At 37.9% G+C, this 288,358-nt stretch overlaps 2 protein-coding genes across 3 annotated transcripts; both read left to right on the forward strand.

Annotated features, from left to right (window-relative positions):
* Positions 1 to 5,986: 5,986 nt before the first annotated feature.
* Positions 5,987 to 11,104, forward strand: CALCB (calcitonin related polypeptide beta). 2 transcript variants are annotated; one of them, XM_049781102.1, is made up of 5 exons: positions 5,987 to 6,062; positions 7,062 to 7,156; positions 7,427 to 7,564; positions 9,770 to 9,954; positions 10,502 to 11,104. In XM_049781102.1, the coding sequence occupies exons 2-4, from the start codon at positions 7,071 to 7,073 to the stop codon at positions 9,936 to 9,938; spliced, it is 393 nt and encodes a 130-aa protein (XP_049637059.1). In that variant the 5' UTR covers positions 5,987 to 6,062; positions 7,062 to 7,070; the 3' UTR covers positions 9,939 to 9,954; positions 10,502 to 11,104. The 2 variants fall into 2 exon arrangements, with proteins under 2 accessions (XP_049637059.1, XP_049637058.1); XM_049781101.1 differs by lacking the exons at positions 9,770 to 9,954; positions 10,502 to 11,104 and adding an exon at positions 8,641 to 8,839.
* Positions 11,105 to 40,214: 29,110 nt separating this feature from the next.
* On the forward strand, positions 40,215 to 167,719 carry INSC (INSC spindle orientation adaptor protein). Its single transcript, XM_049781019.1, has 13 exons — positions 40,215 to 40,757; positions 91,764 to 91,864; positions 113,220 to 113,565; positions 114,604 to 114,656; positions 116,204 to 116,327; positions 126,563 to 126,676; positions 130,257 to 130,382; positions 145,569 to 145,740; positions 150,998 to 151,176; positions 159,803 to 159,869; positions 162,130 to 162,285; positions 164,290 to 164,366; positions 167,536 to 167,719. The coding sequence occupies exons 1-13, from the start codon at positions 40,662 to 40,664 to the stop codon at positions 167,662 to 167,664; spliced, it is 1,740 nt and encodes a 579-aa protein (XP_049636976.1). The 5' UTR covers positions 40,215 to 40,661; the 3' UTR covers positions 167,665 to 167,719.
* The last annotated feature ends 120,639 nt before the right edge of the window (positions 167,720 to 288,358 follow it).

Consider the following 288,358-nt stretch of genomic DNA (forward strand, 5'->3'; position numbering starts at 1 on the left):
ATCAAAAGCTCAGAATTACAGCAACTAGGGTCAGTATATGTGGAGCTGAATAGCCCAGCTCACTTAGAACCTAACTCAGGACACAGCACTATCCCTGGCAACTATGATAATGACTGTGAGTCATCCAAAGGTTAAGAGGAGAATATATATGTATATATATATATATATATATATATATATACACACACACACACATATATAATGCACTTTAAAAGGTTTCCATCCAAAATGCGTATTTTCTTTTTAAAGGGTGTTCCAGTTACCTGGGGATTTATCCTGTAATTTTTTCATTTGTATGAGAACATTGAATACAGACAATTTAGCTCTAATTAGCTTCACAAGAAAGTTTTAAAGACCTATATCCATACTATATTTCAGTATGGAACAATGCTCTCAGACAGAGAAGAGAGAGTCAATTTGGGTCCTGTGAATCTGAGCCAAGAGAGAATTTTAATTATTTCAGAGGAACCCAACCTGAGTAATTCCTTGACGTCATTCACTAAGTCTATCCACCTCTCAGAGTGACCAGCTTGGGTCTAGGCCATCAGGGTTTGCTCATTTGCTGGCAGGCACAGACAACTCTAAAAATATTCTCTAGAAGGGACTTCTGCAGATTATGTTGGCATCTTTATTACTCTGGGGTTTGAAGAGAATATCCTCCAAGGCAGGTGACCTTTGATGGGGAGTAGGAATGGGTTTAGGTCAGGTACCCAGTGGATTGAATGTAATTTAAGAGTTCTGCCAAATCATTATATATCTCCTATTCTTATGCCAACTCCTTAACTAGTTAAGTAGAAAGAAAAGTAGTACAAAGACAGATATAGAGACAGTGGAGGAGGGTTGTAACCACTTGATGGTGGTGAGCCACAAAAATTTGTATACCAGTCACATAACATTTTACTTAAACTATAATAAAATTATATATATATGTTTCTGGGCCACATCTGGTGCTTAGAAGTTATTCCTGGCTCTACTTAGGAATTACTCCTGGTGGGCTCAGGGGACCAAATGGGATGCTGGGGATTGAACCCAGGTTGGCCACATGCAAAGCAAATGCCCTACCTGCTGTACTATTCAGTAAAAATATTAAAAAATACCCAGACAATTTTAGTATTAGCTGTAAGTAGGACAAGCAAAATCAGTAAGAATCTAGGACCCTAGACAAGCTTTGAATAATTAGCTGTTCTTTTGATGAAATTATAGGATGAACTGGAAACTGATTGCAAGGCATTAAAAGAATAGTTCAAGCCAACATTTTCTTAAAAATCCTCTTAAAACTTCTTAAAAATTTCTTAAAAATCCAATTGCAAGGGTACTCGCAATTGGAAAAGTACTCTTCTGAGTCCCTAGAGAATTAGAAGATTACCATGATGAATGGTTAAGCTCTCAACCTCCTTCCTTATTCATCAGCATATACTCTAGCACAGATCCTAGAAGGATTTACTTAAGGCAAGTGAAACATTAGAAGAAAACACATGCACATTGACTAGAGCACCTGCCATAAAATTTTGAACTTGCTTCCCTGCAAATTCTATATTCAGTCTCATCAATAAATAATACAACAACCCCATTTTTTATTAGGACTCTTTTCACCCCTCATAAACCAGTAGTCATGGAGAACTAGACACCTAAGGATAGCCTCAAGTATGAGGAGAAAATAAAATTTATGTTTAATAGCTCAAATAGGCAAGAAGATGTTGCAATAAATAAAAAATGAAAAGATGCTATAAAGAATAATAGACTTTTAAAAGATCTGTATAAAAATTAAATATATTATAAATAGAATTAAAAATTATAAAGTTATATTTAAAAATTATCAAGAAATAAAGTAAAGAAGTTTCCTTGAAGTGAAAGACTGTTCAGATTGTTATTCTTCTCACAGTTCTCATAAATAAATAAAAATACTCTATAGCAAGGTACAAAAAATATCTTCTTTCAACTTTATTTTATTTATTTACTCTCATAAAACAAGATAGATTTTTACTGAAGAAAATTTATAAAAATGGGAGGAGGAAAAGAATAGGTGTTTGAAAGGAATAGATGTTTAAAAGGTAATAATGAGTTAAAGAGCAAGCAAGCAAAGAGACATAGAGACAAGTTCAATGCTAGAAGAGTAAGCAAAACATAAAATAATTGTGAGAAGGGGTAAAGAGAGAACAGGAAAAAGCATGGAGAGAGGGAAGGGCTTAGAAAGAGATATAATAGGAATACTACTTTGAAAATTCTTAGTGAAGATGAATTTTACTTAGTGTTTTATTTTCAGAAAATCTAGCAGGTAGTAAAAACTAAGGAAAAAGTAAATTAAAAAGTTTTAAGCTTTTGTGTACATGAAATCTGTTTTTCTAAGTATAATTTAAAATATTAAAGTAATTACATAAAATAGTTAATTGAGCATTTGAGCCAATTTAAAATGGAAGCTATTCCTGGGAAACTATCCACTGTAAATTTTCTTGCTACTCAGTTTGATTGAGGATGCTTTGAAGCTCAGAACAGTTCCAGAGAAATCAAAATGTAATTTTCTCAGTTTAAAAAACAGATGATTTTATTGACATTTTCTTCTATTCATTCACTTATATAAGGATGGGATGAGAATTACTTTGGTTTATTTTTTTCAAACTGATGAACTTCTGGAGAAATGTTTCTTAGTACTTCTTCTCATACAGATTTCAGAAAATTATCACCAGAAATCTGGATCTTTTTATTAAATAAAAAGACTTGTATTTTTGGATCAAAGATCTGCTTTCACATTTAATAGTTCTAAATTGTGTCTACAGCTAAATTCAACTTGGCGTGAATTTATTGCTGACTCTTACTGAAGCCTTGCAATTGCCCATTCATCTGTTCCGTGGAACATTTGCCCCGCACCTACTAAGCCCCAGACCTTACAGGCAGACTTGTAGAAAGCAATTTCCTTAAATAATTTCTGTCTGATCAGAGCTAATTAGCTGGCCTACAGGAGCACTCCAGGAGATAATCCTCATAGAATTCAGTATAACTTACTGTTAAATACGGTTTCTTGGTGGTGTGATATTTCTTCTGAAAGTTTAAATTTCAAATCTTCGAAAGGGACTCTTTCATCCACCTTGACAACACCTGCCCTCCGCTTCTCCCACCTAAACCCCAGACTGGCACAAGAAGATTGGATTGTTGGCCACCCAAGCACTCACCTAGAGCATTCCCCACTGGACAGGGGTCTGGAGGTGGAGGTGGACGCAGGAGCGAGATTATTTCTTCACTATCAGTCCCAGCATATAAAAATTCTAGGGGCCCAGACTGGTTCTCTGCACCAGCGCCAGTTTTCCAGCCTTCAATCCAAAGAACTTAACCCCCCTCCCAAGCTCTCACCTCACATATAAACACTCACAGTCGGAGGGTTCCCTTAGAAAAGCAGACTCAAATCCATTCCCCTTGCAGAGAGGTTCACTGAAACAAATAAACTATGCTCCAAACGAAGGAGTCCAGGATCTAGGGTTTGTGACTCTGGGAAGTTCTCTCCTCTCAATGTAGTCCTGCTTTGCACCAAACACACAAGTTGGACAGTTCCGCCCCCCCTCTAGTCCCCAGATCTCAGAGGAAAGAGTGGGGCTTGCAGCTGCTGGGCTGACTTCAAATTTTGTCAGCACTCAGCTACAGGCAGTGGTCAGGAGAGAAGCTGTGCAGAAGGCAGAGGCATTGGGTACCAAACCAAACCTGCCTGTGCACCTTTCCACTGGTGCAGCCCCTTGACCTGTCCAGAATCTCTCTTGTCCTTGCAAGGTTTCCTGAAGAAAAACCCTTTGGTAAAGGATGTTTAAGTTTCACCCAGAGGGCAGCACAAAGTTTTGGATATAGAAATATCTACCCTTTAGGGAGTAGAGCTTTCTGGTGTAAGCTTACAACGATTAGAGTCAGAGTCCTAGCACTACCCTTCCAGTCTGTAAACAGGCTGAAACATTTTTAGGTGTTTTACGGATTTTCTGAGGTCATGGGGTCTTATTCTGGGATTTGCAGTCTTATCTGATCAGAGCTACCTGCCAGAATAGCAGCCCTCAAAGGTTGCTCAAGTTCTTATCAGGGTTTTTGGGAGGGTGTTACTTGGAGTTCCATCACATAAGTGTTAGGCTGCCCATTCTCCCCATCAAGTGAGGTCCTGCCACTGAATCTAGACTCAACAACACTGAAAACATGAGATCTAAATTTCAACAATGAAACTTTGACATGTGCCTGATAAGGTGGTAGGTAAGTGGAATAGAAGGTGGGAATGATGGAGTATGGGAACTCTGGTGATGGGACATGACACTGGTGTTAGGATTGGTGTTGAAATATAATATGCCTAAAACTCAACTATCAGTAGTTTTGTAAATCATGATTCTCTAACTAAAATTAATTCTTAATTTGTAAACTAAATCCAGACCCAAAGAGCTTAAAACCACTTCCAGAGGACCTGTCTAACCCTTAGAAACAATAAGCACCAGGCAGTAAGATTTCTGGAGTTTCTGGGCTTTGTTTACTCTTTGTCTTGTACCCCCAGGGAGTGCCTAATTGAGCTCAGGAATAGTGGGGTGGGGTATGGGGAGGAGAGGAATGGGAAGGGAGGCAATGACTGAGTCAGTAGACTCCAGAGAGTTTATCCGGAACCTCTGGGGCAAATGACTTCCCTCTTATCTGCTCTAATATTCCTAATCCCAACCCTGCCCACTGTGTTGAGTCTGGGGAATTGGATTCTAGCAGTGCAAATACCCCAAACTTGCTTTCTTAAGGGGTGAAAGGAGAAAGCAGGCAGGAGCTTTTGAGTAGTAGTCTCTGTTTGGGCTTGAGGCAAAGTGTGCACCCCTGTGCCTGCTACCAAACATGGCAGGAGGTGCATTCACATCTGGGCAAGGCAAGTTTATGTGGGTGCTCAGCAGACAGGCTTTCAAGAACAGGCTAGGGGTGTGTCTGGTTCAGGGAGCCTTGTTTGCGGGAGCTTCGGGTAAGTGGAGGCGAAAGCAAAGCATATGGCACTTATCCAGTTCGGTGGGTGATGGATGAGCGCCCAGAGGAAAGCTTGCAAGGGGCTCCTGTGAAAGTTCCAGAGCTGTCATTTGGAATTGCAGAGCCTTTCTGTAAATCTGTGCAGAACCCCCTACCCTCACTGAAGTGTTAGCAATCAAGTGCTTCAGCAAGTAAAGTGGGGTCTGGGGGTGTGTGCCAGATGGGTAGAGCCCTGGGCACTTGAGAGCCTCTTCTGGTTTGGCAAATAGAAAGCAGGCAGCTGTGTCAATTAAGCCCAGCAAGTTTGCATTTGGATTTCTGGAGGGTCCTGCAAAGGGAGGCAAAGGGTGGACAGGAGGGGGACAGAAGAGGTGCAGGCAGGACCACTTTAGCTCCTCTCTTTCCCGAATGGCATTTTTATTCCTGTGGGGCAGAAGAGACTTGTCTGCCATACTCAGCAAAACAACTTTTCAGGCTCAGGAAGCTGGGTGCGGGGTGAAAGAAAATTGAGGGGAGCTGAGATGAGTCCAGTGTGTGTAAGGGGGAATCAACCTTTCCAGACCCTTTTCCCCCATCTACACCCCTGCCTTGTGTTATTAGGACTTCTGGAGCCCATTAGGAACCAGGATTACAACTCAGCCATCCTGGGGGTACAGGTGGCACAGTCCTGGGGTAGGGGTGCGGTCCAGACGCGCCAGGAAAGAGGTTCAAGGCGGAGTTCAGTGCCAAGAAAGTAAGAGAAGCTCTAGTCCCTCGACTTGGCTGGAGCCCAACTCTCCCGGCATTGCCCCCACTTTCCGGAGGAGTTGGAGTCCAAGGCTCTCCACCCTCCCCAGCCCTCTCCCTCCCCAAGCAATGACCTCATTGCCAATGACAGGCTGAGAGGGTGGTTCCGCTCCCTGGAAGCGGTGTGGGGAGCAAGAACAATGACGCAGTGGGAGGTGGGTCGGACCTGGCCACTTAGGATTGGCTGTGCAACCTCGCAGCGACCCCCCTCTTGATCTCCCAAGAATAAGAGGCGAGAGACAGGCGGGGAAGATGCCCACAGCACGCGTTGTGTCCACTCGGTGACTGCTCCTTGTACTCTCCTGGAACTCCGAATCACGCAGGTGAGGAACTTTTCACTGCTTTGCATTAGTTTGGTCTGTTTGCTTCATCTTCCTTCTTAACTTTAGCCTATCTAGGTCCTTCTCTGCCCATGCAGGACAGGAGATCCCAGCTGTAGGCGGCTGGCACCCCTCAGTGCTATTCTGTTGAGTGCCTTGAAGACTAATCACAAGGGGACTTCTCCTGAGCACAGGAAACTCTGTGAGCACACAATCTATGGTGCTGTGACCTGCCCAAGTTAGAGCCCTGTGGGTGTGCCTTAGATCCAGATGCTGTGTGGTCTTTGGTGTCTGGGGGGGGGGCTCTGCACTTTTAGTATCCATAGGGATCACTTTTGTTAACTTGAACTTTCCTCCTAGCTGCTTCCAGCCCACCAGGGGACTGTCACTGGGACTTTGGTGTGAACCTGGTTGGTGCAGACAGCCAATCAGAAAAGTGGGCACACCTAGAGCACCAGAGCCCAGTATATGCTGCTGAACCTTGTTGCAGTCCAGGTGGTCTGGTTTCACGAGTTACAAATAACTGGCATATTAATACTTACCCTAACTCCATCCCTATGGGTTGAACATGGGCCTTCCTTTCCAGTTTTCCCTTCCTACCTTCCTGACTTGCATGTTGATGAGAGGTAGTGTACAAGTGGGGGTGGTCTTAGGTGGTCCTAGAAAACTAGTGTAATGGGGAGCAAGTTTATCATGGGATGGGTTTCCACATAGGTCCCTTAGCATTTGCACCCATGCATATGTGTTTCCTGATTCCCGCTGGATTTTCCAACCACTCCCCCATGACACCTGATTCTGTCCTATCAAGCTATAACTGCAATGGTTCTTTAAATATCTGTAACAGCCTGCTTACAAGTGGACAGAAACAAGTATTGGAGAGTTGGGATCACCTGCCTGAGGTTCTCATGTTCCAACTATGGCTAAGGCTGGTCTGGGACCTAGGTCTGTGGCTCCAGGTCCTGCTTGGCCTGAGTGAAGCAGCAACATCATTTTCATTTACAGTGAGAAATCATGGGCTTCGGGAAGTCCTTGTCACTCCTGGCTTTCAGCATCTTGGTCCTGTGCCAGGCAAGCAGCCTCCAGGCCGCACCATTCAGGTAAGATAGCATAAGCCAGTCCCCTTCCCTTCCACTACTTTGGGGGCAGGAAACTCTATGCTTTCGAAGTAACAGCAATAGGAAACTCTTGGTGAACCAATAATTCCAAGAGGATCTTAGCCTATAAGGTATCCTTTTAGGATGGGACTGGGAGTTATGAATGGAACATCCTGAGGGGAGGTGATAGGGACCATGATGCCTAGTTCCTTATCCCAGGTCAAAGGCTGCCAAGGTCTCAGGACCTATGTTGGGTTTGCTTTCCTTCCCCAGGTCCACACTGGAGAACCTTCCAGAACCTGTTGCCCTTAGTGAGAAAGAAGGGCGCCTCCTGCTGGCTGCACTGCTGGAGGCATATATGCAAGGGAAAACCAGCGATCTGGAAGAAGAGCAGGAGACAGAAGGCTCCAGGTAAAGCTCCCCTCCTTGCCTTAGCACATTCAGGACAAGTCCCAGAAAGGTAGGAAAAACAGCATCTGGCCAGGAGTCTAGTAGGTTCTTTTTGTTTATTTAGTTGATTTGGTTTTAGGGCCACACCCATTAGTGCTCAGGGATTACTCCTACTCAGTAACTAATCCTGGCAGTACTTGGGGGACTATATGGATGTCAGGGATAAAATACGGGTGAGTCACATTCAAGGCAAATGCCCTACCTACTGTGCCATCATTTCCGATCCCCCTTCCAGCAGGCTTTTAATCCAGGTATTGGTACTGTGGCCATTGTCAGAGTCAATGGAAGTCCAAGAGCTGCTAGAGGGGCTGTAGTTAGACAGACACATTGCAAAAGATCTATTTTTTAGATATATCAGAAAATAAAATATGGTGGTATAAACTATCTTACCTTGAGAAATGGTCTTATCCTTCCAGCACTGGATAAGTTAGGAATGGAAATTGTGAACCCAGGGAAAGGACCTGGTTGGTATATCTCAGAATGTTCTAGAAATTTAACCTGTGCATGCATTGTTCATTCATGTATGCAAGGAACTTTCATTGCATGCTTGAAAGCCAAAGGGTTTACAGAGGATGAGATCAATCAATATCTGAGTGTGTGGTGTGTCTGGGATGTTTAGATGTGAAATCTGTGAACATGCATGTGGTCATGCAGTCAAGGAGAACACCTCCTAATTCCACATCACTGCATTTTGAGCTTGGAACTCACATTAATCCCTGGGCTTACCCCAGCACTGCACAGGCAGAGGTTCTTGAGAAACAGACATTGTCTCTGAGAAACTCTGCAATTAGGACTGACTGAGCAGCATGAGAAATGACAGTGGGGTCCCCCAACACTGCTGAAGCCTTTCCTTGTGGCTGTCTCAGCTCAGTCCGTCTTTCACTTTCCTAATGAAGGATGTGAAAGTGGTACACCTGCCTGCCTGATCCTGCTGTCCTCTTGCATCATATGACTCCTCCCCTGTCTAACCATTTGCATGATATTCCATAGTTACAGACCTGTTGCATGGTATTGTCTGGCATGTTTTTTCCCTGCAGTCTTGACGTCTCCAGAACTAAGCGGTGCGGTAATCTGAGTACCTGTGTCCTGGGCACGTACTCGAAGGACCTGAACAACTTTCATACCTTCTCTGGCATTGGCTTCGGGCCTGAAACACCTGGCAAGAAAAGGAATCTAGCCAGCAACTTGGAGAGGGTTTATGAACCTCCTTTGGGAGCACCCCAAGATGCCAACTGAACTCTTTCTACTCCTTCCTGAGTTCTTTTCTTGCTCCCATTGATGAATATAATACACTAAGCTTATACTACAACTTCTCTTTAAGTTGGGATTTTTAGCTTTCTTTATGAAAGAAAATGTTGGGAATCTCAGGATGGAAGAAAGAGAGCAGAATTAAGAGAACAGGTTAGAGATGAGAGTGAAGGAAACTTCTTGAGACCACTGAGGATTTCTTGATAGAGTTCTCCAATTCCTGTTTTATCCCTCATGTCTCACCATTGGTGAATAAATCTATTTTCTAAAAGAATCTGTACATAGTAGTCATTATTCTGGTCTGTCTCTGATGAGAGAGCATAGGAAAAAGTAGTTTTAATCTTAAAATGGATGAAACTTTAATCTTAAAGTAGATTAAAAGTAGTTTTAAATTTAAAATAGCTGGATACAGGGCTTGGTGTGTGGTACCTTGAATCAGCTTCAGCATCAAAAACAGAAGTGCCAAGAGGAACAGGTAAGTCTTTGGGATGGAGGAAGAGGGATGGGGGTGGCAGGATGCTGCAAATACTGTTATCTGAGTCCCTTCCAGGTAAGACTTCAGAAAATTTTCTTCACTTAGGGAAAGTGATCTTGTCAGTGTCTAGAGTTGGAGTTTGATGCCAGTAAGATCCTTGTATATTCAGGGTTGTGCTGAGCTTTGTTGGCCACTTCTTTCTGATCCCATAGAATATAAAAGATAATAGCAGGTTTCAGCCATAAGATATTTGGGCAAAAATCCTAGTAAATGCTGTCAGGCCATTTCCCCTAACAGCCTTGATAATTGCATTTAGGAGAAACACTTATTCTTAAGTGGTGTGTGGAAGGATTACTATTCTTTTCATGATGGTCTCTTGGGGAAAGACTCTTCCCTCAGTCTCTCTCTGACAGATCTTCTCTTTCTCTCCATTCTGCAATCAGTGTTACTGCCCAGAAGAGATCCTGCAATACTGCCACATGTGTGACCCATCGGCTGGCAGGCTTGCTGAGCAGATCTGGGGGTGTGGTGAAAAGCGACTTTGTGCCCACTGATGTTGGCTCTGAAGCCTTTGGCCGTCGCAGAAGGGATATTCAAGCCCGAGCAGCTTAATGGCTCCAGAAGGAAGGTGACTGACTGACAGGTTGAGGGGATGTGTTATCATAATATTTAGAAAAGAAAAAGAAAAACAAAACAAGACAAAAACAAAATAACTGGCCAATATTCATAAAAGGAATGGAGAATTACAAACTTCCACTAAGGTCATTGATCTTATGGTTCAGAAAGCATTCTGTCCAGGATCAATTTTATAGGTTTAGATTGCAATGCTATAATCATAGTATTATAATAAATACTAATATTGGTAGTAACATTTGTATATCTTTTTTTTTGCTTTGAAAGTCTTACTACATCTCATATCCATAGGCTCCTGGGTATAGTGTTACTTGGGTACTGGGGATCAAACTAGAGTCAATCACATGCAAAGCATTCACTTTTATTGCAGTCCTTTCTCTGGTATACTAAATTCATAATTTAAAATACAGTTTAGTTAAAGAAGCACCAATTATTTTCTTCAGTAATAATTGTGATTATTCCATTATTAGCCTTATTTTACTGTTTCTTTTTCTTTTTTTCCCCCCTCTTGGTTCTTTAGTAATTTTTTTTTTTTTTTGTAGGTTACCATGAAGCTGAAATCACCACTTCTTTTCATTTCTGTTGGCAATGACTTGGTGAGAAGGCCCCATGGAAGACGTACATGTTTGCATCCTAATAATATTGAACCAAATACCTTTGTCACTTGAATGAAATGAAATTGAATGCAAAATAAGCTAATTCCATATTTGTGTGCATCCTTTTTAATATTTGTTTATTTGTGCAATAAAGGTGATGGCATCTCTCATTAGCTTTTCTGGTAGTAAATTTGTTTTTTTGAGAGTCTACTTTTGATCGTGAGTGCTCTGACATACCTTGAAGGTACATGAAGTCACTGCCTCGTATGGATCTGAAAATATGTGTTATTGATGATGCTATGTCTTGTTAACTAAAAAAAATATTTGATTATTTGTTTAAGGCAATGTCAAAAGATTGTGCATTTGTGAACTTCATCAAGATTAAAAAACATATTTTGGATATACTTGTTTCAAGATCCTGCTTGTTCATTTTAACTTTCTTTTCTATATAACAATGATAATGTTATTATTACATATGTGTTATATAATTATAATATACAACTTAATCATTATATTATAAAATAATAAAATGTTATGAAAAATTACTCACATTATAATTTATATTATCTATTATTTGTGTAATAATTTTTATTTATGAATGATCTTTACATAATAATGATAATCATTATTACTGTTGATTCTTTTTGAGTAATCACAATGGGTCAAATAGGATTAGGTACCAATAACTTCTTTGCGGACTAGCAGGACATTTCTACAGACTGGTACTGGTCCACAGACCAATAGTTAAAAACCACTATATCTAAGACATTACATTTAAAATTTTTTTATTGAGACCATTATAAGTTACAAATCTTTCACAGTTGTATTTTAGACATATATGAATATATGAAAATATTTTGAAAATACATATTTCAATATATTTTCATATATTCACATATGTCTAAAATATGTATTTTCAATATATTTCAAATAGTGAAATAGGGCCATACCCACCACCAGTGGTGCCTTCTCTCCACCGTAGTTCCCAGCATGCATCCCAAAACTCTACCCTTAGCCCCCTGGACTACAGTGTAACAGGTCCATTTTTTTTTTTAGCTTGTTATAGTTTGGGTCTCTTAATTCTATTGTCATTGACTTTGACTTGGGTATTTAGATCTGACCTTTTTGTTTCCACTCAACTCTCCTGAGACCACTTGGTCCCTTGGCCCCATCCACTATTTTTTCTTTTCTCAAGTTGTAGGAAGACATAGAAATATGAGGCAGATCAAAATTATTCAAGTTCTAAGATTCTATAAAAAAAGCCCCTATTTAGAATATATCAATAAAATTAAAAGAAAAGTGGAGGAATCAGATGTACCAGGGTGTTTTTGTTTTTGTTTTTGCATAGGTGCAATAAACATTGGGGAAATTAGAAAATAATTCATTGGCCTAAGATATATAGAGTGTCTCCACCCATGAAGCATACTGTCAAAGGACCAACTACAGGCTCCAGGCATATTGGTTATCCAACCCTAGGTCTTTCTGTACGGTCCCAGAGAAAGTTCTGCTCAGTTGTGGTTGTCAAAGTCAGTCTTCTGTAATTAGAGATCTTGGTTTTTGCACATATCCTAGGACAAAGCCTAGGATAAAGTCTTTATGGTCTCAGGAAAAGTTCTGCTCAGTGGCTGTTGTTATAGTCTTCTGTAATTAGGGATTTTGGGTTTTGCACAAATCCTAGGATGAAGTGTTCTAAGAAAGTACTTTATACTAATTATTTCATTTAATCTTCATGGAAATGTCATGGGAAGCAGATATACTTTGTCTTTATATCTGAGGTACTAGAGGTATAGAGACAAATTTAGATAAATAGACAAATTTGTCAAATTTAGACAAATAGTGATCACTCTGATTTTGATTTTCAGAGTTTATAGTTATAACCATATTGATAAAAAAACTTTTTAACAATAGCTTTTGATATTTTCTAGAGACCTGAGAGCCATTTTTTGACTTTGTTTCTTCATAGGGCAGGCCTTCAAAATTTGAAAGCAAATGAAAAGTCTTAAACACACAAACTACTTAGATTTATATGAATATCTTCCATAAATTACTTGGTCCCATAGGCTAAATGTTTGAGTCCCACTAAATTATATATGTATATATTAAAACCTAATTTCTAAAGCAATGCCATTAAGATATGGGACTTTGAGAAGTGTTTAGGTCAGGAAGGAGGGTCCCATCATGAACATGATTAAAGTCCTTATAAATGAAGTCTGAGGAAACTCAGTGCTGCATTTACTTGTAGGGATATAAGGAAAAGACTGCTGTCAGTGAGGCAATAGACACCAAAACTGCTGGTGCCAGGATTTTGGACTTTCCAATCTCCAAAACCAAAAGAAGTTTTTGTGGTTTAAAGTCTCTCAATTTTTGGTATTTTATTATACTAGCCTGAATAGACTAAGACATTTGCTTCAACAGTGATAAATTTGGTGGTAAGTTTTGTTAAATTTTTGTCGTCTATTCCCCCCTCCATCTTTTATATACCACCAATATTTCTCCATGTGTCTTTAAATGAGAAAAACTCTTTAAATATAATTAAAATTTCATGTAACTAAAATCAGTTACAGTTCCTTGATATTTTAACATATTTTAACCATGGATTAATCAGTTTTACACACATGGACACATATACATAAGATATATACAAATGAATATATACAATATAGTTATATATATAAATGTTATGTGTATTTATGGTACATGTAAACATGAAATATAATAATTATATAATACTTAATGAAAGAAATTTTTCTTTGGATAGACCATATTATAAATTCTTTTTAACATATATTCTTTGTATATATATTCTTTGTAACATCTCATAAATAATCTTTATATAAAGATAGTGGTAATTATTATTATTGACTTTTTGAGGGTCATAGTGCTTATTATAAGTCAGATGATATTAAGTGGCAATAACTTTTCTTGTGGAGTAGCAGAATCCAGGGCGTTGGGGATCAAAAAGAGTCAACCATGTGCAAGGCAAGCACATGTGCTATCTTTCCTGCATAATGAAAGAAGGCATAAAAACAAATTATAATGGTTGAATTAGACTTTAAAATATATTTTCAGAGATTGTGGTTTTAAAGTTTCTGTAAATAGTTTTACATATTGATGAACTCTATTATGTTATATTATATATATATCAAGCAGATACATGACATTAGTGTATAATTTTGATAATTATTAGGAATCTAATAACATATGGGAAAGCTTTGAAAGTAATGATAAAATTAAAAGACTACTTTAAGAACAAAATATATACATAAACTACTAAAATAACAGCAAGCTAATTCCAAAATATTTTTACCCCAAAGAGATGATAATTTATTGTTATTTGTTTCTTAAGGATGCCATGGTAAATGAACACAGACAGCATCTTAAAACAACAGAATATCTTTCTCAAGCCCAGATGTCCAAAATGTAAGGGTCATGAGGCCATCTTCCCTCCAGTAACCTAAGGGAAAAAAACGACTTATGCCTCTTCTAGTTTCTGATATTTACTAGCTGACTTGGCTTCTCTGGTTGTGACCTTAAGTTTCTCCCTTCATGTCACTGTCTCCCATATTTTGTCCTTTCTCCTATGTGTATCTTATTGGAACACATCTTTGAATTTAAGACCCACTTATGAAGTCTTTAACTGAATTACATTGGTAAAGAACTTCTTTTTAAATAAAAAAGACTTTAAAAGTTTTTAGGGATTTTTTGAATGTGGACATATCTTTTGAAGAGACCCATTCATCCTAGTACACTTATCTTCCCACATAAATCCATACACTGAAGTTTATATGGGTTCTATTCATAAATATCCAAAGCTGGAAAAAGCCCAAGAGCCCTTCAATGGATAAATGGATTTGTAACTGTAATATTTCTTTACAATGTAATACAGCCCAGCAATAAAAAGGAAACTATTCATACAAGTACCACAATGTATAAATCTCAACTGCTTTGTGTTAAAAGAACTCAGACTTACAGCTACATACTGATTCCATTTCGATGACATTCTAGAGATAACTATAGTAATGAAACGTAACAGTTAGCAGGGGTTGAAGAGCCATGGAGAAATTTCAGAAAACGATGAACTGTTTCATACCTTTGTTGTGCTAGTAATTACTTTGCTCAATATATTTGTTAAAGTACAGGGGTTGGGTTTCTGCAAGCCCCATTTTCCTTTGTCAGATTGGCCCTCACTAGACTCCAACATTTAAGAGCCTTAAAGGAGACAAGGTGCCATAAAGAAAAAACTTGCAGGGCCAGGAAAGAAACCCGAATGCCTAAGGTGCATGATTTGCAAGCAAGAGGCCCTGATTTTGATATTCCACACTGGCAACTTGTGGGACTAGAGGAGTAGCTCTCTAGACTTTTGAGCAATATTTGAAATACCTCACATGTTCCCCAAAATAAAATAAAGCTTGTTCCTTCCCGTTTTAATTTGTGTCTCAGTCAGCATTATCCACAGAGATTTTAATTTTTGGCAGGGAAGTTTGTGGCAGTTTCCAATCTTGTTTTTTTTATTTTTCATGTTACTAGAACCTCCTCAAAGACACAAGTATCCACTGGCCACTCTTCTCGAGGGCCTTCTTCTTCAAGTGTCTAGGACTAATATCTCACCTTTTCTCTTTACCTGAATTTTACCTATATAACAATTCTACCCAGTAGATAGTAACTCCTCTCCTTTAGGTTCTGTTTCTTTTTTTCTTTTTTCTTTCTTTTTTTTTTGGGGGGGGGGCACACCCGGCGTTGCTCAGGGGTTACTCCTGGCTGTCTGCTCAGAAATAGCTCCTGGCAGGCACAGGGGACCATATGGGACACCGGGATTCGAACCAACCACCTTTGGTCCTGGATCGGCTGCTTGCAAGGCAAACGCCGCTGTGCTATCTCTCCGGGCCCATCGTTTCTGTTTCTTAACCATCACTGTATCCTTGGTCCAGTCCCTGGTATCACATATAGTCAGTCAGTCATCCAAGCACTGCCAGGCGTCATCTCTAAGCACAGAACTTAGACTACACTCTATTGATACCTACCCCAATAAATCAGAAGTGTTACAATGAATAGATATATAGTAATATTTCATGGTTGTTTTATTTTTTTATTTTCCTGATGGTTTGTGATTGGCGTATTTTTCATAACTTTAAAATATCTATATATCATTTTTGTCTGCTAAGGTCTTTGACCCATTTAAAATTTTTTAGAGTTCATTGCATATTTTAGAGAAAAAATTTTCATAGAGGTATTTTGCATAGTATTTATCCTCATTTATATCTTGATCTTGTCTTTAATTCTCACAATATAGCTTTTTGCAAAAATGATTAAATTTTAATCAATTTATATTAGGGATTATTTATTTTATGGATCATATCTTTGGTGTTATACCTAAGAGCTATCACCATGCCATATCATCTAATCTGCTTAGTTCCCCAACACCTCATATGGTGGCCTCTAGCACTGCCAGAGAGCCATTCAAACCTTGAGCATTGCTGGTTGTGTCTCCAATGACAAACCCAGAAGATACCAAAGATTGTATAGGTTTTTTTCTTATATTATCTTATATAAATTTAATAATTTAGAATTATGCATTTTGATCTCGGATCATTTTGAGTTTTTATAAAATATAAATACCCATTTTTCTTGTGTATTGAAGTTTAAATTTTCAGCTATAGTTACTTAAGACTTTCTTTGCTCTATTTTATGATTTTGTTTTGGGGCTTGTTTGTTTTGCTAGTTTGTTTTAGGGCTACACTGATGATACTCCATGGTTATTTTAAGTTCAGCACTCAGAAATTGCTTCTGATGATGCTCAGGAGCCATATTGGTTGCTGGAAATTGAACATGGGTTGGCTACATGCAGTGCCTACTGCTATACTATCGCTTTGGCCCTAAAGATTGCTTCTTCTTTTATTTATTTATTATTTATCTATTTATTTATTTATTTGGGTTTTGGGCCACACCCAGTGATGCTCAGTGGTTACTCCTGGCTATGCGCTCAGAAACTGCTCCTGGCTTGGGGACTATATGGGACACTGGGGATCAAATCGCAGTTTGTCCTAGGTTAGCACCACTATACCACTGCTCTGGACCCTAAAGACTGATTCTTTAACAAAGATCTGTTGACAATATTTTTAAGGGTATATATATTTTTTATTTTTACTGATATCTCAGTCTTGACTTCTATAGTTCTATGTACATAGGAAGTACTGTCAGTCCTATAACTGTTGATTTCTTTTAAGATAGTTTTGACTGCTCTGGTTATTTAGACTTTATAAAAGCTTCAGAATAATTTTGTAAATATCCATTAAAAAAACTTACTAAGGTTTTCACTGGGCTAGCACTGAATGTATAAAGTTCATAAAGTATTAACATTAACTCTTCTTATCTATGAATGTGAAAATATTTCCATTTATTTATTCCTTTGATTTCATTCATCAGAATAATATTTTCCTTATATAACTCTTGTACATATTCTGTTAGAGACGTAAGTATTTTATTTGGGGGGATGTTAGTCTAAACAATATTTTGTGCTTTTAATTTCAATTTCACTTGCTTAGTGTTTGTATATAGGAAAACAGTGAACTTTTGTATACTAATCTATATCCTACAACTAATATATAATCAGTTACTAATTTAAGTAGTTTTTACATAGACAGTAATATCTATATGTTTGTAAAGTTAATTTATTATGTTAATTTCAATATGCACACTTTTTCCTTATTTTAACTTATTCCAATAATAAGGACTTCAGCAAGATGTTGAAAACGGATGGTAAGGGGGAAGGGGGTCTTTATTGTCTTATACTTGGTCTTAGTGAGAATAGGTCAAGTTTTTTGTGAGAAAATGCAAAGATGTTAGCTATAGGGTTTGTGCAGTTATTTTTGGTCAAATTCATAAAGTTACTCTATTTATAATGCAAGAGATTTTTTAAATTATTATTATAAGGATGGATGTTGACTTTGACAAATGAGTTCTCTGCATCTACTAAAATTATTTGTTTTTTAAAATTTTTTTAATTTGTCTTTTAAGTTACTGATGGATTTTACTAATTGATTTTTAAATATTGAACAAATGTTACATATCAGAAATAAATTCTACTAGGTCAAAATATATGAACATTTTCAAAAATAATTTTTTTTTCTAATATTTAATTGAGGATTTTTTGTTTCTACTTTTTATACATTAAGACTATATGTTCTGATCAATGAAAGCAGAAGTTGGTTCTTTGAAAAAATAAACAAGATTGATAGACCATTGGCAAAATTCACAAAGAAAGAGAGAGAGAAACCTGATAACCCATATTAGAAATGAAAAGGGGGAGATCACAACAAATATTTCAGAGATCCAAGGGGTAATCAGAGACTACTTTGAGAAACTTTATGCTACTAAACATGAGAACCTAGAAGAAATGAATAAATTCCTGGACACTTATAACCTTCCAAGGTTAAGTAAGGAGGATGTAGCATATCTAAACACCCCCATCACTATGAAGAAAATTGAAACTGTAATCAAACATCTGCCTAAAAAGAAAAGCCCAGGCCCAGATGGATTCACTAATGAATTCTTTCAAACCTTTCAAGAGGAGCTACTACCAATCCAAGCCAGGCTCTTCCATGAAATTGAAAAAACGGGAACACCCCCAAACAGCTTTTATGAAGCAAACATTACCTTGATACCAAAATCAGACAGAGATGCTGCCAAAAAAGAAAATTACATGCCAATATCCCTGATGAATGCAAATGCAAAGATCTTCAACAAAATTCTGGCAAATAGGATCCAATGCGTCATCAAGAAGATCATACACTGTGACCAAGTAGGTTTCATCCCAGGAATGCAAGGATGGTTTAACATCTGCAAATCTATCAACATAATACAAAACATCAACAACAAGAAAAATAAAAATCACATGATCATATCAATAGATGCAGAGAAAGCATTTGATAAGGTCCAACACCTATTCTTGATCAAAACTCTCAGCAAGATGGGAATGAAAGGAACCTTTCTCAATCTAGTTGAAGCCATCTACCACAAGCCAATGGCAAATATTATCCTCAGTGGAGAAAAACTAAAAGCCTTTCCTCTAAATTCTGGTACAAGACAAGGCTTCCGCTCGCATCATTCTTCTTCAACGTAGTACTGGAAGTACTTGCGATAGTGATCAGGCAAGAAAAAGATATCAAGGGAATCCAGATAGAAAAGGAAGAAGTCAAGCTCTCACTGTTTGCAGATGACATGATACTTTACTTAGAAAACCCCAAAGACTCTACCAAAAAGCTTCTAGACACAATAGATGCATATAGCAGGGTGGCAGGCTACAAAATTAACGCACAGAAATCAATGGCCTTTTTGTACACCAATAGTGATAGGGAAGAGATGGACGTTAAGAAGGCAATCCCATTCACATTAGTGCCACACAAACTCAAATATCTTGGAGTCAACTTGACCAAAGACGTGAAGGACCTATACAAAGAAAACTATAAAGCCCTGCTCCAAGGAATAAGAGAGGACACACGGAAATGGAAACACATACCCTGCTCATGGATTGGCAGGATTAACATCATTCAAATGGCAATACTCCCCAAAACATTATACAGATTTAATGCGATCCCTCTAAAGACACCCATGACATTCTTCAAAGAAGTGGATCAAACACTTATGAAGTTTATCTGGAACAATAAACACCCTCGAATAGCTAAAGAACTCCTAGGAAAAAGGAGTATGGGAGGCATTACTTTCCCCAACTTTAAACTGTACTACAAAGCAATAGTTATCAAAACAGCATGGCATTGGAATAAAGACAGGCCCTCAGATCAGTGGAATAGGCATGAGTTCTCAGAGAACATTCCCCAGACATACAAGCACCTAATTTTTGACAAAGGAGCAAGAAATCCTAAGTGGAGCAGGGAAAACCTCTTTAACAAGTGGTGCTGGCAGAACTGGTTAGCCACTTGCAAAAAACGCGAACATACAACTCCCCCCCCCCCAGTTAACACCATGTATGAAGGTAAAATCCAAATAGATTAAAGACCTTGATATCAGATCTGATACCATAAGGTATATAGAATAACACGTAGGTAAAACACTCCTTGACATTGAGAGTTAAGGCATCTTCAAGGAGGAAACTGCACTTTCCAAACAAGTGGAAGCAGAGATAAACAGATGGGAATACATTAGGCTGAGAAGCTTCTGCACCTCAAAAGAAATAGTGCCCAGGATACAAGAGCCACCCACTGAGTGGGAGAAACTATTCACCCAATACCCATCAGATAAGAGGCTAATCTCCAAAATATAGAGGGCACCAACAAAACTTTACTAGAAAAAATCATCTAATCCCATCAAAAAATGGGGAGAAGAAATGAACAGACACTTTGACAAAGAAGAAATACAAATGGCCAAAAGGCACATGTAAAAATGCTCTTCATCACTAATCATCAGGGAGATGCAAATCAAAACAACGATGAGATACCATCTCACACCACAGAGATTGGCACACATCACAAAGAATGAGAACAATCAGTGCTGGCCGGGATGTGGAGAGAAAGGAACTCTGATCCACTGCTGGTGGGAATGCTGTCTAGTCCAACTCTATGGAAAGCGATATGGAGATTCCTCCAAAAACTGGAAATTGAGCTCCCATTCGACCCAGCTATTCCACTCCAAGGGATATACCCTAAGAACACAAGAATACAATACAAAAACCCCTTCCTCACACATATATTTATTGCAGCACAATTCACAATAGCCAGGCTCTGAAAACAACCAAGATGCCCTTCAACAGATGAATGGCTAAAGAAACTATGGTACATATACACAATGGAATATTATGCAGCCATCAGGAGAGATGAAGTCATGAAATTTTCCTATACATGGATATACATGGAATCTATCATGTTGAGTGAAATAAGTCAGAGGGAGAGAGATAGACACAGAATAGTCTCACTTATCTATGAGTTTTAAGAAAAATAAAAGTCATTTTTGCAACAATCCTGAGACAATGAGAGGAGCTCACTTCATGAAGCTCACTGCAAAGAGTGGTGAGTGCAGTTATAGAAATAACTACACTGAGAACTACCATAACCATATGAATGAATGAGGGAACTGGAAAACCTGTCTAGAGTACAGGTGGGGGTGGGGTGAGATAGAGGAAGATTTGAGACATTGGTGGTGGGAATGTTGCACTGGTGAAGGGGGGTGTTCTTTACATGACTGAAACCCAATCACAATCATATTTGTAATCAAGATGTTTAAATAAAGATATTATTGAAAAAAAGACTATATGTTCTTTTTTTTTTCTCTTTTTTTTGGTTTTGAGGTCACACCCGGCAACACTTAGGGGTTACTCCTGGTATTATGCTCAGAAATCGCCCCTGGCAGGCACGGGGGACCATATGGGATGCTGAGATTTGAACCACCGTCCTTCTGCATGAAAGGCAAACACCTTACCTCCATGCTATCTCTCCGGCCCCAGTGTATATGTTCTTGGGGAATAATTTCCTGCTTCTTCAAATTTTATTACCACACCACATCAACCAATATTTCCACCTTAATGTATTAAAGCATCTGCTCATTTCAATCACCATTTTTTGAGCTAACTTTGTTTATTTTATTTTGCCTTTATTTGGTCCTTGATTTGATTTTTAAAATTGTCTCATATATGTATCATATAACATTGTATAAATTATTTTCCTTAGCATGATTCTTCTAGTTTAATTCATGTTTTAGTAAAAGGCAAACAGTTTTGTATCTGTGTGGTATTGTTGTATATACATTTGTCACATTTTCCTTATTTACATTGAATATTTGATACGTGGGCTGTTTTTATGCCCTGGGTATTATTTATAAACAGCACTGAACTAAACAAAAGTGTGCACATAGCTTTTCATGTTAGTATTTTGTTTTTTTTGGAAAGATACTTATAAGTGAATCGCTTATGATATATCTATTTAAATTATTTTAGTGTGTGTTTTTGAGATATATTGCCAGGTAGTTTTCTTGTCTTTGTCTTTGTTATTAGGGTAATGCTGCTGCCATAGAAGGAGTTCAAAATATTCTCTCTTATGTTCTCTGAGAATATAGGGAATTGGTATAATTCCTTGCTTCAGTGATTGGCAGAATTAGCAACTCATATTGATCTAAAAATATTTGTTCTGGAAGTTATTATTCATTTTATTTCTTTAAGAATTAAATCTATTAAAATTTTCTATTTCTTTTTGTATTGGTTTTTGGCAGATTGCTTTTTTTTTTACCCCCACAAAATGGACTTATTTCTTTGAGAATTCAAATTTTGGGTCTATAGTTACTCTTATTATTCCTTTATTATCCTTCTTTTATTTATGGATTCTTTAATTTCTGAAAAACTTGCTCAGTTTTTAAATGCTATTGACTATTTAAAAAGAACTATTTTTTTGTATATTAATTTTATGTTTTAATTTTATCGATTTATAATTTACTTTGTATTATTTCTTTTCTTATACTTTGGATTTATTTTTCTAGCCTCTGAAAGTAAAAATTTAGATACTTAGTTTACATCCTCTTTTTTATATTTGTATACAATATGATATTCCCTCCAAATACTCTTTCTCTACATTTCACAAAGTTGCATGAGTATGTTTTAAATTTTCATTAATTTAAAAATATTAACTTTTTCTTGCAATTTCCTTTTGGGGTCCTCTTGTACTGTGCTGCTTAATTTCAATGTGGCTTGAAATGTTTTAATTACCTTTCTGTCATTGATTCCATTGTGGTCCGAGAATAAGCATATTATGTTTTTCTTTTAAAATTTATTAAAGTCCATTGTATGACCCACATCTGAAACAGAGAAGAAAGGACATTCTTCTGTTTTTAAGGGGGAATTTGTAGATGTTCATTATATCCAATTGATCCATGGTGTTGAATTTAACTCTCTTTAATGATTTTTCTCCTTGCTGATTCTTCTCAATTTTAATAAAGGGTTATTGAAGTCTCCAATTATTATAATGATTTCTCCTTGTATGGTTGTTTTTGTCTCATGTAATATGTTTCTCTATTGTCTGAACAAAAGGACAAAGTGATATTATGTCTTCTTGGAAAATTTATGCCATTATTATGTAAGATTCTTCATTGTCCTTGTTTTGAAGTATGTTTTGTCTAAAGTTAATATAGTTACAGTTGCTTTATTTGGATTAATATTTACTTGATCTGAGGAAGCTGAGGAAGGGACTTCATCAAATAATGGTAGAGGGATCTTGATTCTGATACAGTTACACTACAGATATAAAATTAAAATAATGATATTATTGTAAAAATTAATTGACATAATTTTACAGTGCTCCTTTGACTCTAAACCTTTAAGAAACCACTAGTAAAAATATCTGGAACTGCATATATGCTTTTAGTTACACTAGCATTCTGGGAAATAAAGAAGGGAGATAAGAGATATATGCATGGGAACAGGGATGAAGGGAGGACAACACTGGTGGTGGAAAGGCCCTCATTTATTGTCACTGTGTACCTTAAATATCACTGTGTAAGATTTGTGAAAAAAAGTACCTCTAATAATGTAAGCCATTAAGATAAAAAATTGTGTTTTAATCAGAAATTTTCTTTGACTTACATGTATTATTATATTAATTATATTATATGTTGTTATGTTACTATATTATGTTATGTTAGTTCAGCTCAATATGTTGATCAATTTTGTCTCTTAAATAAATTCTTCCAATAAAAATTAATTGTAATAAGATAAATGGGAAATCATTTATTTAATTAAAGGCCATTAATAAGATCAATCAAATAATAAAATTCTTCCCATTTTCTAAAATTATTTATTCATTTATTTTCTTTTAATCCATATGTGCCTTTAGTTTCTAAATGGGTTTCTTATAGAGAGCATCTAGTGAGGTCTTGTTTTTTGATTCTCTATCAGTAATTGCCTTTTACCATTATATTTAAATTATTGATATTCAAAGTAATTATTAATATATTTGGATTAATATTTACTATATTAATTGGTCCATTATCTTTTTTAACTTTATAAGAAATTTTAAACTATTATCTGAAGCTACTGTATCAACTTGCAATCTCAAGACACATATGAGAATTCTAGGAATCTCTGTAACTTCTATGTCCTTGTATATCATATGACTTTAATTTGTACTTCTTGATGACTAATATTCTTACTGTGCTTTCCTCTTTATAACCTTCCATTTAAGTATGTGTTCAAAGTTTTCGTCCATTTTTCAGTGTACTATTATCATACTTGAGTTCAGAGTTCTTTACAGATTATTATCAAGCATGCACTAATCATTTTTTCTAAAATAAGGATGCCTTTTTACTTTCTTAGCAGTATTTGTTCAAAGAGCAAGAATTTCAAATTTTGCTTATGTCTAATTTATCACTGTATTTGGTGTCATATCTAAGAAATCTATAACATAAGATCTCAGAGTCATAGAAACTTTATTCTGTTAATGCTTTTTCAAAACTATTTTGGTTTTTTCAGATCCTTCTCTTTCATATACATTAAAAATGAACTATTTTATTATTTTTTGGAGAAGTTGGATAGGGCAGTATAATCACTTATTTTTGCCTACAGTTTTATTGAAACATTTTAGAATAGTTTTGTGACAGCTATACAACTTCTGAATTTGTTGACTACATAGATCAATTTAGGGAGAATTAGAAACCTAACAACATTATATAATCCACTAATGCAGTGTACACTTCCACATACTTAGGTTTTATTTTCTATTATTTATTACTTTTATTTTTTTGGCATGATTCGGTACTTATTTCTTTGTACTTGCTACATGTGATGGTGCTCATATTAACTCCTGTGTCTGTGCTCAGGGATCACTCCTGGCAGTGATCAGGGAACCATAAATGGGGCCTGTTGCAAGACCTCTATACTCTCCTTGCAAGACCTCTATACTCTCCTTTCAGCCTCAATTTTGAAAATTTCTTATTGGATTTATAAGTGAATTTTATGTAAGTGGCACTGAAGTTTATTTTTATTTTAAATTGTTCATAATTATAGAAATACAGCTAAAATAATATAAACATAAACATATTATAAATAATATAAACATATAAAATATAAACATATAAAATAATATAAAATATATAATATAAAAATAATATAAAATAATTAAACATTGATCAGAAAGTAGGTTTAAATGATAGAACATAAGATGTATTTCACATGATAGAATTTCCAGTATATTGCTGAATTGAAGTGAGGGGGGCATGTCTATCTTATTTAATCTTTAATGTAGATTTAAAAAAAATCCCATAAATAATTTATTATTCTTTTTAAATAATGGAGTTAAAATCTCCTTCCCTTATATATGAATTCTACTTACTTTCTAACTAATAGAATATAATAGAGAAGATGGTCTGAAACGGAACATAAAAAGCATGATAGTGGCTTTCTCACTATTAAAGAAAGTAAAAGCTAACCCACCTGTCAAACCACTCAGTAATCTTACAAGAGCTTTCTGGACTGACAATAGCCTTATGTGTAAGTAAGCTTGTAATCAGATTCCCTGTACTTAGTTAAGTCTTCAAATGACTGAAGCCTGCTTAGACTCTGAGTAAGAGCTATATAATTAATAAATTTTTCAAATCCAGGCCCAGCAAAACCGTGAGATAAAAAGTTAATGATTCAAAACCACAAATTTTAGGGTGATTTATTAGGTAGCAATAAATAACATTACTTTTCAACATTAAATAAATTAGCTATGAGTCTTTTTTGTAGATGCCTTTTGTTAGATGAAGAAATTTGCCTTCTGTTTCTAATTTACAAATTAAAAAAAATAATGAAAGGTGATCAAATTTTATTATGTGCATTTTCTGTATTGAGTCATGTGTTTTCTCCTTAATTTGTAAATAGAATACATTATCTTTTTTTGTTTTGTTTTGTTTTATTTTTTTGTATGGTCATGCCTGCTTATGATTAAGGCTTACTCCTGGCTCTGTGCTCACTCCTGCTGTTTAGAGGACCTTCATATAGTGCCATGATTCAAACTGGGGTCAACTACATGCAAAACACCTTACTTTTTATTCTCTCTTTGAATCTTATAATAAATTATTTTGATGAACTTTCAAATGTTGAAGTAACTTTGCATTTTTAGTTTAAATTCCAGCTTGTTGTGTTGTTATTCTTTTTAGGTCTCACAGAATCTTTATCTGGCACCATACGTTTTACTGACCACAACCTGAGCACTGCTGATTGTCTCACCCAAACTAAAGCAAATCAAACCAAACAAGTTATAATGTCTTTCCACTTACATATAATCAGAGATTGCTTAGAATTGGTATAATTTATTTCTTAAATATTTGGAATAATTTGACAGTGAAACTACCTGCAACTACACTTCTTTGTTAGAAAATTTTAAAATAGTGGGGCCGACTAGATAGCATGAAGGTAAGGCATTTGCCTTTCATGCAGAAGGTCATTGGTTCGAATCCCGGCATCCCATATGGTCCCCCGAGCCTGCCAGGAGCGATTTCTGAGCGTAGAGCCAGGAGTAACCCCTTAGCATTGCTGGGTGTGACCCAAAAACAAAAACAAAAAAAAATTTTTTTAAATAGAATTTAATTTAAAAATTTACATATTTGTAACACTATTTAGGTTATATTTAACAAATTTTGTTATTTTTCTCATTGCAATGAATAAATTAATTTCTATATGTGAATTATTAAATTTATAAATATAGTATTTCCATATGCTTTTATTGTCTATAGGGTCTGTAGTGATGTTTTCTTTACCATTTCTTATATTAGTAACTTGTCTTCTCTCATTGTTGTTTGGTTGCTCCAACTAGAATGTATTAATTATGATGATCTTTAAAAAGATCTAGCTTTAGGTATCACTGCCAGGTCTTTTTTTTTGGGGGGGGGGGAGGAAATTCTTGATAGTATATTTAGGAATTACTCCTGGTTTTGTCTTCAAAAGTCATTCTTGGTAGTGATCAGAGAATTATCTCCTGTATTGGGGTTTAACCAGTGTTGACTAAATGCAAGACAAGTCTTAACTCCTATATATTTCTCCAGCCCATCAGTGCTTTCTGTTTGTTTGTCTGCTTTTAATTTTATTTAACTTCTGCTCTCATCACTTACTTTTTCCCTTATTTTTTGTTATTATATATTATCTATTATCTAGTTCCTTAGCAAGTAAACATAGGTTATTGATTTTAAATGCTTTGCAATTAAGACATTTAATATGAATTTCCCTCTAAATATTGTAATACTTGTAGCTCACAAACTTTGCTAAAATTTTTTTTAATTTTTATACTTAAATTTTACATATAAAATATATATAATAAATTTTACTTGAGATCAATTTTCTGGACACAATAATTCCTTAAAATATATATATTATATATATATTTTTCCAAATGTTGGAAAATTATTGACATCTAGTTTTATTTCATATATGATTTCAATTTTAAATAAAAAATCTTAAAGCTTTATGACCTGTATTTTTCTAAGTTTTTGTTAATAATTCATGTGCACTAGAAAAATTGAATTCTGATAACATTTAATTATTATCAACTAATTACTTGAAATTATTTTCTCCAATTACTGGCTTGTTTTTTACTTTTGTAATAAAGCCATTGAAATACACACAAAATTTGAATTTTGGTGAATTATATTGAATCTATTTTTGTTTTTCTACTACTTGTATTTATTGGAAATAATTGCTTAATTAAAAGTCACAAAAGTTAATATCTGTATTTTCTAAAAATGCAAGAAGAAATCTTACAAAGTTCTGAAAACTAAAAACAGGGATAATTGGACACTTTCTACCTCAATGAAAAAGTTGGAAAATGAAAAGAAGCTAGGATTGTTTCTGAGTTATCCAGCTCAGCTAAAGAAAATATCACTAAGAAGAGGATGAATACTTTACATCATTGCCACTGTGATGAATATGATCGCCAGTCATATTACTTACTTAGTTGGATAATTTACTTACTATCTAGAATCAAGATTTAAAATCTTGAGCTCACTTTTATTCTTACTGTGCAGAGTAGGGAGAGAGATTCAGTTTGTTAAGAAAATCAAGCACTATCTTTCATAAGGGCAATATATAGGAAGTAACTCAAATGAAAAATTAATAATAATAATAATAATAATGGGAAAGAAGCCTGGGTATATTGTAATCATGTTCCCTCAATAACAATAAAATACTTAAAAAATCTACATTCTCATTGGTTTACTCCAACTCAACTCTTCTGGAGTTGAACAAAAATATTTAAAATGAGATTCAGGTGTATTTCATTGTAGTGTGGTTGAGGATACAAAAGTCAAAAATTAGGGAAGCTAGTCGCATCTTAATATCCCCCCATACAAAAAAGACAATATTGGGGGGGAGTCAATATTCACTAAATTTATAGAAATAAAGATTTCCAGCTGGCTAATACAGTTTGCAGCAGAATAGAAATCTATACTGATAATTAAGTATAGCATCGATTGAGATGTGAATATACAGTAAAGCAAACCTAAATAATATACTGAATTTTTGGTTATGCTTCTTGCAAATATTAATGCTGTCTAAAATAACACAACAATTTGGTATTTCTTAACTAGTTCTCAGATCAAAAACCCTAGAAAGTTTGTAGCAGTCAGTTACTTTGATCTGCAGACACATATAAACTTTCCAATGTTTAGTTTGTCCCACTTTTGATATTGACATATTGCTCTAATTCTCATTAAATAAAGTGAGAGTTGTTAGGATAACTGTGAGGAAATTCTTTGATAAAGACTATTCATATGACAATGGCTATAGGGCACTGGGAATGCAGAAACCCAGGGAAAGGAAAAATTGACAGTGATCTCTACAGGATGGACATAAAATGTTATTCTCACTTGAGTCCTGAAAATGAGCAACATGGACTAATATCAGTCTTTGAAAGAAAATCAGAAGTTTTTTTTTTATAATTTTTTATTTTTCATTATGAGAACAAAGATGCAAAGAAAGAGGACAAGGTAAAGTTACAGTGGAAGGACAATCACCCATAACATAATTCTCAGAAGTCCCCTTGCTGATATCTTAACTTTAAATTTCAGCCAAAGAACATTAAGATAAATAAGACAGAATCCATGTACAATTACTTTGTCTCTCAAGTCCCCAGATTGTAACACATTATAATATTTCTTAACAGCACACAAGGCAATCTAAAGCCATAAAACTTACGTAACTTCTTAAACATTACAGGCATAGTATTTTTCTATATTTCCATGTACATGCTTATTAACTTAAATTAACCTCAAATTTTAAGTGGGTTCTTTTTAAGGATTAGAGTCATAGGAGCACAGTAAAAATGGTGTTAGAGTGGCAATTGTTGTTTGCATAGGCCCACCAAAATATGAGGGACATGGAAAGAAATAACCTTGACCTAAATACAAAGAGACCCTACCCCTGAAGTTTCCTGGCACAAGACCAACTCTAGGCTCCAGGCAAGCTAGATTGTTCAATCCAGTTTTAATATACCTAGGGGCCAGAGTGGTGGCACAAGCGGTAGCCTAGGACTGACCACAGTTTGATCCCCCGGCGTTCCTTACGTTTCCCCAAGCCAGGAACAATTTCTGAACGTATAGCCAGGAGTAACCCCTGAGCATTGCAGGGTGTGTCCCAAAAACCAAAAACCAAAAAAAGAAAAAAAAATTTAATATATCTATTGTCCTTCATGTGTGTAAATCTTTGAATTTTGGGGGGCCAGGGAGATAGCACAGCGGTAAGGCACTTGCTTTGAACGTAGCTGATCCAGGACAGATGGTGGTTTGAATCCCGGCATCCCATATGGTCCCCCATGCCTGCCAGGAGTGATTTCTGAGTGTAGAGCTAGGAGGAACCCCTGAGCGCCACCAGGTGAGACCCAAAAACAACAACAAAAATCTCAAAGTTTTAGCCATTATCATTTGTTTCAGTATGTGCTTGGGTCCAGGTTTTGCCTAAATTGCATAAAAGAGAAGCCATATCTGCTTGTTCTTGGACACAAATAAAATATAACAAAATACAACAAAACAAAAATAAAATAAAACTAGCATTGAGCTTAGAAAATTAAGAGATAAATGTTAAAGGGAAGCATGATTATGCACTACATAAATTCTCATGTGCCCCTCGACTTTTTCTGGCATGTTTTCTCATCTGTGTGGATCTTCCCCAATACAGGGTGTGGTGACATGCTGATTGTTGTTTCAGTTGCTCTTTGGGTCCCCAACCTTGAGCAGCATTAGTACCGTTATCATTGGATAAGTATTTGAAGTTTCTATCTCATTCTCCAGGATGATGAACTAAGGGCCTTAAAGGGTTTGAATTTTCAAAGCATGCTATTAGATATAACATTTCAATGATAAAATTACTATTTAAAATATATACATGTTTGGAAAGTGTCAGACTAAGTACCACTCACTGGAATCATAGTAGGTATTGAGGTTTAATAACTGTTTACACCATAAGAATAAACTCTGATACCATTATAACCATATTCCCTTAATAGAAATTATATATATTTGCCACAAGGTGTATTTTATTCTCATGAACCATAAAATAATTGTCTAGATCATCCCAGAGCAAACCAGAAAATTTGGGAGGGGGTCCCAGAGACCCTTAAGCCTGGGAGCATTCTCATGAAGTTCTTGAATTTGCAGTGCAGTTCTGTCATTCATGTCTATCTTACAGGTGGCTCTTCCTCCACATAACAATTGGGGTCTCAGGAATGGCATGGGTGGGGTACCATCCAGGTTCTTAGGAAATTTCATTCCACTTCTCCTGTTCAATAGTCTCTTTGGTAAGAAGGGTGTTATTATTCTACAATATCTTGGCTTCTATAAGCTGATGATTTCCTCCATGTTGGCGTGCCTACAATTTTCTTGAAAGAGCCTGGAAGTTCTACATGAGGATGTGGTTCCAGTGCTTTCACTTGTGTTGCAGCATCAAGATATAATACAGTAAAATATTTTAAGTATCTACATATTCATTGATCTACTCCAATTCAATAATTATGAATTTGTGCAAAAATATATTTAATGTAATATAGTGGTGTATTTCAATGTGGTGTGGAGTGAAAATACAAAACATAAAAGCATATTGGAAGCATTTAAAATATTCTGTATGGAAAACACTTTATATGTTTTCTCCCCAAATTAAAAAAAAGCTCCTAAATGATCCAACATTCTGTTTTTTGGCATCTAACTTCCAAACACAAAAACATTAATTTGAAAAGATTTGGCATACTTACGATCATTTCAGGACTTAGTACAATATCCAGGATAATAAAAAAAAACCTCAAATGTTCAATGACAGATCAAATGGATAAAAAAGTTGTGGTATGTGTATGTACGCAATGGAATACCATGCAGCTATATGAAAAAAAATAATGAAATCTTGTAACTCACTATATGTAATGTGGAAGAAATTGGAAGAAAAATAAGTCAGAGGGAGAGGAACTGGTAAAAGATGATCTCGCTCATCTATGATATGCAGTTGATAGTTAAAGGGACTAGATAATAATGAATTTTGACAAACCTTTGGTGCTGGACCAAAGTTGTGATTACCAATAGGGAAGGAAGTGAGGGGAAGGAAAAGGCGAATAGAAGTAACATAAAGATATTTGAGAAGGGAATTTTGGTGGTGCTGATATATAGGATCGATACAAGACTATAACCATTAACACTATTACAAATCTGTTACTTTATTTACATACAATTAAAAATAGAACAACAGAAACCAGCCTCTCCCCCCATTCCAATTAGTGCAAAGAAGTGTCTCCTCCACCAGAGGGCGCACCAAGTAGGCACTTAAACTTCCTTGACAGAATCCCTACCTCCCAGTAGGGTCCCAAGCAGGTCTCCCAGATTCACCTCTCATCCTTCCTTCTCTCTGAGTTTTGGTTTTCTGGTCTTTAAATTTGGGATAATGACTTCACTCCAACAGGGGTGAGGAGGCATCGATCTACTGAAGACACTCGGGATTCTAGGGGCAAGTGGTAGTCCTTAGGAAGGCCAGAAGATTCCTTTTCTCTGGGGGACCTTGACAGATGCAGAGACTGAGAAAAGGGCAGCCACGGTGAGACCCATTTTATTGACTTTTCATTTCCATTAAATGGGAAAAGTTGGGGTTGAGATAGAGGAATAGAATGGGGGGGGAATTATTAAGAACAAGGATGATCCCTCATTGCTCTTCTTCCTGAGCCTATCTTCCTTACTAATCTTTTTTACATCAAAATACTGGCTGAAATCCCTGGAGGCTCAGAGTTGGGGGGGTGATTGGAATTGAGGGGTGGGTGAAGCTAAATTGGGGAGCTTTTATGCAAGTATTAGTCTTTAGTTTAATATTAAAGAAAGGACAGGTAGAATTTTTATATAAAATAGTTGATTTTTCTAATTATGAAATAAAAATGCTCAACATAGAAAATTTAAAAAATGCAGAAAAGCCCCCAAATTAAGATAAAGATGGGGGGAGTATTTTTTGTCATTTCATAATAAAAAATCTATCATGAATAATTTTATGTATGGTTCATCTTTTATATCATATATATTTGTATAGATAATATCACATAAAATTTACTTTAAAATCTATTCCTTTCATTGTACATATTTTTATACCACTTCATGTTCTACTACCTTTGTTCATATTTATTTCACAATTCATTTAATAAATGTATTTATTAATATTTAATATTAATATTTAATCAATTTATTATATAGAAATTGATTACAAAATTTTATTATTGTAAGAGCATAATAATAATAACCTTTGGGTTTAAGATCTGAAACATATTAGTATTTGTTTTCTTGGGGGGATGTAAATGAGATTAATCAGGAATTTTTCTAATATAATTTTAATTAATTAAATAATTGTCCTTTGGGAGCCAAACCAGGTAACACTAAAGCCTGAGGTTGAACCTGGGGGTGTTGGGAGAGGGACATCAGTGTCAAAGATTGACATATGTAACATATGACATAATGAAATATTGACATATTGCCATATGTCTGACATATGTAAGGTATGTGCTTTGTTACTTGAAATACACACCCATAACTTAATATAATTTAAGTGTAGTGTGATGTTATATTTTACTATTTCTAAAAGTGGGACTATCCAGTCAAAGAGTAAATGTATTTTCAACTTGGCTGATTATAGACAATATACTTTTTTGTATCTAAACCAGCCATGTTCTAGTCCCCATGTTCCTATTTCTCACTAACTGGATATGCTGTCAAATGTCTGAATTCCTGACAGAGGAAATAAAGTAATGTAAACAACAGACACCAGAAACAGACCCAGAGACTCAAATGTAGGATGAAACAAATAGGAAGGAATTGCCAGCTCATTAGGAGGAAGTGCTGACAGTCAAAAGTGCTGTCTAATGACAACATGGCTTCTTAGAAAGTGATAGACTCTCTTTTACCAGAGGTGCTTAGGGAGAGGTCAGTTATATAAGGTGTTATAGAAGCTATTATAGAAGATATTAGCAATTCAGTATCTGAGCTAGGATAGTTCTTCATTATTCAAAGCAATCATTTGCCTTCATTTGGTTATTCGTGTGGGGGGGCACACCTGGCTGTGCTCAGGGCAAAATCCTTGCTCAGTGTTTAGGGTTCTCTCCTGGAAGGCTCAGGAGACCCTATGGAGTTATAGGATCAAGCCCAAATCAGCTGTGTGCAAGGGCTTTCCCATTATGCAATCTCTTTGGCCTTTAGTGCATTCACTGTACCATATACTTCTAGATCATATGTTCTTAAGATACAAATCCTCTTACCATTCTTATTTAGAGCTACTGACCTTGCTTTCTATTTCACCCACAGAAGACAATGTTCAGAGAAAAGAGAATAAAAATTCCACTAAAATACATAACCAGTCTACCTTCTACTCCCAGGAACTTTGCCCTACATGCTCTTTCTATGCTCCTAGCTAGAGCCATTTCTTCCATTTGTGCATTGTAATCCATGAATTAAAATTGTCATCCTTTCTACTACTCTACTATAATTTTCTCCACCCCTTGTCTTTCTTATTTACTCTGTTATATCTCACTAATTTGCTTGTTATTGCTCTGAACACCAAGAACATTTAGTCTTTCATTTTCCTTTTTCATGGACTTCTCTCTGATCACTATTCACATAGATCAACTCTTTTTACCTCTAGTTACATTGACTAGATAAAAAAAATTGCCTAACTATAGACATTTTTCAAAAAAGTATCAGAAGGTTTTAAAAAAGAGCATAGAAAGGGGGCCGGTGAGGTGGCGACAGAGGTAAGGTGTCTGCCTTGCAAGCGCTAGCCAAGGAAGGACTGCGGTTCGATCCCCCGGCGTCCCATATGATTCCCCCAAGCCAGGGGCAATTTCTGAGCACTTAGCCAGGAGTAACCCTGGAGCATCAAAAGGGTGTGGTCCAAAAAAAGCAAAAAAAAAAAAAAGAGCATAGAAAGAACAAAGTATAAGAATGAACAACCTACCATGTGATAATTTTGGTGACAATAATAAAAATAATGACTATGTGGCTATATTGATTTTGAATAAAACTGACTTGAAGGCAAATAAAATAATAAAAACTACTATTTATTAATAAATATTTTATTTGCTAATTGCTAATACTATGTTATAAATGTTGAACCAGAGAGAACAGTGGTTAAAACATTTGTCTTGTATGTAGGCAACCTAGCTTTGATCTGGTATACTACATAAGACCCCTCAAATACCACTAGAATGATCTCTAACCATAGAAGCAGGTGTAAACATTGTGCACTTCTGATGTATCCCTAAATTTCTTTCTCCCACCCTTAAGATTTATAAATAATGTGTACTCAATAACAAAATCTCAGAATACAGAAAACAGAAATCTGTATAAACCTGGCACATTTTAACACACTTCATTTATTAAATATATCCCAGCATGAAAATGACCTCTTACCTTTCTCACTAGGATCATCCTAAAGTCAGAGAATACTTAGATCATAGATATATCTCAAGTTTTGTGAATTGTGCCAGGAACTGGTCAGAGTTTCATTTATTATTTAATGTATGGAATTGCCTCTAGAAATAGTGACTTCACAATGTCCTAAAGTCACATATATTTTTCTTTGAAAATGTTCTTACTCCTAGAAGGCTTTCAGGTTGTGTTCTGGATTGTGGACTGAAACTTGTTTTTCTCTTCCTTTGAGTTTTGTTAGTACATCTTGGACAATTTGTGTCCAGAAAAATATGGGTATATTTGAGACCACATCTTTAAAATCGAAGGATGATATTACTTGCAGAAATTTAAAACAAATTCTCCTATAAAACTTGAGGCTGGCCACAGTTTATATTAGAAGTGTCTTTTTTTCTGGGCAATTTTCCATCTATCCTCAATAATGTATCTGGGGGTTGGCATTAAGACTTTTCAATTATTCAAATTGTCAGAGTTTTCATCTTCTTTTAAAACTTTTCTGGAAGCTCCTGTGGCAGCTGTTGTGTTTGCTTGATAGCATAGCTAAGGCTCTCGTGCCTTTGGCAGGCACTTAAACAGTGCTATAAATCTGTTCCTATCAAAATCATTATGACAATTTAAAGGCCTTCTTGAGAGTTCAGGGCTTCTCTAGAGAGATTTAAGGGGGGGGGGCTAGGCTATAAAAATTTAAAGGGGGAGGGGCAATGAGAGATTGTAGATCTTGGTTTTCCCTAGATCTGTTTATTATCCTTTTTCTCATCTGCCCTTCCCCATAGCTCCTCCATCCATTTATGTTAGAGGTCCTGAGGATCTGATCCAGTTCATAGCAACTGAGTTTCTTGGTTGGGCTTTGCCAATAGATCAGCTGGCTGGAGTGCCCAGAAAGAGCTGAAGGCTTTGTGGTGCCATCCATGGCTTCGACATTGCAACATCTACCAGGCAACCTATTCTATGACTCTACCAGAACACTACCAAAGTAATTTTTTTCTCATTCCTGTAGGCTTAGAAGTGGTATCAGCTTCCCTCAGTTGGCAGACCAAGGGAACTTTAAACTAGTTGCTATCCTCTTAACCCCAATCCTGATTAGTTCTTTGTTAAACTGTCTTCCAAATTCCACCTAAGTGGATTTCTTTTCTTGCTAAGATTCACTTGAAAAGAAAAGTATTTAGAAAATTCATTCTGCCTGAAAAGAGTCTTTGCTTACTTTTTGGGCTCAGAATTCTAGACAAATACCCTGAGGAGGACTCTTAGATCAGACTTCAAATTCTACAAATGCTTCGAGGAAAGACATTCACTTTGGGTTAGTGAGGTTGGAAAGTAGTCTCAAATTCTCATATGCTGTGGGCTCTCTTCCACAAAGAAGGGAATAATCTAATAATCTCTTCCACAGAGATTAGATAATTATTATCAAATCACATTATTATTTATAATTTATAATACTATAATAATTATTAATTATTTTATTATTACCATCAGTATTATTATTACTATTAGATTATTAGCTTCCTAATAATCTCTTAATTACATTTTGCATCCTAACCAGGGAAGCTGGAATGTTCTTTCTGGACTCCCTAAGTCCTTCACTTATTACTCTGTACTCACAATAAGTCACCATAAACCACTTGACCTCCCTCCTCTCCTACCTCTACCCCTCTATTTCAAGCCTTTTTCAGGTCTTCCCTTTCAGCAGCAACTATACTTCTTCCTAGCTTTTGTTCAAGTCTGCATCTGTTCTTGTTCTGTACCTTGTGAAAAGGCCATGGTGGTGTCTAGAGTCAGACAGACCAACTCTGACTCATCTTCCCTTCATGGATCAACTTTTTAATGTCTCTCAGCCTCTGCTCCCTTGCCTCTGAAGAGGGATAGTAGTGACTATATCATTAGCTTGAGGTGAGACATAAACCTGGTGAACCATAGGTTGGGACACAGGAAGATTATCATTAGTGAAACAGTAGTTATTATTATTATGATTATACAACCTTATTTCTAAAATGACTCCTTCAATTACCTTCAAAGTTCGTATTTCTCCCTACATTCAATTGCAGAAGAAATTAGGGAAAAAAGTTCATGTTAGAAAGTCAAAGACATTTCTAGAGTCAGATCCCTGAGCTCATTTTAGAAGACTTCTTATGCTGTTCTCAAGTCAGCCCGAGCAAGTACCTAAAGTTCCAAAGGACACAGCCAGTGAGTTACTAACTCAGTAACCCATTACAGTACCCTACTGTCTCACAATCCCCTTCTGTATCCCTCATATGAGCACCTTGAGGTTTCCTTGCCTCTACAAGTGATGGTAGGACAGAGAATTCAAGAAGGATACAAAGCAAGACAGATTTAGAGGTAATATTTCCCTTCCTTGTGTCTACTGTTATTATTATCCTATGTTTGCAAAAGTGTTACCTCTCCCTTTGGCTTTAGAAAGAGACTCTCTGTATCTCAGGAGATACACTGTTTGGCTCTCTGAGATTCCAAGAAAGTGGAAGTAAGGAAACAGACTAGACTGGCCAAACAGCTGGCTGGTGCTTACCTGGCTATTCAGTGATCAGGTTCATCCCTGAGCTGAACATTTTTTAAATCATTGTCAAAAAAGCAAAGGTATTGGCCTTTTTTACTAAGGACTTTTTTTTTTTTTTAAGTTAAGTGGATCCTAGAATTTCCTGGAAATCTTGTTAAAGCATCTTAGTAGATCTAAACTCTAGAATTTATTAATCAGTAGTTCTGGAGAAAGCCAAAGAATTTGCATTTTATTTTACAACTGCAAGAATGTGAGAATGCTGAAGATCTTGGGTTTCTCACAGAAAACCATTGTCATAGGGTCTTTCAGGTGAGTACTCTCACAGTCTTTCTCATCTTTTCTGAGAGCTGGACATTGGAGCAAAATAAGCGTGTCTTGAGTTTTATTTTATTTTGCAAGGGCTATACTTGGAGGTGCTCAGGGCTTACTTTTATCACTTCTGGTGGTGTTTGGGGACCATTTATGGTGCTGGGGATTGAACTTGCAGAGCATGTTCACTTTTGCTGTAATATTTCTTTTACTAACTTGCTCTTTGTTTTTGAATATGGTTTTATTGTAATGGGGAAAATCTGTTATTTTAAGTAAGTCAGGGAGTTTATTGGGAGGATGGTTAGGGGCTCTCTTTAAGTAAAGAAATAGTTAATCAGTGAAGACTTGAAAATGGCAGGGTGACACTAAGGGATGCAACAGCTAAAATTTATATGCTGGGATTTCCAGGCACCCTGATCAGTCAATTTAGCTACAGATAATATAGTCTTTGTAATTTCTAAATGCTGGTGAGAGGTGATTTGATTGGCCTATAGGTTACTCAACTTTCCTCACTTGCTTTAATAATTATATGATGGAGTAGGTCAAAGCAGAAATCAGGATCTGGTTTCCCCAACTTCTACTCTTCTGAACTGAGCAGAGTGGTCCTACAAAGGGTCTGTTTCTATGATCTGGCCAAATTGAGATTTTGAATCTCAGTTGTTTTTTTTTTATTATAGAAAGCTTCTTATGTTATATGAAGGCTTTGAGATGCAACCTCATTCACTAGATCAGTGTTTCTCAAGCATGTCTGCATCATAATGGCATGAAATGTTTGCAAGTAGAGATCCTCAGAGCCCCAGAGCTAGCAAATGGTCCACAACAGGCTCTCCAAGCAAAGTAGAATAAAATAAAACAAAATGTTCTGATTTGTAGTTTTATCCTAGTTTTAGTGATGTCCAAAAATAGTCTCATCATGAACAAGTACCAAGCTACAATTGAAGTCACTCAACATGAAATTGGAAAGAGAATCACCCAGAATACAGCTCCTGCTTCCCCCAACAAATACTGAGTTGGAATCTCTGAGGAAGACCTGAGAAACTGCATTTTATCCCTAGGCAATTCTCATGATGAATGGCATTTCAGAACCTGACATCAGGTGTCTGCTTTTATATTGTTTATATTCTTCCATCCTATTAGAGATTCTCACACTAACTCTGGGTGTCAGGGACCATTTTTCCTTTTGACAACACTGGAGAGTAGCACCTGGAGAGATGGATGTTCTATTGTTCACATGAGTCAATGGTGAGTCCACTTCAGCTAGCTGGAGACTATCTGGCTTGATTCACTACTCTGGATCATTCTTGAGTTCTCACTCCTACCAAATGAGGCAAAGCAGCCTCAATGTGCCCATCTGAGGGATACAGAAGGAGATTGTGCAATAGGAGGACATAGCCATGGGCTTTGGAGTCCACATTTATCTCTCATCTCTCTGGGCACCTGGCAATTCAAACCATTCTCCTCATTATCTTAAGCTCTTATTTCTCTATCCTCAGAGCAGAATCTTGTCACTAGGTATTTTAGTGTGGGTCTCGATTTTGATAACCTCTCCGAGCAGAGTGAAGTACAGTGTCTCTGCCTACAGATGTGCTTGGGCAGAAAGAACCATCATGGAGTCATGCAAGGTCCACTGGTAGGCAGTAGAGCTGGCAAAAATGAAAGCTGGAAAGCTAGAGGATGGATAAAGAAAGTTTAAACTACTAACTAACAGGCATCTCATTTTTTTTCTTTCAGAAGAAACCAGGTGTTCTTGGAATTTAGATTTTATGCTTAGTTGGTTAGTTTTTAGTTAGTTAGTTAGTTAGTTAGTTAGTTAGTTAGTTTGTGTATCACATTCAGCAGTTCTTAGGGCTTATTTCTGGCTCTATAATCAGAGATCACACCTGGAGGAACACAGAGTAGCATGTGTGGTTTCTGAGATTGCACATGGTTTCTGCCATGTGTAACCCACTGTACCAATATCCCACCTTATGCTTAATTTTGAACTGCAATGGTATCTGCCTTGTTTATTCTACAAAGCAGTGGTTCTACAGTTGCATTCCAATACCTTAGAATGTTTTAGAATGACAAGTTATAGGCACTCGACTCAGAATGTCTCCTCCTATTCAAGTCATTTTCTAATCCAATATCTCTCAACAGATGTTGAGAGATGTCCAGGATATTCCCAAGAGACCACAAGTGAAAAAATAATTATGTAAATTGTGGGGAGGGCTACAGAAGGGGACCAAAAAAAGCCACAGAAAGAAGGTAACCATGGTCTGGAAAAAATTGAGAAAAACTGATCTAAACTACAAGATTCTAGATTCAGGTTTCTTTCATTGGAGTCAAGCACATTTCTCTTTCAAAACCCATTTCCATTGCAGATGGCTCAAGAAGGGGTCAGGCTGACTTATCTTTAGATCACCAAGTTGAGGCATTTCTACCCTTGTTTAGATATATTTAGCCTAGTATGGAATCTTCAAGCAGCATGCAAGTTCCTGGACTGAATTGTTAAACTCACCTGGTCTATTCTACAGGTCTTTTTTCACATCTCACAGGGCTGAACTTTTCTCCTTGTCCCACATTATGACTCATGTTTTTTATTCTATCTTCCTTTTTCACCACAGACTCACCATCTCTCTTCTGGGAACTTCTTGGATAAGCTATAGGCTGTCTCCCTGAGAGTTGGATTCTCATGCAATGAACTTTTCTGTGTGCTTCATTCAGCCTTCTCGACCTGAGAATTGAGAGGACATATGGACTAGTGCTGAGAGTCTTGGAATAGTCCCTGCATGATACTTGTTCCTGTGTCTCCTTCCAGTGACCATATAGGATATGCAGAGCAATCTGACTTTGGAGATGAGACTGGGGTCAACTAGTTACTGGCTGGCCAAATTATAAACCAAACTATAAGTCTTCCTTCCACTTAAGTCAGAGTGTGTCCTTTCTGACATAACTTGAAATGCTGAATCAGATGGCCTATACTGTTTAAGAAGGGAGAACATGGAGACAGGTTTGAGGATCCTTCACTGGATGTGGCTTTGGATAATTTCTCCATTATAGCTGTTTTTTATGATCAGAAAGCCTCCTGTCTTTGGGTGGAGCCTGCTGTTGGCCCAAGTCTGGTCTTCCTGAGCCAGCGAGGGCCTGTATTAGGGATGGAATTTCCATTAAGAATTAAGCAGGACAGCCCTGGGAAGCCAGACAGGGGGCGGGAGATGACGCTCCCACTCTGAGCTTTCTATGCTTCAGATCTGAACTGCTCGGGAGAGGCCTCTGACACCTCTGCCATTCTGGCACCTTGAGTCACATAGGCCTTGCTGATACTATGGCACAGAAGGATGGACAAGGAGAAAAGAGTTCCCTTCAGGGCTCCCTTTAAGGAAACTTGGAGTTGCTGTGACCAAGAGTGGAGTCATGAGGAGGCCCCCAGGAAAAGAAGCAGCAGCCTGTGAGGATACAGACAACTGGGACCAATGGGGACGACAGGATCCCAAGAAGTTGGGCTGTGCTGTATGTATCTGAGAAAGTGTGTTTATATGTTGTTGTTGGAAAGGGTGGTACCATGTATCTCAAGTGTGCATCTAGAAAACAAAATAGTTTGTCTTAAATTAGCCCTGAAACACAGACTTGGAGTTTGAGCATGGAAATAAAAGAAGCCTGAAATCTTTTGTTAACACTTACCCTGTTTATAATCTGTCTCATCCCATTTCTAGCATACTAAAATGCATCTCAGCAACCCAGGTACTTTTACTGGTCTCATCTTTCAATTTAACAAACAACTCATAAACTAATGGAGATGATTATGATCTCCATAATAAAGGTGGAAAAGCCAAGACTGGGAGATTTTAAGTGACATGTTAAACGTGTTAAACTCAAGGGCAGCACACAGCTAGAAAGTATTAAGTAGTGAAGGTGGTATACAAAATAAGATCTCTAAAGAAAAAGTCTGAGATACTTTTTTAAACTTTATTTTTATAATCAGTGATACTGGGAAGAGGCATTGTTTTGGGCTCCAACAGTGCTCAGAGCTTACACCTAGCTCTGTATTCAGGGATTACTCCTGGAGACGCTTAGGTGACCATACAGGGTGCCAGGGATTGAACTTGGATCCATGGTAGTCAAGGCAAGTACCCTACCTACTGTGCAATCTCTCAGGGTCTGGCTGTTCTTATTGTACTAGATGATCTACTTGAAACACAGAAAAAAATGCTCATAAACATTTCTTAGAAAATATTCTATATACCATTTAGAAATACTATGCTTCAAGTGAGTGACTGGGGTGCAAGCCCCCAATTTCTGAAGTTTCCCTTCTTGAAATAGAAATTGAAGTGGTTATAGCAATAGTACAATGGATAGAAAGCTTGCCTTGAATGTGCCAATCAGGAGTGATCCCTGAGCACAGAGTCAAGAATTTGCCCTGAGCACCACTAGGTTTGGCCCAAAACTGAACTAGAAAAAAAAAAAATAGAAGAAGAAAAGGCACTGAAGCTCTACTCAAGGAACTGCGTCTGGGTGGGTTAAGATCAGGTGCTGAAATTGGACTTATACTGAAGTCAAATTTACTTATCTGTGCCTCCCAGAGAGTTAAGGCGATTGAGTTACAACTAGAAGCTTCAAAGGGCCCAGGACTAGGGAGTAGCTATTTTAGCTAGGGTCTGAAGTGAGAGGGTCACAGGACTCAGCTGAGAGTACCTTGGAGTGGTCATCACAGCAAGAAGGTGAAGCCAATTTCTCTCTCCCGGAATACACAGTATGAGCATATTGACCCACTTTGTATATGAAGGACTTAGAAAAACTGTGAAGAAGAGGGTTAAAACTGGGGGAAAATGGCAAAGGGGAGGGTAAGGGTTCTTTTTGCCTTCTTTAAGGCCATGTGTAAACACCCATTCCTAGATAGCACAACTTTTACTTCCCATCCTCCTCACCTCCCATTTGTGGAAGGGTAGAAATAATCAAATGGAATGACCTCACACACAGACACACACAGACAAACACACACAGACACAGACACACAGACACAGACACACAGACACACAGACACACAGACACAGACACAGACACACACACACACACACACACACACACACACCACATTCCTGAGATTTTGGGTAGGCACCAAACTTCTGAACTTTTGGGTAGGAATCACATTCTTGAGCTTTTGGGTAGGAATCAGACTTCTTTGGATTTAGATCCTGGACTAAATAAGTTCAGAGTCTATAGTGCATCCCCCCCCCCCAACAGTTATTATTTTTTTTTTTTTTGGCTGGTCGCTGATTTGGAGTGTGACTTAATGTGTCTGATTTCCATTCCAAGGGGAAACACCGGCGGTGAAGAAATCAAATATCTTTCTAGACCTTCAGGGGCTGTTCAAAGTTCAGCGGGAGCTTGTGAACTGCACCCAAACTCCTCCTTTCAGCTCCAAGGGAAAGGATCCTTTGTGCATTCCCTGCCCCTCTCCAGATGTTGGCATGTGGGCACATGTGGTCACCCCCCTCCTGGACCGAGACTCTGGGGATTTAGCCATGGCTCTGGGATGAGGCTGGTCTCTAATCATGCCTGACCGCGGCCCCATTCCTGCGTTCCCACAGAGGAGAACTCGCTCTTTCCACTGACCCGGTACCAGGCACCAAAATAGCCTCGCGGCCGGCTGAGCCCGGCCAGCAGCGGTGGCTGACGCGGGACTTTGGTCTGGCAGGGAACTCGCTGTTGTAGAAGGTCCCGCGGCCGCTTAGAGCGGGTGGGCGGGGGCAGAGCCGGGCGGGCGGGTCCAGCCCAGCGGGGGTCACTTTCTCCGGCCTCTGGAGCCCCAGAGGTGCCCCTGCCACTGTCAGCTGCACGCACCAGGCTTTTTTAAGGGGTAAGTGGACAGGCTTTACACAAGTGATCCGAAAGAATCAGGGCTTCTTGGAGTCTCTGGATTCCCAACAGGTCCGGAATCTGCCAGCAAGTTTGTGATTGTTTGCCTAGAAAGTCTCCCAGAGTTCCTGTGCTGGTGAGTAGGAGGCAATGCCAAGGGAAAGAATGTTTCTGAGCTTATTTGGCCACTTGTAAGCCTTTCAAGCAGGTGTCCCAGGGTATAAGCATGTTTGGGAGAGGGTGTGTGTTGTGGGGAGGCAAAGCTCTGTACCCCTGTGTAGAGTGTATCTCTGAATGTGTTGAACTGAAATGGGCCAGTCTGGGCTGAGTGCTTGTATAGATGGATGAATAGATCTGGGCCTTGATAGAGGCACAAACTGGGGGATGAAAAGTGTCACCTGAATTTAGCCTTTCTAGGGTGACCAGACAGCTGGGTGTCCTCTCTGTGGGTCAAGCAGCTTTGGTTTCTCCAAACTGGGAGGAGGGCAGGAGCTCAGAGCCTGGTCAAACATTCAAGAGCCTTTGAGTAAACCCCAACTGGCTGGCCAGGGTGAGGAGAGGGTTTGAGAACGGCCTTATCACTTTATGAGAGAAGTTGGGAAAACAGGAGGATAAGCAGTCCTTACCGCATACTCAGTTATAAACACTTACAAGTCACCCACACTCATTAAACTGCTTTATGGGTCTCTCCTGTCCCCACATCCATTTCAAATATGCTACCCCTCACTGCATTCATGCCAACATCATGCTTTCTACATGCACACTCATAAGCAGAGACATGCATGTCATAGGCACCAACTATAAAATCTATATGTATGCACCAGCATGCAATTCCTAACTTGCCCATTCTCTCTGCCCCTTCCAGCTCCCCTTTAGCTGGCATTTGTTATCCTGAGCAATGAGTCCAAGAAACTGGCATTAGCAGGGAATATCTCAAGAGAGGAAAAGGGCAGCTGGTAATACAATACCACTACCTTTGTTGGGAGTGGGGAATCCATTTGGTCTGAAAATTACAGCCTTTGGCCTCAGAGTCAGTCCTAGAAGCATCTTTCCCCCTTATATATGTGAAAGGATCCATGTTGTATGGCAATCCATAGCAGTTTGGAGCCTAAGGTCTAGCTCAGCTCTAAGCTCTACTTTTTACTTTGGGTTCTCCATGCAGTAAACACACAGTCAGCCCCAATGGCTTGGCAGTGAGGAGCAGTGAGTTGAGCTAAGCTGATATTTCTTTGCTTTGGCTTAAATTGCTCCTATTGTAAGTCCACTATGGGCAGACTGTTTTTACAATGGGTTGGAAGGGTTCACTTAGATTGGCTGTGCTTCTTTCTTTCATTGTATCTCTTGCTTCCTCTAATATGCTTCTTCTGGGGACTGCTGTGAACACACTAAACTGTGACTGGTAGGTGTTACAAAACACCAGGTGTTTGTTGTTTTTGTTGTAATAATTATTCATCCTATACTTTTTATTTGCCCGATATTATCTATATAGTCCTATACCTATATTGGTCCTCTCATACTAGCCATTATTCCTTGGAATAGATTCATAAGTAGCTAGAATCAGTGTGCAACAAAAATAAATAAAGAAGTTGTAAAGATAAAATTCTTATTTTTTCTATTGGTGTTGAAAGTTTCATTCAAGGAGTGCCTGAGCCATTCATTACTCCACCAACTTTTATAATAGCAAGAGATGAGTTTTTGCATCTCCTTAGTAGGAAAAATGGTATTGGCATCTCCCTTCCACAATAACTGATCTTTTATCTAGCCCTTGGGTATAGTTAAAAAAAAGGTTAATAAGTGTAGCATCTTTCATGCCCAGCAAAATTATTGAAGGTTAGATATCTGCATTCTTTTCGGCTTTGTAGGACCTTCATCACTTTAGTATTCATGAAAAGATGGAAACTAAAATAGAGAATCATATGTTGCCTCAATTTTAAGTTCTTCATTCATTTCTAAGTGAATAAAATGCAAATTACTGTCATTCCAAATATCAGAGCAGCAACAAAAAACTTATAGAGCATCAGGGCAGCACCACTAAGTTAACATAGTTCCAAAAAAGAAATGTGACAACAGAATAATTGTGTTAACAAGTACCACTTATGAAATCTTTAATAGTTACTGTCTTTCATTCACTTTTTACAAGAAATGTATTAGATGAATTGTCCCCCTTTTTCTCTGTTAATAAAAGTAAGATTTAGCACATTAAAAAGACTTTCTACTGGTCATGTGATGTGAGACCATCACCTGTGTGCTTCCCTTATTAGTCTGTCTACTAGGAAGCTGTTAGTCTATCACACTGTTTCATTCTAGCAACTACAGTAGTTGGAAACTTGACTTTCTCTCTTATAGTTTTATAGTGTACATATATTTACTTTAAGGCTTACTGAAAGACATAGAAATACATTCATGAACAGCGAAAAATTGAGTATTCTATTGGTTTCTGTCAATGAGAAATATGTAGATATTTTGGGGGATGTCTTCGACTTTAAATATGTTATCCGGTTTTCAAACCATAGGTCTCAAGTTTGGTACCTCTGTATTTGCATTCTGATTCATATCTTGGAGCTTTTTTTCCTTGGGGCTCTGGGAGAGAATGCCCATCTCTGTACTGGCTCAGACAATGGAGATTGTTGCAAATGAATAAGGTCATTGATATTAGTCGCCTGCTCTCAGTGTTTCAGCTGCCAGCTCTTTTCTATCTCAAAAGCACAAGTGTCTGGGTACCCTAAAGATATTGACCCCTTGCCCTAAGCCCGACTCTAGCTTCATGGCTACCCCTTCCTCATGTGGCCCTTTACTAGGCTTATTCTGTGTCTCTTGGACCTGACCTTTGTTTCATCAGGCACAAACCACATGGTATCTGATCAGAGAAACCCTTCTGTACTTGGAACTAAGATAAGGAACATGGGGGCTTTGGAATGGAGAAATACAAACAAGGGAGCTTTTCTGTCCCCTACCCTGGTTTTGTGAGGCCATGATCTACTTGTTTTTCCTCTCCATGAGGGAGGGATGTCATATGTTACATTTAAGCAGTAAGAGACATATGTCTTCAGGTCACTCAAATACAGGGCAAAGCTCTAGCTATATTGTCAGAAGGACTTAAGTTCTAATCTTATTCCAAGATTGATGCTTTTACCCCGACTAAGATTTCTAATGCCTAAAAAGGGGACCAGCATGTGCATGCAAACAATATTTATCACTGAAGAATGAGTAGAGGTACTTTCAGGTTAGACTTTCTGGCACTGTGTTGAGATCCTGCTTCCTAGGATGCAACATTATAACTCTTGAGGGTGGGGCTATTGCCCAAGATCAAGAATAATTCTGCTCTCTAGAGCATTTGGTGACAAGGCAGGAAGGAGTAGGAAGGAGAAATCATTAACCTGGGGTTCTGGATTAACTCTTGGTACTAAAGAATATGCTGGGAAGTCAGTATAAATGAGAATCTTCTTAGAGAAATGTCACCTCAAAAAAAGTAAAAACTCAGACTTTATTTCTTCCCTGATGAGGATTTAAATATTTGCCTGGACTTTAAACTCAACTAAGTGAAAACAGGTTTATAATCCAGCAAGAGAGCATCAGGTAAGTGGTCAAACCTGTGTGTGTATGATAGTGTGTGAGGGAAGCTTATTCACAAAGATTCTCATTTACTTGGTGTCTGCTTGTTAGGTTCTTCACAACTTTTATTTCAGGAAACTTTGGAAAAGCATTGGGAGATAGCTTCTAGTTTAAGGACCAGGACACAGAAGCACAGTGAGGTCAAATGACGGCCCTAAGTTAGAGACAATCAAATGAAAAATCTCATCTAGGTTTTTCTGCTCTGCAATCATAAATGGTCACTGACTTCTCATGCTTCCAACGCCTTGAAAGCTGGAGAAACCACTGTCACCAGGGAAGGGTTATGGGCTTGACTTCTCAGCATCATTGCTCACTTTTACCTTCCATTAAGATTGCTGCCCTATAGGAAGCAGTTGTAAGGTTGGGAGGCCTTCCAGATTGGGCAGGATTCTCCCACCCAAGATCCTATATACCACAAGGTGGATAGCACTGGGTGTTTATGGCTTCATGTTTTTACTAGAGCATCTGTGTCCTGGGAAACAGATGCTACAACTAGACTCTGTAATCATCCTAGCCTGGACTTCCCTCTCTGGACAGACCAAGCCCCATTAGGCCTGATGCAATGTCTGCTGGCGTCAGCAATTTGGCTGCATAATTGTGCATGGTGTTCACTTTTTTGCTAGAGAAGTGGAGGTTTTGTTTTACAAACCAAATATCTGGGTTTGGAAACCATGGGAGAGGCAGTCTGTGGTCTGGGGGTAGGGACTGCATTGTGGGTTTGTGTGTGATACTGGTTTCAAAGTTGTATTTGCAGGAAAGAATGAGTGATTTCATAGAGGAGCAGAGGAAGGCTACAGAAATCAGCATTGTGATGAGTAAAATCAAGAGTCAGAGATGACTTAAAGCCTGTTTCTTTGTCCCAAAATGGGGTTTCTCATAATGCAGTCATGATGCTAGTGTCTCCTGTAGAATATATGACCACTGCTTCTGAGAAAGAATGCTATGAGAGAAAGAATTGAATGAGAGACCTGGGTGAGAGATCTGATGACAGTTTGGGCTCAGTCTCGGCACACTATGCTTTTTTTTTTTTTACCTTTTCTATGCGTAAAATAAGGAAAGAACACATTTTTCTCAATCTTTTATATATATATATATTTGAGGAAAATGAAAGAGACTCAAGTCAGGGGCTTTCTTAGGAGATTCAGAAAGTAGGAAGAGCCATGACAATGGAAGATGAGAAGGGACTGTCTTAGTCTCAGGTAGAAAGATAGAAAATAAATGGTGCAGCGTTGTTCATTGAACACGATCAAGGCATATACTGAAGATTTTGGTATAATAGTAAAAGAAGTATTAGGTACACTGAGATGGCCAGAGATGCCTTTCAGAGGCTAAAATCCTTGATCATTTTCTTCAAAGATAAGGGGAAATAGTCTGGAAGAAAAAAGGTCATTTTTAAATTTTAAAAACTTAAGTTCAGCCAGAGAGACAAGTACATGCTAATACAAAATTATCTAGCAAGTTAAACTGGTGGGCTTTTATAGGCAGTCACTAAGTAGCTCTAAGTAAGGAAAGTTCTGATTGGCTATGTATCAACACTGTCATTCAGTAACATAGAAGCAATCTTCATGTTGTTTTTCATTTTTATTTATCAGATTAATGAAAATTATGACTTTGCTTGCAAAGTGCTAATAGTAAATAATTATACTAAATACTAAATAATAATGCAATGTCTTGCATTGTTATACATATCCTGTAGTTACTTATAGGAAACCCCACTTATTTAGTATTATCCTCCTTTCAAAGAATATAAATGTACATTATTTTAATTACTCATAAAATTATTAATATTTTATAATTTATATATGTATACATTAATATATCTAAAATAGGGGCCGGGCGGTGGCGCTCGAGGTAAGGTGCCTGCCTTACCTGCGCTAGCCTAGGAGACGGACCGCGGTTCGATCCCCCGGCGTCCCATATGGTCCCCCAAGCCAGGAGCGACTTCTGAGCGCATAGCCAGGAGTAACCCCTGAGCGTCACCGGGTGTGGCCCAAAAACCAAAAAAAATATATATATATCTATCTAAAATATTCATAGTTCTGAATTAAGACTAAACTAAAATCATCATGACTCTTTAACCCCCAAAACTTTAAAAGGATATTCTCTTGCAATTGTACAATTCTGCCCCAATAATTTCCCAATGACTCTCTTATTTTCCTTCTCATTTAAAATATTCTGCATGTTACATTTAATTATCTTACTCCTTTAGTCTCCTTTCATTCACAACAAAATAATTTTTTTCCTATTTGAATTTTAAGTTTTCAAATATTATAGTAAGTTATGCCAAATATTCCTAACTTTGGGTCATCTGAAGGTTTTTCAAGATTTGATTCAAGTTATTTATGTGGGGCATGAATAACACTGAAGTGATTTTACCCTATCTACAAAGCAGGATGCAGGGATGGTCCTAGTGTTAGTGGTGGAAACATCTTGAGTGCTTGTTAATAGACACTTCTGTGTCTTTTATGAAATAACTCTTTACAATTCATAGTACTTTATAGAGACAATTTTCTTTTTTTTTTTTTTTTTTTTTTGGGCCATACCCGGCATTGCTCAGGGGTTACTCCTGGCTGTCTGCTCAGAAACAGCTCCTGGCAGGCACGGGGGACCATATGGGACACCGGGATTCGAATCAACCACCTTTGGTCCTGGATCGGCTGCTTGCAAGGCAAACGCCACTGTGCTATCTCTCCGGGCCCTATAGAGACAATTTTCAAAATTATGAGAATATCTTGTTTGTCACCAAGATTTTACTTGTGAATTATTTTTTTTGTTTATGCTTTATTTTGGGCCACACCTGGTGACACTCAGCTAGCCTAGGACGGACCTTGGTTCGATCCCCAGGCATCCCATATGATCCCCCAAGGTCTGTCCTAGGCTAATGCCAGCAAGGCAGACATCTTATTGCTCCATGCCACCACTCTGGCTTCTCACTTGTGAATTATTATTTATGTTACTGAATCTATTTCTCTTATATTCAATGGTTGTCATTCTACTGTAAAGAGAATTTTTTTCTTTTCTTCATCTTCCTCATTTTCTTTATTTCTTCATGATGGACTCAGATTCTTAATTTCTTCAGTAGATTATAGTCAATACACGTGTTTTATTTTGATGTTCAAATTGTCCTAGATTCAGTGAGTTGGCTTCTGTTTATTTTGACTTTTTTTTGAGCACTTTGTTTACTATCTCGTATGGCAAGATCTTATAAGCTTCTTTTACTCTTTTCTTGTCTCATAATAAGACATTTATCCTTAGATACTTTATTCTTTAAAAGTAGAATTATATTTAAAATACAACATCTGAGGCTATATGTATTCTTTATTATTGGTGTATCAAGATATCTTTATACTCTTAGCACACAGAACTGAGATTTACATGTATAAGATGATCAATAATATAATATATTATTATGTTATTATAGAAAGTAAACATCCAAGTGATTGATAGAGTGAGTAATAAAGAATCAGACATAAGGTGGGTCTTTTTGAGGTAGTAATATTTACAATTAACTTACTATGTGGAATGGAGGGGTCAGAAAGAGAAAGATCCTGGAAAGTATTTTAATTTTATAAGAACTAATTTAAAAGATATGAATTCAGATAATTGTAGTCCACAGCCTTAGTGAGGAGACCTTATGGACAGGGAGATGTCACTGTGCTGGTTAGAAGTTGAATTATTTGCAGCTGCAGGATGAGGAGAAGACTAGAAGGTGAAATACTGATTGCACCTTTATCTCAACTTCACTATTACCATCTCCCCTTCTGTGGTGCTGATTAGGCTTAAGATTTGGAATTTTTGAGAGAAGATAGAGAGTAATAACTCATTTCTGTAGCATTGCAGATTTTAGTACTGAAGGGGGGGGAGGAAATAAAGCAATCTATGGAAAGAGGGGATGCTTTTATTTTTCTTTCCATTTTCTACTAAGATTCTGCTTTAACCCTGTGCAATTTGGACAGTCTAGAGGAGACGTTATGTGTATATAGAGGGTAGGATAGCATTTTAAAATGCAGCATTAAGAAACCAGATGGTAGGTTTATCCTGTGTCTCTACCTCAGTTATCTGAGGATTGTCATTTATAAGGAGCCCCCCCCCCAGAATGTACACTGTCCATCTGTTGTGACATTGACCTGGAATAGGACAGTGGCAACCATATCAGATAAGCTCATCTTGGAAAATTGCCAGAAGGTGCCAAGGATTCAAGATACAGAATCATTTACTGCATTCTTTTTCTCATTCATTCAGCACCCATTGCGCATCATGCATTGTTTTAGGAATTGAGACATGGTGGAAAGTATAAAATGCCCCTGTTGAGTATGTTTTCTGGTGTGAGAAAATGAATTATAAAAAAAAATGGTGATGAAATAGAAAGGTAAGTTATTTCCAAGGTAGGGGAGAATATTTGTAGAGAGTCAATACATTCTCTCTAGTAGAAGGATATTTAACAGAAGCTAGAGGAAATGAAAGGGCACACTGTGTGACTGCTTTGAGGAAGGGCAATGTAACAGAAGAGACCAGGCAAAGCCCTGAAGTCTGTCTAAAGAAGACCATGTAGATTTAGACGTCCAGAGTTAAATAAGAGGTGAAGGAGTTAGGTTAGTGTAATAATGGGAGTTTTCAATGAAACTCCTTGTATGGGTGGTCCTTGGAGCGTTTTGAACAGAGAAATGATATATGCTGACTGTAATGAGAAAATAAATAATTGAGGGTAAGGAGAAAGATAGATCAGAAGACTGAAATAGTAATTTTCACTATTCCTCTATTCTCCCTGATCCTAATTGTTATATACAGCTATATTTATTAATATTTAAAAAACAATTCCATATAGAGAAATATGTCAAGTGCTTGTTGATATGGATTATTCCTTTGGGACATTAGCTCAAGCAGGGCAGGAGTAATGCACCCATAGACGATCACTAGTTGGTTATAAAACTAAGCAGGCTCAACCAAATACAAGATGAAGTGGTATGAGCTCTTCAGTATTCTTGTTTTCATGTGATTTGACAGATTTGGGGGGATGGAGAAAAAGAGGAAGAATGAGACAAAAGTTCCAGGAGAGGGGCTGGAGCAATACTGGATAGAGTGTTTGCCTTTTCTATCACCCTGCGATGGACCCATGAACCAGCCAGAAGTAAGTCCTGAGTGTAGATTCAGGAATATTACCTGAGAATTTCTAGGTGTGGCACTCAAACCAACAACTAACCAACTACCAAAAATGCAAACTTATATGAGAAGGTCAAATAAACATGAATATTGATAACTGGGACAGCAAATTGGTTCTGAGGAATAGAGGAAACTTGCTTTGAAGCTTGAAATAGAGATATGTGGACAAGTCAAAATGGTAGTGCAAAAACAGGGACAAAGTTTTGCAGCCTGAAGAGAGGGTAAATAGCACCAGAGTAAGAAATTTAGAGATGGGTTGAGTTGTCTGAGATCTAACAAGATTTTATTTTATTTTTACTCTTAATTAACTTATTTATTTAAGCACCACAATTACAAATATGTTTGAAGTTGGGTTTCAGTTATAAAAAAAGAACAACCCCTTCACCAGTGCAACCTTCCCACCACTAATGCCCTTACCTTCCTCCTCCCCCATGCCCTGACTGTCTTTGAGAAAGACATTTTATTACTATCATTCACTACCATTATCATGATAGTTGGTGCAGTGACTTCTCTAACTTGTCTCATCAATATTTGTGGTAAATTTCATATCATGGGATGGTCCTTTCAAACCTCATATCTATTATTGCTGGGTATTATTACCATACTATCTTTTATTTTTCTTAAATACCACAGATGATTGAGATTATTCTGTCTACCTTTCTCCCTCTGATTCATTTTACTCAGCATAATAGTTTCCATATTCATCCATATATAGGAAAATGTCATGACTTCATTTTACCCATCAGCTGCATAGTATTCCATTGTGTATCTGTACCACACTTCTTTTAGCTACTCATCTGTTGTTGAGCATCTGAGTTGTTTTTAGACTCTCACTATTGTAAATAGAACTACAATGAACATAGTCATGCAGAGGGCACTTTGTATTGTATCTTTGTGTTCCTAGGGTATATTCCTAGTAGTGATAGCTGGTTCAAATGAGAACTCAATTTCCAGTTTTTTGAGGAATCTCTATATTGTTTATCATAAAGGCTGGACTAGATAGTATTCCAACCAGCAGTGAATGAGAGTTTCTTTCTCCCCACATCCACTCCAGCACTAATTGTTCTTGTTCTTTGTGATCTGTGACTTGAGATGGTACCTCATTGTTGTTTTTATTTGCATCTCCCTGATGATTAGTGATGTGGAGCATTTTTTTCATGTGCCTTTTGGCCATTTGTATCTTTGCTTTGAGAAATTGTTTATTCATTTTGTTTCCCCATTTGTTGATGGGGTTAGATTTTTTGTTAAGTTCTGTGAAATGAATGTTTCACCTAGAATAATGCACCTAGCCAGGTTTGAAGGAAGTATACATAACTTCATGGACAAACAACAACTCAGAAACTTTACATACCCAAAACCAGCCTTAAAAGGAAAACTGAAAGGTTTACTTTGAAACAAGACAGACCAAGAGACACACCAAAGTCCTAGATAAACATGACATTAAATCCCATGATAATGATCTCTCAATATCAATAGACAATAAGAGACACAGAGTAGCAAAATAGATAAAAAAAAAAAGAAGCTGAATCCAACATTCTACTGCCTAAAAGAAACACATCTAAATAGTAAGAACAAACATAGACCCAAAATTAAAGTTTGGAGGACAATCATCCAAGCAAACAATTCCCTTAAAAAAGCTAGAGTGGCCTTATTAATATCAGATGACACAAACTTTAGAAGTATAAAGGTCATAAGTGACAAAGTGGGATATTTTATAATAATCAAGAACATGTACAAGAGGAAGAAGTCACACTCCTAAACATATACATACCCAATGAGGGACCAGCAAAATATTTAATACAATTGTTGATGAATCTTAAAGACATAATAACAACACAATAATAGTGGGAGACCTCAACTCCACCCTGTCAACCCTTGATAGGTCAACCAGGCTGAAACCCAACAATAATATACTAGCCCTGAAAGAAGAAATGAAAGTGGGCCGGAGAGATAGCATGGAGGTAAAGCAGTTGCCTTGCATGCAGAAAAACAGTGGTTTGAATCCAGGCATCCCATATGGTCCCCCGAGCCTGCCTGGGGCAATTTCTGAGCATAGAGCCAGGAGTAGCCCCTGAGTGCTGCTGGGTGTGACCCCCCCCAAAAAAAAAAAAACAGAAATGAAAGAAAGTGAACTAGTAAATATATATAGGGCTCTCCACCTCCAGAAAACTGGATGCATATTTTTCTCCAATGCATATAGGTTATTCTCCAGGGTAGAGCACATGCTGGCTTATAAAACATATTACCATAAAATCAAGAGGCTAGAATTGTATAGACTACCTTCTCAGATCACAACTAAAATTAAATAACTACAAAGGGACACAGAAAAAAAAAACTTTAACACCTGGAAATTAAAAAGCACAATACTTAACAACCAGTGGGTCAGAGATGAAATCAAAGAGGAAACCAAAAGATTCTTGTAATAAATGTGAGTGAAGGCACAAATTATCAGAAATTGTGGGATACAGCAAAAGCGGTACTAAGAGGAAAATTTATAGCTTTGCAAACAAACATCAGGAAGGAAGAAGGGGCCTACATAAATAATACATAATACATAATAACAGCTTATGAAATTCAAAAGTGATAAACAATGAACCAAAAATAGGTAGTCAGAAGAAAATAAAGCTTAGAGCAGAAATTAATAAACTGGAAATCCAAAGAACAATCCAAAAGATCGATGAAAGTAAAAGTTGGTTCCTAACAGGATTTTTTTTTGGGGGGGAGGGTCACACCTGGCAGCGCTCAAGGGTTACTCCTGGCTCTATGCTCAGAAATTGCCCCTAGCAGGCTCGGGAGACCATATGGGATGCCGGAATTCGAACCACTGTCCTTCTGCATGCAAGGCAAATGCCCTACCTCCATGCTATCTCTCCGCCTCACTAACAGGATTTTAAAGGGCTGTTACAATGAGAATTATATTTTAAGAAGATGAGAGACAAAGAAGATGATAACTAGCTTGAAGCATTTTTAATGTATTAACAGAAAGGCCACTGAGTTTGAGGTGGTCTTCAGATGCATAGTGGCACAATGATGTGGAATGGGTAAGCTCCAATGCTGCTTCTGAGGTGATGATGTGAGTGGCTGTCATTAGCACGCACCTCATGTATTTTCTTTAATTCATAGCTACTTTTGAGTTAGAAACACAGAGCAACAGGGAGTCTGGATTTAAAAATCCAGAAAAGAACTGAGTCTGGTGTCTGACTCTGAAGGACTCTTCCTGAACTTTTTGAGGAAAGAGTTATTACATTATTGGAATATTGTATTTGCTTAGTTTTGTTTTGGGGCCATACCTGGCAGTGCTCTGGGGTCATTCTTGACTCTGCACTCAGAAATTTCTCCTTGTGGTGCTCAGAGAACAATATGAAATACCAGGGATTAAACACAGGTTGGTTATGTGCAAGGAAATCACCCTACTAGTTGTACTATCTCTCTGGCCCCTGGAACATTGGATTTAAATAGGAAGCTCATCCAATACAAAACACACCACTGCCAATTTCTTTTTTTTATAGGCCACATCCTCTTATGATTAGGGCTAACTCTGGGCTTTATGCTTTGGGATCATTCCTGGCAAGCTTGAGGGACCATATGGAGGTCAAGGATCTGACCTAGGTCAACTGCAAGCAAAACAATTGACCTGGTTGCTTAAACCAGGGGTACTTAAAGTCCAGAGAAGTGGAATAAATAGTCCAAGGCCATAGAGAGTATGTCTGGCAGAGAAAGGTCAAGAATTCTATTTAAACTCATGGAGGAATTCTTGTGTTTTATTTAATTAAGAATTTGCATGTCTCTTTCAGTGGAAAATAAAATTCTAAGAAGAAAATTGTTTTATTCATTTATTTCTCTATCCAGCTGGTGTCTGATGCAGAACAGATGCCCAGTTGACCCAGATCAAGGATGGCATGAGACTGGTTTTAAAGAGGAGTGTATTCAGATGTGACATCTGAAAGAGCTGTCTGTAGATGTGTGTGTGTGTGTGTGTGTGTGTGTGTGTGTGTTGCATGTATATATATGTTCTGGAGCTGGCCCAGGACCACTTCATCTCAAAAACTCACAAGGTCTTGGAAAAGGCTCACTAAGTGCCATGAATGTGAGTTAGTAAAAGTGGTTTTCACTAAGGGGCCTGCTTAGAGGGAAGGAGACAGATGTAGGGAGAGATTGGAGGGGCACCATCCCTGTGACTGAGGCTACTACCAGACTCTCTTTTCCCTGAAAACAGCCCACAGAAGTTTTGCTGGCTCTAGGATGGTACCCCAAATACTCACTTCAGGCTTCAGTCCAGTGTGTGTGTGTGTGTGGGGGGTCTCACCTAAGATGGGATTTACCAAATCTACATATTTACTCACCTGCTATCCTGAGTGGCTCAAGGCCTCTTCTGGAATATTCCTTTCTCATACATTCATCTTTGCTATGCAAAGCTTTCTAGTGGGATAGACTGAACAAGAGACAAGTTTCTGAAAAGTTAGAGGGAATTGGGTCACAGTTCCTGCCACACTGGCCCCAGGATCTCTGCCAGTACCAGATGGTTAGTAGGCTCTTAAGCACTTCTTAGTCAATACATTCTATTTGTTTTGCGCTGTGGAGTTGGGGTGATTTGCAGATGGAGGAGGGTGAATTATAGTCTTAAACAAACTAAACTTGTAGAAAAACAAGAAAATAAGTACCCTTAAAAGTCAGCAGCACTCAAGTGAGTTTTCTGGAGAAGGCAACATATAGGACAGGCACCTTCTGGAGAGATAGCACAGCAGTAAAGTGTTTGCCTTGCACATGGCCAACACAGGACAGATCCACAGACCCAGGTTTGAATCCTGGCATCCCAGGTTCCCCAAGCCTGCCAGGAGCGACTGAACACAGAGCCAGAAGTAAACTCTGAGCAATGCCAGGTGTGCCCCTTCCTCAAAAAGAGAAAGAAAGAAAGAAAGAAAGAAAGAAAGAAAGAAAGAAAGAAAGAAAGAAAGAAAGAGAGAAAGAAAGAAAGAAAGAAAGAAAGAAAGAAAGAAAGAAAGAAAGAAAGAAAGAAAGAAAGAAGAAAGAGAGAGAGAAAGAAAGAAAGAAGGAAGGAAGGAAGGAAGGAAAAAGAAAGAAAGAAAGAAAGAAAAGAAAGAAAGAAAGAAAGGAAAGAAAGAAAGGAAGGAAGAAAGAAAAGAAAGAAAGGAAGGAAGAAAGAAGAAAGAAAGAAAGAGAAATAAATCAGGCCCTGGTCTAGATTTAGCATGAAATTTGTGCTGGGCAAGTCTTCAACTCATTAAGGCCCTCTTTTCCTTAAATTATAGAATTAGAAAAGATAACTATTGAGGATCTGTCCTCAAAATAATTGCTGATTTCTTGCTTATTTCCTATTTTTTTGGAAGTGGGGGTGAGTTGGGTCACACCTAGAACACCTATCAGTGCTGGAGCTACATGCAAAAAACCCAACTTAACCCCTATGCTATCTTTTCAGCCTCTTGCCTATCTGAGGCCAAAAAGAATTTTGGTTAGGGCCCAAATTTCCATATCTCTTTCTGACCCAGGGCTAGATTTCACTGTTTGAAACTTATTGTTATTAATTAATTGCTTTGGCTATTTTAAGAGATTCTTATTTTTATAAACAATATTGCTAAAAATTTTCCTTACTCTTTTAAGAATTTTAATATGGGCCCGGAGAGATAGCACAGCGGTGCTTGCCTTGCAAGCAGCCGATCCAGAACCTAAGGTGGTTGGTTCGAATCCCAGTGTCCCATATGGTCCCCCGTGCCTGCCAGGAGCTATTTCTGAGCAGACAGCCAGGAGTAACCCCTGAGCACCGCCGGGTATGGCCCAAAAACCAAAAAAAAAAAAAAAAAAAAGAATTTTTTTTAATTATGTTAGATTTTATTGAATTTTTTTTATTTGGAAAAAAAAGAATTTTAATATAAGAGTTAAAAGTCATATTGTCTCTATATTTAATTCTGTACAACAATTAAAATAATTTTCACAACAATGTCTGTGCCAGACAATCAATGATAAATTTTTATCTCCAATTTGCATTTGAGAAAAGAGACCGAGTGATGTTAAAACTTCAGCGGTAATCATTAACTATAAATAAATAAATAAAACTTCACAGTTAATACTGACAGAGCTGAGATGTTGCTGCGGGTATTTTGACTTAAATTCTTTTCTTAGTTTACATTCTTTTGTATCAACCTTTCAATTTGGAAAAGGAGTATTGAGTACTGCCTGGAATGAAAATTGTATACTTAGCAGGTAAGAGAATAGCAGGCTATGAACATCTGCCCCCCTATATCTGTGCTACATAAAGTTAAAGGGTTGTTATTTTTTTAAAGATAAATCCTTTCACTGACTCACCATGAGAAACACAGTTACAAAGTTGTTCATAATTGAGCTTCAGTCATTAAATGTACAATACCAGTGCACATTTCCCACCACCTATTTATTTTTCTTGTTTCTTTCTTCCTTCACCCCTACCTTCTCCCTTGTATGCCTCTATTGTAGACATTTTATAAATCTCTTTCCCCCATTTTTTTTTTTACTTTTAGACACTGAAGTTGCAGTATAGTTACAGAGGGCTATCGTGCATATCACTGTATTTCCTTTCAGCACCCAGTTCTTGTCAAAAGTGAATATTTCCAACTATCATTGTCATACTAGTCTCTTATTTGCTATAATTGCATTCACCCACTATTTGTGGAAAGTTTCCTATTATAGAATGGTCCTTCTGGCCTTCCTCCTTCAGCTGGACTGAGTGTGCAGTGCCCTTCATGGGAACATTGGTGCACATAGCCCCTGTTCTGAAGAAGTGAGACCCTCTCAGGCGGGACAGAAGCAGGCAGTGAAGGGGAGAGAGCTGAAGACTCTGAGCAGTATCCCAGAGGCAGAGGTCCATTGCTTTTATTCTACCAAAGGTTACTTTGTGCGAGAATTTCGGCCTCCCAACCTGCAGCCAGTTTATCAAGGCCACTGATGGGATAGAAGCCAAAGATTTCTCTGAGCAGGAAACATGGCTACAAGAGGTGCGTTCTGCCTTCAGGCCACCTACAGCAGAACAGTGGAGCTGCAGGCCACTGCCCCCAACCTCTTGGTTCTATTGGGGGTCTTCTGAAATGGTTTGTCCATGGTGTGCGACTCTGGGGCACCAGCAGCGCCTTCTGAAGCAGCCATTTAACCTGCAATCTCCTGTTTGCTCTTATCTGAGCCCTGAGTGGAATTACCCCATGCCTGGCCAAGGGGTACCTTGAAGCTGGGGGAAAACATTCTCACCTTCTTGCTTTCTCTGCAATGTATGTGGTAGCCCCAAGAACTAGCAGGGCCAAAGTGAAGGTTTTCCAGCCTCAACTTCCTGACCTTGCTGCTGCCACCACATCACTGCTTCCCACGCATCTTGGTCAGAGATCCCCACTGAATCTCAATCATGTGGGGTTTCTTGTGAGGGCTGTGAGTTCACAAAAGATCCTCAAATCCAGTCCTTGGTCCTTGGGAAGTGTGGGTCACCTGCACTGAAATTGAGGTAATTTGACACAAATCACACAATAAAGTAAGTATTCTTGAAAAACAAACAAACAAACAAACAAACAAACAAACAAACAAAAAACCCACCCAAAAAGCAGCATGGAAATGAGTAGGTCTCCCCACCCAGATTCCAGCCCAGGAACCAGACCTTTCCATCCCAGACAACCTCAGCAACCTACTATAGGAGAAGAGGGAGTAGAAGAATTTTTTTTAAATAATGCAATGTATTGTATATAATAATATATTGTATATACATTGTACTCCATTATTGAATAACAATATTTTTTTTCTTAACACCACCCATCACCAGTGCAACATTCCCATCACCAATGTCCCAAGTCTCCCTCCTCCCCACCCGACCCCCGCCTGTACTCTAAACAGGTTCTCAATTTCCCTCATACATTCTCATTATTAGGACAGTTCAAAATGTAGTTATTTATCCAACTAAACTCATCACTCTTTGTGATGAGCTTCCTGAGGTGAGCTGGAACTTCCAGCTCTTTTCTCTTTTGTGTCTGAAAGTTATTATTACAAGAATGTCTTTCATTTTTCTTAAAACCCATAAATGTGTGAGACCATTCTGCGTTTTTCTCTCTCTCTCTGACTTATTTCACTCAGCATAATAGATTCCGTGTACATCCATGTATAGGAAAATTTCATGACTTCATCTCTCCTGACAGCTGCATAATATTCCATTGTGTATATGTACCACAGTTTCTTTAGCCATTCGTCTGTTGAAGGGCATCTTGGTTGTTTCCAGAGTCTTGCTATGGTAAATAGTGCTGCAATGAATATAGGTGTAAGGAAGGAGTAGAAGAATTTAAGTCCAACCAAAGAAGCCCAACTGAGGAGAAGATGCTTTCAGAACCTGCTGCAACTTTCTTCTAGGTTACTCTCTAGATCCTATTTGCCTCAGTCATTATATTGCTGATTAAATTGAATTTTATCTGTATGGATCTTAATAGCTACTGTTTTGTTCTATGCTTCACAGCAAACAGAAAAATTTGTAACCAACTTTAGTGGTTTAATATTATTTTGTACAGTTCCAGGGAAATGAATAATGTTGTTATATTTTTAATAGTTCTCAGCTATCCTAGTGAATGTTTCTCAATTGCTCTGATGTTTGATTGTGTATATTATTTAACAATTTATTTTTAAAATTATGTCTGCTAAAATGTTCTAATGTTTTTGTCCACAGAAGGCAATGAAAAAACTGTGGATACTACAGACTCATTACATAGCTCATTATCAGAATGTTCTAGCAAACTTATTTTCAAATTGTATATATCTATTTTTATATCTATATCTATATATATCTGCAGAAATGTTTTTGTGGTTTTGTTTAGAGAAGTTTTTTAAAAAAGGTACTTAGATATTCTAGACTCACACTACAGTGCTCAGGTAAGAATGTTTAAGAATTTTCAAATTAAGTGTTTCTGCAGAAAGGTTCTAATGTTTATGTTCAGAGAAGTATGAGAAAACATTTGATATGTATAAGAAAAAATATGGAAAAAACTGATTGTTTTGAGAATAATATATACAAGCTTAGATGCTTTTACAGCTAACTTTTACCCTGCCTATGCAAAATAACAAAACTTTTATAAATTCTGATCTGGGTTCAATAGAACAAAATTTCTTTAGCTTTTCTCATTTTTTTTGTTTTGTTTTAAACAGAAAGGGTAGAATAATAAGATGACACCCAGGTCGTAACCCAAAACAAAGGCATTTCCACTTCTTCCTTTTCTAAAATCTCTTTTTTGATATGTAAAAATCCACCTGGATTACTCTACCTCCTGGTGAATGGGTATTGGTTTAATGAAGAAAAGTCAGTTCTGGCTGGGGTCATGCAAAGACAAGATGAGGCACAGAGTCCATGACTCTCTTTTGACTGACTGGTTTATTAATCTTTCACTGCTAGCAGACTTTTCAGCTCTGTCCACCTCGGGGTAGAGGTATGTTATCTGGGGTGGTCCACAATGTGTGGGATTTACATCTGTAGTTGTATTAGCCACTGGTCTAGCTCTGTTCTTAGTCATAAGCTATTTTAACAGGGTGATTTATATCTTATTTGTATCTGTATCTATATATGTGTCAATATCTATAATCAATAAACCCAGGTTTTCTTACCCCTTTCCAACTTTATTGGGATATAATTGTCATATATGTAAGTGTAAGGTGAACCAGGATTTTATATGTGTATTTATAACAAACTTATTATCATGATAAGAATAGTTAATACATATATCACCTCAGGGTGATCTTATGCGTGTGGTGAGAAATATTTACGATGTATTTTGTTAGTAACCTTTAAATACAGTATTACTATTTTCATCATGATTATATATATGTTCCCCAAAACTACCCCTAGACCAGCATCTTCCTGCTTATCCCCTATCTTTTTTGTTTGTTTTGGGGCCACACCCGGTGATGCTAAGGAGTTACTCCTGGCTATGCGCTCAGAAATCACTCCTGGCTTGGGGGACCATATGGATCGCTGGCCATCAAACTGCAGGCAAAACAGATGTCTTACTTATGCCTTATGGCCTGTGCCATCGCTCCTGCCCCTTATCCCCTATTTTATTCATGCAGTCCCTGACAATTGTCAGTCTACTCTACCTGTTTTTATGAGTTTGAGTACTTTAGTTTTCACAAAGAAGTGAAATATGACTTATTTAATTTAGCATAATGTCCTCAAAATGTATTCATATCATTGTAAATGGCAGTTTTCTCCTTTTGCTAAAAATATTGTACATATACATATATACAAAGATAGATGAGTGTATATTACATATCTGTCTATTCATCTATAAATGCACTTAGGTGGTTTCCATATATTAGCTACTGCAAAGCATTTCACAATAAATTTGACAGTGTACATATCTTTGAAGCTAGTAATTTCATATCCTGTAGTTCCCAGAAGTGGAATGGATTGTATACAAATTATTTTTAATTTTTTGAGGGACCTCTATATAATTTTTTATAGTAACTCTACCAATTTATCTTTTAATTTATGATGATGGTGATGATGATGATAATGATGGTTTGGGACCACATCTGGCATTGCTCAGGGATAGTAACTCTTGACTCTGATCTCAAGAATTACTGGCGGGGCACGGAGAGATAGCACAGCGGTGTTTGCCTTGCAAGCAACCGATCCAGGACCAAAGGTGGTTGGTTCAAATCCCGGTGTCCCATATGGTCCTCGGTGCCTGCCAGGAGCTATTTCTGAGCAGAAGATAGCCAGGAGTAACCCCTGAGCAACGCTGGGTGTGGCCCAAAAATAAAAAAAAAATAAAAAAAAAAAAGAATTACTGGCAAGTTCTGGCCCATATGGAATTCTAGGGATCAAACCCTGCGTGCAAGGCAAACACTTTACCACTTTATTGTTGCTCTGTCCTATACCTGCTATCCTATTGTTCCAGCCTATCTTTTAGCTTTTTTCCTCCCCTCACTATCTTTTATATTTTTGATAATAATCATTTAACAGGTAATTGCTCGTTGTGGCTTTGACTTCCATTTTCCTGATGATTAGTGATGTTGAGGACTCATTGATCATTCATATGTCTTAAAATTTTGGACAGAATGGCTGTGCTACCTTGAGGGATTGATCTTTGCAGGCTCTGGGTACTGGGTATAGATCCTGGCCAGCAGCATGTTCAAAGAGAGCACCTTACTCACTGCACTATATCTGTAGTGCCCCATTTACTGTATTTTTTCTTATTTTAGTGTACAAAAGCATTTTAGTTTGATGAATTGCCAATTACTTATTTTTGCTGTTTTATGTTTTTGATATTGTACCCAGAAGTTATTGCCAAGAAAATGTCAAGGAACTTTACCCCCTATTTTTCTTCTAGAAACCTCACAGTTTCAGTACTAAGCCTTTAGTCCATTTTTTTTTTTACAAACACATGCATATTTATAATTTATGTACATTTTCTGTTGTGCTAAAATAGTCACATCATAAAATAAATATATTTGACATGAGAGAAGAATAAACTTAAGCCAATTTTGTCTCACTCTTCTCATCAGCTTCTGGCATGTGCTCATTTCCCTTTAGTCTATTTTTGAATATGTTTTGTAAGTGGTGTACCAAAACTGTCTGATCATTCTTTATGAATATTCAATTTCCTAATACTGTTCATTCTCATTGAATATTCCTGGTACCATTATCAACAATTAGCTCACTGATTATACATGAACTTCATTCTGAATTTTTGTATATGCTTCATTGATTTATTTATATAACAGTACACACGATTTTTAGTAGCATAGCTTCATAATATAGTTTTAAATTAGAAAGTATGGTTCCACTGAATGACTTTGAAGGGGTTGGAATTTCAGTGGATGATGAACATGTGGAAATGAGAACTAGAATAAGAAATGGAGTTTGAAAATATCACTAAAGTGCCACAATATCATAATTAAATTTGAAGAGATTAACAAAGAAATGATTAAAATAATTTTGTAAGATGAAATTAATCTAGAAGTGAAATTGTTTGATTATATGGAAACTCTATTCTTACTTTCTGATAAGTCTCCATATTATTTTTCATCGAGGCCGACTGAGACTTATGTAGGTTTCATTTTCATCGTACTTTTAACATTGGTTGTTTCCAGTTTTATGGGTTTTTTTGTTTGTTTGTTTGTTTTGTTTCTTTTCTTTTCTCTCTTTTTTTTCTTTTTTGCTACACTAGGCTTTGCTCAGGTCTTACCCCTGGCTCGCACTCAGGAATCCCAGCGGTACTCTAGGAACCATATACACAGTGTCAGGGATTGAAACCAGCTTGACTGCATGCAAGGCAAGCATTGTACTATCTATAGCTGTGTGTGTGTGTGTGTGTGTGTGTGTGTGTGTGTGTGTGTGTGTGTGTGTGTGTGTGTGTGTGTGTTTAAATAGGTCATACTCGCTGGTGAGAGATTATATCTCTTTATTACTTTGACTTTAATTTTTCTGAAAATAGATGACAAACACTTTTTCATATGCCTCTGGCCATCTGTATGTCTTCTTTAGGGAAGTGTCAGTTCACCTCCTCATTTTTTGATGAGATTGACTGTTTCATTTATTAAGTTTAGTGAATGCTTTATGTATCTTGAATATTTAACCTTTACATGATGTATAGTATGCAAATATCTTCACTCATGCAGTTGTGTATCTTTTAATTTTAGGCTTAGTTTCTTTTGACTTGCAAACCTTTTTTAGTTTAATGCTGTTTCACTGATTATTATTTAATATTTTCTTTGCCAATGAAGTTCAAATTATTGAAGATATCTATGAGGCCTATATTTTGAAGAGTTGTGCCTATTTTTGTCATTGCATTTTATAAATTCTTGTCTAAATTGAAGTTTTAAAATTCATTTACATCTGTGTGGGTAAAGCAATAGTTCAGTAAGTAAGGGCTTTCCTTCCTTCCTTCCTTCCTTCCTTCCTTCCTTCCTTCCTTCCTTCCTTCCTTCCTTCCTTCCTTCCTTCCTTCCTTCCTTCCTTCCTTCCTTCCTTCCTCCTTCCCTCCTCTCTGCCTCCCTCCCTTCCTTCCTTCCATCCTTCCTTCTTCCCTTCCTTCCTTCTTTCCTCTGTCTTTTTCCCTCCCTCCCTCCCTCCCTCCCTTTTTCCTTCCTTCCCTCTCTTCCTCCCTTCATCCTCCCTCCTCCCTTCCTTCCTTCTTTTTTCCTCCTCTCCCTCCCTTCTTCCTTCATTCTTTCCTTCCTCCTTCCCTCCCTCCTTCTATCCCTCCCTCCTTTCTTCCTTCCTTCTTCCTTCCTTCCCTCCCCTCTCCCTTCCTCCCTCCCTCTCTTCCTTCCATCCTCCCTTCTTCCTTTCCATCTTCCCTTCCTTCTTTCTTCCCTTTCTTCTTTTATACCTCCCTCCTTCCTTTCCTCCCTTTCTCCCTCCTTCCTTCCCTCTCTTCCTCCCTCCATCCTCCCTCCCTTCCTTTCTTTTTTTTCTTTCTTTCCTCGTTCCCTTCCTCCCTTCCTTCTTCCTCTTTCCTTCCTCCTTAACTCCCTCCTTCTATCCCTCCCTCCCTTCTCTCTTCCTTCTTTCCTTCCTCCCTTCTTCCCTTCCTCATCTCTCCTTCCTTCCTTCTCTCCCCCCTGCTTCCTTCCCTCCCTTCCTCCCTCCCTCCTTCCTCCCTCCTTTCCTTCCTTCTTTCCTCCTTTTCTCTCTCCCTTCGTTCTTCCTTCCTTCTTCCTTCATCCTTCCCTCCTTCTATCCTTCCTTTCTTCCTTCCTTTCTCCTTCCCCTTTTCCTTCCTTCCTTCCTTTTATCCTTCCTTCCATCCTCCTTTCCTTTCTTTCTCTTTTCCTCTCTTCTTCTTTCACTCCCTTCTTCCTCCCTTCCTTCCTGCTTTCCTTCCTCCCTCCCTCCCTCCCTTCTTCCTTCCTTCCTTTCCCTCCTTCCTTCTCTTTTTTTCCTCCCTCCTTTCTTTCCTCTTTCCTCCCTCCCTCCTTCCTTCCTTACCTCTTTCCTCCCTCCCATCCTTCTCCCTTCCTCCTTCCCTCCCTTCACCCCTCCTTTTCTTTCCTCCTTTTCTTCTTTTCTCCCTCTTTTCTTCCCCCCTCCTTCCCTCCCTCACTTTCTATCCTCTCTCCTTCCTTCCCTCCCTCCTTCATTCCCTCTCTCCTTCCCTGCTTCCTTCTTTCCCTCCTTTCCTCCCTCCTTCCCTTTCTTTCTTTCTTTCTTTCTTTCTTTCTTTCTTTCTTTCTTTCTTTCTTTCTTTCTTTCTTTCTTTCTTTCTTTCTTTCTTTCCTTCTTTCTTTCTTTCCTTCCTTCTTTCTTTCTTCTTTCCTTCCTTCTTTCTTTCCCTGTCTCCTTTCTTTCTTTCTTTCTTTCTTTCTTTCTTTCTTTCTTTCTTTCTTTCTTTCTTTCTTTCTTTCTTTCTTTCTTTCTGTCTGTCTGTCTGTCTGTCTTTCTTTCTTTCTTTCTTTCTTTCTTTCTTTCTTTCTTTCTTTCTTTCTTTCTTTCTTTCTTTCTTTCTTTCTCTCCTTCCTTCCTTCCTTCCTTCCTTCCTTCCTTCCTTCCTTCCTTCCTTCCTTCCTTCCTTCCTTCCTTCCTTCCTTCCTTCCTTCCTTCCTTCCTTCCTTCCTTCCTTCCTTCCTTCCTTCCTTCCTTCCTTCCTTCCTTTCTTTCTTTCTTTTCTTTCACTATCCAGTTTTTCCACTTGTTAAGAGGTTTGCCTAATTCCACATTACGTAGTCTGCATCTTTTTCATAGAGATATAAACACATCTATGTTTATTGTTGTACTAAACACAATATTAAGGCTGTGGCAACGACTCACATAACTAACAATAGGTGAATGTATAAAGCAATTATGGTGCATACACACAATAGAACATTGCACAGTTTCAAGAAAGGTTAAACTCTTGCAGTCTGCTGCAATTTTGAATGGTACTGGAAAGCAATATGTTAGGTGAGGTAAATTGGAAGAAGAAGAAGAAGAAGAAGAAGAAGAAGAAGAAGAAGAAGAAGAAGAAGAAGAAGAAGAAGAAGAAGAAGAAGAAGAAGAAGAAGAAGAAGAAGAAGAAGAAGAAGAAATATTGAATAATCTCACTCATCTGTGCTATTTACAGAAACAAAACAAGGGATTAGACATATCAAATAATACAAAACTTTACTTTTTGGGGGTCCACACCCGGTGATGATCAGGGGTTTCTCCTGGATATGCCCTCAGAAATTGCTCCAGGCTTGGGGGACTATATGGGATGCTGGGGGATTGAATCACTGTCCGTCCTAGGTTAACACGTGCAAGGCAAATGCCCTACTGTTTGCACTACCGCTCCAGCCCCTAAACCTTTTACTTTTGACTGCAAAACTGAGATTACCAAGTAGTAAGGGAGAGGCAGAGGAAGAGGTGGATTAAAAGTGACATATCTCTGGACAAGAACTCGGTGCTGAAAGGAGGTAAAATATGTGTGATATCCTTTCTGTAATTGTGCAAACCAAAGTGCCTAAAAGAAAAAAATAAATTGTTACAGAGGCAGGCTGTGAAGTGGGAGGGAAACTGGAAACTTTGGTGGAGGGAAGTGGACTCTAGTGAAGGGATTGGTCTTATAACATTGTACATCTGTAATTCAATCATGAACAGCTTTGTCACTTTGTGTTTCCTGGTAATTCAATCAGTAAAGAATATTCAAAAAGAAAAAAAAGAAAACGTGACACTGGTTGTGATGAATATTCTTGGGCCCATTGGTATAATGAGGTAAAATAAATTTGCACATAAAAACCATGAAAGCTAATACTAATATAACCATGTTACCCAACATACAATTAAAAAAATAAATGCTTTGTTGGATTATCATGAGATATACAGTTACAAAATAGTTCATGATTGAGTTTTAGTCATATATGTGCAGCACCCTTCACCAGGGCATATTTCTAACCATCAATGTGCCTTTTCCCTTCTTCCCTCTCCCTTTTCCTCTCCCCTGACTGCCTCTTCTTTCTTGCTTTTCCCCAATTTTTTTTTTTTTTTTACTTTTAGGCACTGTGGTTTTCAATATGGTTACTAAAAAAAGTATCATGCATATGACTTTATCTCATTTTTAGCAACAAGTTCTTGTCCAGCATGATAATTTACAATGATCATTTTCATAGTGGTCCCTTCTCTGTCTTAATTTTACTCCTTAGATATTTGTGGCAAGTTTTATCTCATGACTTATCCTCCTGGCCCTTGTCTCTATTATCTCTGAATATTCGTACAATACTATCTTTTTAAAAAAATATTTTCGTGGGGCCAGAGAGATAGCACAGCAGTAGAGTGTTTGCCTTGCAAGCAGCCAACCCAGGACCAAAGGTGGTTTGAATCCCGGCGTTCCATATGGTACCTTGTGCCTACCAGGAGCGATTTCTGAGCAGATAGCCAGGAGTAACCCCTCAGCCCAAAACCAATTTCGTGGGGTTTTTTTTTTTGGGGGGGTGGGGGCACACCCAGTAGCACTAAGGGCATACTCCAGGCTCTGTGCTCATACATTTCTTTTGGCATGCCTTTTAAAAAATTATTTATTTATTTATTTATAATATCTGTATTTAAGCACCATGATTACAAACATGTTTGCAGTTGGGTTTCAGTTATAAAAAAGAACACTCCCCCTTCACCAGTGCAACCTTCCCACCATTTCCTTCCTCTCCCACCCTCTGCCTGTATTCAAGAAAGGCATTCTATTTCTGTCACTAACTACCATTGTCATGATAGTTGTTAAGTGTACTTATTTCTCTAAGTGCACTCACCACTCTTTGGGGATAAGCTTCATATCATGGGCTGGCCTTTCTAGCCCTCATCTCTGTTGCCTCTGAATATTATTACCATAATGTCTTTTATTTTTCTTAAATCCCACAGATAAGTGAGACTATTCTGTGTCTACTTCCTCTTCCTCTGACTTATTTTGCTCAGCATAATATTTTCCATGTTCACCTATGTATAGGAAAATCTCATGACTTCATTTTTTCTGATGGCTGCATAGTATTACATTGTGTAGATGTACCACAGTTTCTTTAGCCATTCATCTGTTGAAAGGCATCTTGCTTGTTTCCAGAGTCTGGCTATTCTAAATAGCATTGCAATTATTATAGGTGTGCAGAAGGCATTTTTGTGTTGTGTTTTTGTGTTCCTAGGGTATATCCCCAGGAGTGGTATAGCTGAATCATATGGGAACCCAATTTCTTTATTATTTTCTTCAGGAATCTCCATATTGTTTGCCATAGAGCCTGGACTAGACAGCATTCCCAACAGCACTGAATATTTAGAAATATTTTCTTTAGGGCCCGGAGAGATAGCACAGCGGTGCTTGCCTTGCAAACAGCCGATCCAGGACCAAAGGTGGTTGGTTCGAATCCCGGTGTCCCATATGGTCCCCCGTGCCTGCCAGGAGCTATTTCTGAGCAGACAGCCAGGAGTAACCCCTGAGCACTGCCGGGTGTGGCCCAAAAACCAAATATATATATATATATATATATATATATATATATATATATATATATATATTTTCTTTATCCAATCATCTTCTTGGGTACTTGGGTTGTTTCCAATTTCTGGCTCTAATGAAAAAAGGAGTGCAAAAGATTTCTGTATTGTATTCTTGGTCTCCTAGATAGAACTAACATAACATTTTAAAAATAGATGAAAACTATTTCTTGTGAAAATGTTTTTTTTTTTTTTTTTTTTTTTTTTTTTTTTTTTTTTTTTTTTTTTTGGTTTTTGGGCCACACCCGGTGACGCTCAGGGGTTACTCCTGGCTATGCGCTCAGAAGTCGCTCCTGGCTTGGGGGACCATATGGGACGCCGGGGGATCGAACCGCGGTCCGTCTCCTAGGCTAGCGCAGGTAAGGCAGGCACCTTACCTCCAGCGCCACCGCCCGGCCCCGTGAAAATGTTTTTAACATTGGTGAAATGACAACAGGATTTTTAGAATATTGTATAAATTAAATTTCTAAAATTTCGAAAGAATAGACTCAAATTTTGAAAGAAGTTGTATTGAGCATGCTACAGAGAAATCATTAGAGAAGAGTCAATAAATGCAGAAAAATTATCTTATTTTTAAAAATTGCCATGGCAACCCTATTCTTTAGTAACTACCCCTCTGATCAGTCAGCAGTCATCAACAATGGGGCAAGAAAACCACAATGCCTATAAAGAAAAATGAGGAAAAGAAAGAGAGGGAGAAAGAAAGGAAGAGAGAAAGAAAGAGAGAGATACAGAAAGGGAGGAGAAAATTATTTGCTATAGAGGTAGGCTTGAAAAGGGGGAAAGGGGCCGGAGAGATAGCATGGAAGTAAGGGGTTTGCCTTTTATGCAGAAAGTCATTGGTTCTTATCCTGGCATCCCATATGGTCCCCTGAGCCTGCCAGGTGCAATTTCTGAGTGTGGAGCCTGGAGTAACCCCTGAGTGCTGCCAGGTGTGACCCAAAAACCAAAAAAAAAAAAAAAAAAAAAAAGGGGGGGGGATGGAGAAGGAAGGTGACTAGGAAAATTGATTCCAGAAATAAACAGTGGTGTAGAGATGGGCATTGGAAAATTGTATGACTGAAACTCAACTATTAGCAACTTTTTAATATCACCTTATTTAATTTAAAAAAATTAAAAAATAAAACAAAAAAACAACGAGGCAAAATTCTACACTAGCATGGAGATTATAACTTGCTGCAGGCTCAGATGATTATTATCATTTGTAAAAAACCAATAAAGTGTTTTAAAATTAAAGTTGGTGCATTATTTTTAGGCACAATTCTATTGTACGTTTAATAGAGCACACTAAGTTATGTAAACATAACTTTTTATAATCAATGGGAAACCAAAAAAATTGTGACTCACTTTATTGCAAGTGGTCTGGAACTAAACCCACTTTTTCTTTGAAACATTCTTATATTACTTGCTAACCAATTTCCTAAGCCCTTTTATGTAATAAAATGTTTTTTTTTTTATGGCACTGCAATTTACAAAGTTATTCATAGTTGAATTTTAGGCATACAATGTTCCAACCCCAATCCCACCAACAATATCAACTACCAGTGTCCCTAGTTTCCCTCCACTTTAGTAGCATCCCTGTTAGGCCTATTTTTAAATTTGGGTGGGTGTTGTAGTTTGAATTTTGTGCTTTCAGTGTTGTTGGCACTGTGGTTTAGATATATACATATACTGCAGCTTTACTGCATCCATGTGCTTGAGGACCTTGTTACATACTGTTTGCTCTTCTTATCTGCTCCCTTGATTTCTTCCCTTCCTTGTATTAAAAACATGTATTTGTTGAAAACTGTGTTTTCAACTTTGAAAATGAGGGAGACTTACTAGTTCATGCTAGATTTAAAAAAAAAGAATTAGGGTGAGTGGGGCCTGGGTTTAACTCAGACAAAGTCTGCCTATCTGGCGGGGAAGGAAATGTAAGCTTGATAACTAGTACTGCCCTGCATATAGGGAGCATACTGATGAATTAGTATTTGTGATTCTAGGACCACAATTGAAGTGTTAGACTCCTACTGAGCACCACAGTCTAGTGTGTGTGACTCCCAGACATTGCAACAACAATAATAAAAGGAGGTGGAGGGGACATAAGCAAGGAGTAGTAGAACTTTGGAAGACCCACTGAGATAATCCGTGCTAAGTGGTCTACAGGCTTGTTCAGTTGGAAACAAGGGGCATGTATGTAGCTGAGTGAGGTTCAGCAGAGGCAAATTTCTACTTCCACTCACATCTAGTTTGTGCTGTCTAAGCACAGAGAGAAGCACAGGTAGATGTAGCCTTCTATGGAAGATATTTAGTGCAAATAACAGATATTTTTCTTTGCATTCTTGTAAATTTTTTTTCTGCCTACACTTAAGATCTACTTAAGATCTTTAATAATGCATAGACGTTGGTAGGACCTGATCTCATAATTTTGTAACTGATCTCATAGGAAATGTTCTAAAAATGTCATCATTAAAAAAGTTGTTCCTGGTATAGTTTTTGCCTGGTAGGCTGCCCTTTAATCAGTTTCAGAAAGTTCCCTTGTAATCTTAATTTGCTAAAAGGGTTTATTATAAATGGCTGTCAAATTTTATAAAACAACCTTTTTTCAACTATTAAAAGAAAAATAAAATTTTAGTATAGAAAACGTCATTAATCTGTTTTGCCAAGTCAGACAACCATTTATTATTTTATGCTGAACTCAATACTTCCATAATATATTATAATTTTCAGATACATCTGGTTGTTTGTGAATATCTTATATTTTTATATATGAGATTAGAAAATATTTTTCTTGTGTTCTTATTTAACTTGGGTTCAAAATTATGTCAGCCTCATAAAATGAATTGCAGCATAGTATATTTCTTCTTTTTATCTTCAAGTGATCAGATAATCTTATCTTTAGAAAATTATCTGTGAGCTTGGTGATTCTTATTTTTTATAGGGGAATATTTTAAACTATAAATTGATTTATTCTGTGGCGCTAGTGCTATTTCTTCTTGACCAAACTTTGGTAAATCCTATTAGTCTTGTAGCTGGATTATACCAATTTCATACTATTCTTGTCCATACAACATTAACCATGATATTCTTTTATTTTTGGGATGGGAGTGGTGGTGCAAGCACTAGGGTGTTTGCCTTGCATGCACTAACCTAGGACAAACCGTGGTTCGATCCCCCAGAGTCCCATATGGTCCCCATCCCAGGAGCAATTTCTGAGCGCATAGCCAGGAGTAAGTAAGCCTTGAGAGTCACCTGGTGTGGCCCATAAACAAAACAAAAAAAAAAGTTTTTTTTATTTCTGTTGTGTCTGGTAATAAACTTTTTACTAATAATTTTATTTGTATTTCCTTTGTTTTCTTTTCTTTCTTTTTATCTTTTGTTTGTTTGTTTTTTTTTTTTTTGGTTTTTGGTCCACACCTGGTGACACTGACACTCAGGGGTTACTCCTGGCTATGCACTCAGAAATTGCTCCTGGCTTGGGGGACCATCTGGGACCCTGGAGGATTGAACCACGGTCCTTCTTAGGTTAGAGTGTGCAAGGCAAATGCCCTATGACTGGCACCACTGCTCTGGCCCTCCTTTCATATTTTTCTGATATTTTGTTTTCTGATTTTACAAATGTTTTGCTTGTATTTTTGAAAGTGCATGAAAACCTATCATTAACATCATTGTAAATCTTAGTGCCTAAAAACATTTAAAACAATTTAAAAAATCAAATGATTGGCTAAATTATTTTAAAAACAACAGAAATGAAGTTATCTCTAATTTAATCAAACATTTTATTTATATTAACACTATTTTTGTTGTGCTTAGCTTAGTGTTTTTTTTTTTCTCTTAGTTTTTTCTTGTTATTTATTTGGGATTATTTCCCCTTTTAAAATGTCATGTTTTTAAAAGTTGAAATTTTCAGATTTTTCTAATTTAAGGCTATAATTTTTGCTAACACTACTTATCTACCCATATGTGTTTATTGCATAATTTTACGTGTGTAGTTTCATAGTCACTTATGTTTGTTTAATTTTTGTTATAATTTCTTCTTTGCCTTGTTATTTGTATGTATAAAATATCCAACTATATGGGGAATTTATATTGTAATAGATATAGCATTTTGTAGGATACCAATGTTTTGCTTGGTCTATCAGTTAATGAAAGAATTATATTGGAATATTATTCTGTGGTTCTGGACTTGTACATCTCTCCCTGGAGTTTTACCAGTTTTCACTGTGCCTATCTTAGCAGTATTGGTTATTAGACACATCCTCCAGTAGTCTATCTTCTTGAGTAACTGGACATTTTATTTTAATGTAGCAAATTTCTTTATAGTGCTTAACACTTAAGAGTTTGTGTTGTATTTTATGAGTGCATTAGCTCAAGAATTCATTAGATAAATAGTTATATGTCCTATTTCCATAACCCTTATGTTTTGGAATTAATTTTTAATTTTAAAATTTTATAGGTAAAATATAATGCTCTATCATATGTAAATATTATAATATTTTCTTACAATTAGCTCTCAATTGTAATTAAACTTACAGTTAGTTTAATTTACCTTGCAGCTTTACTTTGTCTACTATTATATATTGATTCACCTCATTCCATACTTCTTTCCATTCAGCTCTTTCTTAAATGTGCTTTATTTCTCTCCTATGTACAGTTGAAGGCCAGATTTTTTGTGGGGGGTGGGCCACATCCAGTGATGCTCAGGGGATACTCCTGGCTATATGTGCTCAGTAATCTCTCCTGGCTTGGGGGACCATATGGGACGCCGGGGATTGAACCCAGGTTAGTCCTGGGTCAGCCCTATTACTGTGCTATCACTCCAGCCCCGTAGGCCATATTTTTTTCTAGTATAAGCCATTATAATATGAACCACATATATCATTAGTTGGTTATCCTAGCTTTTTTAGCACTAATAATAAACTAATTAGGTTAAAGTTATTTAAACCTCCATTTTCTTCCTTTTTTAAATAAATGGCAGTTTAGAACTTTTAAACCTGATTCAGTTGTCACTCTCAATCAACCTTCAATAATTTTGATGTAGTCTTTTCCTATCCCCAAAATAAAGTATTAGCCTGAAATAAATCCTTTTGAATTTCTTTTAGTGCAGGACTATTACTTGCTTGAAAATATCTTTACTTAATCCTTATTCTTGACAGAATTTCCCTGGATAGAGAATTTAAGGATAATTGTCTTCTAAAATCACATATTTCCCCATTGGCTGTAACTTTCATTGTTACTATTAAGTAATACTATGCCAATGTAATTTCTCTTTTTTTCTTTTTTTGGATATTTTTGAAACCATTTCTATCTTTTTATTCTTTAATCTTATAGGTTGCATTTTCTCTGCTTTTGGATCTCATTGGAATTCCTGGATTTAGAAGTTGTTTTTTCCAAAATTCTGGATTTTTTCCCCAGTCAGTATTTCTTTGAAAATCATTCAGTTTCCACCCCTCATTCCTTATTTCTTTTGGGAAATTTGATTAAATACTTGTTAGACTATGTGTTTCTTAGCTTTTATTTTATTATTTTATCTTCTTTTTCTACTTGAGCTGAATTTTGTATACTTTGCTTTGTACTGATTTTAGTATAGCATCCCATTCTTTAGCTGTGATCAACCCAATCAATGAATTTATAATTTTTGTAACTTTATAAAATTTTTTCTATGGATTTGACTCTTTCTCACATATTTTAATAATATTTTATAGCCTTTGTTCATTAAAAATATTTTAAGACTCCTTTTTGATACATTTTTATACATTCTCTAATTAATTGTCATTTTTGTCACCTAAACCTAAATTAGGAAGATCATATAGTAAATTTCTCAAGAGTTTTTTTGCTTCTATTTATCAAGTACTGAAGTTGGAAAAGACAATTTTTCTTGTAAACATCTTATATACAGAATATTTTATTTCTTATTGACTTTTCTACTCAGTTTCAGGCTTTTTTGATCCTCATTGATTCTTTCCCTTTGGTAGTTCGTAAACTTTGACCCTTGTCTGCCCTACCCCATATACACACAGAGAGAACAGAAGTGTACATGGTGAACAAAAATAATGATATTTTGATGCATTTCTATTGCAAAGACTCTGTTTAAATTTTTATTTTTTATTTTGGCCTCACCAAGTTTTTTTTTAAAGTTTTGACAACTCAATGATGCATTTAAAATATTAATAATGCCTTAATTCTTTAAAATTGTTTTTATGGAGAATTTTTCAAGAATTTCCTATTTACAGTATGGCTGAATGATTATGTTCTGAGAACTTCATAAGAAAAAGGTCCATAACTTGGCAATTGTACTAGTGCTAAAATGTGCATAAATGTGCACATAACTTTTAGAATAAATTTTTTGTTTGTTTGTTTTTTGGGGCCACACCCGGTGATGCTCTGGGGTTACTCCTGGCTATGCACTCAGAAATTGCTCCTAGCTTGGGGAACCATATGGGACGCTGGGGATTGAACCAAGGTCCATCCTAGATTGGCCACGTGCAAGGCAAATACCCTATTGCTATGCTATCGCTCCAGTCCCTGGAATAAATATTTTTATGTTTTGTATGTAGATATCAAACAATAGGATTACTGGATCATATGGTGTTGAATCAAATAATTAACGATGGCTTTGGATGGTGAAGGATGGAGGCCTTTGTCCTTAGGCCCCGGCCACGTGGCTTCATCCCCCATGAACCTCGGGTCTGGGGTCCAGGAAAGCGACGGGTATTGAACTCACTCACAGGCAGGCATCAGGAAGCATCAACTTTATTCATGCCCTATCCACCACATGTGTGTGGCCTATCTCATAACCTTTCAAGCATTCAGCCATTCTTAGCTACCCTGCATCTTAATTCCTTTCAGCCATCTTCCCTTTGGGCTCCATGCTGGTCAAAGACCAGAAGCGGGAGAGCCAGCCAAAAGCCAGAGAGCTCAGCAGGGCAGACCCCTAATCCCCTGGGTCAAAGGCTTATCTACCTTTTCCAAGACCCCTCCCAGGAATGGGCAGGGTCTTGCAGGTAAGGTCAAGTTACCTAGGGAGAAAAAGTGGGGGATGAGGCTTCAATATGGTAGTTCTATTCGTAGCTTTTTTGAGAAATCTCCATGTTTTTCACAAGAACTGAACTAGACATTTACACCAGCCATGCATTTCACCAAATCTCTGCTAGCACAAGTTTCTCCTATTCTTTCTGATCTGTGCCTTTCTCATTGGTGTGAGGTGATATCTTATTATCATCTTAATTTGGATTTCCCTGATAATAAATGATTGATTATAAACACCTTTTTTTTTCATGTTCACTGGTTTGTCTTATTGAGAAGTATCCATTTCTTTTCTCTTCCCATTTAAAAATGTGGTTGTTGGATTTGTTAATGTTGATCTTTTTAAGTATTCTGTGTAGCTTTGATATTCAACCTTTATCTGGAGTATTGTGTGTAAATATCTTCTCCCAATTTTAATGTTAGCCCATACTTAATTTTTGCCACGAGGAAACTTCTGCTGTCTTTTCCAGTAAAAGCATATGGTTTAAAACATCCAGGTCCAAATCTTTTAAGTTTTTGCTTATATTTTGCTCAATATATTTTATGAATTCTGGTGTAATCTCAAGGTCTTTGCTACCCCATTGAATAGGTTTTGTGTTAGATGCACATTATGAACCTAGTTTCATATTTTAGCATTTCCAGCTTTCCTAACACCATTTATTGAACAGGCTATCTTTATTCTATTTACCTGTATTTTTTTGTCATAAGGTAGCTTCACATATATCTAAGGTTTATCATTGGGCAGCACTTAATATGATAGCCAAGTTATGGCAAAAAAAAGCAGTGTCCAAAAAGAGAAAAGTGAATAATGAATTGTAGTAGAATATATAAATATTGTAGAAAATATACATATATGTTGTAAATATATGTGTATATGTGTATACACACAATGAAATAGTATACAACATGGAGGGAACTGGAAAATCTATGTTAAGTTACACAAGTTAGAATGGCAATGACAAATATAAGATGGTTTCACTAATCTTTGGTACATTGAATAACAAGTCTAGTAAATGGTTATTAGCAAAAGTAGAAAAATTGCTAACTATCCAAGAAAGGATAGAAGTAGTGGTGGAAGCAAGAAGAAGAGATCTAGAAGTAATTCAGGGGCAAGGATCAGAGACCTTGGGCTCTCTTTAGTAAAAAGGCAAAGTTCTTGTATATATGTATATATTGTATATATATTGTATATATAGTATATATGTATATATTGTATATATATTGTATATATAGTATATATGTATATATTGTATATATATTGTATATATAGTATATATGTATATATTGTATATATATTGTATATATGTGTATATATATATATATATATATATATATATATACCACTAGAGCCAACATTATTGTAAGCATGGAACTCAAACTACAATTGAATTTAAAATGTATCTATCAAGGAGTCAGGATATTGGGTATGAGGAATCTTGTGTCAGTGGTGGAGAGAAGGAAACATGAGGATTGAAGGTCAGAACATTGTGAACCTGAAAACCTATTGTAAGAAACTATGAAAATCGTGATACTTAAATAAATAAATAAATAAATAAACACACAGCATATAACTGTTAACTGAAAACCAAGTGCTAAAGAATAGTAGCGTGGACAAAAACTGAGAGGGTTCAATGCCTGCCCCAAAGGTAGTCAAATGGGGAAAGGGAGGGAAACTGGGGACATTAGTAATGGGAAAAGTTCACAGGTGAGGGTGGTGTACTTTGTAAGACTGAAACTCAATCATAAACAACCTTGTAATCATGGTTTTTAAATAAAAGGAAATAAGATTAGTGGCATGGTATGAAGTACCTTGCAGAGAGGATATTTTTATCCCCATTCATCTTACTAGCAGTGTACTTTAGCAAGTTATGAATTTCTCTGGGTCTTCAATATTTATATTTAAAATGGGGATAAAGTGGTACTGAGTATTTTGTATTTTTAGAAATGTGAATCTTTATATATGAAGCAATTAGAAAAGTGCTCGGCACATAGCTAAACACAAAGTACCATATTTTATAGAATTTTATATGCTGTAAATTGTATTATGTTGCTTTGTGAAAAGAAAAATATTCTTGGGGGCCAGAGAGACAGTACAGCGGTAAGGCATTTACTTTGCACGTAGCCAACACAGGATAGACCACTGTTTGAATCCTAGCATCCCATATGGTCCCCTGAGCCTGCCTGGAGTGACTTCTGAACACAAAAGCCAGGAGTAACTTCTGAGCATCACCAGGCATGACCCAAAAACCAAAAAGAAAAAGAAAAAGAAAAAAGAAAAATATTCTTGCAATTAAACTGCAGTGTGCCAAGATGTCATTGAATGAAACCTATATATATTCAATTTTTTGATGTTAAATATGAAAATAATAATTCTATAATTTATATTTCATAAACTTTAGCTATTATTATGAATGTATGCACATGAGAGATAAGACAGTCATTGAACAAGGGTCCTATTTTCAAAATTGGTAGGAAATTAAATGTTTTCAGCATTTATTCTATCTCTATCCCATATTAACATATCTGTTTCTGGTCTTTGTGTTATACATGAATTATTCAGTGTTCAGAGCATTGTGAATAAACAAAAAAAATTCTACATTATCCTCCAATACTGAGGCTAGGAAAGGAACATAATTTAGTCAAAGATTCCTATGATCATGGGACCAGAGTGGTGGAGCAGCGGTAGGGCATTTGCCTTGCACGCAGCCTAAACGAACCACGGTTTGATCCCCGGCATCCCATATGGTCCCCCAAAGCCAGGAGCAATTTCTGAGTGCAAAGTCAGGAATAACCACTGAGCGTCACCAAGTGTAGTCCAAAAACCATAAGAAAAAAAAAAAAAAGATTCCTGTGATAAATAAGTTTACCAAAATAGTTGCCTTATACACCTTAAATAACTTCAACCAGCAATCTCTCCATCAATCATATGGGAAAATAGTCACGTGTTAGTGACTTAATACGTGCTAATTATGTTTAATTTTTGTTTACCCATAGGCTGGTATAATTTGGGTGACTCTACTACAAATTATGATCTAGGATTGATCTTCTGTCTTTCACCTTGTCATGTGTAACTTCCCAGTTGCTCTGTACAAACTCAATAGACACAAAGAAGAGAATTAAAACATTTAAAAGTATACTTTAAAAATTATAACATACATGTTAAAATACTTTTTACAGGACCAGAGAGAATATACTGAGTAGGGTACTTGATGATGATGGACACAGGCTTGATCCCTGGTCCCTCATATAAACTCTGAATACCACTAGCCATGATTCCTGACTGCAGATCCAGGAGTAATCCCTGAGCATTACTAGACTCCAAATTGAAAAATACCTTTTACTTTTTATTGAAATATGATATAAAACTTGTTCATCTCTATTCCTAGTTAACTTTTAGATAGATAAATTATATATTATCATAGTTAAAGACGCTTTTCCAGATGAGATTGGATTAGAGTTGAGTCCTGAAATATTGTCATTACTGGGGCTAGAAGAAGAGAACTGGAGGGATTTCATGGTGGTGTTATTATGATACCAATGTGTCCAATGCATAGAATTATGGAAGATCAAGATGTTTGGGAAGAAACCGAGAGGAAAGACTAAAATTAGGTGTATTAATTAACTCCTACTCTGTTAGTCATGATGCAACACACCATTTGGATGCTTTTCGCGACATGTGGCGTATTAGACATAAATGTGCTTTGATAACACAGCATCCTTTGACTGTGATCTTTTTCTTGTTTGAGATCTTCTGTGCCCCTATTAATTAATTCATTGGTCATATGTAGACCATCTGGTTCCTGCACTTGATATCAGACCTCAATATAGAAGATTCGTGATCTAAAGATATTATGGCAACAGTAGGATTTTTGAGAAAAAATATGCTCTCACTCTGCGTTATTCTGTTTGCATAAAATGACCAAAGGGTGGCTTCTGGTTCTCTGTCTTAGGTTTCTTTTCTATTAAAGAACTTATAGGCTCTATTCATGGTGTCTGAGGCAAGGTTCTGGTTAAGTCTGTAGGCTCTTTGGAAAGTTCTATAATAATTTGATTATACAATATATAATCTGGGATGTTATTTCTTTAAAGCCAATGCTATTAATCACAGAAAATGTCTTAATTTTGTTGTTTGTGGTTATATAATGATTTTATTTTTGTTTTTTTGGGCCACACCCAGTGACACTCAGGGCTTACTCCTGGCTATGCGCTCAGAAATTACTCCTGGCTTGGGGGACCATCGGGGACACCAGGGATCAAACCCAGGTCTGTCCTGGGTTAGCTGCATGCAAGGCAAACACCCTTCTGCTGTGCTATTGCTCCAGCCCCTATATAATAATCTTTTGTCCTAAAATACCTAATACAGGTATTTTTGGGGAATATTTTTACTAACTTTATTTAATCTATTCCACTTTTTAGTACACTTTAGTTGGAAGGCAGTTCTTATTCTTATTCTTTCAGTGGGCAAAATGTGGCTATCATTAATAACTATTAAATAAGCCTCGGGGCATATGATATTATTTCACCCACTCATTAGGATATTGCAGGCTACATGATCTTAGGTGTTTCATACAAGAACCCTGGAACTTTGATTTCTATTTTACTTATGAAGAGTTTGGAAATCAGAGACACCAATTGATAGAAATAGAATTGAACTCTCAATACTTTTGAATTTCTATCAACTTCATGATTTTATTTCCTAGATATTATCTAGTAAAATAGAGGATTTTTTGAAGAGTTTGGAGATTCGGGTAAGAAATAGATTTATAGAAGATTAAGTTATCATGGTTGTTGATATTTAACTATCATCTGTTCATGATTTTAGAAATAAGAACAAATCAGAGATGTGAAACTTCAAAGACTGTAGAAGTTACTGCTGTATGTCCTCTTTTCCAGGGGTGTATAACCCTTTCAACCAGGGATCTCATTATGACTCAGAGAGGAAAAATAGCTTGGCCATTATTACTTCTGAGCATGATTAATGAAACAAGGCATATCCAAATTTTCACCACATTGGAGCTATTCAATTTCCTCTAATGGCCTTTATCTGAGAGTTATGTCTACTCAAGGCAGCCATGGCCAGTAAGTCATTAGCCTAAAGTATCCTGATTGTTAATTTTAGCATCCTGGGACCTGAGCCCAATAAGAAATTTCTCTCACTTTTGCAAATCAAAGCTAAGGAACCTCCCACAGTTGGCTAACATTCACATCAGGAAAAGTTAGACAGTAAAAAGGATGATTAAAAGTTAGAATAAAAACTAGTTGACTAGTTGGGGAATTAGTTCAAGAGGCAACAAAATGACTAACTCTGTCTGGTTACCTCCCTACTGCTAGTCATTGTCCTACACAGAACCAATCTTTCTCTCACTCATTTCTGTGTGACTTTTCATATATGATCTCACATTGATCCTTACATGACATCCTTATTTAAATAAAATGGTGCATAATATCCAAGCTCATGAAGCTATGGAACTTGCAGTTGAACCTGAACAGTCTGAATTTGCACTTTTAGCTAAAAAAGCTCTGAAATGTGGGTGGGGAATAGGGTGTTTCGCCCAATCCAAACTGTAAGCTCCCTTTTGGGCAGCTTTTATCTAAAGTCTTAGAGGTTTGAGCAAGTTTTTTTCCTTTTTGGTGGGGGGGGGGGGCTGCTGTCTTAGAGGACCACACCCAGTGGTGCTCAGGGGCTATTCCTGACTATGTCAGAATAACTCCTGATGATGTTGTAGAACCATATGTGGTGTCTGAGATTTGAATAGAGTGTGTGGGATGTAAAACAAGAGTCATAACCACTGTTCTTTACCTGTTTCTTTTTATTTTTGAGTAGATGTCAACCAGACATTTCACTTTTATATTAATAAAAGTTTCATATTAATATTTTCAAATGTTCATGAATATTACTTTGAATCATAAACATTTTTGTATTTTTAAATTTAAACACCACGGTTACAAAGTTTTTCATGATTGAATTTGTCTTACAATGTACCATCCTTCACCCATGAATATTTCCCACCACCAATGCTCCTGGTTTCCCTCCAACCCTCAGGCTTGTCTGTCTCTGGGGCAGGTATTTTGCTCTCTCTCTCTCTCTCTCTCTCTCTCTCTCTCTCTCTCTCTCTCTCTCTCTCTCTCTCCCCCCCCTTTTCCTTTTAGACATTGTGGATTGAAGGAATACTGTCCATATCAATTTATCAATTTAGCTTCTCCAATACCCAGTCATTTTTGCTGCAGACGTCTTGCGTCCCTAAGCAAAACCTTGGTGGGGTTAGAAAACCTTCACAGAAGAAAGCGGGTACACGAGGCGGACAAATATAAAAATATGAAGAGAAACCCATAACTCTTAGGCCAAGTGAATTCCTTTTCGAATGACCCCAACATTTACTGTGCCAGGGCAGGAGGAAAAAAAAAAGCACAAAGCATTGTTTACTTATTATATATTATTTTGTACCTTCATTTATTATTATTATTATTATTTTTACTTACATAACTATTTTTTGGTTGATTTCTCTGTGTAGGTGTGGTTATTGAAGCTGTTGTCCCCAGATATTCCTAGTTTTTTCTCCTCTTTTCTTTTCTTTCTTTATGGGCTAAATCATGTTTCTTATATCAAGACCATGGCGGTTTTTGCTTTTTTTCTTTCTTCTTTGTTTTGTTTTGTTTTGTTTGTTTGTTTTTTGTTTTTGTTTTTGTTTTTGTTTTGTGCATGTGTGGTGCTTACCATTATTGTTGGAGTCCTCACTGGATAATGGACACTTTTTTTTTTTGTACTGATGGAATGTTTCATTTTCTTTTTTTTTTACTCCATCACCCCCCAAATCGATGATGAGAGCCTCTAGAAGGACTCTGCCCACTTTTGGAGTATTAGACTTTTACCCCAGTTTACTACTTTTCTCTTCTTCAGACCAAACCACGCAAACTTAACTAGCTAGGCCTACCTCCCAGTTAGAGGGGGAAATTAGGGAGACTCCTAGACCAATCAGATGCAAGACTACTATGTGGTAGGATAAGTACATAGGGGACCACATATTCTAGCAGCCCTGGGGGTGAGGGAAGTGGATATGGGAGATAAGACAAAAACAGAGGTGAAGGGAAGACAATTTGGTGATGGGAATCCCCCCTGATGTTATGTAAATATTTAACTAAAATATTATTGTCAACATGTAAACCACTATGATCAAAATAAAAATTATATTATAAAAATATGAAATAATTGAGAGCACACAAAATGCATTGTATGGGACCCACGTCTATGAGATGAGAGACAAATTTTACTTTTCATCTGATGACATTTTAAGCACAACTCTGGTATGCAAGGTAATTTCAGGGAAACAAAGGGCAGAGGATCCTTAGGAGGGACAACACAATGGTACTGGACCCTAGAATCTACATATCAAATAACTATCTGATGTAGGTGAGAAAGAGCCCTGCTAGAGGTAAGGTGAAACATGAGCTGGACGTTTTTGGGTTAGCAAAAAAACAGGTTTTTCAAGAAACAGGTTCTGGAAGAAATGTTTTTTCAGTGGCTAGAAAATGGATTTTGGGGGGATGGAAATTATTGTTTACCATCATGGAGCTAGACCCAGAAAAACAAGTTCTTGGCGCCAGGCTATACTCGATCTAAGAGTTACAAATAAACTAGCCAGCGGGGAGTTTTTGGCGGGCTTTCTTTGGAACTGAAATTTCTTTAGACGGCAAGATAACTAAGCCCGAATTTCTGTAGTTAGCAAAGGAGACAAAAATCAAATAAAAGGAAAAGAGAAATATAATGTCACAGCCATGTTAGTAATCCACGCAGGGGTTAAGAAATTAACCTCTCCAACGGGCCTTCTGGCTGAGATATTTCTTGGGAGGAAAAATTAGGCACTGCGCCAGAAAAGCCAAAAAACACATCTGGAGCGTGCCTTCCTTGATAATGGAGACATGCATGCTGCATGCCTCTACACATTTTCCCATGTGATCAGTTCTAAATATCATTGTCATAGAGGTCCCTTCTCTACCTTAACTACACTACTCCACTATTTATGGCAAGCTTATGGCCTCCAAAAAATGCCCCCAACACCACCCAGAGTGTACTTCCATTACTGCATTTCATTTGTACTCAAGTGGAAGTGAATTCAAGAATGAGTGGTTGCCTTCCTTAGGATCCCTGCCCTTGGACCTTAGCATAGGGATGTTCATCCACTTTTCTCTTTGACCTAGGAGAATTTACAGGCATCTCAGTGGCAATGTGGCTTATCTGACCCACTGTAATACTGAGTTAGATGACACCAGGAATCCCTGAAATTTTCTCTAACACTATTCCTCTGTGGTTGATCACCACAGTGAGACAGAGAAAGAGTGTCTGTCTGAAACTATTCTGTCTTACAGATGGAACTGTATTAATGTTCATGAGACAAGAGGAATAAGGAGACCTGGTATAGATCCTACTTATAATTTACATTGCAAGAGAATTATTGCCAAGATCCACTACTAATTCTAATACTGTACAATTAAGATTCAGTTTTTTCTCATAAGGAGCCTGGATTTGGTAGTCTTTTATAGTCTTATCACTCTCAAGGTCACAGAATTATATATTATAGTTTATATATTGATGTTTCCTTTTAGACCTAGAAAATATATGCACCCAGTGAATTAGTAGCTTAAAATCTGCTTCTGTACTTTGCTGAAAAGATATTGGTTGCAGAATTGAGGGGCAGAGATAAGGTGTTGTTAGGGCTCTCCTGAGACATTAGCCTACCACTGAGGTTTTTTTCTGGTTATGAGGGGACAAGGCCCTATGAGCCCTAGCTGTTTTGCCTTATGTAGGCTCTGTTTTTGCCTAATAGTTTGCTCTAGGGAGACAGAGTGCTCTATATTTCATGAGTCTTGGTCTGTTCACCAAGGCTGGGTTGCTGCTTGCTCCATTTCTTATGCCTCCCTTGGGAGTGAGGCTTTGAAAAGTATCTGATTGCTACAGGATGATGCTGGCCACTCCCAGTAAAAAAACTGCAACCCAACTACAATCATTTTTGTAATCAAGGTGTTTAAATAAATTAAATTATTAATTTGTGGATTTAGCTTAGTCTTGAAATATTAAAAAAAAAAAAAAGAAAACTTCAGTATTTCTGATGATTGTTACTCCCTTCCCACAAGTTAAAAACCCTAGGATGGAGGAGTGACTCAGAACTCTAGAACTCATTACAATCTTTCATGCAATACCACAGCCCTGTTATTTACCTAGGAAAACTTGAATCCCCTGGGGGAATTTTGTTTGCCTCTAAAATAGACCTCTGTCACTTGTCTCATTTTCTGGAGTCTACCCACTCCGCTGTGTTCTCACTCTATAACCACCACAGAAGTTGAAATTCTACTCCATTCACCTCTGTCCTCTTTTGAAATGGTCTATAAGAACAAGCACCTTCAAATCCAGGACTTTTGAGGCACCTTCTAATTCCTGGGGAGAAAAACATCTTAGTTCCTGAGAAGTTACTACATTTTTTGTAGCAAGGACTTATGCTGCTTTTTCAAAGTGCTTTCTTTACCTGCTCCATTGTACATGGAAGGTCAATGTAGAATGTCCAGAGTCTAAGAAAAGAAACCTGTACTGTTTCCCCACTGCTACTTTTCTCTCAGCTTTGTTTTTTAGAAAGGAGTCACACCAGATATGCTCAGAGTCAACTTCCAACTTAGTGCTCAGAGGTGGTGTTCTGGACACCATGTGGTGCTGAGAATAAACCTGGGCTTGCATGTAATGCAAGAAGTCAGCCCATTGAACCATCTCTCTTCTCTCTGTTTTTGTTTTCTCATGCCACTGGGATCATTAACTCTAAACTACAGAACTAACTAAAGTAGCTGAAGCCTTTTATAAACAACTGTATCCCTCTGATTTTATGTGTGATCATATTCTGTGTCTGCCACAAGCTCTTCCCTCTGGCTGCACAGTTCCTACAAGCCCCACTACCTTCTCTGCTATTTCTACATCTTTCCAGGAGCACCTTTGGGTTCCTACTCTGGAAAACTTCCCACGATTGCTTCTCCTTTTTGCCCATCCAGCATTCTGTGTTCGGTGTTCTCTGGACCTTCCTGCACATCAACTGGTGTCCACTGACCTCTAACTATTGGACAATGTGGTATGCAGGGAGCATAGATGGACATAGCAGGAAAGAGGAGAGACCTTTAATTCCTACCCATGGGATTCTCAGAGGAGAAAGGCATTAAACTGATAATTTCACAGTTAATAATTTAATTACCATGGAGCTCATTTCTACAGAGAAGAAATAATATGGTAGGTAGGGGATCATATAATGAGGTACTTGATGGAGTCCAACTCAGTCATCCCCCCACCAACTCTCTCCCTGTACTTGGTGCTGCTGTGTTTGGAACTAACTGCTTTTCATAATATTTACTATCCGGCCCCTATTGACAGCCCTAATGGATTCTGCAGATTAAACAATCGCAGTTCTGCCGTGAGCTGTACTTGGATGGTCCCATTAGACAAGGCATAAGCCTCCCTTCTCCTGGTGCTAATGGAATAATTTACTGTAAATAGTTTCCATTTCCTCCGGAGCGCGAGCTGGCTTGTTAGTCAAATAGAGGTGAGAGCAAGGGCTGCTTTAATGGGAGGTAGGAGTCCAAATGGGCAGTAGTCACAGCGGGTATTGAATTAAATTGGAGACATTTAAGGTTTCAAATCTTTCTTGTAAACTAGCCACACTGGGTGGAGAGATACCAGACATGAGCACTGCAGAAAATAGGCAACAGCAATTGGGTGGGATTTCCAGTAAATTAGGAGGTTTGAAGGTACAAGGGGTGGATAAAGTTTAACTTTCTTGCTTGTTTCTTTTTTAAATTTTAACTTTTTTAGGCACAATACTGCTAATGGTAGGGTTTCATACTTAACACAATCCAACATCACTCCCTCCCCCAAGAATAACCACTATTAAATATATATATAGCTCTCAAGGGCAAAACAGTACCTCTGACCTAAAGTTCATTTCCCAACTCCTCTTTCGTTAAGGAAGGAGAGTTTTGCTCTGAGGGTGCTAGGTGCTCAGAACTTAGTCTTATTCTGTGCTCTGTGTACTCAGGAGCTTTGATGAGTGATCTTTTCACCTGTCTTCAAGCAGTTTTTGGAAGGCAAGTCATCAAAAAAAAACCACATTCCCTTGGGTGTGGGCATTCCTCACAGTCAAGGGGCACACATTCAAGACTTGAATTCAGACTACAACATTTGAGCCATTCCATTGAAGACACAGGATGTGGAGGAGAGAGAGTGATGGGGGGATAGTGGTGGGCTTTGAATTCATCTTTGACCAGTAGTGTCGTTTTGGAGGTGTTCTTCTATTCTGTGTCTCTGCTTCATGGGAGAAGTTAGGTTTAGGGCAGTGGACAGTGTGAAGAAGCATGCTTAGGATAATTCATTATGTACAGCTCTTGATATTATAAGGCTTTGTTTGGCTAGGACTGTGGTGTCTCATCATCCTTTTCTGTGCTCAGTTCATTCAATTCTCCCCAAAAGGAAGTGCACCCAAGCAGCAGAAAGCTCTACCATCTGGGCCCTCTTTCTCTTAATGTTATACTGTCCTAGATTTATTGAGGGCCAGACTAGATGGATCTAGAAGACTCCCAGTTTAGGAGATGGGAGCAGTGATGGGACTGTGGAAAGAGACATATTGGTGTCCTGCAATAGAGTTGGGCTTCCAGTTAGCCATGGCTGGACATTTATTGCTTGTTTGTTGCTCCTTATGATTTTTACTTGCTCCAGCACCCCACTTGTGTCATTAAACCTGGCTATATAAATCGATGTGTGGCCTCAGGCAATGGATGTACTTCCTCTGAATTTTCAAGGTCTAGGTTCAGCAACGAGGGGCTGGTGATGTCATTAAATGAGTTAATGCTAAAAGGATCATTTAGAACTGTGCCTGCAGGACTCACAGTGAACACTCAATAAATGTGAGCTGCTATCATCATGAGCAGCAGAATCATTGCTGCTGTTGTTGTTAGAGGTTTTCTTCAAACATCCTCAGGGTTAAACACTTGATATGACCTGTCTCACTTTCCACATAGCCTCGGACCCAGTGCTAGCCTCAATGAATAAGAGCTGTGGCTCCTCCGAGATCTAATCTGATTCTCAATCCCAGCTCTCAACCAGGCAGGTCACTGTGAGGTCGGGTACCAGGCAAGATACAGTTTCAAATGTCAAGAAGTCTCTTATCTTCTTTTAGAGAAAGAGGCAGTCATTAAATAATAAAGTCTGTGAAAGGGACAGTGACACATATGTAGCCCAGGAGTCCCCAAGAAGCCTCCCACCTTTTGGAGCACCGGGAACAAAATTTTGTTAGTTGGTAGACTCTCTGGACTATCTTTTAGGAAACTCTGGGTGAAAGGGCTGTGCAGGACATCTCACCAGGGTGTTTTCACCAACTTTAGATATATCCAGCTTACTGCATTCCCTTTATCTCAGAACCCAATGATTCTGGAAAAGATTGTTGTAGTTCTTTTGCACATGACTAGCTTCTGCTGTGTGCCAGTGGCTTCTTGTATTCATTGCTCCTGTCTCAAGGGCTCACAGGTCAGTAATTAGATATTTGCTCTACATTTTTATGAACCCCCAAGCTGTGACTATTATAGTCTACTTTTGTTGGCCCATACCCAGTGATGTTCAGGGTTTATTCCAGGATTTGTGCTCAGGCATCGCTTCCAATGTGCTCAAGAGACCAATTGTTGCTGGGACTTGAACCCAGATTGGCTGCACACAAAGCAAATGTTTTACCCATTCTACTAGCTCTCTATCCTTCTCTCTATCTACTTCTTTTTCAATTATTAATTTTAAATTAATTAGATCACCGTGAAATAAAAAGTTGTTCACGATGGAGTTGTAGCTGTACCATGTTCGAGTACCTGTTCCTTTACCAGTGTCCCCAGTATAGTCCTACTTTTTTAAAAAAATGAGAACATCTTTTATCCACCTTTTTCACTCATGATAGTCTTTTCCAGCAATTACCTGGTCAGTTTTAAAGGGTGCCCCTGAGTTCTAGGGTATGGATCATCAGCACCCTATACAACTCTGAATCCCGTCTCTGCCTCCTTACCTGTCTAAAGTTTTATTCCCTCTTGAAGAGTATCATTAAGCTCATTTTACTTTCTTTGTATGATAGAAGGAAAATCACTGTTCCTGATCACATAAAAGCGTTAACCTTTGAGCAGTTGTTATTTTCTTTTGGGGCTTTTTACTCAAGCATAAACAAAAGGAGCAGATCTTTCTTTTTTGTTGTTTCTAGCTTTTTCTTTTTGGCCATCCTTTTTCAGTGACTGATGCACTAAGTTCCCAAAATACACTCCTTAATGATGATAATAAAGATGGACAAAACAGTGACGATGCTACTGGTGATAATGAGCATTCATTGTGTGTGATCATTGTGCCAAGCCTTTTATTTGCTTATTCTCAATTTTGCATCTCCCTTAACATAACTGATTCAGAGCTGAGCACACAATAGACTTTCAGGTCATAATAATAAAAAATAATAGTAATAATCAAAGTTACTATTTACTTAGCTCACATCCTGGCCTGCTAATGTCTAGATTCGTTGTCTTGTGTTATTATCATAATAATCTCACAAAGTAGAAACTATTTTCAGTTTCAAATAAAGAAATAGGACTTAATATAAATGTATTTAAAAAATTATTTTACTGATTCTTTAAACAGGCACACAAATGACTTGCTAACTGCCTCGCCTTCGGCTCTGTGCCAGGAACACTGGAGGTGAGGGTCCTTGCATTTAAAGGACTATTAGTTTAACAAGTCCCTCAGACCAGGAAACAGTGTCTGTTGGTTAATGTCCTAGTTTATTCTGGCTCCCTAAACTTTTTAGCAAATGTCATCCTTACTTTTCAGAATGGCTCTTTCATTTTTTTAATCCAAGCATCAGAAGGGTCTTTTGTGTTCAGCTACATGTCTATTAATAATGGAAGTCCTCCTCTGCTCTTTGAAGAGTCACTTGTAATCATGAAGTAGAGCTTTATTTTCCTGGGCTTTGATGATATCTTTCCACAGCTGTATTTTTAACAATCTCATATTTGTGTTTTCTCTGAGTGTCTTGAAAGCTGCTTTCCTCATGTTGATGGTCAGAGTGCTTCCTCAGAGATATGGAAAGAAGTTATCTGAGAGGGAGGAATGAGGAAGAGATATAGGGAGGTAGGAGAAAAAAACAGTATTTTTTTTAGGAAAAAGTAGGAGGCCATTGTCTTGCTCCAATTTATAAAAACTAGGTGAGTCAAATGGGACTTAGTGTAGACTGGAGGACCTCACCTGGTTCACTTTTACCAACTGGGCTACTTTTTGTCAGATGAACATAACTCCTCTCTTAAACTGCGTGAAAAAAATAAGAACCCTAATGTCTTACATAACAAGAAGCCTACAAGTGTGTCAGAGTCTAGGGTAGGTTGATACGATGTCTCTCTGTCAGGTTCCTATGATCTTTGATTTTAGTGGTCCTATGATCTATGATCAGAGTCCTAGATATTAGTGGTATTATATGCCTACTTTTTCCTCCAGGTAGTTTCTTTATCATGAATTGGTTTCTTGCATTCTTTTTTTTTTTTTTTTTTTTTTTTTTTGGTTTTTGGGTTACACCCAGCAATGCTCAGGGGTTATTCCTGGCTCTACGCTCAGAAATCACCCCCGGCAGGCTCGGGGGACCATATGGGATGCCGGGATTTGAACCAGCGACCTTCCGCATGTAAGGCAACCGCCTTACCGCTGTGCTATCTCTCCGGCCCCGGTTTCTTGCATTCTTAAAGTGATGTGCTTCCTGGTTCAGATCCAGAGGAAGAGATATTCTCAACCTTATAACTCACAGTTAGGGGAAAAAAACTTTTCTTCCAAACAGTTAGGTCATGAAACATTGACCTACATTGAATTTCATGCCTTTTTCCTAAACCAATCACCAGCAGTTTGAGTAAAAATATATGTGCTCGAGTTAAATGGATTTGGGAAAGCAAATAGCATGCTTGTTACAGAGTTTTGTTTTCCAGCATAATTAAAGTCAAGACACCTATGTAATGAGAGTTCATAGCCAATAAGTTTGTATACCAACTCAGCAATTTTAGCAAATAATGTAAGATAGCCAGTTAAATGTGAATTTCAGATTAACAACATTTTTTTAAATGATATGTTTGTCCTAGGCATTATATGCTGGTTTGTTTTCCATTATTTGGTACAAAATAAAATGGGCCAAGTGAATGTTTGTCAGTGGGATAGGAAGATTGTTGGTGTTTCTATATGAACTTGGACCAAAATAAAGTTGGATTCTGTAGAAAAATAGCAGGTATAAAAATGGCTCAACAAGTCAGGAGAAGTAGGGAGATTTTACCTTCACACCTGCTCTTGCTCCTTGTAAACAGGATCTTGGAGAGAAAGAAATTGCATCTTTTCTTTTCAGTGACCCCATCATGCCCTCTCTTTCCAGACCCCAGACCACTGTGGGCAGGCTTTGCTGCAGATTGGGATCAACATGATGGCGCTACCTGGGGGCCGCCATCTGGACTCCATTCCCTTGCGGGGTCAGCGGTAAGTCCCATACTGAATCTCTCAGTACCATATCTGGCCCATTTGGACTCTGGTTCAGGCCTAGACCCAGGTTCTTGAGCTGCAAATGACTCTGTTTTTCTACTCATCATCTGAAGAGGAAGCTTAGGAAAAGATAATGGGGATACCAGATTCACAGTAAAGGTGAACGGAACTGGGCTATGTTGCACAGAGAACCTGAGTAAGGAGGGCTTTTCTTAACTTCTTATTAATTTTTCTTTGGAGAAAAATTTGAGTTTCAGGTGTACATCTTTAGACTTTGACATTTGCAGACATTTCATTGTGGTGTCCATCAAAAGACTAGTTTTCCACACCAGAGCAGTAGTACAGATATACAGAAGATAGTGTTCACCTCAAATGAAGTCAACCTGAGTTTGGTCCTGAACACCTCTGTATGGTCTCCCAAGACTGCGAGGAATGATCCCTGAGTGCAGAACCAGGAGTAAGCCCTGACCTCTATGGGGTAGCCCTAAAACCAAAACCAACGAACAAAATAGTTCTGGCTTTTATCTTCCATCTTATCTTTTCCTCCTTGATCCATTTACACACCTCCATCCAACCCCATTCCGTTAAACAGTGGTGGTGGGAGTGGCCCTGATTTATTGTCACTAAGTACCTTAAATATTACTGTGAAAGATTCGTAATTCACTTTGGTCACAAAAATTATTTAAAAAAAAGCTAAAAAAATAAACACTTTCTGTTCTATGATAAAAAGTTTTTATTTTGTTTGACTAGGCTGTTTGCTTTGTTTACATTCTGTACAAAAGTGAAATCTTTCTGAGACATTTTTATGGGAATTTACTGAGGGAGCAGAATACAAGTAGCCCTTACAAGGATCTTCCATAATTATTGGTCTATTATTTTGCACACTGTACCTTTAAATGGCATCTTATGTGAAACATTATCAGTAATCCCCTATTATATGCTTGCACACACACAAAGGACTCAGCTTCCCATATACATTTCTATATATTTTTGTTCATAAAAGTTATTATTAGGCATATAGTATTTCTGTATGACCAACAAATACATTATTCTTTTTATTCTTTTTAAGTTTTATAGGTTTCTTTTTTGAGTATGTGCTGTTTTTAAAATTAGAAAAAATATAATATTTTCTAAGAAACTGTTAGGACCAGGTTGAACTTCATGAAGATATCATTATAAACTTCTCACAAATCATCATTATAAACAAAACTTCTCATGCCTATTACTGAGGCATAAGAATACTGTTGAAAAGTCAATTAAAAATTTTGTCCAGTTCAAGGCTGTAGATAAGTATCACCTGGGTCTTAATTACCTGTCCACACAGATTCTCCCCAGCATAGGTCAGAGATGGTGAAATGAAAACATTTTAAGAGACATTCTCAGGGATGGAAACTGGGACTGGAATGATTGATTATTTCTCATGAGGTGAATAACAGGTCATCTTTGAGCACTGGACTGCTGGGATTCAATACTAGGATCTACCTTTCATGAGTTGTGTGTTCCTTATGCAAGTTCCTGAATCTAATTAACTGGTTGGTTTCTCCAGGTATAATAACTTACAGAGTTGACGTGTACATCAAATGATTTAACATAAGCAATATATTGGCCATGCAGTGAGAGATATAGAAGACAAGTGTGCATTTATCAAGTGTGGATTGTTGACTCTGTATAGGTGATCTTAGGGAATTTGTCCCTAAATCTCTCCCCTGGTCCCATTTTCTCAGCAAGTTACCTCACTAAGTAAATAAACACAGGAACCAGTAGCCCAATATTTTATTTTTTGATTTCTTTCTACATTTTAAATGATCTCTTTTTATTGAAGCACTCTGATCTACAAAAGATATCCTTAATAGAGTAATATTTTATACAAGGAAAATGAGGGATTTTTGTAATCTTGATAAAGTGGGCTTTCAGTCTTCATTTCTTCTACCCCATTCAAGGCTATGGCCCAGAACTGTGGCGGCAAAAAGACAACTGCAGCTCTGCAATATAGGCCAGGGAATAGTCAAACCAAAACCTGTGTTGTGGAGGAAAAGTTATCCTCACAGGGTCATTTAGGAAAGTAGTGAGAAGTTCTGACTGAATCTTAATCCTGCAGTTTATTAGTTGTATCCTTTGGTTATTATAATATATAGAAGGATACCATTTATCTTACATTATTCTGTTGTCTTGAGGTTTTAAAGTAATATTATTAAACACCCTCCTGTACATAGGAACTGCTCAATCTACATCAATATCTTCTCCAAGATACGAAAAAGGTCCATGGAATATATGAGACCAAATTAGACACAATCTTAACATCTGAGAATCACTGAGTTTTTTTTTTCTTCCACTATAGTCTCCATAGAGTTTTAAGAATAGTAATTAAAATTTTTCATGGCAATTATTTATGAAACAAATTCTTATTATTTTAGGCAGGATCTAGTTTTTTTTCAGGCCACACCCATTTGATGCTCAGGGGTTACTCCTGGCTACACGCTCAGAAATTGCCCCTGGCTTGGGGGGACCATATGGGACGCCGGGGGATCGAACCGCGGTCCTTCCTTGGCTAGGGCTTGCAAGGCAGACACCTTACCTCTAGCGCCACCTCGCCTGCCCCAGGCAGGATATAGTTTTAAATGATTATTGTGGAGCAAATTTCTTTGGAAGAAATCTCTAAACTAAACATGACTCTAGAAGTGCTGGCTTGCCATCAATATAGAAACCTGAGAAAATGTTTATTTAAAATGTTCTCTGTATTACATTCTGTTATAGGCATGGTGGCTCCAGAGAAAAAGTGATGTTACTTTTAATAAAATAAATTATGTACTTCTTTTAACATATTCACGATTTGTGTTGCCAAACCTTCCCAGAATATTGAGGGCACATGATACATGGGCCTCACAACCCACTAAATAGATGTGTTTTGGGGGGCATGTCAGGTCTTACTCATAGAAAAGGATCATGTGTATTTACAGAATGTCAGAGGGGTTAATTCGTCCAATCTGATGCTGCATTATGAACAGACAATAGCAACCACCTCTTCTTTCCTCTTGTTCTAAGCTGCAGAACCTTCTTGTGTAGATCACACCATGGTTATTGTCCGCAGATAAATAATTAATGCTGTATAATTAACTTCTTTATGTTGTATTCCACTAAAATGAAATTTTGTTCTATAGTGCCATTGTTCCTTTAACTGTACACAATACTGTCCAGTTGTGTGGACATCTCATCCGTCAGCCTGGGTGAATATGGGGTAGACCTTTGGTATTTGAAACCCTTATGAATAAACAACACATCAAAAAGCCCTTTTCTAGGTATAAACTCCTGGAAGAAAATACAGGGCAACGATCACAATAGAAATAGGGAAGAGAGGGTCCTCAACTTTAATTAAATCTGAATCTCCTAGGACACATATTTTCATACTTGAAAATAATGAGTCATTCAACAAAGCCATACTCTTATCAACATTTTTGTGACCTAAATAGTTGAATGCATAGGGGATTTAGAATCAGAGATGGGTTTGAATCTCTACTTTTTACTAGGTGGTAGGCTTTGATTAATATGTAAGACAACTAGTTTTCTTTTTTGTTTCTGGATAGTAGTGATGCTTACTTTAAGATTAGGTAAATTCTGCAGATCAGGAAGAAAATTCTTTCTAGAGCTCAGAGTGCACAGTGCAAAACTATATCATTCAGGGTTATATATCATAAGGAATCAAATTCTTTCTTCCTTACTAAAGTTGTGAAAATATTTCTGATCTTGAAAACACACTTCTTGGAATTTAAAGATTTGACTGTGGGATGGATTGGGACAAGCTCTTTGGATAGCAGGAGAGCTTCTTTTTCTTCTTCAGTCTTTGGGATTCCATGTTTTTGCCTCTAGAACACTGGTAATATATTTAGCTATACAATAGTTGGTATCTTGGTTGGAACCTAGCTGTATTGATCTACACCTTGGACCCTCGTTTCACACACTCAGGATTTTGTCCTCTACAATAAAAAAAGCCTTCATTTTTACAAGGAGTATGATGGATCAATTATTTGAATAATAGTATCTATAGTAGGTTCCTATGCAATAAATTAGAAGCTAATATAAGAGGTACACTCAGAGCTATGTTCAGATCAACTTTCTTCATTCTACCACATCTACTGCAAATCAATCTAAAATACTTGACTTTTAATCTTAGAGATACTTTCAATGAGGGGAGATGCTGATTAATAGACTGGCTATTTCTAGTTCCATTAAATAAAACCAAAAAATTTTATACACAAAATACCTGCATACTTTTTTGTAAAGTACTTTGTATACATAGGTGCTTGTGTATCCCTCATATAGCATTTTTTGTAAACTTGGTACTTTTACATATAACAACTCATTTGATCTTGATGACCTATTTATCTTCTTATTTCTACCTTGAAAATGAGAAATTATAAATTGGGTCCACTGGGAAATAATATTTGAGATGGAGGCTAAAGTTGGGATGGTTGTCTGAAGATGCCTTGGGATTCATACTTTTGGAAGAGAGAGGAAAACATCAGACTTGCTGTTCATTGGCCAAAATGACATGGCCAGTGCTTATATATAGCACCTTCATTTGTCTCTGGAGCAGGCAGATCTAGGCCCCCAAATTACCTTAGCTGTAGTGGCACTTGAACAGCCTCTAAAGGACTGATAGCTGGAGACAACAAGCTATTATTTTAAGGGAAAAAGTGGCTAAACCAATGTCCATACTATGAAGAAAAGTCATATCAGTGATAATGAAGTTATTTGTCCCAGGACAGAGTCCATAGGAATGGAGCACAGACTGGTTTTTGAGAAGTTGGAATATTAGTGCTGGTCATTTCATTTTTATGTCTATTTTCCCTACAATGTACTTGAGGACATTACACAAACTAGTCATTTACTCATTTATTAATTAGCCTTCCACAAAAAGTTTTACAAGTATATAAATGTGCATATCATGTGCCCTATAAGGTGCTGTGTTGAGAAGTGTTAGTGATAGAATCAGACATAATATTTTCTTCACAAACTTTCTCATTTATATTTTAATTAAGTTAGATTTATAACGATATAACTTAGGTATTTCATGCACGATCTCTCACTGTGAGTGAATCATTCTTTTCACTTGGTATCTGTTCAGCCTCACATGAGCCCGAGATGGGCTAGTTCTACACGACAAATGTCAGGCAGCCTCTTGGGTATCCCATGCCTGCTGTTGAGGAGGCGTCTAGCTTCTCTGAGTCTGCGTGGGTATCACAGACCAGCCTGATTCCCAGTAGATAATGGCTTGTGTATATGCACCTATGGTCTCTCTCTGTGTCTTTCCTGCTGCTACTGGTCTATTTTCTGTGCCCGTGGTGAAATGAACAGGCTGTAATTGTCAGTGGGATAATTACACATTTTTCTGCTACCTAAACCCAAAGGAAGACCTTCAAAGCCTTCCCAAGAGAAATCCACAGAAACACAGGGTGTAATGGTGTTAAAACAGTGGGACAGCTATTTTTAAGAAGAAAGAATGGATTTAAATACCGAACTACTGAGAACTGGAATCATAAAGGCACCAAATGTTGGAAGTTTTTCTCAGAGCTCATCTATACCATCCCTTAATGATAAGATGAGTGAAAAATAAAGCACCCAGTGGATTATGAACTTGTTTCAGTAGCCTACAGCATTCGTCCAGTGTGGAATTCTGTCTTATATGGAATATTTTTCTCCCACGCAACTTCTAATAAATATTACATGTTTTGTGTCCTAATCTCAATAAAAATTATTATGTAGTTTTATTTATAGTAGGCATCAGTTTAATTTGAGTGAAATTAATTTTTTTAGACTATAAATTTACTTTGGGTCAGGCCCTGGGTAGAATGTTGATTTATATAACTGTTTTGTTTTTCCAGTGATCACGTCTATCAGTGATAAACAATAATCAATATCTCAGGAATTGAATTGTATAGGTTCTATAGACATCTGTGTTCCTGATTATGATTAAAACATGCCAGTAGGAGTTCAGTAATAAGTTGTTGTTAAGTAAATGTTTTATAGATGCTGTATAATTGAATAGCAAATGTCTAAGGTATTTTAGGAGATTTAGAAATTAAATGATATGTGTGGATTATGATCCTTTCTCCAGAAACTACTCTGTCTCCATAAAGCTATTCTCATTTTTTAAAATAAAATATTTTTGCCTGGAGGGAAAATAATCTTGAGCGTTATCTTGATTAATTTCAATATACTTACAGAGTTGAAGCTACGGATGTAATTGGTTGATGGAGTAAGAGAATTGGAGAAACATTTTTCCTTCTAAGGAACAATAATTCAAAAATAGTTTTAGCTTTTGTTTTAAAGTTCACTGGTAAAATATAAATCTTTGCCATTTTATCATCAAATCCCTTGCAGAGGAGTACAGTGCAGTGAGAAATATAGTCTGAATGTCAGAGGCTATTGCTTTCCTCTTTTCTTCCTTTTTGCCATCCCCTCTTTCTCTTTCTGTCCCTTTGCCTCTCCAGCTCGAGATCTGTGTTACTCTGCTGTGCATCCCTAAAAATTTCTTTTTTTTTTCTCTTCTGAACTTTAATTTCTTCACCCAATGATATGGAGGTAAGCAAGAGATTCTCAGGGACCATTTCATATTTGATCTTTAAGAAGTCTATGTGAGAATTTGAGATAGTCCAAATTCTTTTCTGGACAAAAACATTTTATTTTAGTACCTCAGGGCTGAGAAGGCAATGACATTTACTGAAGTAAAGTTTTCTGATTCCTTCCTAGGAAATGTCTAAAGAGAACTCGTGTTTTGCCTATAGCTAGAATGCAACCAAACAAGATTTATATGGGTGAGGATATATTTTTTTTCAGTCAGACCTTGAGAAAATTTTGTCACACTCTGTTTAGCTTCCATAGCTTCCCTGTTCTTGAAGTAGTACTAGTACAATTTTGTCTACAATTATGCTGATGGGGCCAGTTGACCTGCAGAGTTACACTGTGTTCAACCAACACAGAGTAAAAAATAGTAAAAATTAGTAAAAAATAGTTTAAAAAATGATTAGACCACTTCATTAAGTGAGCACGAGGTAAATTAAATTGGAGGGTTATCATGCTGAGTGAAATCATATAGGAAAGGAACAAATACAGAATGACCCCTCTTTCTATTTATCTCTCTTTCTATCTCATATATGGTATATAAAGAAACATAATATGGGAATAATAAAGCTCAGAGACTACATAGCCAGAGAACTGGTTTACAGAACTGAGTTTACCAAGAAGAGGCAGGAGTGGGAGAGTGGTGTGGTTGTGAGGGGACCCTGAAACCATGGTGGAGGTAAGTGAAAAACTTAGTGAAGGATGTGGTGTTGGGCCATTGTATGCATGAAACTTTAGCATAAACTGTGTTGTAAATCATGACGCTTCAAATAAACAAAATTAAAGGAAGGCACCTATCAAATAAAAGAACTGAATGGCATTGTAGAGGTACAGCTGTGGAACTGAGAGTTGAATCCTTAGCCAAGTTACTGTCAATTCTTAGCAAAGTTACTATTTTATTACAGCTATATAAACCTCAAGAGAATTTTTTTCTGAGGGGTAAGTTATCAGTTCAGATAAATTAAATTCATATTTCTGTGCTTTGAATTAGTAGTAGTGAGGTGTTAAACATGTGAGGTAATGCCTTAGTTTCTTCTTTTAACCTAGAGATGCTAGTCTCTAGCCATTATTACTACAGGGTTGGAACATAGAAGGAGATCTATCATTTGATATTTTTCTTGTTTGCTCTGAAGATAGTTCATTCCCTCTGACATTAGAAATATTTGGATTTCTTCTTGTTTCATACTCCAATTTTTTGTACGAAACTATGCTCTTCCTTTCTCCTATCCCAGTTTCTCCCTGAATAATACTGGATGGAAACACCCCACAAAATCCTCCCCACTCCCTACTATATGCCACTCCCTAACAAAACCAGACCAGAAGCCTGGTACGTGGAGATGATTGTGGTTACATCTGGTTTTGTGTTTGGAAGCTGCAAGACTCCAGAAAGCTCAAATTTGGGACTTGATCACCTCTTTCCAGATGTCCAGGAGAGGTGCTATCCAAAAGGAAGGGGTCTGAGTATTGGAGATTTCAGATCTACTTCTCTCAGGGACTTAGCTGAGAGCTGCCAAGTTATTCAAGCTCCATTCACTGTTTAGCAATTTCCTAGCACATAGATGAACTTTATAGAATCAGGTGCTCAGAATGCATATTGCAGTGGAGACAAAAAAATCCAACTCTGATCCCCTAGACCCTCTGGCTCTTTGGTGGGTGATTTTACAGGCTCCTGACTTTGGTGGTTTTCCACCATAAATTGACTGTGACTCATCGTCAGTCCATTTGCTTTGACCTAAATGTTCAATTCCCCATTCTCTGTGTGAGTAATCAAATCAGTGCTAGGATTTGAAAAAGAAAGTTTTCATGAGCCGGCAGCTCTAAGTCTGTGTCTAAAACTGGTTAACTGAGAGTGAGGATTGTGAAGTAGGAGACAGAAAGCAACTCTTCTGCACAACTAAAGCTTCCTTTTTGTTTCACTGGACTGTATATGTTGGGGTCAGTCTGAGAGTGCAAGAGGAAAGGTGGAGCCCAGAAAAGCAGAGTTAATGACAGAGTTGGACAAGCTATACAATTATGGGATACTCAGAGCTAACATGGTCCAAACCTTAATGAGTTGCATTCCCTAGACTCCAAAATTGAGAAGAGCACCTCATTATGTGGCGGCACAGAGACCACAGCTGGGAGTGGATCAGCCTGTGGCAGGGCCACATCAAGTTCAAAAATCCTGGTCTTTTTTGAGGAGAAAGCTAGGTGCCCTTGGATGGACATTGCTGAAGAAACTGTCCTTCACTTTGGGGACCAATTCTGTAGATTTATATATATACTACATGCCATAATGTTTTACTCTGAAACCAAAGTTCTCCCTCGATGAGTGAGTTTTCCTTGTCAACCAGGGCCTACTGGTCACCCAGGGCAGAAGGAGTCAGATAGATTTTGATAACTTTGCCTTGAAACTCTGTCACCCATCTCAAATCAGTTTTTGCAGTCCAATGTCACTACCTTTTCCAGACTTCTGTTCTCTGTCCTATAACTATCAGTTCCCAACAAGTTAGCCTCTGAACTCCCTATTGTGTTTTTAATTGCCTACTAGTTCATTTTCTACTCACTCTGCTGAGTATATTACTGTTCTACTCTAAAATGCTTTCACTGTCTCCCAGAATGCCTTGAAAACTAAGTCAAAATTCCCAGTTATAACAGTCAAGTGTTTTGATCAGCTGACCTCTTTCTTTCTAGAAATCCCTTTCTAGCCACCACTTCTAATGCCACTATAGACTTTTGATATCTTGAGCCAAAGAAAACTTTGAAAATTAATATTTTTACAACATTAGACCTTTTTACATTTATGTAGATGTCCTTTTGCTCTTAGCATCCTGTTTAAATCTTCTCTAAGAACCAGGGTCAATGTCACTTCCTTATGTACATTTTCCCAGGAAAAGTCAGGCATCTACCCTCTGTGAGTTCAGCGTACACTGCCCAAAACTCCTAATGGTATTGAAGTGCTTATGTGATGGACACAGAGATTATGGTCTCTAGAAACTGGGCTTGAATAATGGTTGTGTTTTTTGGCCCCTCTTGACAGGGTATCCTCATCTATATAGAGACAGGCATAATCTTTCCTCAATGTGGATGGGTGATGGAGGATACAAAGAATGGATTTAGATAAAGTGATCATTGCTATAGTTACTGGTATACTTTTGACCAGGTTGGGCTAATGACACCTTCTTTCTTACTGTTGAGTCTTGACTGATCTTTGTGAACATCTAGGCTTTTCTCTTGATCAGCTTTTGTAGACTAAATTCCAAGGGCCCACCTTCTGTGAGCAGGCACCCAAAAATGACTGAGGATACTGGGACTTCAAACTTATTCCGAAAGAGTATAGATACAGGAGAGACCTTTCTAAATCTTTGCATCTTGAGCACTTTTGGTAGGCCAACCTGACCATGCATCCAAACGTGAAGGCTCTTTTGTCCTTGAAATCTGCCTCCAAGTGTTTTTGGTTGGAGCCTGAGGTTTCAAGTGACATGAAGATACATGGTAGATAAAAGCTGTCCAAGTTAGGGGCATTGGTGAAGGCCAGTAAGGCCCTGCAGAGTGTGTGGATGGGCTCCTGAAACCCCTCTACTGGTGAATTCAATTCTCACTTGCAAGGAAACACACAGAATGACCATAGGGTGTTGACAAAAAAGATCTGTGGTTCAAAATGAAAAAATGAAAAAAGATCAAAATGGTTCAAAAGTTCTTCAGAAAGGAGTTAAAATGGGAAGGACAAAACTAAACCTATATTTTATGTCTACATGTCAGATCATTTTTCAGAGTCGTGAAATTTGAGACCAACTGTAGTTGAGTTTAGGCATGGGAGAATGTCAGTCCTCATTCTTACCTGACTGAAGGTACTGTTTGAATAGCCTACAAACTTTTCATAAATCAGTGCATTTCCTATCTGGGCTCTGGAACCTGATGGGCTGGTTGCTAAGGAAAACATTACCTCTTAAAAGTAGAATGAACTCCAATAGTCACTGACTATCTTCAAGCTTCAGTTTCTTCCCCTGTAACACTCAGCTAGATAAAATATCTTTGATGTTTTCATCTCCCTTCATTCTCGATGTATCTAACTGAGAGTATCACAGTATAAGTAGTTTTATTTCTATTTGCTCAAAATTATTTTGATAGAGTAGATATTTATGTTGTTGTGTACCCAGTGGTGTTTAGGGACCACCTGAGCCATACCTGGTGGGGGACCATTCAGCACTGAAACAGAAACAGGGTCTTGGTCATGCAAGTCAGGAATGTGCTTTATATTTGAACCACATCTCTAGCTTCTCCTCTTTTAGTTAAGACATTCAAATTAACTCAATCACATACATTCATAGGTGGTGGGATTCTTCATTGTATCCTCTTAATGGGAGAGGGGGCACATTGTGAGGACAGACCAAGCAAGTAAATAATTGAGACCTGTATTATGGGTGGGGCTCAAAAGGAAATTGCAGCACAGGGGAGCTAGGTACCTCAGCTCATTTAGGGGTCCCTGAAAATTCTTTTAGGAAATAGATTGAGATTTTAAGGATGAAGAGATACATGTAAATAAAGAGGGGATGAGAGGGTGATGTATTTGAACAATGGAAATAAGTAGGTGTGGGTGGAACAAGGGTGGGACATGGGGAGAACAGGTCAGGAAAGAGCTTCTCAGAGAGAGTAGAAAGATGTCACGCACCAGGAACACAACTATTGGCAAGTGGGGACACAGGATGGCTCCTCATTAAGTGTTCTTGCTCTTAGGTCCTTATACCAGCTCTCATGTACATGACAATGTGAATACACACACGCATCCTCTTCAGAGGTAAATAGAAATGAGTCCTTCGTGCGTTAATGAAAGGCTATGGAATATTAATAGTGTTTTTCTCTCTGCATGAGGGCTTCTAAAATGTCAGAGTGAATAAGATGGGCTCTGAGTCATCAGTGAGGAGGCAGCTGTCAAATATACATATTGGCTCATTGTTACTTTGAGCCAAACTAATATTCCTTGGCTTCCGGTAACAGAAACAGTAATGAGTTACATTAGGGCACTGCTTGGTCAAGCCACAGAATTTAAATTGGTGGCACTAATTGGAGATCTTAGTTGACTTAGAGAAACTTATTGAATATGAGTTTTTCTTCCTCTATAAAACAGGAATAATAAAAAGTTGTTTTTTATCTTTATAAAAGCAAGGCATATATTGTATTATAAGCATTTAATATGGGCATTGCACATAGACATAGTTTATAAACTATGCCCATAACAGGTGCTAGAGTAAAAAAAATGACATGTCAGAGTAGTCAGAACACTTTCTTCCCTTCAAATCCATTTGTAGATGATGAAAGCCACTGCCTGAAGTGGTTGAAACAAAGTGGCTGCCATGCCATTAGCTATGCCCACTTCACAGATTACTTTCAGTTATTAGCCTCAAGGGGGATTAGTGGGCTAACACTCTTGAGGCTATCTAGAGTGTAGAATCAATCTTACCTTGTTACACTGGAGAATTTAATTAACAGAAAACGTTAAGGAGATCACATGTCAATGTGGGTAGCATCAAAAATGAGCATTTGGAGTAGCTGGGTAACAAGCTAAAAAGTTTCTAGTGGTATAGTTTTCAAACTAAAATGTTGTCAGTGCTACCACTTGGAACAGAGGTTCAGAACAAGAGAAAGGCTTCTTTCTGGAATGATATTGATAAATAGGTCAATTGTAAGGTAGAGACAGTACTGTTGTGAGCTGTTCAACACCATCTACCATCCAGAGAAGCTTCTTCACAAAAATGTGAATAAGGATTGAGCACAGGGACTGTTCTGCCCTTGAGCCCAAAGTCAGCCCTGGCATATAGAAAGACTTGTGCTAGTGTAGCTCAAGGAGGGATTCAGAAACAGATCAAAAGATGGGTGATAGAAAAATAAAAGATTTGAACAAGATTAGAGAAGTAACATTCTTGGTGGTCTTAATGGTTTGTAGCTTCACCATACTAGAAACAATTTATAGCTTTTGAATTAACAAGTATGCTTCCATGAACAGTTTGGTAAACAGTTTATAATTTACTATGCAGCAAAGATCAATATATTTGCTATTAAACTTTGTGTTGGTTTTATGAAGTCCTTTGTGAGAGAGACTTCTAGGTTGGGTTGTCACCAGGCATAGGGGTTAGGTTGAACACACCAACATCTGGATACAGACTCCTCAAAGCACTACTAAGCACTGCATAGAAATGACTGTTTGTTTACTCAGAGTGAGATCCAATGTTTCCAATGACTTCCAAGGTCACACATGACCATGTGCATATTTCTTCTCTAGTTTGTCTCCTACTCATCTCTTCCTTGCTCTCTCTATACTAGTTCATGTCCAGACTGTGGTGAGCCCCGCAGGTGCTCTTCTACAGAAATCTTTGGCATTCTTTTTTTCTTCTGCCTCTTCCTAGTATATGTAGCATCTCTTTCAGCAATATTGCTTTGTCATTCCCCTTAGAATGTTGGTTCAATTTTTAGCTTGTCAATGATAACTGCATACACATGCACATAGACTTTCATACACACACTTGCTTAATATGGCAATTACCTTCCTTTATCCTATATGAATGATCCCATCTTATTCTAACTACTTCTATAAAAAAATTGGCTGTTTTGAACATGCTCTCCACTGTTTTGACTAGATACTGCCTGGAAACTACTGTTTAGCATTTTAAACATTACTGAATAAGTTACAAGATGTAATGTTTGTTATTGGAATCTTATGAAAATTGGTACTTCCTCTGGGAACTCAGATCTCCCTGTAGTTACTTTCCCAAAGTCTGAGTGAACATAGATATCCACACTTCTTTAGAAAGTCTTTAAATGATAAGTTCATGCCAGACTCTTTTAATGGGGACAGTGCTTGATAAAAGTGCATGCTCAATTGCTCCATGGAGTCTAGGAGTGTTTGTATATACAATTTTCCTGGTTCTACTGACATGTACTTTAAATCTGGAGGGTCTATAAAAGCATTCATTTTAATTATTGGTGCCTTTTATCTATATTCCCTGTAACTTTAGCACTTTTTTTTTTTGTCCATTTATGTTCAAACTTTTCGGGGGGAGGTGGTCACAAATAGCAATGTTCGGGGATTACTCCTGTCTCTGTGCTCAGGAATAATTCCTAGTTGTGTTCAGGAAACATATGGAATTCTAGAAAATGAACTTGGATCAGTAAAACCCAAGGTAGCTGCCCTACACATTGTACAATCTTCCTGATCCTGTGCAAACTGTTAAGCTAAACATAGTTATATTATTTCTCCAGCAGTTTAACTGTAACCTAGGCATCATGGATGTGAAGCATGGAGAATTAGAAGAATAAGATATCTTGAGCAAATCAACTGTTTTACTCTATCTGTGGGTGAACCAGACTTCTGGCATACCTTACCTTCCCCCCACAATTTGGAATATTGATCCTAACCAGGGTTCTCTCCTTGTAATTTTTTCAAATTTTACATATTTTTACAATGAGATTATGTGGTACAATGTTTTTAATGATGATTTAGACTTCTGGCATACCTTACCTTCCCCCCACAATTTGGAATATTGATCCTAACCAGGGTTCTCTCCTTGTAATTTTTTCAAATTTTACATATTTTTACAATGAGATTATGTGGTACAATGTTTTTAATGATGATTTAGACTTCTGGCATACCTTACCTTCCCCCCACAATTTGGAATATTGATCCTAACCAGGGTTCTCTCCTTGTAATTTTTTCAAATTTTACATATATTTTTACAATGAGATTATGTGGTACAATGTTTTTAATGATGATTTTTCATATACATCACCCCAATAATATACCCATTACCTCTGTCTTCATGTTAATGTGCCTCAGGAACTAGCCCTTGGCTGGAATTAAGAGGAAGCAGATCTCTTTGCTCAATTTATTTTTCTCAGTGTGTTTGGTTTTGCTGCTTGGGGGAAAAGCAAGAAATAACAAGAAAAATGTTATTCTAAGCCTTTTCTTAAAATTAGATTGTGATTTCAGGTACCCCCTGCCTATTCTCATTTCAGATACTGTCACCCGTGGTAGGCAGCTCAACTGGGAATGGCAGCATCCTGCCTTTGGCAGGCAGGCAGGCAGCAATCATATCTTCAGAGCCCCAGAGAACCTCATCTTTCTCTACCTCTGAGCTAGGTCAGCTTTCCTCCATCTCCCATTGTCCTATTGCTCATAAGCTGCCTCACTGCCTGGGATAATAGTCCTGCCGGTCTCTCACAGGAAGCCTGCCACCTTTTGCTCTCTGCTTTTCTACTATTTAGGAGTAGGCAGAGTGAGAAACAGAACAACAGCAGTTCAGAAAACACACTGGTATCAGCCAGATCAGGGTTGTTATCTCTGGGTGACTATTTTTCTGCATCTCAATGTTCTCTCTAAAATGGGGATAATAATAAGACTCAGCTCCACAGATGCTGCAACATTAATTGTGCTTATTAGAGGTATGACGTGCTGCTTGAGGTGGTGGTGGGGAGGGCAATTCAGGGAACTTTGGGAACTAGCACAGCTCTGAGCCTTTCATTTGTGGATGTCCTTGGCTTTTCACTGCCTCCATTGCTTTCATTCATCCACTAGGTGAGGCATCTAGGAGTCTCTCTGTTTTATTATAAACATGGAAGTTCAAAGAAATCAAGACATTCGTTTCAAGGATCAATTGGTATCTAGGATCAGACTGGTTATACTGGCTGGAGCCAGGCACCCTAGATGCTGAGGATATTGCTTCTTTATCTAGTTCCTTTATACTGAGGTGTAATTGACATGGAAATTCATTGAACTGCAGGTTGATGTTATAATTCGTTCACTTTTATGTACAGACATTATTTCAATTAGCATTTCAGGAAAGGAAAAACAAGCAAATAAAACGCAATCACCTGTTGTAAATCAACAGATGGTTAGTGGCAGAGCCAGTCCCCACCATCACCTCCACTGATATGCAAACCTTCATGGCCTGAAATTCTGCTAGTGGGAATACTGAGAAGAGAACCTTTGGCCTGTCACCTGGATTTTATTTCCTTTTCCAAATCTAGTTATTTTATGAGCCTAAAAAAGAAAAGTACAATTTACATAAAGTTTTATGGATAGTACTGAGTCCCCTTTCTCTCAACCTCGTTTCTTTGGTGACTCATATTTCCGGTGAGTGTGGTATGTTTGTCATAACAAAGGAGCTAGCATTAATTCAATCATCAACCAAACTCCCCACTTTATTTGGATTTTATAATTATGGGCAGTAGGGGCTCCCAAAACATGTTCAGAACACCTGGAAGATACTTTTGGTGGTACTTGGGCAACCAGATTCAGTGGTTCAATATTTAGACCCAGGTTTGTGATATTGCTGTCTAGAAGTGCTGAGGGCTACTTGGGCCACCCCCAGGATGCATGGGCTGAGAGAGAATGAGGAATGGCAGTGCTAGGAATGAAACATGGAACATGGTCCTGTGCATGATTCAGTCCTTTGCACTATCCCCTTTATTTCCTGTTACTCTTGTTCTCTTTTAGGTTTTTGATTCATACTTAGCAGGGTTAAGGGCTAACTCCTGGCTCTGTGCTCAGGATCACTCCTAAGGACAGTATGGGGTGCTGGGGATCAAGCCTGAGTCAGTTGTGTAAAAAGAAAATTGCTATCTTGCTGCTTTGGGTCCCCCTCCTGTTACTTTTTTGGTTTGATTTTGTTTTTGTTTGGGGGGGACCACACCAGTGCCCGTAAGGCTCTGCACCCAGTAATTATTCCTGTCAGGCTCAGAAGACGATAAGGCAGGCCAGGGATTGAACCCTGGTCAATCATGTGCAAGGCTAATGCCCTGCCCTACCTGCTGTGCTCTCTAATACTATCTAGCCCTCCCTCTATTACTTTTAACCATCGCTTTTTCTCTGTGTTCTCTGATCCGTGATAATTTTGTCTTCCTATATTTCTGGTGACCTGTGGATACTGGTCAGGTGCTTTGTAGAATGTTCCTCATTTCTGGCTATTTTCCTCAGAATGAAAATGAGGTTCTACACCGGAAGAAGAGAATAAAAGGATGTTAAAGAGAAGCTCTGCTTGTCGCATAAGATCAGGAGTGCCTGCTATCAATCAGGCTTGTCAGTGGACCGCTTACAACAAAGCCTTTGCTTAAAGTGTTGCTTTTCAAGTTTCCCCAGTGTAAAGTTAACTTTCTCACTCCTTTCTATATTATTTACTTTGAAATTGAATCGTGACTAGCGCCCACACTTACATTCCACCCTGTCGTTTTTAATCATCCAGTTTATCTGACTCAAGACCTGCAAACGCACACATTGATCTCAGCATTTACGTAGGTGGAGATGCGTAAACTCTCAGCCAGACACCCAAACAGGAGCGTGCTGCTAATACAGACACGCTTAGATGAGTTCATAATCACAGGCAGAGATGCTTGGTGACACTAATACGCAGAGCCAAGAGAAAATCAATAGTTTTTGTCATTGCATTTCCTTTACCAGCAAAGTGATAAATCAACTAGGATTTAATTAACATGGCTTTGAAAAAAAATTCACTTTCCTTTAATTCTGAGGATCTCAAGAGCAAGAACTGATGTTTTTTCTATATATAAGTTGGGAGCAAAGAGTGGGTGATAAATATATGAGCCTGGAATTTCAAGAGATATTTGGTGAGACTCACTCCATTTCTTTCTTTTTCTGACCTTTTCGTGGTTCTTTCCCATTTGGAGTTGTCAGGGGTGTAAAAAGCAACATTTTGAGACTCTCTGAGGTTCTCAGATAAGGAGACACTCTGAGTCACCCTAGCTTCAGGACTTCCCTTTGTGCAGGGTGATGTAAGTTAGCAACTTTGCAATCCTTCAGTCTCCACTCTCAATAGTTGCTGTGCCTATCCTATCACCTTCCACAAGTTATTCAGGGATCCCAACACAAATGCCTTCATCCATGATTTATTCAGAGCTTATAAAATCAGGGTCCTTGTCCACTTTTTGGCTTTCCCTCTCACAGTCCACAATTCTCCAGAATGCATAACTATAATTCAGTTGACTGACACATCATCTCACCCCCATTCTGGAATATATCACCATTGTCTTCACATACCTACACCTGCCCGGAATTAAACCCACTTTCTCCAAACACTTTCCCCTCTTTTACCAGTGCAAAAGACAGCTACCTCTTTTGAATTCCCCAAAATTACTTTCTTTTAAGGCTCACATTCATGTATGTCTATATAGATATGTATTTGTATTTTTCAAGTGATTTTTTTTTGCTTATAAGATATGGAAATTTACTGTTTTATTTCTAATTTTCCCAATAATTTTTGAGTTCCTCATGGATCATCTGAAATCATTAGCATGAATGTGACCCAAGTAATACAACTTTAGTTCCAAACACTTAGTTCTGTGGATAAAGAATTGGATGAGTTCCTTGATTCTTGAGTTTGCTCTACTGGATCAAAATAATCTATAATCATGGGAATATTCAAATGTCATAGACACGGCCTCTGGGATTATAACCTCTATGTTTGGAGTGTTTTTAATTAAATGATTTTTACTTTGACCAAAGTGGATTACAAATCTTTCACAGCAATATTTTAGGTACATTGAATCAGGGGCATTCCCAACATCAGTGTTGTCCTCCCTCCACCCCTGTTCCCAGCATGTATCCCATATCCCCCTCCTTTGACCCCTGGGCTGCTAGTATACGTGATCCCCTCTGTGTCTAGCTTGTTGTAGATTGGGTTTCTATTCTGTTTTCATTGGCTTTAGATTTGATGTTTAAGTATGATCATTTTTTTATTTCTACTCAATGTTCATACACCTGTTTGGTCTTGGTAGCCTCCATTATTTCCCCCTCAATTTGTGAGGCAGAACAAGATGGTTCAAGTTATGTGGTTCTGTTTGGAGGGAAGAATAAAAGAAAGAGATAAAAAAGGAGAGGTAAAAATCAAACAAGAAAGAAATGGGAGGAGTCGTTCTAGAGGATATAAATATCAATTTAAGAGAAGAAAGGGAAAAAGGAAGAAAAACATAAAAACCATACAAAAATAAATCAAACATAAGAACCTGAAAAGCACCACAGCAATAAAAACAACAACCAAACAATAACCACAGTCCTAAAATAAAAACAAAACAAAACACACACAAAAGAAAAAACAACAATAACAATAACAAAAAATTAATTTGTGCTTTTTTTGCATAGGTACAGTAAATATTGGGGGAGATTAGAATTGAAGTTTTTATGGATGAGGGGGAAAGTAAAAGCCTAGGTTGACACTAATGTGAGGCATTTTTGCTATTGGCAGGACAAAGACAAAAACAACTCATTGCAAAGTATCAACGGAGTGAATGAGTCAGTACATGAGCAACTAGTTTACTTGTCATTTGTTTAGTCCCCCAAAGTTAGTTCAGTATGTCCCAAACATACCTATTATGCTTGTCCATTCTTCACATCCCCTTTCCAACTGTGTTAATTTTGTCATATTCTCTGATAGTTTGTGTAGGCACATAAAATCTTGTGCAGAGTTATTTCAATAAATGCCTGTCACTCAGACACTTTTTCACTGACATACATTTATGGAATAACTGATAGGTGTCAAATACTAGTAATAAAACAAGATATGAAAAACAGTCTGTCCTAGTTCTTGGCGTATTCAGATGAACACACTCATCTAAGAAAATGCTATGAGAGTTCCAATAGAGATGCACAGAGTGTGTGAGGCCTGTGGGGAGAACTGAGGGCTCTGAAGTTGTTTTTTTTTTTTTTCCCAAAGAAAGTTACATCATGGCTAAGAGGAACTTACCCTAGAAAAGAAGAAAAAGGGCAACTCCCAAATGATAGACAACTGCCTGTGCAAAACTACAAGAGGTTATCAAAGAGAGCAATATGTTATAGTGAGTATTCCTGGGATGCTTTTGCAGCTAGGATGCTAAGCATTGAGTTAGGGGAAAGGAATAGAAAAGGAAGGTGAGTGGGAAAGAAGGCCAGGGTCAGATCATGGAAACTTCCCTCTCCAGGCCTCTGGAATTTTGATTTATGCAGAGCCCAATGCTCTAGAAATCCCTGAGAATTCATGCAGAGGAATGACAATATCTTTGTAGAAATTTATGCTACATTGCAGAGATAGAAAACAGGAAATGGAAAGCATTGTCTTTTATGGGAACCTATATGACAACATCTATTGAATTGCAATTCTACTCCTGGGGATCTATATCACAGAACAGAGTTAAGCTGCTCTGTCAGAGTATAATATTGTTCAGAATGGCTAAGAACTGAAAACAAAGTGAGTTTCTCACAACAGGGAAATGAATGAATAAATTGTGTTATATCTACAGTATGAGATAATTCCTAGGCATTGGAAAGAATGTTTTAGGACTCCACTGGATAGCTGGATGACTTTATCTGTTAATAAATAAAATAAAAATGCAACAATATATATACACTATAATCACCTTAAAAATGAACCAAAATAAAAACCCAACAGATGTAATATGTATTTTGTTGTAAGCCTGTACAGGAATTTAGGCCTATGAAAGAAAATATGGAATGATGCTAAATTTTTATGAGTTGACTAGGATAGGAGGAGATATAATATAGTACAAGTGACATATATATATATCCCATATTTGTAAGTAAAGATAAGTAGTAGGAGAGTGAGATTTGAGGTGGCATACACAATTTCTGTGTACACTAATTTAAATTCTTTACAAAATATAATAGGAAGGAAGAGGGAAGAAGAAAGATTGCTGTCAAAGTTTATTTACTTTTCAGTTTTTAAAAATTTAAAGACAATTCTTTAAAAGAAACCACATGTAAATTCCCACAGTTAATATTTTAAGTCTTGTGGGCCAAGACCTAAAATTACATTGAATGAATGATTTGTAGCAGGCAGATGGTTGATGGCTTGATTCAGGTTAAAACTTAGTTTCAATGTTTCATTATTTATTTACTATTATTGAATTGTATTTGGCGAGGTGAATTTTAGAGTGTATTTTAGTTTATTAAAATCTTAGGATCAGCCTATGTTCCTATATGTTGTGCGAAATAGTCTAATTTTGCTTTACTACAAAAGTTATACTTTTACTCTGAGAGAAAGTTTGAAAATTAGAAAAAAATTAAAAAGACTTTAATTTCTACTCATAATGTACCATTAACATTTTAATGCTATTCCTTCAGAGATTTTTTCTAGTCATTTTAACATAATTACAATAATAGTATATTTGTATTTTTGCATACTAATTTCCCTATTCTGTCTTCCCACACATATTTCTTTACAGTAAATCTTTGAAAAGTACAATTTAAAATAAATGTGCACTAAATAACCATATGGCAGTATCATGATTCACTCAAATTAACTCTAATTGGAAAGTTTGTTTGCTTTTTTTGATCATCTTCCTTGCCTGTTGTTTGTTTGGCCACTTGTCCTCAATACTTCTATGCCTCAGTCTTTTTATCTATAAAATAGACATGGTAATAAATATGAGGAGTGAACTTAGTGATAAGTAGAATAGAGATGTTTAGTGCATCTTCCATGATCTGAAAGAAAAGCTCACGCAAACAAAGTAGATTTATTACTGTTTGGATTTATTACACTCCTGGCTGTGCTCAGGGCTTACTCCTGGTCCTGTGGTTCGGATCACTTTTGCTGTGCTCAGGTGAGCACATGTAGTATGCTCAGGGGAGCATATATTGGATTGAAGATCGAATCAGGGTCAGGCACACGAAAAGCAAGTACATTACCCACTGGGCTGTCTTTCTGACCCCGCTCTGGGATTTTGATATCTTCCTGCTTATTCTCCCTGACTATAGGCTGCACCTCATGCAAGTGGACTCTGTCCAGCGTTGGATGGAGGACCTGAAGCTTATGACTGAGTCCGAATGCATGTGTGTCCTGCAAGCAAAGCCTATCAGCCTGGAGGAAGATGCACAGGGCGACCTCATCTTGGCAGGTGGCCCTGGTCCAGGGGACCCTCTGCAACTGTTGCTCAAGCGGGGCTGGGTCATCAGCACTGAGCTGCGCAGGATTGGGCAGAAGCTGGCACAGGAGCGCTGGGCGCGTGTGCATAGCATGAGTGTGCGACTCACCTGCCATGCCCGCTCCATGGTCAGTGAGTACAGTTCAGCCAGCAGGAGCACCTCGCAAGAGATGAGCCAGGTATGCACCAGGAGAAAGGATGGATGTCTTTTAGAAAAGGGGTAGGAACTGGTGTGGCATTTGAACCTTGCCTGTCTCTGGGGTGTGCTTTTCCCAAAGAAACAGGGAAGATAATAAGGAACTTTATTAAATACCTCCTATAGATTAGTAGGCACGGGACTAATTGTACACACACCCCATTAAACCTGAAGTATACAGAGCCACTGTGAGAAGCTGTGCAGTGGCTCAGCATAACCATTTTAATACCAGACTGAGTTCACATGTCAGCTCTGCTTATTTACCTTCTCTCCCCTCATTCCTCCATCCTAATGAAAAAGGATTATTTTCTTAGATGTTATGTGAAGAATAAGGAACTTACTGTCACACATTGAAAACAGTTCATTTGAGATATGAGCTAGTATTATTGCTCTTTTTATTTTATTACTTTATTTTCTTTTACATTGATAGAATTTAAACCTTATTTTTTCTGTAATTGATCACTGTATTTTTATTTACTTATTCAGTTATTTATTCTAGTTAAAGTAATATAGTTTCCAGTGTGAAACAGCCTATGCAACTTGCCCAAAGTTATATAGTGAATGAATGCAACTAAAGCCTCACTTATAAAACCCCATGACTTTGCACTTTCTCCTTTAAACCATAAAGAAACTAGTGTTAATAACATCCCATTAATTTTTCTTTTCCTGGCATTCATTTGTTTACCTTAGTCCTTTACCCTTTTCTTTTTCTCTGCGTCATAGACGGTAAATTCATTTATGCTTTACAGCCCTGCTCAAATTTTACCTCTTTTGCTTCAAAATTTTCCAGATAACCTTGTTTTACTAATTGCTCAGTTTGTTTGTTTGCTGGCTGTGTTCCGGGAACAGCTGGTGACGATTCTTTCTTTTTTTGCCAGGCACAAACCTTATTATACTTTATTGCCTGACTTCCACATCAAATTACTTGATTCTTCATTGTTAAGCCCAGAGGCTGGGGGCAGCAATGGGTCTTCAATCAATGTTTAACTAAATTCAGTGAGATTATTATTTCCCCTCACAGATTGAAAAGCTGTTAATGGAGAAATGTTCAGAACTCTCAGCGGTCACTGAAAGGTAAATATGGATGGACAGGATCTGTCCGTCTGATCTTGCAGGGATGAGGAGAGGGGCTGCGAGAAGTCTTCTGGTGATTGGGAACTAACTTCTATGGGATTTCTCCCCAAAATCTTAACAGATATCCTGGTCTATTTTCAGGTCTCAGGAAGATTTTAAAAGGCAGAGGAGAGGACTAAACATAAAACGAGGGAGATCTTCTTGTGATCTCCCAAAATAAATGAATGCACAACTATCATGATACAGAACACCTAACTAGGGGGCCAGAAAGATAGCACAGCAGTAGCACGATTGCCTTAGATACAGAAGGTCTGTGGTTCAAATCCCGGCATCCCATATGGTCCCTTGAGCCTGCCAGGAGCAATTTCTGAGTGTAGAGCCAGAAGTAACCACTGAGCACTACCGGGTGTGACCCAAAAAACAAACAAACAAACAAACAAACAAACAAAAAGAACACCTAATTAGGGTTTACAAACCCTCTCTGACACATACTTATAAGCACAGACTCACAGTGGAGAAATACTTTTCATTTTTTCTCTGTGTCCCACATACATTAGTACATCCATGTTTGCACTCAGATATACTCACACACACACACATACACTCATGAGTGCTTAATGACACCCTCCCAACCTTTAGCAGCTGCCAGGCTCTAGAAGGAGACTCTTGAACTTAGTATTCCCCTGGGCTCCTCTTTGGTTTTTGCCATTTGTTCTTGGACACTTCTCAGACCAATACATCCAAATGTTTTCAATCTTATCTTTTCCTCTCATCCTATTTCTCAAGAAAATCTTCAAAACTTCTTTCTGCACAACAGTGACAGCCTTCTCTTGGGTTCTCACCCTTTCTTGGTTTTTTTTTTTTTTTTTTGTAGGATCACCTTCTGGGAATGAACTGAAGTCTGGAGGGAGTACTCCTCATGATACTTGGCCCAGGGCACAAATCTGATCATATAAAATTTTGGGCTGATAATGTGGTGCTATCTGGGCCTGCCACTGGGGGCCACCAAGGCTACACCCGGAAGTACTAGTGCTGGGCATGTTGTACTGAGGAGCCTCACTCAAGGGAGAAATATGATCCAGCTCTTTGCACTCTATCCCTAATCTCTTCCTTATCCATTTAGAGTGAACATGTCATGCATCAACCCAGCTTTCTGTTCCTCCCATCCCCATCCCAAAACTGTGCATCCAAGGTGCCACAGTTCTCTCAGAGAGACGCCCCTGGACATGACTTTTACCACTGTCCAGTTCACTTTCTTCCTAGAAACAGATGGTAACTAGCTTTCATCTCAAGCTAGAAAGGTACAGAAAGTGTGAAAGCCATAGGAGATGCTGACCATGGATTAGTTCATCTCTTATTCCCTGGAGTTTTCTTGCCCATAGGCCCCTTTCACCTCTCAAATCCATTAGGGTTTGTAAACCCTAATTAGGTGTTCTTTTTGTTTGTTTGTTTTTGGGTCACACCCGGTAGTACTCAGTGGTTACTTCTGGCTCTGATCTGACCTCCTACCTCTTCCAATGTGCTGCCCTTTGCCTTCTCTTCTTTAGGTGCCTTCAGGTAGAGAATGAGCATGTGTTGAAGTCAATGAAGGCCTGTGTGAGTGAGACCCTGAGCACCCTGGGACAGCACTTTGGCCAGTTGCTGGAGCTGGCACTGACTCGAGAGGTGCAGGTCAGTATGTTTTAGACTGCTGAGAGAGGTTCTATGAACAGAGTTGGGAAGGTACGTGCCTTCATGGGAAAGTGTATTTTTCTGGAGAGAGAGAGAGAGAGAGAGAGAGAGAGAGAGAGAGAGAGAGAGAAAGAGGAGAGAGAGAGAAAGGGAGAGGTAGAGAAAGGAAGAAGTAAAGAAATAGAGAAAAGGAGAGGGAGATAGAGAAAGGGAGAAAGGGAGCAAGAGGGGGAGATAGAGAAAGGAAGAGAGGAATAGAGGTTGGGGAAAAAGAGGGATAAAGAAAAGGAGAGAGAAAAAAGGAATAGAGAGAGAAAGAGAGGGAGAGAGGGAGAAGAAAAAAGAGAGGGAGAGAGGGAGAAGAAAAAAGTTGGTCAGAACTGAGTGGAATTTTCCCACCTATTTAACCCAACTCTTGATTTTCCAGTGATAAAATCTGAAGCCCAGAGAGGAAAGAAAATATGGCAGGGGGAAAGCCAGTCATCATCTAGATGCCCTCCCAATTGTTTCCCCTACCCTAAACCATCTTGGTTGAGTTATTTAGCTCAAAGTGGATGGTAGGTAGTGTTCTGTGAGATTTAAGGGGGAAAGACTTCACTGGAAATTTCAACCATAGAGAAGATTCTAACAAGGATGTGGAGTCCTATCTCTGGTGCTAGACAGGTTCCTACTTGTTTCTTATTCCAGAAACAGTAAGAGTTTTGGACACACAGAGATCTTTCAAAGCATGGTCCCTACTGGTCTCTCAGTCACCATCCTCAACCGTTTCACCACACTTTCATTAGTGTCTCTGAAGTGAAAATTATTCTAGAAGAGCAGGAAGAGGACTGAACAAACAACATGTGGAGGGGTTTAACACATAGTGTGGGTTAAATGCAAGTCATTCCCCTCTCTTGCCTTTTCCTATTTTAAAAGTTTCCCAGAAAAGCAGATGCCATGAGGTTTTCATTATGAAAGGTATTTGCATGTTATTTATAGTTACAGAAATATTGAGTTGCATATTTGCCATTCTTTCCCCATCATCAAATCAAAGCCTTCCACAAACAGTAAATCTCCTCCCAGAGTAGATCATCTTTTAGAAGGAGGCTGAGTTTCTAAACTCACCCATCTTCTCCAAAGGCCAGAGTCTTCTCTCTTTACTGCATGCTAGATTTTCTCACCAGCCTTACCTCTAAGTTATCTGTGTACTAAGCCTCCAAATGTGTTTCCTGTTCTAGTTTGCTCCTAGATTTTTTTCTGCTGTGTTAAGTCAACAGAAACTACAAAAAGATTCAAGATTATCATGAAAATAATATTAACAAATTTTCAGATGAGCAATTAAAATATGCTCTTTTGGAGCCGGAGAGATAGCATGGAGGTAAGGCGTTTGCCTTTCGTGCAGAAGGATGGTGGTTCGAATCCCAGCATCCCATATGGTCCCCTGTGCTTGCTAGGAGCGATTTCTGAGCATAGAGCCAGGAGTAACCCCTGAGCGCTGCCAGGTGTGACCCAAAAAACAAAAATAAAATAAAATAAAATAAAATAAAGTAAAATAAAATAAATAAAATAAAATAAAATAAAAATAAAATATGCTCTTTTGGTTTGCTAAAGTCAAGGTTGTCTCCAGACAGTGAGAGGTTTCTTTAGGACTTTTCATCTTAGACTGGTCTTTTCTAAACACTTTTTTTCCTTTTTGGGCCACTCCCGGTGACTCCAGGGGTTACTTCTGGTTATGCACTCAGAAATTGCTCCTGGGGTACCATATGGAACACTGGGGGATCAAACCACAGTCCATCCTAGGTTAGCACATGCAAAGTAAATGCCCTATGTCTTGCGCCACCACTCCGCCCCTCTTTCCTGAGCATCTTTAAGAGGGTTTAAGGAGTAAGTTATTGGATATGCAATGTTAAGATCCAATTATTTAATTACCCTTACAGTCAATTTTGAAAGTTAAAATGGCTCAAATCTTCATTCCTAAGGCAGGATCTTCAGGCACCATTTTATTACAGGATTCTTATCTTTATCACACTCTTATCTTCACCACAGGATTTTAACAAATATTCATCTGGGCCCGACAGAAAGACTGTGAGAGTATGTCAACTTATTTTCACTGTCCTTAGTCTAAAAGAATTTGTGGCATGAATTATGGGAGAAAGCATCTACCATAGGTTAATTGTGTAACTATGTTTACCATATATGGGAGAAAAATACTTCACTTTTGCAGAGAAGAGCAACTGGTACAATTTCATCTTCCCATAGAGTCAGGCACTTACAATTCCTTCACAGGAACTCTATTTGTCTTCATTCCTATACAGCATTTTCAACATTTTAAAGTTTCTGACTTCTCTTAAAATGTGTTTCTGCCACCCCAGATTGCACAGTTCAGGTTCTTTCTTTGAAAAGACTGTCTTCAAACCACTTCACATGCTTTATATACCACAGGTTTCCAAAGACTTCCCAGGAGAAATGCAAGCATGTCTAATTTTTTTTTAATTACTTGCCAGATCTTCAATGCCCATTTGTTTTCTTTCCTAAAAATGACCCTCTGATAATATACAGTTTCTAATAGGAATTCTGTCACTTTCCAGAAGAAAAACATACTCCTCACTCATCTCAAGTCTTAGAATACATTGCTCTGCTGTGTAAAATCTGTGATGTGGGAACGGAATGATGAAATCAAGGAGCCTTCACTTATACAGAATAAACTATATATATATATAATATAAATTATTTCTGTGTTACATACAGATATGCTTACATATGTTGAGCAAGACATTAGAAATTTTCTATTTTGATCAGTGTGGCGACTATGGGATGTTTATTCACGTGTGTGTTCATATGTGCACGCTCATGGAACAGAAAGCTCCAATTTAGCTTATCTCTTGCAATTTATCTTGTCCTTTACATCTCCATTTATTCTGAAATTGTCCTTGCTCTTGAGATGTATTTTCATTACAGTAAAGCAAAGAAGAGAACTGGTAGGAGGTACCCAAGAGTAAAAGTGTTTTTTGAAGGGGACATATATTTAAATGTAAGCAATTACTTTTAGCTCTATTTTGTATTCATCCCCAGGATATGTCATTAGTTGAAAAGAAAAGTATCCTGGTAGACCAAAACTATAAAGGTTAATGATATTGATTCTTTGAATGTAACTGGAACATTTTTAGAATGACCAAAATTTTCAAGATATATTAGAGAAAATCCACAGCACAACTTTTTATGTAGTTTCTTTTTCATTTTTGGTACATATTATTTAAGAAATTGGCTAAAGCCAACTCTGTTGTAACATTTTTATGAATTATTTATACCAGTGGTATTCAACTACTGATCTGTGGATGGTGGCAGTCCACAGGTGTACAAATGATAGAGAACACTAATTTATACTAATTTTTTCTCTCTAATTAAAAAAAAGAAAAAAGCTAAAGCAGGACTAATTAGATTTAAAGTGTAAATACCTTGCTACTGATCTGATCATGAGAACAAGTAAATACAACCAAACAAATTCTAATTTTTAAATTATCTACTTTATTTTTTCCAAAATGAATATCCAAGTTCAATATTCATATACATCTGTCTTTTATGTATCACATGTTTTTTATCATAGTTTTAGATTTATATTAATAATTTACATTTTTCTATTTAAATTTGTATCGTAACATTTAGAAAATTGCTTTAAGTTGGCTTTCTAGAAATACAAATAAATAAAATTTTATTTTAGGACTAATTATTTTAATATAGACAATTTCCATCATTATTTTCTTAGAGATGATTTCTATAATTATTTGTCAGTGCATTTTTAGTATTTTTGAAATGTATCAAAATATCTTTAATTAAAAGTGAAGTTGGGTCTTTGTTTAGAGACAGTTGGCTTGGCTGATTGACTTGACTAAAAGAAGTATCTTTGCCAGTTAGGTTACAGAGTGTGTGTTAATATTAAATTAAATAAACAAAAACCATAACTTCAGATTTTTAATAAAACATTAGAAACATGAGATATTTGATTAATAAATTGTATTGGTAATGATATTATCAAAATTTTCATGTTCTTAATTCTTTCTGAATAACTTGAATAACTCAAGAGTAGGGGGTAGAACTAGTAGTTACTTGATAAATCCTTGTAGGGTTACTCTGGAATTTTTCCCAGAAATTGAGAGTAAACAAATGATTCTAATGAGCTGATAACAAATGCTTTAGTAATTCAAGTATTTTTTAGTTTGCTTAATAAAGGCAATTTAGACTTATTAACTGAAAATATAAAAATAGTGTTTGATGTAATAATGATCTATACTAGTTTCACACAATTACATAATTCAAAGAGTTGAAGCTATCTAGATTGGTTCTACAATTTCTATTCTCTTTTATAGCTACAAGAATTTTAAAGACTTACATCTAAAACTCCTGCATGAAATATTTATAATATTTAGTCACAGATATATGAATGAATTATAAAGCCCTAAGATGGTAAAGAGACTAATTCATTTCACTAAAATATATTTAAAATTATTTTAATTTTTCATAAGTTATGATTATTTATTAAGACAATAATTTAGGTTATTTTTACCATTATGCTATTAATAATCATAACATTAGCTTCATCAGGAGGAAGTATCTTTTAATTTCATAGATTCTTAAATTACAGGAAGATAAAATAAAATTTCAAGTAATAATGATAAATATAAAAATAATAAATAAAATGATTATATTACATTAAATAAAATTTCTGAGACTTAGAATAAGAATATAAGTTTGAAGACAATGATTAAAAATATAAAATATTAAAGAAACATTAATCATGCATTTATTATATGAGTGCCTTATTTTTATAGTGTAGATAGTATGAAGTTGTTTGGTATTTAATTTCTATTTAATAACTGAAAGGATGATGTAATGTCAACATTTGAAAAATTTACATCCTTTCCAATTTTGCTTTTAAAATTTATTAAAAATTTAACCTGTCTAGTTTAAAAGATGTAAGATAAGAGGTCCTATATTTTTCAAAAGTAGTGAGAAAAAAAAGTTTGACCTAGGAGACATGGTCATAACTTGTTGAATATGGTAGCTATTTCCTTGTGTCTGGCAAGAAAATCATATGGGTTTGAAGAGTGCTGGCTTGCAGGGAGGTCTCTTTGAGATGCTGCTGAAGTCTGAGTCTTGATGGTCCTCATAGGACCATATCTTCTCCATGCATTTCTTTCTATAACTTTGTCAGATTTCTTCCTTGAGTAGCATTTATTTCTGCTAAATATATTTTTTGGAGTAAAGAACTATCTCTCTTGTCTGCTTTAATCTCCTGTTCCTTTCAAGGTGATCTGCCTTTCTGTAATAACTGGCCTCACTTTTCATGTGGTTTTTTCCTTCTCTGAGTCATAGACTCACTGTTTCCTGTCTGTCATTTTCTTTCTTTTACTTTTATTTAAAAAGAAAAAAGTAAAATCTCTTCTAGATTTTCGGATTTTCTTCACAGAGATAAATGAAATAAATTGAGTTCTGAGTCAGCCTGAAGTTTTGTGTCCTCAGATGGCTTATCACATTTTCCTCCCTACAATGGATATTCTCACCCAAAAGATGTGTTTCCACTAGACCAATAAAGAGTTCATGCCTAGATTCAATTATTATTTCATCTTTTTTTTATATTCATCTAGTCTAAGCTTTTGTGACTTTCCTCAGAGACATATTTCATGTATTTTCTTAAGAAATTCTCTTAGAACACAGGCAATGTACAATTCTATCCTATGTCAAAAGCTTTCACCAAAAATTTATATAATAATTTATTAAAAGCTTCATACTGATTTTTGGAGTTTTTTTCTATGTTAATATCTCTCTGTATTTATGCATAAGAAGCAGACCTATATAAAAACAATTACATATCATTAATTTAAAAGCCAAGAACTTGGATGAAACTTGATTGCTGATTCTTCCATTCTGCAGTGTGTCACAGAGGTCACTTGGTGGTTTTCAGTTGGTAACTGGTTTGGAGATTTCTGAAACTTCATCCCATGCATGATGCCTAGGAAGACCTGGATAGAAAGCTGGTCTTAGCTGAGAGCACTGATTACATATGACTTTTCTAGAATGGAGCTTTGGAATCATTACACTTCTTAGATCGTAGCTAAGTTATGTGTAAAGAATGTTCCGATAAGTCTGCCTGGCAGCTTCAAGTTCCCTTAGGGTATAACCAGGAAAGTTATAGAACATTCCTTCAATCACGTGCTATATGCTATTGGTCAGGCTAATCACCAAGGTTCTGACTCAAAAGAGGAGTTAATAGAACCCATCTTTGTCTGGAGCAAAGATATTTGTAGCCATCTTTAACCAGTCAGTTCTTGGCCTAGTAGAACTACTCTAAGTCTTACTATGAGCTCTCAAAGCAGCTACACTTTATTTTCATGGTTCCTTGTTCATTTGAATCTTATCCAGGGTGCTGTTTAAAAGTTTCATAGAAATAATTAAAAATCATATACTACTTTTCTCATTTCTTATGTAGAGCTCTTTAATTTCACTCATCGGCTTAAACGCCCCCCTCCCTTTCTTTTCTACTGGCCTTCAACATCTCATTGTTTTGTTTCCTATCTCTGTGATTTTTCTGTTTAGAAAATATATCTTCGTCATTTGGCCTTATCAGCTCATCTTATTTGTTTCTATCCTTGCTCCATGCTATTCAGGATATAAGGTGATGCATTGCTTTGAAACTTTTTTGAATTCCTCTTTAATTTCCTGCAGGGGAAAAAAACAAACTTGACTTTTAGAGATGGTGTTTATTTTGAAGCTGAGTGCAAGACAGGATTCAGTAATAAATGCCTATGAAAGATAAGGGAGAGGAAGCAGGAGCTGGTGTGGAAAGCCAAAGAGCAATTCTGACAACTGAGAAATAAAAGGAGGATGAAAGAGAATTGGGTGGGAAAGTGATTGGGCCAAAGTTGCCTGTTAAATGAATGCTCTACCTTGGGGTTTGAGGCTTGCACTGATTCATATTCTTGATATGTTTAATCACTGTTTGGATAGCCCAGGGCAAGTATGGTCTTGACCAAAACACAGAAATGCACCCTAATCCTTTGGACCTTTGTCCACTCTTATCTTTTTTTTTTTTAATATCTTTACTTAAACACCTTGATTACAAATCTGATGGTAGTTGGGTTTCAGTCATGTAAAGAACACCCCCCCCCTTTCACCAGTGCAACATTCCCACCTAGGGCAGAGCCCTGTAGAGGCTGATGAAAGTCTGGAGGGAGAACTGTTCTTTGTTTGCTAAGAGTACTTTGGAAGTCTGACTAGCTTCCTGGCCTTGAGACTTGCCTCTATTGGCCAAGGCAAGACCTTGCTGACATTGATGGATTGAGATTCAGTCCAGCTTCAACTCATACTACATGTGTTATTTTTTTGTGTCTTGGTAAGCTTTGGAATGAATGTAGTATATAAAACACTAGGTGCCCTTTAAGCTTTGATGCATTGTGATACTTAGTGGCTTGAAGAAAGTGGAGTTTATAAGCTTATCCCTTCCCAAATTTATCTTTGGGGAAAAGGATGCATACCAATTTTTATTGTCAAACTGCTAACTGAAGGAGAAATAAAAGATTTATGGAATGGGAGTATGTGAACATTAACAAGAAATTATTCTCTGATGTAAGTAGTCTAATATTAGCAGATGATTGAAAAAAAGAATTGTGTTCGAATGGTTTTGTGTGGTTCTAATTTAATTCAAGTGAAAATACTAATCAGGAACGTTAATAATTATCATTTAGGTGCAGGACCCCAATATATGAAATCTTCATGTCTCATTTGTATAATAATGGATTATAGTAATGATGGGGAAAGATTCTAAGAAATAAGCTTATTACAGAGATTTGAAATGACAACTTTTGTTAATTAATTTTACCTTTGGCTAAATCGCTTACAAGAGGTATCTATCAAGAAAAACTTCATATTAACTATATATAGTTTGATTAAATACACTTTAGTCTTCTATGTGTAGAGGATTATCATATTGTGTATGTGAAAATTTTTTATGAATAAAGAAGCAAAAGGAAGATCCTTTTACATTGAGCCTCAAATACCTTTGATTTTACTCATTTCATAAATGTAAAAACTGAATTTACCTCAATTGCTCAAAGTCACAGGACTTTGGCTTAAATGTCACTTATTTTATTTTTCTGTCAAGTGACAAGTATCTTCAGAAAACTTTTATAGCTATATTAGTAACCTTCTATAATGGGTCCAATCATCATGAGAGACAGTGTAATTTCCACTGTCTTAAAGATGATACGATAAAAGGGATAAGTAACTTCCTGTGGGACCCATAGACAGATGTAGGCAGTCAGGCTTAGAACCTAAGCAGTTTAACTCCAAAGTTCATGATTTTAACCATTTTCACAACTTCTCATCAAAATGGTGTGCTTAATGAGTCAGGCTAGGACCAGTGGAGATAGTGCAAAAGGTAAGAGTGAATGCTTGGAAAGACTTAGGTTCCCAGCACTGCTGGTCAAATAGCTCTGCATGGCTGGGGGCTAGAGTCTGGAACCATCTGGTTGCACAGCCAAATGCAGAGCTTTGTTAGTAGTGAGCCCCATGTTCATTAAGACAGTAGAGTTAAAAAATGCAATGTCACAATGCCACAGGAACTTTGATTTCATCCAAGTGTCTTTTCCATCGCATTAGAGTTCTTTAAAAACAAATTTATCTTAATACTTTAAAATGCACATGACGAATAAAGCTTTATGAGAGATTACACTCAGAACACCCCTCTGGAGGCCTTACTTTCTTGCATTATGCCCCCAGATGCAAATCTCCCTGCTCTGTATCTCCACATCTCTCACAAGAAACTAAAGTTAACCAGCGCTAATTAATAGGTTTGGAATCATCTATAATCAAGGAATAACATGCTTCAAAGCAAATGGCTGATTATGAAGTGATTTCAAGTTAGGTGAAAAGCTTTTTCCGAGAAATAGGCTTAACTCTAATAGGAATAATCTTCTTGTCAGTCTTTTAAATAAATTTTCCATTTGCTTTTTTTGTGGGTTTTCCTGGGCCTAATGCTCAGTAATTTCCAGTCCTCCCACCACTAACCTTAGATTTCTCAGCTTAATAAATGTGCTTTCTCAGGGCATGCAATTTGGCCTAACATTATATTTAAAATTTTTTATTTTTATATTATTATAGGTTAGATAAATAAGGTGTCAATATTGCTTAAGCTTCTGGTATTGATGTTTAGTTATTGTATATCTCCACTTCCAAATGCCCAGGATCCCTTTATTCATTCCTATATCTTCTCCAGTTGAAATTCACTTCCCTCACCATTATCAGTTTGGGTTTTAATGCATACTGTTACCTCATATAGCACCACCCTTGTGCTTGAGACCTAAAACTTGATTTTCTGGGTTACTTCATGGAAATTTAATCCACTCACCTCCTTCCCAAAAACTTGGTACATTATAGTACCAAGGACTGTATTCTAGTACCAACGTTCATTTTCAATACATTATCTATCTCTGTTTTATATTTGATCTGTATATCTGTCCATATTTGATCTATACACCATCAGTGAGTAAGATCATCCTTCCGTTCCTGACTTATTTTGCAATCAGATACCTCTGTTACTCAATCCCAGAACTTGTACCTAGCTGGTGTTCAAATCTACTAAGAGTCATTCTCCAATAAGCAAATTCTCCGATCAATTTCAATTTTCAAGTTTGAAAACCGGTGAGTTGACCCAGTCATGATTGGAGAATTTCAAGAATTTTAAGTTTCAACTTGAAAACCAGTGAGTTATAAGTCAACTTATCTAAGGTTTCTGCTTTCAAGTGGAGTTAGTGACCAATGAAGAATGTGTGTTGAACCCATTCATGTTGAACTGATATCTTTAGAGATTGGTGCAGAGCACATTTGGGATTTATACTTCAGGGTTCTGAAATGATTCCGTACTGATTCATGTTTTTCTCCAGACTAGGACATCACTACCTCCTAGAGAGGCAGTGGATAGGGCTGGATTATAAAGTTTAGAAGTCTGGGGCTGGAGAGATATCATGGAGGTAGGGCATTTGTCTTGCATGCAGAAGGACAGTGGTTCAAATCCTGGCTTCCAATTTGGTCCCCCAAGGTTGCCAGGTGTGTAGATCCTGGAATAACTCCTGAGTGCTGCCAGGTGTGACCCAAAAACCAAAAAAAAAAAAAAGTTTGTAAGAGCATGGACCCACTAGGAATCTGTTATGGAAGAGGAGGCTAGAAGGGACTGATTACCAGCAGACTTTGTTCTCTTTTCTTAGGCACTGGTGAGGAAGATCGATGCTTCTGACAACATCTATACCACGGAATCCACCACAGGAAATCTGTTCAGCCTGACTCAGGAAGGGGCCCCTTTATGCCGCATCATTGCCAAGGTGAGCTGCTAATTTAGAAACTGAGATGACAAGACCTGACAAGAGTGGAGGAAGTTTTTCTAGTGGAAAGAACTGGCTCAAGAGATTCATCTTAGTTCTGGCATATGTTGTGATATGTGAACTTAAAAGAGTAACTGCCCCTCTTTAGGCCTTCAAGTCTCTTTTTTTGGGGGGGGGAGGGGTTATGGATTGCTACACATGGCAGTTCTTAGGGCTTACTCCTGGCTTTGTGCTAGTAAGATGCAGAGAACCATATGTAGTGCCAAAGAACAAACCCCAGTCAGTCACATGCAAATCAAGCACCCTTCCTGTTTTACTATCTTGTGACTCCTCTCCAGCTTTCATAGTGACAGACCCTCTCTGATTTAATCCCCCACTGGAATAAAAAGTAAGTTCTCCTCTGCTCCCACCCTGAGTGTCTATCATCCTTCATAAGATGGTGTCTGTTTTAAATGCTAACCCTACTTTTCATCTCCATGTATCTCACCAAACACAAACTAGACATATCCTCATATTCATTCAGGTTGTTGGCTGGATCCCCCAAGTGCCTACAGCTCTCACCAGTACAGGAAGGCAGGACATAATGGAAAAGAGCATAGATTCCATCCATGACAGTGGGAATTTCAATCCATTAGCTTCTTACCAATTTACCCTGAACTTGAGGTCCAAATGCTTAAGAGAAATAGAGTGTTAGGATGTCAAAAGGGTCTGTTTCATTTGGTATTTTTCACTTGAAAAATGAGGACCAGTGATGAAACTGGGGCCAAAGTTCTGCTCTTATTTAGACTGAATTTGCTAACTATGAGGTAACCCTCTAGCATGGTGACCCCCACCAATATTTCAGCATAGTCAGAACAGGGATTGCACCAGATCTGGAATCTTAATCTTGTTCTTAACTCCCTGGTCCTGGGAAGAAAGCAAAAAGATGGTTCAATAGTGCTGGAGCTATAGCACAGCATTAGGGCATTCGCCTTGCATAAGGCCAACTGGGACAGGCCTGGGTTCGATTTCTGGCATCCCATATAATACCCCGAGCCTGCCAGGAGCAATTTTGAAGCACAAAGCCAGGAGTAACCCCTGAGTGCTGCCAGGTGTGTCCAAATAAACCAAAAATAAAAAGTGGTTCAATAATAAAAACACTTTCTCCAGTCTACAAAATGGCAAGATGCATCTGTCCAGCTGAATATGGGTTTGGATTTCTTCTTCTGAGCAAGAGGCAGCTGGGGTCTCTAGTGTGATATGCATGGTTTCTCAACCCAAGTACCCAAGACATGTTTACAATAGAATTGGGGGGGCATCTTTCTTAAACTTTTCTTCCCTTTCTTATGTCCATCTTTTGATTGGCTCTTTCATCTACCCAAGCCTTCTCCAGGAGTCAGTCTATAAGGTGCCTGCTGTCTGTCCTCTCATTCTCCTGGAATCCTCTAAAAACTGAAGAGAAACCCAGAGCTCCCCAGACAGTGGCCTGTCCTCAATGCTGAGCACATACACCCCACTGTGCTCAGTCCAAGTTGTCCCCCACCTCCTCTATTCTTTTCTCCATCACTAGCTTACGTACTCTGCCATGGTTGCCTCTGGCTTTCTGACAAATTTTCTGGAGTTGATCTAAATAATTCATACTATTATACAGCTGGGCTGTGAGCCCAGAGCTTTCTATAAAATTAAACAAGCTCCTGCCAACAGTGTAATTCTGCTAGCTCAGGCAATTCCCATCTTTACTCAAAGATGAGCTAGGCTTTTAGGTTCTCCATGGAGGCTTAGGGTGGTACAGAGAGCAAACACCCCTTCCCTTCCTCTAAGGCCTCCTCCTTTCCATCAGGGCAGAAGACGGAAGCCTGTTGTAGACTGACACATACTCACTGTCCATAAATGGATGCTCCAACCTTCTATTTCCCTACCCTCTATGGCTCTCAGGTGGCTGTCCATACTCCCTGGCCAAAGAGCCAGAAATGAAACCAGAATTCCTTCAATGTTGGCTTGAGATTTCCCCCTTTTCTTTCAGTAGCCAAAATGGGAGAATGGCTAACAAGGCCACCTTTCTCATGCTGCAGTGTGGGTATAATGAAAATCCATGAGAATGTGAGTAGAGGCTTAAATATAGTTGCCTCAGTGTCTCCTAAGTTAAGGGAGATCTGCTGCATTCTTCCTGGTCCCATCTTGTCTTCTCTGGCACCATTTCTTAATTCTCTGCTCTAGATACAACTATCTGTGTCATGAAGAAAAACAATATTTACACAGTAAATACAATGAAATATAAACACACCATGTCAATGTCCATATGCATATAAACATATGTTTACATCTGGAGAGCTGTCACTAGGAACCACAGGCCAGCTGGGAAGAACTTCAAGTGCCAGTTTCCTGTTTTCTACTTTCAGGGTTAACCTGGTTTTACTACTTGCCTCTTGGGAGTGAGGTCTCTGTATGGAACCCAAACCAACTGTCCCAGGAACTGCGGAAAAGTAGAAAGGGAGATCCATAGAAGGGTGACACAAGGAATCAGAGGGGATAAACCAATTTTTTCTGCATTCCCTGTTTATGATTATGTTTTAATTTACTCAACCATAACCCAAGCAAACATGCCTTCCTTGGACAAGGCCCTTGATCCCCAGAAATTTGGTGAATCCCACCATTAGTCTGATCACTTGGTAGTTTGGACTCTGGGAAGTTACTATTTCTAGAGTTAGCTTTTATTGTTATTTGCTTGTTTGTATTTTTGGGGGGGAGTTGTTTCCTTTAGGGGCCACACCCAGCAATCCTGTGCCCTACCCACTGTACTATCACTTTGGTCCCTGGAGTTAGCTTTAGGCTGTATGCATGTGATGTGAGTGTGTATGAGCATGGTAGGGAACTTTGACATGTGTGCTCATGACAGTGTGTGTGCCTCTGTGAATGTGTGTGCTTATGCTTGTAGGTATGTGTATGAATATGCATGTACACGGTAGGATAGGGAAAAATAACTTCCTATTACTATCTTAAGTACCTTATTAATCAAATTAACAAAGACTAGAACAACAAGAGAAAAGCAGAGGAGTTTGTTTACATATGCCTCAGGCTTTGTATGCACAATCTTTAACAAATGAGTAACTTACAGGACTGGTTGGAACTGAAGCTTCTTTAGCTTCTTAGTAAAAGTGCAATTAGAGAAGTTTAGAAAACTAAAAAGATAAAGGAAAAGATCGTGGGCTTCTAAGTGCTGTGAATCATAAGAAAGAAAACATGCAGAAAACCTATTGTGGATAAAGTCATGCATGGCAGTTTTGTTAGGGAGATTTCTTTTGAGCCTGAGAAAAATCAACTTCTGTTTTTTTTTTGTTTTTTTTTTAGTAGAGAACATCATTGTAAATTTAGGTGCTATGTTCAGTAAATAGGGGGAGAACTACGTGAGGGGAAGAAGAGAGAGAACAAGAGACTCCTCTTACTTTTATATCTGCTTTGTCTCAATTGCCTTCATCTTTAAATATTTTTTATACCAAAGTGGCCTATTTTGGGTGACAGAACATAACTTCAGTCCCCAACACATATATCTCTGCTGGTTAGCATACTTTGAGCCTACCTGACACTTTCTTTTCCTTGGCAGGAAGGTGGGGTCGTAGCCCTCTTCAAGGTTTGCCGGCAGGACAGTTTCCGGTGCGTGTATCCCCAGGCCCTCCGCACACTGGCTTCCATCTGCTGCGTGGAAGAGGGGGTTCACCAGCTGGAGAAGGTAGGACTATGGGGTCCCGGGGGTGAAAATCTCCTCAGGACCGTCAGGCCCCTTCCAGGACATATGCTTAAACACACCCTACCTTTCCCCAGACTGGCAGCCTTCAGGGGATATTGTGGAGGTCCTGACCATGGAAGTTGATGGGGACTGAGAGGCTCTGCAGAAAATGGGGGCTCTAATACGCACTTTTTGGGTGGTGTGGCCAACAAAGTACAGTGGGTGGAAATCAGTGGGGGCCAGGGGAACTGGGGGTGGGCACTTGTATCTGGACAAGATGATGGCCTCCACAGTACTAGAGGACTTGAGTGAGGCTGCTGAGGTCTCCATACGTGTGTGTGTGTGTGTGTGTGTGTGTGTGTGTGTGTGTGTAGGGGGGCTCTTGAGGTAAGAGAAGGAATGTGACATAGCTGATGGGCTGGGGTAGGGGCTCTTCTTCCTACACAAAAAAGGACCCATGAGGGGTCCGATTCTGTCCACCACCACAGAGTCACCCCAAGTTGAATAACAGAGACCACACCCTGCCCAGAACCTGAAAGAATCTGAGTGAGATGGATGATTCGAACCAAAAGGGGCAGGAAGTGAGTCTGACATGGTAAGGGGCTAGGAGGGGGGTTGTTCAGGTAGTTTCAAGGAAAGATGTTAAACAGTTATGTGGAAAGGAAATAGGGAAATAGAAAGGCTGTTGTGTTCTGTCTTACAGAGCTGGGGGTAGGTACAACCAAACTGTTTCCCAGTCCTGGTTCTGGCTGCCCAGAACACCTACATCTTACCTTTCCATGCCCGCATCTTAACTCTGGACTCCAAAACAGGAGTCTCCAAACTTTCGCTTCTCTATATCTTTCCACATTGAAAGTCTGTCCCAAGAGCACAGACTCAGAGCTCTACACTGAAAGCAGAGGGCAGAGAAGGTACTGCTCTTTCCATAGAAAAGACTATGGCATAGAATGTTAAAGTCACTGGCCTACAATCACACAGCTAGGCAGTGGCAGTGCTGACACCAGACCACTCAGCAGTGCCTGTGCTTCTTTCTGTGACACTGGACCCTTCTTACGAATGTGCTCGAATGTGCTCACTAAGGGAGTGCAGTGCAGAAGGGCTGGTGAGACAAGCAGAAAAACTCAATGAAATAGATGCACTGAACATCTTTAATTTCAGATACTGAATAATGCTCTCTTCTTTTATAAAATAATGGACTTCGGACAGTGAGAAAATGACTGAATAGGTTTTAGAATGCTATGGTCTTCCTTTTGTTGATGGGCAGGAAGAATGGAAGGGAGGAGGAAAAGAAAGGGGCTTGGTATCATGCATTCACCAAAAATTGTGGGTGTCTGGGATACCTTAAGTCTGTAGCCCAGGGAAGAGCATCAGGAATTTTTGTTAAAGGATGCAGGAAGAAGGCTAAAGACAATTTTACCTTCCACTGTACTAATGTGACACCAAGTATAGAATGTATTGGTGAGTCTTTCTCAGTCCTTACCTGAGATCGAGGCCCTGGCTCACAGAGCTGGCAGCTGGGGGCTCACTTTGTGCTGTGCTTGGTAATGAACTTGAACCATGTGCATACACATATGCACACACATGCATATATTAACGGCCCTAGTCAACTCCACAGACATAACACAGCAGGTAAAAGCACTCCCATAACTGCACCTTAAAGACAGAGTCTCTCTGCTAGTTTAAGTGATGTTCCTAAAATCTCAGTTATGCAGCCAGAATTTTGACTTGAATCGAACAAGATCTTTCAGATCTACCTTTCTGCAACTGGCCTGTGTCCTATATGAGTCCCAAAACCCCCCGCCCCATTCCCATCCACAGTCTCCACAGGCACAGGATATGATATTCCCATCTGGGTATCTTGCTTTGCAGATGCAATTATTTTTTTCAAGTACGCAGTAACTCCTGAAACGTCTTTCAGTGGGAGGGAGGAGTGCTCTCTAGTGGCTAGCAAGGAAACTACCTTGCTTAGCTGTCAGTTTACAGAGCCCCTCCTGGGATTCAAAATTTCATCTGTTTATTATTTTATTTTATTTTATTTTGGTTTTGGGGTCACACCCAGCAGCGCTCAAGGGTTACTCCTAGCTCTGCACTCAGAAATTGCTCCTGGCAGGCTCGGGGGACCATACAGGATGCCGGGATTCTAACCACCGTCCTTCTGCATACAAGGCAAATGCCCTACCTCCATGCTATCTCTCCAGCCCTCATCTGTGTTTATTTCAAGTGTGCATGCAAGTTCCCCCATTGTACAGATGAAGAAATTAAAGTCTTGAGATACGAGGGAACTTCTTGTACAGAATCCCACAGCTTAATAATGCAGTCCTTCAGCAAATATGTATTGAAACTCTGAGACTGCCCTAGGCACTGTGAGGTGCTGGCAGTAGGGTAGTTAACGAAACAGACAAATCTGCTCCTAATGAAATTTATATTCCAGTGCATTAGCAGCAAAAAAGTTTATAACCTCTTGGACACTGCCAATCTGCTGACTTTGGTACATAAAATCCTTAGATCAAGATTGGTTTTAAATCTAAAAAGTATTTAAATGGTTGAAAATGGTAAATTTTAACATTACATATTTAATTTTGATGCATAAAATTTCATTGAACAAAGCCAAGCATCTTTATTTAATTGTGACCTATATCTGCATTTAAGGGGCAACAGCAGATTGAATATTTAACTAAAAGATACCATTCAGCTTGCAAAGTAAAAAGCTGTTTTTTTGTACAGAAAATGCTTATCGATTACTGCTGTACCAGGAAAGCAAAGACGTCACAGCAATAATGAAAAAGACAATAAAACACATATATCCAACCCTTGCTTTGCACAAGCACATTTCTAACTCCCTTCTTCCAGAAAGTCATATCGTAGTTGTCACAGTTATGTGCCACTAATGTTGGTATTATTACTGCTGTTGATGGGAGGAAGGGAAGCTTGGGGGAAGTAAACAACGTTGGTTTCCAGAACATACAGAGAATAAATGGACTGGCCATAATTGAATTTCAATGCGAAGAAGCACCCTCTAGTGGTCAGAAACTATAATTACATCGTATGACTTGCAAGTTTGCTGTGACTCTCCCTAGCAAAGCCTAGCCTCTCTCTCTCATTTGGTGCTTGGTCCCTAACAAGTGGTCATCGTTATGTTGGTGGCCGACACGATACTAATTTCTGGAATTTTGAAAATCCAAAAGATCATTATTTTGTGAAGAAGGGAGAGCAGGCAGCCTTTCAGGAGGAGCTAGTTATATTCGCAGACACTGCCTGCTGCAATGCTACCAGCCCATATCACAACACATAGTTTGTGGCCTGATTATAAAATATCAGGGGACCATAACCCAACTCCCGACGTTCCTGTATGCCTTTCAGCTTCATTCATTACCTGGTAGTGAGAAATACTCTGAATTTGGTGAGATTTATCTGTTATGAGGCCCCCACACTTCCCTACACACTTGGAGGGGCTCATTAAATCAAATCTAGACCCTGACAATGGCAAATAGGCATCTAATCAGGATACCAGACACCCTAATCATCCCCATTCCACAGTGTGCTGTCTGAGATTTGTCCAGTTTTATGGGTGGTGGTGGTGGTAAGGTCATGCTTTATTGATTCAGTTGTATAAATAGCATGTTCCCACTAGTTCAGTCTGTTCTTTGCCCGTAAGTGCCAGGCTGGCTGTACCCCTGCACCCCTCTAGCCCCAGAAACCAGAACAGGTGTCCTTCCTACCCCATCTCTAGATCACCTGGGGGAAGGGCTGCCCCATGGCACCTCAGCTATACCTAGAACACTGGGGACATGCAGGAAGGTGGTGATGGAGTTGGATGCAGAGGCTGAGGGATGCTCCCAGATCTTGGCCTCACAGGGGAATTGTAGCTGCAGCCACCCTTAGAAATCCCCCTAAGCCTTTCAAGAGATCTGTGCTCAGGGAGCTGAGGGGCCTTCAGAAATGGGGATAGGAGGGTGGTGTTCTTTGGATTTTACCTTGGAAAAGAGAAAATGAGAACTAGTGCAAGTAAGGGCCCCAAAGCCACAATGTATGGCTTGCATACATACACCGGACATTCTTCCGGTAGCCCAGCTTCCGGCACCAGTTAGTCATGAGGACTAACTGGCCTGACCTAGAGGAGAACCGCAGGGTCTGGGGCCGGTGAATGGGAAAGGGCTCAGAGAACAAGATGTTTTTCTCAGACTATTTCCTGGCTAAAAAACGAGGATGACGCCCTCTGGTGGGAATATGAAGGAGCTGTAATAATGGACAGAACAGGCAGCTTGACGCAGCAGGTCTGTGAGGGCTTTAGTGTCTCTCCTACCTAATCTTGCCTTCTTCTTTTCAGTTTTGACTGCGAGAAACCCTGCATAACCCTGTAGAACCCCCCCCCCCAGGGGTTTTGGGGATCTTGCAATGACTCTGGCAGAGTTCTGAGTAACTGAAAAGCCCGTCAGGTATTGGACCTGGACAGGATAGAGAAGTGGAGCTAAGGCTCTGACCAGAAACTGGGGTTCATGGTCTAGCTAGAACCTACAGATCTAGTGCCCTAAGGGCTAAGGAGGCTCATAACCCAGTCGGAGACAGTCTCCCAGAGAGTTTAAAATCAGTATCTTCCAGCCTTGAGACCAGAGGCAAACTTATTTTAAAAAGATTTTTTTTTTTTTTTACTTTTAGGTATTGTGATTTAGAAAGGTGTAAATAATAAACTTTCAATTTAGGAATATTGGTAGAGGGATGCAAACTCACTTTTAAAAGTTTTGATATTTTGTTTTCAAATCAGGACACGACCCTGGAGGAGAAGGGAAGGCAGTTTAATGAGAATTGATGGTAAAAATAGAGAAGGAGGAGAAGGACCCAATTTCAAATCCAAAAAGTCAACTCTCAGTGGTGGTGGGGGCTACTCCTGTCTACTTGGACTCTGGCATCCCCTCACCACAAAGCTTCAGAACCCTGAAGGCCTGATCTGGAGATAAGGATTTTTCAATCATTGTAGGGGGTAAACAGAGAGAACAGGGTCAGGAGGCTCTGCAGCTCCAGCTACAGTTTTGTAGGACTTTCCCCCACTGTGTGCACCTTTTAGAGGCCAGAGTTGAATGTTTAAAGTTAATATTTCTTTTCATAAAATTGTTCATTTCATTCAGCTAATTTTGCAGGGAGGCAGGGGAGGTGGTGATGCCCATTTTACAGAAGAGGAAGTTGAGACGGGGAACCTGAGACTGGCTGAAAAAGAAAACCCATTCCTTTTCTCTCAAAAAATCTTACTGCAGTCTTCTGCCTCAGTCTCAGCTCTCATGGGGGGTGCAGCCTCCAGAGCCAGGCAGCTCCTTAAATTTCATGGAAGCAGTTATAAAATATAAGTGAAGGAGAAGTGTTCTGACAGACAGGACTGGGAATGTTCCTGTTATTTTCTCAGTCCAGCAAGGGGACTCTGGAGAAGGGGAGTTGTTGCACTCACTTCCCGTGCCTCATCTACTTGAAGATGGGGGGATTAGAAGAAAAGGGAGTTAAGAGGCAGGAAAATTCAATTAACATGCTCCTCCATCACCCTGGTGATGGTGGGATAGGAGATCTGGCTGAAATTAGGGGCCCATACTGCAGGAGAATCTTGCTGGCTGGGGTTGGGCGGCTGCAGCCCAGACTCGGGTGCAACCTGAGGATGGAGCATTAGCTCATGATTTGTGGCTGCGGGGCTGTCTGGGGCGCCATAGCTGGAGCCAGTTCCGCATTGCCATTGCGTCAGCCGGGTTCAGTGCACTGTGCGGCAGCGCCCCCTCGTGGTTAACAAGCGGCAGCGCCCGCCAGGCATCCTGCCTGGGCCTGCCTGCCTTCTGGCTCTGTCCTCAACTTGCCCCCAATGGCGGTCTGGACCAGAGTGTGCGGTAGAGTGAGTTGACCAGGGCAGACCCAGGATTTGCAAAATCATTTTCAACTTGACCCGGCTTCTTCCTGCTGAACCAGCCTGCTTCAGGATGTGGGTAGATCTGAAATCAAACACTGGTTTTCTACTATTATTTTTTCTTCAACTTTTTGTTTTCTCAGATGGCTTTAGGAGCAGATTCTTCTTCAATTAGGTACAGTGATTCACGATTCCATCAATAACTGTTTGACAGCATCCTGTCAATGTCTCCGGGTCCTTCTCGCTTCCCTTATTCACATGCATCCTCTGTGGCAAACTTTTCTTTTCTTTTTTACATTTAAGCACGATTTTTACATAGCTATGGGGAATAGGGTTTCAGACTCATCGTGTTTTCACCTCCAATCCCACCACCCCATGCCCCCTTCCTTTCATCAAAAACACAGATATGTATTTTTTTTAATTTTTTAATTAAACAGTTAGTAGTAGTAGTAGTAGTAGTAGTAGTAGTTAGAACTGCAAAGTTAGTCATAGTTGAGTTTCAGACATACAAAGTTCCAGTACCAGTATCACCCACTACCAGTATCAAGTGCCCTCAGCCAACGTTCTCAAATTCCATCCCATACTTCTCCTACCCTGTCATTGTGACAGGCATATTTTTAAAGCTTCGTTGTTAAAGTTTGTGTCTTCGGATTTCAGAGTTGTTGAGAGATACGTTTTTAAGTTTCATCATTGTAGCCTGAAACCCATGTTTATAGTAGTGCTCTGCTGGTTTAGATAGATGCAGATCCTGGCCTCTTCACCATGGAGAATAAGGCCCAAGGACCCTGACTCTTGCCCCCTAGGAGCTAGCTTCTTATTTAAATATCTGATCGTGATAGTTTGGATCATCTGCTTCCAATGGTATTGATACTTAACTGTCTTTATTATTTTCATTCTTTGAGTCCTCCCAAACAGCCTCGGGCCCTTGCCTGGACACACTCAACCACCTGGTCTGATGGTGCTTTGCTGGGTTTGGGGATGGGGAAGGGACTGTGAATGGCCTGCTATCAAAGTTGGGGTGTGTGCTTCCTCCAACCATTTGAGCTCTGTCCCTGGTGCTAGATTGTCCCAATTTCATTTAACAGATTATGAGCTCTCAGTGTGGGTCCAGCTCATCAATCAGATTATAATTTGTGAAGAGTACCATCCATGGCACTGCTTAATTCTCTTAGAATTCCTGAGTGAAGCCTGGGTGACCCCTGAGTACCATTGAGATGGGCCTGAAGGTCCCAGCCCAGTCCATTGCTTCATCATAACTGATCAAGTCAACCATCCTATGGCTGAGCATACCTGGGAATGGCCCCAGGTCCTCAACTAACTCAAGGAATCTTTTAAAATAGTGTTGAGGGAACTGGAGTGATAGTACAGTGGGTAGGAAACTTGCCTTTCACACAGCCAACCTTATTTCAATCTCTGGCATCCCATATGGTGCCCTAAGACTATTAGGAGTGATACCTTAGTGAAGTCAGTAGAAACCCCTAAGTACAGCAGGGTGTGGTGTATAAACAAAACATTAACAACAAAATAGTAATGAGGAGTTACCAAAAGATGGTTTAAAAAGTTCGCATGGTTGGGGAGGGAGTCAAAACAAAGAGAAAGACAAAAAAAAAAAAAAAAAGACATTTCTGTAATGATTCTCAGAGACAAAATAGAGGAGGACAGAAAGGTATGGCTCACAATATGAAGCTCACCACAGAGAATGATGGGTGTAGTCACATAAATAATTACACTGAGAACCATCATAATAAAATGTGACTGAATGAGAGAAGTAGAAAGCCTGTCTAGAGTGAAGGCCAGTGTGGGGTGGGGAAAAGGGACACTAGGGACACTGGTGAAGGGTCTTTATATATATTATATAATGCTAAACAATAATAAATAAGGAAAAATAGAACTGAGACCAGAAATTTACCTGGGCAAGGAAAATAACAACAACAACAACAACAACAACAACAAAGGGATATTAAAAGTTTAATATTGATGTTGCAACTTCACTCTGTAGTTTGTAAAATAAGTGTTTCTGTGATGATGTCTGGGCATGAGGGTATTTGAACATAACCTGGTGGGCCTTGTCACTTGAAGTCAAGCTGAGACACCCTGCTCTAGAAAGCACTTTAGTCACAATTCAAGTTCTAGTTTAAATGGAAACTTGGTATTTTCCTCATCTGCTTGAGATCTCTGCAAAACTCACTTCTCCTTGTGCCCTGGTGCTGCTGCCTCAGCCTCACCAGTTTGACTGGACACCTTGAGATAATCTGCCTGACAACCTCCTATAATCTGCTTGATGGGAGAGTTACTTTCTATTATGTCAATAAGTTATTCAAGTCTTGTTTCTCTTTGCTGCAAGAATCTGGTCCTCTGACTTATCTGCTGAATTGGCTATAAAATCCCTATCTTCCATTGCCCATCCCTATGACATGCTGATAGTTCAATGCATTTATTTGGGTTCTGAGCAGTTAACAAAGATGCTTGCTTGGCACAGTAGGGGCAGCTGAGTGGGCTCTGGGTGATGTTTAAGAGGGAGTGAATATTCTCCTCCTGTCTGCCATTTTCTTTGAAGTTGTGAGTTGTGTGCAGCATCACACATTCAAACAAATGCCCCATAATAAATAAAAAGCATGCCTTTAGCTCCTGGTCCTGTTCACAGACTCTCCTGCACCCTGCCTTTATCTGACTCCATCTTGACACTAAAATTCATCTATTGGTCCCTGGGCTTATTCTGTCCTCCCATTTTGTTTCCCTGTCCCGTGTACCGTTTGTGTCTCTGCTTTCCTCTTTGAGATTGCATTCACTTTCCTCTATGTTCCAGACAACACCATTTGTATAATTCTACTTCCTGGCTTAACAACTGTCTGGGATCCACTGCCCAAAGACTTTTTGCTTTCTCCAGCTCCTCCATTTCAGACTCTGGCTGCCTTGAGTTTATTTCCCAGCAAAGTGGTCAAGCCAGATCATTCTCATCCAACTTGGCATGTGAGGAAACTTGGCCTTGGGTTCAGGCCCTCTCCTGCTGCAGACACTAATTATTGATAAGTGCTTCCACAGCAGTTTTTTTTTTTTATAGGGCTGTGAAAGTGCTTTGATTTGATTGTTCTCTTGGCATCATTAAGCTTATGATTGGGGAAGGGAAGGCCGTGCGTGATTGGGGACAGAAATTTTGTTTAATCTGGACAAGGTTTGAAGAAATGGGCCTCATATGGCCTGTTCTGAATCAGTCACCAGTGCTGAGCTGAGTTACCCCATTGCCTGGGTCCCTAATTGCTCCCCTTGTGTTCTTTTTAGTTATCTCATAGGAGGGAATGGGGTTGGGTACAGGGCAAGGAAGAGGAGACCACATCAAAGTCTTTCCCCTGTCACTAACTTGCTATGCAACTGACTCTGGGTCCCATCCTTCAGCCCTCAACAGCGAATTTAACAGCATTGGGCTTCACCTGGGTCCTGGGGACCCAGAGAAGATTCAGTGGAGTTACACCAGTATCTTTGGTGGACCATGGTGATCACATGTGAGCTCAGAACACTTGCCTAGGCTAAAAGTTCTGTGTGGACACAGCACAGTGGAGAGGCAACATGGGCACAAAGCCTCTCTAGATAGGTGGGAGTTCAAGTGAGGCAAGTACGACTTCACCAAGGAAGTGCCATTTCTTCTGAATCTGGCACAGAGCAAGGGAGGAAGATAGGGAAGGTGAACTCTTGCACTGTCTGGGAAAATTGATTAATGGAGCTAAACATAAAGAGAGCTGCTAAAAGGCTGGGAAGGTTGATATAGATCTTGGGAAAGAAATCAGGTGCTGGAAGGCAAATTTGGGGGACCACCCTAGTGAGTCATGAATTGGGGGTTGAATTCTGTTGATAGATAGTACATAGTGGGCAGACAGAAAGTTCTGGACAAGATGCTAGAGATAGATCAGAGGGGAGAGGCTGAGAGAAAAAATGTTGTAAGCTATTAATGGGGTGCCTTGAGGGCCCAGGAGAGAGAGGCCCAGCAGAGAATTCTCTGTAGTGGGAATAACTTGAGAGGGCTCGAGGGGATGGACTCTGTTCCAGACATACTTTTTGGAAGCATTTTAGATTTCATATACTTTCTCTGTCATGTTGCCTGTTTCTCCAACTCTGCCCCTTCTTCCTCTCTCCTGCTCTCACTCTTTATCATCCTCATTTTTGAATTTTTGGATGTGCCTATATGTTGTTCTGTGTTTTCTTTAGCTCAGAATCTTTCCCTCTCTGTCTCAGTACCCAGTTCAGCATGTATCACAATGTAGCTAGCGATTATTGAGTCCTAGAAATGCAAAGACATCTTTGTTTCTCTGATTTCTTCTGAGGGGCTATGATTATTCATTTCATTGATCCTGGCGTCCATTATAACAAGGCTCACTCACTCTCCTTTGAACAAGTTTTTCTTGTTGGCAGCAAAAGCTGAGAGTGTTCAGACAAGTGGATACCTTTGTAGTTGCAACGTAAAGACCTAAGATTTTCAGCGAGATCTGCATCCCTAAGGACCCAGTGGAAAGTAGGCATGGAGCAGGAGGTTCTGCTGGGGCAGGCAGGTGAAGGAAAGCCTAGTCACTTCTCCAGGTATAAGAATGATAGTAATGATGTGGCACCACCATGTGGTAATAACTGTACATTGCAATGTACAAGTTTAAGGATCTCAACATGCTTTGAAAAAAACATTTTTAATAATGTTAAATATACTGTTATATATGTAGGACTACTTTGTGAACATATCCAGGTGTTCTCTGTGCTCACATAGTCAATCTTGGTGTTTCTTGGGGACCATATGCAGTCCTGGGGATCAAACAGGAGGGAACTGCATACACAACCTTTATCCTTGTACTATCTCTCCAGCTCACTATATATTTTTGTAAACCCTATTTATATATAGATATAAAGATTTGAAATGGGTAGAATTTCTTTTAGAAAGTAAGATACCAAGGCATATTCAGAACCTCGTGTGTATGACTCCTGAGCCTGCATGTTCAGTCACTGGAACTGATTCAGATTTTGAGCGAAAGAGAGCCCAATATCATGTGTTCACTACTTATTTCTGTGGTGCATGTGTATTGTGATAAGAGTACTACTGTATGCTGTATGTGCCACTTTCACTTCTATGTTGTGGTATGTGCATGCATCTATGTACTGTATGTTGTGTTAGATGTGTGTATGTTCTGTCTGAGCCCTCCAGCACCTTCTGCTATGATGAATTGGGTTGGTTGGTGCTGCTGAAGACTAGAGTACTCCACCTGAATGGTGGTAGGTAAGTCACAGAAGACTAAGAGGCAGATCAATGATAGCATTAGAGCCAAGAGCTTGGAAACTGGCCTATATGACAATCTGCCATGTAAAAAAATAAAAAAAAAAAAACAACTTATGAACAAACTGCTCCTAGAAAACTAAATCCAAAAATAAAAAATAAAAACCAGACCAAATCAAAACATATAAAAATTACAAGAAGGCTTTTAGTTTACTTTTAAATTGATTTCAGAAACATGCATATTAAAATTAACATTTACATAGACACCAAGTTAGAAAAAATTAAACTTAACAGTTTCAAATTTTGATTAGAATATAATATTAAATGATCCATTACTGGTGAAACTCAAATTATTACATTCAATTTGGGACTAAGCTTGTATATATATATCTTGTTTTTGCAAAATCGCTGTGGTTGTATCATTAAAATTAAAGATGGATGGTTGCATTGGTGAAGAGGGGTGTTCTATATATGACTGAAATGCAACTACAATCATGCTTGTAAAGATGGTGCTTAAATTTGATATAAAAATGTATAGATCTTGTGAGTTAGAAATTACTTCCAGATTGAGAGAGACTCCAAGGGAAACTGGCCTTTGTATACCTGAAGGCATTATGAAAAGTATTTATAGTAGCACTGAATATATCACAGAAAAAATCTGGGAAGTGCCTTATATGTCACTGGCAGCAGAACACATCAATGAGTTGCAAATCTATTTATCCAATGAAATTCCAAGAGTCCATGGACCTTGGCCCCGGTTTGCACCAGGAGGGTGATTCCTGAGTATAGCTAACAGGAGAATAAGGTAAAGGGCCCTGTACAGTATGATACCATTTATAGCAGGTTCACAATATGGCAAGCAAAACAATATGCATGAGCAGTTCATCTCTGAAGAAAACAAAGATGATAAAAAGGCACCAAAGTCAGGACTATGGGCCCCTCTAGAGATAAGTGAAAATGTACCTGAATGTGGAGCCCTCTTTTCATTCATGGTATTAGAATTTCTGGACATTAGATGTAAACATAATGCATATGCTCATTGCTTTATTTTATACTGTAAAAGTATTCTGTATACATTATCTTTTGAAGGGATTATTAATTTTATTATTAATAAGTCACTAAGTGAGAGCAAAGGCCTCATAGTGCAAAGCAAAGCAAAGCAGTGGGCAATTGCAGTAATAGGACAGTGTTGGTCCTTGATCTCTGAAAAAACAAAGGACAAAGAAGAAATCAGAAGGTAATAACAGCTGGAGTCAGGTTGGTCAGGAACCTGGAATCTGTTCTGAGTTGACTTTTCCACAGCACTGCCCACTCCTCTCATGTCTTTGGCCACTGGAGCTGGCCTCCCAAAACCATAATGGTGTTGACCAGTGGAGGTCCCTGCTTTTCCAAGTGGAGTCTATGAACCAAGAGAGAATTTCTTCAAAGTATCCTCCTGGAACACATCTGGACCTGTTCAATTGAATTCTCTTGGGAAGCCAGTTCCTGCTATTGTTGTTATTGTTGCTGCTGGTGGTGGTACTATGAATGTGTGGTGATATTCAGGGTGCAGGAGTACAGGAACACACGACCCAGAAGAGCCCATGAGCTATGTAATGCTAGGAACTGAACTCACAGCCTCACACATGCAAACCATGATCACCGAAATTGGAGCCCAAGCCCTCACAATGGTAGTGAGTGAGAGAAATAAAATGCCTGTCTTGAATACAGGCAAGGGAGAAGGGAGATGGAGATAGTAGTGCTCAGTTTATATATATATATATATATATATATATATATATATATATATACACATACATACATACATACACATACATATACATATATATTATATATATTATATATTATATATAAACATGCTTGTAATCACGATACTTAAATAAAGGTATTTATTTTAAAAAAACACCATGAAGATGGCAGACACTCTTGTGCCTGAACTCAGGGCTATGTCTGTCCCCTAGTCAATAGCAGGGCTTGGCCATACTCTGTACTCGGGAGACTGTACTTAGATCTGCAGAGCAACATCAAGGCTGAAAGGTCAGATTGGTGTTCAGGTTCTAGGGGGCACCAGCTTTTCAGGGTACTGTCACCATCTTGGGCTCTGGAGTCCAGCCCATTTTTCTATCTCCACACATATGTCAGGATGTTTGGTGTTTACAATCTGACTGGTGTATACAGCCAGATTGGGGAAGTAGCTATAACTACTTAGATGGAGTTAGGGAGAGTGGGTGATTGAAATGTCCAGGCAGCAGAGACCCATCCCCACCAAATGGGATAGAAGAAAGGCTTGAAACTTGACTAGGGAAGGGGCTGCTTCCCATTTCTAGGCTGACACAACCCTATTTCCTGACTTGGGCCCAGGCCAGTCCTCTCTCCCCTGGGTTTGTCAAACCAAGGGCTGTCCCAGGGGCTGCTGGCGGCTGTTTGTTCTCTTTTATTAAGTACATCCAGGTGAGTTTTATCACAGACATTTCCCCAGGCTCCAGTTTCCACATTTATCTTTTATTTATTTATTTAATTATTTTGAGTCTGAAGTTGCCAAAGGCTCTTACGCTAATGGGCCTTATGGATCCCAAGGGCTCTTTAACGGAGAACTGGAGCTCTAGGGAGGTAATTACTCAAAAAAAATGCCACCCCTGGGGATTTAAGGGGGTTGAAAGCTTAGAGGTTGTTGGCTTGGAGGTGGAGGTGTCAGCAGAACTTTCTTTGCCTCACTCCCCACCCCCACTTCCCTTGCCATCCATGTCCCCTCCTTCCAAGGGAAGGGTTCCTGGTTTCCTTTAGGTGGAGTCTTCAGGCTGTTGGTTCTGGGGGGCATCTGGCATGGTTGAGAGAACCTGCACAGGTGGATGGCCCCCATTTTTTTTCCCGTAATAAATCTCCTCTATTAGGAGTGGGTAGAGGCTGAAGTCTGGACTTGGGCTGGTCTCTGAAAGGAGACTCGGGTCCTGCTCCAAACTAGAGATTTTTAAGCTAGAATATCTGAAACCAAATACTCATTTGACTTTTTTTAAAACTTGAAAAGGGGTGGTGTGTCACAGGCAGGCAGGGTGTAGCCACAATTGGGGAGGCTTGTAAGAGCAAATGGTGTTATTTCTCCAAGAGCTGCTCAGTTTGGAGTGAACCAGGCAGTACCAGTCTCTGGCATTTATGTCTCTCTGCTCTGCACCCAGAGGGATCTTTCTTCTACTGGGAGACAGAGTGCAAGACCTCTGAGATGCTGCCCTCTTCTGTAGGAGGGATAGCAAAGGGAGAGCACAGATATTGAGTTCTGTTGGCTCCTAAGACAAGGTGGGGGATGGGGTACTACAAGTGGGTCTTCACCTTCTGGATTCCTCCAGCATCTTTCTCATATCTTCTGCCCCACAACACCTATTGTTGAGTGAGAAATTGAGTCTTAGAGAGAGAGATTTTATACTGCTTATACCAAATAGCATAAAGCAAGAGGTAGTCAGGATTGGAACTTGTGGGGAGGAAGGTGGGCTTGGGGCATACATGAGAGTGATCAGGGTCTAATCTAGGTTCTGTTCTTGGAGTTCCTTCTTGACAGTGTTTAAGGCATCATAAAGTTGTATGCATTGAACCAGAGTTGGCCTATTGCTAGGAAGCAAGTGCTTTGATTCCTATACAAACACATTCTCTCTCTGTCTCTCTCTTTCTCTCCCCCCCTCCCCGGTCCTCAAAGAGTTTGCATTTTTAGTGAAAGTTTACTGTGGGGGCTAACCAGGGACCAACCCAGGACACTTAATGAAACCTGTTTCTAGGAAATGGAAAGGTCACTGATCTCTGTTGGGAGGTTACAAAAGGTTTCACAACTGGGGACCATATGGTGCCCCAGATATTCCAAGGAGCCACTGAAGAAAATGGTGTTAATGGGGGTTCCCAGCACAAGGTTAGGAACAATTGCTAAGATGGGCAGGTGACAGGAAACAAACAAGGTCAAAAGGCAGCTGTGGTCAGAAAAAGGTTGAAAAGTGCTGAATTATAGAATAGTCATCTAGGTTACAGTTGCTGGACCTTCTGGGAGTCTCTGCCCCTCATCACTTCTGCTCTCTGTTTGCAGGTGGATGGAGTTCTGTGCCTGGCTGACATCTTGACTGACAACAGCCACTCAGAGGCCACACGAGCTGAGGCTGCTGCTGTGGTAGCTCAGGTCACATCCCCACATCTGTCTTTCACCCAACACCTCAGCAGCTTCCTGGAGAGCATGGAGGAGATCGTGACAGCTCTAATCAGTGAGTAAATCCTGGGATAGAGGGGCTAGCCACAGTCCTCAGGAGAGAACAGAAAGGTCTTTCTGTACCCCACTCACTGCACCCCACTCCACTTGTCTTCTGCATAGATCATCACATTGGCTTATGTGCCACTTGAGATCAAGTTAAGCTTTGAAAAACTTTATTGTCTAGTCTATTAAAATGCATTTAGGTCTTGGAGGAGCTCCTGGGACTAGGTCAGATGGGATGAAATGGCCTTTTGGAATGGACACGCCTCTTGGGACAGTAGGGTATTAATATTTGGAACTTCAGATTCTTGGCCAGAGAGTCCAATGGATTTGGTTTCAGATGTCTCATTCATTGAAACTGAATTCAACAGCAAAGAGGGAGCAATGGTTCCTGCAAGAGTTCCATGTACCCACTTGTTGCCTGCAGTTTCACTATGGCACCCACACCTCAGTGCCTGTGACTCTTTGAAGTCCTTCTAGTGAAGCACATGCAGTTGCTCCTGGCTGGAGAATTGTCCTTCATCCAGAAAGACCATACTCTGATGATCATATGTGCTTCTATTTCTCTTCCCAGTCAAGTCTATATTTTTCTTTCTCTGTCTCTATCTCTCTCTTTCTCTCAATAAAACTGAGAGAAAAAAAATTTAGCAAGAAAATTTTAGGTTTAATCTTAAGAGTTGCTAAAAGAACTAGGGATATCTGGAATAGCAGAAACTATAACAGAACACTGGGCTGGAAGTCAGACACTGGGATTGGGAGGTAGGAGGCTTATATTTTCATTTATTCAACAAATAACTTCTTACATTCTATATAAACCCTCTGTGAGATGTTCCCATCACTGGTGACCCCTTGGGAAGCCCTATTTGTAGATTTTCTCAGTATAAAACAAGTACTTGGGGGTCATTACTCAAGAGTAATTTCTCAAGAGTCCTTATAACTATGGATTTTTAAGATGTTCCACTACAATACATGTAGGAAACATCAGATAAGTTAACTTTCTGGCTGACTCCTAAACATGAATTACTTTCACCCACATTCCAGCATGGGAGAAATCTCTTTTCAACATGTACATTTATTAAAAAACAGAAAACATGGAAATCGTGTATTGAAAATCTTGGCTGAAGGAAATTAAAGGAACTACAAAGCTCAAATAGAGAAGTGGAAGAACTATCTTGAAACCACATGTCTGTATAGGGTTTAATCTCTCAGGGGCTCTTACATTACATTATCTACAAGAGAGATAGGAAACATAGAGAATGGAAGGAAAAAGGACAAACGGAAGCAGAAAAGGAAGAAGTGATATAGTCTTGTATCGAATTGGGAAGCACCTGCTTTTCAATTTCAAGAAGGAAAGTCACCGGTAATTTACCTATATCCATATCAGAAAGGGGAATTTTAAAAATAAGACAAAATCTTAAATTTGATAGAAACCTAATTTATAAATGATGTTATGAAACAAACAAGCCGAAGTGGAATAGTGTAACCAATCTTTCACAATTGCTGTATGTCCAATCCTACTTCTTTGCCTGGATTTTATTTCTCCCTGGAGAGGAGGAGACTCCCAATTTATTTCACTCTGATGAAGATACATTGCAGAGTCTGCTCTGAGAGTCAGCAGATGGGATATATCTTCTGGGCAGGACGCCAGGGCTCTGTTCTTTGGTGGGAAATAGACCTCCAATTTCTTGCTATTCCCTGGAAACATTTATAAATGAGTCACTGAAATCCTCAATTTAATCTTCCTAACACATTGCAGGTGACCCAGTCGGTAGTTCAAATAAATGTGCACCAAAATTAAAAGGCACTTAGATGACTGTGTTAATACTTGCTGTGTCGGCAGCAACAGCTACTGCATAAGAATGAAGGAAGATATTTAAAGTTAGAAAAACTCTTCTAGCAAGTTTGGCCAATGACTTCTAGGTCTCATCCCAAGCCTGGGATGTAAAGGGTAGTTTTAGAAGAGCCCCAGTACTTCCAAACAAAGGACATGTCAGTTTTGGAAAAAGGGATATCACATTTGGTGGCTAGTCATTGTCTAACCATTGGTAAGGAGGTCAAGATTTTACCTTTTCCAAGATTAAATTTGATCTTAAGGGAGCAATGAGTCCAAAGAAAGGTAGGTATTACTCTCTCTATAGAAATGGATCTTAGCTCTGTAGAAGTCAGTTTCACTGGCAATGAGCTACAGAGGCTTAGAGGAGAGACAAGAGAAAGCCTGCAAGACATACAGAGCAAGAATTTGGAGTCTGGCCAATCTAGATTTGATTTGAAACTCTGGCAATTACCAATCATCATGAGCTTCACAATTTTTGGGAAATTACTTAACATTTGAATCCTTAGAACTGTCCTCTATAACACTGTGAAAGAAAATATAAATGTGCTGTGGTGAGGCGGAATGAAAAGCAGTGCCTTTCTTGGGTAAGCTGGCCATGGACTCTTAATTTATATTTGTAGCTGCGGCTGTGGCCAGCAATTCTGCTTCTCAGCTTTCAGTTCTACCAGTGACAAGTCAATCTTTTTTATACTTTAAGGGCATCCAAAATTTAATGGCATGCTTAAGTTAAATAGATATTATTTTCTGTCCCTTTACAAATGGGGGCCAGCAATTGCATTTGCTAGAAGACTATGCCAGGAAGTGTCAGCTAAAATATCTGAGCCTGGAAGTCTGGACACTTTGGAAGTAAGAACCAAAATCAAGATGGGATGTAATTGATTGATTCTTTTTCCTGAATCTTCCTTCTTTTTTTTTTTTTTAATCCCAGAGCTATTTTCCTAACATGTGATGTTTCCTCCTACATTTCCTTTTTTTTTTTTGTTTTTGGGCCACACCCGGTGATGCTCAGGTTTTACTTCTATATTTCCATAGAGTTATTACTTATTGGAAATGATCTATATTCAAGAAGCGCCCTTAAAATTGGGTTAGAGGTAAGGGTCAAAACCCAGCCCATTAGAAAGAGCTAATTCCATTGTTAATCGTGGGGCAAACCATGATAGAACCCTTTCATTGCTTCTGTTGAAGCAGGAGGCTCTCCAAGTTCAGGAAAAATCCATGGGGAAAGGTGTTAGATTGTGGAAGGATATAGGGATTTATGTTGAGTCTTTCCTTTAAGAATGTTAACACATCATAGATGCTAAATTAAGGAATCTTATTAGCACTAGGTTGAGTCTATTAGGATCAGAGAAAAGGAACCAGACATTCGGGATTTGGTGTATGAGAAAAGGTTTTGGAACCCTTTGAAATCTTCAGGTCCCCTTGCAGAGGGAAAGCACAGTGGTTGTTCCTGCATGGCCCATTTTAGCAGCACAACAGAGATTGTTAGTCCTTGCAGCTCCCTAGTTTATACCAGAGACACCTTGGGAGGCAGATTAAGAACTAGCCCTACTCAGGTATCATTTTTAACTTCCTTTTTTTTTTTTTTTTTTATAAAAAGGACTTTATTTTGTGGTAGTTTTAGGATTACAACAAAATTAGTAAGTGCAGAACACACACACACACACACACAGACACACACACACACACATCCTTCTCACATTAACATCCTTATCAAAATAGAGCATGTGTTACAAAGATTGAAGCTATGCTGGCACATTACTTCACCCCAAACCCATAGGCTATATTTGAAGTCATTCTGATGTTTGTTCTTTAGAATTTGTTAGATGTGCTTCATATATATAGTGTCCATCATTATAATAGTATTCAGAGTTATTTCACTGCCCAAAATGTTCTATCTAGTTATCATTCACTTTTTATTGTCTTCATAGTTTTTCCTTTTCTAGAATGTCTTAAAGTTGAAAACAGAATTTTTAGATTTATAATTAAGAATTTTAGATTTCTCTATGTATTTTTATGCTTTTCTGTTTAATGATTAATAATAATACAGTGTCTGAACCTACTCCAGTTTATTTGCTTATCCACCTAATTGGAGGACATCTTGATTGCTTTATCTTTTGACAGGTATGAATAAATAAACATTTACATGTTAGATTTTCTTTGGAACTACACATTCAACTCCTTTGAGTAAACATTAAGAAGCACAATTGTTAAAAAAAAAAAAGAATTTATTTTTTGTAGCAAGATGAGGTCTATCTTCAGATCCAAAGGAAATACAGAAATTCTGCTGATGATAGTTGGAGAGGTCTTGTCTTTATGTTCTAACTTCATCCTCTTTTATAAGGCAAATATCAAACAGTGTTTATTATTGATGACAGAAATGGATAAAAAGTGTTTTATACCTCATGCCTTTGTACATAGTATTCTCCTGTCCTAAAATATATACTTCCCTCATTATTTTTGGTAATGGACCCCATTTACCTCTTTAATTTTTATTATAATTACTTTATTTAAGTATCGTGGTTATAAATTGTTAATATAAATTTTTCATATAAAATTGAATTTATTACATAGACTATATACCACCCTTCACTTTTTCTGTCACCAGTGCCCCAGTTTCCCCCCCACTGACCCATTCCCACCTGCCTCTGTGGTGGTACTCTCTCTCTCTCTCTCTCTCTCTCTCTCTCTCTCTCTCTCTCTCTCTCTCTGCCCACAATGTCATTTGCACTATTGTTGATGAAAATGTGTCATGCATGTAACTTTATTCCTTTTGAGCACTCACATTTTCCTTTTTAGGATTCAGCATTCAAGTCACATTCCGAGGTAGAGCTTCCTTAAGTACCCCCAAGAAGACCTCTCAGTGTACTTTGTGTTTTTTTATTTTGAGGTTACACACAGTTGTACTTGAGGCTTACTCTAGACTCTGAACTCAGGTATCACTTCTGGTACTGCTCAGAGAACAGTAAGCATATCCAGTGCCAGGGATCAAACATGGATCAGCTGCAAGTAATGCAATTTCCTTACCTACTGTACTATTTGTCCAGTTCCATAGTTATCCTCTTTATTATTGTTTGTTTATTTTCTCACTCCCACTCAACATTTTTATTTATTTGACCTTTCAAAATCTCATTTCTCTATCCCACTGCTTGGCTCAATCTGCTTTGTTCACCATGCATTCCATAGTCACCAGCCCTGTCTGATATAGAGTTTTCTCAGGAAATAATTGTTAAATAAATAAGTCAATAGCAGTTACACTCTAGGTTTCAAAGCCCACAGACATAGATAATTTTCCTCTCTAGTAATTTTTTTCCTCATCAATAAGATGTTTGTTAAAGCATATGCTCAAAATTTTCTCCAGAGTAATTGGATAATCCAATGAGAGAACAGATATGAAAGCATCTGGTGGTGAAACTGTTTTGTTCCTCTTCATTGTCAGAACTGTGCCAAGAGGCCTCCTCTGGAGAAGTCTTCCTGCTGGCCTCGGCGGCCCTTGCCAACATCACCTTCTTTGACACAATGGCCTGTGAAATGCTTCTGCAGTTGAATGCAATTCGTGTCCTCTTGGAAGCCTGCAGCGACAAACAGAGAGTGGACACACCTTACACACGTGACCAGGTGAGATGATTAAGAAGTATTAGGCCCAGAGAAGCTAACTATAAAATTTCCCCTTAGAGAAAATTGTCAAATACATGCCCAGTTGCATAGGAGAGTTCTAATAAAACCTTGAGGGTGGGAATAATGCTTCATTTCATAGATGAGTATTGAGACTTGAGAAGGCTTCCAGATCTTGTGGTTGGCAAATAGTCAGCATTTAAATCCTTCCCTGACTTAGATCAGTCTCTGATGTCTATCTGTAATTTCCCTGAAATGGAGGTTATGTCACTTTGAGGGTCAGAGACTGACTGTGGATATTTCCAAGCCATCCATTAATTAAATGGTTTTAGGCAACATAGCATCTTGGGTGCTGATTTTCTTATTAATGGTAAAAAATATTGACCTTGCACAGTTATTATAAGGGTAAGAGAAGACATATATATATATATATATATATATATATATATATATATATATATATATATATATATATATATATATACAGTGGTTGGTCCAATACTTATCCCTTATTAAAATTTACTAAATTATTAATAGTACTGTTTTTGAAACAGTTTTAAGGAAGAGCACAAAAAGAGAATTGTCCAGAGTTCTCAAAATGACCTTTTACATTAGGCATGCTGTGATTTCACATGTCCATTCCATTCTAATTCCTCATTCATTCAATTTGAACAAGCCCCCTGCACAGATAAGGTAAAATAGCACAAGCAGAAATAGAGAAAAGGTCCTCAAATCTATATTTGAATTGATTGGTGCCAGAGGCCTATCCAATATCTATTGTTGTTACCTTCCATGATGTGGTAAATAGCTCTAGGAACCTACCTAGTAGAGTTTCCTCACTCTCATTCTCCTCTTCTCTTCTTCATGTGAGTAAGTTTGTCTGTTTTCTCACCTATCCAAAATGATTTTGAGATTGTTCATTTTGGAATTGATTTGAGTTGCTGCATATATATATATATATATATATATATATATATATATATGCATATATAATATGCAATAGAGAGGCAATAAGAACCAAAATTTGGGATAAATGATTATGGTTAAAAATGTTCTCTGCTATCAGTAATAATGTAAGTTTGGACAATTTACTCAAAATCTATGTTTCACACCTCTGAATGGGATTGAAAAATATCTCATACAGTTGAAATAAGAATTAAACATCACATATAAACTCTTGGACTTCAAGCTTACAAGCTGTTCCTCAGACACACAAACTGTTAGATGAAAGTCAATGTTGCTGTTGTTGGATGTGAAGGACCCATGTCTCTGGTGGCTCCAATTAGAGTTTTCTAAAATGGTGATGGTCTCTTTTAGTACAGACTTCTCATGGTCCTACAAGTACAGACTCCTGTCATCATGAAGATTAACACCACACTGGAAAGCACTAATTCCTAGGAAGGAGGAAAGAATGTGATTACACTCAATGCAAGTAAAAGAAATTTCTGAATATAGAATGAGGTTTTCTGACATATTGCCCCGATGCTCTTGTTCCCAAGTCTTTTTCCCCTTAACTCCTTTTCCCTGTACTCTTCTCCCTTGCCCCCCAAACTGAGCAGCCATGTTTCTTACTATCAGGATATTTCACTTTCTGCTCTGACTCAGAGAAAGCAACCACTTAGGCAGTGAACATGTGTACCCATTAAAAAAACAAATGGCTCTTTCCTGTGGCAGAGGGAGGATGAAGGTGATCAGAGGGCTTTCAGTAATGAAGACAAAAAAGATGAATTGGTCTCTGAAGTGCACACCCAGCCCCTGGAACACTTAGGAGATTAAGTGCCCATGAGGTTTCCGGTAATGCATCTGCCAATGACGCCAATGCTCTATGGAGTCTCTTGGTCATGGATCTATACTTGGGCCACCTGTGTTTGGACAACTCAGTGAGAAACCTTATGTCACCCCAGTAAGAGTCTCCCACTTAATTTGTCCAACAGACAATGCCTATTTTGTGCCCCTCACTTTTGGAGTGTGGACAGTGGTGAGGTCACTCTTTAAAAGAGGCTCTTAAATTTCCCTTTGCTAATTTAAGGAAGAGGGATGTGACCTGGCATTGAGAAGAGTTCTCTGCCTCCTAAATCTCCACTTTTGTCTGGTGTTTTCTTCACTGGGATGCATTTTCTAGAGGCCATGTTGCTCTGAAAATGTAACTACAAGTGTGACTTGGAGGGTGTAAAAAGGGGCTACCTGGGGCTTGCTCGCCACTACTCTGCATGCAAGACAGTGACAACCTAGGGTGAACGGAACCTGGATCTCTTGTTTTTATGTAAGATGAAATAAATTGCTTACACAAAGGTGGAAGGTGCCGAAACTCAGTTCTAACATAAATAGTGATTGGTATTTTACAATGTTCATATTTCTGTGTCTTCATTGCAAACTATCCTTGGAAGTTCAGTTTATCAGAAATATCAGTTACTAGAGATTACACATTTGAGCCACAATGTTAAATCTCTCTGGTTATATGAGTATAAGTACTATCATACATAGGTGATTGTTGCAAGTCTGCCCTTGAAGGGGCTGGATGATGGTGGGATGGAGGATGAGGTCTTTCTCCTCCAGCTCGGACCACACGTCTGCCACCCTGTTCAGCCAGCAGGTATCTCAGTTCAGGAGAGTGAGGGTAGAAAACTCACAGGCAGTCAGGCTTCAGGAGATATCAGCTTTATTCAGTGGATAAGGCTGAAGAAAAAGCTCCAGAATCAGTCCCAGCCAAAGCCCCAGCCTTCCACAGACCCTTGCTTTTATACACAAGAATCGGGTACCACCCTAGGGTGCGAGCAGAATACCAAGTAAGAAATAATCCAATATACTATTACCAGGTCACACCCTAGGGTACGGCACAATTATTAATAGATCACCCAACAAGTGATCTATGAGATACAGAAAATAGCAAAACTCGACAATTGAGTTCAGATAAACCTGAGTTAAATTCAGCTGTGCAATCCTTAGACAAGTCACTTAACTTCTGAGATACATTTTTTCATTATTATTATTATCATTTAATCCTCATATTATTATTATGATTAAATGGTGCATGTAACAGATAATATCTGGTTATTAGTTATCTACATATTCAAGAAAGGAGTATCTGGGGCCGGAGAGATAACATGGAGGTAAGGCATTTGCCTTGCATGCAGAAGGATGGTGGTTCGAATCCCGGCATCCCATATGGTCCCCCGAGCCTGTCAGGAGTGATTTCTGACCGGAGAGCCGGGAGGAACCCCTGAGAGCTGCTGGGTGTGACCCAAAAGCCACAAAATAATAAAAAGAAAGGAGTATCTGGCAATAGAGATGAGGGCCTTTATATCTCAGACACTCTGTGTGTGTGTGTGTGTGTTTTAATTGAAACTTTTGTGATTTATAAAGTCTTTCATAGTTGGGTTTCAGACATACAAAAATTCAGGGCCAATCTCACCACCAGTATCGGCCTCCCTTCACCAATGTACTCCAAGAGCATCCCATACAACCTCCTATTCCCCAATCTGTCATTATAACAGGCCCATTTTAAGTTTAGATTGTTAAAGTTTGAGTTTCTTGATTCCATTGTTGTTGCCTTTGACTTGGATATTTAGTTCTGTCCTTTTCAAACACCATCAATGCACCTGGACTACTTGGTCCCTGGATCCCATCCATTTATGTTTTTGTTTCTCTTCCTCCACTGAATTTCTTTCCTTCTCCTTGATATACTTTGGGGCCAAGGGTATCTAAGACAACTATCATTTAAACCATTGCATTTCTTCATGCAATGAAGAAATTTATTTATGGCATTTATTCTAAATACCACATATAAGTGATATCAGATAAAAGACCCATGTACTCATAAATTTTTGCGATCTGATTTGCCTCTCTTTATGACCTTTATGGAACTAGCTGATGAGTTGACATGGTAGTGGCTGTGGGTCAGGGATGTGGCTGCCAGGGCTAGCCCCTCTCTTCAAATCTAGGATCTTGTCCTAATTCCTTCTGCTGTTTAATAGAGTAAGTAATTTGGAAGGAAGAAGGCAGGACTGAGAGAAACACTGGGCCACCCAGAGACTGACAGAAATTTGGGGGCTTGTCTCAAGGATGCAATGATAATAGCTTCTAAGTATTCCACAGGCAATTAAGAGTAATACTAATTACCGTCATATGAACTGTTGGCCTTTTTTTCTTAATTACTGCACAACAGAAAGCAATCATGGCTTTGCATTAAATATGTCAGAATTTTAGTATTGTAGGTTAAGTTCAGTACAATAATCTCTGTTCAGATATATCAGGCATTTTTTACTTGTCTTTACTTGAAAAAATCTTACATTATTTTCAGCATTAGTTTTCAATGTGGCACTTGAGCTTGTTGCTGGTCCGGGCTAATTGCTGAGGCATTTCTAGGTATGGAGACAAGCCTGTTTCACAGCTTGGAACTGGCTTATATGCCAGTAAATATTCCCAACAAACACGTGCTTTGAGCAGCAGAGTAGCCCTTTACCCCCTCTTGCATAGTGATAACCAAACAATTTCAAACTTCTATTTCCAACCACACAGGAGAAATATTTTTGTGTTAAACAGTGACATGGGAAGCACCCTATTATTCTGGTTCACTCTGCTTCATTTTTCCTATGGCTATTAGTCTTTGGGAGAATAAAGAAAAAGTGATTTTAAAATGCCACAGAAGCTAATAATGAACAAAATTTGTTGGTTTCTTTGCTGGGAAGAGTGCCTCATGCTTTTGGGATTTTGCCTCCTAAATGAACACAATGTAACCAGGACGGTTCTTCCAAGAAAGGATCCATAGGTTCAAAGGTAAACCATGAAATGCAATTGAAGAACAGAGGTTAGAGCAGTGCTTCTCAATTATTTTCTGTCATGCCCCCCCTAGGAAGAAGAAAACATTTTCGTGCACCCCCACGTGACTGTAAATAGTATTTTTATTTAAAAAAAACTTTAATCTGCAAAACAAAAATATATGAAATAATTTGAGCTGATTTTTTAATCAGAGGTGATGTCTGGATTAATGGCTACAATGAGCGTGTTTTGCAATGCATAGCTTTTCGAAGTGGGGTTTGAAGCAGAACAGAGCAACTCTCAGCTCCAGAGACATACAGAAACATAAACACGGGGCTTAGCTTGTTATGACAGTGTTCGCCGATGTCAAACGCACTCCCCTTTACAGAACCTCGTGCCCCCCACCCTGGGGGGGGCTCGTTCACTATTTGAGAAGCACTGGGTTAGAGAAATGCAGTGCTAAGAGCAGTGGACTGCATTCAACTTCTAGAAACTTGAAAAGGCAAGGGAACGAATTCTTTCTAACAACCACCACAAATAATGTGATTATGACAAATTCTTGATCTGAATACTTAATAGCCTATGATTCAGATATACTGAAATGCAAGAGCTACAATTACGGTACAATAGCTACAATTATAACATTAATAAAAAAACTAATAACCTTTAGAAATCAAGACCTAAGGTTAAGTACAATTGACAAGATCATATGGCAAAAAAAAAAAGCCAAATATTTAGAATTAGTCTGAAAAATGCACTTTTCATTGTGCTCTACTGCTTCATAACTCAGACATCCCTTGAGGGTGATATTAGAGGTAATAGTCCTTTATCATTCTGGAGGATTAGGACATAACTGAAAATTAAAAGACAGAATTAAATTAGTCTGGGCCAGGGGAAAACCTGACTGCTACAGTCTATTCCCTGACAATATCACTACTTGTATCCAAAGAGATAAACCAGTTTTCCCTAAAATCCCAGCATGTGCTTGATTGTAAGAAGAAATATTGACCCCCTTCCCCTCTGCATCATGGTGAATACAAGGATGTTTCCAAGAAGTGGGGGCTCAAAGCAGAGCATAATTGGCATTTATTCAAATTGTGTTTAATTGATACTTCATCTACACCTCAGAAAACCACATGGGGTACAGGCTCTGTAAAGAGGAAGTAATTTTCATTAACAGGATCTAAATTAGTCTGACACAAAGACTTACCTGTGACTGTGACAGTGCTAATATTTGTCATGTAATGAACATATGCTGTAGACAAAGATTCTTCTTTCCTCTCCCCTCCCTCCCTCCCTCCCTCCCTCCCTCCCTCCCTCCCTCCCTCCCTCCCTCCCTCCCTTCCTCCTTCCTTCCTTCCTTCCTTCCTTCCTTCCTTCCTTCCTTCCTTCCTCTTCTCCTTCCTTTCTGCCTTCCTGCCTTCCTCCTTCCTTCCTTCCCTTCCTTCCTTCCTTCCTTCCTTCCCTTCCTTCCTTCCTTCCTTCCTTCCTTCCTTCCTTCCTTCCTTCCTTCCTTCCTTCCTTCCTTCCTTCCTTCCTTCCTTCCTTCCTTCCTTCCTTCCTTCCTTCCTTCCTTCCCTTCCTTCCTTCCTTCCTTCTTTCTTCCTTCCTTCTTTTCTCCTTCCTGCCTTCCTTCGTTCCTCCTTCGTTCCTCCTTTCTTCCTTCCTTCCTCCTTCCTTCCTTCCTCCTTCCTGCCTTCCTTCCTCCTTCTTCCTTCCTTCCTGCCTTCCTCCTTCCTTCCTTCCTTTCTCATTCCTTTCTTCCTTTCTTTCTTCCTCCTTCCTTCCTGCCTTCCTCCTTCCTTCCTGCCTTCCTCCTTCCTTCCTTCCTTCCTCCTTGCTTCCTGCCTTCCTCCTTCCTTCCTTCCTTCCTTCCTTCCTTCCTTCCTTCCTTCCTTCCTTCCTTCCTTCCTTCCTTCCTTCCTTCCTTCCTTCCTTCCTTCCTTCCTTCCTTCCTTCCTTCCTTCCTTCCTTCCTGCCAGTGGTTGCTGAGACTACAGAAAAAGTCCAAACTGGTCATTCTAACACAAGGTCTTGTGTCCTTTTTTATTTTATAAAATCACAAACTTTATGCTTCTTAGAGAATACTGCATTTATTAATGCCACTTTTTTCTTCCACTTAGCTCATAAGTCCTCATTCCTAAAAAGGACGAAAAGAAGAGCTTGCAAGGACTGAACATCTTTTAGTTTTGTTATCTTTATAAAATGCAAATATAAGCTTGTAACTATACTTATGAAACATCTGGTAGGCAAGAGTTACATCCTGGATAAAGCACTGGGGATATTCTCCAGTCACACCCTAGATAGCCCATCATGCTAAATGCCCAGGTCAATGACCATGTTGGAACTGGTTGGTGTTGGCACACATGATGCTGCAACCTCAAACATATATCCCTTTTGATATGTGGTTAGTGGGGGAGATGGGGATAAGTCTCTCAATATGGCAACATTTCCTATTCTGTTTTAAAAAAAGAGGCTTGTTATATGCAACATATTACTCAGAGTAATGTGCTAAAATGGAACCAAACAATCTAGATTATAATCTTACTTAGTAAAAATGTGATGTTCATTTGATTGATGTTCATTGCTTAGTTTCAAAACTTGGGGTGCTTAAACTGATTTCAGAAGACTAGATTCTCCCAGAGATGGGGCAATGATCTCCACCACAGTTTTCTCTTACAAAAACTTTGAAGAAATTTATCAAGAGTGATAGGCCTGCATCATGAAGAGTATTTATTTTAATTTAATCTAACTTTCATTTTAATTATCACTGCCAGTTGAATTTTACTTCTATAGAAGAAAATGGGTTTTCAATTTGCTCATGTTGTCAGGATCAATGTTATAGGTGTCTTCTGAGTATCAGGTACCACACTTCTATGCTATTTCAGTATTGTGAAAATACCCCTTATAGTTTGGGGTATACATGTTCCTTGCTAGTCCATTTCTTAATTCAGTTTTGTTCTATTAATTCTATATTTGTCTTGACTAATCCAGTGTGTGGAGACAGGTGAGCAGAAGGCTACACAGTTCACAAGGAGGTAACCAAGTTTCACCTGGTGTCAGCATCACTTAGCTACAGTCATACTCTTTATTACTGCCTAACAAGTGAGACTTGGAGGTCACAGGCTTGTAAGGTGCAGCTTGCATGCACTTTCTTATCACAGTTCATGCAGTACCTGGTGCTTGAGTTGTAATACTGCTCCTTTTCCCTACTCATGTTCTTTAAGCTGACCTAAGTTAGTTCATTTTAAGTTGAAAGTAGGTGAGTTCAAATTCAGGTCAAGAAACTAGAATAAGGAGAAAGGAACATAATCCAGGGCAGGGGCTAGTCAGGAACCTGCCACCACCAATATGTACTTTAGAGCCTGAACTCCTAAGGAATTTGCAGAAAGATGACTGGGTCCGTTCTTCATCCACATGGCAGTTCTTTTTAGTGGGGTCCTAAGGTCACCCTAGAACCAAATAAGGATAAATAAATACCCAATCATTAGCAAAACTTATCTGGATTGTTGAAATTCATTAAAAATTAAAGGAAATAGGGGCTGGAGTGATAGCACAGCAGTAGGCATTTACCTTGCACGTGGCTGAATCAGGATGGTTCTGGGTTCTATCCCCGGCATCCCATATGATTCCCCATGCCAGGAGCGATTTCTAAGCGCATAGCCAGGAGTAACCCCTGAGCGTCACTAGGTGTGCCCCCCCACAAAAAAAGGAGGAAAGTCAGAGTACCAGAGAAGGATAGACCAAGATGGTGAGGAATTCTGGGGTGAAATAAAACTATCTAGCCTTTTCTGTTTGTTAAGTTGTCTGCAGAGATCACTTTTTGGTAAAGGTATGCCCAGTTATTTATGTCCTTAATTTTCTTTTTTAGATTGTGACCATTTTGGCAAACATGTCTGTTCTGGAGCAGTGTGCCTCTGACATTATTCAGGAGAATGGTATGTCTTTTCAGAAGTATGTGTGTTATGTGGATTATGTAGCTATTTCGACTTTTGGTATGAATGACAATGTATAGACATATGTGTTTATATACATGTTCCCATACCTGCATGAGCATGCCTATGTGGTAATTTGTGCAGCTGCTTCATATGTAAATGTTTGATTACCTTTCTGGACATTAATTTTTATGATATCGATAAGAAATAAGAGTTTACAGATGGCCAGATGATAAGTAAGTGTCCTGTGGAAAATAAAGCATGGAAAAGGGGTAAGGAAGATCCAAAGAGGGATGTGGCAATGTGGCCATTGATATTTTAACTGGGATTGTGTTGAGAAGACAGATTTCTTTATGACACCAAAATAAAAAATCTATTACTTTAAGATTTGAACTTTGAAATTACTCCACCCTACTGGATTTGACCACCACTGAAAGCAAAAGTGCTTCAGAAGGAGTGAAAACAAGGGAGTAGATGAAGGAAATCTGGGTCCCTTGATCTCTCTGCTTATCTGCTCCCTCCCACCCAGTGATGTCAGCCAGGCCCAGTTGAGAAGGGCCAGCTTTGACTGATCTAGAAACTGATCTTAGCTGTCTCCCTAAGAGGACAGATGGGCTGGCATGAAGTGAGAAATTTCTGTTACTGGGAAAATAGGTTAGACCAGAAAGGTTAATGAAGATGAGTGATCTGGAAATCAGGGCCAAGTGCTACTGCTCTTATTAAGCCTATTTTTCCTGGGTTTCCCAACAGTTTTGACAAGCATGCACAATTGCCAGTCCCCGGTACTCTTATTACTAATGGAAAGGCATTGTTTTTTGTGTTAATTTATGAGACTGAGCTAATATTGAAAACTTTTATAAGCCAGCTGAGGCTAGGAGACCTCAGTACCTATAAGACCTTTCCAAAGTTTTAAATTCAGGGGATTAGTGGGACTGAGTCTACAGAGGCTTGTAGAGCTAAAACTCAGAGTATAGTGTGACTCAGGATCTTTTAAAAATGTTTTTGAAGTGCTATTGACAGTTCATCCAGTAAGAAGGTATTGAGATCTACTGTGTGCCTGGCATGGGTCAGAGAGTGAGAACATAGAGATAGAGAAATGCTTGCCTGTGCCACAGAACCTCAGATTTTAGGAGTAGTGTCCAGCTGGACAATGGGATAAAAATTATACATGAGAAAATGTCAATCTCCTATTAAATTGTGAAACAGAGGAAGAATGGTGCAGTCATTGAAACTACAGATATCAGAATCAATCTGCCTAGGCTTGTCTTGGCTTGGATTTTGTTTAGCTGAGTCTTGGTTTAGATTTTGTTTAGTTGCATGATCTCTTTTTTCCATCTGCAAAATGGGAGCACTAGATATACTCATAGCATTGGGGATAATGTAAGACTGATGAAAAGAATCTTAGAAAAATATTTAACCAAGGGTGAGTGATCATTGAGTGTACTTACTCATCAGTCTCAAACAAAGAAATGTTAGATACAGAAATCTTAAAGGAGAAGGATGTTTTGAGAAATCAGCATGAGGAAGAAATAGCCAGACTGGAAGATTATTTGGAGGCCTTGGTCTGCATCAGGCAAACTATGTCATGCACAATGGGCTTTGAGAGGCAGTCTTCATCCCAGCATACATAGAAAGCTCCTGTCTTGGAGCTCTTGGAGGAGAAAGAGTTGCTTGTTAATCATTTAATTTAGTGATTGTTCAGCTTCAGATTGGCTCATTCTCACCTAGGGAACCCATCAGCTCTTAACTTGTTCCAGATGCAATGTCAGGAGAGGTGAAGAGATAACAAAGAATAACTAGATTACCTGATTGATACCAGCTCTTCGAATACTAATGGTGTGCTCTGATCTAGCCCTTCTCTTTGAACCTCAGAGTGAATTATAACAGTACCTAGTTCATAAGACTCTTGGGAGTTCTAGGTGATTATGCATTAAAAATGCATTGTTTTACAGTACCAGTCCTGTGGTAAAAAACTCAGTAAAAGAATTATAAAATAACAAAAAGACATGCCTTTTCTTAAGATGACTCTTCTAAGTATAGTGACTTGGTACCTGGAATGAGAGATTTCTCCTAGAACAGAAGAGATAGAAGAGGAGACTGGTTTATCTTCTTCCTTCCAAGTCAGCTTCCATCTTGATTTTGGGTTGAGACTCTCAGTCATCCTGATAGCCCCTGCTTGAACTCTGAAGCCATCCATCCACTTGACCCCAAGGGAAAGACTCCTTTCTGGGGCAGTACCCACTGTTCATCTCTTCCTACTTAGGGGTGCAGTTTATCATGGGTATGCTGTCTGAGAAGCCAAGGTCTGGAACTCCAGCGGAAGTGGCAGCCTGTGAGCGAGTCCAACAGAAGGCTGCAGTAACTCTGGCACGTCTCAGTCGAGACCCAGAAGTGGCACGTGAAGCTGTGAGGCTGAGCTGTAAGTAGTGCTGGTGGTGGCAGAAAGGGAATGGGGCATTTGGGGCTGGGAGAAGTCCTGATTATTTTTTAGTGGTAACAGATAAGGGTTTTGTGATAGGACTGGCTGCATAAGTCCCACATTATTGGCACTAGGACATACTGGGATGAAGGTCCAGGGTACAGCCTTCCTCTAGCTAGTAACCTGAGTTGAAGAAAGAGCTTGGAGAGGCTTAAGTTGTTACAAACTGATGCATCTGTAGACATTCTGGTCTAGAAAAATCCTAATCTTTTCTTAATTTACCTAGGTCAGCTTTTATTCACCTGTTTTTTTTTTAATAATTTATTTTTTATTTACTCATTCATTTAATTGCTTATTAATTCATCATTCCTTCCCCCCTTTTTTGTTCTTGGGCCATACCTAATGATTCTCGGGTTACTCTTGGCTATGCATTCAGAAATGGCTCCTGGCTCAGGGGATCATATGGGACACTGGGTATGGAAGCTAAGTCCATCCTGGATCGGCTGTGTGCAAGGCAAATGCCCTACAGCTGTACTATTGCTCCAGACCTAAAAATTCCCTTGTTAAGTCACTCAACAATTTTACTGCTTTTGGTCATTTATATACTCATTAATTATTCTCATTATTTACTAATTTATCAATGCACAATTACCCAGCAGCCACTTTTGATTCTGTAATCAATGTCAGGCAGAGAACCTGACTATAACACTGGCCTGAAAACACAAACAGGTTTACATTCTAATGTAAGATCTAAGATGTTAGATATGGAGAGAAATTTTGCATGAATGTATTATAGTGCAATGTTTAAACTATTTGCTATCTGGGGAAAATAGCTCATTTATCAGTGTCGATTAAAGAATATTTGAACGGAAAATTATGGGCCTTCAACTATGATTAGAGGGTTATTCTGATGTCAAGGTTGAGAAAGGAAGTTCTAGTTGAGACATGAGAATAGGGGACTGTAGTGTCTCCAAACCCTTAGGTATTTGGAGATCAGCAAAAGGTGATCCTAAAACAGCAGAGCATCCCATCCCCAACCCCAAGACTTTATGGAGGATAAAACTAGGTCAAGTTTTTCAACTTTCTTCTTTCTTTCTTTCTTTCTTTCTTTCTTTCTTTCTTTCTTTCTTTCTTTCTTTCTTTCTTTCTTTCTTTCTTTCTTTCTTTCTTTCTTTCTTTCTTTCTTTCTTTCTTTCTTTCTTTCTTTCTTTCTTTCTTTCTTTCTTTCTTTCTTTCTTTCTTTCTTTCTTTCTTTCTCTCTCTCTCTCTCTCTCTCTCTCTCTCTCCCTCCCCTCCCTCCCTCCCTCCCTCCCTCCCCTCCTCCCTCCCTCCCTCCCTCCCTCCCTCCCTCCCCTCTCTCTCTCTCTCTCTCTCTCTCTCTCTCTTTCTTTCTTTCTTTCTTTCTTTCTTTCTTTCTTTCTTTCTTTCTTTCTTTCTTAAAAATCCAAGTTTCAATAAAAAGCATATGTATTTAACTTACATTCTTAAAGTCTAAGAAACATAACCTAGTAGTAGAAAACCAATCAGTAGTTTTTATTAATTTCAGTCATTATGTATTTTCTGATCAAAATAGATAGTTGTGAAATTCCATTGTAAAATATAGACATTAAAACTGGTAAAATCCAAAGTGTCTAAAGAGAATGCTCTCTCTCAGAGAGCACTGTATTCCCTCCACTGGCTTTTTTTTTAATTATTATTTAATTTTAGCCCTGAGTGGGTTTCTGGTACTATGGGGTTTTTTGATGCTCAACCTTTTTCTAATCCTGAGCAGGGCCTATTCAAATTTAAAGGAGTGAATATCACCTCCAACTGTCCTTAGAGTGAATCCAACCTCTTCTTGAGGTGACTGGGATACTGTTGAGGGCCCGAGGGCCCTAGATTTCACACATCATTTATGTGGTCTCCAGCAGGCAGCTGTTTGCCAGTGAGGCCAAGTGCCTCTAGGTCAGGTCTGGCTCATCCTATTCAGGGCTTATGTCTGAGATGTTTCTTTGTCTTGTGCAGGTATGTCCCGCCTCATCGAACTCTGCCGCTCACCCACTGAGAGGAACAGCAGTGATGCTGTATTAGTAGCCTGCCTGGTGAGTTCTCAGTTTCCTCCAAATTCTCTCTTTTTTTTTTAATATAATTTTTATTTTTGATCATAGTGGCTTACATATTGTTGACAATAATATTTTAGGTACATATTAACATAAAATCAGGGGGATTCCCATAACCAAATTGTCCTCCCTACACCTCTGTTCCCGTCCTACCTCCATATCCTCCTCCCTCACCCCCAGGGTTGCTAGAATAGGTGGCCCCTTCTGTGCCTAGCTTACTACTTAGTGGTCTTACACCTGTTTGATCTTGTCACCTCCCTTATTTCCCCCTCTAACTGGGAGGTGGGACTAGATAGTTCAAGTTATGTGGTTTTGTTTGAAGAAGAGAAAAGTAATAAACTGGGGTAAAAATAAAATATGCCAAAAATGGATGGAGTCCTTTAGGAGGGTAGACAAAGGAGAGGACAGGAAGTGGATTATGCTCAGGTAAATTATGCTTAAGTAAATCCTTTGATAAATTCAAAAATTTTTATAATGGCTATCATGGGCTAGTGAGGCAACTCAAATGGAATAGAGTTCATGCTTTGTTTGCAGGAAACTTTGGTTCAGTCCCTAAAGTACTGCATAGATCCCCTAGCACTAACTAATATTGCAATAGCTAATATTTGTTTTACTTCATAAAGTTGTGGAGAATAATTAATATAAAAATTAAAGGGGAGAAGAGTCCCCTTGCACCACATTTTCTATCACAATAAATGTTTGAGGTTCTGAGAAACTTAAGGGCAGAACACCAATATTTCAGTGAAATTAGTAAGAAATGAAACTAGGGTTTACATGTCTTCTGACTATTCAAAGTGCATACATATATGGGAAAAGGCTCCTTTCTTAATTGATGAACCCTAATGCCATTCCTCAACTGGTGCCCTTCCTCTATGGAGGGCCCTCATTCTTTGTGAATTAGGACTGGAGGCAACGGGACAGGACAGAGTATCATTCACTCAAGTCCTGAAAATTTTCAATCTAAACCGAACAAATGCATTTTAGTTTTCCTGGAGGTGTCCTTGATAGCAAAACCCATCCTGAAAGAATAGACAGGCCCCAACAAAATAATGTATGTTTATTTCTCACACTAATTATCCTCAGACTTCAAAACTGCCAAAGCAGAGCAGCTTTCAATTGGAAACATAGAACATAACTTTTACTTATTTATATAACAAGTAAGTCATTTCAGTTCCAGAAGGCCATGTCAGAACCCGGATTGGTGCTCGAGCCACTTGAGAAAAACAAGTAATAGCTCTAGAGGTCCTTCAAGCTGCTTCATCATAGTCACCCTCTTCTTACTCTATCATTTAAAATGAACTCCTGCCTTTTTGAGAGCTTCTAATGGACATTGAACAGTAATAGAAATAGCAGAATATCATTGTCAGTTAGACTGGTCTTGGTTTTGTTTTTAATGAGCTGTGTGACATTGGGCAGGTCTTTAAGAGTTATAAATGTCTTCAAAAATATTTACTGAGTGATTGTATGTACCATTAACTCTTCTGGGATATGGAAATCTCTGTGGGAAAAAACTAAAGGACAAACATCACTCTTGTGTGTGGCTTTTGTTTTTATACCTGCAGAACAATTTTTTAGTAATCTGGTGAAGCTTAAGAACATCTCAGAAAATGTTTTAATAAATAAACTAAAATATATTTAGGTAAAAGAAGACAACTTAAATTGAGAGTTATTTAAATAGAATATACAAATATATGTACTTTATGTTTAAAATATTAATAAATGGTGGAAATAGTAATTGTTATGTTGAGCATAAATGAGATTTGAAGGTATCTTCATGTAATGGGACTTGACTATCTGTGTTAAGAGTTTATTAACTAACAGAAATTTCTGAGACTTCATGCTAAGTTGGCACATTCAAAATGGATGAAAATACTATCTCAGTTAGAGCAGAGGTTTCCAAACTTACTTGGATTTTCTCCCCTTTTGAAGGAAAAAAAGAACATTCAGTTTCTTCCTTGGAAGAAGCCCCTAATTGTTCCTTCCCTCCCTTGTTTCAATATCTCCCTGGGATATCACACACTGAGAAACACTGAGTTAGATGTTAGTGAATGAAAGATGTCTTTCTTTTTCTTTTTTTTTATTAACAACTTTATTTAAACACCTTGATTACAAACATAATTGTAGTTGGGTTTCAGTCATGTAATGAACACCCCTCCTTCGCCAGTGCAACATTCCCATCACCAATGTCCCAAATCTCCCTCCTACCCACCCCATCCCAGCCTGTACTCAAGACAGGCTTTCTACTTCCCTCATTCATTCACTTAGTTATGATAATTCTCAATGTAGTTGTTTCTCTAACTATACTCATCACTCTTTGTGGTGAGCTTCATATCGTGAGCTGGACCTTCCAGCCCTCTCCTCTCTTTTGTCTCTCATTTCTGAGATCTTCAGGAGGGGTAACTTATTCGCCATTGTATTTTTTCTCAGTGACAGTTATTGCTCTACCCACTTTAAAGTAATCATAGAGAAAGTGATAGCTGACCAGGATTTTCAGAATGAATACAACAACTTAATAGATGAATGGGGAGTATTTCATGACAGGGTAACATGAACAAGAGTTCATAAAGTAAAACAAGATTACATATTTATAAAAACATGATATGTTCAGTGTGGGAAGGCTGGTTTGGGATTCATTTTAACTTCATCTCTTTCCTGCTAATCCAATATAAGGATCTCTGTCTCATTCAACTCTATAACCTTCCTTTTCTTTTCTTCCCATCTCATAATAATTTGCTCAGAATTTTGCTAACTTGGTGGATAAATTATTAATCCTTGCAATTCTAAAATTATTATAGGGAAATACAAAACTCCATCAATTTTTATAGAGTTATGGTATCTGTGACAAATCTTGAACTTAAACATATAATTGTTAACCAGATACGTAAAAGACAGGTTTTAAAAACTGTCAAGATGATAAGTCATTAATTAATATGACGTCATTGTGATGATGTTGTAACTGACAAGTGGCAAGTTCTATGGTAATTTACTAATCCGAAGAACCAGATCATGAAGGTGTCAGGTAATCAAGGTGATGTTCAGTTCAAACTGACCTTTAAGTAAGTCACCTCCTGAATTACATACCTCAGCAGGGTCCAAGGTAATAGCTACTCTTGAGAAAGGTTCACTTTTTAAATCTTTGTTTTCTCTGCAGGCTGCTCTTCGAAGATTGGCTGGGGTGTGCCCTGAAGGCCTACAAGACTCTGACTTCCAGCAGCTTGTCCAGCCTAGACTTGTGGATTCTTTCTTACTCTGCAGCAACATGGAGGAGAGTTTTGTGTAGCAACTGTGGAAGAGGAAAGGTCTTCAGTTCACGTTTCATGCCCAATCTGAGTACACATCTCTGAACGCACCTGATCATACACTTCCCCTTTCACCTCTTATTTATACTTAATTTATTTTTACATAAGATGGAGAACAGACTAGATATTTTAGCAACATCAATAGGCATTTTGGTTCTTCTGTCTTTTTCCTTTTTTTTTTTTTTGACTTCTGTGGCTTCTCAGTTACAGATGTTGAAATGCTTAATAACTAATATGACAGATCGTCATGGGTGCTTTCCCTTTTTCGTACTTTCTCTAGAAGCCAGAACATTTTAATTGCCCAGCAGGTATTTATTTTTAAGTGTTGGGTTTGCTCTGTCTAAAAACTTTTAAATAAATTTAACAGTTGGAAAGAACATTTTATTCTTTAATAAATGAAATAATGCAAAGCATGCTTTAGATTTTCTGATTGAATTATGTTTTATGTTAACAGTTTTATTTCCAAGATTTTATGCCACAAGTCTTTTCAGCTATAAAAATCACATAGAAAGTATATTATTTTCATAGGTACATAAGTAGGCAAGTTCTGATGAGTAAATAAAAATTCACAATGCATTTCAGAAAAAAATTTAGTTTGGTTTTTGGGTCATGGCAATGCTCAGGGGTTACTTCTGGCTCTATGCTCAGAAATTGCACCTGGCAACCTTGGGGAACCATATGGGATGTCGGGATTCGAACAACCAATTTTCTGCATGCAAGGAAAATACCTTACCGCCATGCTATCTCTCCGGCCCATTTCAGAAATATTTTTAAAGTTTTCAGAAGCAGTTTCTCTTAGACTGTCCTGTTTAACATGGTGAATTAATTCTTCAGATGAGGTAATAGTGAGCAATATATTTGCAACAGTATATTAAAAGTAATTGTTTACAGGAGTTGACTTTTGTTAATTAGCAAGAGACAACTAAGAGGAATTCTTCCCAAATCTACTTTCAATAAGTTCTTTTATTAGATTAAAATTGATAATAGAGCTATAACAGAAGTTATAATCTGCCACAAGTAAAGTTTTTCAGAGACGTTATACAATGTCATTTCCAGAAAATATTATAAAAATATGCTATTCCTTCTATAAGATTTTATTTCATCATATTGTGGCATGATTTTATGCACACAAGAAATATTATTGAGTTCCATTTAGAAGTCGAAGTCTATTCATGTTCTTGGATATACATTTTAAGAATAGTTTCTCATAATAATCAGATGAAATTTTTACCATGTTATTTAATCAGTGCCTTAGTGGTGCTATCAGCTGAAACCAGGGATTAACCAGAACCCATCCTCTAAAGTCTGTGCTGGAGAGAAGGATTGTGCCTGAGACCTTATATCTAACATGGTGGTAAAGGATTTTTTTCAGATTGTACAAATAGTGCATATTTTATCATATAATGCTAGAGATATATTTTGCTAATTATCACATCTGATCCTCTAAAATACATCTTTCTCCATTGGGAAGCTATCACCTTTTAAATTCAATTTTATCATTAGCACCATACACTGTTAGCTCTTTTCCTTTATATGAAAACTCAGTTCAATTTAGAGAAAATGTCTGCTAAATACAGACTTAATTACCAAAGATTTTCTGTCAATTATTTTCTCAAGTAGAAATAACATCTGATGAAAAAAATCAACTAGTTTCTTTTTGGAGCCAAATAATCACACAGTGTTTTTCTTGATCCTAACACCATCCTATTTTGAATACAGGAAAAATGTCTTTAGCATAGTTCTCAAACCTCTTATCATTCAAATATAAAAAATTTGCACTAAAGAGCAAATATATAATAAAGTTATATTTCTCAGTATTTTACCAAGGATATATTCTTGTAAGTAAAATTGGTGTAATTTTACCTGTCCCTAACAATTATACCATCATTGTAAATAAGAGTAAGTCAGATAAGATAATTAACTTATTATTATAAAAGTAGTTTGTCCTCAGAGTCTCAAAGAAGATCTTGGATATTCCGAGAGGTTGTATCCCCCATTACAACTTTGATACCCATTGCTTTAATTCATGGCTTTACTTTATAATTGATAGAAAAAGGTTATGCTGAGGGAAAGCAACAAAATGTGGTTGTGTGCAAAGACACACAAAATGAGGACCAAAACCTAGCCATAAGATAAAAGCTTTTATACCAGGTTAGTCAATAATGCAAAAGAACTGAAAGAGACAAAAGGAAAGGAGTAACATATTTGTAGAAATTTTTCACATTGTAGGGGTTTATCAGTTATGGTACTGGTGAAAAGTAGAATTTAATGCAGATGGCTCAAATAAAGATATTTTAATAAAGAGACTACTTGGAATAGAAGACTTATCAATGGATTTATAGGAGATGTTTACATCTCCAGAGAAGGGGCTAGAGCGATAGCACAGCAGTAGGGTGTTTGCTTTGCACGCAGCTGATCCAGGTCAGACCTCGGTTCGATCCCCAGCATCCCATATGTCCCTCAAGTCAGGAGAGATTTCTGAATGTATAGCCAAGAGTAACCCCTGAGCGTCACTGAGTGTGACCCAAAAACAAAAACAACAACAAAAGAAAAAAATGCATACCCAGAGATGTGCACAATACTTACCAGACTTAAGGAAAACAGTTTGAATTAAAATAATATTACCAAAGTGCACTGAGAACTGAAATTGTGACAGAGAAATGAGACCTCAAAGGACTCATTGTGTGTCAAAGACATAGTTGCATAAAGGAGTGCAATAGGACAGAAATAACTGTACCTACTTTCTCTGCTTAGTCTTTATTTTCTAATAGCATTTCCCATTGACTACTGTAGTCACAGTGACAGAGAAGCAGAATCTTCAGAGACCAGTATCTTGGCAAGAGATCAGGGCAGACAAAAATAAAGTAACTACTGAGTTAGATTGGGATAGGAACATTGAGAATAATAAGCACATGAAGAGAAATTTGCATATTTTTCCTCCTTTAGGGGTGTCACATGGAAAGTATCTTGTATTATTGACTGGAATATGAAAACAGCCCAGTGTTACTTGGAATTATGGTAAAGCCATAATTGATTAAGGGATCTTTGACATTACTTTATAGGAGGGGACGATTGCAAGGTGATGACAATATACTCTTGCTGTGTAACCTGTAGAATAAACAAGAGGAAAATATAATGTGTGTGCCAGATTTGGGGTCATGTGTGAGTCTAGTCTCATTAATTGTAACAATGTGTCATTTCAGAGGGGAATGTGTGTTTATGTTTGGACATGCATGTATGGGTACAGGAGCATATGTAAATCTCTGGAGTTTTCCTTCAGTTTTTCTGTGAACCATAAACTGCACTAAAGAAACAGAGCTCCAATAAAAATTAGTAGTGTATCAATTAAGGCTAATAAGGAGGGAGTTGGCAGCTTAACTTCCTTAAGGTGCCAGTGTAAGCCACATAACCCTATATCTCTTCTTGGCCCAATAACTGAGTGACTTCTGACATGAGACACTGCGGCAGATGAAGGCTAGTTTGCAGGAGTGGAAAAAACAATAGAAAGGTTCTGCCACCTGGTATAAAAAGTGGTTCAATATCACTCTGGAAAACCTCCCTGATTAAGATGCTTGTGCTAAGGTCCCAGTATGTGCCCACAAGTAGGGATAAAGATTTTTTCTTCCTTCTTTTCTCTTCTTCCGTTTTATGCTCTGTCATGTTTTTTTTTTTTTATCTCAAGTCCATGGCAAGTATGTGGTGCCTATCTTTATTGCTGTAGTGCTCACTGGATATTTTATTCGATACTTCTTTTTATACTGTTGTGGTGTTTCACCTTCTTTTTCCCCTTAGTCTCCCAAACCGAGGATGAGAGAGCCTCTAGGACTCGACTCATTTTCGGCATATTTGATTTTTACCTCATTTTATTACTTTTCTCTTCTTCAAACAAAACCACGTAACCTTAACTATCTAGTCCCGCCTCCCAATTAGAGGGGAATCTAATGGAGGTACCATGATCAAACAGTTGAAAGATCATTAAGTAGTAAGCTAGGCACAGAGAGGACCACTCATTCTAGCAGCCCTGGGGGTGAGGGTGGAGGCTATGGGAGACAGGACCAGAGAGGAGGTGGAGGGAGGACAATTCGGTGGTGGGAATTCCCCTGATTCAATGTTAATATGTACCCAAAATATTGCTGTGACTGATATGTAAGCCACTATGACTAAAATAAAAATTATAATAATAAAAAAAAGATGAGGAACCTAATGGAGAGTCAAAGATTTGACTCAGGCCCATAAGAAGAGGAGGGAATGTTGGGACTTTAATTCTGAACAAGGAGAGATGCCATTTTGTAAAGGCCACATGGCAGGCTTCTTCTCAGGTTCTGAGCATGGAGAGACGCCATTTTGTAAGAACCACATGGTGTAAACCACATGCTAGGTCTTACAAGTCAATTTCCATAGAGCCTACTCCAACTACCTGGCCATACCTTGTTGTAGACTATCAAGGAAGGACAAGAGAGCAGTAAGAAAGCACCCCTAGACAAGAGCCAATTATTTTAAGGATGATCAGAAAGCTGGAACCTCCCTAAATAATTTTCCCTCTATAATCATTATGACCGTGTGTGGGGCTCATCTTCTTTGGGGGATGGCCCTGGCTGGCCAGGCTGGGGGATCTTGTTGGCAGACAAATTAAAGTATTAAACTCTTAAAAAAATTAGTAGTGCATGTTCTAAATTGGGGATAATCTAAAACTGAGGAGCCTAATAAAATCTTTCCCATTGTAAAATTCTTTGCAGGAACATTCTGCCCTCAGGGCAATTACAGCTCTTAAATCTTCCTCTACTTATATTAAATCAGAATACTGTCACTTTAACAACATTGTTTTGCAGTACCCACACATTCATATCATGGAGAGAAACTATTACACTGAAAGAAAACTTAATTTATAAGGAAAAAAAAAAGAGGATATGGTTGCATACAGTGTGGAAAACTGAGATCAGTGTCTTGAAACATTTCCACCTCTTTTTTCTTTAAAAGAATCTTATGGAGTGTAGCATGAAATAATTAACGATGGGGCTGGATGGCGATGGATGGAGGCCTTTGTGCTTAGGCCCCAGCCACGTGGCTTCATCCCCATCCAGCTGGCGGATTCCAGGCCCAGGTAATCGGCGTAATCAAGACTTACTCACAGGCAGGCTTTAGGAAGAATCATTTTTATTCAGGCCCTATTCACCACATGTGTGTGGCCTATCTCATAACCTTTTAAGCACTAGTTATTCTTGGCCCTGCATCTAAACTCCTTTCAGCCATCTTTCCTTTGGGCTCCATGCGGCCCCAAGATCCAAAAGCCAGGGAGCGGAGCCGAGCCGGGCAAAGAGAGGAACGGCCAAAAAGCCAAAAAGGCCCGAATTCCCTTGGTTCAAGCCTTATATAACATTTCCCAGACCCCTCCCAGGAATGGGAGGGTCTAGCAGGTAAGGTTACACCTACTATCCGGTTCCCAAGACCCCTCCCAGAAGTGGGTGGGTCTAGGGTCTTAAATAGGTACACCCACAATGGAGAAAGGAAATATTCAAAGGAGAACACTAAAAAGAGGAAAATAAAAGATAGAATAAAGCCATGGATGGAATTTATACTCAGAATCTGTAGAAGGTCAAAGAATACTGTTACCCCTTCTTTGTACAGTGAGAGGCTTGCAACATGACATGGCTTGGCTGTAGCAGATAAAGTGCTCAGATCCCATGCATCCTACACCAGCCTGAAGAGTGTAATGCACACCCTACCACATCTATGAACCCATTATGGGCTTTCAGGGCTGCCCTAGACAAGTTCTCAAAGTGGTGGCTAAAGAATTCTACTTTAGGATTCAGAACAGTAGAAAAGTGAAGAGTTTTCTTAGCTCAGTCACTTCTTTTGATGTGTCCACTCTTCCCCCACAGAGTTAATGCTGATTCTGTTCACTGAGTGTCTTATGCATGCAGTTATTTCACCAAATATCACCTCTCATAATCGTTACTTTTATAAAAAATATTTACATTGTTAATATATTCTCCATGCTAAAGGGAAACACTTGGAGTAAAAAGTAAGGCCAAATTTTATATGAGCGACTGAAGGTATTGTAACTTAGCCAAATAACTAATGTGGATTGAGCACATTAACCACATGTGTCAGGCTTCAGGGTATAATTTGGAATAAGTGGAACTTAATAGTTTTAGACATTTACAAGAATGTAGTCATGGCTCTGTAGAGTATAACAGCAACTGTAGCTTGAGAGCTTACTCAGGTTGAGGAAAGGAAAAGTAGTGATGACTAAGTTCTGGGATTAATGTCATTTTTAGTCTGGAAAGTGGTGGCAGTAGCTATTGCTAAGACAGTTCCTAAAATATATATATAAACATTGTGGTTAAAATAAACAAGAATTTATTGCTTATGTGGATTTGGATCCTGGCTCTGTCACTTACTACATGAGCTTGGGAAAGGTAAATAAGTTTTTCTGTGCCTGTATTCTCATTTGTAAGGTGGGATAATGCTAGCACCTTAGTAATAGTTACTGGAAGAGTTCAATGTGTTGATTCACAATTAATTAGACTATAATATAATGATATATAATATAATGATACAACTTGGTTCTTGGCAGTGTCTCAAATGTGGACCTCTAATATTAGAAACAAAGTAATTTGACCTGTGAGGGAAGTAAAATCCTTACAGTCTCATCTCTACATTCTACACATAGACGTCAAAATCTTGCTTAAAGCCACATAGCAAAGTAATGAAATAAATAGGACTCAAATCCAAGAAATAATTATGACTGTCATTTTATTTTCTGTGTACTCTGTTCACTCTGTGCCATGCACAGTAACTGTCACTATTTCACTAAATTTGTCAAATGACTTCCATAGTATTTTGCATATTTTACAAAAAAAGAAAATGGAGGTTAAGTGATATTCTAGAATTTTTTTTTACCCAGAATCTCCTAACTAGTAATAAATGATGGGATTTGAGATTATCTGAGACAAATGGCTAGCATCATCCACTTTGAAACACACATATTTCTCTCTCTCTCTCTCTCTCTATATATATATATATATATCATTTTATCTTTTAAAATATAAAAATTGCCATTGAGAAAATTCTGAACTTAAATTTTATTTGGAAAATATAGTTTGGATTTTTTTCTTTTGATGGTCAGCATTGAGTTACATCCAGCTTTCCTCAGGGCTTAATCCTGACTCTGTGCTTAGCAGTTACTCTTGGCAGTGTATGCAGAACTAAGGATCAATCTGGGGTTATGGTATTCAAGACAAATGCCTTACAGCCTGTATTATTTCTTTGGTTCTGACATGAATTTTTCAGTAAATATTTCACACTAGTTCACAATTTAGTTCTATTCATTTGTTGACATAACCCCTGAACACAAACAGGTGTGGCCCCCCCAAAAAACAAAAATTGTTAAAATTTAATGATGGACATATTTATTCTTCTAAAATGAATATTAAGTTAAATGATCACCTGAGGTTTTCTATTAAGATGGTTCGTCCTAAGAAGTGCATCACATGACCAACTTAACAGGTAATTCACTGACTGTTCATATTAGGCTGACACTTTTCTTACAGAGTTTTGGGTAGAATTTCCAAAGTTTGAACAAGTTATTTTAATAGTCATGGAAGAGGAATAGCACCTTTAGAAGGAAACTTTTATCTGATCTTGCAACATTTTCCTCAAAGACCCAATATTTGGCAACTATATGGAATTATCTCTCAGAAGTACATCACATAGTAATGAAGCTGGATATATTCTAAATCAGGTGTTCACATATTCTATGTGCTACCTCATTGGACAGCATAAAATTATTAAAGGTCACAGGCTATTAGTACCTATTATATCATCACTGCAGGAAGGCTCTCGTCACTTCATTTATTCTGGCAGTTCCAAGTGAGATGATCAATAAATGTGTTTACTTTCTCTTAGAACTTATTTAACAAGACCATTTCTTTCTCTTGGTACTTGACACCTTTATGGAGTATTTGTATATGCTGTTAAATCTTCCTCTTCTCACTATGGTTGGTCATATAATCTCACCTCAGCTATGCGGCATCTTTTACCTTTAATAAGGAGACTTCCTGCACTCTACATTATCTCAGGTCAATCATGGTTGGATCAGGGGGGCCTCCAGATAAGCAGAAAAAGTTCTAGATTTCTTACATGTAAGAATGTCTAGGTTACTAATTAACTACTTTTTTCAGGGATGGCTGCTCACTATGTCTTTTGATTACAGTTCAACCCCCAACCCTCCCCCAAATAAAACAATCCAAGTGAGTCAGGGATTAAAGGCATATAGTTTTTCTACCTCCTAAAATCACAACCAACAGGATTGTGTATATTTTAGCCCTCTCTCAAAACAAATTCAAGTTCAATGTGTATTTTAATCAAAATACACCTGTCTTTTTGTTGTTTACTTATTTTTAGTTTTAATTTGGGGCTATACCTGACTGTGCTCAGGTGTTATTCCTGTCTTTCACTCAGGTTTTACTCCTGACTGACTCTGAGGACCAGATGGGTGCCAGGGATCAAATTAAGGTCAGCTACAAAGCGAGGGTCCTGCATCCTATACTATCACTCTAGACTTCATTTTTTTGTTGTTAATGATCTTCCAAGAAGTTACTTAACTAACCTCTATGGACTGAAACTTTCTCAATATTGAAATTTGCTATAGACTAAAATTAAAAAGAAAATATGCAGAATCATGTAAGTAGTTTAAGATCTCTAGCTTGGTGACTATTGGAACCAGAACGTTCGACTCATTGTCTGTTATTATGTATTGAATGAATGGCACTTTAAACATTAGCACTTTAAAAATTGTACCCATTCAGTGATACTCAGGGATTATTGCCATTTTGATGCCTGAGGGTTGTTCCTGGTAGTGTTTGGACTTACTATGCTATTCAGTGCTGGCGCCTGTGCCTCTTACCTATGTAGCATGTGGTCTAGTCCATCGAGTTATCTCTCCATTCCTGGATGATATTTTGACTATTGTAGATATTTTTAATTTTAGTGTAAACCATAAGATGGTATACAGTATAATGTAGTGACATACTACCTATAAAGTAGTATATAAAACTATGAGATAGAACATTTTTCTTGTTTGAGTCCTTTTGTTTGTGCTCTTTTAATATAACACTCAAAAATTAATAAAGGTTGAAAGAATGCACATGAGTTTTGAGATAATTCTTATTTTATTGGAAGAATTGGATGGATTGACATTGAGGAGGGAATCTATGAGATCTCTATCTTGTTAATAAATAAAGAAAAATGTTCAGCAGAACATACAATAAATGTTGCTCTTTGTCTACGGGTGTTTGTATATCAATTTCTGTACTTCATTAAATACATAACTTACCTAAAAATGAATAAAAATGTTTATAAAAGTGTATAACACACCTAAGACAAATATGCTGTGTGGTCCCTTCTTGCTGATTCTAAAGCTGTAATAAAGCTAAATACCTACCTGTCTTTGATGATGAAGGAAGGAACATTTTTTGGATAAGAAACTGAAGATACTGGCAATTAATCTAGACGTTCTATATACAGGGAACCGGAGAGCTGGCACAGTCTAGATTAATATTTAGTTGTAATTCACTTATTTGCCCCTTAATGCTTTTTTATAATCTACTGTGTCATTTATTTGATTTTGAAGTTTGCCATTTTACCTATTAGACAAGTAATCCCTGATGAAAAAAATACTATGTCTGAAGCTAATGCTCATACAATTTCTTGTCTAAGAAAGCTCTCCAGGACAATGGATGATATAATTTAGTGTGTTAATACTCAAACTCAAGAGACTTAGGAATTCATACTGACATCTGCTGGACTATTTGAATATTTCTTACTGTAAGAACCAGGAATTCTGGAACAGAATTCCCAATAGACAGCTTATGGAACTCTTTGCCCTGGGGCGGGTCTGGCAGCATGCTGAGATATGCAACTTGAAATCAAATTTAAGATCTTTTGCTCAGTGCACACATTTAGCATAATACATCCATGGCAGAATGAGGAAGGACATCTAGGGTATAATTAACAATCACTATTCCAAGAGAGTCGCAGCAACACAAATGCCAATTTGCTTGTCAAATTCCAAAGAGAGAGAAAAGATCATGTGATAACTACAAAACAAAGGCCTTGTTTTCAGGACCTAACTCAGCAATTGCTCTGTCCTGGGTTAGAAAGAAATAAAATCTTAGTAAATTCTGTCCCGTGAGCTCTAGATGTAAGTTAACTGCCTGAGCATCTCCTCAAAATAAAATTCCATTTATATTGGCCCCATGGGTCCCTAAGTCAATAAATATTTAAATGGAGACCCCTGAATCAAGAGTCAAATCAGAGAACCAAGACCAGGTTTTATAGGGAATTTGATGTGTGTTAGGTACAACACATTCTAAATCTCTAATAGTTACTCATTTTTATTGTACTTAATAATGACAAGAAAGTACTTTGCTACTTAATGACAGCATTTTGTTTGACTGGAAATTTTTCTAAAAATGAAAATGCCTAAAAAACAATGAAATAATTTGATTGTAATATAGATGTTAAAACTACTTTTAGTGATAACCATAAGCATATACATTTTTACTTCCTAAAAAAAGAACTATTGATCAGGAGATAAACACATTTTTTTAGTTCTTCCACGGGATACTTTCCTAATTCAAGAAATTTCATGATATGTGTTGAAATAGGTTTTGAAGCAGATTTTACTTTTATTTTTCTATTGTGGAATTATTTTTGTTTAGCTGTTAGGAGGAGGGAAGAATAGACCTCTCAATGTGCTAGACATTTTACATGTATTTGGTGGTTTCATTTGTTTCTTTTTTTGAGCCAAAAGCTAGCAGTGTTCAGAGGCTACTCCTGAATTTGAACTCAGGAATCATTTCTCAGTCTGGGCGAACCATAGGCGATACCAGGGATTAAATCCAGATCTGCTTCATGAAAGACAAGCACCCTACCCACTGTACTATCACTTCAGTCCCTCTTGGACTTTCGTTTTTAACAAATTTCATGATGTGTATTTCCAGATGAGAATTCTTGTCTCAATGAAGTTAAATATTTCTACCCAAATTTTAAGCTTGTAAGAAGTAGTCCAGGGGGCCGGGCGGTGGCGCTAAAGGTAAGGTGCCTGCCTTGCCTGCGCTAGCCTTGGACGGACCGCGGTTCAATCCCCCGGTGTCCCATATGGTCCCCCAAGCCAGGAGCAACTTCTGAGCACATAGCCAGGAGTAACCCCTGAGCATTACCGGGTGTGGCCCAAAAACCAAAAACAAAAACAAAAAAAACAACAAAAAAACAAACAAACAAAAAAAAGAAGTAGTCCAGGAGAAGACCAATTTTATTTCACTTGGAAACACATATTCTTCCATTTTATAACATACTCTTCCCTTCTATGACTGTACTCAAAGGGTTAAACAAATATTTTTAAATCATTTTCTTCTTTTTTTTTGTTTTTTTTTTTGAAATTTTTGGGCCATACTTGGTAATGCTTAGGGGTTATTCCTGGCCATATGCTCAGATATCGCTCCTGACTTGGGGAACCATATGGGACGTTGGGGGATCTAACCACAATCCATCCTGGGTCAGCTGCTTGCAAGGCAAATGCCCTACTGCTGTGCCAGGGATTACTCCTGGTTCTGTGCTCAAAAATCAGTCCTGGTATGCTTGGGGGAACATATGGGATACTGGGGTTTGAACATCCTACTAAATGAGAGAAATTATTTTGCATGTAATACCTCAGGTAAAGGACAAATCATGAAACTCAACAAAAGATCCAAACCCATAAAAAAAATTGGAAAATTGATAGACAACTTCCCCAAATGATATATACTAATGGCTAATAGTAAATATTTCCCCTATATAACTCGATTACTATGATAAACTGTACATCTATTGCAAATGATATAAATTTCCATTTCCAAATGATGTTATCTTATTATTTAAGTTCTATTTATATAAAAGCATAATAATACATTTGTGTACAATATCAGTAAATTATTGGATGTTTCAATACATATAACAAATGAAAAGTATGAAAACTATTTTTTGTGAAGTGGAAATAGTCCTAAAATGTAGACATATTTTTCTCCAATATATTCCAGAAGTCTTAATTTTAACACCCAATTCGTTTGTTAACTATTTTTTTTCTTTTTGGGGCCACATCCGGTGACACTCAGGGGTTACTCCTGGCTACATGCTCAGAAATTGCTCCTGACATGGGGAACCATATGGGACACCGGGGGATCCAACCGCAGTCTGTCCTCGGTGAGCATGTGCAAGCCAAATGCCTTACCACTTGTGCCACTGCTCTGGCCCCCCATTTTGTTAACTATTTTATAAAATTTTTCTCAAGTTTATAAAAGAAAGATTTTATAGTTGGAATATAGAAGATATTGAGAGAATAGACTTTATAATAAATACCCCAGTCTCTGTTAGGTGGAAAATAAATGGTAGTCCTATTATTTTGTGTAAATTCATATGTATACCTAATATAACTTTATTCTGCATGAAGTTTCTTTATAAGGCTTCACATAGCACAAATTTTAGAGTACTAAATTATTTTAGATTTTATGTCTAAGAAAATATTTTTATAAAATATAGCATTTTCTATTGACAGTTTAAATTATTTAGGGGTCTCAAACTCACGGACCGCGGGCCGCAAATGGCCCTCAATACAACATTTTGTGGCCCTGTCCTAGAGGAATCTTTTTTTTTTTGTTTTGTTTTAGTTGTTTGGGTCACACATCCCCAATGTTCAAGGCTTTTTTCTGACTTTGCTCAAGGATCACCCCGACTTTGCCTCCTGCGGCCGCCAGGTAAATTGAGTTTGAGACCCCTGGCAAAGATCGTTTTTGGTTTCTTTCTACTTTTACTTCATTGTTTTCAGAAAAAAATTGTAGACTTCATGACTTCCAAGAGAAATCTATCTTTTCATTCTCTTCAATATATAATATGTTCTTTTATATTTTGCTTTTTTAAATTAGCTTTTTAATTTAACTTTTTTTCATTGAGTTACACCAATAGTATTATAGGGCTTACTCCTGGCTTTGTTCTCAAGAATTACCCTGTCAGTGGCAGTGTTTAGGGATAGAACTGGGGTCAACAGTGTGCAAGGAAAGAGCCTTGGGCCTTTTACTACTTATTTTGCAACTCTCCAATTATTTTAATACTTTATATATTTGAATTAGACAATTAGCTTTTACCTTCTTCCTCCTCCTCCTCTTCCTCTTCCTCCACTTCCTCCTCCTCCACCACCTCCTCCACCACCTCCTCCACCTCCTCCTCCTCCTCCTCCACCTCCTCCTCCTCCTCCTCCTCCTCCTCTTCCTCCTCCTCTTCCTCCTCCTTCTCCTTCTTCTTCTTCTTCTTCTTCTTCTTCTTCTTCTTCTTCTTCTTCTTCTTCTTCTTCTTCTTCTTCTTCTTCTTCATCTTTTTTTGGTTTTTGAGCCACACTTGGTGATATTCAGTGGTAACTCCTGGCTATGCACTAAGAAATCGCTCTTGGCTTAGGGGACCAGATGAAAGGCCAGGATTTGAACCACCTTTAATCCTGAATCTGCTGTGTGAAAGGCAAAAACCCTACTGCTGTTCTATTGCTCTGGCCCAGCTTATTATATATCTTAATGTATCTTTTTGTGCTTATTATAATATGTGCGATTTAAAGTATTTGTATTCATTGTTGTTATCAAATTTGGGGGGGGGAACTGATCACTATTTCCTTAAATAATATCTTTGTTCCTTGACCTCTCTCCTTCAAGTATTTCAAAAACATTAATATCAGTTTGTTTTTAGCTGGCCAAAGGCCTCCTGGGCTGACCACATGGTCCAGGAGACCGAGATCCCCTCATGTCAGACTGGCCTTCAGGGCCAGGTCTGGCAACTGGGCTCTGGGGGGAGAGTTGAGGAGGGAAATACCTCCCCTATGCATTTGCAAACTGGAGAGGGAGGATGCAGCTGGACCCAGAAGACCCCAGATATCAGAATTTCTGCTCCTTTTCTACTGGCACGGCTGGGAATCTGGGCAGAGCTGGCCAAAAGCCCCCTGGGCTGACCACTTAGCCCAGGAGACCAAGATCCCCTCACGCCAGGCTGGCCTTCAAGGCCAGGTCTGGCAACTGAGCTCTGGGGAGATGGGGAGGAGGGAAACTCCTCCCCCATGTATTTTCAAACTGGAGAGGGAGGGCTGCAGCTGGACCAGAAGACCCCACATATCAGGACTCTTGCTCCTCTTCTACTGGTATGGCTGGGAATCTGGACAGACAGCTGCCAAAGGCCTCCTGGGCTGACCACTTGGTCCAGGAGACTGAGATCCTCCCATTCAGACTGGTCTTCAGGGCCAGGTCTGGCAACTGGGCTCTGGGGGGAGGGGGAGGAAGGAAACTCCTCCGCTATGCATATTGGACCCCCCTGCAGGTGTTTTTTCTTATTAATACTCATTTTCAAAAACAACAAATATACTTTTAAAGCATTATCTAAAAATGTTCTTTATTCTAGACGGTTCCTAGGAAAGGAAAAGGAATGCCAAAGATTTGAATAACACTCAAATAGATCTTTAAAATCAGTCTATATGTGGGCGTGACTTTCCGCATTGACTCCAAGCCGAAACCATAAACAAATATATATATATATATGTATATATATACATGATAGGGGCTATATACAATTTATATATATATGTATATATATATATTGTATATAGCCCCTATCATGTATTGCCTTTCCCCTACCCCTGTGTCTCTTCTACCCCCTCATCTCCCAATCCTGATATCTTCCCCTAATTTAACCCTCTTTATCCTTAATTCCTAACTCGGTAGGCACCAAGACTGATCTCTTGCCCCAACAGACCACCTTCCAGCTCCTCAGTGAAAGACACCCTCTGGGTTCCCGCTCTCATGCCTTGGCAAAGAACTACAACCAGCAGGCCTGCTGACTCATGCTTGATGGCCCCTCTCACCCCCACCAAATTGTGGACTGTTGCATGATACAGGAATCATCTTCAGCAAAACCCCCACCTCAAGGACACTATATGGTTCCGTAATGCTGCAAAGCATTTCTCAAACTCAATTCCAAGGCCTGTGATACGAAAAGTACCTTGGCTTTTACTCCCCACAAGAATATATCAAAAGACCTAGTTGGTAGTCTTATATTGCCTATGGGAACTCAATAGCTATATAAAAATACATCTTAAGATGTGTATTCCTAAATATATAGGTAGCCTCCTCCACCACTTGTTTTATTCAAATACCTTTTCTTTTTAACTCAGGTTTATTTATTTGTTCTATTTTAATATATACATCTTTTCTCTATCCTTACCATTTTTGGTGCTGCTTGGTACAAAAAGCCTTGACTGGGATAAAAGCTCAGATCAAAACCAGACCACAAAGACTGTGTGTGCAGCCTGTCATCCTTACCCAGAATAGCACCAGCAACACAGTATGACACCATACGTTTTTGTATGGGCACAGTGAAAAAGGGGGAAACCATAGACACAGAAACAAGATCTTATCTTTTAGGGATAAGAACTCACACCTTTTATAGCAGAAGGGTGCCTCCCATTCTGAACATGTGTCATGTGGATACAACGCAGTCTCCAGGAGATTGGACAGTGTTAGTCCAATCCCAAACCCCAGATCCCAGACGTGGAGCTGATACAGCTCCAGGCAACCACCAGGAACTAAGCCCCTGGGAGATTTATAACACTGCTCTGGCACCAACTTGTACCAGTTTTGATATGACAATCGGGAAAGAACAACTTGACCTAAGACCAGGTTGTCTCATCACATCACCTAACACTAAATGGAAATCAGAAGAGGTACCGTCCTTTGAACTGTGAAAAATAAGAGCACCAACAACAGAAAACTGACTTTGACAACCGTGACTGAACAGAATCTACCTTGGGACCAATAAGGAAAACCTTACCCTAGGCTGTAGCCCAGGACTTCAACAACAACAACAACAACAACAACAAGATGTCTTATTGCAGAGGCCCAACTTGGACAACAGAGACTGAGCAGAAACTTTGGATCCATAATATCCTAGGCTTCGGCTTAGGGACTGAACGAAAACAGGGAGCAAGTGTTACAGAAGACTGAACACAACAACAATGATGGATAGGAACCTTTAGAACCATAAAACTCTAACCTAGACCCTGGACTTATAACCTGCACAAATACAAAGATAGCTAGCTACAGTGGTTTGATTTTCTCACACACAACTGAGAGGAAAGTTTCCTGGCACCATAAAAAAGCCTTTGGGATGGGGTAATGAGTATATATGGAGCCAGAGGTTGATCCCATGATGGTATGCTTCAAGGATGGAGAAACCCTGAATCTCTTAGGCCACAGGAATTCCCTTTCTTCCCCAATGCTTACTGTGCCTATGCAAAAAAAAAAAAAAAAAAAAAGTGGAGGTAACACCAAACCCTGCCACTCCAGCACTCCTTTTTCTTGTTTTATTTTGTCTGTTTTTAATATTATTTTCCTTCTCTTTTTTTCTTCCACTTTTCTTTTCTTTTTCTTTTCTTTTTTGGTGATTTTTTTTGGCTGGGTGCATTTTTCTTTTCTTTCTTTTTTTTTCTTATTTTGGTAGTTGCTACCAAATTTTTTCTTCTCTTTTCCTTATTCCTTTTATCTCCAACAGAATCACATAACTTGAATCATTCAGCCTCATAAATTGAGGGGGGAAAACGATGATACCAGGAACAGTCATATGAACATGTACTGAAAATAAAAAATGATCAGACTTGAACACCAAACCCAAAGTCAATGACAACAGAATAGATACTCAATCTACAACAAGCTGTAAAGTGGAGACCAGTTACACTAGTATTCTGGGAGGTAAAGGAGGGAGATATGGGATACATGCTGGGAACAGGGGTGGAGGGAGAACAATACTGGTGGTGGGAATGCCCTTCATTCATTGTTACTATATACCATAAATAATTCTGTGAAAGACTTGTAATTCACTTCGATCACAATAAAAATTAAAAAAATAATAATTTTGCAATTTGTGCCATTGTTGTATCTGTTACTATAACTTGACTTTTATTATTATGAGCTTCAGTTTCAGGTTTCTTTTTATGCCTATTATTAATTGGATGTGAATTTGCTTCTTGGATACCAATTTTTTCTCTATAAATATTGTTAAACTTTATGCTATCGTGCAATTTAATTTAATTGTAAATAAATTGACTTGCCAAATCTTATTTATAGTATTTGTTAAGGAGAAAAAGTAGGGTATTTTTTGTAGGGAAAAATTTCTTCCAACTTCAGAGACAATGCCTTCCTGAGTATTCTATACCAAAATTTTATGACTATCTGATATAATATGAATTAAAATATTTTTCTATTTTCTGGGTTGTAGACCTTGTGCAAGCAATTGCAATTGTTTTACTCTGCTTTTGGTTAATTATCACCTGGAATGTTTGTTGTTTTCTCTCATGACTACACTGGATACCATGAAATTAAAAGCTTTAGAAGATTTGCTGATCTCCAGAGTTCTCTCTCTCTCTCTCTCTCTCTCTCTCTCTCTCTCTCTCTCTCTCTCTCTCTCTCTCTCTCTCTCTCTCTCTGTCTTTTGTTCCCTCTTCTCTGGTAACCTGATCTTTGAATTCTAGCATCCTTAACTTATTGACATCCAACTCCATACTCTCAAGTTAGAGAACTGCCATCCTCTTCTTACATTTCACCTTCTTCTCCTTCCTAACTATGACCTGGAATCTCTAGATGAAAAAAACAAATAAAAAAAGGTCTTCTAATTATTGTTGTTTATTTATTTTCAGATATCAGTATACTGAATTGACTGACATCAATATCTCAAAGCAATTAATATATATGATTTGTTCAAGTTTTAATTACTTCATATAGGAGTCAAGTATATAATTTGATCAAAGATTGGGGCCAGAGAGGTGGCACTAGAGGTAAGGTGTCTGCCTTGCAAATGCTAGCATAAGATGGACTGCCATTCTATCCCTCCACATTCCATATAGTCCCCCAAGCCAGGAGCGATTTCTGAGCACATAGCCAGGAGTAACCTCTGAGCATCAAATGGGTGTGGCCCCAAAACCAAAAAAAAATATGCCTTTCCATTAATAATAAAAATTAGATATTTTCTATAAAGGAACAATATGTCCAGAAATTTATTCCTTGCTGTAATATCTATTTTTTAAAATTACTTTTTACTTTGGTTACAAAAAATGTTTGTAGTTGAATTTCAGTTGTCGAATGTACACTATGCTTCACCAGTGTAACTTTCCTGCCACCAATATCCCCAGTTCACTCCTCTGCCCGATCCCCTGCCGGTCCTTGGGATAGGTATACAGGCATTTCTCTCTCTCTCTCTCTCTCTCTCTCTCTCTCTCTCTCTCTCTCTCTCTCTCTCTCTCTCTCTCTCTCTCTCTTTCTCTCTCTCTCTCTCTCTCTCTCCTCTCTCTCTCTCCTCTCTCTCTGTCTCTCTCTCTGTCTCTCTCTCACTATCATTGTCATATTGTCATGGTAGTTCTCATTGCAGTTATTTCTCTAACTGTACTCAACATTCTTGGTGATTAGCTTCATATCATGCGCTGGTCCTTCTGAGCCTCATCTCTATGGTCTCTGGATATTATTACCATACTGTCTTTTATTTTTCTTACTTCCCACAGATGAATGAGATTATTCTCTTTTTTTTGACTCATCTTACTCTCCCTCTGACTCATTTCACTCATCACAATAATCTTCTTCCCCATCCATATATAGGCATTTTTCATGACTCTATATTTTCTTCTCTTTTCCTTTCTTTTCTTTTTTTTATTTTTGGTTTTTGGGTCACAGGGGTTCCTCCTGGCTCTATACTCAGAAATCGCTCCTGGCAGGCTCGGGGGACCATATGGGATGCAGGGATTCAAACCACAAGGCAAACACCCTACCTCCATGCTATTGCTCCGGCCCCATGACTCTATATTTTCTAACAGCTGTGTTGTATTCCACTGTGTAGATATACCACAGTTTCTTTAGCCACTCATCTGTTGTCAGGCACCTAGTTTGTTTCCAGATTCTTTCTATTGTAAAAAGCACTGAAATGAACATAGGTGTGCTGAGGGCATTATTTTATTATGTTTTTATATTCCTAGGGTATGTGCCTATATTGGTATTGCTGGACCATATGGGAGCTCAATATCCAGTTTTTTTGAGGAACATCCATATTTTCCAGAAAAGTTGAATGGGATGGTATTCCCACCAGCAGTAAATGAGAATTCCTTTCTCCCCACATCCACACCAGCAATGGTTGTTTTTGTTCTTTGTGATGTGTAACAGTCTCTGTGGCATGAGATATCTCATTGTTTGATTTGCATCTCCCTGATGATTAGTGATGTGGAGCACTTTTTCATGTGCCTTTTGGCCATCTGTATTTCTTCTTAGAGGAAATGCCTGTTTATTTCTTCTCCTCAGTTTTTGATGGAGTTAGATTTTTTTTCTTGTTAAGTTCTGTCATACCTTGTATCTGTGATGTCATTTTTAATATCTAACAACATTAAAATTGGCATGTGATGAATTCAAACTCTTCCCTTTAAATATATAATGATTCTTGATTAGTGAAGGAGTAACAGTTATTTATGTTGGAAAGGTAATTTTAAGATTTTTAAAATAAAAATAATCTGTGTTTGCCCCAACAAATTATCAGCCATAATTTGCTTGCCTAAAGAGTTTTTTTTGTTGTTGTTTGTTTGTTTTGTTTCTCCATACTCTCAAGTTAGAGCACTGCCACCCTCTTCTTACATTTCACCTTCTTCTCCTTTCTATGACCTGGAATCTCTAGATAAAAAAAAACAAATAAACAAAGGTCTTTTAATTATTGTTGTTTATTTTCAGATATCAGTATACTGAATCCTGGTGATGCACAGGTGTTACTCCTGGCTATGCACTCAGAAATCGCTCCTGGCTTGGGAGACCATATGGGGTGCCAGGGACTGAGCCGAGGTCCGTCCTGGGCCAGCCTCATGCAAGGCAAACACCCAACCGCTATGCTATCACTCTGGCCCCTATATTTTTCTTCAGTTTTTCAAAACAAATAATGCTACTTATAAAGGAATTGCTATGATATCAATAATTTAGGTGGTTTAAGGTAAAAACTATTTTTTATTCATGCCAAGACTGACTGCTACTTGATTATTCAAGTTTTGTCAACAATATATTTTATTCAATTCATCACAGGCCACTAGCATTCTGAATAGTAGTCATATAAACTAAAATTTTATATGATTATATATATGGACAGTCTAACATGATGAAATTCTTTCTTATAGATCTAATTTCTTGACAAAAATTATTTTGAAAGTAAGAATTGCCCTAAGTACCTGCATTACTATTTACAAATCATATGTGAAAAGTAACATCTGTTATTCACAGAGAAATAGAGAGTAATCTGTAAATTTTATACTTTTGCATTAATTTGAATCTAAATTCCATGTGATAAAATATCCCAATTAAGTAGTAGAAACAATGATATTCTATTCAGTGTGTCAATAATTTTGTATTCAAAGTTATAGCTATTTCATTAACAGTTATTATGTCAATACAGTAATACTTTTCATCTTCCAAGTGATTAAACATTAAGAATGCTCAGTTATCTTTTAGAAATGTGTGCTTTGATTACATTTGTGCCTATTATATAAGTAGCCTATTATATATTCAACTAGTCATAGTTAGGAGACTTTGTAGCTTTTTCTACCTGCTTTGAGCCTCCATTTGAGATGCCATGTTTCTAATTTGTAATTAAATGCCCAAACTTGCCTAATCTTTAGACACTTATAGAGTGATGATTTTTACTTTTATATTCAGAAGAGGTATTTTTTAAAAATTCCTCAGTTTTGATATGTTGCTTTTCTTCAATAACATCTGACTAGGACTTGTATATTTTGAATTTGATTTCTTTTTCTTCAATAGCATTTGTAAGAAAGACCTTACTATGAAGGGAAGATTATTTGTAAAGAATGAAAGAGATCATATTTTGAACAGCATTCACATGATATCTTGTTTACTTTGCTCAAGTCTGTAGTTTTCAGTTCTGTGGGAATCAAGTTTCTCCCAAATAGCTAAAATTTGAAATTTTCCAAAAAAATAAAAATTCAATATTTTTCATGCTATTAAGTTGATGTTCTACATCCAGACCAAAAGAGTCTTTTCATTACAAGTATCTTCTGCACAGCTTCATTCTGCTCTTTCTCTGCATCTTTCCAAATAGAATTAAGTTTTTCAAATTGACACCTCTGAGTTCTTAAGAACCAAATTTTTGGTACTCTGCCATAAGTGACAATTTGCAAATTATTCTGGTTCTTTGGTATAATTCACCAAATCTTAAACCTTCTTCAAGAGGATTTAGAGATTTTTCTAATTTACTGAATTAGTAATTCAGTGTGAATTACTGTAATTATAGTTTTGCCATTATGCTGAAATTCTTCACTAAAGATTAGTCAAAATATACTTTGTTAAATAATATTTAAAGGGGACAGAGCAATAGTATAGTGGATAGATTGTCTTTTGCATAAATGACACAGGGTCAATACCCAGCATCTCATATTGACCCTTTAGCTTCACAAGTGTAATTTCTGAGTGTGGAGCCAGGACTAACCCCTAAGTGCTTGCTAACTGCCTATCCATGCAGGGAATCATACATGCCTTGCATGCAGTCACCAGGGTTAGATACCTGGCATCCCATATCATCCCCCCTGAGCCTGCCAGGAGTGATTTCTGAGCACAGAGCCAGGCTAATTTCTGAAGCACCACAGTGTGTGTGGCCCAAAAAACAAATACAAATAATTAATAATAAATAAAAAGCCACAGACACATGTATCATTTATTTAATAATTAAAATACATTACTGAATCCTATGTGGTTTAAGAATACAATAATACATAAAAATATAAATAATGAAGATACATTCAGGATAATACTCAACTGTGAGAATAAAAAAATTTGGTACCTGAGTAGGGTTAACGAATACATATAACATTTTCCCCTTAAATTTGCCAATGAGGGGCCGGAGAGATAGCATTGGAGGTAAGTCATCTGCCTTGCATGCAGAAGGACAGTGGTTCTAATCCTGGCTTCCCACGTGGTCCCCCGAGCCTGCCAGGAGCGATTTCTGAGTGTAGAGTCAGAAGTAACCCCTGAGCGCTGCCAGGTGTGACCCAAAGACCAAAACAAAAAAAACAAAAAGCAAACAAAAAAGAAATTTGCCAATGAATGCACATATTTTAGTTATGCATCTATTCTATGGAAGAGATTGCATTTGTACTTCCCTATTTCTAGCTTCTTTAAATTAGGCAAGATTGGGGCCGGAAAGATAATACAGTGGTAGGGCATTTGCCTTGCACGCCACCACCACAGGATAGATGTTGGTTCAAATCCCAGCATCCCATATGGTCCCCGTGCCTACCAGAAGTGATTTCTGAGTGCAGAGCCAGGAGTAACACCTGAGCTCTGCCAGGTGTGACTCAAAAAACAAAAAACCAGCAAACAAAAGAAAACCCCTTAAATTAGGCAAGACCATGTAACAGAGTTAAAGCCAATAAGCTGCTGGCAGAAAGGGAAGTGTATGGGTTTATGCACACATCTAAGTTAAACATTAATGCATGAAAAAGTTGGCATATGACCTCCAGCTAACTCTTTGACTTCCATGGCTTCATGCTGAGATGCCTAGATAAAAGCAGCCTCAATTGCTGAATTTCATTTTTGTGTGGAGTTAAAATAGAGAGGTATATTTTGCAGAGATGAACTATTCAGTTTCACATTAAAATATTTCTATTAAGGGTTGTTTACAACTTTAGTACAACCTTCCTTACTTGATATACTTTGAATTTTATGGATTTTAAAAATAAATGTATATTTATTACATGTTTTCAATATTTAATAAAATAAATTTAGATGGCACATTTAATCTCTCAAACAATGCAAAGAAAATGTACTACCATCAAGGTAATATTAGCTTCATAGAAACGAATTGGGATTGTTTCTGTTTCTTCAACTTTCTGGATGAGACTTTAAAGGATTGGAGTAGGTCCCCTTTAAATGTTTGAAAAACTCTACCAGTGAATCCATCTGGCTCTGGGCTTTTGTTTTTAGGGAGAATTTTTATTACCATTTCAATTTTTTAGATCATGATAGGTATGGTCAGATATTACAGATCAATCTGGTTCAGCCTTGGGAGGTTGTAGGAATTTAAAAATTTACCCATTTCTTCCAAGTTCTCTTGTTTTGGGACCTAGAGATTCTCAAAGTAATCACTGATTATCCTTTGTATTTCTGTAGTATCTGTAGTATTATCCCCTTTTCATACCAAAAGCAGATAGATATATTGTCAGAAAAAAAGAAAATTTCAGGCTAATATCCCTTTTTTTCTTTTTTATATTTTATTTTTTTACAGTTTAATCCAAGGTACTTGATTTTCCTTTAAAAAATAATATATTTACTTAAGCACACAATTACAAACATGTTTGTAGTGGGGTTTCAGTCATAAAAAGAATACCCCCCTTCACTAGTACAACATTCCCACCACCCATGCCCTCCATCCCTCCTTCTCCACCCCCTGCCTGTATTAGAGACAGGCATTCTACTTCTCTCACTCATTAACACTGTCATGATAGTTGTTAGTGTATTTATTTCTCTAACTGTGTGGTAAACTTCATATCATGAGCTGGTCCTTCCAGCCCTTATCTCTATTGTCAAAGAAGTGAACCAAACACTATTGAATTTCATTTGGAACAATAAACACCCAAAAAGAGCTAACACAGCCCTTTGGTAAAAAAAAGGTGGGAAGCATCACTTCCCCAAAATTTTGATTAGTATAAATTTTTGATTACTACAAAGGAGTAATCATTAAAACAGCATATTACTGGAATAAAGACAGACTCTCATATCAATGAAATAGACTTGAGTATTCAGAGAATGACATCCAGACATACAATCAATTGTATTTGACAAAGGGGTAAGAAAGCAAATTGGAGCAAGGAAAACCTTTTCAACAAGTGCTGCTGGGACAACTGGTCAGCCGCATGCAAAAAGTCAAATTGAGACCTCTATCTTAACACCGGCACAAAGATCAAAACAAAAAGAACTAAAGACCTTGACATCAGATCTGAAACTAAAAGGTATATAGAAAAAAAGCATAGGCGAACACATGCATTTGCCTTACATATAGAAGGATGGTGGTTCGAATCCCAGCATCCCATATGGTCCCCGGAGCCTGCCTGAAGCAGTTTCTGGGTATAGAGCCAGGAGAAATCCCTGAGCCGCTCCAGGTGTGACCCCAAAACAAAACAAAACAAAACAAAACAAAAAAGAAAGTGAAAGCAAAGATAAACAAATAGGGACTACAGTAAAGTGAAAATCTTCTGCAGCTCAAATGAAATGGTGTCTCAGACACGAAGACTACCTTCAGAATTGGAGAAGCTATTCACCAATACGCATCTGATAAGGGTTAATTTCTAAAATTTAGAAAGCACTGGTGGAAATAAGGAAGAAAAATTCTAACCTGATCCAAAAATGGAGAGACAATATTAACAGACATTCTTTCTAAAGAAGAAATACAGATGACCAAAGGGCACATGAAAAAAATGCTCCATATCACTAATCATCAGGAAGATGCAAATCAAACCAACAATGAGGTACCATCTCACACCACAGAGGCTGGCACATATCACAAAGAATAAGAACAACCAGTTCTGGCATGAATGTGAGGAGAAAGGAATTCTCTTTCCCTGCTGGTGTGAATGTTGACTTCTCCAGCCTTTGAGAAAACAATATGGATATATTTCAAAACACTGGAAATTGAGCTCCCATAGGATCCAGTAATACCACTCCTACAGATATATATATGCTCTAGGAACAAAAAACACTATAGAAAACTTCCATCTGCATCCTATGTTCATTATAGCACTGTTTTCAATAGCAAGAATCTATAAACAACCCAAGTCTCCAAGAACAAATGAGTGGCTAAAAAAACTGGTTCAGCTATACAATGGAATACTATGTAGCTGTTAGGAAAGATGAAGTCATGAAATTTGCTTATAGATATGAATATAGAGAAATGAGTCAGAGGAAGAGGAATAGACATAGAATAATCTCACTCATTTATGAGATATATGAAAAATAAGATAAAATATAATATGATAATAATATTCAGAGACAACAGAGAAGAGGGAGGACCAGGAACAATAGTCCATGATAAAAAGATTGCCACAAATAATGGAGCAGTACAGTTGGAGCAAAGATGGGACAACTATGACAATGGAACTGATGAGTTAGGGCAATAACTAGGTGTTGTAGATAAAGTGATATGCACAGTATTCCTTCATTAAAAATAGTCCAAACTACAATATATAAAAAATAAATAAAAGAAAAAAGATAAAAGAAAGAGATAGCGTGGAGGTAAGGCATTTGCCTTGCATGCAGAAGGTCAGTGGTTCGAATCCTGGCATCCCATATGGTCCCCCGAGCCTACCAGGAGCAATTTCTGAGCATAGAGCCAGGAGTAACCCCTGAGCGCTGCCGGGTGTGACCCAAAAATCAAAAAAGAAATAAAAGGAAGAGTATGTGAGAAAAGAAGAGGGAGGAAAAGGAGAGAGAGAGAGAAAGAGTGAGTGTGAGAGAAAGAATGAGAAATTGGGGAGAGAGTGAAGCAAACTGCCTGCTTCAGAGGCAGTCTTGGTGAGGGTAGGAGGGAAATCAGAGACATTAGTGGTGGGAAACATTCATAGATGAAGGGTGGATTGCATTTTAAGACTGAAACTCAAACTTGAACAACTTTGTGATCATAGTGTTTAAATGAAAAAGAAAAACAAAAGAAAATGCACTACCAGAGACTTGAGTCCATTAGTTCTTTGGAATAATTCTTCAGGTTTGTATAGTAATTAATATCAATATGTTGAAACACAGAACTGTTAGTCCAGAATAGGGAGCATAGGGCAAAGTTAACTAAGCATTCAGGTACTTGTACAGTCATTTAGATGGGGCCTTGCTAGAAATTGCCTTGTTGCCTGTGATCTGCTGTATATGAACATTATTTTTGTTGGTTTAGTTTTTGGCCACACCCTGCAGTGCTCAGGAGTTCCTCCTGGCTCTACACTCAGAAGTTACTACTCCTGGAAGGCTCAGGGGACCCTAAAGGATGCCGGGGAATTGAACCCAGGTCAGCTGTGTGCAAGGCAAACACCCTACATGCTGTGCTATCACTCCAGCCCCTTTTATCATTATTTTTGAGGGATTAGTTTGGGGACCATGTCAGTTGGCATCCTACGCTTACCACTGGCTCTGTGTTCAGGGATCACTTCTGACCATATTTAGAATATCACATGCAGTGTTAAGTATTAAATGGTGATCATCTAGTACCATAATCTCTCTACTATCTTTCCAGCCCTGTACATCTTTAAATTTGGAAGCAAGTGATGATCTGCACGCTCCATTAATTTTGAACATACCCACAGGTAAGAATGATGGTGCCTCTTACATTTCTCTTTAATTTCTATCCTGGTTTCACATCTATGGAGAGATCTGGAAGTACTTGTTGCATTGGGCTCAGAAAGTCTCCTTTCCACTTCAGCTGAAATTCTTTACAGAAGTTTTTGACAGCTGCCATATCCCACCTTCCTTTTTACCTAACCATGCACCTTTGGCCCTAAGGCCTGCCAAACAAGGCCCAGGGGACACAGTTCACTAAGAAAAGCTGCCTCCTTCAGCAGGGGGTATTTGCCAGCCAGTGGATGTCATGCGAGACAGATTGCAGACGCCTCGCCTCCATGGCCATCAGAATCAGAAATGCTTGCCTGCCAATCAGCATTATGGTGAAGAGCTGTGACATGACAGTTGTCTGACTTGTGTTAATACGTTCTAATCTTGCAAACTAATTTTGTTCCCCACTTGGCCATCCTTGCATTGTGTTTGGTCTGTCAGCCTCACACAATCCATCAATCTTAGTTAGTGACCAGCTCCTTCTACCTACTGCTGAGTGTCCCCTGTCCCACTGAGACATATGTACACCCCACCTTCTGCCCTGACAAAGCTTCCTTGACAAACAGCTCTGTAAAATGCAGTTATCTGGTTCAGAACAGATGTGGGTCCTTGTTTTGAGGAGCTGACAAAAGGCTATTGTCTAGTAGTGTTTTTTAGCACCCCTCCCCCAGGGAGAAAAATTCCCCAATGGCTTAGGGAAAACATTTTATGTATACCCTTTATAGATTTACTTGTTACTTGTGGGCTAGTAAAAAGATAATTTGTCAGACTCACTGACCTTTCTTAGGGCTTTGTATCCTTATGTTGACATGGAAGCTTAGATTCCAGACACTCTTGAGGTATTTATTCTGTTTGATGAAGACTATCTTCCAATTGGCAGGTGTCTATTAATTGCAATGTTTGAATTTCTCTAGGTTACTGGCTGAATTAATATTATTTTTAAATTTAAGGAGCATGGGGTATTAAAATTAAATGAAAAAAAAAACGTTCTAGAAAATGAAATATCTAAATTGGAATTCTGATTTCTGATGTTTGTGAACTCTTAATGCCAACTTGTGTTCTCTTGACTAAGAGTAAATTTTATTTGCCTGATGCTTTTTTTTCTTTACTTTGACATTTCTTTAGTATTAGTACATATTTTGGGATCTATCTTTTCAGTAGTTCCAAGGGAATATGGGAGTCTGTCCTGATGATAAATGCCCCAAAAGTGTGAGGCTGACTTTGTTCAGGGTTTCCCTGGTGCTTCTAACCAGGTGACACAGGGAGCCTACACGACCACAGCCAACACTGGAAGTTAGGACTGGAGTTCAAACTTGGAGCCTTATACATGCAAGGCATTCATTTCATTTCTTTGAACAAATCTTTGTCCCTTTCCTTAATTTTGAACATAAAAACATTTAAAATATTGTTCCAATATTTATTTGGAAAAAATTCAATGTTATAGAAATATATGGACAAAAAAGTGCAATGGCTAGCATAAATCTTGCAGGTAGATTCACCAATCAAAACTTTACTTTTACTTCTCATTTTTTTTTTAATTTTGAGGTCACACCCAGCAGCGCTCAGGGGCTCCTCCTGTCTCTACGCTCAGAAATCATCCCCAGCAGGCTCGGGGTACCTTACTGGATGCCAGGATTCGAACCACCATCCTTCTGCATGCAAGGCAAATGCCCTACCACTGTACTATTTCTCCAGCCTCTCCTTTATTTTTATCTTTTAATTCTCTTCCTCTTCCTTCTCTTCATCTGCATTTTTCTCTTTTCTTTATACTCAAACTCTCTTCCTCTCTCCCTTGCCTTTTTTTGTATAAACCATTTGAAATTAAAATCATTGAAATATTCTTCCAATGAATATTTTCTGGACACTTGAAATGGAGAAAGAGGTCGTGGTGACTGTCATGGGAATCTTCATAGAAAGGAACAAATATAGATTGGGACTACGGACCTTTCAGACTCTCCTTTCCCATAGATCTTGTTACAAATGCATTCACTGAAAAGGGGTGAGTCACTTTCTCCAGCACTGGACCAAAGAAAATCCATCGATGTTTCCTAAGCACTTGCAATATAACAAGCTTTATGCTGTTGCCTGAGATTTTGAGGAACTGTGATTCTCAGCTTCTTCCCTTTCCTCATCAGTATCTTGAACTAGAAAGCAAAAACAGATATAGTTGCAATTGATGCAAGGCTTAACTCTACCACATCAGCCTTAAATAAGATGGTCTGGGGAGTGAAAGTTGTGTCAAAGTTTTGGGTCGAAGGTTGGTAAAACTTTTAGGGAAGGGACGCCATTCCAGGTCTTAGGGGTATACTCGTGTTGATTACAGTGTGAGAAAAGCATCTAGTTTAGAGCAGTGCCCATGAGCACTCAGAGCTGGCTGAAGTTTGGGCTGGGGGGGACCAGTTGATTTCTAGCATCTACTGAATTCCTGCTACTTGTTTCCCTCACAATCCAACTCCCACCCTAAACTGGAAGGACATAATCTAGTGAACCCCCTATACTCCTTCTTGGAGGTCTTTTTTCTTTGAATGATGTGAAAAAGAAATAGATTCTTGCTTGCTGCTCACGTAGCACTTAAGTGGGAGCAGGTGTTGAATGCTACCTGCCTTGTCTACCATTACCTTTCTGGTTTAGGTTCTGGTTAAGGTTCAGTTAGTTGTCTCTTCCAGATCTGCCACCAGTGTCCTATTTCAGAAATTCACAGTAAGTCACCTGTGATTTTCTGATGCGCCACAAGAGGGGGAAGTGTGAACACAAATGAAAAAAGGAAAAAGCGGGGCGGGGACGAAATCTGCAACAAAAACCAGCTGGGAAATGAGCAGTTTTTCTAAGTCCCTCATTGCTGATGCCAGACTAGCAGTTTCAATCTGTTCGCTTTTCTGTCTCTCTGTCTCTGCCACTGTACTTTCCCTGCCTGTCTCCCGCACCCCCACACACTTTGTCTCTCACTTTCTCTAGAATTTCTTTGGGGAAAATGTAAATTCGTTTTGCTGCCTCTGGGTTCAAACATCAGCTCTGCGATTCCAATCTAGGAAAGCCCAAGATCTGAGAAGGTTTGACTTTAATCTTTGTATCAGTCAATGGGGAATTTTATCAGCGAAATACCTCCTTCGAAAAACAAAACAGAAATGATAACCAGTGTCCTTTTGCTTAGAAGAACACTAATAGTAATATTGGCATCACTCTCCTATGCCATGTTCTGCTCCAAAAGCTGTAAAATCCTAGTAACTCTCTAAAATAAATACTATTTTAAATCAATATTTTATGTGATTTGTTAAAGAACTTGAACAATATCGTACACTTAGATTCAGTCATCTGCCGCTCCACTGTTCAGCTCTGCATTATAGCTGAATATTCAGACAAATGAGTCAAACCTAGGGTTATGATGGTTCCAATAGACTCCTTAACTAACTTTCAAGGAAGTTAATTATTACAAGATATCCAAATAAAGATAGGGAGGTGTTATAAGTTGATTCAAATGAGAAGGCTTCATCTGGGAAAACAAATAAATAAAATTAAAAGGAAAGAAGTCAATTAAATAAAAAGAAAAGAAAAGGGAAGAAAGCGAAGAAGAAAAGAAACAAAATAAAATGAGAGTGGAGGCCAGAAAAATTGTGCTCAAGTATTTTTTTATTCGTTATTTAAGCACCATGATTACAAACATGATTGTAGTTGGGTTTCAGTCATAAACAGAACACCCCCTTCACCAGTGCAACATTCCCACCCCCAATGCCCCCTCCCTCCTTCCCATCCCCTGCCTGTATTCAAGACAGAGATTCTACTGTTATTTTATATATATATACACACATACATACATATTTAAGTTCAGTAAGCTGGTTTTTTCTTTCTTTCTTAAAGGATAAGTGTTAAAAAAATACAGTAGTAAAGGTGTGAAAGTGGCAATCGCCGTTGTTTGCATAGGCCCAGCAAAATATGGGGAAAATGGGAAAAAAAATCCTTGGCCTGATTACAGAAGGCCTCACCTCTGAAGTTTATTGGCATAAGACCGACTCTGGGCTCCAGGCATACCAGTCTATCCAATCCCTGAGTCATTCTCTGTGGTCCCGATGAAACTTTTTCACAATTTTTGCTCAAGTATTTGTAGAGAACTTCTTTATGTTTGGACACACAGAAAGACTTTCCTTCTGAGGTCCCAGGACTCTTTGTAAGGAGAGTCTCTGTAACTCATTTGGGTAGCTCTAGACTTCTGATCTTTCCTTAAAGGATAGGTATACTATGATCTGGAAAAAGCAAGATATCTGACATCCTTTTCTCTCTTTGTTCACTAAGGCTACTTACCCAGGGATTCTGCACCTTGAAATTTAATTACATATTATTGTAGATATGCCAGGACTGTCTTTGCTTTAAGGGTTGGGAAGAAGTCTCAGTAGTAAAGGACACATATAAAACTTAGGACCTGAATTTCAACACCAGTATGAAGTAGCCTCATGAGAATATCTGAGTATCTGAGTGTGGTTCTGGAGGTCCCAGAACAGTGCTAAGGTGGCCCTTTTTGTCCCTGGCATTTCAGGGAGGGGCTGAGCATAGTTCCCTATTCTTGATCCCTAGAAATGAAGCAACTGTCAAGATATCAGCAAGGGGACTTCTGAGAATTAAGTTATGGGTGATTGTCCTTTCACTGTAACTTTAACTTGTCCTCTTTCTTTGCACCCTTGTTCTCATAATTAAAATAAAAATTAAAAAAAAAAAGAAATGAAGCAACTGGCTTGATTCACAGTGCATCACTAAGCCCCTGAACATACTTTGGGAGAAGTTACGCCAAATATATTATATTATTGTTATAAACACATGAAAGTTCAATATAGAACATTTGATATTAGAGAAAAGGACAATCCATGGTCTCCTGATACCCTAAGAAAGCCTCAGTGACCACTTTGTTTTGTTTCTTTCTGGTCCTTCCTTTTTGGGATGTTTATGTCTCTTCCATGCTGAAAAGAATGTTTACAAGAAAAGTGATCAGTGAAACTCAAAAAGAAATCACAATCCATTATGAAGCTCCACCAGCCTTTAAATAATGACTCTAGAGGAAATTCTGAATCATTCCAAAAGAGAGCAGTGATAATGATCCTTTCTTCTGGGATCTTGTCTAGAGAGTGGAAATTTTATAGCCAATGAACAGTTTGTGGTGATTTTAGACTTTATATACCAGGAGAAGGAAAGGGAACACCTTGTTTAAAGGTTGTTGTATCACAGACTCCTAGACATTTGACTCATTTTTCTATTAATCAAAGAAATTTCTCTGTGACTACCATGATGAGTGCACAAAATGGAATGGAAGTAGAACAGGATCCTACATGAAGCCAGAATATCTCCTATAGCCAGGGGAGGGAGCGACCAGAGACCATGTAAAAAGGGAGATAATTTAGCCTGAAGCAAAAGTGGGTTTTGTTTGTTTGTTTGTTTGTTTGTTGTAAAAGCTTTTCTTAAGATAGGAGACTGGACATGAGTTCTACAAATTTTCTTTATTCCTTCCACTCTACCCTCTTCATGTCATCAGATTCTCAAGGGTTCTGGGAAGATTCTGCAGTCTTTGAAATTCTTGCTGAATAGTGAAGATAATCAAAAGAAAAGAAGCTATATAATGTCTAAAAGGGAAAAAAGATGAAAGAGAAAAGAGAGAGGGAAGAGAGAAAGATAGAGAAACCTCTGCCTCTCGAGGCAGGCAGGGCAGGGGAGGGATGGAGAGCAACTGGGGACGTTGGTGGCAGGATTGTGCACTAGTGAAGGGTGTTATACATTATGTGATTGAAACTCAGTCATGAGCAACTTTCTAATTGCTTATCTCATGGTGACTTAATTGAAAAATTTATTAAAAAATAAATTACATGATGTACAAGAAGTATAAACTAAGACCTAATGAGATCTGGTAGAATAATTGATTTTTGAGAACTAGTTTCACTTCACAGAGGAGGTGATGATTGGTATGGATTTTATTTTTTTATAATAAATAAGTAATATATGATTCTATTTAAAAAATGAAACACATTATTCAAACCATGGAGTCAAGAACAATGAATTCATGAGACCCAAACTTTTAGGACGAATAGAAGTTTGTTAGCTAAAAAGTGTGAGGGAAGGCAATTCAGTATAAAAAGTCAGGGTCCTAGGATGGTGTAGGGAGTAAAAAGAGTAAAATGGAGGGAAAGGGAGAAGATATTTTTCTCAAATAAAGTAGGAGTTTACTCCCAAAGTGAGTTTCCTTGTCATGCTAAGGAGCTTGAACTTTTATCTGTGAGAAGTGGAAATAGCAGAGTTTTTATATAATTTTTTTTAATAACCTGAGCAAAATTTTTTGGAAGGTGGAGATTTAATTAACATACCTACACATTAAAAGACTACTGAAGTTAATCACTTGTAGAAGTGGATCTATTTCTTTTTATTTATCACCTATCTATCCACATATCCATTTATCTGTATGCCAGACATTTATGTTTTAAATAACATACCATATACTAACCTAACATCCAGTACATTTAAAATTTTAATAAAAGATAGAAATACATTTCATAGTCAGAAATGTATCCACCCAGTATCACCCTTCTTATAAATAGATCGTAAACATGCATGAAAACATAACTAGATATTTTTAAGACAGTTTTTATTATTGGAGATTTGTGTGTGTTTCAATTTTCTCTATTGTAAACAATTCTGTAATAAAAATCTTTGCAAGTGTGAACTTGGATCAAATTTTTTTTCTTAAGATAAGCCTACAAGCCCTACATCATAGCACTTTATAGCTTTTTAGAATGTTGGGTGTTTAAATATCCAGGAAAGATTTTTATAACAAAAGAAGCTATAAGATTTTTATGTAGAAATAATACTATGGCTTCTGGAAATTGGGAGAAGTCAGGAAAAATGCTACTGCAATAATTGACAAAAAGCATGCCAGGGACTGGAGGATTGAAAATGAGCAAAAATAAATAAATAAATAGGGGCCGGTGAGGTGGCGCTAGAGGTAAGGTGTCTGCCTTGCAAGCGCTAGCCAAGGAAGGACCAATGTTCAATCCCCTGACTTCCCAAATGGTCCCCCCAAGCCAGGGGCAATTTCTGAGCACTTAGCCAGGAGTAACCCCTGAGCATCAAACAGGTGTGGCTCAAAAAACCAAAATAAAAAATCTCAAAAAGTAAATAAATAAAAATCAGGAGATAAAATCAACAGAAATAGTTAAAATTTCATTTGATTGATAGAGTTGAAAAATACAAATTTTTAAGAGTAGATATTTTAAGGCAATGATAATTTCTTTTTCCTTTTTATTTTTAAAAAGGATGATGATGATACTAATGTCTACTCATAATATAAGCTTAGATGGGCCCCCAACCCTTAAATTTATATATTGAAGTCCTAACTCCCAATATTTTGAAATTTGTGATTGCATCTTTAAAGAGGTTATTAAGTTAAAATGAGGCTTCCAAGGACCCTACCTAATTTATAACCTACAGGAACAGCAAATTTGTAGCCAGGTATAGGGGGACATTCATCTGAAGAAACAAGGAAAGTCTACCTGACAAGGAGAGAGATCGCCAAAGAAACCAATCTCACGGCTCACAGATAATTTTATTTTTGACTTTTTTTTTTTTTTTTGGTTTTTGGGTCACACCCAGCAGCGCTCCGGGGTTACTCCTGGCTCTATGCTCAAAAATCTCTCCTGGCAGGCTCAGGGGACCATATGGAATGTTGGGATTCGAACCACCATCCTTCTGTATGCAAGGCAAATGTCTTGTCTCCATGCTATCTCTTCAGCCCCTGAGTTTTTGACTCTTAACTTTCAGAACTATGTGAAAAATAAGCTTATTGTTTAATCCACCCATTACTTCTGCGTTATGACACATCTAGCAATTTAATATCACAAGATAAATAGGAAAAGAAGATGTTTTCTTTTTGCTTAATTTTGGTTTTAGGCAACACCTAACTGTCAGGGTTTTACTCCAGACTCAGTTCTCAGGCATTACTTTTAGTGGGTTGTGGAGTCCATGTGGGGCCCCAGGAATTGAATCTGGGTCAACCACGTGCAGGACAAGCACTCTTACCCACTGTACTATCTCTCTGGCTTTTGTGTCATTTTAAAAATGTTTGTGTATCTTCATTCTGTATTTTCTTTTTTTTTTGTTTTTGTTTTTGTTTTTGTTTTTGGGCCACACCCAGCATTGCTCAGGGGTTACTCCTGGCTGTCTGCTCAGAAATAGCTCCTGGCAGGCACGGGGGACCATATGGGACACCGGGATTCGAACCAACCACCTTTGGTCCTGGATAGGCTGCTTGCAAGGCAAACGCCGCTGTGCTATCTCTCCGGGCCCCCTGTATTTTCTTTTTAACTAGTAATTGCTTTGTAATATTTCTTCAGATAAGGAGCTCCACGATAAAATCAAACTCTGTTTACTAAAGATACAAAAATAGTACAACTAATCAAATCAAATAAAAATGATAATATCGAAGGAATTCCCATCAAGTTTTCTAACCATTTACTCAATAATTCCCTCATTTGATTAATTTTTCTTTTTTTATGAGCAATTGATCTTTGTAAATTTTCCATGTGTTCCCAAGGTTAAGTGTATTAGCTTATAATTATCTTGCATTGTGTTTGTGATTCTCCAACAAGCTGCCTTCCATTCTTGTAGACAATTTCAGTTCTGGGTTTATTTACTTATGATTATTAGCATATTTAATGCAGCTTCAGAATTCTGTGTTTAATTTTGAGTTGGTACATTGAGATATTTCAAGAGGAAATTAATTATCTGATGAAATGATTTGTATAATTTTAGGTACATTAATTGTATATATAAGATCCTTAGAGAAAAGAATTTTTCATAAAGATTATGAAAATATATATCTGGCAGTGGCATTTCTACTAAAATTTTATCTCAAATGTTACTAGTTTAAGAAATCTGTTGATTTATACTGTATAGCCCAGCAATTCCACTTTTGGGTATCTATTCCCAGTACAATAAAATAAAGGGAGAGAAGGGCCCAGGGGGTTCAGGAACATTATTGGTGATAAGGAAGAACAGGTTTCAATATACAACTTTAGAGTGCTTGTGCTTGTTAAGATGGTAGGCTAGGAGAAAGAGGTATGGGTTGAACTCTGGGAATATTGGTAAAAGAAAGTTGACAACGGTGGTAGGATTGGTGCTGAAACATTGTATGTCTAAATTTCAACTATGAGTAACTGTAGATCAGAATTTTTTAAATAAGAAAATTTTTTTTAAAAAGTTAGCTGACTTAGATAACTTAACATGATATTTCTCTGTATGATGATTTTTGAGGTGGTTATGCACTGCTCTTTTTATTTCAGGTTCTAAAACTGTTTCCATAGGCCTTCACTATTCTAGGAGAATCTGACCCAATTTTGTTAAGGAAGGATAACTTTTTTTTTTTAAGTGGATAAGACAAATATGTGTTTTTGGAAAAACTTTTTTTTTTTTTTTTTTTTGGTTTTTCGGACCACAACCGTTTGATGCTCAGGAGTTACTCCTGGCTAAGCACTCAGAAATTGCCCCGGCTTGGGGGGGCCATATGGGACACCGGGGGATAGAACCATGGGTCCTTCCTTGGCTAGCAAGGCAGACACCTTACCTCTAGCACCACCTTGCTGGCCCGTTTTTGGAAAATCTTGTCTTCCAATTTGGAAGTCTATTTGGAAGTTTATTTGGAGTCTAAAAATTAAAGACTAAAAATGTCAAATCTTTTTGTGTCTTACCACATAGGGAAGTCTTAAGGGTTTGAGACTAAACTACACCTTTTACCAAAGCCCAATGCAACCAACTTATCTAGTTTACTCCATTCTACTAACAATTTTTTTTTGAGTCACACCCGTGACAGTGGGGGTTACTCCTGGCTTTGCACTGAGAAATTGCTCCTGGCTTGGGGGACCATATGGGGCACTGCAGGATCGAACCATGGTCTGTCCTAGGCTAGAGCAGGCAAGGCAGATGCTTTACCCCCTTTGTGCCACTACACTGGCCCCTCTACTAACATTTTTTTAAACATTTTTTTTTACCAAGTTCTGTCCTGATAAGAACCAAAAATATGGTCACTTTTTCTTAAAGAGTTTACACAAAATCACCAGCCCTTTAACTTAGCTGTGTACAACATGAGATATCAAAGATGTCTAAAGAACAACAACAACAACAACAACAAAATAGGTATTAATCAAGTGTCTCTAAAGTATTTGGAAAATGCCCGTCCCTTTCTAAACATCAGACTGAATAAGAACATTCTAAAGGTTTGACTGCAAAGGTTTGACATCTACATAACAATTTCTAGGTAAATTATCTAGAAAAAAATGCAAAGAATATATATACTTCAGAGAATATATGGAACCTTTCAGTCATTTCTGGAATTTCTGCACTTTTGGTCCTCTCAATAACTTTGTTGATGTTACATCTCACCTAATCTTTTGCCTAGTGTTCATGGGTACTCAATTATGCAGCAAAGTGTTTTTATAGGCCATACCTTTTTACAAAGACCCCAAGGGCTTCTTTGAATTCTTTTCCTGTTACAGGAGATTTTATTGTTTCAAATATTGCTTACAGTCAGTGCGTCACTGGCTGGGAATCTTTGGTTAAACTAAAGTTTCACAGTAATAAGCACTGATTCCATCTCTGGGGTTCTTTTGTGCACATTGTTGGTCGGATTCTCACTTCAGTTTACAAGGACAGTCGTAGTCCTCCTGGTTTTAACCTTTTGTTAAATGATGAGTAATGAGAAAGCAGAAGCAAAGGTACCCTTTTTGTCTGTTTATTCACCTGCCTGTCACTGAAATCCTTCTTTTGTTCAATACACAGTGAACATTCCTTATCTGGTGTCAAGGCAGTAGTTTTTTTTCAGGACTGTCATTTTTGTAAGTCCTATTTGAATGAACGAGTCTGATATTAGATACTCATAATGCTCCAACATTCTTTCTCCTACTGTTTTTGTCTTTAATTTAAACGTTTACTTTTTGTTGTAGTTGTTGTTGTTTACAATATAGGTAGAAAGAAGCTGATGAGATTGTACTGTGCTTAAAGTTGAGTTACACAGGGTTGAACCTCGTTCAATCACATGGGTCTATGAGCACTGCCAGGAGTAATTCCTGAGTCCAGAGTCAGGAGTAGAATTAGACCATCACTGGGCATTGTTTATCACTCTCTTCACCAAAAAAAAGAGAGTATCTAGGCAGTCGAAGCTCTGAAAATTTCAGACTTTGCTATGCTTCTATTTTTGGCCTTTCTATGACTTGGAAATATTTCCTGTTGTGTTTCTTGGGCCCCTAGTTATGATCCTGTCTCATCATCACTCATTTCCTCAAGTTTCTTGTGAATAACCTGCTAAATTCACTCTGAGAATTTAATTCAGATTAGGGAAAGATGGCAAAGAGGCAGATAAAATTTTAAAATATTGAAAGCTGTTACTAATAAAAATGTTTGTGTGGATATCAAGGTGTTCTTACTTTTCCATATAAATGCAGGGGTTTTGAAATATTTTAATCAGAATGTCTGTATTTTGGAAAGCATAGAACAGGATAAAAAAAGGATAAAATATTTACCTTCTTTGTAAATATCACAGGCTTCCCCAAACAGTGATCTCAGACTGCCCTCTTCCAAATTAGGCAGAATTCATTGTTCAGTTCCTTGGATTTGAAAGCGAACCTGTTGTGACTCAAAGTATGACCCTTTCCTAGATTTATTTGCCATTTATCCATCTATGACTTATGGAAGGAAAATAACAAAGGAAACATTTATTTTTTTCTCAGAGAGCCTTTAGTCCAGTGGAATTAAAAAATGTGGATTGCGATACTGGGATAAGCATATAGGAGAGCAATATTGGTGTGGGACATAAGGACTGCAAGATGGTGGCTAAAACAGTCTGAAATGAAAGCTGTTAGAATAGGCATCCTTTTCCTGAATTTTAGAGAGTCCTAGGAATTGTTTTGTAATGCAGTAGATGATAAATAGTATCAGTATCTGGGACTACATAGACTCAGTCACAAATACTGCTTTGCCATCCAACACAAAGGCACTTATAATTTATAAGCAACTGGGTGGGCTTTGGCTCCAATACAACGTTGCATTTACAAAAAGCAGGCAGGGAGATTATAGCTGGTCGCCCTAGGCCTTAAAGGCCAATGGTAACAACAAATACCTATATAATATGTGGCAAACACAGAGCACATGCATAAAGGTACTCATTTACTCTGTATAATAATAGTATGATATATAATTTTACTATAATTTCATTTTACAGTGAGTAATCTGAGAAAAATGGAATTAAAAGTGCTCTTGAAGTGAAACAGCTGGTGAGTGGGGATCCCTAGGTTTTCTGTACTTAACAGCTACTCTAAACCAGGTAAGATTAAGAGGGCATAGGCTTCTGGGCAGAAAAAGTAGCTTAAGCAAAGACCCAAACAGAAAATACTCTTAAAGGAGTACATGGAAGAGTAAGTAGAAAGCAAATAGCAATAAGAAATAAAATTAGAAGGGGTTGTGAGGGAGTTTGAATGCTAGTTTGAAAAGTAAAGAGTTATTAAATATAAAGGATGACACCAGACACATGGGAAGGATCACACATTATGCTCAGATTTGACTCTATATTTGCATTCATTGCAATAATGCTTTGATTAGAAGGAATAAATGCCAGAACTCAGGATAGGAGCAGGAAGGAGTCTCGACAGACTAGTTTTTCTAAGGGCCAGAGCTGGTCTGGGGTGGTTGGGGTTTGTGCATGGGTAGACCCATGCCAGGAGATCTTGAAGGCTAGAGGGCAGTGTGGATAAAATTCCACTAGCCTCTACTAGTTTTCCAGCCTGTTTAGCTTGGCAAATGTCGAGTAACACAGTTAGCCCAGAAGGACAAATTCCTCTGCCAGACACAAGGTTTAATAGTCATCAGAGCCCCATAGCTAGGGAGAGTTTATAAATTCCCATACTTATTATACTCAAGGCACAAGACTGTTTATTAAGGATTAAAAAAAATTCAAGCGCCAGTTCAAGCCCCACCTATGCTATTACCTGACTGAGAAATTTATTTCTCATCCATCTTTTTAATGGGCTTCAGTCACCCTGGTCTCTTGCCTCAGGCACTGGGACAATTCTGCTGGAAGTAAGTGTTCAGGTTGGAAGAGGACAGCCAGCTGCAGGCCACTATGGCCCCATAATTGCCTGAGATGATCCTGGAAGCTTGGCTAATAGGCTCAAATTGGTACGTAATCAAGTCCAACCCTAGAGCTGCTCATTTCTCTAGGCTGCCAAATTTCTCTGAGAGTGTACTGTTAGAGATGCCACACTTCCTGTAATGGTTCTACAATGGTTAAGAGCAGGAATACAAACCCTCTTCAGAACCCATTAAAACATATCACCTGCTTTTTCTTGAAAGATAGATAACTGGCATCCCTCAACTCTTCCTAATGTCAATTCTTATCCTAGGTATGGTGAAGCTCTGCAGAGGCTGGAGCCCATTGTAATGCCTATTCTCCTAGGCAAAGTAATAATCACATTTGTGTTGAACTTGGTGGGCCTGATTGGGACTCAGCAAGCATTATAACAATCTATTTTTTTTCAGGTGAAATAAAATCCCCATAATACCAATGAAGAGACTCTCAAATACTAATGATAGGGAATCTCAAAGAAGTCAAGTAACTGTATAAGAATCCATAATGGTTGGCTCTGTATGGAGCTGAGACTTGAATTTAAAATACATTTTCTTAATTCTTGTTCTTGATATTTTTCCTCCATGAGAACAGGTTCACTTATGGATTTCTGGGCCTGCTTTACCTATGGGTTTCAGGTGCCTCAAAAGAGAAACATGTACTGAATTTGTTGGAAGGAAATGCCACCAGAAGGAAGGGGTTATGCTCTTTATCAGCATAGACAGGTGGATTTTGTTTCTAACTCTACACTACATTGCCTAGTTGCCAAGGAAATAGTGTAATGAGCAGGGTCTACATGATAACAAGACTGAATGTGAATTCTATCCCTTCGCTGTATCTAGAGCTTAGAAGACTTCTTTTTCTGCTGATGAAATTTATCTATTTATGTCTCTTATCACAAGACAATTATTTCCAATTACCAGTCTCGTGTATTTTATTTCACGTATGAATCTCATTCTAAATGCTCCCTTCTACTAACAGAATGTTTCAATAGCTGCATAATGTTGCAAATATGAGGCCCCAGTAAAATTTAGTCAGTGTACGTTTTGGCAAATGGGAAGCCTACTTGTGTATTCCCATTCATGAACTCATCTAATCTGAATGGCGGGCTAGTCCTGGCTTGGGTTAGCTTGAAAGAACAAATGTGCACAACTTTCCAACTAAGCATCTGGTGACTCCATATTGCTAACTTGAAGTAGTTTCAACGATAGTATTTATGTCATGGAAACCAGCAAACATTATAAACCTGGCTTGCTTTCAGTTGAGCTAGTTGTTAAACATTTGCCAGTACACTACAAAATCCACAACTCAATGAGCAAAGTATTGTTATTTTTACTTTGTAGATGAAAATGAGACTGCAAGCATAATTAACATGTTTAAGAACATTCAAGAAGTTATAGTTTCAACATAAAAACCAATTTCATTTCAAAATCTTTGCTCTTTTCTTTTTACTCCTTTTACAGTCTTGATAATCTTTAAATTACAATCTTTAAAATACAATGCATATAAAATATATTCTATCTCAGGGACAGATTCAGTTGGGACATGTCATCTGTCAAAAAAACTAAATTTATTTTGTTTGCTTTTGGACAATATATGGCAGTGCTCAAGAGGTTACTCCTGGCTCTGCAATTAGGAATCACTCAAGTGCCTTACCCACTGTACTATCACTTTGGCCCATAAACATAAAAATTACTAAGTGCTCCAAATTCTTTCATATTTAATATATTCCAATATCCATACAACAATCCTATGACCAAGATATCATTAGTTCCAACTGATTTGATAAATTACTCACAGTGGTTAGATACATGTTTATGGTCATTTCAGTGAATTTGAGGCTAGATCTTAGTCTGCACCATAAAATATAGTCATGATATATATACAACATGACATGATAAACTCTAACTTATCACATGCTTAAATAAAAGAATTAATATATATTTTTTGCTTTAAAGGGTTTTTCTTTTGTTTAAAAAATAAAAACCTCTTGGGCAGCTGCTCTGCCATTATGGGATGGGTGGGGACAGGCGTGATAGGCGGGATACGCTGTTTGACAGGTAGAGTTGGAGGGTGAAATTGACCAGGCAGAACTGGCAGAGCTCTGGCAGTTGTTCCGCCATTATGGGGTGGGGACAGGCGCAACCGGAGGGGAAAAATATGTTCTGACACAGAGAGGGGGAGGAGGAAATTGAAATAGGCCTAGACCTCCGCCACACCCTCTGACAGGTGAAGGGAGAGGGGAAATCCTGCTCTGGAAGGAACCTATGCCTTCTAGCAGGTAAAGTGAGGGAGGAGTCTTGAGGGCGACTGTAGCCATCATACCCACCTAGAGTTGCACTCTGGGAAAGGGACCCAGCACCACTCCACAGGTGACAAAGGAGGGCTGAAATATAAATACAGTATATTCCAAACAAAACCACCAAATGCAAAGAAATATGGGTAAACTAAGAAAGACACTAACAACCAGGGATATGGAGAGAAATCCTAGCAAATTTCCAAGTCCACCAAAATGCATAGGCCCAATAGATAAGTGGCAATGCAAGCCATGGGAAAAGAAGTCAAGGAATCACTAGCCAGAAAGTCCAAGAAATCTATAGATGAACAAATCAACCAACTCAACGAAGAAATCTTACAGAAGATGAGAGAATCCATACAAATGGAATTAAAGGAAATAAAAAAATGTCTAGGTGAGCCATAGTAGCAGATTCACACAGTTGGAGAATCACATAGAAGAACTTGAAGAAAAACTACAAACCAAAATGACAAAGAAGCCAATAAGGAAATAAAAGGTAAAGCATCGGAAGAAAAAGTTAGGTATTTTATGAACAAAGACAAAAGAAATAACTACGGATTGTAGGAATATAAGAATGGAAGGAAATGGGGAAAGGGGAAGAATAAGTAGTCAGGGAAATAAAAACAGAAAAGTTTCCCACCCTCTGGAAAGACTCTGGTACAAGTCCAGGAGGTGAAAAGAGTCCCTAATAAAATAGACCCTAATACAGCAACACTAAGGCATATAGTAATCCAAATGGCAGAGAGAGAGAGAGAGAGAGAGAGAGAGAGAGAGAGAGAGAGAGAGAGAGAGAGAGAGAGAGAGAGAGAGAGAGAGAGAGAGAGAGATGAACTCCTTAAAGCAATACAGGAGGAAATAAAACCTTAAGTACAAAGGATGGAACATAAGAATCAAACCAGATCTCCCATTTGAAACAATTCAAGCAAGAAGATAGTGGAATGGCATATTTAAATGACTGAATGAAATAAATTTCCAACCTAGAGTCCACTACCTGGCAAAAACTCATTTATATGGGAGGGAGGGCTAAAAACATTCTCAGACAAAAAAGAACTTGCATTATTTGTGCAAACAAACCCAATTCTAAATGATCTACTCAGAGATGAATTACACAATCCAAACCCCTGATTGTAACAACAACCACCCTACACAATACGACTGCACAACAGCCCTCTCTGTCAATAATCTCCTTAAATGTCAATGGACTAAACTCTCCCATTAGAAGAAATAGTAGAGATTTGGATTAGAAAACAAAAACCAAATTTCTGCTGCCTCCAAGAAACACACCTACAAGTACAGGATAGACACAGGCTTAGAATAAAAGAATGAAAATCAAATTTTCAAGCCAATAGAAAAAAAAAAGGCTGGACATCCATTCTTATATCAGACCAAATTGCATTCAACTTCAAGAAAGTGATTAGAGACAAAAAGGGTCATTACTTACTGATCAGGGAAATACTAGACCAAGAAGTACTAACTCAGGTCAATATTTATTCACCAAATGCAAAGCCAGCAAAATATATAAGGCATTTGCTCACAAACCTGGAGAAACAAATGGAAGGAAATGTGATAAAAGTAGGAGACTTCAACAAACCTACTATCACCACTAGACAGATCCACTAGGCAGAAAACTAGCAAAGAAATAAGAAACTAGAAGAACTAGGACTATTGAGCTTATACAGGGTCCTCCACCCTGAGAAAGCAGAATACACATTCTTCTCAAGTGCATATGGAACCTTCTCTAGAATAGACCATGCCTTAGGATATAAATCCAATTTTCTCAAAGTCAAAAATATAAGGATTATTAGAAGAAACAAAGCAGATCACTATGCAACAGAGATCAAGAATGACTGTAAAAAGAAGCTGTGGAGAAAATTCACCTGGAGATTAAACAACATGCTACACAATAAAATCTGGATCAAAGAGAAAATCAGGAAGAAATAAAAATATTCCTTGAGATGAACGATAATAAAGAGACAAATTGTGGAAAAATCTGTGGGACAGAGCAAAAGCAGTAATTAGGGAGAAACATAGCAATACAGGCCTATGTCAGGAAAGAGAAAAATGACAAAATCAACAGTTTAAAGGGATACCTTAAGGAGCTGGAGAAACTGCAGCAAAGAAACCCAAACACATTCAGAAGACAAGAAATAATAAAAACCAGAGCAGAAATAAACAACATAGAAACTAAGAAAACAATACAAAAAAAAATTAATGAGACCAGGAGTTGGTTTTTCAAAAGAATAAACAAGATTGACAAACCACTAGCAAGACTCAACTAAAAAAAGAGGGAAAATACCCAAATAAATAAGATCACAAATGAAAAAGGAGAGATTACAACAGAACCCCATGAAATTCAACACATCATGAGGACTTATGAACAACTCTACTCAGTCAGGTTAGAAAACCCAGAATAAACTGACAAATTATTGGAAAAATATTATCTTTCAAGACTAGATAAGGAGGATGTAGAAAGCCTAAGCAGGCCAATCACATCTGAGGAAATTGAATCAGTAATTAAGAAACTCTCCAAGAACAAAAGTTCAAGTCCAGATGGTTTTACAGGTGAATTCTATTGAACATTCTGAGGAGAATTATTACCACTCAGCTACAGGCTCTTCCTAAACATTGAAAAGACAGAAATCCTTCCTAATTCCTTTTATGAGGCTAATATCACACCCAAAGATGGCAAAGACACTGCCAAGAAAGAAAACTACAGACCAATCTCACTAATGAACATTGATGCAAAAATCCTCAAAAAAATCTTAGCAAACCAAATATAGCACTACATCAAAAAGATTGTACATCATGACCAAGTGGGTTTCACCCCAGGGATGCAAGGATGGTTCAACATATGCAAATAAATCAATATCATACATCACATCAACAACAATAAAGTCAAAAACCACATGGTTATATCAATCAATGCAGAGAAGGCATTAGACAAAATCCAACACCCATTCATGATGGAAACACTCAGAAAAATAGGACTGGAAAGAACCTTCCTCAAGATAATTATAGCTATCTATAAAAAAAAAAACACAGCTAACATTATCCTTAATGGCGAAAAACTGAAAGCATTTCCACTAAGGTCAGGAACTAGGCAAGGCTATCCACTCTCTCCACTCTCATTCAATATAATTTTAGAAGTTCTAGCAATAGCAATCAGACAAGAGAAGGGAATCAAAGGAATCCAAATAAGGAAAGAGGAACTCAAACTATCTCTTTTTGCACATGATATGATGATATACATCAAAAACCCTAAAGAGTACACAGTAATATTTCTAAAAACAATTAACCAATACAGCAAAGGGCTGGCTACAAAGTCAATACATAAAAGACAGTAGTGTTTCTCTATACAAATAGCAAAGTAGAGGAGAAAGAGACTAGGGAGACAATCCCATTTAAAATAGTTTTCAAAAATATCAAGTGCTAGAAATCAACCTTACAAGAGAAGTGAAGGACCTATACCATGAAAACTTCAAAACACTTAAGAAAGAAATTGAAGAGGACCTAAGGAAATGGAAGAACATCCCACGCTCATGGGTAGGTAGAATCAACATTGTCAAAATGATGATCTTACCTAAACTTCTATATAAATTCAATGCAATCCCCATCCAAATTCAGACATCATTTATAAGGACTTAGAACAATTAATTATAAAATTTATCTGGAACCCTGCAACTGAACGGGTCTTCTGGAAACATAATGTAAGACTCTATCCTAGGCTTCATCCTAGGATTAGTAGTGCAAAAGCCAAGACCTCCAACTACAGAAGATTCATTAAAACAACAGTGATGGATCAGAACTTTTAGAACCTTAAAATGACTTCAACATAGACTCCATTATTTGACCTATGCAGATACCAAAATCTCTAGATACAGAGGTCTGATTTTATCATGATGGAACATGATGGAACAGAAGCATTCCATACACCACAAAAGGACCCAGGAGAGAGTAAATGAGCATGTATGGAGTCGGTAGTTACCCATGACAGTATACTTCAAGGGCGAAGAAACCCTGTATCTATTAGGCCAAGGGAATTCCATTTCTAATTTATCTAATATTTACTATGCTTATGCAGGGAAAAAAAGCAGCACAAAATAATTGGGGGGGGGGAGTTTAGTCATTGTTGTTACTGCTGTTGTTTTCATTTTTTGTTCTTTGTCTTTTTTTTTTTTCAGGATCGTGGTTAGTGTGTGATATTTGTCTTTATTATTGATGGTGCATTTTTGGATTTTTTGTTTGATTTTCCTTTTTTATTGTTGATGTGTTTCTTTTTTGTTTTGATGAAACAGAACTTCTAAAACCATAAGGAAAGACTCCATTCTAGGCTCCATTCTATGACCTCTGCAATACCAACATTTCTAGTTACAGAGGCCTGATTTTATCACCCACAACTGAGCAGAAAGTTTACAGACATCACAAAAGGACCTAGGGGAGAGAATAAGAGCATGTACAGAGCCTGTAGTTATTTCCATGACAGTATACTTCAGGGGTGGAGAAGCCCTGTGTCTTTTATTTTTGTTTGTTTGTTTGTTTTCTGGGTCATACCCAGCAGCGCTCAGGGGTTACTCCTGGCGCCACACGCAGAAATTGCTCCTGGCAGGGTCAGGGGACCATATGGGATGCCAGGATTCGAACCAATGACCTTCTGCATGAAAGGCAAACGCCTTACCGCCATGCTATCTCTCTGGCCCCAACCCTGTATCTTTTAGGCCAAGGAAATTCCCCTTCTAAACTCCCAGTATTTACTGTGCCTATGCAAAAAAAAGCACCAATTATTTTTTTTTGTTATTGGTGTTATAGTAGCCTGGGGGTATAGGAGGGGGAAATGGGATGCATGCTGAGAACAGGTGTGGAGGGAGGACAACATTGGTGGTGGGATTGCCCCTGATTCAATGTTACTATATACAAATATAGTTATACATATATATTTATATACAGTTATATATAAAATATAACAGTGAAAGATTTGAAATCCACTGTGATCAAAATAAAATTTATTTAAAAAATAAAAACCTCTACAGTGTAACAAGGAAGCAGCTGCACATTAAAGTTCTATTGGTAATATATGAAAATATATTTTCAGGATCAACTAGCCTTATACAAGCCAAACTGTATAACTTCTGGGGTTTTAATTTATAATATTTGGGGGTATAGGAGAAGAAATGGGTGTCAACTACATAGAAATGGGTATGAGAACTAGAACATTCAAGGATTCTGGAATTGCCATAATTTTTAGTTTGGAATAGTGAAAATATATCCAAAAGGTATAATTTCTAGAAGTAGATCTGCAGTAGCCTGGATCTATTCAGCTACATAATACTAATCATCAGCTCCATCATGGAAAAAAAAAAGAGCATCATTCATCAGAATGACCCAGAGAGCTCTCTGGGTGTGAATTGAAGGGTACATAGGTGGTATATTAGTTAGACTTATTCACAGACTGCAAATGAACACACTAGGAAGCACCAAGGAAGCCCCATGCTTAAAGCGGAGATAGTAGCTCTGAAAACTCAATCAGAAATAACATCTCAGTAATATATCAGATAATTACTTTAAAAATAATGTGTAGATGGTGGATGATACTACATGGGGTAGACTCACTACCAAATTGAGCTCTACTAGTGCTAACTACCAAATTGCTTAGTGCTCTAGATGTGAAAATTATGGTTATCCTAAAATGCTCCATGCACAATCTAACCCTGAAAGTTTCGTCTAGCAAAGCTCACCCCCACCATTGATGAAGTGTATAGAAATTAAAAAACTTTCCCCTCCGATGTACTGGCCCCATTTTTAAAATTTGTTTTTATTTAATTAATTAATTTTTTATTGATTTTTAAGTGCTCTGACCCATCCCATAAGGGTCAGGCCTCCAACTACAACCTATGAATAGATCTCAAATGTCTGTCTATTAGTGGATGCAGTGGACTCCTCTATGTTTGCCTAATCTATATTGTAAATAATCCCTGCCTATATTATAGTTAGTTCCTCTTATATATTATCCCTCCTTCCCCCATTTACCATCTTACAAAACTCCTTCTACCCTTTCACTCCCTAAATCCTGATCTGTTATCTTTCCCTATTTAATCCTCTTTATTCTCAGGTTTAAACTCCTCATCTCCTCAGGAAACAAGACCATCCCCCTGCCCCAGTAAACTGCCACCTGGCTCCCAAAGCAAAAGGAGAACCTCTCAGTCCCCATTTCTCACCTTGCTGCAGCCACCAATACTGCTGACTCATTCTATGTGGCCATTTTTCTTCCACCTCCCCTCATTGTGGTCTGTTGCTTGCTACCAGATTCAGCTTCAGAGAGACACCTAGCTTGAGGACACTGCCTGATCCCTTACTGCTGCAAACCATTTCTAAGACTTCTGTAAGACCATTGTGCATAACAAAAATGTGCCCTGAATCTTATTCTCCCCAGATTATCACAAAGGACTTAGTGGGGATATTGATATTTTCTTTATATACTTATTTCTTTAATAGTTATAGCTCTTAGTGTGTTATTTACATATGTAGAGGTAGCCTCCTCCATCCATTTTTTTATATATATTTTTTGCTTGTTTTGGTTTTGCTTAGTAAGAAATTCTAATAGAAAAGTCTTGCTTGGGATAAGAACTCAGGTCAAAACCAGGGAACAGGGACTGTATATCTTGACATTTTTACCCCCCCCCCAAACACTAATAATATAATTTGGCATCATTCCTTTTTGCATAGGCACACTAAAAATGGGGAAATCTTATGTATAGAGATAATAGAGATAAGAACCAATAATTTATAAAACAGTAGCGCCTTCCACCCTGAACATTTGTCATGAGGACTTGACTTAAACCTCAAGTGATCAGACATCGACCATACAACACCAAACCCTAGATCCTAACCTTAGTACTGGCACAGATCCCTGCACCAGCACTAGGAATCAAGCTCCCCTCGGGGAACACCCTAATCCCTCTATGGCACCAACTTGAGTCAGAACAGGTTCATATGACACCCTAACGATGAGGAAATAACAATTTTAATCTAAGGACATGTTGCTCTACCTCATCACTTATCAGTGAGATTAAATCAGAAGACCCTTCATCCTGTGCAAAATCTAAGATCACTAATTACAGAAGACTGACTACAACAACCACAACTGAGCAGAACTTTTCTTGGGACCATAAAGGAAGACTCTATCCTAGGCTTCATTCTATGATCTGTGCAAATCCAAGATCTTTAATAATAGGGACTGACTTTGACAACCATGACTGAGCAGAACATTTCCTTGCACCATAAAAACCTTATGGTTTGACACCTAACATGTCCAGAGCCTGTAGTCAATCTCATGACAGTATGCTTCAAGGGTGGAGACACTCTGTATCTTTTAGGCCAAAGGAATTTCCTTTCTAATTTCCCCAATATTTATTCCTATGCAAATATACCATGCCATATCTCCCCCCCATTTATTTTTATTTATTTATTTTTAACTTATTTACTTTCTTTTACTTTTCTTCTTCTTTTAATTTTATTTCTATTTATAGATTCTAGACAGGGGGTCCTGCCTGCTTTTATTTAAAGAAAAACACACACATAGATCAAGAATCATCTTGTTATGTCTCATATTTCTACATCTTCCTATAAATTGAGAAAAAAAATGTGGATGGAACCCAAGGGACAAGCGATCTCAGGAGCATTGAGTGAATATAAAGAAATGGTCAAACCTAAATACCTAAACCAAAGTCAACAAAAATAAACTCAAGAGACCCAAACTATAACAAGCTGTACACAAAAGGGCCCTGTTACATTAGCAGTCTAGGGGGCTAAAGGTGGATGTATGGGAGGCATGCTGGGAACTCTGGTGTGGGGAGGTCAACGTTGGTGGTGGGAATGATCCTAATTCACTGTCACTAAGTATCTGATACAAGTGTGAAATACTTATAATTCACATTGGTCTCAATAAAAATGATAAAAAAAATTAATTGTGTTAAGTAAAGTTAATGAGAACAGAGAAATAAGGCATGGGTTTGGAAATGAGAAAACTATTTTCAGAAATGATAGAGCTAAAGAAGTTGGTTGGTGAAATAAAATAAAAGCTAAGTGAAAGATTTTGGCAGCAGAGGAAAAATAACTAAATATAAAATAAGCAAACTCCAAGATAGGATGCTGAAAACCTTTTGAAAACAAAAGACAGAAAATAGTCTCAAAATTATTTAACAATGCATGAGAAAACTATGAGATGAGTTTAAAAGGAAGAACATAGAAACGTTAGAGTCCTTGAAAAAACAGAAAAGCAATTTTGATAAAAAATCTGAGATCAAGAAGCAATAGGTGAGAAGCTCCCAGAATTGAGGAATTTATAAATTCAAGAGACCTGAAGGGTTCCAATCAGAAGAGATCTAAATGAAAGACCCCATTTGGGTATTATAGAAATGACAAAAGTTAAAGAGGCAAATAGAATTTTGAATGCATTAAGATCAAAGAAGATAATAATATATAAAGGTTCTTCTTTATAATTCAAAGGATATTTATCAAGTTAGACTTTATAAGCCATAAAAAATGTTGGGATATTGGTAAAGAAAAACTTGATGAGGGGCTGCAGATTTAGAACAGTGGATAATATGCTTGCATGCAAATGTCCAATCCTGGTTCATTTGTTTATCCCCCACATGATCTCTTAAACATGCCTGAAGTGACCTCTCTGATTTTAGCAGGGTATGGACCCATCCAATAAATTACATTAATAATATTACTAAGAATACCCAGGGACCAGAGCAGTGGTGCAGGGTGTAAGGCGTCTGCTTTGCGTGCGCTAGCCTAGGACAGACCACAGTTTGATCCCCCAGGGTCCTATACGGTCCCGCAAGCCAGGAACAATTTCTGAGCGAATAGCCAGGAGTAACCCCTGAGCATCACCAGTGTGCCCCCCAAAAAACAAACAAACAAACAAACAAGAATACTCTATTTATCATTCATTTTTAAAGTTGCATGAATAAGAAATAGTTCAGCAACTTTATAACCTTGGAGCCACTTTGCAATTAACAAAAGGTATGTGAAAAATGCTTGTATCACTTACCACCAGTGAAACGCAAATCTAAACTAGAAGAAATCTTACAACACCAGTGAGACTCGCACATATCGCAAAGAATAGCCAGTGTTGGTGTGAATGTGAGAAAATTGGGATACTCAAGGGTCGGAGAGATAGAATGGAAGTAAAGTGTTTGCCTTGTATGCAGAAAGACGGTGGTTCGAATCCTGGCATCCCATATGGTCCCCCAAGTCTACCAGGAGTGATTTCTGAGCATAGGGCCAGGAGTAACCCCTGAGCCCTGCCGGGTATGATCTAAAAACCAAAAACAAACAAAAAAATTTGGAATACTCACTAACTGTTGGTGGGAATGTTGGCTGATACAGTTTTTATGGAAAAAATATGGATACCTTTCCAAAGAGCTAGTGATTGAGTTTTCATATGACTCACAATTTCCACTTATTGGAATCTACTGATCTAAAAACCAAAAACAAACAAAAAAATTTGGAATACTCACTAACTGTTGGTGGGAATGTTGACTGATACAGTTTTTATGGAAAAAATATGGATACCTTTCCAAAGAGCTAGTGATTGAGTTTTCATATGACTCACAATTTCCACTTATTGGAATCTACCCCAAAGGCCTAAATACTCTATTCCAAAGGACATTTGCTTTCTTATATCTGTTGCAGCACTGTTCACAATAGCCAAAATCTGGGGGGAAAAAATCCTGTGTCCAAGAGGTTATGACTGGACAAAGAAACAATGGTACATATACTTAATGAAATATTTCTTGGTTTTAAGAAAAAGTGAATTTTTGCAATTTTGCTACTACATACATAGATCTGGGTACTTTAATGCTGAGTGAAGTTATTCAGAAAAAGAGGACCAAACGTTATTCAGTATGATCTCGCTCCTATGTGGGATATGAAGCAGCATAATAGGGGATGTTGCCCAAAGGCAACAGAAACTGAGAGTTTGTCTACAGTAGAAAGTTTACCACAGGAGACAATGTAGGGAATAGGATGTACTTTTGTGTAGGGGGGCGGGGAGGAGGAAGGGTAGTGTAGGGAGTACATTGAATTAAATTGAAGGGAAGCTAACACTGGTGGCGAGCGTCTTGCTGGAATGTTTTATGCTTTAGACCCAAACCATTAATAGTTTTGTAAGCCATAGGCTTAAAATAAAAAAAATTTTAAAATAAAAAAAAAGAAAATTATGGAAATTTGAGGTTAGTCATGACTAAGACTTTTGGTAGTGAGTTAATGGGGAACTAAACATATAGTCTTGACTAGGTTGGGGAAAAAGAGTCACTATATAATAGTGTGTCAACTACACATGTTTATAGGCATAGTATTCTCTAACTCTCTCCCTTGATTTCATCCAATTTCATTCCTTTTTAAGTCCCTAGATTCTTTAGTATTCTTAGTTTTATTTAAGGGAGAGCTGGGAATTTGTGTGGGTTCTTCTTTTGGGATTAGGTAGAATGATCAAAGGATTGAAAGTTTTAAAATAAAGATATATTTATTAGAAGAAGCCAAAAACTCCAGTGGCATGGCATGATAGGGTTAAATTTTATTCAGCAATTCAGTCCAACAATTGTCCTCTTTTTTTGCAAGCCTGTTTAGGGAATGAGGCCATTCTGTTGCCACCTCCCTGGTGGCATGGTGCCCAGCTGCTGTCTGTAGGCAATGGTGTGAAAAAGATTTTAATAGTCAGTCATGCCCTAGAGTGGGCAGAGCTTATAATTTTCCATGACTTACCATGCTCAGCCCCAATTACTCTTGATTGAATATATATATTTTTAAATCACCTCATTAATAGTGGTACTTGTGATTTTGCTTTCTATTTCTAATATATAAATCTACCATATTTTATTCCACAATTTCTTGGCCTAGTAAGAATAAAGAAAGGAGATTAAGCACATCTACAGGAAATAGTTTGTGGTGAGTATAAGCAGGAAAATATTTTCAAAGTTAATGGTTGAGACAAAAAAGGAGATACCTCTTACCTCTGATGCCATTCTAAATGTCATTCTTTTTTATTATTTTAATTACACATTTATTCCTATCTATTTTAGTCATTCTAGTAAACTTTTAACCCTTAAATTACTTTTTCAGTAAGAGGTAGAGGTATTAAATGAGTTTTTCAATATAAAATGCTTATAAATCTGCCAATATCCAGAAGACATTTCATCAGTTATAAGGAGTTCCACTTGAATGTGAGAGGATGGACTTTATGCAAAAGTTTGTCTTATAAAAGATGTAAAAGTTTGTCTTATTGGTTACCAACTTGCATCTTAGCATTTATACATTATACACTTCTCCCCATCTTAGCCCAGTTCTTTGTATGTATCACATCATTTCCATAAAAATTCTTCTCTCAGGAAAGGCCTTAATTATTTTATTCTCAGGAATAAAGGATATTATTCTGGGTCCCTACAACTGTGAGTAGGGTTAGAAAAAGAGGGTGTCCTCTAAGCACAAAGACTGTGAACTTTTCAAGAGCAGCTGTAAGATTCACTTCTAGGAAAGTCACACAATTTAGGGGATAAAACAGAAGCAAAACCAAACTGGTATTGGCCTTATGGATGACTCTGAGGGATGCTTAGATTTCACTGGACTAACATAGAAAGAAACAGCATAAAATACCACCAGTTTCTAATGCTTCACCAGAGAATAAACAGCACAGTCTTCTTCAAGGTCTCAGTTAAGATTTCTTTTTAGTACCCAGTAGATAACTCTAGAATCTCCCTATTTTTTGAGAAAGATTTGAAAACACACTAAAGGAAGTGTTCATCTAGAGACTGTAAATATCATTTTCTGATTTTGCTTTGAGCACAATAAAATAGCAGAACTTAGCAGGACTTGGCCAACTGCAATGTCTGTGTCATTGGTCCTCCAAATAAAACAACTCTTAAGAAGTTAGCAGGAAGAATCTGCCTTTCTTAGCCCACTGGGCATAGACTTAGTGTCATTTGTCCCTATGTCAGCCCCTGTGCCAGTGGACTAAGCCATCAGCAAGTGGGCTCTGTAGTTACTCCTGCTGGAACAAGTTCAGTGTTGCCATGGATGCCCATCTGGAAGCTCTTGATGGGAAATTGGAAGTGAACTGAGAGAAGATTAGGGATGAGAAAAACTGACCATGACATCTGCAGAATCTAATTGGAAGGAAAGTGACATAGTGACAAGGAAGAACACAAGCCCTGAAATCAGGAGAAATGAGTTCAAGTTCTGACTATTCTTCACTCATAGGTCTTGGACAAGTCTTTTCACTATTCTGAATTTGTGTGTGTGTGTGCACACGCACACGCGTGTGTATGTGTGTGTGTTTTATTTAGACCTTGAGGGTTATTTCTGTCCTGGCTACACCAAGGCACTAAGAAACAGATCCTGAATTGATGCTAAAATTTAGGGTTAGCAACCTATTGCTCCTGGAAGGAATTGTAGACAACAAGCCTATATTGCCTGAAAAGGAATGAAACAAATTTGCAGTATGGAACTCTCCATAGGTCTGTGTATTTGGGCAAAAAAAAAAAAAACATCCAGAGAAAGTAGGCTTTGGTTCCAGGTGAGATTTACAAAAATGAGACCCTTGGGCCAAGGGTAAGACCAGATTGTGGAAGTGAAATTGATAGAAATTATAACTGACAGATCACAGGTTTAAACATTTATTGATTCCAGCTAACTATGCATACTTATTCCAGTGCTACATACACTTACTTTGATCTTACCCATGCACTCTCTCCCAAGATGTCACAAACACTTGAATGTTACACACACAGCTTGTTACACAAACACACCCATTCAGATGTTACACATGGTTTCTCAGATGTCACCCAAAGTCACTGAGATGTCACTATCACTTAGTGATTGAGTAAACATATTTGTTTTACACATATTATATGTTATTTGGTTATATAAGACTTAGACATTCATACTAGCTTATAGAAAGAGGATTTACTAGGAAGATGAAAGCTGTCACAAAACTCAGCAGGGTCAATGAAGGGGCTTAAGAAGCACCGTGTGTTATTTTTTCCTACCATAGCTGTGCTCTCTGCCTCCTTCTGAGCATATGGTTCATTTCTCTGTATCTTATCTTGCCACATTTCTTTATTTTGCTAAGTCATCCCAACATGCTGACCCAACTTTTTATAATTATATTTGAATATCATGAGGGATCCAAATTAGCTATTGTCAGAAATAAATCTAATACCCTTTATCTTTATTTATTTGTTTTATTTGGGGGGGCACACTGGACACTCAGGGGTAACTCCTGGCTCTTCACTCAGTAATCATTCCTGGCAGGGTTGGGGGACCATATGGATGCCAGGGATCAAACCTGGGTTTGTCCTGGGCTGTCTGTGTGGTAGAGACTTTTAAATAAATAAACCACTGCTTTATCTTTTAAAAATTTAATGTAAACTTTGTTTTTCATAAGAACTTTTCATTAATAAGATTTGTGGCCCAGAGAGATAGTAAGGGGATTAATGCACTTGCCTAGTATACATACAACACTACTTATATCACAATCACCATATAACCAGATACCCCCCAAAAAAACCTCTTTGGGTGCAGCTCTGGAGATAAGTACTTTACTCCCTGAGCACTGCATAGGGATTCTAATCATTTATGGTATTGCAAGGTCTGCAAAGTACAGTATTTTCAGTATCTAAAATTGAACCACCAGTTCAATTGGCTGAGAATAACTGGTTGGTTTCTGGATTTTCCTGAGTACCCATAGGAGGCCCTGTCCCATTTCCCCAAGAGAAAATTTGAAAAATAATAATTTACCTATTGTACTCAGAGATAACTTCTGTGAAATTTTTACTTATTTTATCCTCATCACTGTTCATCTGTAGCTATTTTTCAAATTTTGTTTCATTTTTGGAGGAGTCTTTGGACACCCTTGTTCAGTGACTATGTCTACCTTTGTCCTCAGGAATGCCTCCTAGAAGTGCTCAGGTAACAAGATGTGATGGCAAGGTTTTGAATCAGTGTTGAAACCTACATAGCTGCAAGCTAAAGTTTCATGCTACATAGTGACCTTCTGTATAGTCTCTTGAATATATATGCATATATCAAATATAGTTATTTTGCTTGCTTTTTGTTTCAGGTCCACACCTAGAATTTCTCAGGGCTTACTTTTGGCTCTGTTCTTATGATTCTAGTAGTGCTCAGGAAATTTATGAGATGCTAGGAATCAAAACAGGTTCATTCATAAGCAAGCCAAGTGCCTTACTTATCCCTGTACTATCTCTCTGGCTCTTTATGATTATTTTGTTGTTGTTTGTAGTGTCACACCCGGTGACATTCAGGGGGTTACTCCTTGCTATGTGCTCAGAAATCGCTCCTGGCTTGTGGGACCATGTGGGACACCGGGGAATGGAACTGCAGTCCATCCTAGATTAGCAGTGCAAGGCAAACACCCTACCACTTGGGCCACTGCTCCATCTCCTCTTTATAATTATTTTTATATTTGGGACAATAATAAAATTTATAGTTAACATTTTTACTTTTGGAGAAATGTGGATGGAAGCTATTGTCTCCTATGCACACACTATTATTTGAACCAATCAAAGCTCTGCTGCCACAAGTTTGATCCTTGTCCACCATTGTTCTAATGAAGGGCACAGGTGTCTCTAGGCTAGGTAGTTCAAGTGAATTATATGGAATGAGGTTTGAGGCCACTGCCCCAGTGAACTCTCAGTGACATTAATACCAGTAGGGCCAGAAACCAGCTCCTGCAATTCATCTAAAATGAACCATTCCCAACTTCTCTACTAAGGGTTCTGTGTCTAGTGTTAGCTTTCAAGGAACACTATCACTATCTGTCAAATTTTGTAGATGTGCATTTTATCTTCCTGAGAAGATACCTCATTATTTAAATCAGATTCTCAAAGATTTTCATGATCCAGGAATTTAAGAATCCCCTACTATTTGTTAAAAGCAGAGACCAGGGCAGTTTGTAGTGGTCTCTGTACTTCTGATTTCCATCTCACCCATCCCTGTCAAAGCCAGTGAGAAACATCAGCTGAAGAAACCTGCTCAGTCTTTCTTCCTCCAGTTTTTTTTTTAAACTTTTGTTTTCATTTCTAAGGTCTGATGCATATTATTCTAAACTGTTAAAAGGGGTGAGAACCTTCCTACACAGATGAAAATGGAATTGGTATGCAAAGTAGACACAGTCTTGAATAATTAATTTGAATTTGCATGTTCAGATGAGCCAGAGATGCCCTGGCAGCCTGGAGGGAATTCACATACAGGAAGGTGGAAGGTGCATGGATAACATGGTAAGCTTGACTTCCCAAGAACCTCCAAGTTCTTTTTCATGATAGTCCTTTGACATTCTAGAATTACAAAGCCCAGAGTAATGAAGACTTGAGCTAGAAAGGGACAACTTGTTACCCAAGTTCACACAGCAAGTTAGTGACAGGAAGTTTTCATTCTGAAAATAGCAGTAAAATCAAAGCCTTTTAGATCACTAAGATCCTAATTACTTCATTTACCAGTTATGTTATCATGGCAATCTCTCTCTCTTTCTTTCTCTCTCTCTCAGCCTTAGTTTTATTAGCTATAGAATGGGGTATTATATCGTGTTCACTTTACAAGTTTGTTGTAAGTATCCTACTCACAGTTGCTGGTGTTAAAAGAAAGTTAGAAATGTTGATAGCTCCAGTTGTGCTCCTAAGTGTCAAAAGTTTCCTTCTTCTCACCAGAATATATAATTAATCATTTACCCATACCTTTTAATATTTAGATAGGGAACTACGATACCCAAGTAGCATTATTAAGACATAACTGACTCTCTATTTCCTGTGACACGAACTCCAAATTGGAAAGGCCTGATATAGAGCTGATAGGTTTAGCCCTTTGGGGCCTGGGATTAATTACTCTTAGAAGCAATAAAGAAGACTGAAATGAGTCAAACATCCTGCATTCAACTCCCAGTACTAATGCTCAGAGTTTTGTGACTTTGGATGCCTTGCTAAACCTATATGTACCCAGATTTTATATTTCTTAGGATTATATTGCCAACTTGCTAGATTTTAAAGGATACAAATAAAGCCTGCATAATGCCTAGCATAGACAATGTGATTTTTAGAAGGAAAATTTATGTTTATATGCATGTTACAACTGAACAAATTTCTAAGACATTGATGAGAATGCACATGGTAAAATATAAATGTAAAACATTCTTCTTTCACCAATTCTTTTTGGTATACTGTAAAGGGTCTGCATTTTCTGCTATGCCACTATAAGAAATTTAATCTTTACTTTGGGGGGAGATGAGTACATTCCAAGAAATGCACAAGGGAACTGAGGGACACTCCTGGTGATACTTAGTCAATTAGACCAGGGATTCAGTGCTAGAACCAAAGACTATAGTAATGCTTAGTGCTTCTAGCCTTATGGACCACCAGGTCACACTGGTGATACTTGGAGCCTCCATGGCCATGCTTAATATTCTCAGGAGGCTTTCTGGGATTAGGAATCAAACCCAGGTCATGCAGATGCAATGCATGAACCCTAATCCTTGTATTATTTCTCTGACCTCCATCTTTGCTTTCAGGTATTCATATTTCTAGTGATTTTGTGATGGGAACTATGCCTGGATTATGTGACTATAGACAATTCATATCAACACAGGGAAGAGAAGAGGATTTCTAAATAGTAGTAGTTCTGTCTGCTGAATGGGGAAATATTAAACCTCTCTTAAAAGATGTGATGTAACAGTTAATGTGTTGTTTAGGATGCAAAACAGAGATGTAAAAACAGAAGAGGTTTCCTGCCTTCTCTCTACTTCTATTTCTTGCTATTTACAATCTATATGATAAATTCAACTTCCCAGAATTTTGGTAATAATTCTTTGTTAGCAGAGAAATGAGTTGCCACTCCATCTATGAAAAGGAACCTGGGTAGTTGAACTTTCTGAATAACCAAGGGCTAACTCTTTAGTATTAAATATTTAAGTATTATTTTTGCCATAAATGTTTATACATGTGTTCACCAAAGGAGACTGAGTATGAAAAGAACCTCTTGGCTACCCATGATAATCATGTAGAGCAGTACTCACTGCTTATTTAGTGAGGCCTTGGCAAGGCAGGTGGCATTGTGTGACTCTGTGATAAAACTCTGCTCTAGAACAAACGTTTGCTGTTGCAACGTATATGAATAGCAGCCTTTCTCTGTAATTTAATTTACTGACTCTCTTCTGTAGACTGGGAAAGGAGCATCCAAGAATTTTTGTAAGTAAAATGAGTTTCCCAATGCCTGAAGCACTCCCATGGATAAAGTACATAGGTTTGTAACAGCTTTTTTTTTGGCTGTTTCTCATTTTGATTGCTTCCTTCTTTTTACCTGGATACATCCTGGACATACTGAGTATAAATTATTACTTTTTTAACTGGTAAACAAATTTTACACTGAAATATTAGACTAGTCTGGAATAGCTTGTTTAAGAAACATATGAGGTTGGGGCCGGGCGGTGGCGCTAGAGGTAAGGTGCCTGCCTTGCCTGCGCTAGCCTAGGATGGACCGCGGTTCGATCCCCCGGCATCCCATATGGTCCCCCAAGCCAGGAGCAACTTCTGAGCGCATAGCCAGGAGTAACTCCTGAGCATCACCGGGTGTGGCCCAAAACTAAAAAAAAAAAAAAAAAAAAAAGAAACATATGAGGTGCTGAGGAACAACATAACTTTGAGTTTACTTAGCAGTTTTAGAATCAGGATTGCTATATGTGTACATTGTATAGGATTGAGAAATAGCTAGTTTCCAAAGGTATTGAACATTGGTTGACATCATGATGCTAACTTACTTTATCGATAATGTTGTTTGGGATTTCCAGACATGAAAACTTCTAAACTACTGATTAGGAGGTAAATCCAGTTTCCATCAGCCACTAAGAAGAATTCTAAGTTTCTATATATAAGAGCTACAAATTATGTAAAGACATGAAATTGCAAAGTCCACTTGCAAATTGAGCTGACAAACTCTGGGTTACATTAGAAATGTGATCCAGAGATAATACATTTAGAGTTGCTTCTCTGAATTTTCCAGTTTAGGTCTTTTCTCTCTGGGTGAATCATTTAAAACCCAGAAGAATGTTTTGAGGTCTTTACTGCCAGATAACAGTGATTCATACCTTAAGAGCTGTGTCTTAAGAGACATTAAAAGATTCAAGTATATCTTGTTTAAAATATCCAGGGTGATAATGGACTCTGGGAAAAGAAGCACAATGTATAGGAAAAAATAATCATACCAAATATCTTCTCAGACCATAATGCCTTGTGGAATAAGTTTTTAAGATATTAGGTATAAGCCAACAAGAAACGTATAAATAAGAGACAGGAATAAATGACTAAGTGTTAACTAATATCTCAGTCTGTTGCTTTGTAAGACTTTCTAGACCACAGCTGAAGGAGAATGAACCTAAGTAATACCTAGATATTTTTGGTGAATTTTGAAAATAAAATTTCAAGACTACTACAAAAGTGATCAGAATTCACAGTTACAGAGTTAAGGAGAAGGAGTTTAAAAAGAAAGAAAAGGAGGGGGTTGGAATGGTGGTGCAGTGGTAGGGTGTTTTTTTTTTTTTTTTTTTTTGCTTGTGGCAGACCTGGGATGGACCCTGGTATTATCCCCAGCGTCCTATATGGTCCCCCAAGCCAGGAGCAATTTCTGTGTTGAGTGCATAGCCAGCAGTAACCCCTGAGCATGACTGGGTATGGCTCAAAAACCAAAGAAAAAAAAGGAAAGAAAGAAAGAAAGAAAGAAAGAAAGAAAGAAAGAAAGAAAGAAAGAAAGAAAGGAAGGAAGGAAGGAAGGAAGGAAGGAAGGAAGGAAGGAAGGAAGGAAGGAAGGAAGGAAGGAAGGAAGGAAGGAAGGAAGGAAGGAAGGAAGGAAGGAAGGAAGGAAGGAAGGAAGGAAGGAAAAAGAAAGAAGAAAGAAAAGGAAGAAAGAAAGAAGAAAGGAAAGAAGAAAGAAAAGAAAGTATGCAAATGCATAAATGCCTCTTTTCCCACAGTCCTTTATTACCCTGGCTAATTATGTCTCCTTATTTTCAGGGCTAGCTAAATTCCACTGCTTTTGACAAGTATTTCTTAATCTCTATTTATGCATATATCCCTGCTATATACACCCCAAATACTCTCTTCTTTTCTCATTTTATTATTTAATATGTTTTACTGTAGTTGGATATTAATTGATATACAGAGTTTCCAACCAAGACAATAACTACTTGAGTAGAGATGCTTGCAAAGATTTTACAACCATTGTAACTTCATATTGTCTAGTATATAATAAGTGCTCAATGAATATTGTTAAAAAACACAGAGAATAATCATTTAAACACCCAAACCCATAAACTAAGTCCTTATACACATTATCTTAATATATATACATAAATATATGTATTGAGAAAGTTGTTTATGTGCTGTTTTATGCCCTGGCCCAGCTTGCTACTATTATACACATATCTACAACCAAAACCTACAAGCATACAAGGACCTCAAGGAAGCTATTTTCCTTGCACTTGTACTCACAACCTGTGCATGCAAATTGGATTTTCAGAACGTTCTAATCCTTTGTTGACATTTATTAAGACAAAACAGAGGTGGGCAGACACAGCTTCTGGCTGAGCTGTTGCATCTTTGCTGCGGTGCAATGTCAAAAACTGTTGATGCAGAATTAATGCTCACTTTTACGAGTTTATCTTATGTCATAGAGTTGAAAAAACTCTCGGTGTAAATATTCATCATATGGTTTAATTGGTTTGATGTACCGTAGCAACAAGCATAGCGCCAGACGCTTGCTATGGAGGCCTCCACGTTGTTTCAAAGTCTTTATTATTATGACAGCAAAGTCTTGTTCATTAAAGTTTCACAATCCATTTTCATTAGGTTGAAGCTGAGTCTGTAAATGAACAGTTGCTCTGAAAAATCAAGCCCTCACAGTTCTCGCTGGGGAAGCAGCGCGTCTGTATTAATTATCAGGACGCTGGTGTCGATCGACGATGTTAATTGCACTGATGGCTCGTTATTTGGGGAATTGCCATGCATTTCATGCAGGGATAATAAAAATGAATTTTTAAACAAAGAGACTTAAAATAATATCGAATCTGCAGAGAATACCAACATCAAAGGCGTATCTCAAAGCTTTGAATTTTATCTTTGTGGTCCAAAATGTTAAAGAGGCGCCCGCAATGCAGTTGGTTCCAGTTTGCAGTGAAGGAAAACAAAACAAGAGTTAATTAACTGTTATTACAAACCTTTTCAACTTTAATTTGACTTTCAAATATTAGCATTTATCTATGAACTGTGCTTCTGGGTTTGACAAATTAGTTTCCACAGAACAAGTTTAATTAGGCGTCATTGTGCTTTTATGTCAGTTTTCAGAGCTCCAGACAATGAACGGATTAACTTATTAAAAGTCATCTGTTTAAAAGACTTTGTCGAATGGCAAATGGGTGGGCAAAGTTGCTTGGTTTAGCAAGTAGATGGGGAAAATGATATTGCTGGTTATGTATCAGGGGGATTGTAGATCAGATGAAAAGAGCATTGGTATTCCTACAACTTGAAGCCCGTTTTGTGGGCAACTCTGCCTTCTTGCCCCTTTAGGTGGTAAGGATCCTCTGATCATTATATCAACACACTAGCTAAGAAAATGGAGTTGAGGAAGGAGCCATCATCACAGTAAAGGAAAAATATGATAGGGAGTGAAACATCATCATGGCATTTAGGGTTTATTCACACAGAAATCTATGCTTTATTTTATACTCCATGATTCTCTAATTCAGAAGACCGAAGACTTTTTCTATAAAATACCATACAGTCTCTGTTGTGACTATTGCCACTGCAGTGTGAAAGTCATAGAAAAAAAGATAGACAAATTGGGATGATGTGCTTCAGTAAAACTTTATTAACATAAACAGGAGTTGAGGTCACTTTTGGGCTAGGGTGGTAGTTTGCTGTTCTGTGCTTTGAACATCATGTATAAGGCCACCTGCATCAACTATATATGATTGAAGCAGGGTCAGCCACATACAAAGAATATTCCCTCTCTGTTGTACTACCACTCCAGTCCCATCCAACACATTTTTACTGAGAACTGACTATGGGGTCCAAGACGGTTTGTGGAGTACAAGAAACATTGATACATGTTTATTTTTGCTCTTAGAGACTTTTGATACCTATTGGAGACTTATCTTTTAACTTGTATTATTAAAATATATATAAAATACTTAGAATATACTGGAAGAAGTCACTTGTTCCTGTAGGAAGACAAAAGTAAATTGAGTTGAGGGTGAGTTTATATTATAAGTATTAGCTTTTTAGGTAGAAAAAAATAGGGTACAGTCATGCAAAGTAGATGGAATAACATGTGAAAATTAGCTATAAAGGATTGACTTTTTTAATGATCTTTATTTAAACCCCATTATTACAAACATGTTTGGAGTTGGGTTTCAGTTATAAAAAAGAACACTCCCTGTCTCTGCTTTCTCTGCTCAGCTTTCTGCTGTTCCTCTCTCTTTGCTGCTTCTACACTGGACTTCCCCCAACCAGACTTTTTTATTCTTTATTTAAAACAGCCTGTCCACACCAGGTGTGGGTGTGTCTGATCATCCAGGTGGGATTAACATCTCAAAAGAAAATTTAGGTGTTGGATTAGGTTAGTGTGTTGGGGGAAGGGTTCACTTTAAATTTTCTATCTTTTCTGTTTTAAACAAAGCAAAATAAGTTACAAAACTCCATATCAGAACTACAAGCATCAAAGTTCAAATTGCATACAATTCTTCTCAAAATAATCATCCTTATTTACATTTTATACATATCACAAGTTTTCCTAGACTTCTCTGAGCATAAACATTATAACGTTTCTGCAAATACACATATAGATTTAAAAGTCCTAGCATCATTACACCAAGAATTGTTTATAAGTTAACATCCAAGTTCCTTTCCATAAACTTCAATAAACAAAACCACAAGAACATTTATGCAGAAAATTCAGTTGAAAAATAAGTCGCTACATAATATACACAATAAAACACCTTAGCCATTGGAAAACATTCACTATGATAGCTGAGAACTCTTAAAACTAACAACATTATGCATTTACCCAGAATTGTGCAAACTAATATTAAACCACTAAAGTTAGACACAAAATTTTCTGTTTACAATGGGGCTTAGAACAAAACAGTTAAGATCCATACAGATAAAACACATTTTAACCAAGAAGATAATGACAGATGGAAATAGAGTTAAGAGATTAACCTGAAACCAAGTTAAGATGCAGAAGGTTTGGAAAAAGTTTCTCCTCAGTTGAGCTTTGCCTCAGCTTAATCCTCCATCTTCTACTTTATCTTCATCTGTGTTAAGATGCTGAGGTAATCAGGGATAGAAAATCTTTCTACTTAGAAAACCCTAAAGACTCTATCAAAAAGCTTCTAGAAACAATAGACTCATATAGCAAGGTGGCAGGCTACAAAATTAACACACAAAAATCAATGGCCTTTCTATACACCAATAGTAATAAGGAAGAAATGGACATTAAGAAAACAACCCCATTCACAATAGTGCCACACAAACTCAAATATCTTGGAATCAACTTGACTAAAAATGTGAAGGACCTATACAAAGAAAACTATAAAACTTTGCTCCAAGAAATAATAGAGGACATGCGGAAATGAAACGCATACCCTGCTCATGGATTGGCAGGATTAACATCATCAAAATGGCAATATTCCCCGAAGCATTGTACAAATTTAGTGCAATCCCTCTAAAGATACCCATGACATTTTTCAAAGAAGTGGATCTGGCACTTTTGAAATTAATTTGGAATAATAAACACCCTAGAATAGCCAAAGCAATCATTGGGAAAAAGAATATGGGAGGATTACTTTCCCCAACTTTAAACTTTACTATAAATCAATAGTTATCAAAACAGCATGGTATTGGAATAAAGACAGGCCCTCAGATCAGTGGAATAGACTTGAATACTCAGAGAATGTTTCCCAGACATACAATCACCTAATTTTTGATAAAGGAGCAAGAAATCCTAAATGGAGCAAAGAAAGCCTCTTCAACAAGTGGTGTTGGCACAACTGGATAGCCACTTGCAAAATATTGAACTTAGACCCTCAGTTAATATCATGTATGAAGGTAAAATCCAAATGGATTAAAGACCTTGATATCAGACCCGAAACCATAAGATATATAGAACAACATGTAGGCAAAACACTCCAGGACATTGAGACTACAGGCATATTCAAGGAGGAAACTGCACTCTCCAAGCAAGTGAAAGCAGAGATTAACAGATGGGAATATATTAAGCTGAGAAGCTTCTGCACCTCAAAAAAAATAGCGCCCAGGACCAAGACCCACTCACTGAGTGGGAGAAACTATTCACCCAATACCCATAACATAAGGAGCTAATCTCCAAAATATACAAGGCACTGACAGAACTTTACAAGAAAAAAACATCTAATCCCATCAAAAAATGGGGAGAAGAAATGGACAGACACTGACAAAGAAGAAACACAAATGGCCAAAAGACACATGAAAAAATGCTCCACATCACTAATCATCAGGGAGATGCAAATCAAAACAACTATGAGGTACCACCTCACACTACAGAGATTGGTACACATCACAAAGAATTAGAACAAACAGTGTTGGTGGGGATGTGGAGAGAAAGGAATTCTTATCCACTGCTGGTGGGAATGCAGTCTAGTTCAACACTTATGAAAAGCAATATGGAGATTCCTCCAAAAACTGGAAATCGAGCTCCCATACGATCCAGCTATACCATTCCTAGGAATATACCCTAGAAACACAAAAATACAATACAAAAACCCCTTCCTTACACCTATATTCATTGCAGCACTATTTACCATATCAAGACTCTGGAAACAACCAAGATGCCCTTCAACAGATGAATGGCTAAAGAAACTGTGGTACATATTCACAATAGAATATTATGCAGCTGTCAGGAGAGATGAAGTCATGAAATTTTCCTATACATGGATGTACATGGAATCTATTATGCTGAGTGAAATAAGTCAGAGAGAGAGAAAAACGCAGAATGGTCTCACTCAACTATGGGTTTTAAGAAAAATGAAAGACATTCTTGCAATAATAATTTTCAGACACAAAAGAGAGGAGGGCTGGAAGTTCCAGCTCACCTCATGAAGCTCACCACAAAGAGTGATGAGTTTAGTTAGAGAAATAACTACATTTTGAACTATCCTAATAATGAGAACATATGAGGGTTTATGAAAGCCTGTCTAGAGTACAGGCAGGGGTTGGGTGGGGAGGAGGGAGATTTGGGACATTGGTGATGGAAATGTTGCACTGGTGATGGGTGATGTTCTTTACATGACTAAAATCTAAACACAATCGTGTATGTAATCAAGGTGTTTAAATAAAATATATAAAAAGTAAAGATTGAATTCAAACCCCCCCCCAGAAAAAAAAGGAAAGAAAGTCCTTCAGTCCTTTCATATTGAAAGCCAGAATCTGGGTTGCAGGGACCCACTTTTCTGCCTGCTGCTGTTCTCTTTTCAATAAAGCTTTCTTTTTTGGCTTCTTCCCAAACAGTAATTTCTTTAGGTTTCTGCAATTTGGGAGGTTGTTCTCGTAAAAAAAAAACACCTTTGACAGAATAAAGACTGTGGGTCTCAACCTCTGGAGGACTGCTTCAAGTTTTCAGCTCTGTCCCTTTTACTGCCTGTGTCTGTCCCACCTGAAATGGTCTCCACCATGTTCAAAACAGGTGCCATGTGTAACATTGTTCTGAGCTCTGCATTCTCAGTCCAGTTCAAAAAGGCCATGATTAGTTTCCAGAGAGTCAAGCACTCACCATCATTGGGATCTTCTCGGGTTCTTGGGTCCTGTTTCCCTATTTGGGCGCCAATTGTAGAATAAAAATATAAAATATAAAGTCCACATATTGGGTGAAGCTGCTGCAGACACCATGTTTCTAACCCCTCAGGCCGAAGGGTTTGATGATGCATGTAATAGCAGAGAAAGAATTCACAAACAACCAGTTAAAATTTCATAGATATAAGCTTGCTTTTATTCTGTGGCCCTATCTGCCATATGCTTTGCCTTCACATCTGCTTTCTCTGCTAAGCTATTTGCTGTCCCTCTCTCTTTGCTGCTTCTCCTCTCTCTTTCCCCAAGCCAGACTTTTCTATTTATTCTTTATTTAAAATAACCCATCCCAGGAGTGGGCGGGTTTAATCATCCAGGTGGGATTAACATATCAAAAGAAAGGTTAGGTAAAATATGTCATCTGTCACGGACATTTGGATGTTTCCGTTTCCTGACCAATGAATATATGTACACAAATATATATACTGCAATGAATATATGTGTGCATACATCTTTTCAAAATAGTATTATGTTTTAGTGACAGATGCCAAAAAGTGATATTATTGGATCATATGGAAGCTTAAGTCTTAATAATTTTCTTTCTTGAGAATCTGTGAAAATTATTGTATTTTGCAGTGAGGTCATTAAGTCATTGTCAGAAGGTTTACCAAGGTTTACCAACATGTTTCAAGTTGGTCTTTCTTTTATTTGTTTCTGACTATTAGGTAGCTTAGATCCATGTTGACATCTACATTGGTGTGTTCCTACTGGGCTAACAGTATTGAAAACTTTGGAGTTGTCACACAGATACATATGTGGCCTCTTGATTGAGAAATTCCAAACACTCTGGATGATATTTCGGCATTTGTGGGGCATGGTTTCAACTTCCAGGATTTTCCAAAATACAAGTAGAAGAGTGGTTGAAGGTGTCTTCACACACTCCAACAATGTCCTGTATATGTCAGCCCAAATGCCAGCATACTTGGAGTTTTAGCCACTTTAGTGACTCTGCAGAGATCAGTGCTTAAGTGTTGAAGGTGTGCCATTGGTGAGGCAGTGATTGTTGGTGGTGGATGTAACTGGCGAGGCTTGGGCAGGATTGGGACTTTGTCCACCTCTCCTTCTGTACTATGTTTTCAGCTGGTAGGCAGGTGCACCTATGATTTTTCTTTTTTCTTTTTGGTTTTTGTGTTTATTTTAATATATATTATTTACAAATAAATCATGCTATCATAAAATCCAGATTTTAACTGTTATAACAATTGTATTCTTGAAATTTTTGGTCCATTTTTAAAAGTATCTTTTTATTAATATCTTTATTTTGATTTGATTTGATCTTTATATTTGATTTATATTGATTACAAATATGATTGTATTGGGTTTCAGTCATGTAAATAACACCTCCTTTCACCAGTGCAACATTCCCATCACCAATGTCCCAAATCCTCCTCCCCACCCTACCCCCACTCTAGACAGACTTTCTACTTCCCTCATTCATTCACATTGTTATGATAGTTCTCAATGTAGTTATTTCTCTAACTGCACTCATCACTCTTTGTGCACCTATGATTTTTCATGGCTTGGTTAATTTACTCTTCTTTGGAGAATAGAGTCAGTCTATGGAGCTGGTTGAATGCTGACATCAAATCTTACCTTCTTGTGAGTGTGGAGCAGTATGCTATGCCTGTAAGGTGCTTTGGGCTTGCTCATAGTGAGACTCTAGTGGGTCATATAATATTGGAGATTAAACTAGTGTTGGCTGCATACAAAGCAAGTGCTTCAATTCCTATACTATCTCTCTGACAGTCTTCCTACTATTTTTGAGAAATCTTCACACTCTTCCATAAAGGTAAACCAGACAAAATTCTCACCAACAGTAAAAGAGGGCTCCCTTCTCTGCCAACACTGATTGCTTCTAGTCTCTTTAGTATATGTATGTTTTGTTCTTACTGGAATAAGATTATATATAATTGACATTTTGTGTTAATTTTCTATAATAATAAGTGATAATAAACACTTTTTAAATGATCACTGAATGTTCATATGCCCTAGTCTTCTATCCTTTTGTGAAGAAATGATTGTTTTTATTGTTATTGAGTATTTTAAATATCTTGAATATATAAATATACAGATATATACATAATTACTTTATATATTTTTATGTAAAACCTTTTTAATTTTATGTAGTTCCATTTGATTATATTTGCTTTTGAATATAAGTAATGAAATCAAATCATTAAAGACACTTCTGAGGCCCATATACTAAATTCTGCCTATATTTTTATCAATTTATTTTATGGATTTTGGTCTATCTTGAGGTCTTAAATGCACTTTAAATGAACTTTTGAGTATAAGTATAATATATAAGTCTAGATTCTTATATATATATGTATATACATATATCCAGTTTTCTCAAGACCATTTATTGAAGAGGGTTTTCTTTCTTCTCTTCATGCCGCAAATTTCACTGCAACAGATTAACTATCTATAAATCGGAGAATTTATCTCTGGGCTCCCAATTCTAATTTATTGGTATAAGTATCTGTATTCAAGTATGCACCATTGTAGTTACAATAGCTTTATAGAGTAATTAAAAGGCAGAAAATGCAATTCCTCCCTCACACCATTTTTTCCTCAATTGTTTTGAGGGAGTTTTATTATTATATACAAATGTTAGTAACTTAGTTCTTGAAGAATGTCGTTAAAATTGGATGGAAATTACATTGAATCTCTATAATGCTTTCAGAAGTTAAGTCTTATAATTTATGAATGTGGAGTATTTTTTATTGTCTTAGTGTAATCTATTTCTTTCAACAGTATCATAGTTTTCTATGTATAGGTATTCCTTTGTTAAGTTGATTACTAGGTATTTGATTTTTAAGACACTATTTTAAATTAGTTGTCCTTTTATTTATATCCTTTCTGGTTTGTTATGTGAAGGGTCACTTTTCATATTGCTGAAGCAAGGGACTCGTCAGAGAGTGTAAAGCAAAGCACATATCTGTTCTGGTCACAAACACATCCTCACATACCTATGTGGGACTTTGAACTTGCAGTTTTCACTTCAGAAATTATCTCCCCAAAGATATTCATGGGACTTGTTCCCTTTATTTCTATCACCCTTTTCTCAAAGAACTGCTACTCAGAAAGGCATTCCTTGAAAATATTTTCAAGCACCAATTTTGTCTCAGTATCTTTTGTTGGAAGGGGGAGTGAAGCTGAGGTTAGATCCCAGAGCCTCATGCATATAAAGCTTGTACTCTACATTGAGTCTTTGTTTTTTGAGGCTTGTTATTATTATTGCTGTTATTGAAGCTTGTCTCGATATGTTTTTACCAAGGCTGTAGCATTTTTATTTTCTTTGTCTATCACATGGTGCATTAGGAATTTGATTTTTATTTTGCAATTGTCTTTCAGTAAAAGTTCTATGGAAACAAAAACTTAATATATGGTGGCAACTGTAGTATTCTAGCACTGGGCACATTATCAATATGTTTTTTTTTGTTTGTTTGTTTGTTTTTTGGTTTTGTTTTTGGGCCACACCCGGTGGTGCTTAGGGGTTACTCCTGGCTGTCTGCTCAGAAATAGCTCCTGGCAGGCACGGAGGACCATATGGGACGCCGGGATTTGAACCAACCACCTTAGATCCTGGATCGACTGCTTGCAAGGCAAACACCGCCATGCCATCTCTCCGGCCCCTCGATATGGGTTCTTAATACTGCACCAGATATCTCAGTTCCATGCTCTGAGAAATAGGGAGGTGCTTGCATCAGGGATGTTCATCATCCAGGCTAGTCACAGAGCAAGTGATCTCACAGCAGAATATGCTAAAAGGGATAAGCTGACATGACCGTGAATGCTGTGCTTTGGAGATTGATGTTATTCTGTAGTTGATGGGATTTTCACGGAGATCTGACAGCGGAAGGGTGGTCTTAGATTTAAACACTAATGTTTTCAGTAAGAAAATTTCTACTGCCAGTAAATCTTTTTTTGTTTATTTGTTTTGGTTTTGGTTTGGGGACCGCACATGGTGATGCATACTCCTAGCTCTACACTAAGGAAATACTCCTAGTATTGCTTGACAGAACCATATAATATGTCTGGGATTGAACCAGGGTCAGTCATGTGAAGAAAGCATCTACATGCGATACTATCTCTGGCCCCCTGCTAGTAAACTCTTATTTTTGAAAAGGAAAAATGTTATGTGACTAAACTGGACTTATCAAAACATCCAGAATTATTTCTCCAAGCCAAGGGACATTGTTGAACAGGAGAAGCCCAAACCAGTTGATGTAAGATTCTCAAGATGACTTTCATGCAGTACTCTTCACAACATTCTTGCTCACAGCATATTTAAGTAGTGACCTAGAATTTTGGTTTGCTGCCTGGCTCTATGGCATGAATTAAGGAAGATAATAAGAACCTTATTAAGATTCTCAAGTTCTGGTTTTGTTTCATTCAGAGTGAGGCAGTAGAACTGACCAGAATATTAAAAGCTTTTTTCATTTTTCTGACATTAAACTGTTAGTTGCTCTATGCCCAAAAGGGTCCTTGAAACTAACCCTAGACAAATTATAAGGCATAACAGAATACAATCACATCTATAATCTAATCATTAAACAAGCTATATTATTTATTATAAATGGTGGCTTTTCTTTTTTTTTTCCTTCAGGAACTGAAAAGAAACAAAAGGAAGTTTTCTTCACCTCCTAGGGATCTGTGTACTTTTCTGCCCATTGCAGACTGGTAGAGGAGATCATGCTATAATCTTAAGGATTTTTCTAGAATTCCATGTTTGTTTGTCATTGCAACCTTGGGACTCCTCTTCACAGGCCCTAGTGTAGAGAAGCTCAGAGCAAACCAAATTTTAGGGTGAGACAAACAGGAGAAACTTGCAAGAAGGAAATACTTTGACTTGGGTGCCACTTTGACTTTTGTGCCTCTAGGTTTGCTTATGATAATCTTGCAAAGATAGATTTATAATTCCTATTTCACAGATGTTGAAATAGAGATTTGGATAGGTGAAATTATTTGTATTAAAGAAATTGTTTGTCTGACCCTAAGATCACTCAGTGAAATCTGTGTTGACGGAGAATTGAGCCTAGGGCTCTATAGGGAAACTAAGCATACTAGGCACTCTTTATGCATTACCTTTGTCATTCTTGGTAAAGACAATGACGGTTTGTTGAACATTGAAAATTGCTCCCAGCTTCTCACTGCTGAATCTCTGAGCACAAGCACTTGTTGTTCATTTCTATAAATGTTAACATATCAGGATGTATTTTGACACGCTACTAAGATAAGTGCTAGAGCTGACAATAATAATGTATAATTTATGTCTCTCATATTACCTTCCCATCACTGTGCTTACATTATTACATAAATTAGTTTAATGTATCTGACATTCATCGGATAATTTAAGCATTTGTTCCTTTGTCTCTGTCTCCTGCTTGCAGGCTTCTAGGCTGAAGATCATGGCATCATTTTGGCACTGATTTGTAGGAATGCTGGGAAAGTTAGGGAAGGCGTTCCTAATATACATAGAGGAGATTTACTTTCTGTATGAGTAACAAGGCCATAGAGTGTACACATTTCTAGGAAAATGTTAATCTCAGGTAACAATAAAATGACCATGGATTCTTCCCATTGCAGTTATTATACACTCCTATATAGGTTGAAGTTGGAGCATCTCTTAAACATATGTAGTCTATTTTGACACCAGTTGAATATAGAGGAGGTCAAATTGTTTAGTATTACCCTGTGTGAACCAGAGAGACATATCAAAATTGTGCATAGTGATTCACACTCTTGCTGCTTTTGGGAATCTGCACTGAATATCATGAGTATGAACTTCAATACTGTGCTGAGTGACAGAAACATACCCCGCTTTTCTTTGTTTCTGCTGAAACAGCCATTTGCCAATAATGTAAGTGAGGCTATTTACTGTAAGGTAACTATACTCAATGAAAGCCCAGCAGAGACAAGCAAAGAACCACCAGACTGATCACAATCTAATTGCTGATGCACTGGATTCTGCATTAATTACATTGTAATTATTTTAAGACCATAAGTTTGAACTTATTTGTTATCCAATAAAATTGACAAATAGAGGGCCTGGAGAGATAGCACAGCAGTGTTTGCCTTGCAAGCAGCCGATCCAGAACCAAAGGTGGTTGGTTCGAATCTCAGTGTCCCATATGGTCCCCTGTGCCTGCCAGAAGCTATTTCTGAGCAGACAGTCAGGAGTAACCCCTGAGCAATGCTGGGTGTGGCCCAAAAACAAAAAAATAAAAATTGACAAATAGAAGTGTCATATTGAAGACTACTAATAGGAAAAAGCTGAAATTTACTCTCGGAAGAATATTAACATTTATTGATAGGAAGGATCTACTTATAATGGTTGGAGAGGAAGAGATGTTTCTTGACTTCCTGCTATACTTCCAAACTGGCCCATATACTTACCCATATACTATCTGTTTTGGTTTTCACATTGGCGTGTTATATTTGTGTGTAAAATTAACATGATTTTACTCTAATTTTACATTTAGGAAGGCTCACAATTTAAAATACTTGTGCATTTTTAAAGGTGGGGAGTGATTGCGCAGCGCTAGGTCATTTGCTTTGCAAGCGGCTAATCCAGGACGGACCTAGGTTCGATTTCTGACATCCCATATGGTCCCTCAAGCCAGGAGCGATTTCTGAGTGCATAGCCAGAAGTAACCCCTGAACGTCATCGAGTGTGACCCAAAAACCAATCAACAACAACAACAACAAACAAAAAAAAGTGCTGTTTGCCAAAATTTACAAAGTAGTAAATGGTAAAAGAGGATTTATATCCAGGCTTTGTCTGATAGACTTCTTTATTGTATCACTTACTGAAATTTCTAAAAGAGGGAGAAAAGTTTGAAGGAGTTAATTTTGAGTTTGTATTTTTGCCTTGATGAACAACAAACATCTACAAAACAGCTTCAAGTGTTGGCTATTTGAAAGTCTTTTTAACTTGCCTTGTTTCATTAATTAACATTAGTGACTAGGGAAGGCTTTCCTCATATGCATAGAGATTTACTTTCTGTATGAGCAATTAGGCCATAGAGTGCATACATTTCTAGGAAAATGTTCACTTCAGGAAACATTAGGAAGTCAGAATTGGCATTCTAGATCCAGATGAGAGAGGTAGATTTATAAAGCTAAATCTGGCCAAAGTAAGTATCAGTGCTTGGACTTGAACGCAGAAGTTCTGAACCCAAACCACAACCTGCTCTCTTATGTCAGATTGTCTCTTCTTCCAGATTTTTAAAAATGAGACATTAGGCTGCATCAATGCATGGGTAAAGATAGCAGATTTAAATCTACCAAAAATGTGGCTTAGTCTCTGCCCTCACAGAGCTCATTTTAGACTGCAGTCTACCACAATATGTCACATCTGGCTCTATTAGGTGCTTCTATGTGGTGAGGAGTCATCACATGATCTGGTGGATTTGGTGCCTTCTTTTCAAGTGAGGGTAGCACCTGTCTACTTAAATAAGTCAGCATACTCATTTTCACAGTCAATGCCTATAACTCAGGGGTGCCCTAAGGGACTCCTCCAATAAATCGCACTATCTTTATGTTTGCAAGTGTTAAGAAGCAGTCAGAGATTTAAAAATAAAATGTTTGCTGTTGACAAAAATCTGAAGAAGTTGATAGGGCTTATAAATGGATATAAATTTTTTCTGAAAGGATAATTTGAACCACGTAACAAACAAAACATTTAAATTGTTATACAATTGAACCTACAACTCTGGAAATTTTTTCCAAAATTATTATCTAACTTATGGACAAGTTTTGCTTCTGCTGACATTTAATTGAAAACAACTTAAAAAGCTTATCATTGGTATAGAGTGAAAATGTTATGAGGACACTTTTAGTTGTAAATCAGTGAGCTAAAATGATTGAGTAAATGAATAATATATTTGCGATAAAAGAAGAGGGATTATAAAAGCAATATTACATCATTACTGATCATATAAACAAAATAAATATTAAAATACCGGTAAAATGATTAAAATATTAATAGTAGCAACTTCTGATGGAGAAATTAAAAACTAGTAGTATTGGTAATTTTTATACATTTATTAGTATTTTCCATTTTTCTTTATTAGCAGTATAATGCATTTGTGACTAAAAAACAAAATTTGAATAAAAAGTATTAAATTTAACATGTATACAATTTTACACTGCAAAGCAGTTTAAAATAACCATTTAGGAGCCAGAGTGATAGCACAGCAGTAGGGCATTTGCCTTGCACACCTCTGACTCTGGATTGACCCGGGTTCAATCCCTGGCATCCCACATGGTCCCCCGAGCCTGCCAGGAGCAATTTCTGAGTTCAGAGCCAGGAGTAACCCTTGTGTGCTGCTAGGTGTGATCCAAAATTAAAAAACAAAAACAAAAACAAAAAACAAAATAAAATAACTATGTAAGGGGTAGCACACTTAGAAATCTCTCTATTTATACATAGATGCATATACATGTATATATATGTAAATGTATATTTACTACCAAAAACTTTAGATATTTGACATCAAAATAGTGTCTAACCGATTTTTTTGAAAATCTTCCAATTTTCCATATTTGGATATAGAAAACATGTGTATTTTTTTAAAAGAACTAAAAGTACATTATATGTGCTATCCAAATTATGCCACTGTTATAGTTAGTTAATAAATATTTACAGTTTCTAAATGTATTGAGGGGCGGGAGAGTTAGTACAACTGGTAGAGCTCATATCTTGCATGGGTTGAACTGGGTTCAATTTCCAGCATCCCATCCTGAGCCTGCAAGGAGTGATTTCTGAGTGCAAAGCCAGGAGTAACCCCGAGCTCAGCCCGGTATGGCCCATAAACCACCACCCTCAAAAAAGAACTAGAGAATATGGGTATTGTCATGAGGTGATGCATATTCAATTAGCATGAGGGGAAAAGAGAATATTCTTAGTTTCAAAAACCATAATGCAATGTTGGTTGCTTGTAGAACCCAAGCTTATTCTCTCCTGGACAGGGACATTGCAAACAGGCTATGAAATCTCTTCCAAGTATATCTACTATGAGGGACAAGTTTACTTCCTTTACAGATAAAGCAATATGATTTAGAGGGAGGGCAAAGAAAATACATTATTGGTTTCCATGGCAAATGTGGCATAGCCTAGGATGAATTATGGTTCTCCTTTGTATGCCAGTGAAGACAGATTTGAGAATTGATCATGAGTCGTCCCCTCCCCACAAAAACACTAGACATAGACTTGGGTGGGTGTCTTTTCAATGTGACTTTTTATTCGATTGTCAATTGACCAGAGGTTGCAAACGATGAAGCCCTGTTACCCCTCCCCAAGCCAGATGCTAATCTTACCTAATGGTCAGGCCCACCCACTCCTGGAAAGGGTCTGTGGTTTTTAATTAGAAGGGCCTAGGGGAGGGATGAGAGAGGTTCAGCAAGAGAGGCTCAGCAAGGAAGAGGATGCAGCATGGAGAGATGAGAGACAGGATAGATGCAGAAGCTGGAAAGAGGCTGCTTAGCTGAGAAGCTAAGCAGTGAGATATGTGAGATATGCACATGGTGGTTAGGGCCTAAATAAAGCTTCATGTCTCCTGAAATCTGACTGCTGTGGATAATTTCCTCGCAGTTATCCTGGTACCTACAGACCTGATGGCTGAAAGGGGGTGTAGACTTCTGGTCTGGCCGAAAAAGGCCTCACCATCCATCCACCATCATCCACCACCATCAAGAACTCTTATTAATTTAATACTTCAAAGTCCATTTACCTCTTTTTTTGTTTGTTTGTTTTTGGGTCACATCGTTGACGCTCAGGGGTAACTCCTGGCTATGCTCTCAGAAATGGCTCCTGGCTTGGGGACCATATGGGATGCCTGGGATAGAACCGAGGTCCGTCCTAGGCTAGCGCTTGCGAGCAGATGCCTTACCTCTAGCACCATCATTCCGGCCCCCCATTTACCTCTTTTGAATTAAAAGCTGTATGAGGGAAGGAGGGGTTCTGATATACATGTATTTCCACCGTCTAAACTTTTCTAAATTAGACAAGCTTCCCTTTTGGAGGCCTCATTTGCTCCAAATTTGCCAAAATCCTAGGATTAAGTTAGGATTGGTGATTGGTTTCCTTGGTGAACTAATAACTTTACAGATACTTTCCATTACATTAGTAAGAGGCTGCATTCAGACAAGGCTAGAGGGATGTTACAGTGGGTTAGCAATGTCCCTCTTTTAAGAAATGGCTTGTGTGGTGTGTCTACCATTCCTGGATTGGATGGCTTCTAGTGTCCTTGAATGTGAAGTTTTCTAGGAAAATGAGTCCCAGAGTGGGAAGTTACTGGCCCTGCTGTGTGAGTACCAGTACTAGGGCTGTGACATAGAGCTCAATTTTCTGTTTGAAACTTGTTCTTTTGGGATTTCAACGAGATATCCAATCTCTGACAACATGAATGTTCATTTTTTAAGAGGAAGTACAAGCTCTCAGTAGTTTCCTGTAACTGTGTTTGGCAGCACTGTCCTGAATAGTCTTGATATTGCTAGAAGATCGGGCTTAAGGGTAAGTGATTGTATTCCAAAGCCATTTCCCTAAGGAAGACTTGGGGGTGGGCAGCTTTTCCCAGGAGGGTTTTGACTAGGCAGGGGGCTCAGCTAAAAGCTATAGGGAAACAGCAGGGATTCCTTAAATATGCAGAGGGTGCAGCTGCCTTTGATCTCTCCTGCAGCAGAAGCAGCCTTTTCCCGCTGAGTTGGAGTATGCTTGTGAGTCTAAAGATGGGATGTATATGTGGGTTAACATGTAAATGAGAGCAGATTGGACCTTAACATGTGAGTGGTACATGTATGTGCATGCACAAATTTCTGCTGCATTGTGTGTGTTCATATCGTGCATGGAAATTATCAAGTGTATACAAGTGCAGTCCATGTTGTTGGTTAGACTAAGCACATACCAGCGTATGTCTTGGTTCGTTTCTGATAGTTCTATAATACAATGGTATTATCTGTTCAGCAACTTCTGTTGAGGTAATAATTCATTACATTACTCCTTATTCACAGCATTACTACTGGAGTCATCATAGCAACATAGACTTGTCCTGCCACAAACCAATTTTTATTTTGTCAGGGGATGAGGCAATTTTAGTATCTACTCACTTGAAAATCACAGATGATCTAGAGATCTTACAGCAGATTGTATTACTATTCAAAACTTTTGTTGCCTCCCTTTCTCCACTGTAACAGAAATTGAATGAGATCCCAGGTGACCTGTAACACTTGAGCATAAATTCTAAGACTTTTTCTATCTTGCCATGGTTCTTCTCTGCCACAGACTTGTAATATCAGGTACAGGCTGTTCTGGTATCATATGTCTCAGACACAGAAGTCATGGGGCAGAATCATAGCCAATCCAAAGTAAAGGCTGTAAATCAAATGAGAAACATTGTTGAAAGTCAAGGTGTAATTATAAGGTATTTTGTTGATAGATTATCAGACTAAAACAGATGAGGGCTGGAATAAATTGTCCTATCTTTTGATCTTTTGTCTTGGAAACAGAAAGCACTTGGAATTTTATTTATTGGGATCTATGCGCCGAGAAATCTAATGTGTGACATGCTTTTCATATGTGGATAAAGGTTTCATTTCTTACAGTTGGTTATGACTTTGCTTTTGTGAAGCTAATACATTAGAAAAAATAAAGCAGATCATGACCTCAATAAGAAAAATATGGTTCTGAGTGCATTTGTCCCTGAAGTCCAGCTGTACTCTACTAGTAATCATATTCATTGCACTCAGTTTATTCTATGATCACTAATATCCTCCTTAAATTAAAACCCTTGTAAGTTAGACTTCTGTCTCTTGCACCAAGACTCTCATATAAACTGTATTTCATTATATGGCAAAATCCATGTGCATATTACACTACTATGTAACAGCATGTCTAATTATGTGCATGCATATATGTGTTCAAGATTGTGGGTATAACATCTGTATATAGTTTTGCCTTGGTGTGCACTGGTCTTTCTATGGAACCATATTGATATGTTAGTATATGGCTGGATTTTTAGATATGTAATAAATATTTAATAAATATTTTCTAAATGAATACACTATATTAAAATGATATGTGCAGTTTTGTTGCACAAGTGCAAGAAAGAAAAAAACATGAAAAGGAGAGGAACTAGTGAATGATATGAGAGTTTATCTTCATAATTACATGCCTTCCAAAGGTCACATATTGACTTTGTAGGCTCCCTTACAATTGGCTGAACTTAATCCCATGAACTTTAGACCCATAGTAGAAAATGTATTAACTTGGGTCTGTCTACTCGGTCTCTATTCTTGTTGGAACAGCCACTAGGGAAAGTCCTGCAAGACCCAATATCAGGAGAGATTCCTGAAAAGATTCCATAGGGACAGATGGCTCCTGTCACTTCTAAACATCTGCAGGAGCTCTGGGTCAGGTGTTCACTGTCAGAAAAGAGAATTTTAATCAGCTTACTTACTGCATTTAACTTTGTCAGTTTTATGATTAGGTGATTTGACAGAAACTTGGGACTTGATTTCTGCTATTTGCACTTTATTGTCATGTGTTAGGAAAGTATTTTGAATTGGTGAGGTGGAAATATTGAAGAGACAGCCTTGAAGGGGAACAGAGGCAAGAGAGTAATATTTCTATAAAAAGGAGAAGCACTACAGTTGGAGGCTTTCTGAGTGAGAACCAATGCCTCCAGGGATTTAAAAAATATATTTTTCCCTTTAATTGTATTATTTTTTTAACTAAAACTTTTAAGCAGTGATTCCTTAGGGGATAGGGCTAGTTCTGGCAATACATGGCCCTATCATGTTTTGATTCTTGGGATCAGTGTTGTTCAGGGGCCATCCAAACTACTCCAATGGTGCTCAAGGGCCACCAAGACTGATTGATCAAATTCATTGCCTCACACATGTTCATTATATCATTTACAATCTGAACTCTGACCCCAGATACTGAAAGAACTTTAAGGACCAGAATTTTTATTTCCTTTATAAATATGCTGAGCACTTATTGCTCAAACATGGGAAGTTATTTTAATTAGGATTTATAGAAACAAAAACTCACACATTATAGTTTCCTCTTCTCTCCTATTCTCTTCTCCCTCTAGTTGCCCTCTCTCCTTTACCATCTTTTCCCTTCTTCTCCTCTCCCTTCTCTTCCCCTTTCTCCCTTTCTCTTTCCCTTCTCCCCTCTCCTCACCTCTCTCCTCTTCCCATCTTCTCCTCTTATATTTCCTACTGGAGTTTGCAACTGACATCTGGAACATAGAATCTGAATATGCTACTAAATGACTCATAATATATGGGAAAATCTCTTTTATACACAAAAAGAGGATCATATCACCACAATTTTAATGCTGCTTTTGTTAGAATACCTTCTCAAGGGGGATCATATAGTTTCTAAAAAGAAAGAGATACTGAGTTGGGACGTAGAATGAAAATTAACTGGATAAAGAATGGGATGGGGCAGGCTTCCAGGAAGAGTGATAGCATATGCAAATATTTGTAGATGGGAGAAATATCAAGGAAGCAAAACCTAGGGTCAGGAGAGAAAAGAGAAAAGAAAGGTTGTGGAAGATAGAAAAACTGGGATTGTTGAGTCATTTTTATTTTCTGGAACACGCGCATCGCTTAAAACGGAAAAGAGAGGAGTAGATCAGATCCAGGATATCTCTACTGAATATTTGTGGAATAGTTTTTTATGTTCTTAGAAATCAGAGTCCCACAAATTTATAGCCACAACATCTAGTAAAATTGATGAGTGTCAAAGACACTTGGTATGAATAGCCTTGGTACTAGGATCAGCTCCTTATCTCATATGGCAACCAGGAGGTTTGGGAACTTTTATAGGCTAATGTCAAATTTTATTTTCTCAATAAGGAATGATGGGATCCCTTATTTTTCTAGTGGGCAATGGCCTGAGATTTCTAGAAATGCTTAGAGATGAATATGGGAGCAAACTATTATTAGAAAAAAAGCATAAAACGTATAGAGTGAACTCTCTCAAGTGGTCAGATTAAGGAGACACTTTGAGACCATAAAAACTGGGTGTGCTTAAGAAGTCATTTCCTAAAGATTCTTGTCTAGCACAAAGGAAGTTATTAGAAAGGGGTGCCCAAGTTCTCACACTAAGTTGAATGAGGAAATTCAGAATAGAAATCCACATTTCTTAAGAAACACCAGCTATCTTGGGGCTTCGGGGTTAGCAACAGACTAAATGGAATGTGGAAAGACATCAGGTATAAGCACACCTCTGGTTCTCCTCTTCTTTTTTCTATTTCTTTCTCTGGCACTAACCTTTAATTTTTGTCTCTTTTCTGCTTTCTTATTGCATTGATCCTAAATTGAAGCAAAGTCATAAACAGCAAGTTAAAGAATTAGATTTTATGCTACATTTATTTGTTAAAACACTCAGAAAACATCTAGCCATTTCTAGCTCCTATCACACTTAGTAACATGTATTAAATGGGCCGAAAATATCTGTTAAGGTAATATGGATTAATAAATGTAAGTCTTAGTGTAAGCATAATCTCCTTGTATAAACCGTCTTACAATCATCTTTTAGACAATAATTTTCCATGTGGTTTCTTTCCTTGTTTGGCTTCGTTTTAGGGGTTCATACCTCACTACATACAGGGTTTACTCTTAGCTCTCCCTCAGTAATTACTGATGGTGATGCTCAAGGGACCATATATTATCAAACCCGGTTGATTTTATGAAAGCAAATACATTATTGTGACATGTATATTGTGCTATAAGTCTAGCCTTTCATTTGGTCTCTACTGTTGCCCCACCTGTGGGGTCCCGTTTACTCCTTTGTTTGTTATTTGTGTATCCTCGAAGAGCTCCCAGAACGAGAAATTGATTCCCATCCCCTTGTCCCCTTTTGGGGGGAGATCTTGGTAATATTTATCCACAGCAAATAATCTACACAGACAGGAGGGTTAAGGGGTAAAAGGTTGGGCGAAGACAGTCCTTTGTCAGCCTGCTGCAAGCTCCAAAAAACACCTGGAGCCCGCCAGCAAACTCTCCAAAAGACCCCGAACACCTCGCTACCATACTATTTATTTGGCTCTCAACCGCGCCCCCAACTGGAATGCCAAGGTAGGGCAACAGGCAAAGAATAATCTTATGGAAACGTTTTTCATATACAACATCTACCATTGCTTCACTATATTTCTTGATGCCTACATCATACTTGACCACAGAGCTTAGGTAAGTAAGAAAGATTGGATAGCGGTAGATGATGGAGTAGGGAAACACTGGTGATGGGAATTGACACTGGTAGTGGAATTGGTTTTAATATATTATATGCCTAAAACTCAAACATCAATACCTTTGTAAATCATGGTTCTTTAGTTAAATAATCTTAAAAATACTTAAATTATCTGACACTATATTGACTTGTGTGTACTGTTGTCTATATACTACTATATAAATCCTGTGTAATCGACTGTCAAACTGGTTCATCTGGTCTTTCCCAGTGCCTGAAAGACTGTCAGATTTACATTTGGGACTCAAATATTTACTGAATAGAGAGAGTTCCTTGATTATCTGCTCCAGGTCCTTTGATCTGTACTGTAGACCCAGATGAACATAATTCCTGTCCAGAAGAGTCACTGATGAATTATGAAAATTCCTGATAATTTCTGGAAGGTATAGATTTGGCACACTATGGAAGGTTGACTCCTAAAGATAATATTAGAGTAGTAACCACCAACTATTACAATAAATATCACCAAACTAAAATCACTATCCATCACAAAATTTATTTTTCTCTCTAGGTAGTTCAATAAAGATTCATTTGCCAAATGATGACTTAGTAATATGTGCTCTTCCAGTTGGCGGTCTTATTTCAATGTCAACATGTGATTTCTATAAAATGAAAGAGAACTTAAAGATCTCATACTGGGATATTTTTGTTTTGTTTTGGGCCACATCTGTTTGATGCTCAGGGGTTACTCCTGGGTTTAGCGCTCAAATATCGCCCCTGGTTTGGGGGGACCAAATGGGACGCCAAGGGATTGAACCGCGGTCTGTCCTAGGCTAGCGCTTGCATGGCAGACAGACACCTTACCTCTACCGCCACCTCTCCGGCCCCTCATACTGGAATTTTTATGGGCTATGTTAACTGTGGTATGTCCCACTTGAATCTAAATTTCAATCTTAAACACCTAGTTATATGGCCCAACTTTGTTTTGTTTTGGGGTCCCACCTGGCTGGTTCAGGTGTTACTCCTGGCTCTATGCTCGGAAATCACTCCTAGCAGGCACAGGGGACCATATAGAATGCCGGGATTCGAACCACCGTCCATCGTGGATCAGCTGTAAGCAAGGCAAATGCCCTATCTCTGTGCTATCTCTTTGGCTTGGCCCAACTATTTTTAAGGAATATCATCCATCCAAAAGTAAAAGAAAGCAAATTTGGTGAGAACACTAGTTTTAGTTTCTGTTACAGAAAACTGTCATAGGCTGACTGGAATAACAATCAGAAGAATTTATGAGAACCAGTGTCATGGAGGTTAAAGAAGAATTATAAAACCCTGAAGACCTAACTTTGTAAAACTCAGAAGATAAGTTTGAATCTGAATTGTTTTGATGAATTCTTTCGCAAAATTACTAAACATCGTTGTACTAGAAATGCCTTCTGGCCCTGCTCCTGTTCCAACATAAAACCTTATTCTGAGGAATTGGAGAGATAGTCCAGAAGTTCAGGCACATGCCTTGCATGTAGCTGGTGGAGACTCAATTCCCAGAGATATATATTACTCCAAGAACCATAGATCTCGAACCTTGAGGCATGTTGAAGCTCACTGGAGTCCTGTAAACACCTACTACTCGAGTGAGTTCCTGGTAAACACTACAAGACCCAAGCAACACCATATCCTCATGCCCTTGCACTGAACCAATGGCTAAGAATTGTTTGGGATATTGGGGGTTACTAAGTACTATTTGGAAGTCCTCTTTATCTTGTAAAAAATAAAAACAAAAAAAAACCTTATTATAGAGGACAGTGTTGTCTCCACTATTCTGTGAGTTTTACTGCTGTACAAAGTAATAAACTTACGACTAATTAAGGCATTATTAGAGTACAAAGAGTGAGAATTTGGGGGCATGAAGATGCTTAAAGATTTCTATGATACCTGAATTTCTTATATTTTATTGTTTTGTTCACGCAGATTGTGTTTGTTAAGTACCTAATTCTGTGTTGGATACTCTGGGGGCAAGACAGGAATCTAATTTTGAGTGACATTATTTTTCTTCAAGAACCTTCAAATTACCATCTTCAATCATTTTTGGAACCCAAAGGTCTCATATTCTTTTTTTTTTTTTTGGTTTTTGGGCCACACCCTGTGCCGCTCAGGGGTTACTCCTGGCTATGCGCTCAGAAGTTGCTCCTGGCTTCTTGGGGGACCATATGGGACACCGGGGGATCGAACTGCAGTCCGTCCTAGGCTAGCGAAGGCAAGGCAGGCACCTTACCTCCAGCGCCACCGCCCGGCCCCAGGTCTCATATTCTTGAGCTGAGATGCTTATGGTATGTGAGTTTCCAGCAAGTTGCATTGAATCTAGGTGAGAGAGGATAAAATATTTATGAGGATGGTGATTTTGAATAGGTACTTTTGGAGTTTCTTCAAAAGTCACCATTTCTTGGGAAGTTTTATGGGCTAGCAGTATGCCTTTAAGACAGAGAGGCCTATGTTGGCCCTTGGTTCTATCCTTTACTAACTGTGGGATATAGATTAAGAAAGGGTTCACAAGATATCATAAATGAGAGTGCCTGGCACCAAGGAAAAGCACAACCAGTGGTAAGGAATGTTGTTAAAGGGCAGTAAAAATAAATTCTCTTGTGGTGAACTTTTTAGCAATGACTCCCCAGTTCAGTCCTTTTATTCTTTGTATGATCTTGAATAAGACATAGAATCTCTCTGCACTTTGATTTCTTCATAGGTAAAATAGTTCATGAGAGTGCAAAGCTGTATGATGGTGCAACGTTATAGTGAGTAGTAAATCTACTAAAATATATGAAGAACATATAGCAGTGCTATGTAACTTGCAACTATTTTTGTCACTATTAAAAACACTTAGTTTGGGCCCAGAGAGATAGCACAGCGGCGTTTGCCTTGCAAGCAGCCGATTCAGGACCAAAGGTTGTTGGTTTAAATCCTGGTGTCCCATATGGTCCCCATTGCCTGCCAGGAGCTATTTCTGAGCAGACAGCCAGGAGTCACCCCTGAGCACCTCCGGGTGTGACCAAAAAAAATAATAAAAATAAATAAATAAATAAATAGAAACAGTTTATTTCTTTTCATGATAAACTCTACACTGAGATTTAGTCGTATTTCTTGGAGATTCTCAGAATAATTCAGATACAAGCAGTGTATTTTATTCTGTAGAGTTGTGACTGTGTATGCATAAGAGTGACAGTGTGTGTGCAGACATGTGAACATGCTCATACAGCTGTATGTGTGTGATGATAACTAATGTCCTGAATGAGAACACCTTTCTCACACTGACATTGACACATGCATTTTCAATTAAATTGAGTTTCCATTTCCCTCTCCTCATTTGGCAGCAACCACAAGTTCACGAGAAAATATGAATAGACAAGGGGAAAGCAGACAAATGGGGATGGGAGTGGGACAGTCAGGAATCAATTTATGGTTTGACAAGACAAGTATTAATGCTTCTTTTTATTAAAAATATATGTATTATGTCCTTGTTGGTCATGGATCATATGCATACCAATCACTTAATGCTGTTTGCCAGGCATGTTACTAAGTGCCTTATAAATGCATTATCTCATTTAATTTTCAGAATACCCTAGTGGGTATTTTAGTAATTGGTATCATGCAACAGAGTTATATAAGAGATGAACTGTCCTGGTTAGCATCTCATTAAGTCAATATTAAAACACAAACCTTTCTAACTCCAAAAGCTTAGGATTTGAACTGAGGTTGATATCTAGCAAAGATTCACTAGAATGGCAGTGCAGGAAATTTGTAGCCACTGTCCTTCAAATGAGGGGCTTCTCCTCAATTTTGTACTTTGTATAGGCTGTTGAATATTTCCTCCATCAAGACTTTTCTCAAGTGTGAAGCAAATTAACATCAATATAACCAAAGCTGATGAAAACAAAAGACAAATGTGGAATATTTTAGAATCTTTGAGAATTGATTTAAATGTAAAAGAAAATAAAAATCAACTTAAAGATGCACCTTAGGGGTGACGTGTCATCAAGTGTGTTTCCAATACTTAATCAAGCAGAATGACAAGCACACTGTAATGTAGCCAAGGAGAAGGCCTACTAGAAATTCTCTTTCTTAATGCTATAAGAAAAATACTACTAATAAACAATGTTTGAAAAGAAAAGGGAAAAAGTAAAAAGAGGTAGCTAGAAGTAAAAATTATTATTTCCTGGAGAAAGCCTTTGAGAACAACCTATTCTACTTAGGTGCAGCAAGTATGTGTGTATGTGAAATTTTAGGCATATATTTACATATGACTCCAATGCATGGGTAAAGAAGTTGATTATAGACATACCTTTCTCCATAAAACATTCTTCTAACAATTAAAAACATTTTTAAATTACCCATCAAATTATCCAATGGAAAAGCTTGTGATGTGGGGTCGGAGTGATAACACAGCGGTAGGATGTTTGCCTTGCATGCGGCTGAACTGGGATGGACCCAGGTTCGATTTTCGGCACCCCACATGGTCCCCCGAGCCTGCCAGGAGCGATTTCTGAGCCCAGAGCTAGGAGTAACCCTTGAGCGCTGTCAGATATGCCCCCCCCCCAAACAAAAACAAAAAACAAAATCTTGTGATGTGCCACTTTTGACAAGCTAGTTGGGCTCTAGTACATGCCTAGAGAAAAATCATCAAAGAGGAAATTTTCTTAGTGAGTAAAACTGAAAAGCGGAATTCAGTACAGTATATAATCCTAACAATGCCATATGAAAATGTAGTAAAAATAGAGTCAATTATACACTGTCAAAGCTTTTCTCTAAACAGCTGCCTAACAGAATATGACAACATTTTCCTATAATGTAGTAAAAAAATAATAATAAAAAAAAACACGCTCACAATGCCAACCACACAGGGTGGAATTCATTAACACTTTATTACCTTAAACTCCATTGTAAGAGAAAAATAATATGATGCAACTTGTCACTTTTTTCTTTTCTCAGTTTTGTTCCAGTGACACATTAAGATTTGAGCGCCTGCAAGTGTGTTGTGATCTACATTTAATGATCTTAACAGGGACGAGGAAGACATTGTTCATTTCTCGTGTGCTATCCCAGAGCGGGGTGTTACATGAACAGTGAGACCCAATTATATCATAGCGTAAATTACAAAGGAGAAAAAAAGTTCTTTTCATGGTATGTTCCCCAAGGAGAGTAAGAGTATTGTAGCAGTTTCTTGGCTCTGCTTTGCAACAATATAATTAGCTATAATCTGAGAATTTGCATATAGTACATAGAGCAGGAGTAATTCTCCACATGCTGGGTTAGGATGCAAAACGGGCTTTTATAAGACAGTCGCTCTGATATACCTAATTTTACTTAGCACATTTGCATCTATGTTGTGGCTGATCATCACAAATGGAAATTGTCACTCTCAATATGGAAGGAAAATGAGGAAGTATATCATAATGAAAGGTAATTTTTTTTTAACCAACAGATTTTAATTGGAGCCTACCATGGACACAGGACTGAGACAGAATTCTATGTCACTGAGATAAAAATCTGGACTTCACTTAGTTAAAAAATTTGTGGGTTTTTTTTTTTTGCAGTTATGCTTACATTTCATATACCTTGTAACATACTTGTTATAAGTAGAAGTCAATATCTTTAGCATTAGGATACCTGGAGCCTCAAATATAAACATAAGTATTTGTATCCTTAAATAAACAAATTAAAAAAGACTATTTTAGAGAATTTAGAGACCAAAATTGAGGATTGATTGGTTTGCTCTCTCATTCTTAGAAACTGTTCTCTCTCTGTCTCTCTCTGTCTCTCTCTGTCTCTGTCTCTCTCTGTCTCTCTGTCTCTCTCTCTCTCTCTCTCTCTCTCTCTCTCTCTCTCTCTCTCTCTCCCCTTTCAGCTTTTAACCATCAAACTTGGTGATTGATCACAGGCCCATGAACTGAGCACATAGTTGATTTCATTAATTGACTATACCATAAGGAGTATGCATATGTAATTCCAAAGCATATAGAAAAATACATATAAAGTCAAAATTGTCCTTGAAAATCCTGAAGTATGACAATTAAAATCATTTAAAGCAATTTCTTTTTTGAAGGGCCAAATGGAATGGAACCAATAGATAGGATGATGCATCGAGAGTAAGTACCTATTTCAGGATCTGACCAGTGCACACCCTAATTGTAAATGGACTAACTTCATATCAAAGTGATTATCTCTAAGTATCTTCTCTCACTCTTTCCTCTAAATTACATCAAAACAGAATAATTCAGTTGGCTCTACGTATGATTCTCATCATTGGTTCCAGAATATAAGTTCAGTAGAATATTTTAGAATCAGCATAGTGATATGACCAAGTTAGGCACATGATTAGTATTTTTGCACTTAAGAATGTTTCTTGTGCAAAAGAAGAAATTTGGACCAAGAGATATTCACAAAGAATAGATAATAAAAAAAGAAAAGACACATAGGGGCCAGAGAGACAGTATAGGAGATAGAATCCATCTTCCAATCACATTATTACATCCTCCAAGTCCATTAAGAGTGATCTCTGTGCACAGAGCTAGAAGTAACTGAGCACTGCCAGATGTAGCCTCCTCCCAAAAGACACAGGATAACAAATAAGGTATTTGCATTGCATGAAGCTAATCTAGGTTGGATCCCTGGTACTCTATATGGTCTCTAAGTCCATCAGGAGTTATCTTTAAGCATAGATCCAGGAGCAAGTTCTTAGCACCGCTGAATGTGGCCTCCAAAGAAAACTAAAAATAAGACACAGACGAGACTGGGCGTGTTGGGGTGGTATGGCCAGAGCATTAGCACAGCGGTAGGGCATTTGCCTTGCATGTGACCAAATCGGGACGGAGCCGGGTTCGAACACTGGCATCTCATAAGATATCCCCCTGAGCCTGCCAAGAGCGATTTTTGAGCACAGAGCCAGGAATAACCCCTGAGTGCGGGGTGTGGCCCAAAAACAAGCAAACAAAAAGCTAAAAAAGACACAGAAAAGATAGCCTTATAAGAGAAGAGACTAAGAGCTGATAATTTGCTCACAGGAAGAACAAATACAGCTAACACTGAATTAGAATCAGAACTGTGAAAAATACTTTCCTATACTGATACCCATTGGGTGTAGTATTTTGTTGTGGCAACTATAAGCCAAATACAGTGGGTAGACTGTGTCCCAAACCAAGACCACACTTCTGCTCCTTGTAGTTATACAAGATGGTTGACTTTTGGGGGCAGACTTCATATACATGAAGAATCTCAGAAATGGTAGTTATTTTCAGGAGATCATTTGGTTTTCTCTGTGTATGATCTTTTTCTTCTACTAAAAAAGCTCTTTACATTGTAATTCTTTATTTTCACTTACCCAATAAATTTCCAGAGCTTTAGTGAACTTTTCCTACTACCAACTGCTAATAGATTGAATTTGCTTAATTCTATTTTTGGTGGAAGTATGAATGTTATGCAAATAATAGTAAAATACAGAAAATATAGCAAAGCATATAGGAAAGGGGAAAATATAGAAAATGCAAAGCGAAGATTTTCATAAAATTCATACATTGTTCAATTTTTCTTTTCAACTTGAATTAATTTTACAAAGAACTTTGAATAATAATAACTCCTTTATTTCTTACACTTAATTTTCAACATGTAACATGTTCTCTACCTGTCAACATTTGTCATAGATCTTTGCCATTATATATTTTATGCCATTATATCACACATATTTTATTTTTAAATATTTTAGTATTTTTCTTAAAATAAACGGCATTTATGTCTGAAATTTCAGTATTATGATAAAAATTCAGAAAGTAAACAGATAAAAAGTTTATAAACACTATTACCAGTTATTTAAATATCTTATAGACTCTTAGGTTTCAAGATACAATCAAGTTCATGAATGTGCTAAAGTTTATTAATTGTCTTACATCTTAAAAGTGTTTTATCTTATGTGTGTAGCCTTTATATCCTAGTCACTATTTCCTTTGAGGTACAGAAGCTTCTTAATTTAATATATACCATTTGTTATCTCCTTTTTCACTTGTTTGGACAGTGATGTTTTCTCCTTGAAGATGCTTTAGTCTCAATTTCATGTAATGTTTTATGTATATTTCTTCTAAATACCTTATGGTTTCAGGTCTAATATAAAAGTCCTTAATCCATTTGTATTTGATCTCTGTGCATGGTGTTAGATGGAAATACAAGTTCACTTTTTAGCATGTGGCTGATCAGTTGCTCCAGCAGCACTTGTTGAAGAGGCTTCCCTTGCTGCATTTTACTTTTCTTGCCCCTTTACCAAAGATTAATTAATTGTATGTCTTAGGAACATTCTCTAAATATATAAGTCTATTCCACTTATCTAAAAATCTGTCTATTTCAATATCATGCTGTTTTAATGACTATTGCTTTGAAGTACAATTTAAACTTGGGGAAAGTGATGCTTCCCATCTTCTTTCTAAAGGGTTGCTTTTAGCTATTTGTTGGTGTTTATTGTTCCAAATGAATTTCAGTAATGTTTCATCCAATTCTTTGAAGAATGTCATGGGTATCCTTAGAGAAATTTCATTAAATACGTACAAAGCTTTGGGGAATATTGCCATTTTAATGATGTTAGTCCTCTCAATCCATGAACAAGGTCTGTGTCTCATTTCTTTGTGTCCTCTTTTATTTCTTGAAGCAGTGTTTTGTAGGGTTTTTTTTCATAAGTCCTTCACATCTTTAGTTATATTGACTCTAAGGTATTTGTATTTCTGTGGCACTAATGTAAATTGGATTTTTAATTTTCATTTCTTCTCTATCATTATTTGTATATAAGAAGGCCATTGATTTTTGCATGTTAATTTTGTAGCCTGCCATTTTGTATATAAATTTATTATTTCCAGCAGCTTTTTGGTAGTTTTTAGGGTTTTCTTAATATAGTAACATGTCATCTGCAAACAGTTAGCTTAACTTTTTTCTTTCCTATCTGGATACCCTTGAGTTTTTTTCTCACCTAATTGATATGGCAAGTACTTCCAGTACTATGTTGAATAAGAGTGGTGAGAGGGGGAAGCCTTGTCTTGTTACCAGATTTTAGGGGAAAGACTTTTAGTTTAACTCCATTGAGAATAATATTTACCATTGGCTTATGATAGATGGCCTTGATTATATTGAGAAAAGTTTCTTTCATTCCTATATTGTTGAAACCTTTTATCATGAATGGGTGTTGGACCTTATAGAATGCTTTCTCTGCATGTATTAATTAGATCATATGGTTTTTATTTTTTCTTTTGTTGATATGGTATATTATGTTGATTTATTTACATAAGTTAAACCATCCATGCATTCCTGGAATGAAACCAACTTGGTCATGGTGTATGACCTTCTTGATGAGGCATTGGATCCTATTTACTAGGATTTTGTTGAGGATATTTGTATCTGTATTCATCAAGGATATCGGTTTGTAGTTTTATTTCTTTGCAGTATCTCTCTCTGGTTTTGGTAACAGAATGATGTTAGCTTCATAAAGCAATTTGGGAGAGTTTTTGTTTTTTAAATTTCCTTAAAGAGCCTGAAAAGGATTGGCAGTAGCTCATCTTGGAAGGTTTGAAAGAATTAGTTAATGAATTCATCTGGGCCTGACTTTTGTATTTCAGAAGACTTTTGATTGCCATTTTAATTTTCTCAAAAGTGATGAATCTGGGGGCCAGAATGCTAACACAGTGGTAGGGCATTTGCTTTTCTTGCAGTTCACCCAGGATTGATGTGGGTTTGGTCCTCACATCCCATATGTTTCTCCAAACTACAAGTGATTTTTGAGTGCAGAGCCAGGAGTAACCCCTGAAAGCTGCCAGGTGTGGCCAAAAACAAAACAAAACAAAAACATGATGAATCTACTTAGATATGCTAAATCATCCTGATTCAACCATGGAAGAAATGAAAAAACTATTCACTCATCAGATAAGAGTCTAATATCTAAGATATTTAAGGTACTGACAGAACTTAACAAGAAAATAACATCTAACCCCATCAAAAAATGGGGAGAAGAAATGAACAGACACTTCTTTTAAAGAAGAAATACAAATGGCCAAAAGGCACATAAGAAATGCTCCACATCACTAATAACCAGGGAGATGCAAATCACAACAACAATGAGGTACCATCTTACACCACAGAAACTGGCACACATCACAAGGAACAAGAACAATCAGTGCTGGCGGGGATGTGGAGAGAAAGGAACTCTCATTCACTTCTGGTGGGAATGCCGCCTAGTCCAGCCTTTATGAAAAACAATATGGAGATTCCTCAAAAGAAAAAAAATCTGGAAAATGAACTCCTATATGATCCAGCCATTACCACTCCTAGAAATATACCCTAGAAACACAAAAACACAATACAAAAATGCCTTCCTCACACCTATATTCATTGCACTGCTATTTACAATAGCCAGAATTTGGAAGTAACCAAGATGCTCTACAATAGATCAGTGGCTAAAAAAACTGTGGTACAGATACACAATGGAATATTATGTAGATGTTAGGAAAAATGATGTCATGAATTTTTCCTATTCATGGATGGATACTATTATGCTTAGTGAAATAAGTCAGAGGGAAAGAGATAGCCACAGAATTGTCTCACTCATCTGTGGGTTTTTAAGAAAAATAAAAGACATTATTGTACTAACACCCAAAGATAATAGATATTATCTATTATCTATGTATAATATGAGGATGGGTTGAAAGGACTGACCCATGATATGAAACTTACCACAAAGAATGGTAAGTTTAGTTAGAGAAATAACTACACTAACCATTATCATGACAGTGGTAGTGAGTGAGAGAAATAGAATGCCTGTTTTGAATACAGCAGGGGATGGGGAGGAATATGGGAGCATTGATGGTGGGAAGATTTCACTGGTGAAGAGGGTATTCCTTTTTATAACTGAAACCCAACTATAAACATGTTTATAGTCATGCTGATTAAATAAAGTTATTATTTAAAAAGAGGACAAAACACCATTGAGAAATGTTCAAGAAATATTAACTGACAGTGTTGTCCCATGGTAGCATTTTAAAAGCATCCTGGGTTACCTATTAAGTATTAAATAGTAAAAAAGAATGAACTTTACCAAGAAAAAATTCTTAAAAGCTCCTTAGTCTGAAGAAAAAAAAATTTTTTTTTGTTTTTGAGTCACACCCGGCAGCGCTCAGGGGTTACTCCTGGGTCTATACTCAGAAATCGCTCCTGGCAGGCAGGAGGGACCATATGGGATGCCGGGATTAGAACCAACATCCTTCTGCATGCAAGACAAACTCCCTCCATGCCATCTCTCCGGCCCCCAGAAGAGAAAATATTAACTTTTTTTCAATGTGTTATCTTCTTAGAGTTTCCCTCACTTTGGAATTATCTGAAGTATTCTCATGATTCAATTCAAGTTGTGTTTCTAATGGAATGTTCTCGTGTGTCCTATTCAGTACATCATACTGTTTTGTTTTACTGACCATCTCCAAAACATGTTACTGTAAAGACAAAATAACAGAGCTAATTCTCATTCATGAATTCATCATATACAGGATTTTTATAACCTTCATAACATCTTATATATAAATTTTTGGAGGACTTATTCATTTTGCTTTGTTTTAATGGTTTTCAAAATGCTCCAGTTGTAAAATGCTTAAATATTGGGACTCTTGTTAGGGAGTTTTGAAAGTATTTCAGTTCAAATCTTGTTTTAGAAAGCAAGTTGTAATACCATTTACACATCTACACACTAAACATATGCTGTTGAATGAAACATTTACCATTGTTAACTACTTATTCCTTGCATTTTATTCAGTTTTCTGTGAGTGCAGTCTATCATTTCAGAGATAGCTTAATCTAAAATTGTTTAGAGAAATATTTTAGGAAAAATGGTTTGTAGTTAAATAAATATTCCTCACTAATATAATATACCTCATGGGTTAGATGTTAGATTTTAGACAAAGAATCCATGTTCAGCCAATAGAAAGCATTTGCACTCCAAGAGCAAAGATGAGAACTTTATTTTTACCAGCATACTTTCCTAAGGCTATTCAGTGAATGGGTTACTGTAAAATAAAATCCACTAGTTGTGAGACCGCCCCAAACGCAGTGTTTTTAACCCCTTAGGCAGACAGGTTTGACGAAGCAGGGTAGCAGTGGAAAAATAATACACCAAGCAGTCAGGAAAATGTCATCCAAGTTAGTCTTCTTTTCACATCGTGGCCTGTCTGCCTCGTGCTCCCTCTGACCCAGCCAAAAGTCAGAATTTTTTTCTCTTTTTTTTTTTTTTTTTTTTTTTTGGGGGGAATGGGGGTTTGGGTCACACCCAGTAGTGCTCAGGGGTTATTCCTGGCTCTAGGCTCAGAAATCGCTCCTAGCAGGCTTGGGGGACCATATGGGATGCTGGGATTCAAACTACCATCCTCCTGCATGCAAGGCAAACACTTTACCTTCATGCTATCTTTCCAGCCCCCAGAACTTTTTTCTTTATTCAAACCAATTCCGCATACCAGGAGGAGAAAGGTAGGATACTCTAGGTGTGCTTTTATATACTTTTTTAAAATATACATACTTTTATTTTTATAAACCCTAAAGAGGTTTAGAGAAAAAGGAAGTTGGGGGAACACCTTTGTTTAGAGTTGATTGTTTGGTATTTTACAGGTTACCAATACGTGATGATACTAGTTTCTCCTATTAATTTTATCTTTTTCTGAAGACAGTACCCAAAACGAAGCTTACTCATTCGTATTGTACAATGCATAAATCAGAGCTATTCACACAAAACGGTACATATTGCACCAAAATGCTGAATATCTGCATCTTGTAGACAGTGTGAGAAGAATTAACAGTTAAGCAATGAAATTCTGTTTGAGAAGCCACTTTTCTAGTTAATGTTGACTTAGAGGACAGAAAATATTTTCAAGCACAGTTTAAAGGACACCTTGAGTCTAAAATAGAATAAATGACAAAGTGGTGAAAGAAAAGACACAGAAAACACTTCTGGAGAAAAAGAGTGAACCCAATCTCTGGCAAAATTAGCACTTTAATTAAAGAATCTATCCTGATGAAACTGGCAGATTTTCAATTCAGACTACATTAGCTCACAGCACCAATCTATCTTTCCCATCAGCTGCCACGAACCTGAAAAGTTTATCAGACAGACCTCTTCTCTCTTTTTTTTAATTGTTGTGTTTAGTTTTTTGGGTGGTGGTGATGAGGAGCTGCACCAGGTGATTCTCAGGCAAGGGAAACCATACTGGATTCTGGGATAGAACCCAGGTTGGCTTGCTTGCAAGGTAAATGCTCCACCCACTTTGATCCTCTGGCTTATTTTTTTTCTCTCTGCACTATAGATATCAGTTGATACACTTGGGTGTGATATGATTGAAATCATGAAGCTGGTCAGCGTGGGGGCAGGGTACTTGATGTTGTAGGACACTTTAAAAATAACAACGATGATTACTTTATTTGAGGGGGGTGTCACACCCAGCAGTGCTCAGGGGTTACTCTTGGCTCTATGCTAAGAAATCGACCCTGGCAGGCTCGGGGGACCATATGGGATGCTGGGATTCAAACCACCATCCTTCTGCACACAAGGCAAACGCCTTACCTCCATGCTATCTCTCTGGCCCCAATAATTACTTTATTTAAACACTATAGTTAAAAATGTTTTCATGATTGAGTTTCAGTAATACAAATGTGCCACCTTTCACCAGTGTGTTTTCTGCCACCCAATGACCAAAATTTTTCCTCCCACCCTCCTTCTGGCCTGCCTCTTGGCATTTTACTTCTCTCTCTCTCTCTCTCTCTCTCTCTCTCCTCCTCTCTCCTCTCTCTCTCTCTCTCTCTCTCTCTCTCTCTCTCTCTCTCTCTCTCTCTCTCTCTCTCTCTCTCTCTCTCTCTCTCTCTCTCTCTCTCTCTCTCTCTCTCTCTCCTCTCTCTCTCTCCCCTCTCTCTCATTTTCCCCTCTCTCATTCTCTCTCTTTATTTCTCTTCCTTTTATCCCCCTCTTTTTTATTTTTTTCTTTTCTTTCTTTTTTTTTTGGGGGGGGGCACACCCGTTTGATGCTCAGGGGTTACTCCTGGCTAAGCGCTCAGAAATTTCCCCTGGCTTGAGGGGACCATATGGGAAGCCGGGGGATTGAACCGTGGTTTTTCCTTGGCTAGTGCTTGCAAGACCTTACCTCCAGCGCCGCCTCACCGGCCTCAATTCCCCCCGTCCTTTTGACACTAATTTTTTTTTTTTTTTTTTTGGTTTTTGGACCACACCCGGCAGTGATCAGGGATTACTCCTGGCTGTCTGCTCAGAAATAGCTCCTGGCAGGCACAGGGGACCATATGGGACACCGGGATTCAAACCAACCACCTTAGGTCCTGGATCGACTGCTTGCAAGGCAAACACCGCTGTGCTATTTCTCCGGGCCCTTTGACACTAATTTTAAGAAGATTCTAGATATATGTAATGTATCCCAGATTACAGGAGTCATAATCTCATAATATACCAAGAAAATAACTATGGTATATTACCTCCCCTTAACCCCATAATCCCTGGAATGAGCAATCCCTATACACTGATTATCTTGTAATTGTCAGTACGTAGAACACAAAACAAAAAATAAAAATTTAATTAGACTGAAAAAATTAATGTGCATCTATGTGAAAAAATTTACTTTCCACAGTGTGATAGATGAAATAGGTCACTATCTACATAGACTGTTACTCACAGTCCTTCTTTGCCATATTCTTATCAGATAGATTAATTTTCTGCTACTTGGTTTTATGAGTTGTAAAAAAAACTAAGGACAATAATAACTTTGTATTAGTGTCGCTGGGTTGTGGTGAGAAATTACAACAGATTTAGTGTTTTGAAACAGTGAAAGCATACATCCTTACAATTCTCAGGGAACCAGAAATCTAAAAATCAAAATGTTGGAGGATCAAGCATCCTGTTCATACTCTAAGGCAGAGGATCTTCAAACTTTTTAAAGTGGGGGCCAGATTACGGTCCCTTAGAGAGCTGGAGGGCTGGATTACGGTCCCTTAGAGAGCTGGAGGGCTGGACTATATGAACTACTAATTCCTACTCACACTGCACATATCTTATATAAATAAAATGAAAACCATTTATAAATAAACAGATCATGCACCAGTATTTCAATGGGAACTGTGGGCCTGCTTTTGGCTAATGAGATGGTCAATGTCCGGTTCCATATTTGTCACTGCCAGCCGTAGCAAGTGATGCAAGAGGGCATCAGTTAATCTTGATCTGGTTGGAGATTTCAGATGTTTCATTCTTGAAAATGTCTGTTCACAGGCATAAGTGCTACCAAAGACGGTTACCATTTTGAGTGCATGGTTCCTGATATTTGGATATACATTGAGTGTATATGCTGGCAGGTATCTTGGCAACCAAACAGCGCTCACTGCTGGCGGGCCGGATCAGACTCCTCTGCGGGCCGTAGTTTGAAGACCCCTGCTCTAAGGGATCATCCTTTCTCATCTATTTCAGTTTCTGAGGCCCAGGCATTCCTTGGTTTATGATGTATCCTTCAATATCTGCTGCCACCAACATAAAACATTCTCCTGTATTTTCTAGTTTTGTTTTTACAAGAACCTTCTTTATTAAATTTAGGGCCCATATGGATAACCCATAGTCTTAAGAATATTCACTTATATCAGCAATATATATCTGACCAATGAGGTCAGAAGTCCTGGGCTGTGGATACAGAAATATCTTTTTAGAGAGCCATAATAAGTATACCTGTAACTTTCTAATTTTTTAAAATTATTTTATATAAACACCATGGTTTATGGAGTTGTTAATAGTAGTTGTTTCTGGTACTCAGGGGTTAGTCCTAGCTCTGTGTTTAGAAGTCACTCCTAGCAGGCTCAGGGGACCATATGGGATGACAGGAATCAAACCAGGTCAGTGTTGGTTAGTTGTTGGTGCATGCAAGAGGAATGCCCTCCCCACAGTGCTATCACTCCAGCCCATACCCCAGAGATTTTAGACCATAGTCTGGTCCCACCTAAGAAGGTTCAACTGCTTATATTAATTGAGTTCAGTGGTGTAGCTAGGCCATTTCTATTGAAGGGTATTGGATATAACTGTCAGCTGCTATACCATCAGACAGAAAAGGTAATCTGCCCTTCTCTATTCCAAGAAGTCCTCAGTTGTTGGCCTAGACCAGCCAACCCAAGAAGAGTAATTAGCCATAATTTTCTTTTTGTTTTATGTGAGATTTGAGAAAATATGTAAGAGATAGTGATCACAGTGTAATTCCTGGCACTCAATGAGTGGAATCACAGAAAGCTCTGTTACAATGCAATACTAAGAGTATCTTTTACTAATTTTTTTTTATCTAAAGTGAGTTTAGAGCAGTGTTTTTCCTTTCTTCTCTTTCAGAAATTATTAAATTGCATTTCTTTTTCAGTGCTTACTAATCACAGTCTATGTTTTAGCTCCTCAACATGAAGATGAGTTGTATTTCCAAGGGCACACTTCAAAACAAAGATTAAATATAGTCAGTTATTTAAAAAGTGATTCTAGGGGCCGGTGAGGTGGCGCTAGAGGTAAGGTGTCTGCCTTGCAAGCGCTAGCCAAGGAACGGACTGCAGTTTAATCCCCCGGCGTCCCATAAGGTCCCCCCAAGCCAGGGGCAATTTCTGAGCGCTTAGCCAGGAGTAACCCCTGAGCATCAAAAGGGTGTGGCCCGAAAAACCAAAAAAAAAAATTGATTCTAGGAAGCAAGCAGTGGTAGTAGAGAAGTAAACAAAGAAAGGAGAAAAGCTAAGTGTAGTGTCATTCCCAATGATTGTTGAAATCTGAACCTCAGACTCATCTAGACTTCAGTGAGTTTGTATGAGAAGTCAGTGTATATGAGAACAGTCTGCCAAGATGCAGTGGCCTTCATGTTGGCCACTGAGAGTACATTCCTTCCCTTAGAAACCCCATAGCAGCTCATCTTGGAGTGATCAGTTGAAAGGGAAAATAAAGAGAGGACTAGAGCAAGTAATTCTGTCCTATATTCTTATATTTGTCCTCTTTGGTCATCTGTAGCCATGATTATATCCTTGCAGAACAAGAAGAGTCATAGCTTCCTGTAGCAGCTTTATCTATTTTGTACAGATGGCTCTTATAATGAACACTGTGCTGTTCAGTCAAAACTGACTCCTAAAATTTCTACCAATGGTACCTACTTCTTTCTTTTGGGCTCTATCTCTTCTTTGCTTACACTTTATTTTCAACTCTAGGACTCCACTCTTTCCTTGCCCTACAGCAGTGACTCTTAAGGTACATTGTGTTCAGCTTCTATAATTCTCCAGTTTGTAATGGCTTAGAAAGCAAGTTAAGTGGTTTTAGAATGAAATATAACTGTGCCCTCAGGGACTATATCAGGATAAAGTATAGTAATATGAATAGCCACAAACCAAAATTCAAATAAGCATTTTCTTTTTGTCAGATATTCAGATCTATGGCCCAGAGATTACCCAAATCTGAAGAACTATGTGTTCTATGAATAGCAATATCATCAGAGCAACTAGAGAAGATTTTATGAAAGTGACTTTTGAACTGGGCTTTGACATTTGGTTAAAATTTTACAAATTCTGGTACTAGAAGGAAAGAAATCTTATATGAGAATAGCACAAAAATGTACTAGAGATGAAATCATGTATTCTTCATGCAGGGGTTGATAGAATTTAAGGTTTATATGTGGGTGTTTCTACAATTAATTGCCTTCTTTTTTTTTTACAAGAGGCTTCTATGGTAGACTAAGACTCATTTAGTAAATATTATAGAATAACTGATCTTGATATGATAACTGGTTTTGATTTACCCATTAGCTAATAGGAAAATATTCAAAAGTTTTTACTCAGGTAAGAGAAAGGCTTAGTGTTTTTTTTTTTTTAAACTACAGCAACAACAAATGTTTCATTTTACTTATTGCCACTTTTTTTTGTTCTTTTTCTATTTTTGGTTTTGGGACCATACCAGCAGTGCTCAGAAAGTACTCAGAAGTTTTGTGATCAAGGATTATTCTGGGAGAACTCTGGGAATCATATTAAGTCCAATGGGTTGAACAAGGGCTGGGTAAGTGCAAGAAAGGTATTTCCCACTATTCTATCTCTCTAAATTTATATTACTATTTTAATATTATTAATGGAATTTATGTGAGGAAATTAGAAACATAAGTTAATGAGAAGTGGGTGTGGAAATTAAGATTTCAGAAGGTCAGAGAGATAGTATAGTGGGTAAAGTGCTTGCCTTGCATACCACTGAACTAGGTTTAGTTCTCTGTACCCTACATGTCATCTGAGCCTTTGAGAAGTGATTGATCCCTGAGTATAAAGCTAAAAGTAAGCCCTAAGCACTGCCAGACATGGCCATAAAGCAAATAAAATATCAAAAAATTAAGATTTTTATCAGATGATGCTTTCATCCCTTTTTCATTAATACTTTCATTTTTTTTCATATCTTTGCATCCATCTGCCATCCTTGACTTCTAGGAATCTATTATTCCATTATTCTATTCGTGTATTAATCTAATTATATTATATTATATATTAGTCTATTAATAATAGTCTATTAGTCTATTATTTATTGGTTTGTTTATGAATTAATAAGAAAAATGCCAAATGTTAAGAGATGCAAGGTGTTTGGGACATAGTGAGCAGTTCAGAAGTAGTGTGATTATGAGTAAATAAATAAAAAGATGGAGGAGTAGAAAGGCAGAATGTTTTAGGTTTTAAGTTTATAGGCTATAAATGTCAGAATTGAGAACTGTGGAAACAATTGTAATGGTTATTAAAGTTTTGTTACCTACTTCATTTGCCAGCTTTGGACATGCCTCTGGCTCTGACCTCTGTTGTGACACAAAGAATACTTTCTCTGAAATCTGATAATCACAATCACTTCCACTTTTTCTCTAATGGATCAGGACCTTGAACAAACTTGAGGTAGTTGTAGGTTTACCAGTTTTAGACAGCAGGATACGGATCAGGGAACTCTTATTATAAGACACTGACATCGGCCCATTCCTAGCTGTCTGCCTCATCCTGATGAGGTCCAGCTTATTTTTCTGCCTTCCCTTGGCTTCTTCTCAGGTCCTTGTCCTATTTTCAAAAAAGAGCCATCAGGGTCATAGGGTTAGGATCCAAGGAGAACATTAGCAGATACTAAGACATTCTTATGGAGAGATGTCATACCTTGGTGTTTGTCAGATATGAAGACATCCAATAATTAATTAAACTTAGCTAAAGAGTTGATACTGCTAGAAGAGGCAAGGAAAAATGTGATTAAGGGTTCTTGATTTCTAAATTACTAAATGCTGGCACCCCTCTGGGAGTGCCCAGGTAGTGGGGACCTATACTGTATTCACTCTTTTGTCCTGCCACCTTTCCTGGAGGAAGACAATGCACAGAAAATTTATATTGGCTTCCTCTTTCATACACATCCGTTTTTTAGATGTAAAGGCCCATTTTAGTTTGATTAGCATTAGATAGGTATTTTCCTGTTAATGTTTGCCCTTCCTCTCATGTTGACTGACCCTGAACAATAAATATTGTACATAGAGGACAGTCAGAGCTCTGAGTTAGAAGACAGGGAGTCCCCTGGCCCCATGCTTTTCTTTCTTTTCTGTCTTGTGTGTATGTGTTTTTTGTTGTTATTTGTTTTTCTTTCGGGGGGTTGGGCCACACCTGGTGGTGTTCAGGGGTTACTCCTGTCTCTGCGCTCAGAAATTGCTCTTGGCAGGCTCGGGGATCACATGGGAAACCAGGAATCAAATCCGGGTCAATCCCAACCCAGCTGTGTGTAAGGTAAATGCTCTAACGCTGTGCTATCTCTATGGCCCTGATTTGTTTTCTTAATCCTCTTGGCACCCCTGCTTCAGGCCCATTTATCCAGTACTGGCCCCTAATAGATGCTAGCTGAAGTCTTATAAAGATTAAATACAGATCTTCAAGGTATATAGTATGTGTCTAATCAATGTTAATGAGGGAATGAATGGTTAGAAATAGTTCCAAACAGCGGAATTGAAGTTCAGATGACAAAGTGATTACTGAATTAGAGTTAGACGTATGCCATTGACTATTGATCCCACCTTCTCAAAATAAAGACCATTTCATTACATTTCCTAAAAAGAGAGCTACTGAGGCTGGAGCAATAGCACAGTGGTAGGTCGTTTGCTTTGCACTCAGCCAGCCCGAGAAGGACTTTAGTTTGATTCCTGGCATCCTACAGGATGCCCGAGCCTACCAGGAGTGATTTTTTGATTGCAGGACTAGGTGTAACCCCTGAGCGCCGTGGGGTGTAACCAAAAAAAGAGAGAGATTATGGTATTCTAAGAAATATCACATATAAGGCTTCCATAGTGGTGCTGAGAACAACAGTATGCACTCAATATTTTAAGGCTCTACTCCAAGGCTACTCAGAATGTTAATGGAACTCTGTTAATTTTAGGAAATTACCTAAGGGTATCATTTAAGTAACCCTTGTTTAGAAGGTTTTAAAGGCCATGGAATGATGAACTGAAAGTAACGTTGCTAAAAGTCGAGGGATAGAATCAAGTCCCTGAACCCTTCCCAATGATTTCCCTTTGGTTCTTGGAAGCAAGGCTGCATTTCTGATCCTGACCATTGGGTGGCACCAGCCCATCAGGTTAGGTGATAGAGGCAGTCAGGGAGTTCAGCTTCTCAGCAGGGGAGGTAGGAAGGGGGAGAGGCTGGAGCGAACAGCTTAGAGAGTCCAGGTGTTTGTGCCTCTGTGTCTGTGAGTGTGCCTTTGTGCACTACAGGGGTGGGGGTTGGTTGTATAAGCATTATGAGCGTACACGTGTGTGTGTGTGTGTGTGTGTGTGTGTGTGTGTGTGTGTGTGTGTGTGTGTGTGTGTGTTGGACCTAGCATTTTAAAAAAAGGGGGCTTTTGTTTCTCTCCTGTTTACTTGCAGGGAAATCATTTGACCTAAGTGAAATAGCTCTGCCTTAAGGATATTAGTCTATGGCTCTGGATATAGTTAAGCTTGGGGATATGGAATTTCCAAGATGTTAGAACCATTAAATTTGTTTAATCAAGCTACACCTCCCACCCTTTTTTTTTTTTTTTTTGATGGAAAAAACTGAGGCCAAAGGTATGTAGACTGAGGTATGTATGAAGCAGATCCCTAGTGGGATGGACAAGCAACTGGTTCCTTAACACTGTCCATCATTAAATTTTTGGTTATGCATGAAATCAAGGAGACTGTGCTAACTCAACATGATAGGTCACCTCAAGGGAAAAAATAAACAAACACAGGTAAAATGGGGCCCATAACCCCTTTGCTCTTTAAGTGTAAGTCAGTGTTTTCAATCCAGGTCTGTAGAGACAGATAAAGTACTTCTCTGAGATACTCTGAGATAGTACAAAGGTTGAAAACAAATAGTCTGAGTGACAGTTCTGCATGGAACACCTTGATTTCTCTTCCTTGTACTTAGTTGCTCATATTTTGTCCCATTGCCAGCTCAGCCCTTCTCTGCCTCTCCTGAATTGAGCTTAGAGTCAATAATCTTGTTTAGGTCTCTTAGTAAATAGGTGACAGGGACTAGAATCTAAATTTCTGATCATTTATCCTGTGTTCTTTCCCTAACACTCTTGTTTCTTACTCCAGGAATCCAAACTGTTCCCCAATAGCTCAAGGACCGATCAACACTAGGGCAACTCTGACTCTGCCTTCTTAGGACACACAGTGGCAAGTAGCTCCCTTAATAAAGCATGTGCAACCACAGCCAAGGTCTGATGCTGCCAAGGTCTGATAGAAATAAAGAATTGAGATGAAATTGGCCTAAAACTTATCATAGTGATGTCAAAAATGGTCACTTACTTCCTTGAATGTTTGCCCTAAGTCCTGGACTAAGTTCTTCAGCTTTAGATTTTTGTCTCCTTCTTTAAGTGTCACCTTAAAAAGTTGCTGAGATTTTACCTCAATTAACACAATGAAAATAACTGAAATGAATATTTTATTACATGCTGGTTTATTTTATCTTTAAAAGAAATCCTGAAAAAATAGGGGTGGGAGCGATGGCTCAGCAGTAGGGCATTTGCTTTGCCATGGCTGACCTAGGACGGACAGCAGTTCAATCCCCTGGCATCCCATATGGCCCCCCAAACCAGGAACGATTTCAGAGAGCATAGCCAAGAGTAATCCCTGAGTGTCATAGGGTGTGGCCCCAAATAAAAAGAAAAAGAAGGAAATAGATACTAGTAAGTGGGATGCCTACTGGATGGAAGTGAAATTAGTTCAGCTCTTTGATGAGGGGCATTATTTGGAAGCTTACTTTTGAAAAGGTATAAGAAAGCACTTCTGACACATTCACAATAACTAAACCCAATATTTCCTCAATTTTATAAAAAGTGATGAGTGTTTTTCTCATTTTTTTGGATCAGGAAACTAAGATTCAGAGAGGTGCTATGTGTGGTTCAGGACTTAGTAAGAGTGGAGATGACAGTAGAATACAAGTGCATTGATTCAGACCATATATCAATGTTTTAAAATTACGTATGGGCTAATCATCAAAACCAGACATGGGGACTCAGCTCCTTCCTAAAGGAGCATTCAATAAGACCAGATTCAAATATTCTTTTTTTTAAATAAGGATATAAGTTTCTATAGATAAAAAAGAAGAATTAAGAAAGTACAAAAAAAAACTTTAAAAATGAGCCTTTCCTAGATTAAATGTCATGAAATTCTGAGTCTCTCTTGAATTTTACTAGAGAGGAATCAGGGTGTGGAGAACATGGACAGATCCCAAAACTTTTCCTGCTCTGTCAAGATTACTGCATTCTTAGTTCTCTTCTTCCCAGTTGAACCATCTTTTGTCATTAACATCCTTCCCACAGGTCTGGTGTGGACCAGGTGGCTAGACAGGTTGAGGACAGGTATAGAACAGACTCCCAGCACAATTTATAATCACTGCCCCTTTATGGGTTCTTTGAGAATGCATAATTGGCTTTATATAAAACATAGTTATGAGCTCTCATTATGGTGGGAGGGAGTAGTTAACATAGAAATTATCCATTTTCAGATGTGTGCTATTAGTCTATTAATGAAACTGCCTAAAAGTCATGGGGGGTCCTACCTGATCCAAAGAGGGTCCTGTTCATTTACTCCAGTCAGTGTTAGACATTTAAAATAAAGCACTATTTACCAGGCTGTAGTTTTAAGAACATCTCTCCAAAAGTCCTCTGTCATTGAGGTTCTTTCCATGTCAGTCTGGCAAGGAGCACCTCACTAGCTGTCTTTTTATCTAGTCAGCATTTTTGGATAACCCACTTTACTGAGTGAGCATTGGAGAAATTTAATAATCAGTGTCAAGTGTTTTCTGTGCTCTTAGATTTTGCTTTTTTTTTTTTGAGAGTCATTGGTAAGTTAAAGCATAGATACTAAACTTGAGTATCTAAAAATACCCATCTGATCTCTTTCTAGTGCAAAGCCAGTTGGGCAGTGACCAAAGGGGTTAGCAGCAGCAGGTACGTTTGGGGGCTTCATCAGTGGTGGGAGATGGAAGAAAAAGGAAAATATTATTCAGAAGGAATATTGAGGTTAAAATAGAGGTCAACTTGGCAGGTCTGAAAATGAGTGGAGTCTCCCAGAATCTAGTTTTGCTACCTGTAGTTTATTCTTTACTTGACAATCAGAGCAATCTTTTAAATACTTATAAAATTTTTCTGCTTACAATAATTCAAATTATTTTTGCTACCAGAGATTGAACCCAGGGCCTCATACATGAGAAGCAGGTGCTCTACCACTTAATTTCTCCTCAGTCAAATACTTAAATATTATGTCTTTCAAAAAGCTTGCTATTAGTTCCTAGTTATGCTAGAAATAAACGTGGATTATGTTACTTTTGTCTGTAGAGGTAAAGTTGGTCTACCATTGATTACTTCATAAGCCGTATATCCTCCCATATTACTTTATGCTCATCAGGTCCAACCACATAGGGCTGCATTCTGTCCTGAAGGCCACAAAGATACTTAGTCCTGTCTCAAGAATTTTGTACTCACTTCTTTCTTTGTCTAAAAAGCAGCTCTTTCAGGTTTTCTGAGGAACAGTGACCTCTTGTTATTCAGGTCACAATTCAAATATCATCTCATAGACTACTTCCCCAGTTATCCTGTCATACCAGTTTCTGCCTCATTCACTTTCCTTCACATTATCCTGTTCTGCTTTCTTTAGAGAAATGCTTATGAACTTTTCCCACTAGATAATAAGTGCCATGAAAGAAATTCATTTTCCTTTCTCACTGCTATATTTTTAGAGACATCATCCAGCACACAGTGGGACCACAGTCACATTTGTTGAATGAGTGACAGAAAACTCCATGTATGAAAATGAGATGAGAGGACTCAGTGTAAGTGCTATCAGAGTTTACTCAGAAATTGATCTCATTTGTTAAGCTACTAGCAGAGGTCAAATGACAAGTTTTATAGAAGATAACAATTTTTCATGGGTAGTAAGCAATATATTGAGCTATGAAGATTGGATCAACAGTGACAGGACAGTGGTGGAGGGTCAAGGCACTTTGATGATGGTCATGTACAGTAGCTTTGTTTATCTACCAGGGGTCTTCAAACTACAGCCCGTGGGCCACATATTGTATTTGTTCCCATTTTGTTTCTTCACTTCAAAATAAGATATATGCAGTGTGCATAGGAATTTGTTCATAGTTTTTATTTTCACTATAGTTCGGTCCTTCAACGGTCTGAGGGACAGTAAACTGGCCCCCTGTTTAAACTTTTGAGGACCACTGAAAAAACCTTTCTTACACCCTTCACAAAAGTTGAATAAAAATGGATTAAAATCCTCAATATCAGACCAAAATTCTTACATTATATGAGGAAAATATAGATAGAACAATTCATGCATTGAAGCTAGAGATATCTTCAATGATTTGAATCCACTGATCAAGCAAACTAATACCAAAATAAACAAATGGATCTATATCAAACTAAGAAACTCTGCACTGCAAATAAAATGACGATCAAAATTAAAAGATAGCCCACAGATTGGGAGAGGTTATTTGTTTACCACCTACTAAATTTAAGGGTTGATGTAAACTCATTTTCAGTATCTAGTTGGAATGAATTATATATGTAACTTAGTTATCCACTAACTTAGTGGATATATATCTATACATATATATGTGTGTTTTATAAATATATATATATATACATATACAGATGTATGTGTGTGTGTTTTCCCAGGCTGGAAGCCTAAGATGAAGGTATTGGCAGAGTGGTTTCTGGTGAGAACACTCTTCCTGGCCTACAAACAGCCACATTTTGAACTATAATCTCATTTGGCCCTTTCTCTATATTCCAGCAGAGAGAATGCTGCTCTGGGTCTTTTCTTTTTTTAACAGGTACATCTTATATAAAAGGGATCCAACCTGAGTATGGCATTTAACTGTCACCATTTGTTTAGTATTTGAGGGTCAAACTTTGCAGTGCTCAGGATTTATTACTGGCCCTTTACAGAGCTCAGGGATTATATAGAGTTTTCACATAGTGTTTACCTACCAATCTGGCCTCTATCTTTTGTTTTGTTTTTGATTATTTTGTTTTTTGGCTTTTTGGTCTCATCCTGTGACGCTCTGATATTACTCCTGGTTCTGCGCTCAGAATTCGCTCCTGGCAGGTACGGGGTACCATATGGGATGCCAGGATTCTAACCACCATCCATCCAGAATCAAACTATTGGCTGCATGCAAGGCAAATGCCCTATAACTGTGATATTTCTCTTTCCCTGGCCTCTATCTTTTCAAGTAAATATTTTATTTTATTATATTTTATTACATATGTTGTGGAATGTCACTATAAAGTGAGTCACATTTTTCCAGTGAACTAGAGAGTTGCTTACAATACATTCTAATATGTGGAGTATGCAATATGCCAAAAAAAGAACCCAAAATATGTATTAAGATATTTCTAAAAATATTAACACATCTGAATCTTCCAAAATTTAATGTCTTTTTACTATGAGTTGGTGAAGAGTCTGGTTGAAATAGCCTTATATGCAAAACACAGTAAAGTAATGTGAAATCAAATAAGGAATGTGTACAGTAATTCTGAGAGTTAGAACTTCAACATACACTAGAAGATCCACAAATCTGTTCATAAGTTTCATGGGTGTTAAACCTAAACACATTCCTTACTAATCCCCTCCCACTGTTGTTGGTCATTATGTCTGCTTTCTAGGGGAAGCCAACCTAAAGAATCCTATAAATCATCTTAGTGTACATACTGCCTGGACATAGTTGCTAATTGCTTTCTATGGAATGTACTAATATATGTGGATTTAAGTTATGGTGAGAAAAATTATTGAGCACTGGTATTAGCAAATAATTAGAGAGAATAAAACTCTAGCTGTTTCTCTATGGATTTTTCTTAAAGTATTCATAATAACAGGTGCCATAAACTTTAGTCAAGTAATCCTGGGGTCAAATAACCTTCATTTTTTTATATTAGGAAAGAGGGCATCCATTTGGTGTAAGCCCAAGTTGGAAAGAAAAACAAAATTTCATTATTGATGTGTGTGTGTGTGTGTGTGTGTGCATGTGTATTGTTGACAATCAGAATTAGAACTTGACACATGGCAGTTCCTAACTAATGATCCATATCCCTGGTCTTTGTCTGTTTTCTGTCAGCCAGTGCTGTGACAGAAGACTTTTTGTCATATATTTTTTTCACATACTCTTCACACATATCCTATAATATAGAAAGAGAAACTGAGGCTCCTTCCTAGGGTTACACAACTAATGAGTGGCATATCTATAGCTGAGAGTCAAACTATGCTCTGAAGCAGAGTTTCTAAAAGAATGGGCAAGACTTCCCAATTTCACTCCCTTTTATAAGAGCCACCTGTGCACAGGCTGTTCCTGTTACCTGCTGATTCCTCACTTAGTGGTTACAGGCCTGCTACCTTTCTCTTTTCCCCACAGGCTATGCACAGGCCCTATCCCAGCTGCTGTTTCCCAGAGGTCTTTATAAGGCTGAGGAAACAGTCCTCTGGGGCAAGGCTAACACTAGAGTTAATGATTATCAGTTGAAACAAAACACTTGTTTACATGTTGCCATCATTAGAGGTTCCAATCTTACCTCTGCTGGGCCTCCTGCCAGATGTTTGGAGGGTTTTTTTTTTTTTTTTTTTTTGCAAGCTGTGCAGTTTACTAAATACAAAAGCATTCATATTAAGACATTTTTGTACTTGACAGTGCAGTTCTGAAAAGAAATAATTGAATTTTTTATGCGGAGTAAACGGGACCAAGAGGTTCTAAGATTTGTTTAGTTGGGGTACACAGATGGCTTGAGATGAGAGGATTCTCTTCTTGAACCTCCATTTTGGAGATAAGTTTGGTTTAATGGGTCTTTATTGTTCTGGTTCTAGAGAAATACTATAGAAAGTATTTCTGGGGAAGTCGGAAGAGACATCAGAGGAAAGTCACATTTATAGTTGATGTTGAAGGAAACATTTTTTTTCTAGGCAGAAAGAATGGATATAAAGAGCATTCCAGAGGAGAGAGCAGTACATGCAGACACCCAGGGCTTGGAACATAGATAGCAGAGCAACTCTCATAATAGGAAACAGAGGTTTGAGTCTAGTGGTTTGCTCTCCAATCAGTAGTTCTTAATCCAATATGAATATTAAAATAACCTGAAAAGTCTTGAAAAAAGTTCCCAGTCCTTGCCAGTTGCTAGTTTAATTTGTTTGTGGTGGCAAAAGGGTTCTAGTACCCTAGAAAAGCTTTTCATATTATACTACTCTTCAACCAAAGTAGAGAAGATTGTAATATCTCAATGGTCTCGACTCCCAACTTTTGGATAACATGCACCAAGGAGGAATTTGGTCAACTTTTTAAATTTGTTACTAGAATGCACGATGGGAATTCCTTCCTGTGCAGCCTGGAGGGCAAACATTTCCCTTTGGGCTAGAGAGGCATACAGGCACCCTCTTACCTGCTGGAGCCTGTTAGGGAAAGAATAACTTGCACAAGAGCTCAACTTTGACCAGAGTCAGAACACATCAATCACAAAGGCAAACAAATACCAATAGGGCATCTGGCCTTTGCTTGCAATCCTCCTTCTGCTGACTTTTCTGGGTGAAGTAAAGGTAAATTATTCAAGGTTGGGGAGAGCAGATTTTTGTAACCGTGAATTGTAAGGTGGGTGAATAAGAAACTATAGAAACCTATACATATTTTATCCTTTTTTTTCTTCCCTTGCAGAAGAAGATTTCAGTTTTCATTTCTCCCAAGCAGGACTGCTCACTTTGACATTCCCCGGGTGTCTGTAGTACTAGGCAATAATTAAATATCAGGTGCATAAGTTGCTCTTTAATTTGACATGTGTGCTCCAGGCAATAACGGCACGCAGCGCCATGTGGGAGTGTAATTGCTAAGGAATAAAATCTTGTAGCGAGTGAGATCATTGTATCAGGTACGGTGTGACAGCTCATTTGATCATTATGCCCAGGCTAAAGAGTTTGCCTAATTAGTTTCCATTAAAACTCACCCTTTAATCAAGAGTTATTCTTGCATAAAGAATGTCACTCGGTTCAGATGAATGAACAATGGTTTCCTCTCGAGATTGGACTCTCAGCTGCACTGGGAAGCCATATGTCTTTTCCAACAATCCACACCCAGCCCTCAGCTGGAATAGCTGATATGAATGAAGAGGATAGATGGTATTGGAAGAAGAGACTCTCATGCTTCCAGCCATTTAAGGAGAGCAGAAAAACCCCTGCTCTTATTCAGATATACTAGGCTATCCTAAGATTCAAGAGTCTTCTACATACAGGTAAATTGAAAGACAGAAGTGACTTGGCCATGGACATTCATACAGTGACAAGGCAGTGACAACACAGACTAGGACCCAGTTCTAAAGTGCACCCTAAAGCTCTTTTTAAATGATGGCCTTAATTCTTGCCTTTATTTTTATTTTTTCTTTATAAAATTATTTTTATTTAAACACCGTGGATACAAGGTTGTTCATACTAGTTTTTTTTTTCAGATAAAGTTGTTCATGATTGAGTCACAGTAACACAACGTATAACAACCTTCACAAATGTGCATTTACAATCACCAATGTCACCAGTTTCCCTCTCATCTTCCCTGATATCCTCTTCCCTCACACCCACCCTCCCCAACCTGTTACTGCAGCAGACAATTTGCTTCATATTCTCTCAGTCTCTCTGTTTCTGTTTCTCTCTCCCTTTCCTTTGTTGACACTGTGGTTTGCACTATTGTTAATGAAATGGTGCCATATATGTCACTTTTATAGTAGACCCTTCTCTACTCTAATGCAGTCTTTGCTCTTTGTGGTAAGCTTCCTACTATGGACTAATTGATCTAATCCTGTTCTCTATTGTCTCTGGATATCATATCCACACTATAATTTTCCCCCTTATATACTATGATGAGTGAGATTATTCTATGTTTATCCCTTTCCTTCTGACACATTTCACTCAGCATAATAATCTCTTTCCATTTATAAGTAAATTTTATGTCTTCATTTTCCTTAATGGCTGCATAGTATTCCATTATGTAGATGTATCACAGTTTTTTTAGCCACTCATTTGTTGTTGGGCACCTAGGTTGTTTCCAGATTCTGACTATTATAAGTACCACTGCATTGACCATAGGAATGCAGAAGAAATTTTTGTATTGTGTTTTTGTATCCTGAGGGTATATCCCTAGGAGTGATATTGCTAGATTATAACGAAGCTCAATTCCAGTTTTATGAGGAAAAGAATTTGTTTTCCAGAAAGTCTGAACTAGACACCATTCCAACCAGCAGTAAATGAGAGTCCCCTTCGCCCAGCATGTATACCAGCACTGATTGTTTTTATTCTTTGTGATGTGTGCCAGTCTCTGTGGTATGAGATGATCCCTCATTGTTTTGATTTGCCTCCCCAAATATTAGTGATGTGGAGAATATTTTCACGTGCTCTTCTTTCACTTGCTTGGACAGTGTTGTTTCCTCCTTGAAGATGTCACAGAGTGTTTTGCTTATGGTTTCCTCTACATACCTTATGGTTTCAGTCTGATATCAAGGTCTTTAATCCATTTTGATTTGATCCTTGTGCATGGTGTTAATGAGAGGTCTGAGCTCATTTTTTTGCATGTAATTGACCAGTTTTCTCAAAACCACTTGTTGAAGAGGCTTTCCTTGCTCCACTTTGTATTTATTGCCCCCCCTCCTTTTAATCAAAGATCAATTTGTTGTATACCTGAATTCTTGAGTTTCTTAAGAAAGGAATATGAACTTTATCTACTGAGTTTCTGGATAAAAGAGTGAATAAATCCTGGGTACATTCAGAGCTCATTTATTTCATCTTTATTTCACAGTGTCTGAATACCACATATTCTCTATTTAAATGTTAATTTTTATTATTTAATGTATGACCCTAAAGATACCTAAAATTTAGTGTCTTTACATACAAGAGATATTTAATAAAATACCTGAAGAAAAAAAGGCTCCTTTGGGGTACTTGAAATCCAGATATATATCTTCCTAATTTGGGCTTTCCAGGGGTTAATTACATTTATAATAATGCTATGGACACTGACATTGTAATGGTAATGTCTCACGAAAGGTGGGGGTACTGAGAGATTAGCACTGCTCTGATGCAAAAATGGGGCATAGAGAGTGATTTTTTGTCATCAACAGAAGCAAATAAGCAGACAATGAAAACAGATAAAGACCTTTGAGAAGAGATCTCTCTCAAATGAAAATGGATAGATGTTTCTGAGAGATGTTTAAAACTGGGCATCAGATTGGGCTAGATTTTAAAACTTCGCGAACTCCACACATGTTTTCTTGAAGACTTCATTAGTGAGTTCAACTGGGGACTCATACTTATAACAAGAGACCCCTCTTACTGCTAAAGGACAGCTGCAAAAAAAGAAAAAAAAGGAAAAAAGAAAACAATACTCTCTACAACTGCCACTGCTCTGAGTCAATTTGCTGGTCTCTTAAAGGTTAATCTTGAGTAATTTATTACAAGCCCCCACTCAACCATTATTTACCAGCAATTGTGTTAGTGGTAACTAGTTATGTGCTTAAATTGTTGTAATGTGCCCCACCTCAGTAAAATTATATCTGAATTATGTGCATTTAGCTTGAGCTATAAAATCACAGTCTACTTAAAAGGTGTAAAATAGTGTGAGTCTGAAACCTCATAAAATAATGAGAGACCCTAGTATTTCTGGATTTCTGAATTTCATGATGGAGTATAGTTAAAATCATTCATAATAATGGCACTCTAGATTTTAAAATGGTCTCTCTTCATTCAGTCTGGTAATTGACAGAAGAAATTAGATCCAGATTCAGATTCTGTCTAGTGAGTTCTGATGGGCCCAGAGAATGATAGATTGGTAGCAGAACAAGCATATGACAAATAGAAAAAAACACCTGGTCAGTGTGTTTTTGTGAATCTTTGTTTTCCTCTCTGGACTAGTGATGTCTTACTTCTATGTTAAAACAGTATGTCCTAAGAAAATGGTTGCCAATAACATGAGGGGATTTATTTCTGCAACTATATACATTCCCATAAATTCACCTACATTCAAATGCTAATTCCTTAATTTTTTATTTTTGTCTTTTTAACCTTAATCTTCTGTTTACTAGATTCTCTGTCCCTTCAAAACTCACACGATTCTTAACGCATCACTTTCTAGGTTCCTAGCCTCATATCCCTCTCTCTCTCTCTCTCTCTCTCTCTCTCTCTCTCTCTCTCTCTCTCTCTCTCTCTCTCTCCCTCTCTCCCTCTCTCTCTCTCTCTCTCTCATTTTGTAGCTGACTTTTCTAAACACTGGAGTATCCAAGTTAGGTAACATCCGAATCATCATTGCTTAGGAGGATAGGTCATGCAGTGTAAAACCAGTAGTTCTATAGTGGAAGTCTAACTTAGGATAATGTAACCTGAGTTTCCTCATATTTAACATGGAGGATTATAATAGGACAAATCTCTCAAAACTTGATTTGGCTTTAGGATTACTCCCAACAGTGCTCAGGGTTTATTCCTGGCAGAGCTCAAGGGATCAGATGGGGTGCAGGGATCAAAGTGCATTTGGCCACATGCAAAGCAAGCATCTTATCCACTGTGCTAATTTTCCAGTCCTTCTCAGAACTTTTTGAGTTTTTATTGCCTTTTGGTACTTGTCTTTAATAGTTCCCTTTGAATAGCTTTTACCTTAGACACACTGGGTACATGACTTTTCAGACTATCACAATCACTTTCATTTATGCAGTCATGAATTTTCAAGGTTTCCTCTCTCACCTCACGTGAAACATTTAACTGTCCATGCCAGAATTCTATTCTGACAGAATTCTATTTATCCTTTGAGGGGGCGCTGCACACAATTGGCAGTGCTGAGTTTACTCCTGGATCAGTACTCAGGAAATACTCCTGGTGGGCTTGGGGGAACATATGGAATGTCAGGGATCTTGGTTGATTGCTTTCAAGGCAAGTACCCTACCCACCATACTATCTCTCTAGTTCATTTTTTTTTTACCATTGTTATACTGGAATACAGAGCTTTATTGGTCATGAGAATTTATTTGTTTTTCTTTCATAATACCTTATTTAAAATGTGTTTTATTATAACCATATGATTTACCAAGTTGTTCATAATACAGTTGCTATAGGCATTGTTTCAACAACAGTCTCAACCATCAATGTCTTCAACTTCCTACACATTACCCCAGTCTGTCCCTTTAGCAGGCACAAGCAAATTTACTGCATCTTGTTTGTTATAACACCTAGGCAAAGAGAATGCTCAAAACTTAAATAAATAAAAGTCAGTTTGTTGACTAAAATGTACATTAAAAATGCTCTGCATCACAGATCACCAGAAAGTTTCAACCATACTAACAATGAGATATTATCTGGTACCACAAAGATATTATACTGGCACACAAAGTAAAAGAACAAGATCAGTGCTGGCATGGATATAAAAAGAAAGGGACTCTCATTTACTGCTTATGGGAACATCAACTGGTCCTGCCTTTCTGGAAAACAATATGGACTGTCCAAAAATATCTTAGACTTGAATTTCCATTTGATATAGCAACTCCACTTCTTGGAATATGCCCCCAAAGACCCCAAAACAAAAAAGAAGAAAAGACATTTGATTTGCTTCCCAATACTCCTTGCAGCACTATCCACAATAGCCAAAATCTGGAAACAACCCAAGTGTCCAAGGATAGATGACAAGAATATTATTCAACCATCAGAAAAGATGAAGTTATGCACTTTGGAACTATGCAGAATATTTTGGTGAGTTCCATGTTGAATAAAGTAGCTAGTCAGGGGAGAGAAACTGGCATAGAATGATCTTTTGCATGTATGTTCATGAAGTCCAGAAACTATAGAGTTCGAACAATTTGGTGACTTGGCAGATTCATGAGGTTCAGTTGTGGAGCTGGACCATTTCTATTTTGATAGTACTTTCTACCTATCTCTTTGGAATGCTTGTATATCACAAATTCTGTCTAATATTATTGAGTTCTTATTTTATCTTTTCTATTGTTTTCTCATTCTATACTTTTGTTTGTTTATGCTTTTGTTTTGTTTTATTTTTGGTCACATCCAGCTGGCTCTACACTCCTGGAGTTGCTTAAGGGACCATATGGAATGCCAGGGGTTGAAACTGGATCAACTGCATGCCAACTCCACCCCCTCTCAGTTTGTCCTTAGAATTTGCTATTTCTTTTTTTTTTTCAGTCAAGTTCATCTTGACATTTAACTCATTGATTCTTTTTTATTATATTAACTATCTACATTTTTGTATTTAATATTTCTACTTGGTATTTTGGTTTTATTTTTATACTAAAATATTTTTTCGTAAAGATTTCCTTTTAAATAGTTTTTCTTATATGTATTAGGCATGCTTATTTTAATTTCTTTTTGATCACAAATTTTATAAATGTGCCTCACAATCTGTGATTGTGGTTCTTTTGTAGCTATTACATTCTAAAGTCCAGTTGTTTGTTTTTATGAGTTTTTTTGAGGCAATAACAGCTTCTTTTGTAATGAAAACTGAGTAAGGAAGTCAAAAATGTGGGTATTCTGGGGATAGAACAATAGCACAGTGGTAGGGCATTTGCCTTGCATGCTGCTGATCCAGGTTGAACCTTGGTTTGATCCCTATCATCCCATATGATCCCTGAGCTTGGAGGAGTTATTTCTGAGTGCAAAGCCAGGTGTAATCCCTGAGTGATGATTGGTGTTCCACCCTCCCCCTCAAAATCAGGTATTCTCATAAATTTAAGGAATAAAATACAGATAAGAACAGAAAGCCCCAGGTCTTATGGACCCACTTTTTGGAGTTACACCCTTTTGAGGGGGACACACCCAGCTTCTAGGCTTTACTCCTGGATCTACTCTCAGAAATCACTCCTATCAGGCTAAGAGGACCATATGGAATGCTGGAGGTCTAACTCAGTTAGCCCTGTGCAACGCAAACTCCCTACCTGCTGTCCTATCATTCCGGCCACATAAAGGTACACTTTTTATTGTTTCTGCTGCAGTTGCTTCAGAGCTCAGGGATATATCTTGTAGTGAGTGTCTGAGGATCAAGGTGTTATGTGGTGGTGGGGATTGAACCTAAGGACCAAAACAAATAAGATATGTGTTCTATAATTTGGTCACATGCACAACCTTGGTATTGTACTTTTAAATTCATAGGGTTATGTAGCATAAGGAAAAATGGTGTCTTCAGTTTGTCTTTATCAGCCCTGGTTTGGAAAATTAATGAATGGACATATAAATATTTACAAGGAACGTATTTTAATCAACTTAAAAATCTTTTAAAATTTTATTGGCATAACATTGCATTATAACATTTATAGGTTTCAGGTGTGCACCAATATAAATCAACATCTGTGTATAATACATTATAATAATACACTTATCATTACAAGTTCAATTTTATGCCTCACCATATAATTGACTCCTTTTACACAATATGGTAATCTTTGCCCCTCTTCCTTTTTAGATAACCACTAATGTGTATTATTGTTTAAAAGTATTTTATTGCTTTATTTTTTATCAATTCATTGTTTTATTTCTTTATATACCATCCAGGAGTAAAATCACACAGCGGTGGTCTTTCTCCATCTGACTTATTTTACTAAACATAATAGACAATTGTTCTGTTTATGTTGCAATGAATGGCAGAATTTATTTATCTAAATCATTTTAAAAAATAATAGTCAAGTAATAGTCTATTATTTACATCTGTCACAATTTCTTTGTCGAGTCATCTTTAGTGAGAAGTTTGGTTGTTTTCTAACCGTGGCTATTGTTTATAGTGGAGAAATATAAAAAACTTGCTTTTAGAAACTGATTTATGAAGTTCACTTACAAATACCACCATAGAAAACTATCATGCTGAGTGAAATAAATCAGGGAGAGAGAGACAATATAGTGGCACTTATCTATGGATTTTAAGAAAAATTAAAGACATTGTTGTAATAATGTCAGAGATGAGGGCCTGAAGGACCAGCTCACAATATGAAACTCACCTCAAAGAGGGGTGAGTGCAGTTAGAGAAATAATACACTAACAATTACCATGACAATGTTCATGAATGAGAGAAGTAGAATGCCTGTTTCAAATACAGGCAGGGGGTGTGGGAGGAGGGAGATAGGGGGCATTGGTGGTGGGAATGTTACACTGGTGAATGGAGGTGTTCTTTTAGTGAGTGAAGCCCAACTACAGTCATGTTTGTAATCATAGTGCTCAAATAAATATATTATTAAAAAATAAAAAGAAATACCCAGAGACATAGGAGACCATGGAGGAGCATGGCAGGTGAGTGGGAGTAGAGACTGCTTTAAGCATGTGCAGAAACATATCTATACTCCAACAAAGATGGCTGAGGAAGGAACGAAGATGGAAAAAGAATACCACCAGAGAGAGAGAGAGAGAGAGAGAGAGAGAGAGAGAGAGAGAGAGAGAGAGAGAGCTAGGAGACAAAGAATAATAGAAAGATGGAAGTGACCATTAACAATTTTATTCTGAAACAATTTTAGACATTTGGAAGGGCTGCAAAAATGGTATAAGGCATTCTAATATATTGAAGGGCCCACATTTGCAAAAACAAAACAAAACAAAACAAAACAAAAATCCCAAAACTTAGATGTGGTTTTCTTGAACCTACTATCTATAGGTAGTCACAAAAGTTTATTTGGGTCAGGGCCAGTGAGGTGGCGCTAGAGGTAAGGTGTCTGCCTTGCAAGTGCTAGCCAAGGAAGTACCGTGGTTCGATCCCCCGGCGTCCCATATGGTCCCCCCAAGCCAGAGGCAATTTCTGAGCGCTTAGCCAGGAGTAACCCCTGAACATCAAACGGGTGTGGCCCCCCCCAAAAAAACAAAAAAAGGCCTAATTACATTACCAAATTTGTGTTCCCATGTCTATTAGATAAAAACTTGTTTGCATATGTATTATTTTCCCATTTTAATGTGCCTATGCAAAAGAGAAGCAATGCCACTATATATTGTTGGTGCATCTGGGGGCCATCGAATAAAGTCCAACATTTCCCGTAACTTGTTATAAATGTGAAATCTATACAGAGTTACTCTTCTACCAGTATTGCTTATAAAACAGATCTCACAGGGGGAAAATCAAACAATCAAATAACTAATCTAGTGGGCAAAATTGTCACTATATGAGGATATTTGAAAAGAGTTATAGATGTAAGGGAATACATCTGAGATATACAAAAGAGATGCATGTGACCCTTTTATGTTTTATAAAAAAAGAAAAGAAAAAGAAAGAAAACAAGGGTATTTGAAGACAACAGGTAATAATTGAGTTTGAGACATGTTTTGCAGCATTACAGAACCCTATATTGTCCTTGAACTAGGGGTTATGCTGAAACTGATTCCGGTATCATGCAACAGTCCATAGTTTGATGGGGGCATGAGGGGCCACCAAGCAGGGGTCAACAGGTGTGTTGGTTGTAGTTGTTTGTATAGGCATGAGTTGAGGACTGAGAGGGTCTCATTCAATGAGGAGCTGGATGGTGGTATTGAAGCAAAAGGTCAGTCTTGGTGTCTACCCAATCGGGAACAGAAAAACAGAGGGACGGCTTTCCTGGCATGCGCGCTCTGCTGGGTCCAACTTCGAGCTCCCTCTCCAGTTTGAAAATTGAGTGGGAGGGGTTTCCCTCCTCAAGGACTTTTTTTCCATTTTCTCCATTTTTCTGGACCTATGCAAACATTGGCGATTGCCACTATCACACCTTTACTATATATATATTTTTTTACTCTTATCCTTTAAGGAAAAAAATACAACTTACTGAACTTAAAAACAAATTACTGTAGTAGAGTGCCTGTCTCAAATGCAGGTAGGGGATGGGAAGGGGGGAGGGGGTAATGTTGCACTGGTGAAGGGGGGTGTTCTGGTTATGACTGTAACCCAAATATGATCATGTTACTTAAATAAAAAATATATTTAATAAAAAATATTACAAAAAAAAAAGTTTATTTGGGAGTCTCATCATGGTAAACTACAGCTCCTGTCCCCATATTTTATACAGAGTCAGGGCATTTTAGACTCTGATGACGTACATTTAAATTGTTTTCTTTTCTTTTACTTTGTTTTTCTTTTTGTTTATTTTGCATCACACTTAGAAGAGCCTAGTGGTTAATCCTGGTTCTGTGCTCAGAAATCACTCCTGGCAAGCTTAGGAGTCCATATGGGATGCTGAAGCTCTAACTTAGATCTGTCCCAGTTTAGCCACATGTAAGGCAAATGCCTACTACTGAGCTATCACTCAGCCCCTCTGATGATGTTCTAATTAAGAACATGATCAGGTTTACTCATTTGCATCCTTATATCCCTAGTCCAGTGACCTCTCATAAATGTTTCTATTGTGTTTGTTTTTGATCCATACCTGGCAGTGCCAGGGCTTATTCCTGACTGGACTAGGATGACCAAAGTGATCTGGAAGATTTGAGAGATCAAACCCAGGTCAACAGTGTATAAGACAAATGCCTTATCTGCACTACTCTGCCACTCATAAGTATTTAATGAAGGAGAAGAAACTGAAGACACTCTTCCACTCTGACTCACTGCTTTTTTTGGGAGGAGCAAGGGCATATGTATTTGTGCTCAGGGCTTACTTCTGGTTCTTCTGGCAATGTTCAGATGACCTTATGGAGTGTCAGAATCAAATTTAGGCCTGCAGATTACAAGAAAAAAGTCCTATATACTATCTCTTTGACCCCTGACTCTACTGTTTCACTCTTAATCTTCCACAATCCCTCCTAGATCCCAGAGTCCATAAATTTTTCATACTCTTTTGTTGAAAAGCAAAGGGCTACCTAGCATTGAGCTGACTCCCACAGCAATACTGATTTATCTGACCTTCAACCAGTACACTAGTACTTGGAGGAAAAGGTACTGTGAAGCCACATAAAAATTAAAAATTTAACTCTTGTTTTGACTTAGTGACTACTTCACCAGACAATTTATCTTGCAGTCCAAGCTCAGCTGATGTTTCTTTGGAACCTTTTGTCTAGTTTTTCCAAAATATAGGTCTGGTATCACAGAATGAATAAATATAATCGGTGCAATCTCACTGAGCTCCAAGT

The sequence above is a fragment of the Suncus etruscus genome, chromosome 9, assembly GCF_024139225.1.
Source record: "Suncus etruscus isolate mSunEtr1 chromosome 9, mSunEtr1.pri.cur, whole genome shotgun sequence".
NCBI classification, from domain to species: Eukaryota; Metazoa; Chordata; class Mammalia; order Eulipotyphla; family Soricidae; genus Suncus; species Suncus etruscus.

Bases quoted from the DNA above. Each gene is read 5' to 3' on its own strand.
- INSC (XM_049781019.1), top strand. From the start codon at position 40,662: ATGAGGAGGCCCCCAGGAAAAGAAGCAGCAGCCTGTGAGGATACAGAC. The intron at 113,566-114,603 runs GTATGCACCAGG...TTCCCCTCACAG, and splicing joins CCTCGCAAGAGATGAGCCAG to ATTGAAAAGCTGTTAATGGA. The intron at 116,328-126,562 runs GTCAGTATGTTT...CTCTTTTCTTAG, and splicing joins CACTGACTCGAGAGGTGCAG to GCACTGGTGAGGAAGATCGA.
- CALCB (XM_049781101.1), top strand. From the start codon at position 7,071: ATGGGCTTCGGGAAGTCCTTGTCACTCCTGGCTTTCAGCATCTTGGTC. The intron at 7,157-7,426 runs GTAAGATAGCAT...TTCCTTCCCCAG, and splicing joins CTCCAGGCCGCACCATTCAG to GTCCACACTGGAGAACCTTC. The intron at 7,565-8,640 runs GTAAAGCTCCCC...TTTTCCCTGCAG, and splicing joins CAGGAGACAGAAGGCTCCAG to TCTTGACGTCTCCAGAACTA.